General features: G+C 42.7%; 3 protein-coding genes and 1 pseudogene across 24 annotated transcripts; 1 reads left to right on the forward strand and 3 right to left on the reverse strand.

Moving 5' to 3' along the window:
- Positions 1 to 1,646: 1,646 nt before the first annotated feature.
- On the forward strand, positions 1,647 to 91,186 carry MOK (MOK protein kinase). 7 transcript variants are annotated; one of them, XM_053603136.1, is made up of 12 exons: positions 1,647 to 1,875; positions 44,282 to 44,396; positions 58,708 to 58,797; positions 60,678 to 60,748; positions 81,027 to 81,105; positions 81,239 to 81,287; positions 82,351 to 82,529; positions 84,401 to 84,502; positions 85,952 to 86,125; positions 86,829 to 86,943; positions 89,435 to 89,635; positions 89,724 to 89,936. In XM_053603136.1, exons 1-12 carry the CDS (start codon positions 1,869 to 1,871, stop codon positions 89,802 to 89,804), a joined length of 1,263 nt encoding a protein of 420 aa, XP_053459111.1. In that variant the 5' UTR covers positions 1,647 to 1,868; the 3' UTR covers positions 89,805 to 89,936. The 7 variants fall into 7 exon arrangements, with proteins under 7 accessions (XP_053459111.1, XP_053459110.1, XP_053459115.1 ...); XM_053603135.1 differs by lacking the exon at positions 86,829 to 86,943 and having other exon boundaries at positions 85,989 to 86,125; positions 89,724 to 91,186; XM_053603140.1 differs by lacking the exons at positions 58,708 to 58,797; positions 60,678 to 60,748; positions 86,829 to 86,943 and adding an exon at positions 16,669 to 16,741 and having other exon boundaries at positions 1,686 to 1,875; positions 85,989 to 86,125; positions 89,724 to 91,186.
- On the reverse strand, positions 9,519 to 10,670 carry LOC128594387 (non-histone chromosomal protein HMG-17-like). The gene has a single exon (XM_053603142.1). The coding sequence runs from the start codon at positions 10,581 to 10,583 to the stop codon at positions 10,311 to 10,313; it is 273 nt and encodes a 90-aa protein (XP_053459117.1). The 5' UTR covers positions 10,584 to 10,670; the 3' UTR covers positions 9,519 to 10,310.
- Positions 91,187 to 96,603: 5,417 nt separating the features above from the next.
- On the reverse strand, positions 96,604 to 182,264 carry WDR20 (WD repeat domain 20). 16 transcript variants are annotated; one of them, XM_053603120.1, is made up of 6 exons: positions 181,926 to 182,201; positions 127,776 to 127,827; positions 126,192 to 126,374; positions 123,132 to 123,224; positions 110,550 to 111,809; positions 96,604 to 97,440 (listed from the first exon to the last, which is right to left on the reverse strand). In XM_053603120.1, exons 1-6 carry the CDS (start codon positions 181,970 to 181,972, stop codon positions 97,387 to 97,389), a joined length of 1,689 nt encoding a protein of 562 aa, XP_053459095.1. In that variant the 5' UTR covers positions 181,973 to 182,201; the 3' UTR covers positions 96,604 to 97,386. The 16 variants fall into 16 exon arrangements, 14 of the variants coding, with proteins under 14 accessions (XP_053459095.1, XP_053459093.1, XP_053459097.1 ...); XM_053603118.1 differs by lacking the exon at positions 127,776 to 127,827 and having other exon boundaries at positions 181,926 to 182,264; XM_053603122.1 differs by lacking the exon at positions 123,132 to 123,224.
- A 96-nt stretch (positions 182,265 to 182,360) lies between these two features.
- On the reverse strand, positions 182,361 to 218,557 carry LOC128594761 (band 4.1-like protein 2; annotated as a pseudogene).
- Positions 218,558 to 218,805: the final 248 nt, after the last annotated feature.

The following is a 218,805-nucleotide window of genomic DNA, read 5'->3' on the forward strand; positions in this document are numbered from 1 at the left end:
GGCGGCGCCTGTGGCTCAGTCGGTAAGGCGCCGGCCCCATATGCCGAGGGTGGCGGGTTCAAACCCAGCCCCGGCCAAACTGCAACAAAAAATAAAAATAGCCGGGCGTTGTGGCGGGCGCCTGTAGTCCCAGCTACTCGGGAGGCTGAGGCAAGAGAATCGCTTAAGCCCAGGAGTTGGAGGTTGCTGTGAGCTGTGTGAGGCCACGGCACTCTACCAAGGGCCATAAAGTGAGACTCTGTCTCTACAAAAAAAAAAAAAAAAAACAACAACAAAAAAAGATATTCTGAAGCTATTTGGCTTTGCTTTAAAAAAAAAAATAGAAAGGATATGCCATACTATGTAATATTATGCAGCAGTTAAGAAGCATAGAATAGCAGCTCTCCCTGGGTACACTGGAGAAGATACTGAGGTTCTCTTGTGCACAGGAGTACAAATCCAATCCGGGCAACCTAATAAGACCTTATCTCTTTTTTGTTAAGCATAGGGAGGTTCTATATGTGCTAATACTAAAACATGAGTACGATATAGTAAATGACAAAACACAAATTACTAAGAACATAATTTTCAATTATGGGAAAACCTAAAATTCTGAAAAGATGCCACCAAACTGCTGCCAGTCTTTTTCTGGGAAAGTGAAATGGAAAGAAGTTTGAAAGAATTATTTCAAATTTTACACTATATTTTCCTTTTCCTTTTTTTTTTTTTTAAACAAGAGTCTCACTCTGTCACCCTGGGTAGAGTGCCTTAGCGTCAGAGCTCACAGCGACCTCCAAATCTTGGGCTCAAACGATTTTCTTTCCTCAGCCTCCCGAGTACCTGGGACTACAGGTGCCCACCACAATGCCCAGCTATCTTTTGCTCTTTTCTTTTTTAAAAAACAATAAGCACATTTTACTTCTTTAATTTTAAAAACAGAAAAAGATACTCTGGTTTTGCCTCAGATTGTATAAATCCACGAGAACGTAAGTTTCAAGAAGTCAGGGACCTTGTCTGCACTTGTCTCCTTTATATCCCCAATGCCTGCAACAGTGCCTGGTGCAAAATAAATGCTTATTGGATTAAAAAGAAAAAGTTACAGATTTTCTGGGCAATCGCTAGTAAGCCCTTAACTGTAGGATGAGATTGCAAAGAAGAGCCACCAGGTGACAATTCAGTGTTAAAACTCACATGCCCATGTAAAGCTCGAGACTACCGTCCGTATTTTAGGTTCTAAATTTCAAGTTCTCAGGACAGCTGGGAAAAGCTATCCTATTCGCGAAGGTTGGGATTTGTGGTACAGTATTTAAATTTAAAACAGTGACAGCGCCTGTAATCCTAGCACTCTGGGAGGCCGAGGCGGTTGGATCTACCTGACCTGGGGAGTTGGAGACCAGCCTGAGCAAGAGCAAGACCCTCTAAAAACAGCTGGGGGTTGTGGCTGGCGCCTGTAGTCCCAGCTACTTCGGAGGCTGAGGCAAGACAATCGCTTGAGCCCAAGAGTTTGAGGTTGCCTTGAGATGTGACGCCATGGCGTTCTACCGAAGGTGGTAAAGTGAGACTCTTATCTCAAAAAATAAAAAATAAAAAATAAAACAGAGGTTGCTTAGCAACCCAGAACAAGAGCCAGTCTGCAGCGCGCAGGCAAATGTGGGCGGGGCTAATTGTGCGCATGCGCTGAAGACCGCCCCGGGACGTTCAGAGCCTGACAGTTGCTAGGGTGACAGAGACACAACATGGCGGCCGGATCCTAACGCTTTCCATCGAGGGACCACCGCGGAGGTCCTAGTGCTGGACACCGCCTCAGGGAAGGCAGGGGGCCGCCCTTCCTGCCTCTTTCTTTTCCGTCCAGTGTCCGCAAGAGATTGTTGCAGGCTTCCGCATCCAACATGAAGAGTGAGTGGGCCAGGGAGGGGCGGGGACGAGAAGAGGGAGTGGCGGGGGCTGGAGGGTTTGGGGGATCCTGAGGCGGCTGTGGGGCCTGAGGGACCGCGGGCTTGGTTTCCCTTCTGTGGCTGCTCGGCTGGCGGTGGAGAAGCGCCGTGTGGGGTCCCCAATCCTCTTCGGCTGTAAGAATCCAGCGCCCCCAGTGGGGAGCTCGAGGAGTTTGGGGCTGGTCAGCGAACTTTGGGGTCTCAGAGTGCTGACCCGACTCCCCTAGTGCCCCTCAGCCCTGTTTCGGTACGAGGTTGTTATGTTGTATTTCTGGGAGTTGAGTATGATTTTTTTTTTTCTTAAATGGTGGATTGAACCTGACATTCTTTTCTTGAACATTTGGCAATGGTGTAATGACCTCTTATAGCGTGGCTCCCTGCCTTTTAATGTTATCAGTTTCGTGTGCGTTTAAGAGCAAAGCTGGATTTTATTTTTTTGTTGGGTCAGCAATAGTGTTTTTATAGGAATTATTTTTACAGAAACCTTGAAGCAACGTTTTAATGTAATGATTTGTGAATTATTAACAATCATACTGCGAACAACTAGGTTTTTTTTTTTTTAACATTACTGTACAGACATAATTGTCAGTTATGGATGTGACCCTGAGGTGCAGAAAAATTCTGACCTTCTTTGCTGTGAAAAGATTATATTAGGAGTACTTATAATGTTAAATTTGCATAGTATCCTAATTGGTAATTTGGATATGTCATAAGTTGTATAACAACTATAATAATTCATCTCATTCACCCTTTACAAGACTTTTTATTTTCTCTTGTTGGGTATTGTTTACATGTTTATCTTTTTCATTAATGCATTACAGAGCTGTAGTGAGGATACACAGTCTACAAAAGGCTTACACTTGCAGTGTAGACTTACATATATTGTATATATTTTGTACTATATTCATTTTTTCCTCCCATCTGGTTTATTTTGAAAAATTTCAAATGTACAGGAAAGTTATAAGAATTATACATTGACTATTTATAAACTCTTCCTTCACCTAAATGCACCATTTTGGTTTTTTTATGTGTGCTCACTTTTTCTCCTGTATTTTCTCTCTAATTTATATGGTATTTATTTTCATGCAGCCTTTGAGAGTTAGCTGTTGACATTATGACATTTCATCACTAGTAATTCAGCAAATACCTGCTGGGAACAAGGACATTCTCCTCTATTACACTACAAATAACATTAAGGAAATTTAAAGTTCATAATACTTATCTAATATGTAGTTTGTATTTTAGTCTTTTTTTTTTTTTTTTTTTTTTTTTTTGTGGTTTTTGGCCGGGGCTGGGTTTGAACCCGCCACCTCCGGCATATGGGACCAGCGCCCTACTCCTTGAGCCACAGGCGCCGCCCTGTATTTTAGTCTTTCCATTTATCCTGATAACATCTATAATAGGTGTTTTATTTTTTCCAGGATCTCATCAAGAAACATAAATTTCATTGTTTGGTCATCTCTCTTTGGTTTTTCTTTAATCTGGTACAGTGTCCTTGCCATTGGTTCTTTTTTTTTTGTAGAGACAGAGTCTCACTTTATGGCCCTCAGTAGAGTGCCGTGACATCACACAGCTCACAGCAACCTCCAACTCCTGGGCTTAAGGGATTCTCTTGCCTCAGCCTTCCAAGTAGCTGGGATTACAGGCGCCCGCCACAACGCCCAGCTATTTTTTGGTTGCAGTTCAGCCGGGGCAGGTTTGAACCTGCCACCCTCGGTATATGGGGCCGGTGCCTTACCAACTGAGCCACAATGCCCGGCTATTTCTTTGTTGCAGTTTGGCCTGGGGCCCGGTTGGAACCCACCACCCTTGGTATAGGGGCCGGTGCCCTACTCACTGAGCCACAGGTGCCGCCTAACAATGACATTTTAAAAGAATCCAGTCCAGGTGTTTTGCAGAATGTCTCTCAGTTTGAATTTGTCTGATTGTTTCCTTATGATTAGCTTTAGCTTAAATATTTTTGTCAGGAATATGTTAGAGGTGATGTTATATCTCTGTCAGTGTGTCCCTTCCAGAGTGCCTAATGTCAGCTCATTCCAGTTTTGGTGATGTTAGATTTGATTGTTTAATCATTCTGGGGCGGCGCCTGTGGCTCAAGGAGTAGGGTGCCGGTCCCATATGCCGGAGGTGGAGGAGGTGGCGGGTTCAAACCCAGCCCCAGCCAAAAAAAAAAAAAAAAACCACAAAAAAAAAAAATCATTCTGTTTATCTGCCTTTTCTTTTTATATCCTTTGAACCCTTATACCTAGAGACAATTTTTTTTTAATGTGGTCTCAATCTGTTGCCCAGGCTGGAGTGCAGTGACACAGTTATAGGTCAGTGCTACCTCATTTCTGGGCTTAAGCTCTTGAGAACTCCTCCTGCCTCAGCCTGTAGAGTAGCTGGCACTATAGGCACATGCCATCATATCCAGCTAATTTTTTTCATTTTCTCGAGATGGCTTTCGCTGTGTGAGGCAACCATTCTTACCAGTGTCCTATGTGTGTATCACACACACACACACTTACAGTATATATTTTGTCTGTATGTATATGTATATATAATATGTATCTCTTTCTCCATGTTTAAAGGACTGTTATATATACATATATAGAAGTATGTATATGTGTATAATTTGCATTTATGATTTATATCTTTTAAACTTTTAAAAAATATATTAGGTATAATTTGGTATGTTTTTAGATCAGTGGTTCTGAACCTTCCTAATGCCCCCCCCACCCCCCATGGTTGGGAGTCACCACAACATGAGGAACTGTATTACAGGGTCGCGGCATTAGGAAGGTTGAGAACCACTGTTTTAGATGGTCATTTTGGTAGTTTTCAATTACTTTGTTTAGTAGTGACATCTTTTTTTGTGTGTGGGTTTTGGCCGGGGCTGGGTTTGAACCTGCCACCTTCGGCATATGGGACCGGCGCCCTACCACTTTGAGCCACAGGCGCCGCCCAGTGACATCTTTTTTTTTTTTTTGTAGAGACAGAGTTTCACTTTATTGCCCTCGGTAGAGTGCTGTGGCGTCACACAGTTTTACTTTATTGCCCTCGGTAGAGTGCCGTGGTGTCACACAGCTCACAGCAACCTCCAACTCCTGGGCTTAGGCAATTCTCCTGCCTCAGCCTCCCGAGTAGCTGGGCCTACAGGTGCCCGCCACAACGCCCGACTATTTTTTTGTTGCAGTTCGGCTGGGGCTGGGTTTGAACCCGCCACCCTCGGTATATGGGGCCGGCGCCCTGCTCACTGAGCCACAGGCGCTGCCCAGTAGTGACATCTTTATTCTCTCTTTCTTCTTTCTACCTTAAGTGCCAGCCTAAGAATTAGTGTAATTTTTTGTCACCCTGTTTTAAATCCTGATCATTAATTAAATGATTTACAAATAGTTAACATGGAAAGAATATTCTTTTCTTTTTTGTTGCCTTCGGTAGAGTGTGGTGGCATCATAGCTCACAGCAACATCAAACTCTTGGGCTCAAGCCATTCTCTTGCCTCAGCCTCCTGAGTAGCTGGGACTACAGGCTCCCGCCACAACGCCCGGCTGTTTTTTTGTTGCAGTCTCTGTCTTTTGTAGGGACAGGGTCTCACTCTTGCTCAGGCTGGTCTTGAACTCCTGAGCTGTAAGTATTCCTCCTGCCTGGGCCTCCCAGAGGACTAGGATTACAGGTGTTGATGTACGGCCATCATTCTTACAGTATTCCTGTTCCCTCCTTTTTTTTTGAGACAGAGTCTCAAACTGTCGCCCTCGGTAGATTGCTGTGGTGTCACAGCTCACAGCAACCTCAAACTCCTGGGCTCAAGTGATTCTCCTGCCTCAGCCTCCCAAGGAGCTGGGACTACAGTCACCCACAACAGTGCCTGGCTGTTTTTTTGTTGCTGTTTTCATTGTTGTTTAGCAGGCCCAGGCTGGGTTCAAACCCACTAGCCTCAGTGTATGTGGCTGGCGCTCTATGCACTGAGCTACAGGCGCCACCCCTGTTCCCCTTTTTATTTTGCATCATTTGCAATAGCAGGGAGCAAGGAGTTACATAGTGTAGTTGTTAAAAGCATGGGCCTGGGAGTCTGCCAGACATGATGGCAGCTTCAGGCAGGTTACTGACCTTTTTTTTTTTTTGTAGAGACAGAGTCTCACTTTATGGCCCTCGGTAGAGTGCCCTGGCATCACACAGCTCACAGCAACCTCCAACTCCTGGGCTTAAGCGATTCTCTTGCCTCAGCCTCCCAAGTAGCTGGGACTACAGGCGCCCGCCACAACTCCCGGTTATCCTGATCTGTTTTATTAATTTAGCTTGAATAGGAACTTTCCCCAGGTGTTTTTTTTTTTTGCAGTTTTTGGCCGGGGCTGGGTTTGAACCTACCACCTCTGGCATATGGGGCCAGTGCCCTACTCCTTTGAGCCACAGGCGCTGCCCTCCAGGTATTTTTTCACAGGGATTGTTTTTTTCTCTCCCTTCCTGTTATCCTTGTTTTATTTTTATTTTTCTTATTTTTTCAAGACAGAGTCTCACTTTGTCGCCCTCCGTGGCATCGCATCACAGCTCACAGCAACCTCCAACTCTTGGGCTTAAGCTATTCTCTTGCCTTAGGCTTCCAAGTAGTTGGGACTACAGGCGCCCGCCACAACGTCCAGCTATTTTTATTTTTTGGTTGTAGTTGTCATTGTTGTTTGGCAGGCCCGGGCTGAATTCAAAACTGCCAGCTCTGGTGTATGTGGCTGGCGCCAATAGTGCTAAGTCTGTTATCCTTATTTTATACCCCAGAGTCTGCGGTATAAAGTAGGAAGAAAGTCTGGGCCCCAGACTAAAAGAACTTTGGGGTAAATAAGGCTTTATCTACCCTTATCTACCACGGCCATCTCCTGGACAGCGAGTTCCATTTATTGCTGGTTGTGATGGTCTGAAGCTAGCCTGGAACGCTGGCACACTTTCTGAATTTGTGTACTTAAACCACTTTAAAGTTCACAGTTGACCTGTTTTTTATATTTTTTTATGTTTTTAAATTAAGTCTGCTTATCTGTGATAAAAACAAATTGGAATTTATTTTTTAAAATTTCTCTTTTTTTTTGCTGTTTTTGGCTGGGGCTGGGTTTGAACCCGCCACCTCTGGCAGGTGGGGCCGGTGCCCTACTCCTTTGAGATCTTTTTTTTTTTTTTTTTTAATGTAGAGACAGAGTTTCACTTTATTGCCTTCAGTAGAGTGCTGTGGCATCACACGGCTCACAGCAACCTCCAACTCCTGGGCTTAGGCGATTCTCCTGCCTCAGCCTCCGAGTAGCTGGGACTACAGGTGCCGACCACAACGCCTGGCAATTTTTTTGTTGCAGTTTGGCCGGGGCTGGGTTTGAACCCGCCACCCTCGGCATATGGGGCCGGCGCCCTGCTCACTGAGCCACAGGCACCGCCTCCTTTGAGATCTTTTTTTTTTTTTTGTAGAGACAGAGTTTCACTTTATCGCCCTTGGTAGAGTGCCGTGGCGTCACACAGCTCACAGAAACCTCCAACTCCTGGGCTTAAGTGATTCTCTTGCCTCAGCCTCCCGAGTAGCTGGGACTACAAGTGCTCGCCACAACGCCCAGCTATATATATTTTGGTTGCAGTTCAGCTGGGGCCAGGTTTGAACCCGCCACCCTCGGTATATGGGGCCGGCGCCTTACCGACTGAGCCACAGGCACCGTCCCTCCTTTGAGATCTTTTTAATCTTAATTCCTCAATCTTAATTCCTCAATCTCTAGCTTTTCAGTAACTGACCATTATTCCCCTCCTGTGATATTTATGTCTGTCTCCCTTGAAGTCTGATATTGTAATTTTAAACTAATTCATTTTACCAGAACAAATATCTTTTAAGGTAAGAAAGAAAAAAAAAAACAAAAAACACAGCAGTTTAAGTTTATGCTTTTTTTGGCCAAAGGTTCACCAATACCTCTAAAAAGTTTCTTTTTCTTTCTTTCTTTTTTTTTTTTTTTAATGACAGCGTCTCACTCTGTTACCCAGGCATGATCATAGCTCCCTGTAGCTTCAAACCCTTATACTCAAGCTAGGTGATCCTTCTGCCTCAGCCTCCTAAGTAGCTGGTACTAAATGCACATGACACCATGCCAGGGTACTTAAAAACTTTTTTTTTTTTTTAGAGACAGAGTCTTTCTAGGTTACCCAGGTTGGTCTTAAACTCCTGGGGACAGCGATTCTCCCTCCTTATCCTCCCAAAGTGCTAGGATTATAGGCATGAGCCACCGTGCCCACCTAATTCTTTTTTTTTTTTTTTTTTTTTTTTTTGTGGATTTTGGCCGGGGCTGGGTTTGAACCCGCCACCTCCGGCATATGGGACTAGCACCCTACTCCTTGAGCCACAGGCACCGCCCCCCCCACCTGATTTCTTAACATTTTTGAAATGCTCACCTTTACACATAGTTAAGAGTAATACATATTTATGTGAACAATGAAAAGTATAGAAAAAATATAATAAAATTAAAATCACCTTCAATTTTACCCAGATATACTTTGAAAATTTTTACCTATTTATATATGGGCGGCGCCTGTGGCTCAGTCGGTAAGGCGCCGGCCCCATATACCGAGGGTGGTGGGTTCAAACCCGGCCCCGGCTGAACTGCAACCAAAAAAAAAAAATTAGCCGGGCATTGTGGTGGGCCCCTGTAGTCCCCAGCTACTTGGGAGGCTGAGGCAAGAGAATCGCTTAAGCCCAGGAGTTGGAGGTTGCTGTGAGCTGTGTGATGCCACAGTACTCTACCAAGGACTATAAAGTGAGACTCTGTCTCTACAAAAAAAAAAAATTTTTTTACCTATTTATATCTAGTCTTTTTCTGTGCTGCTATGCAAGTATGTATATAATCATTACCATCCTTTTTTTTTTTGGCAGTTTTTGGCTGGGGCTGGGTTTGAACCCGCCACTTCTGGCATATGGAGCCAGTGCCCTACTCCTTTGAGCCACAGGCGCTGCCCTACCCTTTTTTTTAATAAAAATTTATTTTTAGAGACAGAGTCTCTGTCACTCAGGCTGGAGTGTAGTGGCACAATCATAGCTCACTGTACCCTTGAGCTCCTGGGCTCAAGCTAAGTGATCCTCCCACCTCAGCCCCCAAGTAGCTGGGTATACAGGTGTGTGCCATGACTCCTGGCTTTTTAAGATTTTTTGTAGATGTAAGAGTCTTATTATATTGCCCAAGGTGGTCTTGAACTCCTGGCCTCAGTGATCCTTCTGCTTAGGACTCCCAAGTGCTGGGATTACAGGTATAAGCCATGGCCTCTGGCACCATCCTTTTTGTTTCACTTAACATTAAATTTCGGCTGAGTATTTTCTCATAACATTAAATATTATTTGAAAGCATCATATTAATAGCTATATAATATTTCAGCCTGTGGCTATTCTGTAACTTATTAGGTTATTTCCTTGGTATTGGGTATTTAAGTTTCTAGCATTCTTACTGTTGTGATACTGTGATGACCATCTTTATCTATAAATTTTTTTTTTCCAAGCCAAACTGTATCCAGCTTTATTCTTTTTTTTTTTTTTTTTTGGCCGGGGCTGGGCTTGAACCCGCCACCTCCGGCATATGGGACCGGCGCCCTACACGTTGAGCCACAGGTGCCGCCCGTGTATCCAGCTTTATTAAAGATACTTTTCATAAACAATCATGGTATTTCAGGCAGGACATGGGCAGACGATCGTTAACAGTATACAACAACTTTCAAACTCCCTTCTTCAATGTTCTACCAAAAATCAGAAAGCCAATATAAAACCCAATGAAGTCTTCATTTGATGCTCTGAACAAGGAAGTTTAGAGTGAGGGTTGACATTTCACATTTAGCATGTTGTTTAACAACTTTTCACAAGCCGACCCTAACTTTCAGGAAATGAAATGAAAATGGTAGAATTTATCTGAAGATCCAACAATCTACAAATGGAACCGCTGCTCTTTTGAGGGATGCATCTCAGTGGTATTATTGAAAAAGTCCAGATTCCTTGATATACTGGTAACCAATTATTGGGGGTCAGGTCACAAGAGGTGACTGGGTTTAAGGGAGTTAAGACTATGCTGAAGACTGAGGGAGAATAGGACATAAAAACAAATTAGTTTTTCCATACCACAAGGCATTTGTGCCAAGGTAGCTGTGTGTCAACATCAGGGAATCCCTCCTCTTGGGAGCCAAGAGGAAGTCTCTCAAAACTAGAGGGAAAAACATTTTCCCTCGTATCAATCTAGCTTTGGAGACATTCTATTAGTGACATATGCCCCTTCCCCAAAAAACAATGAAGTGTTCTGTATGCTAACAACACAGATTAAAAAAAAAAAAAGTAAAACAAAATTCTGCATTTTTATAAAACTTGATAAAAAATAGTATTTCAAACTGTACAGTCACCAGAAGTACACAGTTATCAAAAATGTACACCCTTCACTTGGCATCTCCAGCACCTTCAGCTTTCTGGGCCTGGTCTGTGTTGGCATCTCCGTTTTCTGCAGGGTTATTCCCCTCCTTGCCAGCGTCAGCTTTTCCCTTTTTCCCTTTGGGTACCTTCTCTCCCTTCTTTGCAGGGGCCTTTTTAGGCTTGGGCTCTGGCTTTGGAGGAGCAGGTTTAGCAGACAACCTTGCGGATCTTCTCTGTGGTTCGCCCTTTGCCTTGGCTTTATCTCCTTTAGCATCCCCTTCAGCCTTTCTCTTGGGCATGGTGGCAACGGCGGCGGGACGTAGGTGCTGTACGCAGGGATGCAGCGACGCGCGAGCTTTGGTCGGTCCGGGGGTCGTTCTCGCCTCCTCTTCTTCACACTGCCTATAAATTTTTGTTTATGTCTCTTTGGTATCCATAGAATACAAATCTGGAAGTGTAATTGCTGAACCAAAGCATACAGCTTTTTTTTTTTTTTTTTGTAGAGACAGAGTCTCACTTTATGGCCCTCGATAGAGTGCTGTGGCATCACACAGCTCACAGCAACCTCCAACTCCTGGGCTTAAGCGATTCTCTTGCCTCAGCCTCCCGAGTAGCTGGGACTACAGGCGCCTGCCACAATGCCCAGGTATTTTTTGGTTGCAGTTCAGCCGGGGTCGGGTTTGAACCCGCCACCCTCGGTATATGGGGCCTGCGCCTTACCCTGAGCCACAGGCGCTGTCCTTTTTTTTTTTTGTAGAGACAGAGTCTCACTGTACTGACCTCGGGTAGAGTGCCATGATGTCGCATGGCTCACAGCAACCTCTAACTCTTGGGCTTACGCGATTCTCTTGCCTCAGCCTCCCAAGCAGCTGGGACCACAGGTGCCCTCCACAACACTCGGCTATTTTTTTGTTGTTGCAGTTTGGCTGGGGCTGGATTTGAACCCCCAACCCTCGGCATATGAAGCCGGCACCCTACTCACTGAACCACAGGCGCCGCCCCCTTTCTTTTTTGTTTTTTTTTTTGTTGAGACAGGGCTTCAAGCTGTCGCCCTGGGTAGAGTGCTGTGGCATCACAGCTCACAGCAACCTCCAACTCCTGGGCTCACGCGGTTCTCCTGCCTCTGCCTCCCAAGTAGCTGGGACTACAGGCGCCCACCACAACGCCTGGCTACTTTTTGGTTGCAGCCATCGTTGTTTGGCGGGCCCGGGCTGGATTTGAACCCGCCAGCTCAGGTGTATGTGGCTGGCGCCTTAGCTGCTTGAGCCACTGGTGCCGAGCCCTTTTTTTCTAATATCTTTTCCTACTAACATAAGTAGTGCATGCTTATTATAGAATACTCATACAGTACAGAAATCATGAAGCAGAAAGTAAGAATCTGCAACTCTCCACCCCAGGAAGCACATGATTGTTGTAGAGAACAGTGGGTGTTTTCTGTGGTCTTTTATTTATTTATTTTTGAGACAGAGTCTTACTATGTTGTCCTCAGTAGAGTGCTGTGGCATTACAGCTCACAGCAACCTTAAACTCTTGGGCTTAAGCGATTCTCTTGCCTCAGCCTCCCTAGTAGCTGGGACTACGTACGCCCACCACAACGCCCAGCTAGTTTTCTGTGGTCTTGCTACATGCTGCCACATTGGTTTCCCCATCAGTTGCACCATGTCACATGACTCCTGCCTCAGTATAGTCTTATTCCTTATTCATATATTGAATACACTTTTTTTTTTTTTGGAGACAGAATCTCACTATATCACCCTCGGTAGAGTGCCATGGCATTACATGCTCACAGCAACCTCAAACTCTTAGGCTTAAGAGATTCTCTTGCCTCAGCCTCCCAAGTAGGTGGAACTACAGGTGCCCAGCATAACGTTATGCCTTGGCTATTTTTTTTTTTTTTTTTGTAGAGACAGAGGCTCACTATACTGCCCTTGGGTAGAGTGCCGTGGCGTCACACGGCTCACAGCAACCTCTAACTCCTGGGCTTACGCGATTCTCTTGCCTCAGCCTCCCAAGCAGCTGGGACTACAGGCGCCCGCCACAACGCCCGGCTATTTTTTGTTGCAGTTTGGCCGGGGCTGGGTTTGAACCCGCCACCCTCGGCATATGGGGCCAGCGCCCTACTCACTGAGCCACAGGCGCCGCCCATGCCTGGCTATTTTTTAATTGTAGTTGTTATTGTTGTTTGGCAGGCCCAGGCTAGATTCGAACCTGTCAACTCTGGTGGATGTAGCTGGCGCCCTAGCCTCTGAGCTACAGGCACTGAGCCTATATTGAATACACATGTTTGTTGGGAACTTTTGCCAGTTTGATAGATGGAAAGGTCTTCTTCCTTTTTCTTTTTTTTGGTGGTTTTTGGCTGGGGCTGGGTTTGAACCCACCACCTCTGGCATATGGGACCGGTGCCCTACTCCTTGAGCCACAGGCGCCACCCTTCTTTTTTCTTTTTTTTTTTCTTTTTGAGACATTGTCTTACTATGTCGCCCTTGGTAGAGTGTCGTGGCCACATGGTGTCATAGTTCACAGCAACCCCAAACTCTTGGGTTTAAGTGATTCTCTTGCCTCAGCTTCCCAAGTAGCTGGGACTACAGGAACCTGCTACAATGCCCAGCTACTTTTTTGTTGCAGTTGTCATTGCTGCTTAGCTGGCCCAGGCTGGGTTCGAACCCACCAGCCTCAGTGCATGTGGCCGGCGCTGTAACCACTGTGCTACGGGTGCAGCCTGGAAAGGTATTTTTTTTTTTTTTGTAGAGACAGAGTCTCACTTTATCGCCCTCGGTAGAGTGCCATGGCATCACACAGTTCACAGCAACCTCCAACTCCTGGGCTTAAGCGATTCTCTTGCCTCAGCCTCCTGAGTAGCTGGGACTACAGGCGCCCACCACAACGCCTGGCTATTTTTTTTTTTTTGGTTGCAGTTCAGCTGGGGCTGGGTTTGAACCCGCCACCCTCGGTATATGGGGCCGGCGCCTTACTGACTGAGCCACAGGTGCCGCCCAAATATTTATTAATTTTTTTTTTTTTTTGAGACAGAGTCTCAAGCTATCGCCCTGGGTAGAGTGCTGTGCTGTCACAGCTCACAGCAACTCAAACTCTTGGGTTTAAGCGATTCTCTTGCCTCAGCCTCCCAAGTAGCTGGGACTACAGGCACCTGCCACAACATCCAGATATTTTTTGGCTGTAGTTGTCATTGTTGTTTGGCAGGCCTGGGCTGGATTCGAACCCACCAGCTCTGTTGTATGTGGCTGGCACCCTAGCCACTGAACTATAGGTGCTGAGCCGGAAAGGTCTTTATTGAAAAAATAAAATAAAATAAAAGCAGACTAAGTATGGTAATGCATACATGTAGTCCCAGCTACCCAGGAAGCTGAGGCAGGAAGGTTCAACTCCTCCCTTGAACCCAGGAGTTGGTGGCTGTAGCAGTGAGTTATGATCATGCTATTTCACTCAGCCTGGGTGACAGAGCAAGATCTTATTTTTTAAAACAAAACAAAACAAAAATAACAGCTCTTTTAACTTTGCATTACTTTGAGACTAGTAGTTTTTCTTTTTTCTTTTTTTTTTTTGTAGAGACAGAGTCTCGCTGTACCGCCCTTGGGTAGAGTGCCGTGGCATCACACGGCTCACAGCAACCTCTAACTCTTGGGCTCACGCCATTCTCTTGCCTCAGCCTCCCGAGCAGCTGGGACTACAGGCGTGCGCCACAACGCCCAGCTATTTTTCTGTTGCAGTTTGGCCGGGGCTGGGTCCGAACCCGCCACCCTCGGCATATGGGGCCGGCGCCCTTCTCACTGAGCCACAGGCGCCGCCCGAGACTAGTACTTTTTCATATTGGACATTTTAATCTCTTCTGCAAATCATACCTTTTGTCTGTTTTTTTTTTTTTTTTTTTTTTTGCAGTTTTTGGCCGTGGCTGGGTTTGAACCTGCCACCTCTGGCATATGGGGCCGGCACCCTACTCCTTTGAGCTACAAGCACCACCCTTGTTTTTTCATTGTGAGATTCTAGTGTTTTATTTATTTGTAAGAGGCCTTATAACTAAGTATATAGCTGTTGTTAAATTTGTTATAAGATTTTCTGAGATTGTAGTTTGCTTTTACATTTTATTTGTGAATTTTTTGACAAAAACATTTTAAAACATGGTAGGGTCACCTCTGGATCTTTCTTCTCTGTGACTTCCTACATTGAAATTCTGCTTTAAAAGGTTATCCCCATCTGATGAATTGGTAAATTATATGCTTGCATCTTCTTTTAGTTTGACTTTTATATTCATCCTTTTACCATTGTTTGCCAATCTAAGTGTATTGTGGAGTTAGGATCTAACTGAAAGTAAAATCTTACTTTTGTGTGTGTGTTGGGTGGGACTGGATCTTGCTCTGTGGCCTGGTCTAGAGTGCAATGGTATCATCATAGCTCACTGTAACCTTAAACTCCTGGTCTCAAGCAATTCTCCTGCCTTAGCCTCCCAAGTATCTGGAACGACAGGCGCAGTCCACCATGCCTGGCTAATTTTTGTATTTTTTTGTAGAGAGTGGTCTTGCTCTTGCGCAGACTGGTCTTGAACTCCTGACCTTAAGCAGTCCTCCCACTTGGGCTTTAATGGCTTTCTCAGGGTATAATTGGCACATAATAAAATTCGCCTATTTTAAGAGTATAGTTTGACAAGTTGGCGTATGTTGACAGTATTGTTTCCATTTCCACCATCAAGATGTACAACTCTTTCATTGCCAAAAAAGTTTTCTTATGCATTTTTGCAGTCAGTCCCCTCCTCCCCTACTCCTGGCTCCAGGGATTATTGATATATACTTTCTGTTAAAATGTTGCCTTTTCAGGTAGTGGCTCAAAACTGTAATCCTAGCACTCTGGGAGTCCAAGGCTAGAGGATCCCTTGAGCTCAGGAATTCCAGAGCACCCTGAGCCAGAGCAAGACATTGCTTGCCCCCACCCCTACCTCTGCAAAGAATAGAAAAGTAAGTTGTATGTTATTGTGGATGCTTGTAATCTCAGTTACTTGGAAGGCTGATATAGGAAGATAGCTTGAACCTAGGAGTTTGAGGTTGCTATGAGTTAGGCTGATTCCATGGAGATCTAGCCTGGGCAACAGAGTGAGACTGTCTCAAAAAAAAGAAAAAGTTGCCTTTTCTAGAATTTCTACATGAAAATGAAATGCAGTATGTGTATATATATGTGTGTGTATATATATGTATATACATACACACATATGTAGAATTTTGTATACACATACATCTGTGCATAGGTGTAGTATGTATACACATACTACAAAATTCTACATATGTGCACACATATATACATATATACACATATATACATACAAAATGCAGTATGTGTATATGTATGTATATACATACATACACATATGTAGAATTTTGAATCTGGCTTCTTGCATTTAGCATGATGTTTTTGGGATTCATGCATGTAGTGGTATATGTAAGTAGTTTGGTCCTGTTTACTTCTTGGTAGTATCCTATTATATGAACATACTACAGTTTGTTTAACCATTCACAAGTTTGTGAACATTTAGGTTGTCTTCAGTTTTGGCTCTGGTGAATAATGCTTCTAGGAGCATTCATGTACAACTTTTGTATGGACATAAGTTTTTATTTCTCTCAGGTAGATTCATAAGAGTGGCATTACTAGAATGTAGGCCAATGCATATTTAACTTTGTAAGAAAGTGGTACATTTTTCTCAAGTGGCTATACCATTTCTTATTTCCATTATCAGTGTATGAGAAATCAATTTATTCCACATCTTCACCAATACTTGATGTTGCCAACGTTTTAAATTTTAGCCACTCTAGTAAGCGTGCTGTAACTTGTGTTTTAAGAGCCAGTCATTCCTGGGGGCGGCGCCTGTGGCTCAGTCGGTAAGGCGCCGGCCCCATATACCGAGGGTGGCGGGTTCAAACCCAGCCCCGGCCAAACTGCAACCAAAAAATAGCCGGGCATTGTGGCGGGTGCCTGTAGTCCCAGCTACTCTGGAGGCTGAAGCAAGAGAATTGCTTAAGCCCAGGAGTTGGAGGTTGCTGTGAGCTGTGTGAGGCCACGACACTCTACCAAGGGCCATAAAGTGAGACTCTGTCTCTACAAAAAAAAAAAAAGAGCCAGTCATTCCTACTTCTTTTGCTAAAATACTATCTACCATTTGTAAAAGGCATGAGGTTACAGCACAGTCTAGTAGGCATTGTCAAGGAATATAGAGTGACAGTATAGCCTGATGAACTGACGGTATAGGAAGATAGAAAGTCACCAAATAAAGAGAAACCAAGGAAGACAGAAGTGGTTATTACTGAGGGTTATTCATGTCACAACTTGCACTTTCACTGTTCTTTGTACCAAAGAATGTGACCCTTCTATCATTTGGAACAGGGTTCTCAAATTCTGCATTTCTCATGGGCCTTGTCAGCTGAGCCAGTTACTTTGGAAAGGACCTGTTACCAAGGTCAGTGCTCTTATAAGTATTCAATACATTGGTACGACTTCATTTATGTCCCTTTGGTGATGGTCTGCTCATGGGAGACCGTGGTGGCAATGTGGTCAGGAAATATATTCTGGAGACTGACTTCCTGTGTTTAAAGCCCTTTCTTTTTTTGTAGAGACAGGGTCTCACTTTATGGCCCTCGGTAGAGTGCCGTGGCCTCACACAGCTCACAGCAACCTCCAACTCCTGGGCTTAAGCGATTCTCTTGCTTCAGCCTCCCGAGTAGCTGGAACTACAGGCGCCCACCACAACGCCCGGCTATTTTTTGGTTGCAGTTTTGGCTGGGGCCAGGTTTGAACCCGTCACTCTCGGTGTGTGGGGCTGGCGCCTTACTGACTGAGCCACAGGCGCCGCCCTAAAGCCCTTTTCTAACACTTACTGATGTGACCTTAGTAGGCTACTTAACCTCTCTGTCTCTTAACTCCCCATTTTTAAGAGAGGGATAATAGGGTATCTTTTGCATGGGATTATTGAGATGGTTAAGTGAAAAATGGTGTCTGACACCCAGCCCCAGCACCAAGATCTTGGTATCTTATTCCATTTTTTAATAAAAGAAACCAGGACTCCTTGGAGAAATGAGTAATCCTAGAACTGAGGCAGGAAATATACAAGATCTTATAGTGCCAAAACTTAAGGAAGTGTTCAAAAACAAACAAATGCCCCATGATGGGGATATGTCAAAGGGACACAGGAGCCTTCTGAAAGAGCTCTTAATGGCCAAAGGTGGAAGAATTTCAGCAAAGTAAGTAAATTGGTATCAGATAATTCCAATGTATAAAATATCCACAGGTCTGTAGTAATATGAATAATTGAATAAGTTAATAGATGGAGAGAACAGAAAAAAAATCTCCTTTACAGAAGAATTCTAAATCATTCATTAGAAACTCTGCCGTCAAAGAGGGGAGCAGTACTCCCCACTCCTTAAATGTGTGCCATGCGTAGTGATTTCCTTCTAGACCATGGATGCAAGGGAAGAAAGAATAACTTTACAATAGAGAAACTTCACAAACACTACTCCATTCAGCCTGGTGATCAAGGTTAACATCTACAGTGATAAGTTGTGAGGATAATGCATACTAATTGACATGTGAAGAAGTAGTACCTGACCTATAGTAAACTCACAACAATGTTAGCTGTGATCGCTTAGCTTGGTTTTGTTTGTTTTTTGTGTTTTCTGGGACCTGATTGTGATTAAGGCTAGGTTCACCTTATCCATAATTTCTTTTTTTTTTTTTTTGTAGAGACAGAGTCTCACTGTACCACCCTCGGGTAGAGTGCCGTGGCGTCACACAGCTCACAGCAACCTCTAACTCTTGGGCTTATGCGATTCTCTTGCCTCAGCCTCCCGAGCAGCTGGGACTACAGGTGCATGCCACAACGCCCGGCTATTTTTTTTTTTGTTGCAGTTTGGCCGGGGCTGGGTTTGAACCCGCCACCCTCGGCATATGGAGCCGGCACCCTACTCACTGAGCCACAGGCGCCGCCCCTATCCATAATTTCTTGGCATATGATTAGGAAAAACACTCTAAAGGACAGTTTGGAGGGTTATGAAATTTTCAGAAGGTAATTTAGGAAGCATCCTTTCAGCTACTTTATCCTCCTTATCTTGTTTTTTTTGTTGCAGTTTTTGGCCGGGGACAGGTTCAAACCCACCACCTCCAGTATATGGGGCTGGCACCCTTCTCCTTGAGCCACAGGTGCCACCCACCTTCTTATCTTTTTAATCTCAGTGTTGCATTTATATAAATGGTCCGATTTGGGAAAAGAAGGAACCTAAGGGGTAAGCAGTCACTCTTAATATGATTGGAAATACCCAACTTTCTTTCCTTTTTTCTTTCTTTCCTTACTTTCCTTTCTTTGTTTCTTTCCTGAGTCTTACTCTGTCACCTGGGCTAGAGGGCAGTGGTGCCATTGTCGTAGGAAAATGACAAATTAAAACTGACAGACACTTAAACCAATAATATAGAGGAAGGACCTTTTATTGCATTGGTGAACTCAGGTGCCTCAAGGCATAAAATGCTGAGTTCTGGGGAACAGTTTTTTTCCAAACTCTTTTATACTTTTTTCCCCCCTTCAGTTCACTATCAGCTACATAGTTATGGCTATGGATGTTAGAAACCAGGGTATTGTTATTAGTTACAGAGCCTTTTTTTTTTTTGAGACAGAGTCTCATTATGTTGCTCTCAATAGAGTTCTGTGCCGTCACAGCTCACAGCAACCTCAAACTCTTGGGCTTAAGCTATTCTCTTGCCTCAGCCTCCCAAGTAGCTGGGACTACAGGTGCCCACCACAATGACCGGCTATTTTTTGTTGTTGTTGCAGTTGTTTAGCTGACCTGGGCTGGGTTTGAACCCGCCACCTTTGGTGTATGTGGCTGGCTCCATAACCACTGTGTTACGGGCGTCGAGCCACAGAGTCTTTTTTTCAAGGTTATTTTAGCTCAGTTTAAAGTTCGTTCTTATCTTTGGAGAAAGAGTTCTCCTGCAGCTGCCTGCTGCTTTCTCAGGATTATTAAGAAGTTTAAGATTTTTTCTCCTTCCTCATTCTCCTCTTTGAGACCCCATCAATTAGGAATGGGGTCTCATTCATTATTGTTATCCATGGCTACTTGATAATATTGTTAAGCCATGAACACTTTGCATTCTCTTTTATTACAATTGCAGAGACTTATGCCTTTGAGAAATTGAACAAAGATAGGTAATAAGCATGGTAAAAGCAAATATTCTCCAATTATAAAAAGCAAACTTATAATGATAGTTTTAAATCTTAGTTTAGAAAACTATTTACTGAATAAAGAATCTAGGTTAAATTCATTGTTAAATTCATTCTAGATTTGTATAGGTACATGAACTATTTAGTTTTTTTTTGTTATATCTTCAATTACTTTTCTTTCATTATTAATCTGTAAGCAACAGTTAGTTAAATTGAATTTTTCACACACTTCTCTTTAAGCTGCTAGAAGATAGTCTAAGGCCAATTGGTTTTGATAAATAGCATTTCTCATTTGGGTTTCTTTATGGGCTAGTAGTGTTAAGGCTTTGCTGGTTTCATTTGTTATTATTTTTAATACTGCTTGTAATCAGATAATTTGATTTAACACATATATTGGGGCTCTGTATCTTCATGATCCATTCTTAGCCCAGGTGACTGGACTATAATATTGAATTATTCACTGGGGAGGCCATTTATTGTCACTTTAATTTCTTTTTTTTTTTTTTTTGAAACAGAGTCTTATTATATTGCCCTTTGTAGAGTGCCATGGCGTCATAGCTCACAACACCCTCAAGCTCTTGGGTTCAGCGATTCTCTTGCCTCAGCCTCTCAATAGCTGGGACTATAGGCGCCCACCACAATGCCTGGCTGGTTTTTTTTTTTTTTTTCATTGTAGTTGTCATTGTTTAGCAGGCCCTGGCTTGGTTCCAACCCACCAGCCCCGGTGCATGTGGGCTGCACCCTAACCACTGAGCCACGAGCACTAAGCCTGTCACTTTAATTTCTTTTTTTTTTTTTTTTTTTTATTTGGCCGGGGCTGGGTTTGAACCCACCACCTCCAGCATATGGGACTGGCGCCCTACTCCTTGAGCCACAGGGGCCGCCCTAATTTCTTATTACCACATCACACTTTTGTCTTTTCAGTCTAGCAGCATAAACTGGAAAACTTAACAGTTTTCTTTTTTTTTTTTTTTTTTTTTGTAGAGACAGAGTCTTACTTTATGGCCCTCAGTAGAGTGCCGTGGCCTCACACAGCTCACAGCAACCTCCAACTCCTGGGCTTAAGCGATTCTCTTGCCTCAGCCTCCCGAGTAGCTGGGACTACAGGTGCCCGCCACAGCGCCCGGCTATTTTTTGGTTGCAGTTTGGCCGGGGCCGGGTTTGAACCCGCCACCCTTGAGTATATGGGGCCGGCGCCTTACTGACTGAGCCACAGGCGCCACCCAACTTAACAGTTTTCTAGTCTCTAGGTGCAGTAGGAAGAAGGAAGGTTGGATCATACTTATTACACAACTCCCATATCATCTATCAGGAAGTTTAATGTAGGGCTAGTGTCTACAGATCTAGTAGATACCTGGTATTGCTGTCCAGTTAATGCTGATCCCTGGATAGTCTCAAGTAGCTCTGAGTTTTGGGAATTTACTCAGAGGGTTTAGTTCAGTTATATCCTTGCCCCACCAAAAATAGTACTTTTGGTGCTTTTATTATACATTTTTAGGCCTAGACACGACAGCTTCTTTACCAGGATGGTGAAGTTGTTTATTTCTTTGGCTAGACATGACAGCTTCTTTACCAGGATGGTGAAGTTGTTTCTTTCTCTGGCTAAACGGTATTGACTTATGATGGACATTTTTAGTGTCTAAAAGCTTACTCTCACTGCATGCTTATAGTGAGTGACATTAGGAGTAGGATCTGAGGGAATGACTTCTCTGGCTTTCCAGGGCCATCTACTGCTCATCTTTGTCCCACTACAGACAAAGTAAGATGTTATGTTTAAAGATTGTGCAATGTTTTCTGCCAGGTGGAGGAGTAAGTTTTTAGTTTTAGGAGGAAGGTCTGGAACAGATTGTTGTAATTCATCATAGAAAGACTGGTACATAGGCTTTGAGTTTCTTTTAGTTATTTTACTTTTATGATAGAGTCTCTTCTAGGTACATTTATTCTTTTTTTTTTTTTTTGAGACAGAGCCTCAAGCTATTACCTTGAGTAGAGTGCTATGGCATCATAGCTCACAGCAACCTCTAACTCCTGGGCCCAAGCAATTCTCTTGCCTCAGCTTCCCAAGTAGCTGGGACTACAGGCGCCTGCCACAACGTCCAGCTATTTTTTGGTTGCAGCCATCATTGTTGTTTGGCGGGCCCCAGGCTGGATTCAAACCCACCAGCTCAGGTGTATGTGGCTGGTGCCTTAGCTGCTTGAGACACAGGCGCCGAGCCGGTACATTTATTCTTAAAATAAGGCTTTACCTTTTGCCTGTTTAGGGTCAGAATAGTTGGTTATGGGGCGGTGCCTGTGGCTCAGTTGGTAAGGCGCCGGCCCCATATACCGAGGGTGGCGGGTTCAAACCTGGCCCCGGCCAAACTGCAACCAAAAAAAAAAAATAGCCGGGCGTTGTGGCGGGCGCCTGTAGTCCCAGCTACTCGGGAGGCTGAGGCAAGAGAATCACTTAAGCCCAGGAGTTGGAGGTTGCTGTGAGCTGTGTGAGACTACGGCACTCTACCCGAGGGCCATAAAGTGAGACTCTGTCTCTACAAAAAAAAAAAAAAAAAAAGAATAGTTGGTTATATTTAGTATCAGTAGACTACAATTTCCTCCGTTACAACTCAGAGAAGGAGGCTTACCCTTTAAAGAGTAACAATTGACTTGGCGCCTGTAGCACAGTGGTTATGGCGCTGGCCACATACACCCAGGCTGGGAGGTTCGAACCTGGCCCTGGCCAGCTAAGCAACAATGACAGCTGCAACAGAAAAATAGCTCGGCACTGTAGCAGGCACCTGTAGTCCCAGCTACTTGGGAGGCTGAGGCAAGAGAACCACTTAAGCCCAAGAGCTTGAGGTTGCTGTGAGCTGTGACACCACAGCGATCTACCGAGGGCGACATAGTAAGACTTGGTCTCAAAAATAAAATAAATAAATAAAAAGAGTAACAATTTCCAGGGGTACAAGATGGAGTTTTTCTTTTTCTTTTTCCTTTTTTTTTTTTTTTTTGTGGTTTTTGGCCGGGGCTGGGTTTGAACCCACTACCTCCGGCATATGGGGCTGGTGCCCTACTCCTTTGAGCTATAGAAGCTGCCTAGTTTTTCTTTTTATTAAATGTACTGGATTACTGTCCTTGCGGTTAATTCATGTGGCCCAAATTATACAAGACCAATACATCCATGTTGCATAAGTGCCTAATCTGTGGCATATATACTTACCTTTTTTAGTATATTGTCTTTCTCAAGATGGATTCGTACATGCTCTTTCAAATGTTATGTTATTAAAACCTTGGCATGTATCAAATGCGTGGGTATTCCTTCTGTTTTAACTTGGGTTATTGTCTTTCTAGGGATATCAGTATTCTACATAGCAGATTCATTCTGCTCTGGGGGTTCAGAGGATTGTAGCAAATGAGAGGCCCACAGGGGGGCACACATACCTGTACTGGGTGTTATTATATATGCAAAATTTTTCAGGTTTTCCTGTACATTCATAATAAGAGTAAACTAATAACATAGTTTTGATAGTTTAGTTTGGGTTACCTCTTGGATGCATTTTTCACAACCTTCACCATGTCTTACACTTAAGATTAAAGAAGAAAGGTGAAAAAGTTCAAAGCAAAGAATCATTCCTATGCTGCTGCTGCTTATCCTCAAACTTCTGCTATAAATAGACCAGTCAGCTCCGGATATGTGACTGGGGCAGGGCTGTAGTCTGTTTTCTCAGGGTAAGGCGGAGGTGATACTCTGGGTGTTGTTGGACTGTTGAAACTAACCTCATCACTGGTTAGTTTCAAACGCAAGTGATGTATCTAAGCAGGAATGCCATCCACCTTCACATCTGTTGCTGTGGACAGGATCACTAACTAGGGGCCTTTCTACCATGTTTTCTGTAGGCTTAGGTCCTAATTTTTTTTTTTTTTGCGACAAAGTCTCACTTTGTTGCCCTTGGTAGACTGCTGTGATGTCACAGCTCACAGCAACCTCAAACTCTGGGGCGTAAGCGATTCTTTTGCCTCAGCCTCCCAAGTACCTGGGACTACAGGTGCCCGCCACAACACCCGGCTATTTTTTTGTTGCAGTTGATTAGCTGCGCCAGGCTAGGTTCAAACCCGCCACCCTCAGTGTATGTGGCTGGCTCTGTAACCACTGTGCATGCGTGCCGTGCCACCAGGTTCTAATTTTTAATCTACATCCGGTTACGTGGACTGGAGGAGATAAACTAACAGGACATCTATCATTCACTTATTCTGAAATCCTTAAGTGATTTCTCTTGTCTCAACCTCCCTACACAGGTGCCCGCCACAACGCCTGGCTATTTTTTTTTTTGGTTGTAGTTGTCATGGTTGTTTGGCAGGCCTGGGCTGGGTTCGAACCCGCCAGCTCCAGTGTATGTGGCTGGCACCCTAGCCACTGAGCTACAGACACCAAGCCCAGGTTCTAATTTTTATTTATTAAAAAAAAAAATTTTTTTTTGAGACAGTTTCACTATGTTGCCCTCATAGAGTGCAGTGGTGTCACAGCTCACAGCAACCTCAAGCTCTAGGGCTTAAGCAATTCTCTTGCCTCAGCCTCCCAAGTAGTTGGGACTACAGGCACCCGCCACAACACCGGGCTATTTTTCTGTTGCAGTTGTTTAGCTGGCCCGGGTTGGGTTTGAACCCGCCACCCTCAGTGTATGTGGCTGGCTCTGTAACCACTGTGCTACGGGCACCAAGCCACCAGGTTCTAATTTTTTTTGTTGTTGTTATGGATTCATTGAGGGTACAATAAGTCAGGTTACACTGATTGCATTTGTTAGGTAAAGTCCCTCTTGCAACACACCAAGGCCCTGCCCCCCTCCCTCTTTCCCTCTCTCTGCTTTTCCTTCCCCCCCATAACCTTAATTGTCATTAATTGTCCTCATATCAAAATTGAGTACATAGGATTCATGCTTCTCCATTCTTGTGATGCTTTACTAAGAATAATGTCTTCCACTTCCATCCAGGTTAATATGAAGGATGTAAAGTCTCCATTTTTTTTAATAGCTGAATAGTATTCCATGGTATACATATACCACAGCTTGTTAATCCATTCCTGGGTTGGTTGGCATTTAGGCTGTTTCCACATTTTGGCAATTGTAAATTGAGCTGCAATAAACAGTCTAGTACAAGTGTCCTTATGATAAGAGGATTTTTTTCCTTCTGGGTAGATGCCCAGTAATGGGATTGCCGGATCAAATGGGAGGTCTAGCTTGAGTGCTTTGAGGTTTCTCCATACTTGCTTCCAGAAAGGTTGTACTACCCTGTTTTCCCGAAAATAAGATATCCTCCGAAAATAAGACCTACTTACAGGAAAGATAAGACGTCCCCTGAAAATAAGACCTAGCGCATCTTTGGGAGCACACCTTAAAATAAGACACTGTCTTATTTTTAGGGAAACAAGGTAGTTTGCAGTCCCATCAGCAGTGTAAAAGTGTTCTCTTCTCTCCACATCCACGCCAGCATCTGCAGTTTTGAGATTTTGTGATGTGGGCCATTCTCACTGGGGTTAGATGGTATCTCAGGGTGGTTTTGATTTGCATTTCTCTAATAGATAGGGATGATGAACATTTTTTCATATGTTAGCCATTCGTCTGTCTTCTTTAGAGAAGGTTCTATTCATGTTTCTTGCCCATTGATATATGGGATTGTTGGCTTTTTTCATGTGGATTAATTTGAGTTCTTGTCCCGACCCGCGGGACAGCAACGGGGGGCCCCAGGAACCACCTAAAGGAGAAAAACAAACAAGGGGTGCGAGAAAGGGAGACAAGACAGTTTTCTGATCAAGTCTCCAACTTTATTGAAAAAACTTGTGCCTTATAAGCATTACGGGGAAGGTGGGTGGGTCTTGTTGGGAGGTTCAGAGGAGTTGTTAACTGGGGATTGGCTAGAGTAAGTAAGATGGGGCATAAGGTGATTGGTTGGCTAGTTGCCAGGTAAAGTTACCGGGAAAAGGTAAAACTGTTTTTTACTTAAAAAGGAAGTAAGGCCAAGCTGTACCTTATATGGCTTCCGACATCTCCTCCCTTTTTGTTTTAAGGAGGTGGGCATTAACCGAGAGAGGGAGTAGTGACCTGGCTCCTCTCGTGGATTTCCCAGATCCACATTTGTTATTTGCAGTATCTTTTGGAGAGGAGAGGTAAGCGAAATTTTTGATACCAACCTCTATGCAAGCCAGGTTTGCTCTCAGAGAAAAATCAGAGGGGGTCTGATCCTTCATTTGACTTCTCCTTGGGATCGGGAGGTCGAAGGATTGTGGGACCTTCTCTTGCAATGCCTTGCTGTGCACTCAACTCGGTGCCCATACCCTTTTTTCCTTTTATTAGGAATGGGTAAGTGTACCTCTGATCTATACACTGCCCTCATTATGAGGGGAAGCCATAAGAGTCGGTTTCTTGGTCAGACAGAGCCAGGCGATGGTAGTGAATTTGAATTGGTTTTGCTAGGGCAGAGTCTATTTGTTGTTTAATGAAAGTGGTGACCTTTTTGAATAGCCAGGGGCCAAAGGAAAGGACTAATAGAAAACCTAATAGGGGGCCTAGGAGTGGGAGGAGATAAGGAAGAAGTCCATTGAGTCCTGACCAAAGGGGGTTATCACGAAGTTCCTTTCTTCTTTCTTCGAGCTGGTCTTGCAGGTTTTTTATCTTGTCTCGAACAATGCCTGACTTGTTGGCGTAGAAGCAGCATTTTTCCTGTAAAGCCAAACAGATACCTCCCTGCTCTGCCGTGAGGAGATCTAAGCCTCTACGGTTTTGTAGGACTACTTCTGCTAGGGAGTCTATTTGATCTTGAAGATCGTGAATTGTTTCAGAAAGAGCTGAGACATCCTCTATTAGTTGATGAGACAGTTTGTGGTAGGAATGTATAGATATTCCTGTTCCGGTAACTCCTGTGGCTACTGCTGTAGTGATGCCTAGTCCTGCTATTAGTGGGATAAGTTGAATAGCTCTTTTAGAGCGTGGATGTCCAGCTATATAATCAAGACTGGGGAGAGGAACAGGTTGATCTCCTAGTATAATAGAGATATCAGGGAGTAGTTGGGCGGTTACGCAATAGCCTGTCCAGTTACCTGGTAGGGCCGTGTAGGCCAAATTTCCTCCGCATACAAAAACATGTCCTGGAGGGGGGCACCGGTGTGAGGTGATGTTAGAAATGGAGGAGCAGTTTGTGAAGGTGATGCTTCCTAAGTCTACATCATAATCATTGTTCTGGGGAGGTTTGTATATACAAGGGGTTTGTGTAAATTCTATAGGTTGGACTCTAAAAGGTAGACTGTCGCTACAGTTTAGATGTGAGTTGTTTAGATGTGAAGTGGAGGTGTTTGTTAGTAGGGCTAGGGGCATAGGTGTGCCAAGAGTTAGACATAGCCAGCAGTTTTCCGCGAGGGTTGGGTTGGAATTATTTAAAGCTTTGAAAGTGGCTTCTAAAATATCAGAGGTTTGGAGATCTATGTTTCGAGATTTAGGTAAAGCTAAGGGGTGGTATTGTAGGGGAGTATATTTTTCTTTAATTATTTTTTCAATTTGTTTTTGGACCGCATCTTCTCTTACCCTATCTGATGGCCCACCGCCATCAGATGTGTGAATTGGTGGTTTTAGTGGCCAGCAAACATTTTTGCCAATAGTGCCTAAGCAGGAGGCTTGGGCATATTTGGAGTGTCCCAGGTTATGAGTAGAATCAAGCTCACCTCCAAAGGAGCCAGAATAAGTTCTTTGTAAAATGGCTGTTAGATATGTGTTGCCGTTTGTGTGGGTGCACTGTTGGACACTATTGTAGCACATAGAGTGCATTTGATTGGTTATTTCGCACTCCGTGGGACAAGGTCCTGGTTCGTTTTGAATTGGGAGTATTATTTTGGGTGCATTAACACATTGCCAGTTTTGCTTATGTCCTCCTCCTATCTGTGATGTGAAAGTTAAATAGGCGGTTTTGCCGCTGCAATCAACTTGGCTAGTATGGGAGGTGGGTATTATTGTAGTTGTTCCTCCCTTGCAGTCACAAGGTGCCCCATATAATTTTTGGAGTAGTTGTTCTGTGGTAATTGGGGGCCCCATGCCACCTAGGGTAGTGTTTAATAAAGTAAAGAATATTATGGTAGGGTAGAAAACCATGGTTTTGATTGATTTTGTTCTAGCAGGTAGGAGTTTATTGAGAAGTAGTGTCTTCAGGAAGGTTGTGTTCCAGGGCCGTATCTGTAGGGGAAGATAAAGTTTTCTCTAGGGGAAGATAAAGTTTTCTCAGGGATTTTCCCTGGAACTGATAGTGTTACGGAGGGGTTGATGGGTTTGATTAACCGTTCTGGTAGCCAACGAGGTCCGTCTTCTTTGGTATCATATATACAGGCATGTCCTCGACCCCAAATGAGAACGGGATCGGGGCCATTCCATTTTAAAGTAAAGGGATCTTTCCACATGACTTTAGCATATTGGGTGTTTGTTTCTTGGTGCCAGAGTCTGTCAGCTGCAGACTTTCCATGGTAATCTAATTGTAAGAAGTTTAGGACAAATAGAGCATGGTTAAGGAGGTTACGAGGGGAGCCTTTGGTGGGATAAAAGGAGGTAGTTTTAAGTTTGTTAATTGTGGTTTTTAAGGTTTGATGTGCTCTTTCAACGATCCCTTGGCCTTGCGGGTTATAAGGGATCCCCGTAATGTGTTTGATTTTTAATTGATGGCAGAATGATTGAAAGGCTTTGGAAATGTATCCAGGGCCGTTGTCAGTTTTGATTTTTTGAGGTTTATTCATGGTAGTAAGACATTGGAGAATATGGGCTATGACATTTTTTGTGGCTTCACCGCTTTGAAGAGTGGCGAAGATGAATCCACTGAAAGTGTCAATAGTGACATGGACATACTTAAGGGTGCCAAATTCAGGGAGATGGGTAACATCCATTTGCCAAATTTCATTGGGGAGTATACCCCTGGGATTGACTCCTAAGTGAGGAACTGGTAATGAGGTTACACATCCGGGACAGGACTTGACAATTTGTCGAGCTTGTTCTCTGGAAATTTTGAATAGGAGTCGGAGGGTGTGAGCATTAAGATGGTGAGTAGCATGAGTTTGTTGGGCTTTGGTAATAGGGTCTGTAAAGATGGGGTATATAGGTCGGGTATTTTTGTCAGTGATGGCATTGCCCTGGGAAAGGGGTCCTGGTAGTTCTGTATGTGCTCTTAAGTGTCCGATGTAAAAGGGAGTTTGCCTGGTTCTTATTAACTTTTGTAGTTGATAGAATAGAGGTACTGCATTAGTGGTAGGTTTGATATAGGGAATAGTTTCTAACAAAGGGATGGAAAAGGCTAGATAAGAACTATCAGTGTAGAGAACTATGAAACTCTAAGAAAAGAAATAGCTGAAAATGTTAATAAATGGAAAAACATACCATGCTCATGGCTAGGAAGAATCAACATTATCAAAATGTCCATACTACCCAAAGCAATATATAATTTCAACGCACTCCCTATTAAAGCTCCACTGTCATATTTTAAAGATCTTGAAAAAACATTACTTCGTTTTATATGGAATCATAAAAAACCTCGAATAGCCAAGACATTACTCAGAAATAAAAACAAAACAGGAGGAATCACACTACCAGACCTCAGACTTTACTACAAATCGATAGTGATCAAAACAGCATGGTATTGGCACAAAAACAGAGAAGTAGATATCTGGAACAGAATAGAGAACCAAGAGATGAATCCAGCTACTTACCGCTATTTGATTTTTGACAAGCCAATTAAAAACATTCAGTGGGGAAAAGATTCCCTATTTAACAAATGGTGCTGGGTGAACTGGCTGGCAACCTGCAGAAGACTGAAATTGGACCCACACCTTTCACCATTAACTAAGATAGACTCTCATTGGATTAAAGATTTAAACTTAAGACATGAAACTATAAAAATACTAGAGGAGAATGCAGGGAAAACCCTTGAAGAAATTGGTCTGGGTGAGTATTTCATGAGGAGAACCCCCCGGGCAATTGAAGCAGCTTCAAAAATACACTACTGGGACTTGATCAAACTAAAAAGCTTCTGCACAACTAAGAACACAGTAAGCAGAGCAAGCAGACAGCCCTCAGAATGGGAGAAGATATTTGCAGGGTATAACTCTGACAAAGGTTTAATAACCAGAATCCACAGAGAACTCAAACGCATCAGCAAGAAAAAAACAAGGGATCCCATCGCAGGCTGGGCAAGGGATTTGAAGAGAAACTTCTCTGAAGAAGACAGGCGCAAGGCCTTCAGACATATGAAAAAATGCTCATCATCTTTAATCATCAGAGAAATGCAAATCAAAACTACTTTGAGATATCATCTAACTCCAATGAGACTAGCCTATATCACAAAATCTCAAGACCAGAGATGCTGGCGTGGATGCGGAGAAAAGGGAACACTTCTGCACTGCTGGTGGGAATGCAAATTAATACATTCCTTTTGGAAAGATATATGGAGAACACTCAGAGATCTAAAAATAGATCTGCCATTCAATCCTGTAATTCCTCTGCTGGGCATATACCCAGAAGACCAAAAATCACAACATAACAAAGATATTTGTACCAGAATGTTTATTGCAGCCCAATTCATAATAGCTAAGTCATGGAAAAAGCCCAAGTGTCCATCGATCCACGAATGGATTAATAAATTGTGGTATATGTATACCATGGAATACTATGCAGCCTTAAAGAAAGATGGAGACTTTACCTCTTTCATGTTTACATGGATGGAGCTGGAACATATTCTTCTTAGTAAAGTATCCCAAGAATGGAAGAAAAAATACCCAATGTACACAGCCCTACTATGAAACTAATTTGGGACTCTCACATGAAAGCTATAACCCAGCTACAACTTAACAATAGGGGGAAGTGGGAAAGGGGGGGGGTGGGTAGAGGGAGGGGAATCAGTGGGATCACACCTGTGGTGCATATTATAGGGGTATTTGCGAAACTTGGTAAATGTAGAATGTAAATGTTTTGGCACAGTAACTGAGATAACGCCGGAAAGGCTATGTTAACCACTGTGATAAAAATGTGTCAAATGGTTTATGAAGTGAGTGTATGATGCCCCATAATCATATCATTGTATACAGTTATGATTTAATAAAAAAATTAAAAAAAAAAAAAAAAGAACTATCAGTGTAAAGATTAAAGGGAGAATTGGGTAATTTTGTAAAGACTTGAAGGATTGCAAAAAGTTCTACAAGTTGGGCAGATTTGAAAGGGGATTTAATGGAATGTTCTTTATCATTGATAGTAAAGGCAGCCGTGCCATTGGAGGAGCCATCTGTAAATACTAAGAATGCTTGTTTAAGTGGTGTTTTTGAGGTGATTTTGGGGATAACGAAGGGATGTAATCGTGCAAATTGGAGTAATTTGTGGGGAGGGAAATGGTTATCTATTGTTCCTTGGAATGAAGTGAGGGAAATGGTCCAATCGTCATCATGTTGAATAAGCCAATTTAATTGTTCCTTAGTATATGGAAGAATAAGTTGATTGGGATCTCTTCCAAAGTATTGTAAGCTTTTTTCTCTCCCTTGTCCTATGATTTTTGTGACTAATGAAGGGTAGGGGGTAAGTACCCGGGAGGGAGAGGAGGGTAGGTGAATCCAAAGAAGGGGATTGTCTTGCCATAAAACTGGTGTGTGAGGTGTAGGGCATATGATAAGAGAGAAAGGTTTATTGTAGGAAAGGAATGTAATTTGTTGTTGTTGAATGGCATTCTCAACCGAGGGAAGGGCTTTCTTTGCTTCAGGGGAGAGGGAGCGCGGGGAGAGAGGATTAGAATCACCCTGTAGGGTGTTAAAAAGGGGCTTAAGTTCCTCGGTTGTAAGTTTTAGGTAGGGTCTTAACCAGTTAATATCGCAGAGGAATTTTTGGAAGTCATTAAGGGTTTGAAGGTGTGAAGTTTTTAGTTGGATTTTTTGAGTTGTAATTTTATTTGAGTTTAATTCGAATCCAAGATAATAATAGGGGTCTTTGAGTTGTATTTTATTGGGAGCTATTTGGAGTCCTAAGGTGTTGAGTTGATTTGTTAGTTCTTGGCTGCATTTGAGTACTTTTGAGGCCGAAGGTCCTGCTAGAAGAATATCATCCATATAGTGAATGATATACATAGAGGGCCATAGTGGCTGGAGGGGGTCTATGGCTTGGGCGACAAATTTTTGACATAGGGTGGGACTGTTTGCCATTCCCTGTGGGAGTACTTTCCATTGATAGCGGGGCATAGGTCCTTTGAAGTTGATAACGGGGAGGCTGAAGGCAAAACGCTCCCTGTCCTGAGGGTGTAAAGGAATGGTGAAGAAACAATCTTTAAGATCAATAATAATTTTGAAATAATTGGCTGGAATAGCAACTGGGGAAGGCAGGCCTGGTTGAAGGGCTCCCATGGTATACATGGTTTTATTAATTTCTCTGAGATCTTGGAGAAGTCTCCAGGATCCTGTTTTCTTTTTTATTGTAAATATGGGGGTGTTCCAGGGGGAAGTAGTAGGTTCTAAGTGGCCAGCTGCTAGTTGTTCCTGTACTAACTGAGTAGCTGCTGTAAGTTTTTCATTACTTAGAGGCCATTGATCTACCTACACCGGTGCGTCGGATTTCCATTTTATCTTATCAGCGTGGGGTACAGGAAAGTCAATGGCCATTATGGAAAATGTTCACTCCCTAAACCCGAGCGGTTACTGTTTTGTACTAGGGAAAGGGGCTGTTTTATTCCTTGGCTGTTTTTACCTAATCCTTGCCCTGGTAAAAAGCCCTGCTTAAGCATTTGATGAGTGATGATTTCATTGGGACTGCACATAATGATTTTCATCTGGGATAAGATGTCTCGCCCCCAAAGATTGATGGGCAGTCCTGAAACAATGTAAGGTTGTACTTGTCCGGTATTACCTTCTTCGTCTTTCCATGTTAATATTTTGGAACTTTGTTTAGGGTTGGTTGATTGACCAATACCTTTAAGGTGAGTTATGGAGGCTTCACAGGGCCAACTAGAGGGCCAGTTTTGGGCAGCGATGACTGTAGCATCAGCCCCTGTATCTACTAGGCCTGTAAAGGCTTTGCCATCAAGATGTAAAGTTAACAATGGTCTTTCAGGGGTTATTTCTTGTGCCCAATAAGCATCAGCTGATCTGAGAGCAGCATTTAGTCTGGGGAAGGAGGAACTATTTTTATTGGAGGAATTTATGGGGAGCAATATAAGTTGGGCTATTTTTTTGCCTTTGGGGATGGACACAGGTCCTGATGGTGCTGAGGCTAAGAGTGTTATTTGTCCTGTATAATTATTATCAATAATTCCAGGAGTGATGTGGAGACCAGCCAATGTAATACTTCCTCTGCCTAAGACAAGGCCGAAGGTCTCAGGAGGTAGGGGCCCATATGACTCTGTGGGTATGAGTTGTATTCCTTGGTCAGGAATTAATATTGTATCGGTGGCGGCACAGAGGTCCAATCCTGCGCTACCTGGGATGGGGTGGAGGAGAGATTTGACATCTGAGTGGGGAGAATTTGTTGTTGGTTTTCCTGGGCTTGAGGGATGAACCTGGTGGCCCCTTGGTTCAGTCCCTGAGTTGGGGCCAGGGGCTGGCCCCTCAGGGAGTTTCCTTGGTTGGGGTTTTCCCGCGAAGGGGTAAGGAGTTTACCTTCAATATCAGTTTTGGAGTAGCATTCATTAGCCCAGTGAAGGCCGCGCTTGCAACGTGGGCAACGAGTTTTGGGAGGTGCTCGGGGCTGGGAACATTTAGGCGGGGAATTGGTGGTAGCTGCTGATTGTTTTTCATTAGGGCAGTTGCGGGCGAAGTGCCCTGGCTGTTTACAATTATAACAGGTTTTGTGTTGGTTATTTGAGGTGAGGTTTTTTAAGGCTGCCCCAATGGCTAGACCAAGCGTGTGAGAAGTGCCAATGCCTGAGCATAATTTTATGTAGTCGGACAGACTGCCACAACGATGGGGTCTAAGGATTTCCTGGCATGTTAAATTTGCATTTTCATAAGCAAGATGTTTAATGAAGGTGCCCTCAACTTCTGCTTCCCCTAATAATCTTTCGGCAGCGTCAGTGAGGCGGCTGACAAAGTCACTATAGGGTTCATCAGAGCCTTGGCGAACTTTAGTCAAGGAGGTGGTGGCTGAGCCTTTAGGAGGGAGTCGTCGCCAAGCTTTGAGGCCTGCATTCTGAATTTGAGCTAGTAATCCAGGGGGAAATGTTGCTTGGATTTCATTAGTTTCATAGGGACTCCGGCCGAGTAGTTTATCTCGGGTCCAAGAGCGTGTGGTTTTATTTTCACTATTGCGCTGGGCGGTTTCTCGACAATTTTCTACAAAGTCAGTCCGCCAAAGGACATAGTCACCTCCTGATAATGTAGCTTGTGCCAGGGAGAGCCAATCGTTGGGTGTTAGCCATCGGTCACTAAGACTCTCAAGGATGGTAAGTGTATAAGGAGCAGTGGGGCCATAATTGGTAACTGCCGCTTTTAGGTCTTTTAAATGTTTAAGGTTTAGGCGGCGGTATTTTTGTCCTTTAACGAGATTTTTTTGGTCAGTGTCTAAATCCTCCGTATCTGAATTATCAGGATCAGGTTTTGTGGAGTCGGGGGAGGTTTCATTTTCATTAGAAGGGTCTTCCTCAATCTCATTGTCTTCAGATTCTGCTACGGCAGGGTTAGAATTTTGGCTACGGGTGACTGGGAATGTAAGAACAGGGGGGTTGCCTTTGGCCCTTTTTGTTCTCCCTATTTTTTGTGTTGGTGAGGGAGATAGATTATTGGCAGTGAGGTTGGGGTTTAATTTAAAAAGTTCAGTTTCAAGGGCCTGAATTTCTTTAATAAGGTGAAGGTGCTCATGCTTGGTTTGTAATATTTCTTTGAGGGAGGAGACTTCTTGAGTGAGTGTTGTTTTTGCTAGTCGGATGGGGTCAAGTGGGAGATTATTGGGTATAGAGGGAGGTTTTGGAATAACTGAGGTGTTGAGGTTGTAAGAGTGTGGGTTATGGGGGGGGGGGTTTATTGATGACAGGGGCTGTAAGGCCCCAGGGGTTATCATGGTAATGGACAGCCTGATTTTCTAGGGATTTTTCTTCCTCAGGGTTTAAATGATGTATTTGATTATTAGAAATGAGCGATGGGTAGAGTTTGGGAGATGAAGGTTTTTGAGGGAAAGGGTTGGTAACATTTGGAATTTTAAGAGCATTGTTGGGGCTGTTCAGGGTTTTAGGGGAAACTGGGGGGTTGTCAGGAATTTCTACCGTGACAGAGGGGCAGGTGGAAGGAGGGCGAGAAGCCTCTTTAAGGACTTCTTCTCCTACTTTGATGACATCTCGAATGTCAGGATCTAGTGAATGAACTTTTAACATGTCATGAATTAAATTCCAGTAGGAAAAGGCTGTAACTGGGACTTTGTCAGGACCAAAGGTGTGGTAAAAGTCCTGCAAGGCATCTCCTACTCGTTCCCAGCGTTTTTGGCTGATTGTTCCCCCTAAAGGGAACCAGGGGCAAGTGTTATGAATAAAATTAAAAAATTCTTTAAGGTCCTTTCTTTTAACCCTTACTCCTCGCACTCTGAGTGATCCTTTGAGTCCGTCAAGGAACATTTCATGTGTACTAAGCGAATTCCCCATTATGTTGGCTGGATGGCTCTCTCAGGATCTCGGTTCACGCAAGTCTCCAGTCGACTCGGAACTTAAGTTTCTCTGTGACCACTCTCCCTGTGCCTTATGATCTCTGCTCGCGTGTCATAGGTCGGCAGGTATAATCCGCCTGCTCGGACCCTCTCAGGCAGGACAGCTGCCTACCGCCCTCAGGCTTAGCCTTTGGGAGGCAGCGTCCCTGGGAGTGCCCTTGAGGTGGACGACCGTGTAAGATGTAGCAAGCTCAGAGTTTGTTAGAGAGTGTTAGGCAGAAAAACTAGTCCAAGTGTTTTGGAGTTCTCACTGCCGAAACGGGTACCTCTCGTCCTTCCCCGCTTTGGCCCTGTGAGCTTGGTAAGTGAATTAGATCCGGGAGAGCCAATAATAACAGCCAAGACAAAGGGGTGAAATGTTTGAAATCTTGTAAGTTATCGTTTGCCTACCTTCTCTTCTGATCCGTCTCACGGCGGGTGAACCGAGGCGATCTGAATGGGGAGTGCATGCGGGTCCTCGCTGCAGCTCCAAAGGGTGCCCGGCCGGGGCTTCCGTAGGCGAGCGTTCTCCTCCAGGGGGTCCCTATCACCCCTCGTTGGGCGCCAGGATGTCCCGACCCGCGGGACAGCAACGGGGGGCCCCAGGAACCACCTAAAGGAGAAAAACAAACAAGGGGTGCGAGAAAGGGAGACAAGACAGTTTTCTGATCAAGTCTCCAACTTTATTGAAAAAACTTGTGCCTTATAAGCATTACGGGGAAGGTGGGTGGGTCTTGTTGGGAGGTTCAGAGGAGTTGTTAACTGGGGATTGGCTAGAGTAAGTAAGATGGGGCATAAGGTGATTGGTTGGCTAGTTGCCAGGTAAAGTTACCGGGAAAAGGTAAAACTGTTTTTTACTTAAAAAGGAAGTAAGGCCAAGCTGTACCTTATATGGCTTCCGACAAGTTCTCTATAGATCCTAGTTATCAAGCTTTTGTCTGATTCAAAATACACAAATATCCTTTCCCATTGTGTAGGTTGTCTCTTTGCTTTGGTTTTTGTTGTCTCCTTAGCTGTACAGAAGCTTTTCAGTTTAAGTCCCATTTGTTTATTTTTTTTGTTGTTGCAATTGCCATGGCAGTCTTCTTCATGACATCTTTGCCCAGGCCAATATCTTCCAGTGTTTTTCCTATGCTTTCTTTGAGGATTTTTATTGTTTCATGCCTTAAATTTAAGTCCTTTATCCATCTTGAATCAATTTTTGTGAGTGGGGAAAGGTGTGGGTCCAGTTTCAGTCTTTTACATGTAGATATCCAGTTCTCCCAACACCATTTATTGAATAGGGAGTCTTTCCTCCAAGGTATGTTCTTGTTTGGTTTATCAAAGATTAGATGGTTGTAAGATGTTAGTTTCATTTCCTCGTTTTCTATTCAATTCCAAGTGTCTATGTCTCTATTTTTGTGCCAGTACCATGCTGTCTATGGCTTTGTAGTACAGACTAAAATCTGGTATGCTGATGCCCCCAGCTTTATTTTTATTACTAAGAACTGCCTTAGCTATACAGTTTTTTTCCGGTTCCATACAAAACGCAGAATCATTTTTTCCAAATCTTGAAAGTACGATGTTGGTATTTTGATAGGAATGGCATTGAATAGGTAGATTGCTTTGGGAAGTACAGACATTTTAACAATGTTGATTCTTCCCATCCATGAGCATGGTATGTTCTTCCATTTGTTAATATCCTCTGCTATTTCCTTTCTGAGGATTTCATAAGTTTCTTTTTTTTTTTTTAGAGACAGAGTCTCACTTTATGGCCCTCGGTAGAGTGCCGTGGCATCACACAGCTCACAGCAACCTCCAACTCCTGGGCTTAAGCGATTCTCTTGCCTTAGCCTCCCGAGTAGCTGGGACTACAGGCACCCACCACAACGCCCGGCTATTTTTTAGTTGCAGTTCAGCCGGGGCCGGGTTTGAACCCTCCACCCTCAGTATGTGGGGCCGGCGCCTTACCGACTGAGCCACAGGTGCCGCCTTTCATAAGTTTCTTTATAGAGGTCCTTCACCTCCTTCGTTAGGTATATTCCTAGGTATTTCATTTTCTTTGAAACTATGGTGAAGGGAGTTGTGTCCTTAATTAGCTTCTCATCTTCACTGTTACTGGCATTATATACAAAGGCTACTGACTTGTGGACATTGATTTTATATCCTGAAACATTACTGTATTTTTTGATGACTTCTAGGAGTCTTGTGGTTGAGTCTTTGGGATTCTCTAAGTATAGGATCATGTCATCAGCAAAGAGGGAGAGTTTGACCTCCTCTGCTCCCATTTGGATTCCCTTTATTTCCTTGTCTTGCCTAATTGTATTGGCTAGAACTTCCAGCATTATGTTGAATAGTAAAGGTGACAGAGGACAACCTTGTCTGGTTCCAGTTCTAAGAGGAAAAGCTTTCAGTTTTACTCCATTCAGTAAAATATTAGCTGTGGGTTTGTCATAGATAGTAGCTTCAATCAATTTTAGAAATGTGCCACCTATGCCTATACTCTTCAGTGTTCTAATTAGAAAAGGATGTTGGATTTTATCAAATGCTTTTTCTGCATCTATTGAGAGGATCATATGATCTTTATTTTTGCCTCTGTTAATATGGTGGATAATGTTTATGGACTTGCGTATGTTAAACCAGCCTTGCATCCCTGGGATGAAACCTACTTGATCAAAAAAGATATAAGAGATTTAAATGAGACCCTAGAACAACTGTGCTTGATAGATGCATATAGAGCACTCCATCCCGAAGATAAAGAATATACATTCTTCTCATCACCCCATGGAACATTCTCCAAAATTGATCATATCCTGGGACACAAAACAATTATCAACAGAATAAAAAGAATTGAAATTTTACCTTGTATCTTCTCAGACCATAAGGCACTAACGGTGGAACTCAACTCTAACAAAAACGTTCGACCCCACACAAAGGCATGGAAATTAAACAATCTTAATTAAACAACAGATGGGTGCAGAAAGAAATAAAACAGGAAATCATTAACTTCTTTGAGCATAACAACAATGAAGACACAAGCTACCAAAACCTGTGGGATACTGCAAAAGCAGTTTTGATTACAGCTTATCAGGTTCTAATTTTTAATCTACATCCGGTTACCTGGAGAATAGGGATGGACTGGGGGAGATAAACTAGCAGGACGTCTATCATTTCACTTATTCTAAAATCCTCTTTATTAGTTTTCCCAGTGACATTAGTTGGTTAGTAAGTTCTTTTTCTCCTGGTTCTCTTGGGGTCCCTGGTAAATTTCTTAAAATAAGAAGGGGACTTGTGATATAGTATTTTATAGGGTGAGTATTTTGTTCTTTTAATACTAGTACATCTGACTTTGAATAATGCTAATGGTAAAGCCTGGATCCACTGAAGTTTCAACTTTCCCTGAAACTTTGTGGACTGTAGGCGGCATGTAGTTTCCAGTTAATTTCCAACGTGGTACAACTTTGTTGAATAAAGTCATTTTTTTTTTTTTTTTAGAGACCGAGTCTCACTGTACCGCCCTCGGGTAGAGTGCCATGGTGTCACACGGCTCACAGCAACCTCTAACTCTTGGGCTTACGCGATTCTCCTGCCTCAGCCTCCCGAGCAGCTGGGACTACAGGCGCCCGCCACAACACCCGGCTATTTTTTTTTGTTGTTGTTGCAGTTTGGCCGGGGCTGGGCTTGAACCCGCCACCCTCGGCATATGGGGCTGGCGCCCTACTCACTGAGCCACAGGCGCTGCCCTAAAGTCATTTGTTAAGACTGCGTCTAGTTGCTATAAGAGCCAGACAGAGCAACGCCAATTCAGAAAGAAAAGTGGCTGCTATTTCAGAAAGTAAAGAGGACTCTTTTTTTTTCCTTAGTTCCAAATGAGTACTTGACCTTGGATCGTCTGCTGAGTGTTGGTACCTTATCTTAAGGTCATTTGTAACATAGCAACCACAGTTTTTAGCAGGCAAAAAGATAGAAAAACAGTTTGACAAATTTTGTATTAACTTCAAAATGGTAAATTGACCCTTTGAGTTCTGAGTTTTGATGCATTTTTTTTTTTTTTTTGCATTACTTTAAACGTGTACAAGAACAGAAATCTAAGGGGCTTTAAACATAAGTCATATAAATTGAGAACAGACAACTGTTGTTTTAACTAGAGATTTTCTTTTCATTATAATCAATCACATACAAAATTATTTTTACAGATTTTTCACAAACTTTCACAATTTACATGCATAATCTTTTAACATTTTAAAATTCTGTATTTTGTCTTAAATCTTCTTTCTTAAAACCATCAGTTACTTTAAGACAAAAAATTTTCATACAAGGTTCTTTCCAATACAAAATTATTCTTTTATTCTTCTTTACCAAAAGTACATCTTCATATCTATGTCTTTCTACACATCTCTCTCTTCCCTACTTTCTTTTAATTTTTAACTCTAAACTTAGAAAAAAGAAAAAGTTGTATACAAAGTCTTAGTTAAGTTTCTTTAAAAGCCTGCCAGGTTTAAGGAGTTAGATGTTCAATTTAGTCTTAAGATTCTGTCTAAACAGTGGGGTAGGGCAATTAAACTTGACCTCTCAATGGCTGAGAAATTGTAGAATACATAGGGAGTTGTATTTTACCTTCTACTTTAGAGATGGAGCCACAAAAGCAGGTCCATTGTCAGAGTCTGTATAAAGAGGCAGGCCATACTTAGGGATGTGTGATTTCTGTGGCTTTTTCACTTCAAGTAGGAAAAGTTTCAACCCATTATGAGTTAAGTACATACAAATACCAGCAGATACTTAATCCTCTGTTTGGAGGCATTTTCAGCTTGAATGTTTTCAAAGGGTGTAGTTCTTACACTTTGAATACCTGGTGGCCTTGTTTGGCATTAAATTGGCTACAGGTGACTTATTGTTTTTGCCAGGCTTGCTAGATGTTTTCTTAGTAGTTGTTCCAGAGTGGAATGTCCCAGGTGGGTGGACTTGCGCACAGTCTGTACTACAGTAGTTCCTAATAATTCTGGGATAACTATTCTTTTATCTGGTAAATGCCTTTAGCCATCATCTATGGCAAATGTTTGCTCTTGTGCTAACCACTTCAGTTCTTTTCTTATTGTATGCTAGTGTTACATTTGGGACTCAAAAGACTAGGGCTGCAAATAGTCATTGGCTTGCCGCTACCTGGCATACTTCAGTATCAACTTTAGTATTCCTTAAAATAACAAGTCCTTGCCCTTTTTGGTGCCCTTTGCAATGCATTACTGCCACCTTGCTAGGTTTCCATACAGCCTCCAATAAGTTTAATATCTCTTGGTGATATTTAATTCGTTTTCCAGCTGAGTGTAATAGTCCTTTTTCTCTATACAGTGCATCACGCACATGCAGGGTTAAAAAGGCATACTTTGAATCCGTATAAGGGGTCCTCAGACTTTTTAAACAGGGGGCCAGTTCACTGTTCCTCAGACTGTTGAAGGGCCAGACTATAGTTTAAAAAAAAAACTATGAACAAATTCCTATGCACACTGCACATATCTTATTTTGAAATAAAAAACCCAAACGGGAACAAATACAATCACATGGCCTCGTGTGGCCTGCGGGCCGTAGTTTGAGGACCCCTGGTTGACTGTCTTATCCTTACTTAATTCCAGAGCCCTGGTGAGTGCTATAATTTCTGTCTTTTGGGCAGATGTCCCAGGCAGGAGTCCTTGAACTTCCGTTATTTCACTGTCCATAACTACTCAATATCCTGTCTTTTGATGACCAAAAGCAGATATCTATAAAACTGCTACTATTCACAAATAAAGTCTAGTCAGGTTTTGTCTTAAAGTTAATTAGCTTCTTGTACAAGTAGAGCTATTGCTGCTAGAGAGGCCAGCCTCTAGCCATTCCATTTAATTCTTTAGACAAGTATCCAACAAAGTGAGTCCATGACCCCAGGATCTGTGTTGAAACTCCCACTGCCATATTTTCTCTCTCTGATACATACAAAATGAAAGGTTTAGATAAGTCCGGGAGGCCAAGTGCTGGAGCTGTCATTAGCTTTTTTTGAATGTCTCAGAATGCTTTTTCCTCTGTGTGTGCATGGGTGTCTCCCATACTAGGGGCTCGTTATCACTCCCCCTTGTGGCTTCATACAGCAGTTTAGCAAGCACAGAAAAATTTGGAATGCATAGGCAACAGAAGCCGGCTGCCCCTAAAAATTCTCACAACTGGGAAATTTATATCAGCGTGGCCCCCGTAGCACAGTGGTTAGAGCGCTGGCCACATATACCGGGGCTGGCAGGTTCCAAGCTGGCCCGGGCCAGCTAAAACAACAATGACAACTGCAACAAAAAATAGCCAGACGTTGTGGTGGGTGCCTGTAGTCCCAGCTACTTGGGAGGCTGAGGCAAGAGAATCGCTTAAGCCCAAGAGTTTGAGGTTGCTATGAGCTGTGACGCCATGGCACTCTACTAAGGGTGACATAGTGAGACTCTGTCTCAAAAAAAAATTTTTTTTTGGATTACTAGAAGGGTACCTCCAATTGGGTTACATTGTTTACATTTGTTAGGTAGTGTCTGAGATGTAGTTGAGTCCTTCACCCAGGAGATGTGCCATGTACTCTGACATTTGTACCCATTAGGTGGGGGGTTACCGAGCTCCCTGATGTTTTTCTTTTCTTTTCTTTTTTTTTTTTTTGAGACAAAAATCTCACTTTGCCACTCTAAGTAGAGTGCTGTGGCAGCATAGCTCACAGCAACCTCATGTTCTTGGGCTTAAGCGATCCTCTTGGCTCAGCCTCCTGAATAGCTGGGACTACAGGCACCCACCACAATGCCTGGCTATTTTTTTAGAGATGGGATCTTGCTCCTGCTAAGGCTGGTCTTGAATTCCTGAGCTCAAGTAGTCCACCCACCTTGGCTTCCCAGAGTGCTAGGATTATAGGTATGAACCACTGCTCCCAGTCTTACTGATGTTTTTCATTCTTAGACATAACCATTACCACTTCTAATAAACTAGTACCTTTTCATTGATGTTTTGCTCGAATCAGAATTCAGACAAGATACTCAAAATGTGCACATGGAAAGGATACTGAAGAGGATGCCTTCCTTCAGCGCTTTATATTTTTTAAAGCATGTGAGCTGGGCTCGGGAGTGCATACCTGTAGTCTTAGCCACTCCAGAGACTAAAGTGGGATGATCACTGGAGCCCATGAGTTCAAGGTCAGCCTAGGCAACATAGTGAAACCCCCATCCCTTAAAAAAAGAAAAAAAAAGCCTGGTTTGTGTTGATGCAGGTTTGGGGCCTGAAAGTGAAGAGGTTTTTTAGTCCAGGCTTGTTTCTGCAGAAATATAGGTGAGGTTTAAAGATTCTGATCTGTTTGTTTCTAGTCAGTTCCACACTTATGGTTTTCTTTTAGACATAGCTCATAGACATAGCTACCTTATTTCATTGTGGTCTTACTCTTATGCTTCTGTTCTCAATTTATAGGTACTTCCTTGAAGTTCTGTGAAACAAATGTCAGGAGGGAGTAGGGGTAGTAATTTCCTGTGATCTTTGCTGCAAGCCTGAGCCATTTGTTCAACTCAAAAGTCTTGTAGACTGGCCTGGTGCCTGTAGCTCAGCAGCTAGGGCATTGGCCACCTACATCGGGGCTGGTGATTCGAACCTGGTCTGGGCCTGCCAAACAACAATGACAACTACAACCAAAAAATAACTGGGCATTGTGGCAGGTGCCTGTAGTCCCAGCTACTTGGGAGGCTGAGGCAGGAGAGTCACTTAATTCCAAGAGTTTGAGGTTGCTGTAAGCTGTGACGCCATGGTACTCTCCTGAGGGCGACATAGTAAGACTGTCTCAACAACAAAAAAGAAGTCTTATGGACTGTTCTCTGCCAGGGTTTTTGTAGTCTTAATCTCCTGTTATTTGGGCTGTAGCAACTTCCAACTCATTGAGAATTTTGCTCTCTGGATTTAGGTTTTACCATTTCTATTCGAAAAGTAGCAATTCTTGCCTGTGCTTATTTCTTTTCTTTTCTTTTTTTTTTTTTGAGACAGAGTCTCAATATGTCACCCTTGGTAGAGTGCCGTGACGTCACAGCTCACAGTAACCTCTGACTCTTGGGCTTAAGCGATTCTCTTGCCTTAGACTCCCAAGTAGCTGGGACAATTGCCTGTGCTTATTTCTATCTTGTATCTTGCTAAGGCAGTCAACAGGTTCCATCACTTTGACTCTTTCTACCACTTTCCCTAGGACAGCAGGCTCAGGAGATACTTTGTCTATGAGAAGTTGTAGTCATTAAGGTCTTTGCAGCATTCTAGCCAGCTCACTGCCACCTAATGGCTAAGCCAAAGCCATATATTTTAGGTTCTTGTTCACACTTCAAGGTATTCATTTGGAGTCACTCAGATTTTGGTTAGGAAAACAGAAACTACACTATTTCAAGCAGGAGGGCATTTAAAATAGTAAATTAGAGGCTTACAAATCCATTGTCAGAGCTGAAGGTGATGGTGGAAGCAGCAAAGCCAGGGAAAACAGCTGTTAGCTTTCAGAAAATGAAAAAGTGTGAGAGGCTGGACTCAGTGGCTCATGTCTATAATCCTACCACTCTGGGAGGCCCAGGCAGGTGGATTGCTTGAGCTCAGGAGTTTGAAACCAGCCTGAGTACAAGCAATGCCCTGACAGGAAGGAAGGGAGGGAGGGAAAGGGGAAGGGAAGGGGAGAGAAAGAAGGAAGGAAGAGAAGGAGGGAAGGAAGGAAGGGGAAAGAAAGGAGGGAGGAGGGAAGGAAGGAAGAAGGAAGGAAGGAAAGAAGAATTACACATAAGTTGGGCCTCTGCAGGATCAGGAAATGTGAATTTCAAGAGAAGGTTCAGAGGCTGGTGGTGTATGTGACATCTAGGCAATGCAAAGCCCATGCTTCTGCCCACTCTTGGTAGAATAATTCTGGTCTCTACTACTTTTCTGCTTTGTAAATCTTCTGGAGTAGCTGAGTCTCCATTACTGTCCAGAATTCAGGTTATGTGGTTGCCATTATACCAAGGAGAGCACAGACCACGAGGAAATGGTGCTTGTTGCCATCATAAATCTTACAAAAAATAGGAGAAACGATTTTCAAAATTGCTATTAAATTATCTTACAAATAAAAAGTTTGCTGTCTAAAAGTGAATACAAAATACATACATAAATAAAATTTTGTTTTTATAATTATTTTTATTTTCAGACTATAAAACAATTGGCAAAATAGGAGAGGGAACATTTTCTGAAGTTATGAAGATGCAGAGCCTGAGAGATGGAAAGTACTATGCTTGTAAACAAATGAAACAGCACTTTGAAAGGTAGGCAATCAGAGACATACTTAAGACTTAATACAGATGTAAGTTTAAATCAATAAAGCAACTTAATATTAGTGGGAAAATTTTATTCATTTAATAATATGTAAAATAAATCAAATTTCATTAGGCAGTAAGGATTATGCACTAATGTTTATCATACTAGACTTTACTCATGTCCATGTTTACTTTAAAAATCAATAATGGATGGTCACAAAAGATTTAAGTTATAAGTGTAAAAGTATGTATCACTTTAAAAAGTCTTTATGTTCCTAAAAAGAGTGTATTGTGTATATGTATTAGATTTTTATAGAAGAAATTTTGGGTTGAATGTGTTAGAGGTCCTTGCAATTTAATTTATTGTGAATTAATTAATATATTAATATGCTGAAAAATAATTTCAGGAAAGGATAGAGAAATACATTCCCTGGAAGTGATCAGGAATCCTTTTTGTGAAGAGAGGAACTATAGGGTGGCGCCTGTGGCTCAAGGAGTAGGGCGCCGGTCCCATATGCCAGAGGTGGCGGGTTCAAACCTAGCCCTGGCCAAAATCCAAAAAAAAAAAAAAAAAAAGAGAGAGGAACTATAATTCTGGGTTTTTTTCCTACTTTATTTTTTTGAGATAGAATCTCACTTTCTTGCCCCTGGCTAGAGTGTTGTGATGTTGTAGCTCACAGCAACCTCAAACTCTTGGGCTCAAGCCATCCTCTTGCCTCAGCGTCCCTAGTAGCTAGGACTATAGGCACCCACCACATCACAACTCATGGCTAATTTTTCTATTTTTAGTAGAGATGAGGCTGGTCTCTAGCTCCTGCGCTTAAGCAATCCACCTGCCTTAGCCTACCAGAGTGCTAAATTATAGGTGTGAGCCACCGTTCCCGGCTGGAACTGTAATTCTTTTTTTTTTTTCAAGACAGAGTCTCAAGCTGTCACCCTGGGTAAAGTGCCATGGCGTCACAGCTCACAGCAACCTCCAACTCCTGGGCTTAAGCCATTCTCTTGCCTAAGCCTCCCAACTAGCTGGAACTACAGGCGTCTGCCACAACACCCGGCCAAGTGTCCATTGTAGTTGTCGTTGTTCGTCACGCCCAGGCTGGATTCAAACCCTCCAGCTCTGGTGTATGTGGCTGGCACCCTAGGCACTGAGCTACAGGTGCCTAGCCTGGAACTATAATTCTTGATTACTTTCTTGGAGGACTGCTGTAACTTTTTCCTCAGAGCAGCCTATTAAAGTTTTGGAGTTTGTCAGCGTATCTTACGCAACTGAATCAAAAACAGGAAACTATCAGAATGATAATGAAGTAAATGCTGTCTTCATTATAACTGGTAAACTTCAAAATAAAGAAGATTGAAGCCAGCTTTTTCTTTTCTTTTTTTTTAATACCAAAGAAATCTAATAAGTCTCTATAGCCAAGTAATTCTTTAAGAAACAGTAATTTCCCAGTATTGATGCAGAGCCTTCTGAAATGTTTGGGGTATAAACCTTGATTTCAAACTCTTAGTATAAAATATTATTTCTCAGGCTTGGCACCCATAACTCAGTGGTTAGGGCGCTGGCCACATGCCCTGGGGCTGGTAGGCTCGAACCCGGCCTGGGCCTGCTCAACAACAACAACAACAGAAATAGCCAGGTGTTGTGGTGGGCGCCTGTAGTCCCAGCTATGGGAGGCTGAGGCAAAAGAATTGCTTGAGCCCAAGAATTTGAGGTTGCTATGAGCTATGATGCCACAGCATTCTACCAAGGGCAACACAGTGCGATTCTGTCTCAAAAAAAAAATTGTTTTCAAATCAAAAAAGGAGTATTGATAGGCCGGGTGCGGTACCTGTAAACCAGTACTCTGGAAGGCCGAGACAGGCAGATTGCTTGAGCTGAGGAGTTCAAGATCAGCCTGAGCAAGAGTGAAACTCTGTCTCTGCTAAAAATAGAAAAATTAGCCAGTGTTGTGGTGGGCGCTTGCAGTCCCAGCTACTTGGGAAGCTGAGGCCTGAGGATCACTTTAGCTCTAGAGTTTAATGTTGCTATGAGCTATGATAATGCCATAGCACTCAACCCCAGGGTGACAGAATGAGACTCTGTCTCAAAAAAGTAAAAAAAGGAATATTGATAGTTAATTAATATTGGTATTGAGAAGAGCATTTTCTTTCTTTTTTTTTTTTTTTTTTTTTGTGGTTTTTTTTTTTTTGGCCGGGGCTGGGTTTGAACGTGCTACCTCCGGCATATGGGACCGGCGCCCTACTCCTTGAGCCACAGGCGCCGCCTGAGAAGAGCATTTTCATCTTTATGACATCCACACAGGATAGTTATTCCTGTTTTTCAATGAAAAGTGCTTAGAGATGTGAAGTAATTTGACAATTAGTGCTCTAGATCGCTAGGTAGGCAGAGCCCAATTTCAATCCAGAGTCTAATAAAGCAAAATCCTCCTTCTTCATTGCCCAAAGCATGTGGCAGTTTCCACTACCAAGACTACAAAGTGCCTGAGCCTTCTGTACTTCTTCATCTAGCCCTCATTTCTCTACATATTCCACATTCTCGGGTCTCTTCATCTTCCTCACTTCATTCCATCTTTATCTTTAAACTACTCATGAGAGAGAATTTGATGCACCTCATACACTGATGATTCTGTATCTGAAGAGAGGGCTTCCTTAAATAGCAACCTTTGAGAAATCCACTATAAATCCAAAGTTGTCAATATGGGACTTTGATGCAATGTATTTGCACCTTATATGATGATCAGAATCCTTATCAGGTGATCACTGTCAGATTCAGGGGTAGATATAAGTACATACATCAATAGGACATGTCAGCTATTATTTTGGTGAAGAGCTAAATATAAAAAGTAGACTGGACAAATAGCTTACAAATAGCCAGCCTTCAGGCATTTTGGAAATTGTTACTTTGTCAGAATAACACACTGTCACATTCACTCTGTTGAATCAGCTGTCAAGGAGAGGTTACATCATAGATGTGCCACTTGGTCACAGATGTAGCTTCAGGAAGGCAGAGATATCTGTAACACATTTTAGAAAGTTTTCTGTCAAAGAAAATTAGAATCTTCTAAGGAGCAGTTCTTTGGAAGGTAAAGGACACTCAGTTTGTTTACAGAAATTCGTTCTCTTATCTCCTTGGTTCCTTAGACTAAGGTATTGCCTAAGGGATGGGAATTCCTGATGGTGAAGCACATCCTGGACCTGCCATCTACCAGAATTTCAACACACCAAAATGCCTTGTCTGCTTAAGCCCTCCTTGCCATGAGGTGCTTAGGACTAAAGGAGGGAGTAAACAGAAAGCTAGCATGATGGTAGCCTTTGTTACTTGATGTGTAATCATTTGTTGTATTCTAAAAACAATGTTCTTTGCCTTTAACTACTTAGAACATGTGTTTTTCTTAAAAAAGAAAAAAAAACCAGAATGGCTTGGTGCCTGTGGCTCAAGTGACTAAAGCGCTAGCCATATACACTTGGGCTGGTGGGTTCGAATCCAGTGCTGGCCCATCAAACAACAATGACGGCTGCAACCATAAATTAGCCAGGTGTTGTGGCGGGCACCTGTAGTCCCAGTTACTTGGGAGGCGGAGGCAGGATAATTGCTTGAGCCCAAGAGTTGGAGGTTGCTGTGAGCTGTGATGCCACAGCACTCTACCCAGGTAGAGACAGCTTGAGGCTCTGTTTCAAAAAAAAAAACAAAACCATAATAAATAAAAGTCTTTAATAAAATAGCATTGACTAGGTATTACTTAATTTTTTTTTAAGGTTTGTATATGTGGGAAGGTTAGCAACAGTTTTATCTCTGTTATATAAATCACTCTTCCAAGTATTGTCTTTACTCAAAAGGAAATACACTTGCACCAAAACTTGGTGTTTTGTGGTTGTTTGATGTATAGAATCAAGTGATAGTGTCTAGTTTTTAATCTTAGCAGGTATCTATTATGTGCTCTAGGAAAGCATGACCTGTTAACCTATGTAGTCCAAACTCAAGGAGAACTGGACTTTGAGTTTTATCTTGTGAGTTCTCATTTACTTCTGATATATATATTAAAAACCATAGGAGATTATAATCTAACACTGTTATTATTTTTTGCTCAAATTGTTCTAACTTTGGCTATGGGGATTCTTTCAAGTTGGTTTTCGTGTTCTTTTGATAAACCCTGTCCTCTTTCTTTTCTTTAAAAAAAACTTTTTGGTGCTATAAGGTTTTTTTTTTTTTTTTTGAGACAGAGCCTCAAGCTGTAGAGTACTATGATATCACAGCTCACAGCAACCTCCAACTACTGGGCTCAAGCAATTCTCCTGTCTCCGCCTCCCTAGTAGCTGGGACTCCAGGCACCTGCCACAACGCCCAGCTATTTTTTGGTTGCAGCCATCATTGTTGTTTGGTGGGCCTGGGCTGGATTCCAACCCACCAGCTCAGGTGTATGTGCCTGGTACCTTAGCTGCTTGAGCCACAGGCGCTGAGCCATGCTATAAGATTTTCTAGGCTCATGTCGTATTTTCCCTACCCCAGTCCTAGATTTTGCCATTTCTCTAAGGAGCTCTGATTCCTTTTATTGGAGGAAGGTATTTAGGAAACAAAATCTTGGCACTGGGTTTCTCATTGCTATTAATACTAGGCAACTTGAGCTGTATACCAACTCATATATACACATATATCTCTCCATCTAACTCACTTTATCTTTCTATTTAATAACCACAAAGACATACTGATATAAATAAATGACTAAGTGAGTATATAAATCGGGATGAAGGAACAATTCTTCCTTACAGAGGAATTTCAAATAATAAATGTAGAAGGAATGAGGAAAATAGACAGTCATCATTAGAGTACCATGGTAATAATTTCTGCAGGTGAGATCCACTGATAGTTGCTAAAATTAGTGAGTGAAACCTAAAAGATAAAGTTTCTGCATAGCCTATAAAATACTGATTTTTGGAGGCAGGCATGGTAGCTCGTACCTGTAATCCTAGTGAGACAGGATGATCACTTGAGGCCAGGAATTTAAGACTAACCTGGGCAACATAGACCCTGTATCTTAAAAAAAAAGAAAGCAAGTAGAAAGAAAAATTTATTAGATGTGGTATGCCTCTAGTCCCAGCTACTTGGGAGGCTGAGGCAGGAAGATTGCCTGAGCCTAGGAGTTCAAGGCTGAAGTAAGCTATCGTCATGCCACTGTACTCTGGCTTGGGTGACAGCAAGAGACCCTGTCTCTAAAAAACACACAAAATTTAAAAATATGTGAATTATTCCCCAATATTAATTTTATTATTAATATTGATAATAAATGCTACTAATTATAATACTAATATTAATAATATACTAATAATAAATGCTAATATTATTTATTAATTACTATGGAGATTTTAACATATGTTCACAAATTGATACAGGCAGTCCCCAAGTTACAAACACCTGACTTATATATTAACTCGCACTTATATAATAGGTATATGTACCTGTTTCAACTTACATACAAATTCAGCTTAAGAACACTCCTAGAGAACCTATTTCGTTCATAGCCTGGGGACTGCCTATATTCCTTTCTCTAGTAGGTAGGGTTTAATTTCTTTCCTCTTGTGTATGGACTGGACTTAATGACTTGCTTCCAAAGAGGAGAAAATAGAGGCAGCGCCTGTGCCTCAAAGGAGTAGGGTGCCGGCCCCATATACCGGAGGTGGCAGGTTCAAACCCAGCCCCAGTCAAAAACTGCAAAAAAAAAAAAAAAAGGTAGAAAATAGGGAAAAATAGTAACTTTACAGTGAGAAACCTGGCAGATACCACCTTAACCAAATGATCAAAGTTATCAGACAAGCCTAAACTGAGGAAGAGTCTACAAAATACCTTCCCAATATTCCTCAAAATTATTAATGTAGTGAAAAACTTCAGAAAGACTGAGGCACTGTCACAGATAGGAAGTGTCTAAGGGAATATAACAACTTAATTGTTATGTGGTATTCTGGATGCTGGAAGAGAAAAAAACATCCGTAGAAAAACTGGGGAAACGTGAATAAAGTCCTTAGTTTAGTTAATAGTATTGTAACAATATTAATTTCTTACCTTTTTTTTTTTTTTTAGAGACAGAGTCTCACTTTGTCACCCTTGGTAGAGTGCTATGACATCACAGCTCACGGCAACCTCCAACTCCTGGGTTTAGGCGATTCTCTTACCTCAACCTCCCCAGTAGCTGGGACTACAGGCACCTGCCACAATGCCCGGCTATTTTTTTTTGTTGCAGTTTGGCCGGGATGGGTTTGAACCCACCACCCTCGGCATATGGGGCCAGCGCCCTGCTCACTGAGCCACAGGCACCTTTTAACATTGAATTTTTTTTTTTTTTTTTTTGTAGAGACAGAGTCTCACTGTACTGCCCTCGGGTAGAGTGCCGTGGCGTCACACGGCTCACAGCAACCTCTAACTCTTGGGCTTACGCGATTCTCTTGCCTCAGCCTCCTGAGCAGCTGGGACTACAGGCACGCGCCACAACGCCCGGCTATTTTTCTGTTGCAGTTTGGCCGGGGCTGGGTCCGAACCCACCACCCTCGGCATATGGGGCCAGCGCCCCACTCACTGAGCCACAGGCGCCGCCCAACATTGATTTTTTTTAACATTGATTTTGTTTTTTTTTTGAGACCAGAGCCTCAGGCTGTCGCCCTGGGTAAAGTGCTGTGACATCACAGCTCACAGCAATCTCCAACTCCTGGGTTCAAGCGATTCTCTTGCCTCTGCCTCCCAAGTAGCTGGGATTACAGTCACCCTCCACAATGCCTGGCTATTTTTTGGTTGCAGCCGTCATTGTTTGGTGGGCCCAGGCTGGATTCGAACCCGCCAGCTCAGGTGTATGTGGCTGGTGCCTTAGCTGCTTGAGCCTCAGATGCCGAGTCAACATTGATTTTTATATGTATATAAATCAGAGCGGTGCCTATGGCTCAGTGAGTAGGGCACCGGCCCCACATGCTGAGGGTGGCGGGTTCAAACCCAGCCCCGGCCAAACTGCAACAAAAAAATAGCCGGGCGTTGTGGCGGGCGCCTGTGGTCCCAGCTGCTTGGGAGGCTGAGGCAGGAGAATCGCGTAAGCCCAAGAGTTAGAGGTTGCTGTGAGCCGTGTGACACCACAGCACTCTACCAGAGGGCGGTACAGTGAGACTCTGTCTCTACAAAAAAAGAAAAAAAAAAGAAAAGTTATATATATATAAATCAATATATATATATTTTTAGAGACAGGGTCTTGCTGTGTTGCCCAGGCTGGTGTACAGAGGTACAAGCACAGCTCACTGTGGCCTTGAATTCCTGGGCTTAAGCAGTCCTCCTTCCATAGCCTTCCATATGTACTGGGATTACACATGTGAGCCACTGTGCCTGGCCTAAAACTTTTTAATTTTAATTTTTATTATTATTTTTTAAAATCACCTATTTTTGTTTATTTATGTTTTATTTTATTATTATTATTTTTTTTGGCTTGGGCTGGGTATGTACCTGCCACCTCCGGTATATGGGGCCAGTGCCCTATTCCTTTGAGCCACAGGTGCCTCCTAATTTTTATTATTTTATTTTATTTTTGAGATAGAGTCTCACTCTGTCATCCTGGGGTTGAGTACTGTGTCATCATAGCTCACAGCAACCTTAAACTCTCGGGCTCAAGAGATCCTTAAGCCTCAGCTTCCAGAGTAGCTAGGACTACAGGTACCTGCCATAATGCCCAGTTAATTTCTCTATTTTTAGTAGAGACAGACTTCTTGCTCTTGCTTAGGCTGGTCTTGAACTCCTGAGCTCAAGCAATCCACCTGTCTTGGCCTCCCAGAGTGCTAGGATTACAGGCATGAGCTACCGTGCCTAGCCATTATTTTTTGTTTTTAGAAATGAGATCTTAGGCTGGGCACAGTAGCTCACACCTGTAATCCTAGTATTCTGGGAGGCCGAGGCAGATGGATTGCTTGAGCTCAGGAGTTTGAGACCAGCTTGAGTAAAAAGAAGACCGTGTCTCTACTAAAAATAGAAAAATTAGCTGGGCATTATGGCGAGTATACTTGTAGTCCCAGCTACTTGGAAGGCTAAGGTCAGAGGATTGCTTGAACCCAGGAGTTTGAGGCGGTTGTTGGGTATGACACTATAGAACTCTAACCAGGGCAACAGAGTGAGACTGTATCTCAAATAAAAAATAAATAAATAAAACAAAGTGAAAAGAAAAAGAAACGAGATCTTGCTATGTTGCCCAGGCCAACACAGTTGCTGTTTATAGGTGAGGTTATAGCACACACTACAGTCCCCAAACTCCTGGGCTCAAGTAGTCTTCCTCCCTTAGTCTCCCAAGTGTGAACCACTGTACCCAGTTTAATTTCATAAAAGTTATCAAAAATGTTAACACTAGGGGAAGTTGGATGAAAAAGACTCTGTACTATTTTCGTAACTCTTCTATAAGTGTAAAATAAGCCCAAAATAAGATTTAAAAACATGAAGCTGGGTGTGGTGGCTCACGCATGTAATCCCACCACTTGGGAGGCTGAGGCGAGTGGAGGTTCGAGACCTCGTCTCTAAAAATGGTGGGCATCTGTGGTCCCAGCTACTCGGGAGGCTGAGGCAAAAGAATGGCGTAAGCCCAGGAGTTTGAGGTTGCTGTGAGCTATGACAGCACAGCACTCTACCAAGGGTGACAAAGTGAGACTGTCTCAAAAAAAAAAAAAAATTAAAAAACAGGCAATAAAAACAACAGCCATAGGAAATCTGGAATGACTCATATCTCTTAAGCTTCTATTGGTAAAGGTATTACTATTGTTTCTGATTTATAGGAAGAAATTAGTTTCAGTTTCTTTTAGAAAGACTCTTGCTTTTGGTGTCATTTCCAGGGATGAGATTGGAGATATGGTAAGTCCTCAAATTCACCAATAGAGTTTTAAAGCTGTGCTTTAAGTGAAACGACATAAAACAAAACCAATTTTTTTATCTCACTGTCATTATAACAAAACAGTGTTGAAGGAAAGAACATTATTCAAGGTCTTGCTGTACGTTTCACTTAACAGTTGCAGTTTCCAAGAAGCTATTGATGATGTTAAGAGAGGACTTAGTGTAATTTATCGGATGTTCCAGTGTCACTGATATTTGATCCTCAAATTTAATGCTCTTTATTTTTGTTTTTTGATCATGAAAATGATATTTCTAGCTTTTAGAGTTCTGAGTATCTGTCATCATTAATCAACAGTTTAATCTTACTCACTTGAAGAATAATTTCAATGTTAATTTTATGTATCTTTAAAAATTCCTTTCTGGATGGCGCCTGTGGCTAAGTGGGCAGGGCGCTGGCCCCATATATTGAGGGTGATGGGTTTGAACCTGGCCCCCTCCAAACTGCAACAAAAAAATAGCTGGGTGTTCTGGTAGGCGCCTGTAAACAGCTACTTGGGAGGCTGTGGCAGGGGAATTGCTTAAGCCCAAGAGTTGGAGGTTGCTATGAGCTGGTGATGCCACGGCACTCTACTGAGGGTGATAAAGTGAGACTCTGTCTCTAAAAAAAAAAAATTAAAAAAAATCCTTTTCTACTAACTTCTCATTGTCTAACGAATACTGAAAGTCATTCACTTTGCACAGCTGTGTGGGAGGTTGGGGACTGTGAAACGTTAACAGAGGAAAAAATCACACTGAGTCACTTGGGCAGAATGAGGTTGGTATTTGGAGCCATTGACCCCTACTCCCTCCAAATTTTACTTCCACTTCTTTCCTTCTGCTTTCATTGAAAATAGAAATTAATAGCTTTTGTCATAATCTTTGCTAATAGGAACTTCAGGTAGGATAAAACAAAAAAGCTCAATGCATTACTACTAAATTAGGAAGGGTACTTTCAACTTCTGGGGATTGTTTTCCTTTCGAGTTACTTAAAGCCTTAATATTGTTATTATTATTTTTTGAGACAGAGAGTCTCTGGAGACTGAGGCAAGTCGAATCACTTAAGCCCAAGAGTTTGAGTTTGCTGTGAGCTATGATGCCATAGCACTCTACCAGGGGTGACATAGTGAGACTCTGTCTCAAAAAAAAAAATAAAATAAAACTCCTAGTGTTGGCATTTATAGGATGTTTCTTTGTGTACTGAAGCAATAATATTAGGACTCATCTGCTAAACCTAGTCAGTATAGAGTTACTAGCTCTTGACTCTAAAGGTTGAACTAGCTGCTCTTTTTTTTTTTTTTTAGTTTTTGACCTGGGCTGGGTTTGAACCTGCCACCTCTGGCATATGGGGCCTGTGCCCTACCCCTTTGAGCCACAGGTGCTGCAAACTAGCAGCTCTTCAACTGTTAATGGTGACCTTGGACAATTCCTTAATTTCCCTATGTATCATTTTCCTTTTCTTTATTTATACATTGGGGATAACCACAGTATTCTACCTCTTAAGGTTGTTATGAGGGTCCAGTTAAATAACTCAGGTAAAGCACTTACCTGAGTGATACGGTTAAGTCTTCAAATTCACCAATAGAGTTTTAAAGCTGTGCTTTAAGTGAAATGACATAAAACAAACCACTTAATGCAATGCTGGTGCACGGTAATAAAACAACTTTCCATATAAGTCAATTTTTCCTTAACAGATAGTTCAAGTTACTAGGGCTTGAAGACTATTTTGAAGATTGAAGTGAGATAATGGTAATAATAATGAAGATTGTAGGCTTGGCACCTGTAGCTTAATCAGCTAAGGTGCCAGCCACATACACCTGAGCTGGTGGGTTCAAATCCAGCCCCAGTCCTGCCAAACAACAATGACGGCTGCAACCAACAAATAGCCCAGTGTTGTGGTGGGCACCTGTAGTCCCAGCTACTTGGGAGGCAGAGGCAGGAGAATCGCTTGAGCCCAGGAATTGGACGGTGCTGTGAGCTGTGATGCCAGGGCACTCTACCCAGGGTGACAGCTTGAGGCTCTGTCTCAAATAATAATAATAATAATAATGAAGATTTTAGCAGTTGTTCACTACCTATCAGGTGTCACGTGCATGTGTCATTTAATCCTCACTGCAGTCCTAGGAGAAAGATGCTGTTGTTGCTGTCTCTAAGCATAGGAAACTGAGATTTAGAGAGATTTAAGTTCCCAACTCTGACCATAGATACCTAACTGACAAGTAGTACAGCCAAGTCTAGAACCCAGGTCTATATGGGTCCAGAGCCTCCCCAGCGTTCTACCTGGCTATAGACTATAATGCCACTGTCAGAACTAGATGTGAAAAACTAGAGTTTTTCTCAAGTCACACCACTAAATAGTGCTCAAATTACTTTTACAAAGATAAAAAGTCTGCTGTGTAAGATTATAAATAAAAACAAAGGCAAGAAATCCAAGCCTCTCTAAAAGCTCACTCTTTTCACTTAGAAAGAATATAATATGGAATGAACCTCCCTCCCCCAGTACCTAGCAGCCAGAATTAACAACCCTTCAATTTTTTTTTTTTTTTGTAGAGACAGAGTCTCACTGTACCGCCCTCGGGTAGAGTGCCGTGGCGTCACACGGCTCACAGCAACCTCTAACTCTTGGGCTTACGCGATTCTCTTGCCTCAGCCTCCCGAGCAGCTGGGACTACAGGCACCCGCCACAACGCCCGGCTATTTTTTTGTTGCAGTTTGGCCGGGGCTGGGCTTGAACCCACCACCCTCGGCATACGGGGCTGGCGCCCTACTCACTGAGCCACAGGCACTGCCCAATTTTTTTTTTTTTTTGAGACAGAGTCTTACTGTGTTGCCCTCTGTAGAGTGCTTGGCATTACAGCTCACAGCAACCTCAAACTCTTGGGCTTAAGTGATTCTCTTGCCTCAACTTCCCAAGTAGCTGGGACTATAGGCACCCGCCACAATGCCTGACTACTTTTTTGTTGTTGTTGTCATTGTTGTTTAGCAGGCCTCAGCCTCGTTCAAGCCCACAAGCTCTGGTGCATGTAGCTGGCACCCAACCACTGAACTATGGGTGCTGAACCAACCCTTCAATTTTTATTTAGTTTATACCTCCACCCAGTCCCCTTCCCCTACTTGGTCATTATTATATGTCTCAGTATTTGTATTGCTATAACAAATTACTATAGTCTGGTGGCTGAAACAACAGACATTTATTTCTTACAGTTCCGGAAGCTGGAAAGTCTAAGATCAAGATACCAGCAGATCTGGTGTCTGGAAAGGGCCTACTTCATGATTTGCTGCTGGCCATCTCTTGCTGTATCCTCACATGGCAGAAGAAGAGAGAAAGGAAGAGAGCTCTTTTAAAGTCTCTCTTTATAAAAGCATTAATCCCATCATGAGGTTCTATTCTAATGAACTTCCAAAGGCCCCACCTCCTAACGCCATCCCACTGGAGCTTAGAGTTTCAATATATGAATTTTGGGCTCAGCGCCTGTGGCTCAAGAGGCTAAGGCACCAGCCACATACACCAGAGCTGGTGGGTTCAAATCCAGCCCAGGCCTGCCAAACAACAATGACGGCTGCAACCAAAAAGTAGCTGGGCATTGTGGCCGGTGCCTGTAGTCCCAGCTGCTTGGGTGGCTGAGGCAAGAGAATCACTTAAGCCCAGGAGCTGGAGGTTGCTGTGAGCTGTGAGCTGTGGGCTGAGGCAAGAGAATCACTTAAGCCCAGGAGTTGGAGGTTGCTGTGAGCTATGATGCCACAGCCGTCTACCCAGGGTGACAGCTTGAGGCTCTGTCTCAAAAAAAAAAAAAAAAAAAAAATATATATATATATATATATGAATATTTTGGAGTATACAAACATGCAACTGATAACATCATATAATTCTTTTTTGTTAAAGATAAAATTTGCCTATGCTCAAGTACAAAAAGCTTAACTGTACAATTTTGGCAAATAGATATTCCCATGTAATCAAGATAAAGAACATTTCTGTTTCTATGAAAGTTCTTTCATGTTCCTTTTCAGCCATTTTCCTACTCCATTACAGACAGCCACTATTCTGGTTTTTTTCCTTTATCCTCTTCTAGAAATTCATATTATATTAAATGAAATCTCATAGTATATGTTCTTGTTTCTAGAACCTTTAGCTTAGAATCAGGTCTTAGAGATTCATCCTAATTGTTGTATCAGTAGTCAATACATTAATGCTTACTAGTATTCATTCCAATCTATAATTACAACACAATTTGTTATCCATTCTCTTGTTGATGAACTTTTGGATTGTTGCCAGTTTGCTGTGAAATCCACTTCTTGTAGATACATGTTTTCATTTTTCTTAAGCATTTACCTAGAAATAGCATCACTGGGTCAAAGGGTAGGTATATGTGACTGCCAAACATTTTTCCAAAGTGATATAGCTTTTTATATTGCTAAGAAAAGAATACAGGTTCCAGTTGCTCCATATCCTCAACAGCATTTGGTGTTCTTAGTCTTTTGAATTTATGCCATTCTGGTGAGTGTGTGGTGTTAATCTAATTGCAGTTTTAGTTTCCTCTTCCATGATGACTATAATGATAGGAACATTTATGCACGGGGTTATTGGCCATTTATGTGTCTTCCTTTGTTAATATTTTCCACCCATTTAAGAAATTAGGAGGCCAGCTTCGGTCACTTATGCCTGTAGTCTTAGCACTCTGGGAGGCCGAAATGGATAGGTTGCCTGAACTCACAGGTTTGAGAACAGCCTGAGCAAGAGCAAGACCCTGTCTCTAAAAATAGCCAGGCATTGTGATAGGCGCCTGTTGTCCCAGCTACTTGGGAGGCTGAGGCAAGCCCAAGAGTTTGACGTTGCCGTGAGTTATAACACCATGGCACTACCAAGGGTGACAAAGAGAGACTCTTGTCTCTCAAAAAAAAAAAAAAAAAAGAACCTTGATTTTTTTTTTTTGAAGGTTATGCTGAAATGAGGTATGCTTTTATTTTTAGTTTTAGAAAGCTTTAGTTTCTAGGCTCGGCACCTAAAGCTCAGTGGCTAGGGTGCCAGCCACATACACCAGAGCTGGCAGGTTTGAATCCAGCTTGGGCCTGCCAAACAATGACAACTACTACCAAAAAATGGCATAGCACCGTGGCAGGCACCTGTAGTCCCAGCTACTTGGGAGGCTGAGGCAAGAGAATCACTTAAGCCTAAGAGTTTGAGGTTGCTATGAGTGGTGATGCCATAGCGCTCTACCGAGGATGACTTAGTAAGACTCTGTCTCAAAAAAAGAAAAAAAAGCTTTAGTTTCTGATGTGAAAAATAAAACCTGATTAAGATGCTTGAAATATTTGTGAGTTTTTATTTTTTATTTTATTTTATTTTTTTGTGAGTTTTTGAATGGTGATCGTGGATGATAAGTAATGACATAATCCTAATTTTAGAGTTGACCTAAATTGTAAATTAGTTCTTTATTTTTACTTACACAATAGTATTGAGCAAGTGAACAATCTACGAGAGATACAAGCACTGAGGCGCCTGCACCCACACCCAAACATTCTTACGCTGCATGAAGTGGTTTTGTAAGTATATCTGGAGCTTGAAAAGTTATCTAAATTGGTAAAAATGCTAAATTTCTTTTTAAGAAAGAAAACCATCAGAGACATTTTAAATATTTGCTTTGTAGCTCAGAGAATAACAATTTCACTTCTTCTTACATCACATTTATTTGGACAGATGTGTATCTGATTCCTCATTTGGAGATGCCTTTGTTTAGGTAACTCTATATTGTAAACACAATATAGTTTGTGTTTGTAATTTTACCTGAAATACACAATATAGTTTGTGTTTACAATATAGAGTATGCAGATAGTTTGTCTTTTGTAGCTAACTCAGTTAGGCTTCTGAAACCTTGAATGTAAGCTATGAGTTACTGGGAATGCACTGTTGTATTATTTCAGAGATTGTGTGTTCTTACTTTGTCCCAGCCAGTTACCATTTCTACAGTCTCCTGTAGCCTTTCTTAGTATAATTGATATCATTTCTGAGTATTTTAAAATTTCTCTTCTAATTATAGAATAGTTTCCATCAGGTTTATCTTCCAGTCAAGAAGGCAGAGCACAGCTTGTCCCTAGCTACCTGCCCAGGCCTGAGAAGGCTTCTCTCTGGCAGCTCTTTGCTATGCTTCTAGACCTCACTGAGTTGGGGAGTCAGGCTACAGGTTTCTAGGACCTGCTTTTCTGTGAATGACAGGGTCACTGCCCCTCTGAGAAGGAATACTTCACAGCATAGAAGTCTAATGGAAGCTCTAGGGCAGCAGTTCTCAAACTGTGGGTCGTGACCCCTTTGGGGGTCAAATGACCCTTTCACAGGGGTCGCCTAAATACATCCTGCATATCAGATATTTATGTTACGATGCATAACAGTAGCAAAATTACAGTTATGAAGTAGCAACTAAAATAAATTTATGGTTGGGGGTCACCACAACATGAGGAACTGTATTAAAGGGTCATGGCATTAGGAAGGTTGAGAACCACTGCTCTAGGGGGAGCCTGGCCTATAAGGTCAGTGAAGGAACTCCAGTCTCTGCCAGTTAAAGTCCAGTAGATTTTAATCAGAGGATGGAACAGTTTTAAACTCAAAATGAAATGTCTTGTCATAGCTATATGGCTTTTTGACCTACAGTGTTCTTAGAAGTCAGTTTGGGCCAGATCCAGCAGCTACAGTTTGCATGTAATAGTCACAACACTGCACATGTCTGGTGCTTTACACTTTACACTTATGAAGCCCTTCTGTCCAGAATGTCATGGGGGCCTCCTAGCAGCCAAGAGGTAGTGGGAGCCCTTCCAGCCAGACTGGAGGTGCCCAGAGCAGGGTGACACAGGCTCTCTGCTCAGGGCTTCGGAAACTCTTTAAGGGCCTGCTTGAACTCAGGAAAAGCTGGTGTCTCAGCCAGAAGCCTCTGTTCCCACTAAGCATCAGGCTTGGACATGACACAGGTGTGGTGTGATGCATCTTTCTTTTTCCCATGATCAGTTTTTAGGTTTTGTTCTCCCATTGTAATTTATCCCAATAACATGAAAGTAATTTAGATAAATTAAAGCTAAATTTGCAGTCACAGAGCATAAATTAACTTTTTTCTTTTGTTTTGCTCAGCAAACTCCCCCAAACTCTTTTCTTCTTTCTGCTGAAAGTTAATTTTACATTTTTAAGATTTATATTTTTCTTTAAAAAAGGACATTTAGAACTTTGTTAAAAGTAGGGTTTTACTAGAATTTTAAATTAATTTTACCTGAAATACTGGTTTAAAAGCAAAATCTCCAGTTTCAGTACTTATACTACAATCTTTGATGTGAAAGTACCTATGTTTATCAGAAATGTTTATAAATGAATTAAATATTTAATTATATTTTCTGATTAAGACAAGACAAAAATCATCTTAAAAACATGCTTTCTTCTTCAGTGACAGAAAATCTGGTTCTCTTGCACTAATATGTGAACTTATGGATATGAATATCTATGAGCTAATACGAGGTATGTAGAATAATTTGAAAGCTAATCTAAGATCCTCCTTGAGACTTGTAGTTCATATATACTTTGCTGTAGTTCTCAAAATCATTAGTCAGGACTACTTCAAAATCATAGGCATTTTTCTGGCAATCTTGTCTACTGAGAATATGGCTACAACAAGAAGTAAAGTCAGAAGGCCCACTGAGTAACCATGTGGTTTGGATGAGGATGGTGCTGAAAGCAGTGGAGGCAGCTATGTGGCAGAGCACTCCGCAGGCCCAAGCTTCCTTCACTATGGGTAATGTGCATTCAAACCCATCTGATTCTGCAGGCCACTCTTCTCCTTGGACTCTTCTGTTGCTTGATACTCTGTTCTGTGCCTCAAATAAGGCAGAACTTCCTTCCAAATAATCACTCATATGAGAGGAAATCGCCTTCTATTTGGATCCTTACAAAGTCTCCCATAATCCAGAGTGTTCCTTTATCTCCTTCCTTTTGAACAATAAAGCACTGTTTAGGAAAGCACATTCGCGATAACCTTGGTCAGAATGAGTTTTGGATGCTTACAGAGGTCCCCTCAGGGACCAGGAGAAAAGGAGGTAGGGGGCTAGCCCACATTGAGTAAATGTTCCTGTGGGTTTACCCTCCCAGTTGTGTTAAATTTCAAGACAGAGGAACCTTGTAAATATCACTAAGAAAGCTGCATAGCATATATTCCATTTTACAAATCATATTGCTCTTGGAGGACAAATAAAAAAAGACTTCAACTGCCTTAGTGTCGTCGGAGTGATTACTTGTAACTTGGAATCAAGTTTTAGTGATAGCCTCATAGATGATTTAAAAACTCCTGTATTCTCAGAAAAAATTTAAGCCAAACTGAGGATGATGAGCTATGGAAAACGTTTAGATCAATGAGCTATTTTTGTGAGGAAAACACTGATGTTGAAAATACATATGAAGAATTCAAATAAAATTATTTTTATTAGGGCAGCACCTGTGGCTCAAAGGAGTAGGGCACTGGCTCCATATACTGGAGGTGGTGGGTTCAAACCCAGCCCTGGCCAAAAACTGCAAAAAATAAATAAATAAATAAATAAAAAATATTATTATTACTTTTATTATTGAGGGTAAAAATTATTTTTATTAAGTGAGAGAGTAGGGAATAAAGCGTTATATCAAAATTAATATATTTTATTATGTGATTTAAAGTATGTAATAGTGAAATACTAATAAAATAAATAGTATAAGTCAGCCAGTTTTTCTATATCTATAAAAGTTGATGTATATAAATTGGTAAATAAACTTTTGGATCTTTTTGGGAAAGTAAGAGATTGCCTTATATAGGCAGTCCCCGAGTCACAAACATCTGACTTATGTACAACTTACACTTATGAAAGAAGGCTGTTACAGGTAATAAGTAAATGTACCTGTTCCAACTTACATGCTCACTCAACTTAAGAACAAACCTACAGAACCTACCTTGTTCATAACCTGGGGACTGCCTGTATCTGAGAAGATATGGTATTTCTTATAAGTTATAGGCTTTGGGCTAGGCATGGAGGCTCGTACCTGTTATTCTAGCATTCTGAGAGGCTGACGTGGAAGGATCACTTGAGCTCAAGACCAGTCTGAGCAAGAGCAGAACTCCATCTTTACCTAAGAAAATGGAAAAAAATTAGCTGGGCAGGGTGGAGCACACTGGTAGTCCCAGTCCTGGCTGAGGCAGGAGGATTGCTTGAGCCCAGGAATTTGAGGTTGCAGTGAGTTGTGATGGATACCACTGCACCTTATCTAGAGTGAGAGACTGTCTCAAAAAAAAAAAAAAAAAAAAGGCTTTATGCATTTTATTCATAGGTAAGCCATTCAATTAGTAATCTGTTTAATCTTAGGTTTTTTTTTTTTTTTTTGGAGACATAGTTTCACTGTGTTGCCCTCAGTAGAGGGCTGTAACATCACAGCTCACAACAGCCTTCAATACTTGAGCTTAAGCAATTCTTTTGCCTCAGCTTCCCAAGTAGCTGGGACTACAGGCACCTGCCACAGCACCTGCCAGCTATTTTGTTGTTGTTGTTGTTGTCGTCGTTGTTTAGCAGGCCCAGGCTGGTCAAATCCACTAGCCCTAGCGCATGTGGCCAGCGCCCTAACCCCTTAGTTACAGGCACCAAGCCTTAAGCTTGGTTTTTAAGTACAATTCTAACAAAGTTGTTTGGTTTCTTGATCTAAAACCATTAAAAATAGGGTTGTTAGAAGAAGCTTTTAAAACTTAGCACACCATGAATATCAAAAAGTAATAGGTGATAGTCCGCTAATGGAGGAGGAGACTGAAGACAAAAAACATGTACATTAGAATAAAAAAAAATGAGGGCATTCTGGGCAAACAGCTGTTAGCTTCCAGATTTCCCACAAAAGGTTAGAGCAAGTACAGGCATGTTAAGGATTGTGGAAACCACAGCATCTTAGTCAATACTGATTACTAAAGTGGGAGAGTAAATTAAATATTTTTAAGATTCTTGTTTAAAATGGTTACAGACTGGGATAGTGGCTTATGCCTGTAATCCCAGCACTTTGAGAGGCTAAAACAGGAGCATCACTTGAGACCAGGAGCTCAAGACCAGCCTGAGCAACATAGCAAGACCCTGTCTCTATGAAAAACTTAAAAATTACCCAGGCATGGGTAGCACCTGTGGCTCAAAGGAGTAAGGCGCCGGCACCATATACCGGAGATGGTGGGTTCGAACCCAGCCCCAGCCAAAAAAAAACTGCAAAAAAAAAAAAAATTACCCAGGCATGATGTGCACTCTTGTAGTTCCAGTTACTTGGGAGGCTGAGGTGGGAGGATCACTTGAGCCCTGATGTTCAAGGCTGCAGTGAACTCTAAATGCTATTTCACTCCAGCCAGGGTTACAGAGTGAGATCTCATCTCAAAAAGAAAATAATAATAAAATAAAATGGTTACGATAGAAAATAATATTACGTTCAAGGAGTAAATCTCATTTATCTAGAAATTTTACTTACTGTTGTTTCCTTTTTTTATGTTTTAAAACTATTAAATCATACCTATGTACATTAGTGCAATCAAGGGGTACAATATGCTGGTTTCATATAAAATCTGAAATAATCTCATCAAACTGTTCAACGTAGCCTTCATGGCATTTTCTTAGTTACCGTATGTAGACATTTGTATTCTGCATTTAGTAAGTTTCACCTGTACCCATTCTAAGATGCACCGTAGGTGTGGCCCCAGCCATTACCTTCCCTCCACCCTAACCTCCCCCCTCCTCTCCCCTCCCTTGGCCCTTTCCCCATATTCTTGTGCTATATTTGGGTTATAGCCTTCATGTGAAAGCTATAAATTAGCTTCATAGTAGGGCTGAGTACATTGGATACTTTTTCTTCCATCCTAAGATACTTTGCTAAGAAGAATATGTTCCAGCTCTATCCATGTAAACATGAAAGAGGTAAAGTCTCCATTTTTCTTTAAGGCTGCGTAATATTCCATGGTATACATGTACCACAATTTGCTAGTCCATTCATGGGTCGATGGGCACTTGGGCTTCTTCCATGACTTAGCAGTTATGAATTGGGCTGCAATACACATTCTGGTACAGATGTCTTTGTTACGTTGTGATTTTTGGTCTTCTGGGTATATACCTAGTAGAAGAATTATAGGATTGAATGGCAGGTCTATTTTTAGATCTCTAAGTATTCTCCAAACATCCTTCCAAAAGGAACGTATTAGTGTGCATTCCCACAAGCAGTGTAGAAGTGTTCCCTTTTCTCCACATCCACACCAACATCTCTGGTTTTGGGATTTTGTTATGTGGGCTACTCTTACTGGGGTTAGGTGATATCTCAAAGTAACTTTGATTTGCACTTCTCTGATGATTAAGGATGATGAGCTTTTTTTCATGTGTTTGTAGATCGTACATCTGTCTTCTTAAGAGAAGTTTCTCTTCAAGTCCTTTGCCCACCCTGAGATGGGATCACTTGTTCTTTTCTTGCTAATATGTTTGAGTTCTCTGTGGATTCTGGTTATTAAACCTTTATCAGAGGTATAACCTGGAAAAATTTTCTCCCATTCTGAGGGCTGTCTGCTTGCTTTACTTACTATGGCTGTGCAGAAGCTTTTTAGTTTGATCAGGTCCCAGTAATGTGTTTTTGATACTGCTTCAGTTGCCTGGGGAGTCCTCCTCATAAAGTATTCACCCAGACCAATTTCTTTAAGAGTTTTCCCGCACTTTCTTCAAGTATTTTTATAGTTTCATGTCTTAAGTTTAAATCTTTTATCCAGTGAGAGTCTATCTTAGTTAATGGTGAAAGGTGTGGGTCCAGTTTCAGTCTTTTACAAATCGCCAACCGGTTCACCCAGCACCATTTGTTAAACAGGGAATCTTTTCCCCACTGAATGTTTTTAATTGGCTTGTCAAAGATCAAATAACAGTAAGTGGCTGGATTCATCTCTTGGTTCTCTATTCTGTCCCAGACATCTATTCCTCTGTTTTTGTGCCAGTACCATGCTGTTTTGATCACTATCGATTTATAGTACAGTCTCAGATCTGGTAGCGTGATTCCTCCTGCTTTGTTGTTATTTCTGAGTAATGTTTTGGCTATTTGAGGTTTTTTTCTGATTCCATATAAAATGAAGTATTATTTTTTTCAAGGTCTTTAAAATATGACAATGGAGCTTTAATAGGAATTACATTAAAATTATATATTGCTTTGGGTAGTATAGACATTTTAACAATGTTGATTCTTCCCGGCCACGAGTGTGGTATGTTTTTCCATTTGTTAACATCTTCAGCTATTTCTTTTCTTAGAGTTTCATAGTTCTCTTTATAGAGATCTTTCAGTCCTTTGTTAGGTATACTCCCAAATATTTCATCTTCTTTGGCATTACTGTGAAAGGAATAGAGTCCTTGACTGTTTTTTTGGCTTGGTTATTGTTAGTATATATAAAGGCTACAGATTTATGGGTGTTGATTTTGTATCCTGAGACATTGCTGTATTCCTTGATCACTTCTAAAAGTTTTGTAGTAGAATCCCTAGTGTTTTCCAGATACACGATCATATCATCTGCAAAGAGTGAAAGTTTGATCTCTTCTGACCCTATGTGGATACCCTTGATCACCTTTTCTTCCCTAATTGCAATGGCTAAAACTTCCATTACAATGTTAAAGAGCAATGGAGACAATGGGCAACCTTGCCTGGTTCCTGATCTAAGTGGAAATGATTTCAGTTTAACTCCATTCAATACAATATTGGCTGTGGGTTTGCTGTAGATGGCCTCTATTAGTTTAAGAAATGTCCCTTCTATACTGATTTTCTTGAGTGTTCTGATCATGAAGGGATGCCGGATATTATCAAAAGCTTTTTCTGCATGAATTGAGAGAATCATATGGTCTTTATTTTTTAGTTTGTTTAATGTGCTGAATTGCATTTATAGATTTACGTATGTTGAACCAGCCTTGAGACCCTGGGATAAATCCCACTTGGTCATGGTGTATAATTTTTTTGATGTTTTGTTGGATTCTGTTAGGATCTTACTGAATATTTTTGCATCAATATTCATTAGTGATATTGGTCTATAATTTTCTTTTCTTGTTGGGTCTTTTCCTGGTTTAGGGATCAAGGTGATGTTAGCTTCGTAGAATGTGTTGGGTAGTATTCCTTCTTTTTCTATATTTTGGAAGAGGGTTAGTAATGTAGGTACTAGTTCTTCTTTAAAGGTTTGGTAGAATTCTGATGTAAAGCCATCTGGTCCTGGGCTTTTCTTTTTAGGGAGATTTTGTATAGTTGATGCTATTTCAGAACTTGATATAGGCCTGTTTAACATTTCCACTTCATTCTGGCTAAGTCTTGGTAGGTGGCGTACTTCTAAGTATTGGTCGATTTCTTTCAGATTTTCATATTTCTGAGAGTAGAGTTTTTGTAATATTCGTTAAGGATTCTTTGAATTTCTGAGGGGTCTGTTGTTATTTTGTCTTTGTAATTTCTGATTGATGAGATTAGAGATTTTACTCTTTTTTTCCTGGTTAGGTTGGCCAAAGGTTTATCTATTTTATTGATTTTTTAATTTTTTTTATTTTTGAGACAGAGCCTCAAGCTGTCACCCTGGGTAGAGTCCTGTGGCATCACAGCTCACAGCAACTTCCATCTCCTGGGCTCAAGCGATTCTCCTGCCTCTGCCTCCGAAGTAGCTGGGACTACAGGCACTCACCACAATGCCCAGCCATTTTTTAGTTACAGTTGTCATTGTTGTTTGGCGGGCCTGGGCTGAATTTGAACCTGCCAGCTCAGGTGTATGTGGCTGGCGCCTTAGCCACTTGAGCACAGGCGCCGAGCCTTTATTGATCTTTTCAAAAAAACAACTTTTGGATTTATTGATCTGTTGTATAATTCTTTTGTTTTCAATTTCATTTAATTCTGCTCTGATTTTAGTTATTTCTTTTATTCTGCTGGGTTTGGAGTTGGAATGTTCTTCCTTCTCCAGTTGCTTGAGATGTCCCATTAAGTTATTAATTTCCTCTCTTTCCGTTTTATTGAGGAAGGCTTGCAGTGCTATAAATTTCCATCTTAGGACTGCCTTTGCAGTATCCCAGAGGTTCTGATAATTTGTGTCTTCGTTGTTTTGTTCCAAAAATTTGGTGATTTCCTTCTTAATCTCATCTATAACCCATCTATCCTTAGCATAAGGTTATTTAGCTTCCATGTTTTTGTATGGGTATGCAGATTCCTGTTGTTATTGAATTCAACTTTTATTCAATGATGGTCTGAGAAGATGCAAGGAATAATTTCCTATTTTTTAAAATTTGCTGAGGTTGGATTTGTGGCCTAGAATGTGGTCGATTTTGGAGTATGTTCCGTGGGCTGATGAGAAGAATGTGTATTCAGTTTTGTTGAGATGAAATGTTCTGTAGATGTGTGGTTTTTTTTTTTTTTTTTTTTTTTTTTTTTGTAGAGACAGAGTCTCACTGTACCGCCCTCGGGTAGAGTGCCGTGGCGTCACACGGCTCACAGCAACCTCTTAACTCTTGGGCTTACGCGATTCTCTTGCCTCAGCCTCCCGAGCAGCTGGGACTACAGGCGCCCGCCACAACGCCCGGCTATTTTTTGGTTGCAGTTTGGCCGGGGTTGGGTTTGAACCCGCCACCCTCGGCATATGGGGCTGGCGCCCTACTCACTGAGCCACAGGCGCCACCCTGTAGATGTCTGTTAAGTCCAGATGTTGAATGGTTAAGGTTAAATCTAAAATTTCTTTGCTTAGCTTCTTTTTGGAGTATCTATCCAGCACTGCTAGAGGGGTATTAAAATCTCCAACTACTATGGAACTGGAGGAAATCAAGTTGCTCATGTCTGTTAGAGTTTCTCATATAAATTGAGGTGCATTCTGGTAAATATTACTAATTTAATCTGCATAAATATTAATAATTAAAACCTCATCATAACAAATATGAAGTGTCCATCCTTATTTAGGTTGGTTTAAAGCCTATTGCATCTGTGAATAGGATTGCAACACCTGCTTTTTTCGACTTTCCATTTGCCTGGAGTATAGATGACCATCCCTTCACCTTGAGTCTATATTTGTCTTTTAATGTAAGATGAGATTCTTGTATGCAGCAGATATCGGGCTTGAGTTTTTGTATCCAGTCAGCCAACCTGTGCCTCTTTAGAGGACAATTAAAACCATTCACATTAATTGAGAATATTGATAAGCCTTTTGAGGGGCCAGTGGACATTTTTAATCCTTTTGTGACTGTAGAAGTTGGAATTTGATAAAAAATTTTTGGGTGCGTTTACTTTTGTGGTGAAGGATTACTCTGGTCTTTATGGAGGATAGGTCTGAGAATATCCTGGAGAGCTGGTTTAGTTATGGCAAATTTTTTTTTTTTTTTGTAGAGACAGAGTCTCTCTGTACTGCCCTCAGGTAGAGTGCCATGACGTCACATGGCTCACAGCAACCTCTAACTCTTGGGCTTACACGATTCTCTTGCCTCAGCCTCCCAAGCAGCTGGAACTACAGGTGCCCGCCACAATGCCCGGCTATTTTTTTGTTGCAGTTTGGCGGGTGCTGGGTTTGAACCCGCCACCCTCGGCATATGGGGCCGGTGCCCTACTCACTGAACCACAGGCACCGCCCAGTTATGGCAAATTTTTCAACATGTGAATGTTGTTAAAGTATTTAATTTCACCGTCATAAATGAAACTCAGTTTAGCTGGATACAGGATCCTGGGTGGAAAGTTATTTTGTTTTAGGAGATTAAAAGTCAATGACCATACTCTTCTAGCTTGAAAGGTTTCAGCAGAGAGATCTGCACTTATTCTAATATTCTTCCCCTTGTAGGTGATGGTTTTCTTTCGTCTGGCTGCTTTCAGAATTTTCTCCTTCATATTAACTTTAGTGACATTGATTATGATGTGTCTGGGGGATGTCTTATTTGGGTTGAGTCGTGCTGGAGTTCTGAAACTGTCTGCTATCTGAATTTCAGAATCTCTTGGCATGTCTGGAAAGTTCTCTTTCATAATCTCATGGAGAAGAGACTCTGTGCCTTGTGAAGCCATGTCATCACTTTCGGGGATCCCTATAAGACGGATATTGGTTTTCTTTGAATTATCCCAGAGCTCTTTGAGAGAGTGATCTGTTTTTGCCCTCGATTTCTCTTCCTCCTTGAGAGTTTGGGAGTGTTCGAGAGCTTTGTCTTCAGTGTCAGAAATCCTTTCTTCTGCTTGCTCCATTCTGTTATTGAGGGATTCGACTGTGTCTCAGATCTTTGAGGGCTGCAACTTTTTGTCTCAACGTGTCAAAATCTTTGGTCATTTGGCCTTTGAATTCGTTGAATTCTTGAGATATCTTTTGGGTTACTGCTTGGAATTCTAGTTCGATCTTATTTGCTATCCAGATTCTGAATTCGATTTCTGACATCTCAGCTATTTGTTTGTGCATGAGATCTTGTGCTGTGTCTGCCCCATTGATTCTTGGGGGAGTTGATCTACTCTGATTATTCATATTGCCAGAGTTTATCTTTTGATTTCGCCTCATGATTGTTTTTTCACCGTTGCCTCTAGCTGTCCTCAGAGTTGGGGAGGTGCCTCTCCAAGATTAGACTCCAGCAGGATCGCTCTATTGTTGCTGGATCTTTGTAGGGAGTGACCCTGTGTAGCTCCTCTGGGGCTGCCCCAGCCAGGGAGTTCTAATTGTGGTAGCAGCTCCAGAGTGTGACACACTCAGATCCAGCAACAGGGCGGGTGGGGGATGCACACAGTTCTGGGAGTGCCTGGCGCCCATTGATTTTGGCTCAGAGAGCCCAAGGCTCCAGCAGTCTGTGGCCAGGAGAAGGGCTCTGCACAGAGGCAGGAGGGCTCCAGAGGGCATGCGGCTACCAGAGTCCCTGGCCAGCCGAGCAGGCCGGTGTGGAGGCAGGGAGGGTACAGGAGGAAGGACGCAGGGTTGCGCGACTCCCAGAATTCCTGGTCAGGGTGTGTGGAGGCCCAGCGGGGGCAGCTCTTACCAGGGTCTGGGCGGGAGCAGATAGCTGATCGCAGCACAGCTCTTACAGAGGCCTGTGCGCTGATTGCTGATTGTGCGCAGCTTTTATGGAGGTCCGGGCGCCCATCCTTTTTTTTTTTTTGTAGAGACAGAGTCTCACCCTATGGCCCTGGGTAGAGTGCCGTGGCCTCACACAGCTCACAGCAACATCCAACTCCTGGGCTTAGGTGATTCTCTTGCCTCAGCCTCCCGAGTAGCTGGGACTACAGGCACCCGCCACAATGCCCGGCTATTTTTTGGTTGCAGTTTGGCCGGGGCCGGGTTTGAACCCGCCACCCTCGGTATATGGGGCCGGCACCCTACTGACTGAGCCACAGGTGCCGCCCCCTTTTTTTTTTGTGTGACAAACTCTCACCCTGTTCTCTAGGCTAGAGTGTCATAGCAACAAAACTCATAGCAACCTCAAACTTCTGGGCTTAAGTTATCTTTCCACCTGAGCCTTCTGAATAGTTGGTTGGGACTACAGGGCCCTGCCACAAAGCCTGGCTAGCGTTTCTATTTTTAGTAGAGATGGGGTCTCACTCTTGCTCAGGCTATCTTGAATTCCTGAGCTCAGATAATCCACCATCCTTGGCCTTGGCCTCCCAGACTGCTGGGATTACAGTTGTGAACTACCGTGCTTGGCCTGGAAATTTTGCTTATTTACTTCCTATTCCAAATAGCCTAGATAAATAAGGTATACCTCTGTAGATTTTTCACTTTGATCTTTTGTGTGTGTGTGTGTGTGTGTATGTGTGTGTGTATGTATCAGAGTATCAAGATAGGGTATCAAATGCAGCTGAGCACCATGAAATTTTGTGAGATTATTTATAATAATCCTTTTTACCAATGAGCTAACATTTTGCTTTTTAAAGAATTTACAAGGCTGGGCATGGTGGCTCACACCTATAATCCTAGTGCTCTGGGAGGCCAAGGCAGGTGGATTGCCTGAGTTCACGAGTTCAAAACCGGCCTAAGCAAGAGTGAAACCTTGCCTCTAAAAGTAGCCAGGCATTGTGGCAGGCACCTGTAGTCCCAGCTACTCAGGAGGCTGAGGCAAGGAGATCACTTGAGCCCAAGAGTTTGAGGTTGCTGTGAGCTGTGACCCCACGGTACTCTACCCAGGACAACAGAGTGACACTCTGTCTCAAAAAAATAAAGAAAGAATCTACATAATGATAGCCAAGCATGATGGCGCATGCCTGTACTCCCAACTAGGAAGGCTGAGGTGGGAGAATTGCCTGAGCCAAGGATTTCCAGGCTACAGTGACCTGTGACCACACTAGTGTACTCCAGCCTGGAGATGAAGTGAGATCTTGTCTCTTAAAACAAACATACATTAATTGCTTCCTTTGTTTAGTAATGATTCTCTTGACATAAGAGATACAGCTTATATTAGAATTCTTTTGTTGTTGTTGTTGACACAGAATCTTGCCCTAGTATGGTGGCGTGGTCATAGCTCACTGCAACCTCAAATGTCTGGGCTCAAGCAATCCTCCTGCCTCAGCTTTCTGAGTATCTGGAACTACAGGCATATACCACCATGCGTGGCTGACTTTTCTATTTTTTGTAGAGATGGGGGTCTTACTCTTTGTCAGGCTGGTCTTGAACCCTTTGGCTCCAGCAATCCTCCTGTTGTCTCAACCTTCCAAAGTGCTAGGATTACAGGTATGAGCCATCATGCCTGGCTCTTATATTAGAATTCTTAATGTTGCTTCCTAGAGCCTGATACTTTATTTTATTTATGTATATATATATATGTATATAAATAATATATTATATATTATATATAATTTATTATAATATGTAATCATGTTATAATTATAAAATTATATAATTATATATTAAATTATAAAATTATTATAAAATTATATAATTATATATTAAATTATATAATTATATAATTATATGTTATAATTATATAATATTTATTATAATATGTAATTATATTATAATTATAAAATTATAAAAATGTATGTTATATAATAGATATAATTATATCATATATTATATAAATATATAATTTATTGTATTATATAATTATATATTATATTAATTAATATATACATATATTGTACATATGTATATATGTATACATAATATACATATATATTATGTATAATATAATATAATTATATATTATAACATATTATACAATTATATAATTATATATACTTTTTTTTTTTTTTTTTTGAGACAGAGCCTCAAGCTGTTGCCCTGGGTAGAGTAACGTGGCATCACGGCTCACAGCAACCTCCAACTCCTGGGCTTATGTGATTCTCTTGCCTCAGCCTCCCAAGTAGCTGGGACTACAGGCGCCCTCCACAATGCCCAGAGTTTTTTTTTTTGGTTGTAGTTGTCATTGTTTGGCAGGCCCAGGTTGGATTCAAACCTGCCAGCTCTGGTGTATGTGGCTGGCACCTTAGCTGCTTGAATTATAGGTGCCCAGACTATTTACATATTTTTTGAGACAGGGTCTCACTATGTCCTTGGTAGAGCGCCATGGCATCACAGCTAATAGCAACCTCAAACTCTTAGGGGTCAAGCAATTCTGTTGCCTCAGCCTCCCAAGCAGCTTGGTCTACGGGCATCTTAGAGATGAGGTCTTGCTCTTGCTCAGGCTGGTCTCAAACCTGTGAGCTCAGGGCAATCTACCTGCCTGGACCTCCCGAGTGCCAGGATTTATTTCTTTATGAGACAGAGTTTAATTTGTCTCCCTTGGTTGAGTGCTGTGACATCATAGCTCACTGCAACCTCAAACTCTTGGGCTTAAGCAATTCTTGCCTCAGCCTCTCAAGGAGCTGGGACTACAGGTGCCCACCACAACACCTGGCCATTTTTTGGTTGTAGTTGTCATTGTTGTTTGGCAGGCCCAGGCTGGGTTCAAACCCGCCAGCTCCGTTGCATGTGGCTGGTGCCCTAGCCGCTGAGCTACAGGTGCGGAGCCAAGCCTCGTATTTTATAACTCAAGGGAAGGGTAGAATTTCTGGCAAGTTGCTATATGTTTAGATATTTGAGAAACCTTTGTTTAGAATAAATAGCTTTAATTTTTAGTAGTAGAGGAATTGTATAATTGGGGAAACTGAACCCATTTCTTTTGATTATAGAAAACAGACTAGTATAGTTCAACATTCATTCATTCATTACATGAAAATTAAGTGTCTTTCATAGGTCAGGTAATGTGTTTAATGTACTGAATCTAAGATGCTGTTAGCAATATGGAGCATCTCACATCCATGATATTATAATTTGGGGAAAACAGCTTAGAGGGATTGTCAGATATTGAATATTTAAATATACATCCCATTTTTAGAGTTAGCAAAATATTGGGGGGGGTCTTTCTTAGAATTGATGAAATACAGTGATAATAATAGTTTCTGCAGAGCCAAGGACACCATCAACAGGGAAAATATCCTACAGAATGGGAGAAAATATTTGCATGCTATGTATCTGACGAAAGGTTAATAACCAGAATCTATTAAAAAAAAACTCAAGCAAATCAGCAAGAAAAAAATCAGACAACCCTATTAAAAAGTATGTAGGAAGGCTGGGCATGGTGGGTCACACCTGTAATCCTAGCATTCTGGGAGGCCGAGGTGGGTGGATTGCTGAGCTCATGAGTTCAAGGTCAGCCTGAGCAAGAGTAGAGACCCTCTCTATAAAAACTAGCTGGGCCTCTAGCCAGGGTGATAAAGTGAGACTCTGTCTCAAAAAAAAAGATAAAATAAAGTTTGCATGGCATGGATGTGTGGAGAGAAGGGAACACTTTTCCACTGCTGGTGGGACTGCAAACTAACACAACCTTTTTGGAAGGAAAAAGGAGAACCCTCAAAGAACTCAAGCTAGACCTCCCATTTGATCCTGTAATCCCATTACTGGGCGTCTACCCAGAAGGAAAAAAAAATCCTTTTACAAAGCATAAGGACACTTGCACTAGACTGTTTATTGCAGCTTAGTTTACAATCACCAAAACGTGAAAACAGCCTCAGTACCCACCAACCCAAGAATGGATTAACAAACTGTGGTATGTGTATACCATGGAATACTATTCAGCCATTAAAAAGGTGGCAACTTTACATCTTTTGTATAAACCTGGATGGAAGTGGAACACATTATTCTTAGTGAAGCATCACAAGAATGGAGAAGCAAGCAAGAATCCTATGTATTTAATTCTCATATGAGGACAGTTGATGACCTAGTACGTGGTGGGGGGTAGGGGAAGGGCAGAGCAGAGGGGGAAGGAGGGAGGGAGTGGGGGGAAGGAGAGAACAGAGAGAGAGAAGGAGGAAGGGGCAGGGGAAAGGAAGAGGAGAGAGAGGGAAGGAGGGTCATGGTATGTGACACACCTTTTCGGGGCGGGACACAATTATAGGGACTTTATTTAACAAATGCAATCAATGCAACCTGGTTCTTTGTACCCTCAATGTATCCCCAACAATAAAAAAAAAAGTTTGCAGAAGAAGCTTTTCAAAAGAAGATAGACTAATGGCCAAACACATGAAAAAATGCTCAACTTCACTAATCATCAGAAAAATGCAAATCAAAACCATAAGGAGATACTACCTAACATCAATGAGAATGGCTTTTATGAAAAAGCCCCTGAACAATAGATACTGGTGTGGATGGGAGAGAAAGGAACACTTACACACTGTTCCTTTGTTGGTGGGACTGTAAACTAGTACAGCTTCCATGGAAAATAGTATTGAGATTCTTTTTTTTTTTTTTTTTTTTTTTTTTTGTAGAGACAGAGTCTCACTTTATGGCCCTCGGTAGAGTGCCGTGGCCTCACACAGCTCACAGCAACCTCCAACTCCTGGGCTTAAGCGATTCTCTTGCCTCAGCCTCCCGAGTAGCTGGGACCACAGGCGCCCGCCACAACGCCCGGCTATTTTTTGGTTGCAGTTTGGCTGGGGCTGGGTTTGAACCCGCCACCCTCGGTATATGGGGCCAGCGCCCTACCGACTGAGCCACAGGCGCCGCCCAGTATTGAGATTCTTTAAAGAACGATCCAGCAATCCCACTACTGGGCATTTACACAAAGGAAAAAAAAGTCATATTGGTCAAAAAGACACTTGCACTAGAATGTTTATTGCACCACAGTTCACAATCACATAGATGTGGAATCAACCCAAGTGTCAATTCAGGAGTGGATTAATAAAATGTGGTATATGAAAAAAAAAATGTGGTATATGTATAACATGGAGCACTACTCAGCTATTAAAAATGAATTAAAACCTTTTGCAACAATCTGGGTGGAACTGGAGACCATTTTCCTAAGTGAAGTATTATAAGAATGGAAAAACCAACACCACACATATGGTGTCTATTAAATTGAAACTAACTGATCAGTATTCATGTCCACAGATTGAAGTAAAACTCAACAAAAATCAAGGAGATGTGAGGGCTGGGTGCAGTGGCTTACACCTGTAATCCTAGCACTCTGGGAGGGCAAGGCAGGTGGATAGCCTGAGCTCAGGAGTTGGAGACTAGCCTGAACAAGAGTGAGACCCCGTCTCTAAACAAAAAATAGCCAGGCATTGTCGCAGGTGCCTGTAATCCCAGCTACTCAGGAGGCTGAAGCAAGAAAATCGCTTGAGCCCAAGAGTTTGAGGTTGCTGTGAGCTATGCCTCCACAGCGCTCAACCCCAGGGCAACTGAGTGAGAATCTGTCTCAAAAAAAAAAAAAAATCAGAGAGATGGAGGGGGAGACAGGCATGGATGAAATTATACCTAACAGGTGCAGTGTGCACCATATGAGTGATGGGCACACTTATTAAATGACTAACGCAGTGCAGAAGCAATTCATGAAACCAAAATATTTGTATTCCCATAATATTATTAAATAATAAATAATTATATATATATATATTTTTGCGACAGTCTCACTCTGTTGCCCTTAGTAGAGTGCTGTGGTGTGATAGCTCACAGCAACCTCAAACTCTTTGGCTCAAGCAATTCTCTGCCTCAGCCTCCCAAGTAGCTGGGACTATAGGCACCGGCCATAACACCCGGCTATTTTTAGAGATGAGGTCTTGCTCTTGCTCGGGCTGGTGTCGTAACTCACAGCATGCACTCTGCCCGACACATACCTGTTTCTTGTTTGTCCAACTCTCTCCACTGGAATGGAAGCTTTCTGATAGGCCATGTTGGGTCCATGGTGTCCTCTTAGAGTCCACCACTGTGCGTTGCAGGTGTCAGTCATCTACCTGGATGATATTGATAGATACTGAGCACCATAGTTAGACTGTTCTCATTGTAAGGATCACATGCCATTCAGATAGTTCACAGACAAAGGAGGGAGTTTGTTGTAAAATCACAGATATCTTACAGAAAGTCCAGTCAGGCTTCCCAGGAAGTAGAAGCAGGAAAGCTCTGATTGTCAAGCCCACACTATTTATTGTTTAGGGCTACACCATCTCCTGTCATGGTTCCTCTGCTTGTCTCCTTCCGCTTTCCTGACAGATTTGGCCACCCAGACCTTGAGACCTTCTGCTGGCCGCAGTCTTGTGTTCAGATTGTTGAGAGAGGAAATGAAATCCCAGCTGCCTTTCACAGGACCTGTGGCTCCTGGTCCAGTAGGCTGGCCTGTTACCTTAGGGTTACACCTTTAAGAGGCTGTGGGCATCCAGAAATAGATATATGATATTGGGGAATGAGCCAAGCAGGAAAAAAACAAAACAGACTTGCTTTGATTGTAAAAGTAGCATTATAGTTCATTTCCTTTTGTGCTTGAATAGCTTATGCGTTCTGCCTTATTACCATGCAATGTAACTATCTTACATAACATTATTATATCAGATTAATTCAATTGTATTTTTCTATCGCATCAAATCTGAGTCACTGACTGTAACATGCACCACTTTTTGTATCCCAATGTAAAAGAAGAAAACATTACTGATTCAGCTGTGATGTGAAGTTTTCTTATCACTTAGCAATTTTACTTTTATTCTTATCAAAGGAGCTCTTTTACATCAATTTAGACAGTTCCCTCCATATCACTTTTTTGTGTATGTATGTAAAGGAAAATAGAAGTGAAATAAATTTATTACAGCATTCCTTTTTTCTTTTCTTTACTTTTTCTTTTTTTCTCTGAGATGGAGTCTCACTCTGTTACCCCGGGTAGAATGCTATGGCATCACCATAGCTCGCAGCAACTTCAGATTCCTGGGTCGCTCAGCCTCCTGAGTACCTGGGACTGCAGACAGGCATCACTATATCCAGCTAAGTTTTCTATTTTTAGTATAGATGGGTTCTCTCTCTTGCTCAAACTGGTCTTGAACTTGCCTAAACTCAAGCAATCCACCCATCTTAACTTCCCAGAATGCTAGGATTATAGGTGTGAGCCACTGAGCCCAGCCTTGTTACAGTATTCCTAATATATCTCTAACATGTGATTAATATCTTGTTTTCCTTAACTGTCAGTCCCTGTGCCATGCAGAGGGTGGGTGAAGTAGCATTTTTGTCAGTGAAATTTTCTTCTAAGCCAGTGATACCTCCTGTTAGCCTCACTCCTGGCTCTTCTAAAAAACACAGATCCGGTTTGGCTAGGTTGATGCAACACAGATCTCCCATATTGTAATGTAACATGTTAGATCAGAGCATGCACACTGCCCTGTGTATTTAATGTCCTGGTTAGGCTATTTGAGCCTTATTACTTTTTTATAAGATGGAAAAAATAATAGTGTCTAACTCTTGGGGTTATTGTGAAGATTAAATAAAATAATATTTGTACAGTATTTAGAGGTCATGTAAGTCTTCAATAAACAGCGACTGCTATTATCATTACTATTATAATTTATAGTATGTATATATATATAGCATGTATTTTATAAATATAGTACATGTAGTATAGTGCATATATATATTACTGCATTTGATCCTGATTCTGTGAGTGCAACCCCATTTTAAATGTAAGAAAATTGAATTTCAAACAAAAGAGTAACTTTTTCTCTATGATGACCTAGCAGTAAAGTGCAGAACTAGGAGGACCCGGTCCTTGAGTTTGCTGTGGTTGATGAGAGAGTGGTGCTGGCAATGGGGCAGGCTCACTCTGAGTCTGATACCCAACCTGTTACACTCTGCCCAGGTAACTCCTCTCTGACTCCTCTCGACAGTGTGCCATAATGCAAGCCTGTTCTTTGAATAACTCAGACAGCAAGGGTGTACACATGCTCTGAAGCACGGTTTGTGGGCCTAGGGATATATAATGGGCCATTTGGCTATGCTGTGCTGGATAGCAGTATGCACCTGTAGCCTTACCAGGGAAGCCAGAAGCACAGGGGGTCTCATGGGAAGGGGTAAGTTTGATGGCAAGCACATTTCTACAGTTTGTGCTGACTCACAGGGAACAACTTTTTTTTATCACTGTTCATTTACACTTTTTTTTTTACATTACTAGGATTATATATGACATTCTTTAGAGTCTTCTTAATGAGAGTATTTGGTAAAACTTGTAAAAATTACTTTGCTCAGGATAGCTAAAGCAGACAAGGGAAATATGTTGTGGTCTTATTTGTTGGCATTCACTAACGGGTCATATGAGAAACTTTTCAGTGTTTTAACAAATTCTGTATTTCAAACTGTTTGAAAACAAGAATCTGGTGAGAACTAGATACAATCTTCAGGCCTAGAAATTTAGGATCTTGTTTTGTTGTTGTTGTTGTTGTTTTTCTTTTTTTTTTTCTTTTTTTTTGAGACAGAGTCTCAAGCTGTCCCCCTGGATAGAGTACTGTGGCATCACAGCTCACAGCAACTCTTGGGCTTAAGCAATCCTCTTGCCTCAGTCTCCCAAGTAGCTGTGACTACAGGCGCCCGCCACAATGCCTGGCTATTTTTTGGTTATAATTGTCATTGTTGTTTGGCAGTCCTGGGCTGGATTGGAACCCCCCAGCTCCAGTGTATGTGGCTGGCACCTTAGCCGCTTGAGCCACAGGTGCCGAGGCTAGGATCTTGTTTTGAAGAAATGTGTGGAAAGGGGCCAGGTGCGGTGGCTTACACCTATAATCCCAGCACTCTAGGAGGCCGAGGCAGGTGGATTGCCTGAGCTCACAAGTTTGAGAACAGTCTGAGCCAGATCAAGACCCCATCTCTAAAAATAGCTGAGCATTGTGGCAGGCACCTGTAACCCCAGCTACTTGAGAGGCTGAGGCAAGAGAATCTTTTGAGCCTAGAGTTTGAGGTTTGAGATTGCTGTGAGCTGTGATGCCATAGCACCAAGGGCGGCAAAGTAAGACTCTGTCTCCAAAAAAAAAAAAAAAAAAATGAGCAGAGTGGGTAGTAAGCCCTTCCTTTTCAAGGATGTGCACTTGCATTGTTCAGACCACTGTTCCCACACTGCTTGTGATACCTCACTCCTCCTGACCCAGGAGGGAAACAGCACCCCTTTATCTCCAGGGCCGGCAATAAGGGATTGGGGAAGGAGAACCAAAGAGTCAAGAAGGGAAGGCACCTGAAGGTGTCTCTTTCTGGGGACTGTAGACAGCCAAGAGGTACAGATTCCTGGCTCCCTATGCCTATGTTTATGGTTCATTAGGTCTCAGTTTGGACTTTGGAATCTGCTTTTTATTTAGTTGGGTTTTGTTCTTTTTTTGAGACAGGCTCACTCTTTCACCTAGCCAAGAGTGCAATGGTGGCATCATCATAGCTTACTGCAATCTTGAAGTGATGGGCTCAAGTGATTTTCCTGCCTTAGCCTCCCAAATAATAAGGACTACAGGTGTGTGCCACCATGTCTGGCTATTTTTTTATTTTCTGTAGAGACAAGTCTCACTCTTTCTCAGGCTGGTCTCAAACTCTTGGCCTTAATAAGCAGTCCTCCTGCCTCAGTCTCCCCAAGAGCTAGGATTACAAGTATGAGCCACTGTGCTCAGCCACATATTTATATATGTATATAATCAGTTAAGACTGCCATCTCTTTCCATTTCAGTTATCCCTAAGTCATATTTTCTTCTCCTGTTATAACCATGCAGTACGTGTGGGCTTATCTAAAATCTTGTTAACACTGACTAGAGTACATTTATGTGGTTTGAAATCTCTAACACGTATGTAGTATAGTTGCATTATTGCTGGCCATCTCTGGGATCCTTCTAGAAATACTGTCAACAGGGTCAATTCAAAGAATATTGAAGAGAATTCACTTCAGAGAAAACTCACAATACCTGGAAATCTTATAGTTCAAACATAAAAGAAACTCAATAGAGATTTCCCCAAATTTGACAATCCCCCAGATTACATGGTATTACTAGTGAATAGTAGAGAATGTAAAAGAAACCTCTGTAAATTGTCAAAAAGAAAAATAAAAAGCATAAAAACTGTATGTGCTGTGTAATCTTAAATGAAACCATGTCAATATAGAATATTAAATTTGGTTCAGAGTCTGTAGCTCAAGCGGCTAAGGCGCCAGCCATATATACCAGAGCTGGCAGGTTCAAATCCAGCCCGGGCCTATCAAACAATAACAACTACAACCAAAAAATGGCCAGGTATTGTGGCGGGTGCCTGTAGTCCCAGCTACTTGGGAGGCTGAGGCAAGAGAATTACATAAGCCCAGGAGTTGGGGGTTGCTGTGAGCTGTGATGTCACAGCACTCTACCCAGGGCGACAGCTTGAGGCTCTGTCTCAAAAAAAAAAAAAAAAAAGAATATTTATTATATAGATGTACATATATATAGATGGTACATATAAAACATCATTCAATAAAACTGTATTATATTTTTTATTTCAGGAAAAGGGGATATGTACCATTGGTAACCATATTTGCCTGTTTCCTTGATTGCACAGGGAGAAGACACCCATTATCAGAAAAAAAAATTATGTACTATATGTACCAGTTATGCAAATCCCTTGATCATATGCACAGGTATGCTGCTGGGGCTTTGACAGCTCTGAAATTAATAAAATGTATTAACATTTGTTTAAAATACAATTCAAATTCAAGAATTTGAATCAATAAAGTACAAGTAATTCTATTCTTCCTTTTTTACTGAATGTAGAAATGGAATATTTCACAGAGATGTAAAACCAGAAAATATACTAATAAAGGTAAGAACTTCTATATGAAGATTTGCTATCAGAATAAAGGTAGACTATAAAAACTTTTTCACTGTATATGCATTCATTTTCGGATAGCTGGTTAGCATGTTTGTTAGTATTTTTTACTTCTCAATTTGTAAAAGATGGCTTGTTTAATAAATTTCCTCAACATAACTGACTGTACACCTGGAAGAAAATAATAGAAGGTACCCTTCTCACACTGTAGACAAAAATGAACTTCTTTCTAATTGTCATTCTACATTTTCTTTTGAGACAGGGTCTCACTCTGTCACCCAGGCTGGAGTACAGTGGCCTCATCATAGTCATTGCAACCTCAAACTTCTGGGTTCAAGCGAGCCTCAGCCTCTCCAGTAGGTAGGGCTACAGGTAGGCAGGCATCACCACGCCCAGCAAATTTTTTCTGTTTTTGGTAGAGACAGGAGTGTTATTCTTTTTAAAGCTGGTCTTAACTCCTGACCTCAAGGGATCCTGCTAGCTCTTAAAGTGCTGAGATTATAGTTGTGAGCCACCTCTATAGGTTCCAATTGTGATTCTTAACACTCTAAAGGTAAACTGGTAGAGGCAGGATTTGCCCTCCGGTCTATCTCACTGTAAAGCCATCAAAGCTACCTATATTTAAAGCAATTTGTAGGTGTTCCGGATGTCTAACTAGCCAGAGTCCTCAGAAGCCAAATGAGTAAAAGAACCCCAGTGAGGGAGCTGGGAGCTCAGCTGCCATAGAGCCGGGTGGCATACTAGGACATTTGGTAGTAAGTCCATTCATTTTAGAAGCACCCCATGACTTAACCATTTTCAGAACTCAGGGACATTTGGAAATGCATGTGAAACACAGCTAGAATATTTGAAAACACGTTCCACTGACTATAAACACCACTTCCTCATATGTTAGAGGCACTTTCACAAATTATTGCTCTTAAAACCAGTAATTTGTATTTTACAAATGAGTTTAGATGCTGTCATTGTTCCATTAATCCATACATGGTTGAAATGGTGTGTATTACAACAACTGCACAATGAGATGTTACCGTCCTTGCTTTTCTCCCCCTTGCAGCAGGATGTCCTGAAATTAGGGGACTTTGGGTCCTGCCGGAGTGTCTATTCCAAGCAGCCATATACTGAATACATCTCTACACGCTGGTACAGGGCCCCAGAGTGTCTCCTCACTGATGGGTTCTACACATACAAGATGGACCTATGGAGCGCTGGCTGTGTGTTCTATGAGATTGCCAGGTAGCTCGGGGACATGGAAACGGTAGACCAGTGGCCATGCCAGCTCCTTCCTTTGTGATACATTTACAGTCACTCTGAATTTTGTTTGTTTGTTTTTTAATTTAACAGAAAATTTACTAGGCTTTCATTTTACTTTTTGTCAAATGCTTTTCCTTGCTCACTCTTCACAGAGAACAAGCACCATCAGTTACTTCTTTCCGTTCTACACCCCTAGCCCTGAGTTTGGGGACCCCTTCATCTGGTTTGATAATGAAGTGATTATAAAAGGAGTGTTCCAGAACACAGAATTGTACTTATAGTTCCTGCTGGGGTCTGCCATGGGGAGGGGTGAGCAGGTGGCCTTTGGGTCCTACTTGGAGAGGTAGACATATCAGGTAGAGTGCTCTGGCCCCAGGTGCATGGATGCGGCCCCTCTGGCACAGTTGGAGTTGCGCTGTATCTAGAAAACCCTGATCCCAACTATCCCTCACCTGTGCTCCAAAACCCATGCTCCCCTCAGCCTTTGGGAAGGAGCAGTGGCCCAGGGAAGAGGGATGAGGGTAGGTCCCACTCAGAGGTGTGTAGCGGGGGAGTTAAAGAAGTCCATAGAGGGGTAAGGCAGTATCTTCTTGCTTGTGGTGGATCTTCAAGGCAATTGGCACTGAATTCAATATCTGGTGGCACATATCTGAAGGGTAGAACCCAGCAGAGGGTTCTACCCTTCAAATGTTGTCTAAACCTACCTGCTTAACTGACTGTTGCAAAAATACATACTATGGAACATTCTCTTAGATTCTAGAATCTAGATCATTTGTATTAGTAGTTTGTTCCTTTGGAAAACTGAGTGGCAATTTTACCAAAGCCAAAAGTGCCAATGGACAATCCTTTTTCATGTGTTAAAATCAACTGAATTAATTTGGAGGGGTGTTAAAGGACTCAAAAGTTAAGAATGTGACACCTAATGGCATCTAATCAGAATGTTAGGCAGCCTATGGTAAATCACTTCTCAGACTGTTTCGTGCTCACCCACATTTTCTTTTTTGTTCCGTTAGTCAAGATATTGATTGCTATTTTCCTGAGTAGAATCTAGTTCCACTACCGGAGCTAGATTTTTATTTATTTATTTATTTATTTATTTATTTATAGACAGAGTCTCAAGCTGTCACCCTGGGTAGAGTGCCGTGGCATCACAGCTCACAGCAACCTCCAACTCTTGGGCTTAAGCAATTCTCTTGCCTCAGCCTCCCAAGTAGCTGGGATTATAGGCACCTGCCACAACACCCAGCTATTTTTTGGTTGTAGTTGTCATTGTTGTTTAGCAGGCCCGGCTGGATTCAAACCCGCCAGCTCCAGTGTTTGTGGCTGGCGCCTTAGCTGCTTGAGCTATAGGTGCTGAGCCTCGGAGCCAGATTTTTAAACTCTTCTTTGTGGTATGTAATATAAACCAAATTTACTTCTAAAGGTCTAAAATATTTTATCCTCAAATCCAGTATCTATGAAAGCTCTGAAAACCAAAAAGTTTCTTGGAAGTCATTTGTCAACAAACTTGACCTGACCATCCCTGGATTTGTCAACAAAACTCACCTGGGCTGACAAGAGGCTTGTTATGGAGGTTATTCGTTACAGTTAGTATAAATATTTCATGGCAGGCACTGGAGTGTACAGGTGTAGGAATGTGGATCTGTCTCTTGCCTCTTAGAAAACACATTTAGGACCTATTAGCAAGGTAGAAACAGGAAGACCTAACCAAGCACAAGGGAGAATGGAAGCCTCCTGGCCATGAGTATTGCTATTTGGGTGAGGGTCATTTTCTGGTGAATGAGCCCACCTGGTAAAGTGGAGAGGCCCACAGCCATGTCCTGACCACAGTGCCCGTTGGCATGCCCTTCCAGCCTGCGACCCCTCTTCCCTGGCGCCAATGAACTGGACCAAATCTCAAAAATCCATGATGTCATCGGCACACCTGCTCAGAAGACCCTCACCAAGTTCAAACAGTAAGTATGGTGTGCTGAGAGTGGACAGGGACTTGCTCCCACTTCCAAGACCTACAGCAGAGCAAGCCTGTCTTTGATACTTCCTTTCCTCCCCTCCCCACTTGGGCTCCTGCTGCCACTGAATGGGCTGTGGGCTTGTTTTAGAGGTTCACGAAGGTGCATTCTTCCTTAAGAATCACAGAAAGATTTCTCACAGCCTTCTCAAGAGTCTGGGGGTCAGGTTTGGCCCCTGAATAGTTATAAAGGACTTAGAAACGAAAATGTTTCCCAAGCACAGACTGCATGGGAAACATTCTATAACTGTTATGTACATTGCTGATGAGACTGGCAGCTAGGTGAGGCTCTCACAGATTCAGAAGGGTTTGGCTTTGATCGAAGATACAGCTGAGGCTGGGGAGCTGGGGACTTCCAAAGGAGGGCCTGTGGGCTAGGTGCTGAGCAACTCTCAGCTCCTAGGAAGGGGCAAAGACAAATATTTTTGATTACTTTTTTTTTTTTTTGTAGAGACAGAGTCTTACTTTATGGCCCTCGGTAGAGTGCCGTGGCCTCACCCAGCTCACAGCAACCTCCAACTCCTGGGCCTAAGCGATTCTCTTGCCTCAGCCTCCCGAGTAGCTGGGACTACAGGCGCCCGCCACAACACCCGGCTATTTTTTGGTTGCAATTTGGCCGGGGCTGGGTTTGAACCCGCCACCCTTGGCATATGGGGCCGGCGTCCTACTGACTGAGCCACAGGTGCTAAAAAGACTTTTTAAAAATCCCGCATGAGAATGTAATTTTAATCCTTTATAGGAAAAGTAATTTTATTCCATTTATAGCATAACAGATTTCACATCCCTCCCTTTTAATGGACTTTTTTTTTTTTTTTTTTGTAGAGACAGAGTCTCACTTTATGGCCCTCGGTAGAGTGCCATGGCCTCACACAGCTCACAGCAACCTCCAACTCCTGGGCTTAAGCGATTCTCTTGCCTCAGCCTCCCAAGTAGCTGGGACTACAGGCGCCCGCCACAACGCCCGGCTATTTTTTGGTTGCAGTTTGGCCGGGGCCGGGTTTGAACCCGCCACCCTCTGTATATGGGGGCCGGCGCCTTACCGACTGAGCCACAGGCACCGCCCAATGGACTTTATTTTTTAGAGTAATCTTAGGTATGCAGCAAATTTAGTGGCAAGCATAGAGATATTCCGTAGACCCGCTGTGCCCAAACATGCACAGCCTCCCCCATGTCAACATAGCTCCCAGAGTGGTACATTTGTTTTGGTCAATGAACACTGACAAGTCACTACCACTAGATTTCATAGTATGAGGGCTCACTCTTAGAGTTGTACATCCTGTGGGTTGGACATATGAGCTGTAGATCATAAACTGTCATTTTCAGTGCAGGGCCTTAGACCAGCTAAGTGCTCTACGTAATGGCATGATCATTTATTATCATTGGGCTTTTAATACAGGTCGAGAGCTATGAGTTTTGATTTTCCTTTTAAAAAGGGATCAGGAATACCTCTACCGACAACCAATTTGTCCCCGCAATGCCTCTCCCTCCTGCATGCAATGGTGGCCTATGATCCTGATGAGAGAATCACTGCCCATCAGGCCCTGCAGCATCCCTACTTCAAAGAACAGAGGTAGGCCCTCTGGTGTATTTTCTTGTGACACATGGGAAGACCTGGCTAACAAGGCCTGTGGGGCACCTGGTGGGGCAAGAGACTGGCCTCTAGAGGGTCCCCTGGGTCCTGGAACCAGCTCTCTATCCTGAACAGTGGTCAGTGCCCCTAGGATCCCCCACTGTGCTGTTTTCTGGTGTTCCCTTCCCTAAATGAGGCTGTTAGCAGCTCCATGGCAAGGGTAAGGGGGGCTGTATCCCTGCTTTGGGGTTGATGCTGTGACTCCAGTTAGTAAGATTCTAGAAAAGCCTGGCACACATCCTGTGTCAATGGTATAAACTCTTACATTTATAGCATGAACTCGTAAGATTTTAGAGCATATTGGATATTACCTGGCACAAGAAGTACCTGCTAAATGGGAACCTAAGAGGCATTTTCCCTGAGGTTGTATAATTCCATACTTCTGTGGAGGTGACAGTTTGATCCAAAACCACAAGTCCTGTGGTGGGTGGTGTAGGCCTGTGGGAGGGCAGTGCCCACTGGTCACAGACTCTTCCCAGCCCAGAGACTGTCAGGCTGAGACAGAAAAGAAGAAAAGGTCCCTCATAGCTCATGTGGGAAAGAAGAACTGGTAACAATAGACAAATTTGAGACAAAGAAAGAAAACAAGCAATTGTGCTCCAAGAGTTCTCAGTGAGGCATTTCATTCTCTCCTTCCCTGTAGGGTAATTGAGAAGCAAGCTCTGGCCAGCCACAGAAAAGCTTGCTTTCCAGAGCACCCTGTGGCACTGGAACCACTCAGTAACAACTGGCAAATGTCAAAGGAAGGCAGAAAGCAGGTACTGAGTGAAATCAGCAAGCTGGGACTAGGCTGGCTGAGCAGGGACTGGAGTCCCTTGGGTGGCCTGTCTCTCTCTCTCTGAGGAGGACATCACCTGTGTACTACATCGTCACATCTGTTCTGAAAGTGCACCTTGTCAGCCAACGCCTAAACATTATGCCAGTTAATGTCTCCACATGTTAGAACATTAGAGAACATTAGCACAATGGTACTACCCTGTTTCCCTTATTTTCATAAGACATCCTCCGAAAATAAGACCTACTTACAGGAAAGATAAGACGTCCCCTGAAAATAAGACCTAGCGCATCTTTGGGAGCACACCTTAAAATAAGACGCTGTCTTATTTTCGGGGAAACAGGGTAATTGTTCAAACCTTTTCTGCCCCGCTAAGGATGGGTGACTAACATCCTCTGTAAGCAGGTTCAGAGAGGGGACCCTTTGGCAGTCTTTGTCCTGATAACCATGTGCAGGTGTCAGGTTCTATGCCAAAGCACATTGCTGACATCACTTCATTGTGCCCTCAGACTGACCCTGATAGGAGACACAGAGGAACCACAGGACTGGCCCAAATCACCCACCTCACCAGTAACAGATCCCAAGCTCTGGGGCAGGCCACCCTCTCTTTACCTGGCCACAAAGCCCTCATGAGCACAGCGGGCCCCAGATGAGTACTTCATCTTGTCAGCAGAGGTGGTTTTACATGCTTTTTTTGGTTTAGAAATGATAGCTTCATTTTGTAGTTATCTTTTTTTCTTTTGAGACAGTCTCACTCTATTACCCAGATTAGAGTGCCATGGCATCAGCCTAGCTCACAGCAGCATCTCAAACTCCTGGGCTTAAAAGATCCTTCTGCCTCAGCCTCCCGAGTAGCTAGGACTACAGTGCTTATCACAACACCTATCTACATTTTGTAATATCTTCACCTTTCTGCCCAACCTCCTGTATTCGTCCTAATATATCACCCATGTGGCAAGTGTCAGGTTCAGGAGACACAGAGGCATGTGGCACTCATTTGCTCAGTTCCACCAATTTTATAGTTCGGAGCTAGCACTCAAACTCTGTGACAATGTGCCCTCCATTATTCATTTTTTCAGTCATCCATCCAGCACTCTTTCCTCCAACATCTATTGAGTGCTCACCACACGCTGGGAGCCAAGGTCATAGATCCATCAGCAACCAGGCTGCTTTCCAGAAATCTAGACTTTTTTTTTTTTTTTTTTTTTTGCAGTTTCTGGCCAGGCCTGGGTTTGAACCTGCCACCTCCGGCATATGAGGCTACGCCCTACTCCTTTGAGCCACAGGCGCCACCCAAAATCTAGACTCTTATGGCCAGCCTTCTACTCAACAGCTCCACTTGAATATCTAAGAGGCAAACTTGCTTAAACCCTATCTCCTGATCTTTCCTCCCAAAGGTGCATTTTCCCTTGTGGCTTTCACAGCCTTCCCTTTGAAGGTGCTGGCAAATCCCTTTCGCCCCCAGCCGTCACTTGTCCTGGTGTGGTCCCTCAGAGAGCCCTGTGTTTGCCTTCTCACTTCCTGTATCCTCCACTTGCCTGGGGCACACACATGACCTTCCAACCCTGTCCCTGCGCTGCTGCCCTTCCCTCTTGGATGAAAAGTCCCCTTCAGATGTTTGTCTGAAGTCCCCACCCAGTCATATGAGAGGTTAGAAAACTTGTGTATAAGGGCCAGACAGGAAATATTTTAGGCTTTGTGGGCTATGAGGTGTCAGTTGAAACTACCCATCTCGGGCGGCGCCTGTGGCTCAAGGGGTAGGGCGCCGGTCCCATATGCCGGAGGTGGCGGGTTCAAACCCAGCCCCGGCCAAAAACCAAAAATAAATAAATAAATAAATAAATAAAAGGAAAAAAAAAAAGAAAAAGAAACTACCCATCTCTCTTCATTGTAATGTGAAAGCAGCAGTAGGCAATATGTGAACTAATGGTGGGGCTGTGTTCCAATAAAACTTTGGGACACTAAAATTTGGATTTCACATAATTTTCACATACCATAAGCTTTTTTTTTTTTTTTTTAACTACAAAAACATGTAAAAACCATTTTTAGCTCACAAGCCATACTGGCGCAGATAGTGGTCAGATTTGGGCACAAAGCCTTGTAGTTAGGGCACTCAGCCCTGTAGCTCAGCCAGTCAAGCTGGTCTCCCCCTCCCCAGGTACTGCTGGGTGGCTGCACTGAGGGTGGGACAAGCACGTGGACAGTGATAGGAACAAGTAAGATCAGTGAGGACAGATCCCTATAAGGGAGGCTGAAGTGCAAGGTTTCGTCTCTCTCCATGGGACTCCAGCAAGCAGCCACCTCACTCTTGGGTGTCTGAGATGTGTTGGATGTTTTCTAGTCACTGTGAGTTCACACTCATGCTCAAGAAATTTTATTAGGCAAAAGTAGTACAAAAGAGCCTCCTTTATTTTTCCTATTTTTCTTAAAATAGAAGCAATTTTATGTCCAACTGACCTTTGTTCTGTTTCAAGAAACAGTCCCTAAAGCAAGAGGAGGACCATCCCAAGAGACAAGAACCGGCCTACATAATGGAACTGCCCAAACTAAAGCTTTCAGGAGTGTCCAAACTGTCATCTTACTCCAGCCCCACACTGCAGTCAGTGTTTGGATCTGGAATAAATGGAAAAGTCCCGGTGTTGAGGCCCTTGAAGTGTGTTGGTACAAACAAGAAGGTAGCGCACATAACTGGCTTCTCTGAGGGCACTGCTCCTGGGCCCCATCCTAGGCCTCCACTGAACATCTGTCATTTCTCTTTAACAGACAGATCCACAGAAGGACATGAAACCTGCCCTGAAACAGTATCGCTTGCCCACCATAGAGAGGAAAGGTGGAGGGTACTGAGCAGCTTGCACCGCCGCAGCTCCGTGGAGGGGAAAGCCAGGTGTGACCAGGGCCAGCCTGGGCAACCAGGGCTCAGGGAGAGTGCTGCTCTTCGGACTGGCCCACACTACTTGGGCCGGAGCTGCTCCGAGGCCCGCACGTGTTTGCAGCCCCAAGAGCAGCTATACCTTGTGTTCCAGTCCAATACATTTGTAAAACCACCTCATTCCAGGGTTTTCATTTCCGTAACATAAGAATTCTGGGCAGGGACTATTTTGTAACTTTTTATATGAATTAAAATGAATACACTAGGATACATGTGTGTTAGGCTGTAGTTGAAGGTGGTCTCTGTGTATTCTGCCTTCCCTATACATAACCAATAGTATGAGGTGTGTGCGTCACATCTTACAGATAATGCTATCGGAGACTCCTGATTTTTATTAAAGAATAAGCTATCATTATAATATTTCATTTAACATTCTTTGAGTTAAACATGTGTCCTTATTATCCATTCCTTTATCTTAGCTTTTGTGGGCATATTAGAGCAATTGCTTTGGTTGGGAATACTTTGGCATGGCTTAATTTTATTTCATTTGAAAAACCACCAAGGGAAATGCACAGGCCTATTCTTAGAGTCCTCATGCCACCCAGTGACCTTAGCTGAACAAGGTGGTGCTGCAGCATGGTGGTAGACCTGAGGTGTCTATTCTGAGCACCAGGCTTTGAGGTACCACATCATTTTACTCCTGGGTGTCTAAGACACTGCCTCCTGCCTGCCAACGGTGCTGTACTAAGTTGGGCACCTGATGTCCTACAAAAAGAAACCCTTTCCCCTTGGGGGTGGGATGGGAACACTGCAGAGAAACGGGCACTAGCCAGGATGCAGGGCAGACAAGAAAAATCCCATTAAACCCCTTTTTGTCCTAGACTGTGACCTAATAATTGAATGTTACTTTTTTCTCATCTTTTTATACTTACATTAAAAAAAAAAGCTAAATTTCCCAGGTTAATGTTGAATCTCCTTATTACCTGTTGAGACAAACAAATCTGTGACATCCTTCTTTCCAGGTGCTCTCCAGGGGTCCCACCTCCAGGCTACCTGCAGGTGGTGAAGCATAGCCAGGAGCAATAAGACAGCTGAGCTGTAGGAGGTGGACACAGGGCTACATGGAGGGGTATGCTGAGGGGGAGGAAAAAGGGGCAGCTAACTCAGGGGTGCTGGTCCCTGGTCTGGGCCCCATGGGGGCAAAGGAGACAAAGGACAGATTCAAGACCAGAAATGAGGCTTACAGTGACATGCTGGAGTGAGTGCTCCTTGGGAGGGGTTGGAACAAGTTTCCTTTTAAATCCATTTGGGGGCTTGGCACCTGTAGCTCAAGCGACTAGTGCGTCAGCCACATACACCGGAGCTGGCAGGCTCAAATCCAGCCCTGGCCCACCAAACAACGATGACAACTACAACAACAACAACAACAACAAAAAATGGAGCGGTGCCTGTGGCTCAAAGGAGTAGGGTGCCAGCCCCATATGACAGAGGTGGCAGGTTCAAACCCAGCCCTGGCCAAAAACTACAAAAAAAAAAAAAAAATGGCGGGGCATTGTGGTGGGCACCTGTAGTCCCAGCTACTTGGGAGGCTGAGGCAAAAGAATCACTTAAGCCCAAGAGTTGGAAGTTGCTGTGAGCTGTGATGCTACAGCACTCTACCCAGGTGACAGCTTGAGACTCTTGTCTCAAAAAAAAAAAAAAAATCTGTTTGGGACTCTGTGTGGTACTGAGGGCTGCCCATTGTGGGGAGGTGTCTAAGCAGTGAGGGTGGGCACTGTTCTGCCTCTGCCGAGGACCTGGGGGTTGGGAGTCCCAGAATGAGCTGACATGGGTTCACAGACTGAGAGACCAGAGACAGGGGCAGAGTCCCAGCCAGCTGAGCAGCAGGAAGGGCCAGTGAGATAGAAGACCAGCGGAAGTGGGAGTGGTGGGGCATGGGCCAGAAGAGGGACCCACAGGCAGATGGGTCTGAGCCTGGGAGTGGAGAGGCCATCAGAGAATCACGTCCTGTGAGAGATGGTAGCTGCTGTCATCGTGACTGGCTTTAAGTTCGGGCATGTGCAAGGGCTGATGTGTACTTAGGAAACTCTTACCCCCTTTAAGTATGTAAAATATGAAGGGACCAGGAGACTGAGGAAGGAAGATTGCTTGAGCTCAGGAGTTCAAGACCAGCCTGAGCAAGAGTAAGACCCCCATCTCTACTAAAATAGAAAAAATTAGCTGTCCTGGTAGGAAAGTTGAGACAGGAAGATCGCTTGAGCCAAGGAGTTTGAGGTTCCAGTGAGCCATTACACTCTAGCCTGGGTAACAGCAAGACCATCTAAAATTGTATGTATACAAATATACATGAAGCACAAATTTTAAAGGTCCTCCTGCCTGCTTTCCCTACAGCAAGGACAGTGGAGCTGGGGACTCTGTGGAGGCAGGCCAGGCTCACAAGAGACGCTCCATCCACCAAATGAGGCCTACCCGATTCCATATTGGCCTCAGGGGTAAATGCTCAGAACCAGTATTGAGCCACACCTGGTCTCAAGGCTGCTGTGGCTCTCTTGACACACTCAAACACCAACTTCACAAGGGAAAATCCAGATTTGCCCTGCAGATTTGGAGAATGAAAATCCTATTGGCCACTCCCAGATGTCCCCACATTATACTTGGAGATTGCTCCTTCCTGCTTTTGCCAGGAGCAGGGTTCCAAGGCAGTTTCAAGCACTTGTGGTTCTCTGTGTCTGCGGAGGGCAGAGTGGCCAAGTCAGCTCACCCCATGGAAGGCTGCCTCTCCTCTCTGTCGCTAGAGCCTGGCTGGGGTCTCTGTCCACTCCAAAATTGGAAAAGTGGCAAGGGATGGCCAGCCAGGTCATTTAAGTTCTTCTGGATGATACTATTAAATGGCTTCTGAAGCACTTGAATTATCACCACAGAACTCTAAGCAGAAGCAAGTCTGTAGTCTAACCTCTCCTTCACCAGCCCTGTTAAAATACATTCATCCTGGCCAGGCATGGTGGCTCACACCTGTAATCCTGGGAGGCTGAGGTAGGTGGATTGCTCGAGCTCAGGAGACCAGCCTGAGCAACAGCAAGACCCTGTCTCTACAAAAATAGAAAAAAAAAAATAGCCAAGTGGCATGGCAAGCAACTATAGTCCCAGCTACTTGGATTGCTCAAGCCCAAGAGTTTGAAGCTGATACCACTGCACTCTAACCAGGGCGACAGAGTTAGACTCTGTCTGAAAAACTATATATATATATATGTATATATATATATACACACACACACGTATACACACACACACATTCATTCCATAACTGCTCGCTGGGCACCTGCTAAGTGCCCACAAGTGCCCAGCCATGCTCCCTATCCATGATGTGTTAACCTGCCTTCTTTTACCCACCGCACCCTCCTGGTCTTGGGGAAAGAAGAGATCAAATCAGGCAGAAGTGCATGTGGAGCCTGACTCTATCCCATTGGGGTTGGGCCTATTAATGGTGGTTTGGGGAAGGTAGTAAGCAGACATCTCTGTCCAAAGACTCAAACACTGATGATGTCTTCATGTTACAGACCTCTCCTTGGAGTAGGCAAGGTGGTGGCAATGAAATCTGATCTCCTGCCATCTCCTCCTCTTCTGTTCCCTGGCCACACTATGACACAGCAGTGGTGGCTAGAGCTGAGCTCCTCCTGGCTTCCTCTAGACCCAGTCCACATGCTTGGAGCATGCACTCAACAACTCCAAAGGTCTAAGAAAGCTCATGGCTAGAAGTGAGAAAAGCAAACACAAATTGTACAAGGGAAACTAAGCCGACTCCCGTTATCTCCTTTCATGGTTCCTCAGTGAGGATTGGGACTGGCCTTGAGGCTGTCCAGGGCCTGTTAAATGCTGTGTGCTGTTAGTGACAGTGTGGAAATAGTTACAAGCAGTTAGATTTTGGGAGCCATCTTGGACCACTTGGCCAGGGACCAAAATAGGGATTAGTGCCATTTAACAGTCCCACACCAATGGGGGTGGTGGTGGTGGTGTGTGTGTGTCAGGGATTGATCCCACAATGTCCATGTAGGACAATGGAACATGTAAAAACCAACCATTGGTGGGGTCAGTCCCTGACCACCCTTGCCCCCATTAGCATGTGACTGTTTACAGATTTGTTCCTGGCTGGGCACGGAGGCTCACACCTGTAATTCTAGCACTCGGGAGGCCGATGCAGGTGGATTGCCTGAGCTCATAGGTTCAAGACTGGCCTGAGCTAAAGTGAAACCCCGTCTCTTTTTTTTTTTTTTTTTGTAGAGGCAGAGTTTCACTTTATGGCCCTTGGTAGACTGCCATGGCATCACACAGCTCACAGCAACCTCCAGCTCCTGGGCTTAAGTGATTCTCTTGCCTCAGCCTCCCGAGTAGCTGGGACTACAGATGCCTGCCACAACACCCGGCTATTTTTTTGTTGCAGTTTGGCTGGGGCTGGGTTTGAATCCGCCACCCTCGGCATATGGGGCCCGCGCCCTACTCACTGAGCCACAGGCGCCACCTGAGACCCCGTCTCTATTAAAAAAGAAAAACTGAAGCAAGAGGATCGATTGAGCCCAGGAGTTGGAGGTTGCTGTGAGCTGTGATGCCATGGCACTCTACCCAAGGCAACAGCTTGAGACTCTATCTCAAAAAAAAAAAAAAAAAAAATTTGTTTCTGGCATAGATTTGTTCCTGCATCTGTAGTACACTAGGATGCATCTGACAGCTTAAGTATAGCAGTGGCCAAGCTGCATTTCAGAACTCAACAAAGGGTGACAGAGACTGGGCTAAGGCAAAGGTAGGAACATAGCTGGGTCACACCATGCTTTAATACACATAATTACTGTCCTGGTGTCAAATTTTCTGCTGTTACTTCCTATAATAAACAAGAATAAGGAGACTGGCTCGGTGCCCATAGCTCAGTGAGTAGGGCACCAGCCACATACACTGAAGCTGGCAGGTTTGAGCCCAGCCCCGGCCTGCTAAATGACAATTGCAACCAAAAAATAGCCAGATGTTGTGGCGGGTGCCTGTAGTTCTAGCTACTTGGGAGGCTGAGGCAAGAGAATCGGTTAAGCCCAAGAGTTGGAGTTTGCTGTGAGCTGTGACGCTGTGGCACTCTACCAAGGGTGACATAGTGAGATTCTGTCTCAAAAAAAAAAAAAAAATTCTGGATTTTAAAAGGCAGTTCCTTCCACATTCCAAATACACCTGTACTTTGCTTAGGTATCCTGCACTCTCCTGGCCCTGGTTTTCTATGTAACTGACAGCACTTACGAACCAGTGCTTTGACTAAGATGACAGAAATATACTAAATTACCCAAAATATGCTAATATCTTATTTTAATACAAAGATAATTCTGCATGTGCCTGCATTTATAAATTCTGATTCTTTCACATAAAACATAGCAAGTCTTAGTGTTTTGTATTATTTACCTTTGCAGAAGGCTCACACCACGGTGCATGGCACTTTGGGCAGCTAGGGTTTCCGAGAGAGGCAGCCTAATTAACTGTGACTAACCTCTCTTCTGAAAATGAACTAAACTAAGACCTGGACTGATGTAAATTTTTTTGTTGCTACATTCACATAAATGGTAAAATGCTGCATATCCCTCGAATGCCCAAAATAACTTAGACATTAAGAAATAACTTAATGTGATCATTTAGAGAAATGTGTTTCAGACACTTCATATTTTAGAGTATCACCAAATAAAGCCTTCAAAAGATCTAGGCACAACGTGATGGTAGCTGCATATGCTATCACAATTCTAGCAACCCATGGAGTCTGTAAATGGGTGTGGGATGACTTAAGCATATAAGTTCAGAGTTGCTCATGAACTGTTTTTTTTTTTTTCTTTTTGAGACAGAGTCTCACTATGTTGCCCTCAGTAGAGTGCCGTGGTATCACAGCTCACAGCAACCTCAAACTCTTGGGCTTAAGCGATTCTCTTGCTTCAACCTCCCAAGTAGCTGGACCACAGGCGACTGTCACAATGCCCAGCTATTTTTTGTCACAATGCCCTGCCACCCTTGCTGTATGTGGCTGGTGCTATAACCACTGTGCTACGTGCAATGAGCCTGTTTTTTTTTTTTTTTGAGATAGAGTCTCCCTCTGTGGCCCTGGGTACAGTGCCATGGTGTCAGCCTAGTCACAGCAACCTCAAATTCTTGGGCTCAAGCAATCAATCCTCTTGCCTCAATCTCCTGATTAGCTGGCACTACAAGGCACCTGCCCGAACACCCAGCTAATTTTTTATATTTTTAGTAAACATGGGTCTCATTCTTGTTCAGGCTGATCTTGAACTCCTGAGCTCAAGCAATCTACCCACCTTTTAGGCATGAGCCACCATGCCCACCCTCATGAACTGGTTTCAACCAAATAAAAATCCCAGGTAATGCTTCATTTTATTTCATGTCACAATGTAGTTAACAAAGCACTTTCTTACCTTAGAAATCGTTATGTGGTCATACACTTTCAGTGACAAAAGATGGACTCTAAGCTGTAAGAAAAAAGCGATTCACTGCAACTGTAGTCTCTGTGCACACATACAGTAGCTCGCAATGGTCACAGATAGGCAAGTCTTAAAATAGGAGCCAAAGAACCAAGAACTCCCCATACCAGCCATGTTCTTGTAACAGTCCTGTCCATCTTCAGTTTGACAGAGAGAGCTTCAAGGAGCATAGTGTAAAAGAAGACAAAATAAATCCATACCAAGTAGTTCAACAAAAATTACAATAAAAACTGAGCCAGTTTAACAGAAGATAAACAAATGGTTATATTCAAGATAGTTTTAATATTAATGATTTTTTGTGAATTAGAAATACCACTCTTAAATGATGAAAATTACTAGTGAGGTACTATTTCCTCCAATTGCAGAATTATTTATATATATATATATATAATACAGAGTTGACTGGATTGATAACAACTGTATTAAAATATATGTTAACAGATAAAAGGTATCTTTACTCCACAACTTGGAGGGCCATGAATCCATTACATCCATATTCAAAGTAATTTTCTATCAGTAATAAACTATTTTAAGTGCAAACAATTAAAAAAAAAAAAACTCTGATTGCAGCATCTGTCTTCCTGAATTACATATCTAAATCAGAAAGTAACTTTATGAGTGCATTCTAGGTTGTCTTCTGACCACCTAAGGTATAAAAAAAAAAAAAAAAAAAATCAGTGCAAAAACAAAAGTGAAGTACTATTTATAATAGTTGAATTTAAGGGGATTTTTTTTTTGTCCAAGAAACATTTTATTTTACACTATGTATATATGTGTATATAATATATATGAGATTTAATTACATTGAATTTTAAGAGTAAAAAGCAAGAAAACTCCATTTCTTATTTTTTACTGCAGCCCCAAAAGACTGATTTAAAAATGGAAACAACTTCTTTGGGTGAGCAGTGGAGAGCACAGTGCCACTGGGAGTGAGCCGGCACGCATCCACGAGGTCCGCCGCCTGCTGTGGCTCAAGCGCAGATTAGCTCCTCACGGTCACTCCTTCAAGTCCAAGTCCAGGGAGAACGTGCAAGCAGCAGTGGGGTTGCTACACTACAGTCCCACCTGGAGAACTGGCCTGGTTTGGGGATGACAATAAGCCCTGCAAACAAAGCAGTTTACATTAATCCAGCACAACACCGAGCAGCCAGGAAGTCACAGAGCTCGCCCTCTGCCAGTGTCTCACGTGATCAGAATTAGTTTCTGCTGGTTTAGAAGCCAGAGTCTTAACAAATCCTCCATTTCATCTATTTAATTCCTACCCAGATAACTACATCACATTCCTGATAAAATGGAACTCTGCCTGGGTATAATATTTGGGCATCGACATGGACCAGGAGTAGGGTGGGCAGGGTTAGCCTTGACCTCCACAGAGAAAGTAGTCTCTCAGGGCCAGAGGAGACTGGGTTCTTAGGAATTTCATTAGCCCAAAGGTACGAGGTGCCTCCTGGGGGGCCAATCAGCACTTTCAACCAGGGCTGCAGCTCAGGGCCACGGAGAAGGTCCCCATAGCTCCACTAGGAGCTCTCCTGGAGCAGTCCAAGGCACTGCAATTCTGGACTGCACCCACTCCCCAGGACAATTTAGCAGCACTTTGTAAAGGGCATTCTTTTGCTGAGGATTCTTGCTTTCTCAGTGGGTGGGGTGAAGGTAGCACCCTTTTGGCTTTGGGTGACCTCCACTGTGTAAGGCCCCACAGGTGGAAAAAGGAGGACCTAGGCCAAGGGGGCAGAGTCCCACAACAAAGCTGAGTCCTACCATTAGGTTGCAGCGGGACATTCGGAAGGGATGTGCTAATTCACATGTCGATATAGATTGCTCTGCACCAAACACGGCCTGAGCTTAGATAAACCTAAGAGTGAAACTCTTACACGGCAGAGTGTTCACATTTCTTTACACTTAATATTGGGATGCTCTTGGTTACATCAAAGTTTGTCATTCACTTATTAAGAATAATTTTAAGATTACAAGAGTACAATACCAAAGCTACAAATTTTCAGCTCTAAGAACACAAATTACCCTTAAGCTGTCCTGAAACAAATGCTTCGGTCGTTTAGCATTGTTTATAGATGATAAGCCTTTTAACTCCAAATGTCAACCTAAAGGAACACTGCTGCCTTTTCACACAGGGGACTTGCCTGGACACAAATGAGGGGTGACAGTCTGAAGCTGACCTTTAGCTTCATCCACACCTTACCGAAGGGAAGCTGGGAGATAAGCTGTCCAACTCCAGGTCATTTTACCTAGTTTCTTACTTTAAAACTGAAATCTGTTAATCTAGATGAGATCGGGAAGCAAATGGAATGTAGCAACTGCCCTACTCAGAATCTATAGGAGCTCTTTTCCTCTTAGATGCCTAAAAAGGAGCCCGCACCACACCCCATGCTTCCTGCTCAAACCTATTAAGGCAATGGAGGAAATCTAGACAGCAAGTGCCAGGAGATGACTGCTCTGGCCCATGCAGCCCTGGGGTGAGGGCAACCTGGGGAGTGGAGACAGCGCTTTCACGACCTTGGTGAAACCTGGGCAGTCAAATCTCTAACATAAGAACACTCTGCCTCCACAATCATACGTGCCTTAAGAAGGGAGAAGATACTTAAAATGAAAGACACTTGTTCCCATGAACTATGTGACCTAGGAACAGCATCAAATCCAGAGAGTGAAGAGGTTCCTCCTTACCTCAACAAGAGAAAAGTACTCTAGCCCTCCTTGCACAAGTAGTAGAGTCAGCCTGGGGGCAGATGGAGAGGCCATCCCTGCACCCAGGGCCACTTCTTGAGGCCTCTTTCTTAACCCATGGAGTCTTCATTCCCTTTTTGCAGCTCTTCAGATGGAGGTGACCACAGCCATACAGATACCAAGGATAGAAGCCTCACCAGTTACAGAGGAGGGTCTCTACCAGCTTCAGCCAACAGAAGAATAACACACACCATGTGTAACATTTGAAATTTACCAGTAGCACATTTAACAATTTAAAAACAGGTAAAATCTTAACTTTTTTTTTTTTTTAGAGTGTCGTGGTGTCACAGCACAGCAACCTCAAACTCTTGTGCTTAAGTGATTCTCTTGCATCAGTCTCCCAAGTAGCTGGGACTACAGGTGCCTGCCACAACGCTCAGCTATTTTTTGGTTGTAGTTGTCATTGTTGTTTGACAGGCCTGGGCTGGATTTGAACCTGCCAGCTCTGGTGTATGTGGCCAGCACTCTAGCCACTTGAACTACAGGTGCTGAGCCTAATCTTAACATTTTATTCAACCTAACATATTCCATATTATCAATATGTACTCAATATCTTAATGACATTTTTTCACATGAAGCCTTTGTAGTGTGCTGTGTAGTTGAGACGTATAGCACATTTCCATTTGGTTTTGGTACTATGTGGTCACAGGTGGCTTGTGACTGCCATGACAAGAGCAAAGGTCTAGCTATACCCCTCCCCACCAGATCCTCCCTTGCCTTAGCAGTCTGGTGGCTGGGGACAACACAGCTCCTTTCCCTGAAGTCCCGAGGTGGGGGAATGTGATGCTGAGACACAGGTTGCATGGTCATCTGGCTTCCTGGGGCCTCATGTTGGTGGGGACACAGGCTTCTACTGACTATTTTCCCACCCCAAAAAGCCATCCAATCACTGGGCTTCAGGAAGACACTGACTATCCTATTGGCACAAAATAAGCACAAGATCATTCTTCAGTCTCTGCTGGCTAAACCCTTAATCCTTGTTGTGATGGAAGCTAGGGCCAACCAGAACTCCTCCCACCCCCACTCCCTCAGCTGGCCAACCGTTTGTCCACTAGGTCCCAAAGAGATCTTAAAAGTCATCTAATCAACCACCCTTAGACCTATCCTCCTTTAATATTCTATAGTCTACACTTATACAACAGGGAATCAGAGGTTTCAGTTAGTGAGGATCAGCCCTTTTGATGAAAACACTGGTTAACAATTACTTTAGAATGAATCACTGTGCAGCAAATATGCCCTGTGATCAAAACACAAGGGCACCAACCCTCAGGCACTGGGCTGGACAGCAGCCTGGCCATGGTGGAAAAACCTGAGAGGATGGTAGGGTGCTCAGCCAGTAGCACACGGGAGCTTCCACCAGGGCAGAGGAGCAGCAGATCATCCAGAAGTTTACAGGTGAAACAAAGACCACATGGCCTTGGCCTCCAGTCCTTTGGCAATGAACCTAGCATGTCCTGAAGAATGGGTCTCCTGGACAAGAGCTTGCCGGGCCTGTTGTGGCCTTGGGCTTCTGCAGGTCTGGTATATTCCTGGGAGGATATGAGGCCAGCACAGGCCAGAAGCTGCTGCAAACCAGACCAGAGAGGGATAGGCAGGGAAGAGCCTAGGCCTGATGGCTGGGTGGGGCTAGCAGCCACCCAGCACCCAATAAACCATGTGGCCTTGTAGGGGGGTCACTGATCTTGACACCTGTTCACTTACTAGAGATGGACTCACTTTGCCATGATGAACAGTGAAAGTATTGACGGAAAAACTGCCTTTCAAAAGAATATTAAATTTTATTTTATTTTTTGAGACAGAGTCTCACTTTATCACCCTTGGTAGAGTGCAGTGGCATCATAGCTACAGCAACCTCAAACTCTTGGGCTTCAGCAATTCTCTTGCCTCAGCTTCCCAAATAGCTGGAACCACAGGCACCCGCCACAACGCCCGACTATTTTTGGTTGCAGTTGTCATTGTTATTTAGCAGGCTCAGGCTGGGTTCAAACCCACCAGCCTAGGTGTATGTGACTGGCGCCCTACCGCGCCACCCAAGAATATTAAAATTTTAAAAGTTATATAATTTCTCTAAGCCTGTGATTTGGTCTCAAGATTATCAGGTGGTGAAAGAGGAAGACAAGAAACACTTACACTGACCCCCTTTTCCCCCCGCAAAGCCCCGGACAGCTCTCAATGGAAGCCCAGGCTGCACAGGTTAACTGCAGAGCAGTTTGAGACACATTCTCAAGGGTGCAGAACTCACCCCCCAAACTGGCATTCATATCAAATTCACAGCAATCCTGCTGCCCTAACAGCCTGCTCTTTGGGGAGAGAGTGCTATTTTATTGCATCCTTCTGATTACTTTTCATGGGAGAAATGAACAAAGAACAGCTCCGGTCAATGGAGAACACCTGATGGGATGAACCTGCTCCCACGCCCAGTCAGCAACTTGTGGTAACTGTGATCTGTGCACCAGAAAGAGGACACTCGGCAATTAAGAGCTTTACAAATATCAATCAGGCAAAGATTTCCCCAGCAGAGAATCTGCACAATCTCCTATTCGCCCCCAGGGAAGGAAGCCTATTAAAGGAATGGTGACAGTTCTTGAATCTAATGGTTAATAAGCTGTTCTATTCTCTGCGGAGTTGCTATTTCATTCCTGCTAGAGATTTTATTTCAAAATTTAGTGATAAAAAATACTCCAGCTAGGGTGGTGTCTGTGGCTCAGTGAGTAGGGCGCGGGACCCACATACCGAGGGTGACAGGTTCAAACTGTAACAAAAAAATAGCGGGGCGCTGTGGCGGGCACCTGTAGTCCCAGCTACTTGGGAAGCTGAGGCAAGAGAATCGCCTAAGCCCAGGAGCTAGAGGTTGCTGTGAGCAGTGTGATGCCACAGCACTCTACCAAGGGTGATAAATGTGAGACTCTGTCTCTACAAAAACAAAAACAAAAAACAAACAAAAAATACCCTCCACCTTTAAGATTGAGCTTGATCATAATACAATTAAGCCTTATTTCACCAGAATATACGAAAAAATATTTGCTTTAAAATCAATTTACAACAAAAGAACGTGTCCTGCCCTAATAGATGCTACTGAGATGGGAGATTTTGATGGTAAGACAAGGTGGTGGGCATACAAGCCATGCAGAAAAAGGATGTCCTGAAGTCCTGCCAGCTGTGCTGGCCTCCTGACTCTGGGTTCTGGGAGGACTTCCCCATCTAACTCCAGCAACCTTTGCCCTGTAAATGTCAGAGAGGACAGAACCTCAAGGGACAGAGGACAGACCTCAACCTCCCTTGTGGGATGAGGTGTGAAGGTTTGGTCTGAATGTCAATTCCCCACATCCTCCTGGACGGTTCAAAGCCCTCTCTGGTCATATGACCCTCAAATTCACCCCCCACAACCCAAATAAAAGGTAACATGCAAAGCAGCGCGGGGACTTGTTTTACTGCAGGCAGACAGACTAAAGCATCTCTCTTGAGTTGTGTGGAAAGTATTATGAGAGTCTAGTTCTGTGCTGGCTGGCTGGCCTGGGGTACTGTGGAGTCACCTCCACCAACCCCTGAGAGGGAGCATGCTAGTCTCAGATTCCCTGCACATACCCTTGGGGTTCTCCGATTCTAGGCTCTGTGCCAGGTGTTCTCATGTGGGGGCTATTAGCTAAATATTATTTGTAAAGTGACACCTTTTTAGAGATGAGACAGAAACAATGAGTAATATCACTAGGCTAACCTCTGAGAACATTTCTAGCTCTGAACACATTCTCCTTAACTGGCCACTCACAAGACTCCCATTCCTCCACCACATAAACCACAACATGAAGGAACTAAAGGCGCCAGAGAGAAGCAGCCACTGTTTCATTCTAAGGCACATGAGGCCAAAGTCTCCAGATTAAAGGAGCCAGGCTTAGGAAGTAGGTGGCACACAGGCTCAAAGAAGACGGACCTCTGGACCCAGCCCTGCCCTAGACTGGCTGTTTATCACAGCTCCCGCTGGGCAGGTGGCTGTATACCTTTGTCAGCCTTTACCTGTCCACTAACGGGGCACAATGAAGGTGGCACATTTCACCACAGAGCCCACTCCATCTCGTCACTAATGAGAAAAGCCACCCAGGGAAAATCTGATTCATGCCATTTACAGACACCTGGGGAAAAGACTAATGAAATAAAGGACATAACCACTGATGGGCTCCGAGTGCATGGAAATAAGAGCACCTGCTATTATTTAGAGGCCTTCTTGCTCTACTTGGCTCTGAAATCCTCTGTGCTATGTGGGCAGGAGGAAGGGACCCTGTGTATGTCTTCCTATAGCCCTTCTAGCTTGAGTTGCTTCAAGGAGGATTTTGTTCATGTCAGCTCCCACCTGAAACAGGAGGCTTGTTTTGGAAGACATGGACATTAGAAGTGGTGGGGAGAACTAAGTGCCTCCATTTATCTCAACCAAACTGCCACACTCCTGGAGGAGTAGCTATATTTGTTGCAAGGTGCAAACTAGTTGTTTTTGTTTTTTAAAGAGATAGGGCTGCTTTCACATCCAAGCTAGAGTGCAGTGGTATGATCATAGATCATTGTAGGCTCAAACACCTGGGCTCAAGCGATCCCATCTTGGCCTCCTGAGTAGTTGGGACTACAGGTGTGTGCTACCAGACCCAGTTTTTAAATTTTTTGGTAGAAATGGAGGTCTCACTATGTTGCCCTAGGGTGGTCTCAAACTCCTGGGCTCAAGTGATCCTCCAGCCTCAACCTCCCAAAGTGCTGGGCTTATAGCGTGAGCCACTGTGTCTAGCCAGCTATTTTTGTGAGATCTAAATGTTATGTTGTTCTTTAAAAAACAAACAAAAAACAACCTTGTTGTCAACCCAGTAATCTTTAAAATCTACTCGGTGCTAAGGAATGAAATCCTGGTACTGCTCTTGTGATGGCAGGTCTGAGGAAGTCAGTTTGAGAACTGCAGATATGACAAACTCTTCTGCTTTGGGCATCTTGGAGTCAAGACAAAAAAGCACTGGAGGCTGTGCTGACCCAACACTCCAGAGGATAACATAGAGTAGGGAAACTTGCTCTCTTCTGGAGTCCATCCCCTGGAGAACACTGGGAGGCAGAGCACAGGGCTCAGCAGGCTGCCCACCTGGAGGGGAGACAGCCAGGCAGGCCTAGATGTCTCATGAAACAGCAGGAAAGTGACAGTTAAGGAGTGCCCTGATAAAGGCCTTGGGCCAGCTCAGCCTTACCTCCCACCACCTCTGGCAGGGACCTACAGGTGATTGCAATTCTTGCCTTGAAGCATTCGAGGATGCAGGTGCCAGGATGCTGTTCAGATCAGCTACATTTGTTGAGAGTGAAGGATATTTCACAGCAGAAAGACATAGATAATGGATTCTTCCCATCCCAAATGGGATGTCTTCCCAATGCCCTAAATAAGCACCTTTCTGCATTGGAGCCCAAAGGCCTGGTGTCTAAGGTAGGGACAACTCTTCAATAGCCAGCACAAAGCCTCCAATAAAGTCTATTCAAGATCAAGAGTAGGAAAACAACACAATCTACCCAGGAAAAGAGCTCCTATAGAAAGAACCCTGCCAGCTGTTTTCTCCACTCTCCCAACTGTTGGCTGAGTGGTCAGTGATTGTCAAGATGCCCAAGATTCTGGATAGTGATCTATATGAGCCAAAGCCAGCTCCCAGCCCAGGATGACTTCCGAATGTCAGGAGAAGCCTTATACAGCTTGGCTTAAAAGTTGATCAAGTCCTCTCTGCCAGACTGGATTCAGCATAGAAGAGATCACATAAAAACAGTATCTCTGATACTCAGAACAGACATTTCATTGAGCTGCTAATTATGAGAAACTCAGAATCAATAATAAGAGGTAGCAATTTCTGTGGCTGTTCTACAAACATTAACAAGCATTTAAGTGCTTTTCTTTTTTGGTTCACTGAGATTTTTTTTTAAAGCTTAGATGTGACAACAACTATTGTAAACTTATCTACATTTACAATTCATTCACATGTTTATTTAATGTCAATATACAGAGGACAACCCCAAAGTACTTCAGATTATCAAGTATGTTGTAAGTCTGGTTAGCTATGACAGTGACAAGGGAACAGCTAAAAAACAAAGCAGTGAAACAGAAACATGATTTTCTTAAAATTATAAAGTAACAATACTGATATTAAAGCTTCAGTAATTATTGCAACATTTAATTTACCAATGTTCATGTTAGGAAGTCTCTTCATCAAATTTATTTAAGTTGTCAAGAAATTAGATAAAAATGTAAAAAAGGAAATACATGTGCATTTTACTTTTGATTTTTCACTGAAGGTAAATATCCATACAATTTTATACAGTGTCACCTAATGAAACAATCTTTAATAAATTCAGGTATACAGAAATCATAAAAATGTAGGAAATAGTTTCTTTACATTTTTAAACTGAGAGACAGCAATTTAACCATGACACGAAGTTCATGTAACAGATGCAGCAATGAATAAAAAACCAACATTGACGGGACAGCTTCCCTCTATTGGAGGAGCACGTTCTTACAATTTTTAACTTGGAATCTTGAGTTTCAAAGGTAACAGTTAATATAAGTGCTTTTCAATGGTGAGCCACAGACTTTACTTTAGCCAGATGAGTATTTCCTCTCTTTGGGAACATCAGGCCAGTGTGCTGAGCATCTTATCAACCTAAACCAACATGTGACAGTCCCAATCAGCCCAAGGCAAATGGCACACTCTGGAAGGAAAGGCCCTTGTCTCGCTCCCAGGTCAGTAGACATATCAACTTTCACCTTTGTAAACCAGACCAGGCCAGAGGCAATGTCTCCAAGTCACCTGTTAGGCCTATACACACGCAGAAGTTCTTACAGCTGAGGAGTGAGACTACCACAATGGACACACCCACCACAATGGTGCCACTGGACATTCAGAGGCCAACTGCTCCCTTCAGTCATCAGTGTTGGAGGCAGTACAAGGGTCACTGACTGACTGCCTCAGTCAAACCCAGAGACCATAATACAAGATGCTGCACCCCATCAATCTTTCACCGGAAAATGCACAGTTGAATTTTGCTTAGAGTTCTTTGTCGGTCACCAGATAAGCAAGATGCAACATCTGGGTTTTCCAAAGGATTCCTTCTCCAGCCCTCCCCGACTCTTTGGCTTTTCCTCCTCATACTTTGAGCTTGCTCAATAAAAAAATAAAACATCCTCCTCCCAAAAAAGAGGTGACAAGGACCTTGTTCTCAGGCGCAGACATGTGATAAGGCGGTTTTACCGTTAGCAAAAATCTAATACTTTAATATGTTTTTAATATTTAAGATGCATGAGAGGAAGTAGGGGACCTGGGGAGAAGAGGCTGCCTGGCTATCTGCCAACTGGGACTGGGTATTAAGCTGTATGGTAGAGAAGAATATGGAACCCCATGAAAACTGGTCAGATTTTTAGGGAGCACAATACTTTGTTTCTCATAATTTCTGAATATTTTGAGACAAGAACCATTGTTATAAATTCTTTCTGTTTTTCTACCCCTCCATTGTTCCATCTTAAGGTATTTCTCCTTAGTCCCAAGCTCAGGGTTTACAGAACACTTCTAAACCACTAGGAGGTTCAATCACAAAAGACAGATTAAGATTCTTTACCACTATTAAATTCAGACCCCAATGTTATTGGCTATTTTTAAAGTACCTGCCTACTCCCTCTTACATAGTTGCTTTTAGAAGAAGGCATAGTTTCCGAAAGGCTCCCTTTTCCAGACTTCTTGGCAGGTTTTTTTTTTTTTTTTTTGGTTTTTGGCCGGGGCTGGGTTTGAACCCACCACCTCCGGCATATGGGACCGGCGCCCTACCCCTTGAGCCACAGGCGCCACCCATTCTTGGCAGGTTTTAATTCCTCTGTCCCCAAACAAGAAAGCCACAGACAAGCTTCTGCCATTAATGTGCAGAAACCTCTTCAAGGTCACAGCACAGACCTGGCTTCTGGAATCACTGGAAGGTTTAAAAGAAGCAAGCCAGAGCAGAGCATGTAGACAGGCTCCCCACTGCCATGCTCTGATGGCTTCTGATGCTGCACAAGGGCTAAGTTTGCCCACTTGCCGGGAAGGACAAGACCCCCATGCCTGGTCTGTGCATTTTGTCTCTGTGCTCAGTGCACATGTGAACAGCAGTGTTAACGCAGTGGGTGACAGCCTCTGCTTGCCAACTGCTGTGTTTTATTCCAGAGGTCAGGTCAGAAAAGATACTCTTGATCATGGTATCATTTAAGCTGAAAAACCTTGAAAAATTTCAGTAAGGAAGCTCAAAGTTTGGTGAGAAAACTACAAAAATGCTCCCCAGATTTCTCTTAGTGTCTATCATGGAAGCAGTGTGGCACTGTACTTTACACATCTGAGATCAGGAATCCTCATGGCTGCCCCTTTCTCAGCCCCTCCCCAGGTCTGCAGGAGCCATTACTCAGAAGCATGTCCAAGGGGGGAGCCCTGCCCACACCTCTCCAGTGCCCAATTCTCCTCAAGTTGTCTGGAACCTTTAGTTCTGGTCTTGGGGAACACCTCGCATTCTGTCCTCCTGCCTGCAGAAGTGCTCTGCCGGCTGTCAAAGAAAGGGGTCAGGAATCAGAGGGGCAGAGTGGACACAGCAGCAGCATCCTACCGTGCCCAGCCTGGGCTGAGCCAGGGGCTAGGCCAGCCAGCTAAGTGCAGCCCCTTCCCAGGGTTGACCCCTGACTCTCAGTTGGCACTGAACACAGCAAGGGGTGCCTTAGGGACAAGGGCCCCAGACATTAAGGACACTACATTCCTCAGCAAAAATTAGAAGAAAAAGATTGTGACCAAGCCCCAAATTAAAAACTGTGGCATTATCATGGTTTTTAAAACCGGAGTTGGGGATGGACATAGACATACAGAGGCTTCTATTAGCACATTTCAGAGTTGTTTTTAAAGGAAACAATAATCTCTTTCTCTTGCCTCTTCCAACCCCACTCCCATCAACAGGTGTCAGTGCACCTCTGTGATTCCTCCTTCATTCTAGCTAGTGTAGCTGCTAATGTTAAATGGGGTGGGTGGGGGAGAAGAAATCAGAAAATGCCCAGTAGTTGCATTGGTTACAGGAGTACACACACTCACAGTTCCCTGCCAGTGGGCTCAGAATTGAATCATCACCATCAATGCTCCTTACCATCAATTTTCTTTTCTTTTCTTTTTTTTTTTTTTGAGACAGAGCCTCCAGCTGTTGCCCTGGGTAGAGTGCCGTGGCATCACAGCTCACAGCAACCTCCAACTCCTGGGCTCAAGTGAGTCTCCTGCCTCTGCCTTCCAAGTAGCTGGGACTACAGGAGCCCACCACAATGCCCAGCTATTTGTTGGTTGCAGCCGTCACTGCTGTTTGGCGGGCCCGGGTTGGATTTGAACCCGCCAGCTCAGGTGTATGTGGCTGGTGCCTTAGCCACTTGAGCCACAGGCGCTGAGCCATTACCATCAATTTTCACCATCAATGCTACTTACCTGTGATCAGCTATTCTCCATTTAAGCCAAATACTAAGTCCTGAATTTTGAAACTGCATACTCAATGCCTCAGAAGCATTTGAAACTGAATTTCTAAAACTATGTAGGTGCATAAGTTCATTACTAATCTTTCCAACTGGCAGCACAATTTGGCTTCCAAAGTTGAAACGGTCCACAAGGACGGCAGTCTTTGTTACCTTAATTAACCTTTTAGGAACAAAGAATCATATTTTAAAGGTAACTAGGACATTAACATTCCCTTAGAGCACTGCTCAGGGACATGAAATGCATAAGCTGAGGTGAGATGCCCCTAGGAGGCTGCCATGATCCCATTTAACAGAAACCACTGCATTAAGGAGTATGATGGGCACACACTAGACGGATCTGGCCCGTTAGGAAGTGGGAAGCAAGCCTGGGGACCCAGCCTGGCTTCCTGGAGGTTGGGGGCTGGAGGTGGCATTGAGAGCAGAGGAAGCTACTCTGTTCCATCTACCAGTCTTTCCACTAGAAAGAAGTCAGTTATCAGGTCTTCGATTTGCTGAGTCGCATTCACTACTCACACCAGTATAAATTATCATTATTTCTGTATTTAATTACAAAGGTGTGCAAAACAGAAAAACAGACCTAAATGCCCCAAATAAGTTAACAAGATAATTACCATCTTGACATAAAATATATATAGCTCAAAGATCCATCTCATCCATTGTGAAAACTGGAATTTGAAAAGAACTCCCTACAGCTATAAGGATCATAAGAATTAGAACCAAAATACTGCCGTTTCCTGTGGAAGCAGCATAGCCTCCTGGCCGCAGAGGAGTCCACACAGCACCACTCCTGAGCGGCCACAGGCCCCGAGGGTCCCCAGAGAAGGTGCTGGGGTGGGAGCCACTGAGGATAAAGCCTGAGCACGAGGCCAGCAGCAGCGTCCCAAGAGAAACCCCAGAATCACAACTGCCATCTGAGAACAAGAAAAGGGGAAATCTGTACTTGTGCTCCCCTCCAGGAGTGAAACTAAACCCAAGCAGAGTGCCACAGAAGGCACTCTGAAGCCTGGGTGACTAACAGTCTAAAGAAAATGAAGTCTGCCCACAGCCTAAAGTCACATGCCTTTCTGACTCCAAACCCCCTCCCCGCAGCCCCCAAATCTCCTTTTCCCGTGTTGGGAGAACACATAAGCAAAGCACATCTGACATAAAGTATCTTGGCTTATGTGGCAAGAGGCACTTCTGACAACTGCTGTTGGCGTCCTCAGCCGGCAGTTCACATGAACTGTCCAGGCTCTGAGTAAGGTGGATATTTTAGTGCACAGAATCTCAATCAAAGTGCTACAAACTGCTTCTTTGAAAAAAGATGTTTATTAAACAACTTTAATTGTCATAAAATGACTAAAATGGGTTTTAAAAATTAAGGCTCTTCTCTTTCTGCAGATTGCCCGAACAATGTAAAAATAATATCAATCAACCCTGCTAAATGCTTTGTTCCTAAAGTTAAATTTCATAGATTCCTAAACATTTTATGATTAAGGTAAAAAATTGGACTATAAATGACAATTAATGGCCATCTGTACTGAACACATACTCTGATCAGGTGTACAATATTCTAATTGAGTAGTTAAGCAAAAATATTCCAGTTAAAGCATAAATTTTAATTTTAGCATTTTAAAGTCATTGTTTCCCCACGCTGTCATGATTTTCCTAAAATTGAAGTAGTCTAATACAGGAACACTAACCTTGGGACGCTATATACTCCCAGGAGGATGACTGACTTGGCTGGCAATTAGTTTGATTATATTTTTTTAATGCTCTAAGGTAAATTATCAAATGATTCAGAATTACATGGCATGCAGTATCCAAAATTATGGCTCTGATGCATTTAGATTTACATTAAGAGTAAGAAGTGTCATTCACATTCATTGTACACCCCACCCCTCCCACAAGAAAAAAAAATCACTACCTATTCAAGTTCTAGATCTGGTGCAGCATTAAGGATTAAAACTTACCACTTTACCAGGCCTTCCCCATGTGCAAATAAATCCCTCCTGACAAGCAGTGACTATACAGTCTTCAAGAAAAATTAATACAGTCAGTCTTTCATGTGCTATCTTTTTACAGATCAGCGGCTCTAACAAGGGAACGTCTTCCATTCGAGGACACAGGGGTGTTCCCAAAGTTTTAGCTGGGTCCGTTTTGGTTTTAGTAACTAGATTCAGTTTGTCACTGCTCTTGCTAGAAATGTGTCCCATGCTATGGTTTCGCTTGTGATCTTTCTCATGGTGCCTCTCCTTCCGGTCATGTAGTGAAAGTGTTGCAAATTTGCTGACCCCAGAAGCAATGGCCCCATCCATGATACTGCTTTTACTGCCAGCATTTGAGACTGCTGAATGTGGAAGGCTGTTGGACCGTGGTAGAGGAGGGGGCACAGAATTCCCAGGCGTAGTGACACTGTTCCCATTGCTTCCAGCAGGAGGACTTGTGGCATTCATGACATTTGTGTGTGTCCTTGCTCTGGAGAGGGGTTGATGAGGGAAAAGGATGTCTTCTGTAAGGTCCCATAAACAGAGCTGGGTATCCTGGCCCACTGAACCAAACCGATATGTAACACTTACAGGGCGGCTGTCTGTAGAGTTCCGTTTGGACAACCTGGACTGTGTACTGTTTGCTCGATCTCTGCCAAAATGAAGAAGGTCTTGGAAGTCCTCATCACTGCCACTAAACTCCATAGGGTCACTTTCTTCTACACTAGTGGTATAGGGATCAAATGCCACAACACTGACCCAGGACTTGTGCCCATGGCCTCTGGCTATGACTCGGCAATCTACAAAGGACCAGACTGTCACCAAGTCATCCTCGCCACCTGTCACGATGTACTTGCCATCCGGGCTCCAGCACACACAGAGCAAGCCCCCAAAGTAGCTTTTCATTGTACCATGCAGCTCCACCGAGTCAAAGTTGAACACCCGCAGAAACCCATCCTGGCTCACACATGCTAGGAACTTGCCATCTGGGGAGAAAGCAAACTCGTTGAGGGCCCCCTCGCCCACCGTCCATTTAAGGAGAGGGTTCCTCGTGGATTTGCTCTTGCAAGTGTGCACAGCAAAGCTCTCTCCCTGCTTCAGAAGCTGGTAGTGGGGGGCTGTGGTGCCACAAGTGTGCTCCACATTATACAAGTACATGTTCCCACTCGAATGGGCTACTAGGAAAAGGCTTTCCGAACCGGGAACCCATTTGACACAGGTTACTCGTGACTTGTCTATTAGTCTCTGTGAAGACAAAGGAGAACAAGTTATCACAATGGAGAAGTTTTAAAGTCTACTTTTCCAGCAAGAAAACTTGTCTGTGTCTTGGTGAGGAGGAAAGGGTCCATCCAGGTACTCCATACATTATCCTGGGGTCAGCCAAGCCAGCGAAGAGCATTTTGGCCCCTTGTAGAATTATTTTCTAAAATTGCACTTGGGTGTTAGCCCACTGGCTTTCACTGAGGGAGTCAAAGTCATTCAACAATTATTTGTTGAGGGCCTACTATGTGCCAGACACTGTACCAGGCGCTTGTATACACTGGTGGGAGAAACAGCCTGTAGATACTCTCTTATGGCATGAGCATCTGAATCTGTAATTCACTGCAGCTATGTGTGGCATCCTCTCTATGAGGACCCACAGTCAAATCTCTTAGCCCTTACAGCCAGGAAAGCTATTCCTCACCCTCACAGGTTTGTCTGCATTTATTGTTACTGTAAGTCACATGCTGACTACATCTGCCCCTCTGCTTTGGCTGCTTCAAGGTGGGGGCGTCCTATCTGCAGCCTACTGCTTGCAGCACACAGGACTCCAGAGGCACATTTCCTGGGCTCTACCTCAGCCCTGAGTTCACTGAGGCTTCCTTGCTTGTATACGCTGTCCTGTGTGTATCTCTATAAGCATTTCCTCAAAATCCTCTTTAAAATGAGGTGATGTTTAAAGAAAATGATAATTAATGCAGGAGTATGCACTTAATCACTATCATTCTACTTCATGCTAATTCTGGTTCCTTGACCCAGTTATTTCTTTAACAGGCATATATCAGCAGTCTTGCCTTAAAACCAAAACAAAAGGCAAAAAGTACCCTCCCTTCCCTGCAAGGCACAAAAAGTCCCTTCCTTGCTTGCAAACTCTGCCATGAGGATCACCAGCACAACAGCTTCTGCAACAGTGATCCCTCTCTGCGCTGATCTCAAAATCACATCACCAGAAAGCATCTAGAAGTTCCCGAGACACCCAAGTTCTGCCCGGAAACTCTTACTGCCAACCGTCTCTCCTGTACCATCACCCCAGGAATGGTGTCCCTATGGGAGCCATCAAGCCATGAACACTACCAAACACTTTATCTAACAGGTGGGGATTCCCTGACTCCAGTCTCAAAGGAGTACCGGGACACGCTGATGAAGATCCTGCAGGAAACACACTGCCTTCTGTCTAGTTGGCTTTGTGCTACATGTATCTGTGCTACATTTCTATAGGAAACCATAGGAATGAAATAACAAGATTTTTTTTTTTTTTTTGAGACAGAGCCTCAAGCTGTTGACCTGGGTAGAATGCCATGGCTTCACAGCTCACAGCAACCTCCAACTCTGGGGCTTAAGAGATTCTCCTGCCTCTGCCTCTCAAGTAGCTGGGACTCCAGGCGCCCGCCACAACGCCTGGCTATTTTTTGGTTGCAGCCATCATTGTTCTTTGGCGGGCCTGGGCTGGATTCGAACCCGCCAGCTCAGGTGTATGTGGCTGACGCCTTAGCCACCTGAGCCACAGGCGCCGAGCCGAAATAACAAGATTTTTTTTTTTTTTTTTTTGTAGAGACAGTCTCACGGTACCACCCTCGGTAGAGTGCCGTGGCGTCACACAGCTCACAGCAACCTCTAACTCTTGGGCTTACGAGATTCTCTTGCCTCAGCCTCCTGAGCAGCTGGGACTACAGGGGCCTGCCACAATGCCCAGCTAATTTTTTTTTTTTGTTGCAGTTTGGCCAGGGCTGGGTTTGAACCCGCCACCCTCGGCATATGGGGCCGGCGCCCTACTCACTGAGCCACAGGCGCCGCCCAATAACAAGATTTTTTAAAGGGCTGTTAAAGAACTGATTAATGAATCATGCAAGGTCATTACATGACAATTAGACCTTAGAAGGTAGGTCACTAACAAATGACCCAAGGTGGAGAAGAATAGAGGGCTAGAACTTTGCACAGTATGCAAGCCCAGGGCTCAGGGACCATGGGTTAGGCTAAAGTTACTTAGCAGCAGGTATCACTGTTTAGTTGCCATAGAATGGCATGGCTGACCATCTTAAATTAATAGCCATGTGGCAAGCCAACCTTGGGGACACAGCCAACATTTCCTCCCCTGCTTCTTTTCCTTCCTGCCTGGTGACCTACCTATAAAAAACACCTGACCTGTGTTAATACCGACAACCTAAAAACCTAGCACTATTCTGGCAGTATTTCCATTAGATCTTTACAATTTCTTTGGCAAGAAAAAAGAGGTTAGAGATAATTTTTTTTTTTTTTTTGTAGAGACAGAGTCTTACTTTATGGCCCTCGGTAGAGTGTCGTGGCGTCACACAGCTCACAGCAACCTCCAACTCCTGGGCTTAAGCGATTCTCTTGCCTCAGCCTCCCGAGTAGCTGGGACTACAGGCGCCCGCCACAACGCCCGGCTATTTTTTGGTTGCAGTTTGGCCGGGGCCGGGTTTGAACCCGCCACCCTCGGTATATGAGGCCGGCGCCCTACTCACTGAGCCACAGGCGCCGCCCGGTTAGAGATAATTTACATGGCCAGGCCAGGGTTTTTACTGGAATGGGAGGGAGAGTGGTACAGGGATTGTGCTGATGGTGTATTATCACAGCTGTGCAGGCTTGCTGCACCCACTGGGCCCAGTCTGCACCAGCACTCCTGTTCCCACAAATGTGACTGTGCCTGATGCCCCAGGTCTAAGGGTATCCAGGGCTCACACCTATAGGTGGCTTTGTCAGGTGGGTGTACACAAGCTAACTCAGGGTTGGGAAGCCAAAATGCCCAGTTTTTCCAGGATAACTTCACTGTTACTCTGTTATCATGTTTCAAGAAATTTAAGGACATAAGAACATCTATCATTATGGTTAGGAGTACATTTTATTTGGGACCTTAAAATAAACACAACTAAAACATTCCATTATTACTTTAAAACTGTTAAAAATAGTATTGCTTTTTAGTGGTGAGGTATTAAGATAAATAGTTGCCATTATTAAAATAAATGTTACTGAGATGACAAAATATATTTAAAAACTGTATTCCTATATTAAGAAGTTGCATTGAGACTATTTTAAGTAGATATGTGGATGTAATTTATGGAAAAAACCCATGCCCATCTAATTTAACTACCCTCTGGGGCACCCAAACAGACATTACTGTTACATTCCGGCACTGGAGGTCTGGACATACCAGTTTAAGCAACCACATATCAAAAAAGAAAAAAGGACCTTGGATCCAGCTTTAATGCTGTGAGGATTTCTCACTTGCTCACCCCCGTCAGTTAGCCCTACCAAGATCATGCACTTGAAGGTAGGGAAAATGTGTGCTTCATCTAGAGTACCCTGGGTCTCAGCGACACCGAGGGCACATGGCTGGCAGGCTCGATGTCTGCAACCACACTGACAACATCGGTGCCGCTTCTACTTCCAATATGAGCCTGTAGTGCAGGTGCCAGGCACTGCTTTAGTCCCACACTCTCCAGTCCTCAAAATAACACTGCAAGGTTTATACAGTAGAAACCTCGCTTGTGCTTTTCTCCACCATTCCATATCCTCTGTCCTGAGTCACTATGAGCTTGTTCACCACTCCAGAGTGTTTTCATGCACGTATAAGCCAAATACAGATACAAATTCATATACTTTTCTTCTTTCCTACCAAAGGAAGCATATTACACACCATCTCATCTCTGCTTTCTCATTCAATAATATATCCTGTACATCTGTCTGCATGAGCACAAAGAGCTTTTCTTTTCTAAAGCTGCAGACTATTCAATTACGTAGATATATTATAGTTTATTGTAAAAGTTCTCCTTACGGGACATTTAGTAAATGATTAATAACCTTGCATACAGGGCAGTTTTCACATGAATGAGTAGTATACCTGCAGGATAAATTCCCAGTGGAGTAACTTGGGTCAAAAGGTATACATATTTATAATTTTTACAGATATAGCCAAATTGCCTCCCATGAAGAAGGTAAAGAAAAATTCCTACCAGCAATGTAACAGTGCCTGCTTCTGTAGAGGAAGACAGGAATTTATTGTTACATTACCCATGAGGAAATGGCTCAGAGAGGTCAAGAAACTTTCTTGAAGTCCCACTCATTCATTAAGTCATTCATGCAGTACTGAGTGCACACTACATGCCAGGCATCAATCCAGCACTAATTGAAATAGACACCCTTTACACGGAGTTTATGTTCAAGTGGGATGAGTAGGTAAGGAAAATTTATATGACCTGATGACAGTAAGTGCTGTGGAGAAGAAAGTAAACAGGGAGAAAAAACAAAGTGCTGGAGGAGAGGGACTGCAGTGATCTCAACCTTAACTAGGACAGCTGGGACAAACTTTTTTCTGATGGTGGGGACAGTTATGCAAAGACTGGAAGAATGGCAAGAATCAGGCTAAGGGGATGTTTGAAGAAGTACATCCCAAACAACTACTGCAAAAGCCCTAAGGCAGGCGTGAAGGAAGCTCATCTGAAACATCACAGGGAGCCAGTGCCAGCAGAACAGACAACGCAAGATCCAAGACGAAGACAGGCCCATAGGACCCCAGAGTGAACATGTGCTGCCTCTACCCATAGACAATCGTCCATGAGTGCTGTAGACCGGCCTGCCAGGGCCAACAAGGAAGGGTTCTCAGGAAAAAGGTGCCAACCTACCTCAGGGCCCAGGCTCAGGTGGGAAGCTTAACTCTAGGGCAAACTGGTAGACAGTCATTTATTTTAAATTGCTCTGGGTTGTCATTTGGATTGGGTTTAACAAAAGAGAAAAAGAACAGAAAGCATTTTACTCCTGTCTTTCACATTAACATCAAGAAACAAATAGCTAAAATATTTAATTCAATAAATACAAGAATAAAAATTATGCAGCCAGTTTCTGTACCATAAAGGTATTTTTATCCCAGAAAATGTCTAGAATAAAAAAGAATCTTAGTCAGTGGTAAATGTTAGTAATGGGATTTCTCTGTTGGCTTCAAAACAGATCTAGATGAGCATATGAGAAAAATACCCAAGGTTCCTCTGAAAAGCTCTTGGATAGAAAGGTGGGTCAGAGAGAGGCTGAGGTACAAGCAAGCAATGCTCAGAGGAACAATCCAGCAATGCTCAAGGCAAGACAGTCCAGAGGGATCTAAGCAAGTGCATGGCACCAGTGTTGGCTGGAACACCAGAGCAGGGATAGGGAATTGGGTCTGGAATTTTGAGCTGGGACTCAAGGCTGTGAAGTTCCTGGCCTAAGGGCTTAGGCTGTGGCTCTGAAGCCTACGCTGCCCAATTCCATAGCACTGGTTTGAAATGAGATGGGCTGTGAGTATAAAACACACACAGGGTTCTGAAGATACGGCATGAAAGAATGAATCTCAACTGACCCATTCATAATTTTTATATTGGTTATACATTGAAATAATATTTTGGATATATGGATATAATAAAATATAGTCTTCAAATTAATTTCACCTGTTTTTTATGAACATACTTTTTTACATGTGATTTTTTCATACTTTTAAAATGTGGCTTGTAGAAACCTTAAAATCACATGTGTGGTTTGCTGCAGACAGTGGAGGCACCAAAGGTTTTTGAAAAGGGGAGTAATAGAATAATGTGAAATCCTCTAGCAGCAGGTATAGAATGGAAAATGGGGTGGGGGTGGGAATGAACCAGTCAGAAGCTATGACAGGAAGTCATACAACCAGTGTCAGTGTGGCAGGATGCAGCTGGGTAGAGGAGGTATAATGAAAGAAGGTATCTATAGTCCTGGCACAGTGGCTCACACTTGTGATCTTAGCCCTCTAGAGGCTGAGGTGGATGGATTGCTTGAGCTGACAATTTTGAGACAGCCTAAGAAAGAGTGAGACCCCATTTCTAAATATAGCGGAGTGTTATGGCGGGTACTGCAGTCCCAGCTACTCCGGAGGCTGAGGCAGGAGAGTAATTTCAGCCTAAGAGTTTAAGGTTGCTGTGGCTATGATGACAGGACATTTTACATAGGGTGACAAAGTGAGACCCTGTCTCAAAAAAGAAAGAAAAGAAAGGAAAGGAGAAAAAGGAAAAAGGAAGGGAAGGAAGGAAAGAAAGAAAAAGAAAAGAAAGAAGTATGCATAAAGACCCTTAAGTTTTGCCAAGCAAGCAGTTAGAAAGGTTAAGTTTATAGCCAATAAATATGACCAGGAATGTCACAGAAATTAGCTGTGAATAGTTAAGACCCAGATTTGTGACATCCTAAAAAGATCTCCAAGGAAAAAGCAGCAGCAAGGAGGAGGATGAAAGTGTAAGGATTCTGGGGAAAAAACTACTTACAGGTAATAGGACAAAATCAGAAAAGCAGAAAGAAAACCTGAGCAAACAACCCACAAGTGCCAGGAGGAAAAGCAGACGAGGAAGGAGCTACCCAAGTAAAGGTCCACTACTGGCCAGAGCTCTGCTGGCTGCATCCTGCTCCCAGGCCCTTTGAGGCCAGTTCCATCTGAGCCCTAGAGGGATGGAGCCCTATGAGGGGCATGGGACTTTCCTAATACAGAACACAGAGAAGCAAGCCTAGGGGCACAGAGATGCCAAGGACCAGGGACAGATTATGGTGGTGACAGAGGGCAGGTGCCTGGTGGAAGAAGGGATTAGAGTAGGGGGACTTGCTCCCCAGGATGGAGAGAGGACACTGGGGGAACAAAGATAGGCAGAAGTGAGGAAGACTCTGGTGGAAAGCAGTTGAGCAGAGTGTCAGTCCCACTCACAGGGCCTGTGTCCTGGCAGACCTGAAAGAACAGAGCAAGGGAGGTGCTCAGTGAGGAGGGGAGGACAAGGAAGCAGCAAAGTCACTGTTCAGTTAGCTGGCCTGGCCACAGGGCTTCCCACTAGTGTCATCTTTTTTTTTTTTTTTTGGTTGCAATTCAGCCGGGGCCGGGTTTGAACATGCCACCCTCGGTATATGGGGCCAGCGCCTCACCGACTGAGCCACAGGCGCCTCCCCTCCACAGCTCATCTTAATAACCATTTTTATAAAAACAAAAAGCACATATAAAAACTCTTAAATAGCAAAACAGCATATCAATATATTTCCAAGCATATCAAGACACCTACTCGTGGCCAGCACTCAGGTGGAGAGACATGGGTGCCAACATATCTCTACCAGTTATACAGCCAAGACCCAATAATGTATTTCCAATGTTCAATGCCAGATAAACTGTCCCAATTTCAGGTATTAATTAAAAAAAAAAAAACCACACTAAACAAAAGTACTACCATACCTAATGCTATTATCAGACAAGATTTTTTAAATATACTGTAAAGGAAACAAGAATAAATAACCACATGAAAGCGTCACTGCTAAATCAACTAATTTGAACTGAAGCTTTCTAAAGTACTTTATTTTCTTTTTCTCATTCTATCAACATGAGTAGCATGAAAAAAATACTCTGGGGGGAGTAAAAATGCATTTTATAATGTAGACATTTATTTATAATAAAAATACTAAAACAATTCAAAACCACAGCAGCTGCTGGAAATGGCATAATGTAACCACAAGCAAAAATGGCAACTCAAGACTTCGATTATATAAAGGCATTTGAAGAGGGCTAATGCTTCCCTCAGTAAGTATTAGAAAAGGGTATTTCAAAGCCATGTTAAGAAAGGATCAGATGATGTTTTTATCAATGTTAAAGCTTTATGGAATAGATCATTATGTGTTCATTTCCTTCCTTCAACTAAAAAAGCATCAAAACAAAACTGACAAAATGCGCAGACCACTCCCTATCAGAAATAGACAGAACACTGCAGAGGCCCCACTGCTGGGGGCCCTGCATATAGGAGGCACTCATAGCTGGTGGGATATGCTGCCCAACCTGGACTGGCAATACTGTCTCCCTCACCACGACCCCAGGAGTCAGGGCCATCTCCCTTTCAGTGTGCCCTCCAGTTAATGTAACCTAAATGCCGCAAGGAGGTGCAGGGCCTACCCAGTGTGTTCCGCTTTGAAAAGTCAAGAACAGAGGGTCTCGTTACATGTCATTAAAACAAGTCAAGATGAAGAGTTCTTTTTACAGATAATACTTTAACCAACAACAGTCAAAACATACTTGAAAAATCTCTCAAGTTACTATTCTGGGGATACAATCCCCAAATCAGAAGTTTTACAAAAATGAGGTTGTTACTCATCATTAAATTGGAATTGTCCCTTTATCTTTTCTTTCCCAAATATACAAAAAGTAAATGCCTCACCCTTTTGGGGTTGCTGTACACCAGGCTGAATGCTGACCAGAAGTGATGCTCCTTTCCAAGGAGATCTTATTATGAAGGTAGGCTCTATGATCTGGGAGCCTGTCAGCTGAACTGTGTGCCAAAATACTCTCCAAAAAGGCCCGTTAGACATTTTCAAGGGCATATGTACAGAATGCTACAAACAGAAACATAAAATCTACTCTAAGAGATTAGAGAAAGCAGAGACATAGGGAGCTGGAGATATGATTTCCCAAGAGAGGCTACAAAGAACCAGGCATTTCTCTTCCAGGTGTGGCAGCAAGGACTCCAGTATGACTGGGACAGTCCCAGGGAGAGGGCAGGATTTGCCTCTGCTTGGTGAACTGACTTGATCAGTGGCTAGACTTGTTGGAGGTGAAGTTCGTCAACATCTAATGGAAAGCAGGAACCCTTAGTCTGGCCTCATTAAAGAAAACATGGGCAGCACCTGTAGCTCAGTGGGTAGGGCGCCAGCCACATACACCAAGGCTGGTGGGTGTGAACCCAGCCCGAGCCAGCTGAAAAGTAATGACAACTACAACAACAACAAAAAGAAATAGCTGGGTGTTGTGGTGGGCATCTATAGTCCCAGCCACTTGGGAGGCTGAGGCAAGAGAATGGCTTAAGCCCAAGAGTTTGAGATCGCTCTGAGCTGTGACGCCACAGCATTCTACTGAGGGCGACATAGTAAGACTGTCTCAAAAAAATAAAATAAATATATATCTCCATCCTCTATCTGACAACCTCTAGCTGTTAGAAAAAAAAAAGAAAAATTACAGCCAGGTGTGATAACTGTTGCCTGTAGTCCCAGCTACTCAGGAAGCTGAAAGGCATGACAGGGAATCACTTAAGCCTCAGGAGTTCAAGGCTACATTGAGCTCTGACTGTGCTCACACTCCAGCCTGGGTGACATAGTGTGACCTTGTCTTTTAAAAAAAAAAAAAAAAAGGGCGGCGCCTGTGGCTCAGTGAGTAGGGCACCAGCCCCATATGCCGAGGGTGGCGGGTTCAAACCCAGCCCCGGCCAAACTGCAACAACAACAACAACAAAAAAAATAGCCGGGCGTTGTGGCGGGCGCCTGTAGTCCCAGCTGCTCGGGAGGCTGAGGCAAGAGAATTGCGTAAGCCCAAGAGTTAGAGGTTGCTGTGAGCTGTGTGAGGCCACGGCACTCTACCCGAGGGCGGTACAGTGAGACTCTGTCTCTACAAAAAAAAAAAAAGGACAGAGTCAGAATAATTAATCCTGGGTGTGTGTGAGCATGTGCATGTGGTAATAGGTGGGTTAGAGAAGTATTTTGGTAAGAAGAGACTACATACACGTGACCAGTGGTCTCTGACGCTCTGCCTCACATGTGCTGATTCTCTGAGTTGCTTTGCCTGTACCTTCTTGTCTTGGATCATTAATTATTTATCCTTCAAAACTGTTGGTATTTCACCTCCTAAGAAAGCTTTATCACTCCTTCCCAGTAAAGGACTTGGAGTTTCCCCTCTACTTCACATGTTCCTGAGCTCTCCCAGGGCTTTCTCTTTAGGCCCTTCACAAATGCTGCCCAAAATGACTCTTCTTATCCTCCCTACACATCTCTGAGGTGGGTACTGTTCTTACTCATCTTCCAACCCAGAACAGACCTACACGCTGCAAGCAGACATCCCAGGGTGTCTGAAACCCAGGACCAGGGCAGGTGTACATCTATAAATATTGTGGTGTGGTAATTAACTGATTGCTTAAGTCTTTGGAAGCAATAGAATGACATGGCCAGAATCTTGGGGTATAATCGAGGCTTAATCCTAGACACTCTTTTTTTTTTTTTTTTGTAGAGACAGAATCTCACTGTACTGCCCTCGGGTAGAGTGCCATGGCGTCACACGGCTCACAGCAACCTCTACTCTTTGGGCTTACGTGATTCTCTTGCCTCAGCCTCCGCAGCAGCTGGGACTACAGGCGCCCGCCACAACGCCCGCTATTTTTTTTTTTGTTGCAGTTTGGCTGGGGCTGGGTTTGAACCCACCACCCTCGGCGTATGGGGCCGGCGCCCTACTCACTGAGCCACAGGTGCCGCCCCCTAGACACTCTTCTTTGTTCTTACTGTGCTCTCTTTATAGACCCTCTCCCCTCAGGGATGTGATTACTCTTTATATACTGAAAACTCCCAAATTTTTATCCCTTGTTCTGAGTTCCAGATCCATACATCCAACTACCTACAAGTCTCTCACACTTAGTAAGTACAGAATGGAATCTCTGATCTTTCCCTCCACTACTAAATACCTGCTCCTTTCCCAGTCTCCTGTAATGCAGTAAGTGACAGCCAGAAACCTTAGATTTTTTTAATTATCTCTCTCCAATTCAATTTCCAAGAAGCAGCCAGGGTAGTTTTCAAAAACACCAAACTGACTGCTTTGTGCTCTTGTCCCCTTCTACGGGATCCCGTAACTCAGGCTAAGAAGCAAACCTAGATCAGTTCCCAAGAGGCCTGGTCCCCTAGTCTCAAACCCTTACTTCACCCCCATCCCCAGCCCCTAGTAAACTGTCCTCTCTACAGTTTGGTCCCCTTGGTCCCCAGGTTTTTCCTACCTTGGGCCCTCACTCACTGTCCCTGTAGGAATGCTCCAGCTCCCGTTCCTTACCTGGTTGGCCTCTTTCTCATGTGAGGCTCAGCTTAAAACATACACTTCCTTCAAGAGATGGTTCTTTGCCTCCCAATTTAAAACAGACCTCTGTGCTTTTCTCTCTCTCTCTCTCAGGCCTGCTCTCTCCTCTTACATCACATTGTGTCACCATTTTTGGTCACTAGTGTGGGTGGTGCTATTCTTTATACCTCTCTTCCCTCCTGAGAAGGGTCATGGGAAGGATTTATTTATTTATTAGAGACAGGGTCTTGCTCCTGCTCTTGCTCAGGCTGGTCTCAAACTCCTGAGCTCAAGCAATCCACCCTCCCCAGCCTCCAAAGTGCTAAGATTATAGGCATGAGCCACCATGCCTGGCTGGGAAGGCAAGTTTTATCTGCTGCTGTAGACCTGGTGCTGGGCATGTGGTAGGTAGGCCAGGTCTGCTGAATGAATGGAAGAATGGCCACACTCTAGTTCAAGCCCTCAGCTCTCACCTGGATAGTTACTAGAGCCTCCTCACTGGTCTTGCTAACTTCATTCTCTCTTTCTTCATTCCAATCCACCTTCCACAAGTGCTGACAAGAGTTCTAAAAAAACACATTTGATCCTGTCACTCCCTTGATTGAAAGTCCAAAGGTTCCCCCACAGCCTCCAGTGTCTAGTCCAAATTTTGTCTTTCCAGCTTTGACTCCTGCCATTCTGAGCCCCACATCCTGTGACTTGGCCACAATATTACTTGATGTTCCTCTATAAGCCAAGCTGTTTTCTCAGCTTGAAAGGCCTTCCATACCCTCCTCTAACTCCTATGCACCCTTTAAGACCCAGATCAAATGTCACTTTCTGAAAGCATTTCTCAGAACTTTCCCCACTGAACTTTTAAAAAAAATTGATGACATTTGATACATATTACAGAATACAGTTAGCAGTTTGGTACTTTGTTCATATCACTATGATAACACACGTCTCAGTACTGTCTCTGCCTATCCTTACTAAACTGTGAGCTCCTACGGAAGGCAAGGGCCAATGTGGCAACCATACATGGTAGGACATACAGTCTATAACCAGTAAGAGTTCCGGAATTAATTTCTGGTTCCAACTCTATCAATTTGCTACTTCAATTGGACAATTCACCTGCCTTCTTTTGAATATTTCCTCAAGTAAGTATAAAATGTAGACAACTGCTGACTCTCTCATGCAGAGGCTATAAACACTTGAAATCTCTAAGTCTTACAACAATGCAAAGCACAGCATGATGACTGCTGCAGTCACCATTCCTGGTACTCTCTGAGAAGCAAACCTGTGGTGACCCTTGCTCTTAAGACATTCTGACCAAAATATGATGAAAAGGTATTCACATCGCCAAAGACTTTCCTTACTGTGAAGAATAATCAATTTCAGCCTCTAGCTGTAAATGCCAAGCTAGCATTAAACCATACGCAGTCCTAGCATTCTGAATAGGCATTTTTCAAACAAAATGTAAAGAGTATAAGACATCTCATACTTAAATCATGAAGAGAGAGAAGCTGCTTTCTAGCCTGCAAATCCCAGTCACTCAGGGTAGGGATGGGTCTGGCTGATGCAGCCTGAGTGCTCTCAGGGCCCTGAGACTTCAAGGATCTGTGATCTCCAACTCCCCACCCTCCCCCAACCATGACACACAAACCTTTCTTGTTCTCTAAGTGGCATTCTGTGCCATCCTCAGAGAGAGCTGCCTCCAGATCTTGTTTACCAACAGTCCTCTACATGATTCCAATCCCTTCCCCCTTAGTCACATTCTCCTCTACTTAAACACAAACAAAAATTCACAATGACTCAAATTTATAATTTCTGTTAACAGTGCAGCAGAGAAGGCAGATTTTGCCCCCCCCACAAAAAATCATCCAGACACTTACTTAGAAATCACTCCTTAGGGCGGCGCCTATGGCTCAGTCAGTAAGGCGCCGGCCCCATATACCGAGGGTGGCGGGTTCAAACCCGGCCCCGGCCAAACTGCAACCAAAAAATAGCCGGGCGTTGTGGCGGGTGCCTGTAGTCCCAGCTACTCAGGAGGCTGAGGCAAGAGAATCGCTTAAGCCCAGGAGTTGGAGGTTGCTGTGAGCTGTGTGACGCCACGGCACTCTACCGAGGGCCATAAAGTGAGACTCTGTCTCTACAAAAAAAAAAAAAAAAAAAAGAAATCACTCCTTAGATGATATTAATAAAATATCTAAGCAAATCAAATATTTTCCACTTAGGATTTCTTTTCTTTTCCTTTTTTTTGGTAGTTTTTGGCTGGGGCCAAGTTTGAACTCGCTACCTCCGGTGTATGGGGCTGGTGCCCTACTCCTTTGAGCCACAGGCACGGCCCCACTTAGAATTTAATGGAAAATGTGATTAAATACTTTTCCTCTATATTTTGTTAATACAGATGGCGAATTTTGTTTCCAGTCCACTGAGATGAAACTAAAGAGGAGATGACATGATTCAAAAGATTTCACCGAATCCACAGGCAATGTCAAACAGGAGCACCTTGGATGGGTGTGGTACACACCCACACACACACACACACACATACACACAGATAGATAGCATATACCATAATGACTGCAAAAGAATCAGAATTTTAACTACAGTTGTCAAGCTGAATTTTCTTCCCCAAACAAAATTATTTTTTAAAAACCATAATCTATAATGTGTTTCTGTTCCAACTGAATGATGTCAAAACCATGCAACAGTGCAAGCAAAATCACATATCCTTTCTGAGAGAGGGGTCCCACATAATCTGACCCTTGTATATCAGGGCTGAGTCACAAAAAGAAACTGAAACCAAGCCAAGGGTTCTACCCCAACAAGCCTACTTTATTTTTTCCATTTAATAAAAAATACTGAAACACAGGAGAACGAACCTTAAATATACAATGGCAATACTTTGGGGCCATAGAGTCACTCTAATAGCTTTAAAAAATAGAATCTATTTGACAACTTCTATCTGCCACATTTAACAGTTCTGACATGTTCCTGAATACACAGCTTAGATATCTCAGGCTCCTTCCAGAATGAAACTGAAGATAAAAGAAACCCCAGTTTTTACTACAACACTGGCAAAAGCTATGCCATGTGATCCAATTTAAATGTCAGGATTTCTAACTATGTCAAAGATGATTTTTACAACAACTATTTTCAAGAGCAAGAGAACTACTCCCTAGTCAATACTTGCCAAACATACATACAAAAGGTTTAGCTACAATTTAAGCAGCCTAAGGAAATTTCATCAAGTTCTTTGATCTGCGTGAAATTTTCTGGTGATGTGAACAAAGTTTGGAATTCTACATTTTCTTATTTAGTTTTAAAGCACCTACTATAACCTGAGTATGCTCTATAAAAATTTACAAAACAGTTTCCCCAAGGAAGAACAGGTAAAGGTCAGGTCAACACATTAGTCCATCACATTAAAACTTGGATAATACTAGGAAGGAGGCCTCAGCAAATGAAAAATGGGCTTAGCCCACTACCTTTGGTAAGAACGTATAAATTCTTAAAGGGATTCTTAATGGCTAAGACAGGGTGCTACTTACTTCCTCATTAAAAAGTTTGCTAGTTTCCTTTTTAATTGGGTCTATAAGCTGGACTTGGCCTGCGGAAAAGCCCACTAGGAGAGAGACACTTTCTGCTGTGGCTGTTAGGTGGTTGAAGTCATGACAAGTAGGTTGTGTTCCTTTGTATATCCTTTTATCTATTGGTTTACTCAAGTCAGCAGCCTGGAGGAGAAAGAGAAAAATACATACAGTAAACAGCACATTGAGATGAGAAATCTAGTTATACTATTTTGTACTCCATTATGATGTTTAATCTTAAAAATGAAGTTATTTAAAATATTTTTTCAATTGTGACTTAATATTCATCTAACATTTTATAAAAGCACTTTCATATACCTTAGCCAATTAGCTATTGTTAGACAATTATGTTTATTATATTATAATGTCATATTATGTTTATAACTGTTACTTTCACAACTTATTCGCCAACAAATATATGTAACAAAGATTTCTGGACTTCAGGGAGAAAAATCCTTGATATACTAAATTCAGTATTTTCAAACGCATTTTTTAACAGAGTTACTCTAACCACACAAAAGCTCAGCTTTCAAATATATCTATGGCAGCTTAATGCCCACTAGCCAGTTACCTGTAGTGCAATGGTTCTCAAAGTGTGGTCCCCAGACCAGAAGCAGCAGCAACAGCATCACCTGGGAACTCAGAAATGCAAATTCTCAAGCTCCACCCCAGACCCAATGGATCAGAAACTACAGGGATAGGCCCAGCAAGCTTAAATTTCAAAAGCCTAGGTGATTCTGATGCCCATTCAAGTTTGAGAAGCACTGCTGGAGCCAACTAAATGCAGGTGGCTCCCTTTCAGGGTCACAATCCCTTCTCTGTGTTACCTTTCAGGGAACTTTCAGTTACTGAGCTAATACTCAATAGGCTTTACATGCATCATCTTTAATCCTTACTATAATCCTTCAAAGTAGACAATATTTTGCCCATTTTACAGATGAGAAAACAAGTTTAGGGACATTAAATAATTTGGTCAAAATCACCAAACCTACCTAGTAAGTGGCAAGACTGGATTGGAACCCATGTCTGTTTGACCATAAGGGGACCAGGAGAAAAAGTCAAAAGCAAATGATTTCTAACTTGGGTTAAAAATGATTTTTCAACATCCCCCTCCCTTTTTGTTTTCAAGAAGGATTCTTTTCTTCGTGAGAAATGTCTGTATAATCCCAATATACTGGGCTTTTATTGTTGAAATAAAGGTAACTCACCCCCTCTATTCTTGTTTGGAAATCACAGGTGGAGATAACTAACATGTCCTTAAAAACACCCAAATTGCTCTGCATGCCATTCTGGGGTTCATAGCCCTACTTCTCAACTAACCATCTTTCCATTAGGTTCTGAGGATTTTTTTCTTCCAAAGAGGACTGTCACATTGTACTGGATATTCTAACGTTTGATTTTCAAATAACAAATACAAAAAGTAAGAAGACCTCAAAATTATAGACATCTTTGAGCAAACTCAAAACCTGAGTGGTACGAGTGGTTCTGGGAGCCCTAGGGCAAAGGAATGAGGGTGCATGCCATGCGGACACTCTCCAGCCTCACCTCAGTTAAAATGGAGATGAGAATCTCTGTTCTACCAACCTCATGGGATTGTCTGGAGGATGAAATAAGAGAATATACACATGAAAGAGCCTTGAAAGTGTAATATAAAGTATGATTCAAAACAAAAGGGAATTCTGACTCTAGAGTAAGGAGAAAAGAGGCTGGGGAAGGGAGTAATTGCTGTGCTACAAGGCAGGTTGAAGGCAGCTCAGCAGAGGACACAGAGTGAGCAGTGGAGGCCCAAAGGAGGATACTGTGGATAGGCTGTCTGAGGGAAACAGCTCTTGAGCTATACCCTAAAGTCAGGGAGACAGAATTCTAGACTAAGGAAACAACATAAGCAAATCACGTCAGAACAAATAAAATACCAGCAAAAGTAAAAATAGCTAAAAATACGAGATATAAATGGCAGCTAGAAAACAAAAATCCAATTTGGAATATGAACAATTAACTTACACATGACCAGTATATCAGCATATACAACTCAAGAAACTTTTTTTTAAGTTTGCTCAGGCATTTTCTTCTAAAACAATATAGCTAAAATTATACACTGAAATATATAAATCATCTCAAAGGCTAGCCAAGCATTAACAGAGAAAACATTCTAATATGAGTTAAATGAACAAAAAGTGCAATTTTTCTCAGAAACAACAGAGGAAGTAAAAGTATTGCTACCAGTTGGGAGTTACAGATTTCATAATAACTACATTAGCTTTGGTTCCTGGAATGTTTATTTTATATCCCTGCCCTCCAATATGGAACTTTACTGAAGAAATGTCAAGTATTTTAAATGCCAAGTGAAAGATTTTTACTTTTAAATCAGGTAAATATTCCAAAAGCATCTGCTGATTATACTCATTTGCTGAACAAACTTTCTTGTTAGATCTCTTCCTATCAAAGTATACCAGTCCATGAATAGTTTATTAGTCTGCAGTCAAATGTGCTGTCTGTGTACAGAAATTGGGAATAAGAGTTTAGAAACTTTTATGGCCAGTGACAAGAGTAATTTGATATATGCTGAATCTAGAGATTAAAAAAATTGTATTCTGCATGTCTTTTTCAGTTTCTTAGCCTACTAATTACTTTTTTATTTTACAAAAGTATCAATCCACACAGACTGAATTTTTTCAAAGTAGGTCCTTCAACACTAGTATGAGCAGCATTGTCCTAGGAGACACAAAAGAAGACCAAGCCCAAGGAATACTCTGAATCTCTTTTACCTAAGGTCACACTTCCCAAGTGCCACTGACTATGCTGACAAACAGCAGATGGCCAGCCAGGCAACACCACACCTACACCATGCAAAAATTATTATGGAGTCTGAACCGATTGCTAGGTATGTACCCATAAGAAAACTGTATTTCTGGCTCAGCACCTGTATCCCAGTGGTTAGGGCACCGGCCACATGCACCGGGGCTGGCCGGTTTGAACCTGGCCCAGGCCTGATAAACAACGACGACAACAACAACAACAGAATTGCTTAAGCCCAAGAGTTAGAAGTTGCCTTGAGCTGTGATACTACAGCACTCTACCGAGGGCAATATAGTGAGACTCTATCTCAAAAAAAAAAAAATTACATTTCTGAAAAATAGGTGGACCTATCAGTACCTGACTTTTTTTTTTTTTTTTTGAGACAGAGTAATTATTTTGTCACCCTTGGTAGAGTGCCGTGGCGTCATAGCTCACAACCTCAAACTCTTCAGCTTAAGCAATTCTCTTGCCTCAGGTGCCCACCACAATGCCCATTTTTAGAGATGGGCTCTTGTTCAGGCTGGTCTCAAACCTGTGAGCTGAGGCAATCCACCTGCCTCAGCCTCCCAGAGTGCTAAGATTACAGGCGTGAGCCACTGTGCCTAGCCTAGAACTATTTGAAGTCCAATCTCAAAGAGGAAAGTCAGGCCTATTCACCTTCATTTCAAACTGCACAGTCACCTTCCGTTCAATCCGGTCCTCTTTCCTCTATAGCCAATCATCAAGTTCTCTTTTTCCATTGAAGTGTGACCATCCTCTGTTCCTCCTTTTTGAGGGGGGTAGATGGGGACTATGAGCATGTATTGTGAACTGACACTCCCCCCCACCCCTCAGAGACAGGATCATGCTCTGTTGCACAGGTTGGAGTGCGGTCGTGGGACCATAGCTCACTGTAACCTCTAACTCCTGGCCCAAATCAATCCACTACAGACATGCCACCATGCCTGCATGATTTTTAAATATTTTTTCTAGTAACAAGGTCTCACTACATTCACCAGGCTGATGTCTGAACTCCTGGTTCAAGCAATCTTCATGCCTTGCGCTCCCAAGTGCTGGGATTATAGGTGTGAGACACTGCAACTGTACCTTTTTAGTAGCAACAGTTAATACCTGAGCCATCTACTTCTCTTCCCCATGAGGTCATCAGCCCCTGGGAGATGGCTTCCCAGATAGAGGTAGTCCGGTAAAAAGAAAAAAGGGTCCAGACTTTGAAAGCCAGAGAGTCTAGGTTCAAACCCTGCCCACCCTCTGGGAAGCCACTTGGCCTTGGGCAAGGTGTAAACTTCCTCACACTGAGCCACAAGAACAAAGCGCACCCCCCTCCCCTGAGGGCAGTGGTGAGGGCTGCAGACATTAGATAGAAAGCACACAGCATACAGAAGTACTAACAGTAGCTACCACTATTAATTCATTCTAGTCACATCCTACCTCTGATCAAAATGCTTCTGTGGCTTCCTATCACATCAAAGTACCCAGCATCCCTACCCTCTGGAGTTCACCCTCCCCACAGCAATATCACCTTTTGTCCACTCAACATGTTCTATGCACCAGGTAGGCTCTGGGAACTGTAACCTCACCATCCCCTCCAATCTTACAAGTCACCCTTCAAAGCTAGTACTAATGTCATCACTTTTCAATGATGAGAAAACTGGACAAGGAGTTCAGGGATCATGGGGCTGAACCCTTAGCCTTTCCATTTTTCCTTTCCATTCTTCACTTGCCCTCTACACCTGAGGGCAAGTCTGTCCTGAGGGCAGCCTGAGGGCAGCCTGTCCCTCTTTCCTGGCTTCATTAAGCAGGCCTTTTGGTTGGGCTGTTCTCCTTTGCCCCCCTTCCTAGGAGTCCTGCTCTCCTAGACCAGCAAGCATTTATTTCCCCAGCTCCCATTCTTTGAGCTCACTCCTTTGTCTCAACTTTAAGGAGATTTTTTTTTTTTTTTGGTAGAGACAGAGTCTCATCGCCCTAGAGTGCCGTGGGGTCACACAGCTCACAGCAACCTCCAACTCCTGGGCTTAGGTGATTCTCTTGCCTCAGCCTCTTGAGTAGCTGAGACTACAGGCACCTGCCACAACACCCGGTTATTTTTTGTTGCAGTTTGGCCGGGGCCGGGTTTGAACCTGCCACCCTCGGTATATGGGGCCGGTGCCCTACTCACTGAGCCACAGGCGCCGCCCAGGAGTAGATTTCTTTTTAACTGAACAGTTACCATTGTATTATTCTATAAAATTAGCTTTTGTTTTTCAGTTTTCTGGTGGATTCTGCACACTCTGGGATTTTCTTTTTAATGCTTTGCATCCTAATTCTTACCAATTATCTTAGTTCTTAGAAATGAATTTATAGCAGAACCAATTTATTTAAAATTCTTACCATTTTCAGGAATTAGATCATATTTGTTCTTTAGCCTCAGTGGAGTATCTAGTATATCACAAATGCTCAATATTTAGTTGAATGAATTAAACTAATTTTATCATGACTATTTTGCATAAGGCGTTACTGATTACAAATAATTTGCCGGTATTTCATCATGCTTATCAGATTCTCAACTTAATAGAAAAATTTTAAATGATGATTTTAAAATTCCTACTACAGAAACAGAGCTGGTTATGAAAGCTCCAATCAGTAAGTAAATATTTTCAAATATCATGCTTCTCTTTTTCTTGGATATTTGATCCTTAAAATTTCTGGAATTCTTTTCCCCAGGAATACTATCATAACACAAAGTCAGCTTAGTTGGTTTAGCACCAAGAGGCTTTAAGTACTTGAGAAATTTATCTTTTCAAGCCACCAAGGTCTGCAAAAGAAACCTTCCAAGTCCAGTTCACATCTTCACCCCAGCCCACATGCCCACCTTTCTCTCTGGAATGTGGAAGAGGGGCTGGGGGGTGGGTGCTGGCCCATCAAAGAGGAAAAGCTTGTAGCTCCACTCCCACAGACCCAGTGGGCCTCCACAAGGGCTTCAGGAAGCCTGTGGTGTTATGAGCAACAACCATGCTATGTCACATGGGCCTGTGCCAAGTTTTCTTCATGGAACTGGCTACTTGATACTCCTGAGTGCCCAAAAACATTCGATGTGGTATGAAAAATTCCTCAAATCTCTTGTGAAAAATGCATGTAAATTATAACTTTAGACATGATTTTGAATGTACTGAGCAGGTGTATATAATATTTCCCTAAATTTTACATCCTCCCTCCCCATCCTCATTTAAGAATCAACTCAGAGGGCGGCGCCTGTGGCTCAGCGGGTAGGGCGCCGGTCCCATATGCCGGAGGTGGCGGGTTCAAACCCAGCCCCGGCCAAATAAAAAAAAAAAAAAAAAAAAAAAAGAATCAACTCAGAGAACCATTTTTGTAGAGTCTTGCCAGAAAGAGTAAAATATCCTTTTGCTGGCTAGCTGCCACATGTCTAATGCAGACAAGAAGCTCACACCCAGCCTACACCTGAAGACTACTCTCTTCCCTCCTAAGTCCACTCCTCTCATACTTAAGCCCTTCCTTCTCAGCTTTAAACTTGCTGCTCAATCTGGTCCCCTGCATGGTACCCCTACCCAAAGAACAGCTTCACAGTCCTCATTCAGCCTGTCCTTCCACAGTCTGAGCATCTTCAGGAAGACTTGAGTCACATTCCCATGCCTAACCTCTGCACTCTGCAAATCCTACAGCTGAGTCCTCACAGGCTGCCCAGTGTGGCCCTAGCACCATGGCCCTCACATACATCACCTCTAAAGGCCCACAGCTGCTGTCTATGCTCAGATACCAGGCCTTTCCTTACATTCATTCCTTCTTTCACCTAGAGGCCCTTCCCTACCACCAGTAACCATGCAGATTCTGTTTGCCCCAGCATAGATGTCTACTTCCTCCTGACCTCACTCATCTATGTGTGACAGTCTTTCACTGCCCTTCCGTGACTGCCTATCACTATGTGTCACACTTACTAGCTGTAGTATATTAACCATATTCCATTTATTGTAAAAGTTCAGCTCCTTTTAAAAAGAATAAAAAAATCAGGAGGCTGCTGAGTCACTGAAAGCCTGAATGGATTCATCAAAAATAGCTGGAGCAGTGCAAATGACATCAAAGGACACCATATGCCATTTTGAATATCAGTCCCTGGGTTACAGATGAGATATGTTCTGTAGGCTTGTTCTTTTTTTTTTTTTTTTTTTTTTTTTGTGGAGACAGTCTCATTTCACTGCCTTCGGTAAAGTGCCATGATGTCACAGGACTCACAGCAACCTCCAGCTCTTGGGCTTCCGCGATTCTCCTGCCTCAGCCTCCCAAACAGCTGGGACTACAGGCGCCCGCCAGAATGCCCGGCTATTTTTTGGTTGCAGTTCAGCAGGGGCTGGGTTTGAACCCGTCACCCTCGGTATATGGGGCCGGTGCCCTACTCACTGAGCCACAGGTGCCACCTGTAGGCTTGTTCTTAAGTTAAACGTTTACTTAAGTTGGAACAGGTATATTTGCCCGTTACCTATAATAGCCTCCATTCATAAATGGAAGTCATATGTCAGACAGATATTTGTACCTCGGGGACTACCTGTATTATCACTCCTCTTGACCACATCTCAAGACAGGCAAAACAGGGACCAAAAGTAACCAAGGGATTTCTTTCCAGGGTCACAAAGGATCACCCACTTGAAAAGAAGTGCAACTGGAGCCTATCTTAAGCTGAGATCCAAAATAAACTACATTACAAAGATTGATCCAGTTTTACCTTGGGTGAACTTCTACCTAATCAGCTCCGGGGCTTCTTGTGCCTTCTTTCCCCAGCCCATTTGGGGCTGAACGACACCTACTGTTCATCCTTTTGGAAATGCAGAGTCACCAAAGCCTTCGAAGCTATAGATGTGAATGAAGAGACCCCAGCCACTCAAGAGATGAAAGATATATTCATTTTTTGAACAAATCTCAATGTACTTAAACCAAACTTTTCTCCCACATAATGGGAAATAATTGGGTCTAATGACAAAAATACCACACAATGATTTTCTTTTTTGGCCGGGGCTGGGTTTGAACCCGCCACCTCCAGCATATGGGACCGGCGCCCTACTCCTGAGCCACAGGCATCGCCCCACACAATGATTTTCAAACATCGTTACTGCCCATACTTCACACGCAAGTGAACAGTGTTACACTCAAGAAAGAAGCTATATGGCACTGCACAGATGTCTGTACTACAGTCCAACCCATTTGTCCTTGAAAGGGAAACAAAACCAGGTTCATCTTATTAAACACCCACACAATCCATCTTTCTCACAGTTTCTTCAGTCTAACAGTTACATCCAAAATATTTGCACAACTGGCATTAACAGCATGTAAAGAGCTCAACACTTGTCTTTAAAAAAATACTCTGTGGGGCGGTGCCTTTGGCTCAGTGAGTAGGGCGCCGGCCCCATATACCGAGGGTGGCGGGTTCAAACCCAGCCCCAGCCAAACTGCAACAAAAAAATAGCCGGGCGTTGTGGCGGGCGCCTGTAATCCCAGCTACTCTAGAGTCTGAGGCAAGAGAATCACGTAAGCCCAAGAGCAGGCGATTGCTGTGAGCTGTGAGGTCACAGCACTCTACCGAGGGCGACAAAATGAGACTCTGTCTCTAAAAACAAAAAAATAAATTAAAGATACTGTGTGTGGGGTGGGGCCTTGGTGTGTGTCACACTTTATGGGGACAAGACATGATTGCAAGAGGGACTTTACCTAACAATTGCAATCAGTGTAACCTGGCTTATTGTACCCTCAATGAATCCCCAACAATAAAAAATAAATAAATAAATAAATAAAAATACTGTGTGTGTATGTATACATATATGTGTGTGTATATATCAGAAATATAAGAAATCAGGTAGGCTTTGCATCACTTATCCTCAAAGGAAAAATATTAATAAACTGCACAGTGTCAGTGTTTCAAAAAGGACAGGAACTTATCTGTGTTATTCACCACTCTATCCCCAACACCTAATTGAGCACCTGGCACAAAAGGCAAAGCTGAATACCTGTCACATAAAGCAAACAATTCTGAAAATGGGGGGAAAGAAAAGTGATAGCAAGAGACCTATAGCCAGACATGTACTAATGTGACAAGACATAATCCTTTTGCTGACCAAAATCTTTACAAATAAATGTCTTCTTAGATGCCGATCTATAAAAGTAAACAGCTTCTTCAGCAAATACTGGTACATCACTTTACAGTTCACAGAACACTTCATGCATCAGTTCTCTAAACCAGGCGTCCTCAAACTTTTTAAACAGGGGGCCAATTCACTGTCCCTCAGACCACTGGAGGGCTGGACTATAGTTTTAAAAAAAACTATGAACAAATTCCTATGCACACTGCACATATCTTATTTTGAAGTAAAAAAACAAAACAGGAACAAATACAATCACACCGCCGCATGTGGCCCACAGGCCACAGTTTGAGGACCCCTGAACTCTCACTACAACCTTGTGCAGTTAAGTATTACTGCCACTCCCATTTTATAGGCAAGAAAACGGAATTAGCTGTGTAGAAGAACCAAGTGTAATCAGGTGCCTAGAGTTCAGCCATCTAAATTCAGTCCCTTTGGTCCTTCTATTGCACCATGTTACCAGGGTGGAAAGTTGACAAGATGGAAGTTGACATCTGAGGTAGCATCTAGTTCTAAAGTTCTATCACTGTATGACTCTACATTCCTATGTTTACTGAAGTGGGTCTTCTGTAGTTTGGCCCAGATTCCAGATAGACCTTCCCAATGCATTTACCTCACAAGGCTGTTTTATTAAAATGGAATAATGTACATATGTAGTAAAGTCATAGCACAATCCCTGGCACTTAACAGGCACTCAAGAAATGTTAGTTCCAGAAACAATACTGGAACCGTAGCTGGGCATGATGGCTCACACCTGTAATCACTGCACTCTGAGAAGCTGAGGCAGGTGGATAGCTTGAGCTCAGGAGCTGGAGACCAGCCTGAACAAAAGTGACACCCCGTCTCTATTAAAAATAGAAAAACTAGCCAGGTGTTACGGCGGGCACCCATAGTCCCAGCTACTTGGGAGCTTGAGGTAAGGAGATAGCTTGAGCCCAAGAGTGAGGCTCTATCTCAAAAAAACAACAAAACAAACAAAAAGACAGTAACTTCCTTTTTACTTAGTTTCTATTTTTTTTTTTTTTTGAGACAGAGCCTCAAGCTGTCGACCTGGGTAGAGTGCCGTAACATCACAGCTCACAGCAACCTCCAACTCCTGGGCTTAAGTGATTCTCCTGCCTCCACCCCCCAAGTTGCTGGGATTACAGGCACCCACCACAACGCCCAGCTATTTTTTTGGTTGCAGCCGTCATTGTTGTTTGGCGGGCCGGGGCTGGATTCGAACCTACCAGCTCAGGCGTATGTGGCTGGCGCCTTAGGCGCTTGAGCCACAGGCGCCGAGCCTTTACTTAGTTTCCATTCCTCCTTCACCCTCATATTTAACTGGTACACAGCCCACACTTGCCTGGTATAGCAGACCCATCCCTTTTACTAAACACAAACCATTTGGTGTGTTGCTTGCTAGCATGCTTCTGATGGGCTCTGACCCTGGAACGCATGTTCCAGAGCATCTCTCACAATCACAGCAGCCGCAAGACCATGAAAGGTGAGGCAGGGAATAAGGTACAGGGGAGGAAGGCAGGACGACAAGCCAGACATCAGCCAGTCAGAATGCCAAAAAGTACTTAGACATAAGACGTGTGGAGTATCACCTTTATGTCACAAAACAGTAAGAGGTACACAGTCACAAAATGTGTAAATATGTTTTATGAAAATTTCACAGCAAAATTGCTACGAACAGCTTGCTGTTCACCAAACACAGACTTCTCCTAGGGTCCATCAAAGGCTCCTCCTTTGGAGATCGACTTAGGGGTGGAGTTGGGCTGGAGAAAGGGCTGACATATGTGCCAGCATTTTCTTCACTGGCCCAGCACTGTCAGTCAAGTATCAGCTGAAATAACAAGCTTCTGTTGTTAAACATATGTCATTTTTTCCCCAAAGCTAGGGTTGAAGAAATGGCAGCAACTTGTAGGGCCTACAAACTGTTAGCTATGTAAAGTCTACTCCTTAGAAACTGTTAGCCATGTAAAATCTCTTCTGTCACAGTTTTTTTTTTTTTTTGCATAACAAGTTTATTTTTTAAAGGCATATAGATAATAAAGTAAATATTTAGTCAGATCTTAACTTCTATTCTAGAATTTGTTCCATTAAGTTCCATTCTCTAAACATGTTTAGGTCAATAATTGTCATGTTCATTACAGTCCATTACTTTTCTTCTGTTAAAATTAACTGTGGTTTTCTTCTCTGTTGGCTCACTTTTTCAAGGATTTCTATTAAACCTTGATCTGATACCTTCCCACTTAGTTGTCTATATCTTGCCATCTGTATAAGGTAATTCTCTACTGCTTTCATTTTTTCAGGCTTTACAAGAGCTAAGTTACTTAACCTGGCCCAGGCTGACTGATCCAGAACATGGGCCAACATACTGTTTCTCATTTCTGCTTCCCTGTATTTTGCCTCCTGTTGTGCCAGGATCCGAATAATTAATATCTGGATGCACTTGGATCAATGGGATAGCTCACTTATATCAATGTTTCAATGAGCTTCCCGTGCTTCACCTGCAGCTCGGCCAGCCTCTGCTGCCTCAGCGCCTCCAGCTCCTCGTCCACCATGGTGCGTCCATCCGTGGCAGAGCAGCCACAGCCACCCCGCTGAACTTAATCAGCAGCTAAAACATCTTTGCTATCTCCTCATTTTCTTATGTTGCACTCCATGTTTAGGTGAAGTCTCTTATCACACAACGAATCACTACCAATGGTCATGGTACTTCTCTTAGGCTAATGAAATACTGATTTGTTCATTAAAGAAAAACAGTGAATAAACATTAAAATAAATTCAATTTGCACATATTCAAACACCAAATCTCATCACATTAAAATGCTGACATATTCAAATGACCTATTTTTATGAAACCCTTCTTAAATATGCATAGAAATATGAATTCCAAAGGGAATACCAGTATCTCAAATTGAAGAAAAGGCAAAATCCAAAATGCAAAATCCATTTCTGTAAAAGATACTCATTTCAAATTCTTAGAAAATAAGTTTTTTTTTAAGTTCCTTCTGAAAAGGGCAGAGGGAGAGAAAATACTATGCCTTTTTCAAAGTGTTGAAACAACAGTGGTAAACTAAAGACTATTACAAGTCAGGGAGCAGTTCTTCTGTGCTGCTTAATAACTATACCACTGTTTTTCTAACCTTTAGCTGGTCCATGGGCTTATTATATTTGGCAGAGCAGATACATGATTTTTAAATTTTCCAGTTCAAGCTGCTGAGTAACATAAACAGTGAGCTGCAGAAGAGCTCCCATTCTGAATGAAAAATGCCCTAAATCCCCAATCATGCAGAGGCCCAACTTACAAAGTCTTGCGATTTTTCTCATCCTATAGAGAAACTAAGGCCCAAGGAGAGGTGGTGATCTGTCCAAGTTTCACAGTTAGCCATTTGTCACATATGTCTTATCTCCTCAATTAATCTAATTTTTTTTTTTTTTTCAAAGACAGAGCCTCAAGCTGTGGCCCTGGGTAGAGTGCCGTAGCATCACAGCTCGTAGCAACCTCCAACTCCTGGGCTTAAGCAATTCTCTTGCCTCAGCCTCCCAAGTACCTGGGACTATAGGCGCCCACAACAGCGCCCAGCTATTTTTTGGTTGTAGTTGTCATTGTCGTTTGGCAGGCCCGGGCTGGATTTGAACCCGCCAGCTCTGGTGCATGTGGCTGGCGCCTTAGCCTCTTGAGCTACAGACGCTGAGCCTAATCTAATTCTTTTTAGAGCATACCTTCCTTTTTTTTTTTTTTTAGAGACAGAGTCTCATTAGGTTGCCCTTGGTAGAGTGCCATTGCATCACAGCTTACAGCAACCTCCAGCTCTTGGGCTTAGGCAATTCTCTTGCCTCAGCTTCCCGAGTAGCTGGGACTATAGGTACTGGCTACAATGCCTGGCTATTTTTTTGTAGCAGTTTGGCCAGGGCCAGGCTCTAACCTGCCACCCTCTGTATATGGGGCCAGCGCCCTACTCACTGAGCCGCAGGCGCTGCCCCCTAGAGCATACCTTTCTTATAGACCACTTCAATTAACAGCTACTCAGACATTTCTGATTTTTTCCTACCAGATTAAAAAAGCCTTTGGGGGCCAGGTGGGGTGGCTCACGCCTATAATCCTAGCATTCAGGGAGGACAAGGCAGGTAGATTGCGTGAGCTCAACAAGTTTGAAACTAGCCTAAGCAAGAGCGAGACCCTGTCTCTAAAAATAGCCAGTGTCAAGGTAAGTGCCTGTTGTCCCAGCTACATGAGAGGATCACTTGAGTCCAAGAGTTTGAGGTTGCAGTGAACTATGACGCCACTACTCAGGGTGACAAAGTGAGACTCTGTCTCAAAAAAAATAAAATAAAAAAGCTTGTACAGGCATTTTTTTTTCTTTTTTTGAGACAGAGTCTCAAGTTGTCGCCCTCACAGCAACCTCCAACTCCCGGGCTTAAGCGATTCTCTCATCTTAGCCTCCCAAGTAGCTGGGACTACAGGTGCCTGCCACAATGCCTGGCTGTTTTATTTTGTTGCAATTGTCATTGTTGTTTTAGCTGGCCTGGGCAGCTAAACCCAGCACCCTCAGTGTACACGGCCGGTGCCCTGCCAACTGAGCTACAGGAGCCGCCAAGGCATTTTGGTTTTTTTGGAGACAGTCTCGCTCTGTCTAAAGTGCAGTGACATCATCGTAGCTCACTGCAACTTCAAGCTCCTGGGCTTAAGCGATCCTCCTGCCTAACTCATAGGATACATGCAATGAGAATAAACATGAACATTAACAAATCTCAAAAAATAATCTTGAGCAAAGGAAGCCAGATGTAAAAGTATATACTAAATAATTTCCATTTGTATAAAGTAGAAAACTAAATTAAATCCAATTCAAAAATAAGGAAAAATAATTTATAATACTAGAAGTGAGGTCAGTGGTTATCCCTGAAAGATGAGGAGAACAGGCCACAGGGGAGGCTTCTGGGTGGCCAAGAATGTGCTCCTTACTCTATGGTTGATTCTGCTGGGAAAATTAATTGAGCTTTACATTTATACACATTCCAGTTTGCATGCTATCCTAAAATTAAAGATAAAAATTATGAGCAAACACATGTACAAAGATAGTTCACTCAGCTCTGTTTATAACAAAACATTAAACATTAAAACAAAACACATCCCATGTACTTCTCCAAAAAGGCAGTGGGAAGTGTCATGAGCAGGCCTTGGCAGTGTGATTTGCTATAGAAGTTTGGTCTCAGTCACGTTTCTGAAAGCCATGGAAAGTGACTTTTATTTATGTTACTACGTGGGTCACAAGGCCAAGTTCAGCACTTGTTCCTGGAGTTTGAATTCTGACTTGAACGGAAACTGAAATATGCCAACAGCAGCAATTACAAAAATGATGTCATGATCAAAAAAGAGGCTTATGTACATAAAAGTGTGAAGAAGGAACTGAAGAGAATAATTAATGACAATGAAATTACCAAAGAGGATGATGCTTTGTGGCCTCCTCCCGATCAAGTGGGCTGGCAGGAGCTTGAAATCATAATTGGAAATGAACACATTTCTTTCACAACATCAAAAATTGGTTCCCTTATTAATTAATGTCAATCAATTAAAAGATCCAGAAGGTTTATGATTTTATTTCGTGTCCAGGACCCGAAATGTTTGGTCTTCAGTTCTGACTGGATTACATTTCAAGATTAAACCAATTTAGGCTGAATATTAGTGTGGACACGACAGGGGTGGGAGTAGCTATTAATTACCATTATTGAGAAATTTTTATGTATGCCAAGGCAATATTTTTATAAGCTGTAAATGACTGTCTTTAGTAAACATGTGATAAAATCCGAAAAAAAGGCAATGGGTAAATACATTATGCAGCCATTTAAAATTAAGATATTTATTAGCAAGGAAGGATATTATATGGTATATTTAAAAAAAAAATTTTTTTATTTTTAATTTCAGCTTGCTTGTTCATTCTTCTTCCTTTGAAGTACTTGTTTTTGGTTCATTTTCTTCTTTTTTTTTTTTTTTTTGTAGAGACAGAGTTTCACTGTACCACCCACGGTAGAGTGCCGTGGCGTGACACAGCTCACAGCAACCTCCAAATCCTGGGCTTAAGCGATTCTCTTGCCTCAGCCTCCCAAGCAGCTGGGACTACAGGCGCCTGCCACAACGCCCGGCTATTTTTGGTTGCAGTTTGGCCGGGGCTGGGCTTGAACCCACCACCCTCGGCATATGGGGCCGGCGCCCTACTCACTGAGCCACAGGCGCTGCCCATTCGTCTCTCTTTTTTTTTAATGTTCTTCCTTTGGCGATTCTCTTTCCTGTTGCCTCCTCAGTAGCTGGGATTACAGACTCCCACCTGTAACATCAAAAACGTCCGGCTGTTTTTGATGTTAGTAGAGACGGGGTCTTACTCTGGCTCACTGCTGCTCACACTGGTCTCGAACCTCTGGGCTCAGGCAATCCACCTGCATCAGCCTCCCACAGTGCTGGGACTACAGGCATGAGCCACCACGCCCGGCCTATATGGTATATTATTAAGGAAAAAATACAAAAATAAAAAATGATTCTAATGACAAAAAAATGGCAAAGAAATCTTAAGTATACATATTGTAACCATATTGTTAATGATAATATTGTATCGTTAATACATCTTGATAAATAAAGCAAAATAGTTAGCTGGGTGCAGTGGCTCACGCCTATAATCCTAGCACTCTGGGAGGCCAAGGCAAGAGGATTCCTTGAACTCAGCAGTTTGAGACCAGCTTGACGAAGAACGGGACCCCATCTCTACTAAAAATAGAAAAAATGTTAGCCGGTCATTGTGATGGGTACTCATAGCCCTAGCTATTTGGGAGGCTGAGGCAAGAAGATCCCTTGAAACCAGGAGTTTGAGGTTACTGTGAGTAACGCCATGGTACTCTAGCCTAAGCAACAGAGTGAGCTTCTATCTCAAAAAAAAAAAAAAAAAAAAAAGTTAATTCTACGAATATCAAGAGAAACTGAGACTTTCATCCATACCTTAAAAGAGGTATGAATGTAAAACCATTAATCTTAAATTCTGTAGGAAAGACCAATATAAACTTATGATGTACTTTTTTTCCTTAAAAATACCCTGTACCCGTCAAGGCATAAAACAATGGCCAATAACAACAGGAACTTATAATATCCAAACCGTGATGCAAATACTACGTAGTATTTGCCACAAAGAGTAATCGAAGATCCATGGTTGCCAGGTATGGAGCAGGAATCTAATATATTTTTTCGTGCCTCTGAGCAAAAAAGCTATCAGACTACTGAAATTGGGTCAAAAAGACTTAGGACGCAAAGTAAAGGGACTATCACTGACCACAGATGAGACAACTTAAATATCAAAACAATACAATTTTCATGGAAGAAAAATAACTCAAGAGTTGAGTTATACTAATATCAATAAACAGAAGAGAAAAAAGAAAAGTTCTCCATTATAGTAGACTAATACCCCAAAATGTAAAAAAAAAGAATAGAATTTGAAAAATCACCATTTTACAACCATCACTTTTCAGCCAAAAATTATCAATGGATACTAAAACTAGTGGGTAAAGGTTTGACAGAAACAGGATATTTATGTAGTCTCAAAGTATCTCCCTACAAATTATATGTCAATTACAAAGAAAATGGAACTTTATTAACAGATCAATTTAGCAGACACAATCTTAATCACTGCTAACACTGCCCAAACTGACGAGGACAAATCAGCGTCATGCACCTCCTGATATGCTCCCCTAAAAAAAGATAACAAGATTAATTCTATGGTATTCCACCAAAATCGCAGACCCTGCATTTTTCATTATTTTCACGATTGTCATTTTCAAATTGATTTGAAAAAATGATTTTCATATTTTTCGTGCAACAATATCAAACAAATCTAAATTATGAGGTATTATTCTACAAAAAACCTGATCTGAACTCAAAAATATCAAGATCATGAAAAAAAAACAAGGCAAAGGCAGATTCCATTATTCCTTTTTTCTACATTCATTGGGCATAAGTTTACTACAATGGAGAACTTTCTTTTGGATTTGTTGATGTTAGTATAAACTCAAATTCTTTATTCTATGAAAATTCTATAGTATTATTTTGATGCTTAAATTGTCTCACCTGTGGCCAGTGACAGACTGAAGGAGACTGAAGAGACTGCAACTAATTGTAGGTATGAACCTGGACTGGATCCCAAACGAGGAAGGAAATGACTATTAAAAGACAGCATTAGGACAACTAGTAAAATTTTAATGTGAATTATAAGAGCAATGTATTAGTGTTCTCTGACTGTGATAAATGGAGTGGTTATGTAAGTGAAAGTCCTTATTCTTAGGAAACAGAAGTTGAAATTTATGTGGGAAAATGGGCATGATTTCTATAAATTACTCCGAAAGGATATATATTTATATACACAATACAAGAGAACAAATGATAAAATGAATGGGCAAATTTTAAGAATTGATTGATATAGGTAATGGGCACGTGGGAATTTTTTACACCATTCTTATAACTTGTAAGTGTAAAATTATAGAAAAACAATGTTTTAAAAAGAGAAGCATAAGCATTCACATTAAATGTAACGGGTGGTCCTTGTTTGGAAACAGATTTGAATAACCAAGTATAAAATGACCTTTATTTTTGATAGTGGTTATATGAATCTGGACGTGGAATTAAACAGCACAAAACCACACACAAACACAGGAATGCATGTGAAAATGGTGAAATCTGCACCGGGTGCAGTGGCTCATGCCTGTAATCCTAGCACTTTAGGAGGCTGAGGCAGGTGGATTGCCTGAGCTCACTGGTTTGAGACCAGCCTGAGCAAGAGCAAGATCTTTTCTCTAAAAATAGCTGCAGGTTGTGGCGGGCACCTGTAGTCCCAGCTACTTGGGAAGCTGAGGCAAGAGAATCACTTGAGCCCAAGAGTTTGAGGTTGCTGTGAGCTGTGATGCCACAGCACTCTACCAAAGGCAACAAAGTGAGACTCTGTCTCAAAAAAAAAGATGAAATCTGAACAGCTCTGTAGATGGCACCAATGTCAATTTAATATTGCACTATAATTGAAACTGCTGGGAGGTCATACCAACCCCTGGTGTTTAAAACAAAAAAAGACTATTTACAAATCTGTCAAGAGATAGCCTATGTTCAATTATAAATTTTTTACATGTACAAATGTGGCTTTATTACTAAAAATTGTCCATGTATCATAGAAAAAAAATACAGAAGACTAGCTGAGCACAGTGGTGCATATCTGCAGTCCCAGCTACTCAAGAGGATGAGGTGGGAGGATCATTTAAGTCCAGGAGTTTGAGGCCAAACTGGACAATACAGGGAGATCCTGACTCTTTGAAACCACCCATGCACATATACACATGCTCGCACACATACAAAAAGATATAATATTTGGGATTTGGTTTAAAATAATCCAGTGGAGTAATGTGATACATGAAATGAATTGTTGAAGTTGGAAGACAGGTATATGAAATTTCATTATATCATTCTCTACCTTTCCATAAGCTAAGAAATTTACATAATTAAAAAAGTATGATTAAAAAAGTAGGGTGGCGCCTGTGGCTCAGTCGGTAAGGCGCCGGCCCCATATACCTGAGGGTGGCGGGTTCAAACCCGGCCCGGCCAAACTGCAACCAAAAAATAGCCGGGCGTTGTGGTGGGTGCCTGTAGTCCCAGCTACTCTGGAGGCTGAGGCAAGAGAATCGCTTAAGCCCAGGAGTTGGAGGTTGCTGTGAGCTGTGTGAGGCCACGGCACTCTACTGAGGGCCATAAAGTGAGACTCTGTCTCTATAAAAAAAAAAAAAAAAAAAAGTAGCCAGGTATGGTGGGTCACACTTTGGGAGGCTGAAGCGTGTGGATTGCTTAAGCTCAGGAGTTTGAGACTAGCCTGAGCAAGAACAAGACCCCAACTCTACTAAAAATAGAAAAACTAGCCAGGTGTTTGTGGCAGGAGCCTACACTCCCACCTACTTAGAAGGCTGAGGCAAGAGGATCTCTTGAGCTCAAGAATTTGAGGTTGCTATGAGTTATAATGATGACATGGCACTCCACCCAGGGTAAGAAAGTGATACTCTGTCTCAAAAACAAACAAAAAAGTTATGATTCTGTTTGGGCCATGTATTTATTTATAAGTATATATATGCAAAGAAAATAGTTTGAAAAGATAGTCACCAAAACATTACAAGTAGTTCTTATTAAAAAGGGGGTAACAGATAATTTCTGTCTATCTGAATTCCTAACCTTTTGTCAATAATCATATTACTTGTATAATTTTTTTAAGTAGGAAAAAAATCACATTGTCAAAAAAAAAACAAAAACCCATGCCATGGCCTAGAACAGGGTCACAGAAAAAATATATGTGTTGATAAACAGTAAAATTCACCATAAAAGGAAGCTTATTGTTTCATTAAGAAAATGAGTAAAGATGATATTATGTATCACCAACAGGTAATGATATATTTTGAAACAGGCCAAATCATAATTAGGACATCACTCAGTGAGAAAGGACAGGCCAAATCTTAGAAGAAGCCAACTATTCAAGCAATAGATGAGAAGGCCAAGGCTAGTTCTTTTGTTTTACTCTTCAAAAAACACTATAGTGTTAGAAAAGTCCATTGGGTGTGTCTAATTTGCGAAAGTTAGGCACTTTAGATAACCTTTCCCAGAGTCTTCTTTGGGAAATACAATCTGTTCCAAGTTTAACTCCTTTTTTTTTTCTTTCTCTAATGTAGATCTAAAAGATGGGGGGGGCGCCCGTAGCTCAGTGGTTAGGGCACCAGCCACATGCTAAAGGGCTGGTGGGTTCAAATGTGACCCAGGCCTAGTAAAACAAACAAACAAACAAAACTATCCAGGCATTGTGGTGGGCACCTATAGTCCCAGCTACTTGGGAGGCTGAGGCAAGACGAAAACTTCAGCCCAAGAGTTTGAGCTTGCTGTGAGCTTAGACGCAACAGCACTCTACTGAGGGTGACCAAGTGAGACTCTGTCTCAATTAAAAAAATAAGAAAAAAAAATATGAATTTTACATCTTTCTCATAAGAACTGACCTGAGAATTGAGAAATTATCATCAATTTTTTGCTATTCTAGACTGTCTAGGAAAAATGAATCCTAATTTATCCTTAATCCAGAAGAAATAGCTAAAAGAGTTACACAGTAGAATTTGTAAGTATTCAGTTTAAAATCTTGAGGCCAGAAATAAAGATTTTAGGCTGAACAGGTGTATTAGTGGTCTCAATAAAGGACAACACTGTATTTAAAATGTAGCTTAATAGTTCAACCCACTTAGAACTGAATAAGAAGCTCCACACTGAGTCTGAAATCAACCATAATCCAAAAGTTAACACCTGTCAACAACTGCACATTTGTTAATGCTATGCTCTATGCTAAGTACTTACCATTCATTACCTCATATAATGTAAAATAATACATCGTTAAAATCTTGTAACTACTAGATTAAAAAGTTAAATATAAAGCTACTCACAAAGAAATGGATAAAGCAGCAGCTTATTTCCCAGCATGAATAATTCGTAATATATACACAAAGGTCTTATGTGAATGTGGGTAATATAAGTCTGACATTGTAAAATCCAAGGACCAACAGAAGTGGAATGGTACCTTTTTTTTTTTTTTGAGACAGTCTCACTTTGTCACCCTTGGTAGAGGGCCGTGGTGTCACAGCTCGCGGCAACCTCAAACTCCTAGGCTCAAGCGATTCTCTTGCCTCAGCCTCCCAAGTACTGGGACTGCAGGTGCCCACCACAACATCCAGCTATTTTTAGAGATGAGGTCTTGCTCTTGCTCAGGCTCGTCTCCAACTTGTGAGCTCAGGCAATTCACCTGCCTCGACCTCCCAGAGTGCTAGGATTACAGGTATGAGTCACCGCCCCTAGCCCTCTGAAAGAACTGGCAGTTTTACAGCGTTGAGTCTTTTTTTGTTTGTTTTTAAAGAGACAGCATCTCACTTTGTCAGCCTTGGTAGAGTGCTGTAGTGTCACAGCTCACAGCAACCTCCAGCTCATGGGTTTAAGTCATTCTCTTGCCTCAGCCTCACGAGTAGCTGGGCCCACAGGCACCCACCACGATGCTCGGCTATTTTTTGTTGCAGTTTGGCTGGGGCCCGGGTTTGAACCTGCCACCCTCAGTATATGGGGCCGGGGCCCTACCCACTAAGCACAGGTGCCACCCAGTGTTGAGCCTTTTTATTCAAGGATGAACTTTTCTTTTCTTTTGAGACAGAGTCTCACTTTGCCATGATAGATAGAGTGCCATAGCGTCCTAGCTCACAGCAACCTCAAATTCTTGGGCTCAAGTGATTCTCTTGCCTCAGCCTCCCAAGTAGCTGAGACTATAGGCGCCCTCCACAATACCCATCTATTTTTTGGTCTCGCTCTGGCTCAGGCTGGTCTCAAATTTGTGAGCTCAAATCCACCAGCCTGAGCCTCCCAGAGTGCTAGGATTACAGACATAATTTTTCTTCTTAATTACATTTGCTCTCAAGATGCTCCAACTTTTAAAACCAAAAAGTAAACTGCCTAAGATCATACAATCAATTCACAACAAAATTAAACTTAGATCTCTAGTGTGATTCACTGAAAGTGCACCATACCCAAAACTCTAGGAAAAACACTCGAGTAACCTTACTTAAAGCCCTCATTTCTCAGCCTCTTTCTTCCCCCTGTAGTTTTCTTGCTTCTACATCAGACAGTAACAACTGGTTCCCAGAAAGTGAAGCTGTATTATTTATAACACAGAATAAATACCTACAGAAGACTTTTCAAAACTCATTAAATTTAGGATAAAACAAATGACACTTATTTGGTTATAGCAGTTCACAGGTATGTTCCAATTGCTGCCTGCCTTCTTCAGGAGATAGCAACCAAGTAAGGAGACATGAGTTGCTTGCCTTTTGATAACTCAAAGATCTCAACCTGGCTGTGTCCTGATCAACCAAGGCCAATGCCCACACCCACAGCTCTTTCCAATGATCCTGACCACCTTCCAGAAAATTATCCCTCTGTCACCCAGCCAAATGTACACCAATAAAATTGTGGTTAGCAAGGATGTATGTAAAATTTTATATGCAAATACAAGATGGATGACAGAAATATTAAACTAGTATGCATAGTTACAGAAAGCTAAAAAATGCAGTCTACCCCCTCAGCTTGTTTGTACATGTGGTTCTGACAAAGACTAAAGTTCCAAATACTAGCAGGTCCCAAGCAGCAGCTGCAAATCAAAGGGCAGTCTTTACAGGGTTATGGAACAATCTTCTGATCTCATTCTTTTGTAGAGTACTACAATTAGGTTTGTCTTTAAATAAAAAGAGGCACACAATAACATAGCATCCTCAAGTTTTTTTGTTGCCCACTCCAAGTCCTTGTGCTTGAGTACCCTTGTACTGTTCTCACAAAATTCTTGGACTCCAAGTGATATGTGTGAATGACAGGGAGTGAGAAACCCTGGCACACTCCAAAACATAAAGGAGGAACAGCATGGCAAAAGCACAAAGAACAGGCAGGGCTTGTCTGGTATAAAATGAGGCTGAGGAAGACCCAGGAACTGTTCCACTCCAAAGGTCACCTGCCTTCACCACTGGATACACCCGCACTGCCTGAGTCCCTAACAAACCACCTAATTATTACATTTAGTACTTTAAAAGGACCTGAGTTACTTCTCTGTGTGAACTCCCACATCGGTCCTATCCTCCACATAGGTGCTAACCTGGAAAAACAAAAATAAATAGTACACCATCTCAGAAGCATAAAGTGACATGTTACAGCTCTGGCTGAAAATCCACAATACACCTTGAGGAGTGCGTAAGAGCATAGTCTACAAAGCCAGGATGTCTGATTTCATTCAGGTTCTGTCCTGGGTGCTCGAACAAGTTATTTGCCTTTCCATTCCATCATTTCCACAAAATGGGAAAATAGAGATAATAAAATAGTCCCTGGGTGGCGCCTGTGGCTCAGTGGGTAAGGCGCCGGCCCCATATACCGAGGGTGGCGGGTTCAAACCCAGCCGCGGCCAAACTGCAACCAAAAAATAGCCGGGCGTTGTGGCGGGCGCCTGTAGTCCCAGCTACTCGGGAGGCTGAGGCAAGAGAATTGCTTAAGCCCAGGAGTTGGAGGTTGCTGTGAGCTGTGTGAGGCCACGGCACTCTACCAAGGGCCATAAAGTGAGACTCTGTCTCTACAAAAAAAAAAAAAAAAAATAGTCCCTATTGGTCAAGCACGGTGGCTCACACCTATAATCCTAAGACTCTGGGAAGCTGAGGCAGATAGATCACTTGTGTTCAGGAGCTCAAGACCAGCCTACGCAAGAGCAACAGCAAGACCCCGTCTCTATTAAATACACAAAAACTAGCCAGGCGTTGTGGTGGGCGCTTGTAGTCCCAGCTACTTGGGAGGCTGAAGCAAGGGGATCACCTGAGCTCAACAATTTGAGGTTGCTGTGAGCTGACACCACAGTGAGACTCGGTCTCAAAAAAATAAAAAATAAAAAATAGTTCCTACTAAAGGCAGTATTTGAAGATTAAGGAAATTAAAATAAGTAAAGTGATTAGAATTGGGCATGGCATAAAGTGAAGTGCTATGTAAGTCTTAACTATTATCATTCATAAATAACATGAAGTTACATTTGTTAAATGCAATCAAACCAAGAACTACAGTGAGTTCCCACAGAAATAAACATTTCATTCTTTATGAGGAATTTAAAATATTTTTATTCAGTTGCATATCTAAAAATGTGTGTATGTACAAATAAATATCGTGGGGGGAAAGTCAAACTTAGGACAGGAACATTACTTCTTCCAATGAATTAAGATTTGACTAATCTCGATGTAGCTCTTTCAAAAGTTATAATTTCAGAGATCAGAGCTGTGTAGCATACCAATTTACACCTCAATAAAAGTACAAGTTAATTTCTACATACTGAGTAATACATACATGAGGTTGCTATGTAAGTGAAAATGCAAAGACTATGATTTCAAAGGCCTTTTCTTTTTACCTCCTAATTCTCTGACACACTGTAAGTAAATGAATATTAAGAAAAGGAAAATGGGCTCGGCGCCTGCTGCTCAGTGGCTAGGGCACCAGCCACATATACCGGAGCTGGCGGATTTGAACCCAGTCCAGCCCTGCCAAACAACAATGACAACTACAACCAAAAAAATAACCGGGTGTTGTGGCAGGCGCCTGTAGTCCCAGCTACTTGGGAGGCTGAGGCAAGAGAATTGCTTAATTCCAGGAGTTTGAGGTTGCTATGAGCTGTGACACCATAGCACTCTACTGACACAATAAGACTCTGTCTCAAAAAAAAAAAAAAAGAAAGAAAAGAAAAGAAAAATGGTCAGTGTTTCTATTTTTTTTTTTTTTTAAGCTGGAAAGTTGCTATTTAGTGGATGGGTTAAGTAAATGATGTGAGAAATCTAGTAATGTGAGTATTACAACCATTTATTACATGACCATATGACAGCCATGCAACCACACATATTCTTTGGGAGCAAGGGATTACATAAAAAGCAGGGTGGGATACTAGAAAGACAGGCTTTGGAATATGACAGACCTTGCACTTAGCCGCTATGTAGCCTTGGCAAGTCAAGGCTCCTCAGAGACCCCCATTTCTCATCAGAGACCCCCATTTCTCATCTTTATATAAAGTGAGAACACCAGTCCCTCTTCTGAAAATGACTTGTGAGGTCATAAGAGACCACCAATGCATGTTTAGTACCTAGACCAAGTTGGTATTCAATAAATGGAAGTTATGATGAGATATAAATTAATCAATGGCTATTAATATAATCTACAGATTAAATAGCCGATAACTTTTTACTTGGTGTTCACTGTGAGGCAAACACGCTGAATTAGACCCTATAAGGCAGTGGTTCTGAAACTAACCCATCAGAATCACCTGGCCTGCTAATTAGAAAAGATTGCTGGGCCCTACCCTCAGTTTCTGATTCAGCTGGTCAAGAGCAAGGACCCAAAATCTTCACTTCTAAAAGTTCTGAGATGCTGTTCATGCCCCCATGATGGGGCATCACACATGAGAACCACTGCTATAAGGGAAAAGAGAAGGAAGGACAAAAAACTTTCCTAAAAGGAACTCACTGAAAATTTGCAAAACAAATAGACAAAAGAATTTAGCCTCATATATACAGATCTCAAACCCCATCACCCTACAAAAGGTACAAATTTGTCCTGTAAAAAATGAGGATGACAGGGTCCAGGGTCCCTTCAGGGCTGGGACCAATAATGATGTTTTTCAAAGGTCCTGCCATATGGCCAGGTGCGGTGGCTCACACCTGTAATCCTAGCACTCTGGGAGGAGGAGAAAGGTGGATCACTTGAGCTCACAAGTTCAAGACCAGCCTCAGCAACAGCGAGACCCAGTCTCTAAAAAATAGCCAGGCATTGTGACGGGCACCTGTAGTAGCAGCTACTTGGGAGGCTGAGGCAAGAGGATCTCTTAAGCCCAAGAGTTTGAGGTTGTTGTGAGCTGTGTGATGCCACAGCACTCAATCCAGGGAGACAAAGTGAGACTCGGACTCAAAAAATAAATAAATAAAATAAAGCTCCTGCCATTTGATGGTTTTTATAAAAGACTTTTTACTATAAGAAGTAAAAGATTTAGGCAATAATACAGATAAATAGAAAGATGTAGGAAGGCACTTAAGAAAAGAGCAAGACAAATAGACAAAAACAAGTCTGTAAAGAATTGTATGTCGGCAGCCACCTCTTCACCCCTACCACTACTCAATTACATTAAGCCAAGAAAGATGATTTTTAAAAACTTTGCCTATATTAGGTTATACCATGTACATATTTTGCAGTGTTTCGCAGTGAGAAAATGGCCTTAGTATTCTCTATGCATGTTCTAAATAAACATGAGTTTAAACAAATTAAAGCTATATACGAAAACTCAGAACCTGAATTCTGTCAGCTTAAAACTTGTGCAGAGAATTATGATTTTTTAAATGTGAAGGTATTTAGATCTGTGTTGAAAGTCATATATTTTTATCTGTGCAATGCTGAGTGCAGGCCACCAGCTCTTGGAGAAGTTTCCTATATATGCATTTTATGTGGTTGAATAAACACCTCTCCACTCCAAAAAAAAAAAAAGAAGACAACAATGGTGTCAGCTCAGCCATTTCAGTATGTGTGTGGGAAAATTTTATTATGAGAAATGATGGAGAAATTTTAAAGAGGCCATTGATAGCTAACTTAACAGGCTCAGCTTGGATTTGATGTTATTGATGAAGTGAATCATTACAAATCTTGGGGAAGTTAGTCACATAATAGTGGCAACAGCCAATAGAGATGGAACAATAGGTAAGATAAGGCTAAGTTGCATAGCAAAGGCAGTGAAGGACCATCACCAATTCTGATGCAAGTTATACAGAAACACCCTCTTAACCACTACAGCCAAAAACTTTGGAACTTCTATTCTGCAAGATGACAGCCCATGAAGGTAGTCTACTCAATATGAGAAATACAGTCACATGAGAATCAAGCCCCATTTTAACCCCAATATTTATTAACTTGGTGTTACTGGACATTGATCAAGAAAACTAAGAGATCTGGAACATGATCCACTCAAATGAAAGAGGAAAATCTCATTTCTTTAGCTTTACACAGTATACTATGTACGCTATGTATATACTATGTTCCTCAAATGCAATACATCATGTTAATTAGCTATCTTTACACTTAATACTACTCATCTTATCGATATGTATTTGGCAATGAAAAATTCTACAAAATCTGTTTTAAAACAATGTTCCATCTTTAAGTCAACATTGGCAAGATAAAGACAACCACATCATATACCGGAAAGTGCCCACTTGTCTATATTACTCAGAGTTCAGGAGAAACAGTTGAAAAGTTAGTTTCCATACAAGACATAAGAGATCAGGAAATACTAGGATTGTTCCCTCCAAAATGGATACCTCTTTTCACATCTTACACCAGGATAAATCTCAGCAGTATCAAAGAGATATGAAATGTAAAAATGAAATCTCAGAAGTATAAGATAAAACCATAGGGATTCTAAAAAATAAAGTTGGTAGGGTTAATTATGACACAAAACCTGTGTCACATAAATGAAAAGACTAATAATAGTAAGTCTGTCTATAAACAAAAAATTCCTATTTGGGAAAAACCACTATGAACAAAATCAGAAACGGCAATGGAACAAAATGTCTGCAACTCAGATCACAGATGAAGGGCTCATTTCTAAAAGAGAGCTCTACTAAGTCAATTAAAAAAAAAAAAAAAAAAGAGGGCGGCGCCTGTGGCTCAAGGAGTAGGGCGCCGGTCCCATATGCCAGAGGTGGCGGGTTCAAACCCAGCCCTGGCCAAAAACAAAACAAAACAAACAAACAAACAAAAAAAGAAAATCCTAGTAGAAAAATAGGTACAGAACATGGGCAACACATAGTAAACACAATGGTGAAATGATGTGAAATACAATGGGAACAGATGCTTAACTACTCACAGTATAAGAAACAAAAGAAAGAAACTTCTAGGGTTATACCATTTTTCTTTTTCTTTTTTTTTTTTTTTTGAGATAAGTGTCATTTTGTAACCCTCGGTAGAGTGTCATTGCATCTTAGCTCATAGCAACCTCAAACTCTTTGGCTCCAGAGATCCTCTTGCCTCAGCCTCCCAAGTAGCTGGGACTACAGGTGCCTGCCACAACACCTGGCTATTTTTAGAGACAGAGTCTCACTCTTGCTCAGGCTGGTCTCAAACCTGTGAGTTCAAATCCTGTGAGTACTCGGCCTCCCAAAGTACTAGGATTATAGGTGTGAGCCACCTAGCCCAGCCTGTTATACCATTTTTAATGTTAAATTGACAAAGATCAAATAATAGCACACTGTGTCAGAAGCAAAAATTGATAGTGGGTGGAAGGCAATTTGACTACGTCTATCAAAAATTACAAGAGTGCACATCCTTTGACCCAGCAATTCTATTCACAGGAATTTATTCCTCAGATATGCTAGGAACATGGCAAAATGATGTATGTACGTAGTTATTTATTGAAACATAGTTTGTAATGCTAAAGACAATAAACAAAAATGATGTCCATCAAAAGGGGAATTATGATAAATTCATAAAATGGGATACTATGCTGCCATTAAATAAAGATGGTCTTTATGCAAATATATCTTTAATGACGAAGAACAATCTCTGAAGTATATTTTACAAAACAAAACAAAAACAAGGTACAAAACAGTACAGATACTAAAATGAGCATTTTTTGTAAAGGAAGAAGTAATTTATCTGTGATTTTCTAAGTTGAACCACGGTTGTCTTTGGAAATAACACACAAGAACTTAGCATATTACTTGGAGGAGGGGAAAAAGAAGGGGCTGGGAGACAGTATAAGACTTTTCATTGCAACCCCTTTGAATTTTGAAACGTGAATGTATTACCTAATTTATAATAAATAAAATAAGCCTATAAGAGGTCATAATACCCATGTCCTAAATATAGACTTTCTCACTAAGTTATCTATGAATTCTTTTCACTATCCATTCTACCAATATTTACTGAATTCTACTATATCCTCCAGGCACTGTTTTAGGTAACTGGGGTCTCGGCAATGAAGACAGATAAATTCCTTCTCCTATAGAGTTTAGGAGGGACATAGCCAGTAAACAATCAAATGAATACCACAGAGCAATAAAGACTAGGAAGGAAAATCAGTCACAAAAAAAGGTGATAGCAGTGCCTTTCAGGATATGGTAACAAAAAGACTGACAGCCCTAAGGCTATAGGTCAAAGAGTCTAGTCAGGGGACTAGAGCACATGCAATGGCTTTGAAGGTGCCAAGAGAATTGGATGCAGCCCTCTCCATAAAATAGAATGGTGGAGGAAAAAGGGGGTATGGCAGCAATTCACATTGGTGATTTGGGGAGGAAGAGGAAAAAGGGGAGGGGGAAGTGAGGGGAGAGATCTTTTGCATTAATCTGGATGGAGTCTAACACATTCTTCTCAGTAAAGCAGCACAAGAATGGAGAAGCATGAATACATTGTACTCAATTCTGATATGAGGGCAATTGATTGATATGGTGGGGGTGGGGGAATGGAGAGTGAAGAGAAGGAGGGAGGCAATAGAGGGTCATAGTGTGTGACACACCTCTTACAGGTGGGACATAATTATAAGAGGGACTTTACCTAACAATGCAATCAGAGTAATCTGGTTCTCTGTACCCTAAAATGAATCCCCAACAATAAAAAAAAAAGAAAGAAAGAAATTTAAGCAGTGGAGAAATACAATCTGACCTATATCATTTAAAAGAGCACTCTGAAGGCTGACTTAGTGGCTCATGCCTATAATCCCAGAACTTTGGGAGGTCAAGGCATGAGGATTTCTTGAGCCCAGGAGTTCAAGACCAGCATGGGCAATAGCAAGATCCCATCTCTACAAAAAAAAAAAAAAACGTTAAAAAATCAGCCGGACATGGTGGCTCATGCCAGCAATCCCAACTACTCAGAAGGCTAAGGCAGGATGATCGCTCAAAACCAGGAGTTTGAGGTTGCTGTGAGCTGCTGTGATGATGCCACAACACTCTACCCAGAGTGATAAGAGTGAGATCTCATCTCAAAAAAAAAAAAAAAAAAAGAGTACATCTAAGAAAAAAAGAAATGAAGATAACAAAGAAACAATAGCTGATTCTTTATAAAAAGTTTTAATTTACAAACTCCTGTAAGCCTCTCCAAGAAAAAATTAAAAGGTGCATCTGGGGGCTTAACTCAAGCTGGTGAGTATGAGAAGCAGCAGAAACATAGTCCCAACCAGGAGATGGCCATCTCCATGACTGGAGACAGATGCTCCAGAAAGCAAAAGACAAGAGGAGTGGGAAAAGAAGCTGGCAAAAGTCACTATTAAGGAGGAAGATCTAAGGCAGATGGTGGCAGATATGGAGCATATGCAGCAAAAGTTTTAATTATTCTAACAAACTAATGTGTGCTTTCACAAGGAAACTCACTGTATTAATTTACTGTAATAAATACTTTTTCCTTGAGTGGGAACGGGGAAGGTGAGAGAAAAGGCATAAACAAACAATCATAAAAACAAAAGGGACAAATAACTTCAGATAGAGACTTACAATGTAAATGAGAAAAACAAGGGAACAGGACTGAATCATTAAGAAAAATCCAATACAGGGCGATGCCTGTGGCTCAGTGAGTAGGGCACCAGCCCCATATACTGAGGGTAGCAGGTTCAAACCCGGCCCCGGCCAAACTGCAACAAAGAAATAGCCAGGTATTGTGGTGGGTGCCTATAGTCCCAGCTACTCAGGAGGCTGAGGCAAGAGAATCGCCTAAGCCCAAGAGCTGGACTATAGGCACCCACTACAACGCCCAGCTATTTTTGGAGACAGGAGTCTCACCTTATCTCAGGCTAGTCTGGAACTCCTGAGCTCAGGCAATCCATCCACCTGGGCCTCTCAGAGTACCAGGATTACAGGCAGGAGCCACCACATCTGGCCCACAAGGAGCATTTTAATAAACAGAAGATGACCAATTGTGTCAAATGCTGCTGAGACATCAAGGAAGTTGTAGGCCAAATGGTGTCTAATAGATCTGGTGACATGAAGTTAAGTAACCAGTATCCTGTGAGGGGCAAGATTATATTGGAGTAGAAGGATAACTGTTCCTATCTCCATTAGTGATTTTGGAACTGAAACCATTTCAGCTAAACACAAGACTCAATAGTATCACTGTGAGAGGGAGTACCAGAGGTGGACTAGAAGAGAGTAGACATGGAAGCCAAGAAACCAAGCCTGATGGGTCATGTAGTGGCGATGAAACCGCCCTATACAATGGCAGGATGGGGTGGAAAAGAAGGCTGAGTCAGATCTTACAGTTTTCAAAGACCAGAAGCAGCCAGGAAGTCCCTTTGGTGGCCATGAAAAAGAAAAAGGTGGTATGAGCCTAAGGGTGGGGTTTCCAAAGGAATGCCTGAAGTGATAAGTGGACAAAAGCCTAGTCTAGTACTGTACTTCAGCTGTGCCCTATGCTCTGAGCTCTGTGGAAAACTAAAAAGTTCTGCTGCATCAAGGAAAACCCTGAGCACAACAACCATTTTTTTTTTTTGAGACAAGAGCCTTGAGCTGTTGTCCTGTGTAGAGTGCAGTGACATCACCGCTCACAGCAACCTCCAATTCCTGGGCTTAAGCAATTCTCTTGCCTCAGCCTCCCAAGTAGCTGGGACTACAGGTGCCTGCCACAACACCCGGCTATTTTTTGGTTGTAGTTGCCATTGTTGTTTGGCAGGCTGGGGCTGGATTCGAACCCAGCAGTTCTGGTGTATGTGGCTGGCGCCTTAGCCGCCTGAGCTACAGGCCCCAAGCCAACCATCATTTTTTAATGAGCTGGTAATACTGCCCTCAGTCTTGCTAACTACATGTTCATCTATTCCAGAACTCATAGGGAAAAAAAAAGACCAATGTAAAATGTTGTGTAATTCCATAATTCTTTGGAAAGAAGTTAGGAAGGGATAGCAGCTTTCTTCTTTGAAAACTGCTTTCTTCTGGGAGGAAGAATGTAAGCATTTTTTCCAGGACACAGCAAGGAAGACACGGCTTCTAAACAAAGCTAGCTTCAGGCTCCAGAAGAATTCTAACAGCATAAGATCTGAGGCTGTGGCTTTCTTAGTCCATTAGCTGCTGCCCTAATAATACCAAGACTAATTTACACACAACGGAAGTTTATCTGGCTCATGGTTCTGGAAGCCAAGAAGCCCAAGAGCATGGTGCCAAGGTCTGGTAAGGTTCTTCCCACAGCAGAAGTGCTTAACACAAAGAGAGGAAATTGGCTAACTTGCTTTTGTAACAAACCCAGTCTTATGATAACTAACCCATTCCCTCAATAATGACATTAATCCATTCATAAGGGCAGAGCCCTCATGACCTAATCTCCTCTTAAAGGCTCCACATCAAATAAGTCTCAACATGAGTTTCAGAGACAAACTGTAGCACTGACTAATATCTAAAAGCCTCTTAATGCAAAAGGGGCTGGCAAGCCTATCTCTGTGAGCTTCAGTAACTAACAGAGCTCATTTTAGCTTGTGAAAAGGATTTTGAAAGATTATCTGATTTATTCAAGTAAGTCTCTGGTAGACTATAATTTCAACAACTTATTCATTTAAAAATAGACACTAGGCCAGGCATGGTGGTTCATGCCTGTAATCCTAGCACTCTGGGAGGCTGAGGCAGGTAGACTGCCTGAGCTCAGGAGTTCCAGACCAGCTTGAGCAAGAGCCAGGCCTCGTCGCTAAAAAAATAGCAGACATTGTGGTGGGCGCCTGTAGTCCCAGCTACTTGGGAGGCTGAGACAAGAGAATCACTTGAGCCCAAGAGTTTGAGATTGCTGTGAGCTGTGACACCAAGGCACTCTACCGAGGGTGACAAACTGAGACTATGTCTCAAAAATAAATAATTAAATACAAGGTGCCTACTATATACAGACACTGTGATATGTTTTCTGCCCTCAAGATTCAGTCTTGTGGAGGTAACAGAAATTTAACAAAAAAATTCCGACATCGTGTGAAAAGGCAGGAGGACATTCATAGTAGTCAAACAGCAAAAGCAAAAGAAGACAGGCTTCTAAACCAGGCAAGGGTATAATGCAGCTAATACTTTTCTCAATGTGCTAATTCCAGTGTGTTCTATTTCCTCCTGGTGCTGGCTCACCTCCTTACCACAAGATCTGCTCAAGGGAAGAACTGTGTTTATGATGTCTGAGTCCCTAACCCAGCATAAGGCCTTACGTGTCGTTGCTTCCTTGGTTGCCTACCCATTACCTATCTATAGATCATTCTCCTATCTAGTATCTCACAACCCAGAGTAATCAAGATATTAGATAATCTAATACATAGCTTCTTGGACTTTTGGCTAAAATCAAGTGTAAATAATCTAATTCCCTTGCTAAAGTTAAGGGTTAGCCAAGACTGTGTCAATCAGCCCATACAAACAAAGTCTGACAGTTAAATTTGCAAACTTGTCATAGAAAAAGTGCTATATACCTCATTACTGAATATCACTACCGTCACTTTCAAAGTACTCCCCTTGGAAAGCTATGCACTGACACCAGAACTTAGTCACCCTTCAAAGTAATTTTGGAACTCTTTTCTGGAATGGCCATCAGAGCAGTCGTATTACCCCTGATGTCCCGAACATTAAAATGTCTTCCTTTCAGTATTTCCTTTATCTTCAGGTAAACAAAAAAGTAACTGGGGGGCAGATCAGGTAAGTAGGGAAGGTAAGTTATGTTTACTGGCTAAGCATTCCCTCACAGACAGTGCCTGGCCACAGGAATGGGCTGGTAAGACAATTTAGGGCAAAGAGTCAAAGAAAGAGGTTTGCTAGAGGCTTCTATAAAATAATATTCCTTATTCTGAGAAACTGAATAGAAGAGTTGTTCATTCTCATCCTAGATACCACTTCCCATTCTGGTCCATGTGGTATAGAAATGGGAAGCCTAACCCACCTCCGTCACTGTTCAGCATAAGCCATGCTGAAACGTGGCAGAAAACAGAACCAGGGGAATCTTCGCAAAACAGAGCTGGCATCCCAATCAACCATGCTGGAAGCCCACCTGACCTCTGGAATTTTCAGTGATAGAAGCCAATGTACTCCTTTAAAGTGTAAACTATTAGGCCAGGAGTGGTTGGTTGCTCATGCCTATAATCCCAGCACTCTGGAAGGCCAAGGCGGATGGATTTCCCAAGTTTAGGAGTTAGAGATCAGCCTCAACTCGAGTAAGACCCAGTCTCTGAAAATAGCTGGGCATTGTGGTGGGTGCCTGTAGTCCCAGCTACTTGGGAGGCTGAGGCAAGAGGATAGCTTGTGCCCAAGAGTTTGAGGCTGCTGTCAGCTATGATGCCAAAAGACTCTGAGAGCAACAAAGTGAGACTCTCTTAAAAAAAAAAATTTAAACTATTAATAGTTTGAATGGGTTTCTTGTTACTTGCAAACTAAAATATTCCTAACATCATAATATATTCTGGTTATGCTAAATCTTAAAAGTCACTAATCATAGTCCACTGATCCCTTTATTTTTTAATATTAAAAATATTTTTTTAGGCCAGGCAGGGTGGCTCACTCCTATAATCCTAGTAATCTGAGAGACCAAGGTGGGTAGACTGAGCTAAGGTTTGAGACCAACCTGAGCAAGAGTGAAACCCCCTCTCTACTTAAAATAAAATAAAAAAAAATTAGTCAAGCATTATGGCAGGTGCCCGTAGTCCCAGCTACTCAGGAAGCTGAGATATGAAGATCATTCAAACCCAGAAGTTTGAGGCTGCTGTGAGTTAGGCTGATGCCATGGCACCCTAACCTGGGCAACAGAGTGAGACTCTGCCTCAAAAACAAAAACAACCCACAAAAATTTTATAATGGAAACAAGGGTCTTGCTATTTCGCCTGGGCAGGGCTCAAACTCGCGAGTTAACTAAGAAGGTGCATGCCACAACACCTGCCTCACCAACTTCTTTTATAACACATTTTAATGTTCACCTCTTACTTCCCAAAAAAGTCTTTTTTAGGCTTGGCACCTGTGGTTCAAGCAGCTAAGGCGCCAGCCACATACACCTGAGCTGGTGGGTTCGAATCCAGCCCGGGCCCATCAAACAACAATGACGGCTGCAACCAAAAAATAGCTGGGCGTTGTAGCAGGCACCTGTAGTCCTAGCTACTTGAGAGGCGGAAGCAGGAGAATCTCTTGAGCCCAGGAGTTGGAGGTCGCTGTGAGCTGTGATGCCACAGCACTCTACCCAGGGCGACAGCTTGAGGCTCTGTCTTTTTTAAACTTAATTTCCAAATATTAAAATATAAATGTTGCCAGGTGAGGCAGCATACACAAGGAATCCCAGCACTTTGGAAGGCTGAGGCAGGAGGACAGCTTGAACCCAGGAGTTCAATATCAGCCGGGGCAACATTGTGAGACCCGATCTCTACAAAAATACGTGTGAAAAAGTTAAGATGAACTTGGGGGTTCATAGCTGAGAGGTTGAGGCAGGGGGATCACTATGAGGTAAGGAGTTTGGGACCAGTCTGAGCAAGGTTAAGACCCTGTTCTCTGTAAAAAACTTAAAAATTAGTCAGATGTTATGGCACATGCCTATAATTTTAGCTACTTGGGAAACTGAGGCAGGAAGATCACTTGAGCTCAGGAGTTGCAGTTGTAGTGAGATATGATCATGCAACTATACTAAAGCCAGGGTGACAAAGTGAGACTCTGTCTCAAAAAGAAAAATAAAATTAGCCAGGCACTGTCATGTGGGTCTCCCATTCTAGCTACTTGGGAGGCTTAGGTGGGAGGAACACTTGAGCCCAGGAGTTTAAAGCTGCAGTGATCTATGATCCTGCCACTCTACTCCAGCCTGAGACAGTACAAGACCCTGTCTCAATCAATGAAGCAATGAATCAATGAATCAATCAAGGTACAGCCACAGCGTGGAGTATATATAATTGTAAAAAAAGAGTGAAGAAGTTCTCATACTAATCTGGAAAGCTCTCCACTATATATCATTAAGCAAAAAAAAAAAAAAAAAAAAGATACAAAATACCATACATAGTTTGCTTCCTCAATTGCTTCAAATCTCTGCTCAAATGTCATCTTATTCTTTTAACAACAGAAGGATAAGACAAAAATCAAATGATGACAGGTAGAGGAAAGGAAACTTCAGAAGTAGAAGGTAAGGCCTGTCGTAGTTGCTCACATCTGTAATCCCAGCACTCTGGGAGGCTAAGGCGGATGGATTACCTGAGCTCAAGAGTTCGAGACCAGCCTGAGCTAAAGTGAGACACCATCTCTAAGAAAGAGCCAGGCATTGTGGTAGGCACTTGTAGTCCCAGCTACTTGGGAGGCTGAGACAAGAGGATCGCTTAAACCCAAGAGTTTGAGGTTGCTGTGAGCTAAGACGACAACATGGCACTCTACCAGGGGGAATCAAATGAGACTCTGTCTCAGAAAAAAAAATAGTAGTAGAAGCTAGATCTCTCTGAATATAACCTTGTTCTATAGTTCTGATTTTGAAACTATGTAGATTATTTGCATAATTAAAATACAAAATTAAATCTATTTATTTATTTTGTTTAGAGACAGCATTTCATTCTGGTGGGAGGGGAGTGGTGAGATCATACCTCACTGTAACCTTGAACACCTGGACTCAAGTGATGCTCTTGCCTCAGCCTCCTAAAGTGCTGGGCTTACAGGCATGAGCCACCATGCCTAGCCTAAAATTAAATTTAAAAACTAATCCCTTGAGCGGCACCCGTAGCTCAATGAGTAGGGGGCCAGCCACATGCACAGAGGCTGGCAGGTTCAAACCTGGCCCGGGCCTGCTAAACAATAATGACAACGGCAACAAAAAAATAGCTGGGTGTTGTGGCAGGTGCCTGTAGTCCCAGCTACTTGGGAGGCTGAGGCAGAAGAATTGCTTAAGCCCAAGAGTTGGAGGTTGCTGTGAGCTGTGACACCAAAGCACTCTACCCAGGGTGACAAAGTGAGACTGTCTCAAAAAAAAAAAAAAAACTAATCCCTTATGTTATAAAACTGGATTATGGTGATAGTTATACATCTTGGTAAATTTACTAAAAGTTACTGAATTATATGCTTAGAACAGATGGCAAGAAGGAACAATAATTTGACAGGATTAAGTTTAAGTTTTTGACCTTTATTTCTGATGCCACAGCTCACGGCAACCTTCCAGGGCAACAGCTTGAGGCTCTGTCTCAACAACAAAAAAAAAAAGTTCAAGGTTGCTGTGTTATTATGACATCACAGCACTCTTTCCAGGGAAGATGGACTGAGACTCTCTAGGCTCATACGCTGGGGACTTCACCCATCAGCTCTAGTAGTTAGTTACACAGGCAAGCAGTACTCATTTCAGAGCAAATGTTTCAAAAAAAAAAAAAAAAAGACCATTAAGGGAGGGAGGGAAGTGAGGGGGGTGGGGGGAAGACCATAGAGGGAGGGTGGAAGGGAAGGAGAGGATTAAGTTTTTCTCTAATTTGAAAGAATTAGAGAAAGCTAGTAGAGACCCAAGCTTTTTCAACTTTAGTGTGCACACATGTTACCTGAGGAACCTCTTCAACTGTAGATTTTAGTTCAGTAAGTCAGGAGCAAGGCCCATAGGCCCATATTCTGCCCATATTCAAGTTCTCAGGTGACAATGATACTGGTCTATGGATCACACTTTGAGAGTCAAGGCAACTTAAGACAACCAGAGGAGTCTTGCTCTACGAAGTAGCTGAGGCCAAGCACAGTAGCTCATGCCTGTAATCACAAGGTAGGAGGATCACTTCAGGTCAGGAGTTCAAGACCAGCCTAGACAACATGGTAAGAAACTCTGTTTCCCCTTGGTCCTCTCTACAAAAAATAAAAAACTTAGCTAGGTGTGGTGGCACACACCTGTAGTCCCAGCTTCTTTGGAGGTTAAAGCAGGAGGATTCCTAGAGCCTGAGTTCAATGCAGTAGTGAACTGATTTTGCCACTGCACTCCAACCAGGTTGACAGAGTGAGACACTGTCTCCAAAAAAGCAAGCAGCAACTGAGAAATAGGGCAATCACTACTGCAGGCAAAAAACCTAGAGAGAGGGAGTAGGGGTCAGAAAGGACCCTCTGACTTGCTTTAAGATGGAGGGAACAACAACATGTTTATGGTCAGAGAAAAAGTGATGGTGTAGGAGAAAGGGAGAATACCAATTAGGCAAAATGAGATGGGACTTAGCAGGTGCATAGGGAAGTGGACCTTAGGGGCAGAAAGTTAGTTTCTCTTTAGTAACTGAAGGGAAGGCAGAGTCCACAGGTATCACTGCTGCTGGAAGCTGAGGTGATATGAGAGTAGGAATCTGCAGAAGTTCTCCTTTTACTGCTTTAAAGTTCTAAGCAAAATAAGAAGTAAGGTCATAAAATAAGAATAAAGATAGGGAAGGAAATTATTGAAAATTTGAGGGCAAAGTTACCAATGGTCATCTAGGAGGGTACAGAGTCAATGTGGTTGCCAGCCCCTTCAGAGTCACGGTTGTGAATCTAAAGGAAGGCCAACCAGGATGGCTGCTATTCTGCAACCACACTCAGTGGTAAAAGGTTAGATGTGCATTAGGTAGAGGATTCTACTTGGCTGAGGTTAGGACTGTGCCAGGGAGGCTATAATGATTAGCCATGACATTAAGAAGTGATGCTAGAGAGTGACAGTAAGGCAGGAGCTAAATCAGTGAGAAATGAGAGAACTGATGAGGTCCTATGAGAGATATCACTGATACAATCTGACTTGAGTCCTAAAGGAGGATGGATGATATACCAATGCAGTACATTACCTCAAAAGTAGTACCAAAACAAAGAAATAACATTTTTAAAAGATCTTTTAAAAAATCATACTAAAAGAACAGGCACCATGGCTCATGCCTATACACCTAACACTCTGGGAGGCTGAGGGGGGGATATGAGGGAGAAAACTGCTTGAGGAGTTTGAGACTAGCCTGATGACGAGTGAGACTCTCCCTCTACAAAAAATAGAAAAGTTAGCTGGGCATGGTGGCACATGGTTGTAGTTCCAGCTAGTCCGTAGGCTGAGGTAGAAGAATTACTTGAGCCCAGGAATATAAGGTTGCAGTGAGCGATGAAGCACTCAGGGCAAAAGACACTGTCAAAATTAAAAAAGAGAAATCACACTAAGAATTCTAAAAGAGGCTAGGATACCTAGCCAACATTAAAATGACCACCACCACAGACGATAATCTTCCTCTTTCAAACTCTGCATAAGTTTCAATCCTCACAGCACAGCTCACAGCTTCAAGAGGTGGCATCAAAACTGCCACATCCTTAGGCCTGGGGCTTCTAGTACCCTTGGTTTAGAATCCCCTCCCCTTTCAGCCTATCCATCATCCAAATTTAATTCAAGTGTCACCTTGTTAAAGCCTCTCTAAATTCTCACTGCAATAGAGACAAACAAATATTATACTGCAATCACCTATTATCTGGACCAAATGGAACACAAAGTCCATCTTTCAGACGGATTTGTATAATAGTTCTTGTTTTTTGAGACAGCGTCTCATTTTGTTGCCCTCAGTAGAGTGTCATGGCGTCTTAACTCACAGCAACCTCAAACTCCGACATAAGCGATCCTCTTCCCTCAGTTTTTCTATTTTTAAAATAGAGACTGTGTCTCACTCTTTAAACCACTTAAGCTGGTCTCAAACTCCTGAGCTCAGGCAATCCACCTGCCTCAGCCTCCAGAGTGCTAGGATTTACAGGCATGAGCCACCATGCCTGACTGCATAATAGCTTGGGGGGAAAGGGTTCAGACACAGTCTCACTTTATTGCCTCATAGAATGCTGTGGCATCACAGTTCACAACAACCGCAAACTCTTGGGCTCAAGTGATACACTTGTCTCAGCCTCTTTGAGCAGCTAGGACTACAAGCACCTGTCACAACGCCCAGCTATTCTTAGAGACCAGGTCTCGCTCTGGCTCAGGCTGGCATCAAACTCATGAGTTCAGGATCCACCTGCCTTGGCCTCCCAGAGTGCTAGGATTACAGGCGTGAGCCACTGCTCCCGGCCTTTGTATATAGTTCTTGCTGGGTTCCTCCCTCTTGTTAGGGCAGCAAGGGCAAAAGAATGATTAGTAAGAAAAAGAAAAGAAGCACAAAGTACCAAAAGCATCACTGAGAGCTCTTCATGGAGCTGAAAGTTACCCTTAACAGGAGAAACCAGTTACCCACCTTGTATTCAATCACACATACAATACTAAAGGAAACAAGCCAAGACTTATTTAAATTAGATATTTAAATTTATTGTTTAGGGTGTTTAGATTTGTTGTGCCACAGACTACCCACGATAGTTTCTAAATATATGATTATAAAAGAAATCCATATTGGGCGGCACCTGTGGCTCAGTGGGTAGGGCACTGGCCCCATATGCCAAGGGTGGAGGGTTTGAACCCGGTTCTGTCCAAACTGAAACAAAAAATAGCTGGGTGTTGTCCCAGCTACCCGGGAGGTGAGGCAAGAGAATCGCCTAAGCCCAGGAGTTGCAAATACAGAGTTTTAAAAATTTCTTTCTGACAAGCCTATAGGTTGTGGAGGTTAGCAACCTATAGGTTGTTTTCTGGAGGCTAACTGGACAGCCGGTTGCATTTAGCAGTTTGCTGAATACTTGGTTAAATTATCATCATTTTGTGCTAAGGTTTATTGCAGACACATTTGGTCCTAGATGAATTTAGTGCCAAGCCTGTCTTTGTGTGCTTACATCCAACTGTGATGAGCCTATATATGTCAAGTTGGTGGAGACCCTTGGTGCTGAACACCAAATCAACCTAATTAAGGATGATGACAAGAAACGATGGGGACGACTGGAGTGGTGGCTCATACCTGTAATTCCAGCACTCTGGGAGGTTGAGGCAGAGACCAGTCTCTAAAAGAAAAAAAAAAAGCTGGGCATTGTGGAGGGTGCCTGTAGGCCCAGCTACTCAGGAGACTGAGGCAAGATAATCACTGTGCGTTGCTGTGAGCTATGACACCACAGCACCCTGCCAAGGGCAACAAAGTGAGACTCTGTCTCAAAGAAAAAAAAAAAAAAAAAAAAAACGGGGATAGGTAGGCCTTTGTAAAACTGACAGACGAGGGGAAACCCTGTAAAGTGGTTGGTCGCAGTTGTGTAGTAGTTAAGAACTATGGCAAAGAATCTCAAGCCAAGGATGTCATTGAAGAGTACTTCAAATGTAAGAAATGAATAAATAAAAAATAAATAAATAAATAAAAAAGAAATGAATAAATAAAACTTTGGCTCATGGTCCTTAAAAAAAAAATTTTTTTTATTATATACTAGATAACAAGATCTAGTGGCAGATCCACTACTACTATAATTTCAAAGTAGTGGTGAGTGTAAACCACTTATTAACATATCTGCAAACATAATGTGATAAGAAAACATTCTGGTTCTGTTATTACTATTAATTTGTTGCTATATTAAAAATTAAGGGATATGTTAAATTTCAGTTAAAAGTTAAGAGAAAATTGGCTCAGCGTCCGTAGCTCATTGAGTAGGGCACCAGCCACATACACCAAAGCTGGCGGGTTCGAGCCCAGCCCTAGTCTCAACAACAATGACAACTGCAACCAAAAAAATAGCTGGTCATTGTGGCAGGCACTTGTAGTCCCAACTACTTGGGAGGCTGAGGCAAGAGAATAGTTTACTTCCAAGAGTTTGAGGTTGCTATGAGCTATGACCCCACAGCACTCTACCCAGGGCAACAGCTCAAGAGTCTGTCTCAAAAAAAAAAAAAAAAAAAAAAAAAGTTAAAGAGAAAATAAAGATGTACAATATTTTTTCCCATCCAGGTTGACATGCCCCCTAAGTTTTATTCAGGTCAAGGAGCCCTAATAAGTGAATGTTATCTGAAAGAGCAGACAGTGTCTGCAAATTTCCTACAAAGGGCTGGATACAGCTGAGCTCCTGTGTCTGCTTTCCCTTCTCCCCAGAGTCTCTCCTACCTTTTAAAAGTACCACACTGCACTGCCAATGATCTCCCTGAAATCTCTTCCTAGTCTCTACATCTGCTCTACTTTCCCCCATTCTTACCCAGCTCCTCCCCTTCTCCTTTCAAGGCTCCAGAGGAAAGAAAACAGCAGTCAATTAACAAATCACAAGTAAGAGATAGCAGACTGAGTCAATCCTAGCCCTTCAGTATCTTCTACAACTAAGAGAATTATTTTACATTTGACAGTACCTTGCCATTACTGAAGGGTTTTTACATAATTATCTTGTCTCGTCCAAAAAAACAGTGAAGTAGGTAGGACAAATATCCTCATCATTATTTACAAAAAGAAATCCAACTGCTCTGAGAGACAAGCAACTTACAAAACATGCAATGTTGGAGCAAGTTCAATCTCTAAAAGGGCTCCAATCTAAGCTGTTTTATTTTAAATTCTTAGAACTACTGAAGCTGGGCAGGCGGTGGCTCATGCCTGTAATTCCAGCCCTCTAGGAGGCAGAGGCAGGAGGATCACAGCTCAGGAGTTCAAGACCAGCCTGAGACCAGTGAGACCCTGTCTCTAAAAATACCTGGACATAGTGGCAGGCACCTGTAGTCCCAGCTACTTAGGAGGCTGAAGCAAGAGAATCGCTTAAGCCCAAGAGTTTGAAGTTGCTGTGAGCTATGAGGCCATAGCACTCTACCGAGGTGGACAAAGTGAGACTCTGTCTCGATAAGAAAAAAAAAAAAAAAAGAAAAACTGAAGCAAGAAGATCATCTGAGCCCCAGAGCTTGAGGTTGCTGTGACCTGTGATGCCACAGCACTCTACTCAGGGTGCCAGAGTGATACTGTCTCAATAAACAAACAAAAAAAAGAACTACTGGGATGGCAGGTTCAGGTTAAAGCAGTAGTAAATACTGGACAAAGTAAAAAATCTTGGTACTGAGTAGTAATCTTATCAGTTATTATCCATGTCCTTAAAATTATTTCTTCAGCTATAAAGTAGAAATAATAGCAACACATGACAGCCAGACCTTACCCCCAAAGCTCAACTAAGCTGCTCTATGTAAATGCTTTAAAAATTGTTACATTATGGCTTGGCGCCTGTAGCTCAAGTGGGTAAGGCGCCAGCCACATACACCAGAGCTGGTGGGTTCAAATCCAGTCCAGGCCTGCCAAACAACGACAACTACAACCAAAAAATAGCTGGGCATTGTGGTGGGCACCTGTAGTCCCAGCTACTTGGGAGGCCAAGGCAAGAGAATCGCTTAAGCCTAGGAGTTGGAGGTTGCTGTGAGCCGTGATGCCACGGCACTCTACCCAGGGCAATAGCTTGAGGCTCTGTCTCCAAAAAAAAAAAAAAAAAAAATATATATATATATATATGAGTTAGGATGGGCAGTGGCTCATGACTATAATTTAGCACTCTGGGAGCCTAAGGAAGGTATGTATATCTCTTGGGTTCAGAAGTTCAAGACCAGCCTGAGCAAGAGCAAGACCCTATCTCTAATAAAAACAGAAAAACTAGCTGGGCGTGGTGGTGCACCCCTGTAGTCCCAGCTACTTGGGAGGTTGAGATAAGAAGACTGCTCAAGCCCAAGAGATTGAAGTGGCTGTGAGCTATGACACCACAGCACTCTATGCAGGGCAACAGAAAGAGACTGTCTAAATAAATAAATAGATAGTAAAGTTATCGTTCTCATAAAAAAGAAGATACAAACAAAGAGGCAACAGATCATACATTCATTTAATAAATAAATATTTCAGAGCCTGCAATGTGCCAAGCATTGTTGAACTGGGGATACAAGTTCTGAACTAGGGATACATGATGAATAAGACAGAAAAGGCCTTGCAAGTTCTCATGAAGCTTATATTCATTAAGGAGAGTGGAAAAGACTGGCAATAAATGCATAAGTAAACATAAAAAATACTAGTGCTATAGTCTGAATGTTCCTATCTCACCAAAATTCACGTTAAAACCTAATCACCAGGGTGATAATATTAGGAGGTGTAGCCTTTGGGGATGATTAGATCATGACCAGAGAGCCCTCAGGAATAGGATTAGTGACCTTATAAAAGAGGCCACAGAGAATTGCCCTGCCCTTATATCACCTGAGACATAGCAAGAAGGCACCATTCATTAAACAGGAAGAGTCCACAGCTGACTGAATCCGCTGGCACCTTCAATACCTTCATCTTAGACTTCCCAGCCTCTAGAACTGTGAGCAATTTCTTGTTTATAAGCTACCCAGTCTATGGTATTTCATTACAGCAGCTCAAACACACTAAGACAACCAGTAGTATTATGTGAAAGATTTCTTTCTTTCTTTCTTTTTTTTTTTGAGACACAGTCTATCTTTGTCACCCTCAGTAGAGTGCCATGGCATTATAACACACAGCAATCTCAAACTCTTGAGCTCAAGTGATTCTCTTGCTTCAGCCTCCTGATTAGCTGTGACTATAGGCATCCACCACAATGCCTAGCTACTTTTTTTAGAGATGGGAGGTATCGCTTTGGCTCAGGCTGGTCTGGTACTCCCGAGCTCAGGCAATCTACCCACCTCAGCCTCCCAGATTGCTAGGATTACAGGCATGAGCCACTGTGCCTGGCAGTGTGAAAGATTTTTTAATGGGCTATGTTAGTAAAGGTAACCCATAGCTACTCTGAATTGATAGTCAAAAGGAGCCTCTCTGAGGAATGACATGTAAACTGTGATCCAAACAGGAAAAAGGAGCTACCAATGTACAAAGTAAAGGAGGGGACTACCCTAGCAGAGGAAACAGCTAATAGAAAGAGGTTCTATGGAGGGTATGGGACAGACAGAAATTATGGACTAACAGGGACCAGAAGTCCCACTGAGACTCTTAGTCCTTTGCAGTTGAGCTTGTTAAGCACCGTGGCTATAGGGTCAAACAGAACTAGATTCAAACCCCAAGACAACCTCTTAAAACTTACTAGTTTTATAACCTATGCCAATTATTTAATCTCTATAATCCTCAGTTTTCTCACCTGTAAAATCAAGATATTAATAACGTTTAGTTTATAAGGTTATTTGAAATGACTAAATTAGATCATTCATGATCGCTTAGCATAATACATAATATGCATTATTAATAATAAACATTAGCTATTATTACATGACCTCTTAAACCCTGTTGTCTCCTCTTTAGTATTTTCAAGGAAGTTCAGCTCATGTCACATCTTTTCTATAAAGTATCTCATAACTTCTTTCTATTCTACAATTTCCAACTCTCTGGAATAACATCAGTATCACTTATCAGGGAGGCCCTGCTGCCTTGCAAATAGTTCACTGTTGAAAAAGGCCTATGTAAGGGGCCTAGTCAGAGGCCATGGCTTCAACACCAGGTTTTACCATATTCCTTCAGTAACAATGGGCATATCACAATCTCTCCAACTGTCAAAAAATTTTTTCCTCCAAAGGACTGTTTTAAAGAGAAAATGAAAAGGTTGTAAGCTGTCAAGGGCTATGTATTTATCCTCTTAACCAAATGTACACAGCACCTAGAAGGCAATGTTCAGTTGTGAATGCTTTTTAGAAACTGCCCTATCATTGCTGGTTACTTGTCCATCCCACAACTAGACTACAGGCACTTAGCCCAAGGACTATGTCTTATTTGTCTTTGGGTCCACAGGTCCAACAAATGTTAGTTGAATGCACAAGTCTTTTTATTATCCCATTGGACTGTGAACTCCTTGATGGCAGAGATTCTTTCTCAGCAACAATGTAGAGTAGACACTCCAACAAATCTTTTTAGAATGAACATGTTAATACCATGTCTACTAGATTAGATAATAATCTAATAATCTGAGCTCTCAAGGTCTGGTCCATATCTCATAATTCTTTGATTTCTCATAGTCTGCCACATGGCTTTTTACACAAAAACCATTCAAGTTATTTATATGAAACATGAGGGCAACGCAAAGTCTCTAAAGCAGAGATCAAACTGAGTATAGAGAATGAGCAACTGTGTAAGTTTTACTGTTGGGGGTGGCGACAGAAGAGTAAGCTGTTATGTGAGTCAACTAAAGGAAAAACAGATTCAGGTTGGAGGAATAATCTTCAAGTGGTTAAATGAAAATGTTAAAATATTTCCTCTTACTGAATGACTCTCACTTTTAATATAAAAATCTTACAAATTCCTTCCTCATGAATGACTATTGCTTCTTTCTTATAAAACTTATAGATTCAGGCACATTTTCCTACTGCTACAAAACAAGATAAAAGTGTAACAGACTGATTAGGCATGTTTTCAGTATAATATACCTACTTTTAAAAATCTATATTACATAGCAGCATGGTGGCAGGCGCCTGTAGTCCCAGCTACTCAGGAGGCTGAGGCAAGGGGATCGCTTGAGCCCAGGAATTTGAGGTTGCTGCGAGCTAGGATGCCACTGTACTCTACCCAGGCCACAGAGTGAGACTCTGTCTCAAAACAAAACAAAACAAAATCTATATTATAAAATAGAATTGACAATGCAAAATATTACCCAATTTATGAATTACCAATTGGTGAAGAAGCTGGGAAGTTGAGAAAAATGCTGAAAGATAAGAGCAATCACCAACTAAAGCTCAATCAGAAATGACGACACAGCATTTCTGAAACTAGAAGGCAACAAGTTTAAAAATTTACAAAAAATATAATCAGCATACAACATTTGGGGGCAAATCATTTATTTGAAATCTATCTCAGTATTATTCTCTTACTAAGCAAAGAAATACTTTTCCACTTCACCTTTACTTTTTAATTCCACTTGATACTTAGACGTATGTATTGCTCTGCCACATGCGCAGCACACACCTTCTACTTTGTATTACGATAATCAGTACAAAAATACAAACTCTTTAAAGACAGAAAGTGTCTTAATTCACCTTCACATATCCACAATAGACAGCAGTGCCTTGTACAGAATAGGTCAACAATAAATGTTTGATGAATGAGACTTTTTAAAAAAAAAAAAGTAAGATATAACTTTTACTCTATCATAAAAAGTAGATGTCTCAAATTCAGAGGACAAAGTAACTTAGTCCCTGAAAATGATAACTGGGAATGTCTACCAATTAAAGTTATTTCTAGTTCTAATGCCTTCTCCTGAATAACCAAACAAGATCACATTTCATATTTCTGCACAAACTAACCTGAATGAAAAACAAAATTATCCTTTAAGCGGTTCTCAACCTGTGGGTCATGACCCCTTTGTAACAATGAAAATACATCCTGCATATCAGATATTTACATTACGATTCATAACAGTAGCAAAATTACAGTTACGAAATAGCAACAAAAATAATTTTATGGTTAGGGGTCACCACAACATGAGGAACTGTATTAAAGGGTTGCAGCATGGGCGGCGCCTGTGGCTCAAGGAGTAGAGTGCCGGTCCCATATGCCGGAGGTGGCGGGTTCAAACCCAGCCCCGGCCAAAAACCACAAAAAATAAAAAAATAAAATAAATAAAATAAAAGGTTGCAGCATTAGGAAGGTTGAGAACCACTGCTTTAAGACATCAAATTCCAGACTACAAAAATCTTCCTATTTTATTTATTTATTTATTTATTTGTAGAGACAGAGTTTCACTTTATGGCCCTAGGTAGAATGCCATGGCATCACACAGCTCACAGCAACCTCTAACTCCTGGGCTTAAGCGATTCTCTTGCCCCAGCCTCCCAAGTAGCTGGGACTACAGGCGCCCGCCACAACACCCCGCTATTTTTTTGTTGCAGTTCGGACGGGGCTGGGTTTGAACCCGCTACCCTCGGTATATGGGGCCAGCATCCTACCGACTGAGCCACAGGTGCCGCCATAAAATCTTCCTATTTTTTTAAAAGAAGGTTCTTAGGTCAGGCACAGGTGCTCACACCTGTAATCCTACCACTTTGGGAGGCCCAGCCAGGCAGATTGCCTGAGCTCATGAGTCCCAGACCAGCTAAGCTACAGTGAGACCCCCATCTCTAAAAATAGCTGGGCATTGTGACAGGGATCTATAGTCTCAGATGCTAGGGAGGCTGAGGCTTGAGCCCAAGAGTTTGAGGTTGCTGTGAGCTATGATGCCACAGCATTTACTAAGGGCAACAAAGTGAGACACTGTCTCAAAAAAAAAAAAAAAATTAAGCCAGGGGCCGTGGCTCACATCTGTAATCCCAGCTTACAGGAGGCTAAGGCAGGAGGACTGCTTGAGCTCACGGGTTCAAGACTTGCCTGAGCAAGAATGAGACTCCGACTCGTGAAAAAAACTGAAAAACCCTGCCAGGTACTGGGGCAAACTTCGGGAGGCTGAGGCAACAGGATGCCCACACCCCGAGTTTGAGTTTGCAGTGAGCTATGATGCCACTGCACTCTGCTCAGGCCGTAGGACAGAACTCTTAAAAAAAAAAAAGGAAATAAAAAATAAATAAAAATAAATAAAACAAGGTTCTTTAGCCGAATAGCCAAACCAGTCAGTGACACTAACTATATTTCGATCTTCGCTCAAGTTTTCTACCAAAGCACAATACCATTTAAGTTACTAGAGTAACTCGACAATAATAAATATTTTGCAGGCTACAAATTTCTTGAGGGCAGAGACTAGTCTACACCCAGCATCTAGAACAGTACCTCGTATCTGGTAGGCACATTCCATAAATATTTGCTGAAAGAATGACATTCATGACTATCTCATGAATTTCACTAACATATTTCGGGTGCTTCTTGCCATTGCTCATATCCACTCATGGAGTCTTTCAAAATCTCATCACCACTCCCCTCTCAAAGTCAAGAGAACCAAGGTGTAGTATGAAAATATCTCCTGCTTTAAATGATAAATTAAGATACTTTCCCCTCAGCATGTAATATTCAAAAGTCAAATAACTCAATCTTACCAACTTTTCAGAAGTTAGTAAGTACCCCTTAATGGAAAAGAAACGCCAGTTTCCATTCATTCAGCAATCCTGCACGTGCCTCACTAAAGTAAGCAAAAGATTTCTCAAAGTTAACTCTCTAACATATCATTTCTCTCCTAGCCTAGAAAACCAGTGTTGAAGCATTAAGATTAAAAAAAAGAAAAAAAAAAGATTTCTCAAAGTAAATCCACTTTTAAAAGTTTTAGACTTCTAAGCCTCTTTTTAAATTAAAAATGGAGAGAGGGGAGGTACAAAAATTACACATGGGGAGAAGGATGTGAACATGACCTTCTCTGAAGCAATCCAATATCAAAGCCGGTTTGTAGAAAAAAAACTTTAAAAGGCATGATGTTGGTCACCCTTCCACACAAAGCATGAATTCCTCCAACATCACCAACAAGTGGTCCTGCAGATTTAACAAAAAGAATATTTCCCATATGACCATTTCCATAAGAGAATGCTCATTTTCTCCCAAGTCAACCCATTACCTTTTTCTATAATTCAGACTCTAAAAATATTCTAGCTTTTTTTACAAATGATTCTTCTTTTGGCCCCATCTTCATCCCAGCATCATGAATATAAAACTTCTCCTGCATAAAGACCTAGAAATAGGCATGGTGGCACACCCCTATAGTCCCAGCTACCAGTGAGGTAAAGGCAGGAAGATCACTTGAGCCCAGAAATTCTAGACCAACCTAAGGAATATAGCAAAACCCTGGTTATCTATTTTTAAAAAGAAAGAGAGAGAAGACAAGACACAATGTTTTCTTTTTTTAAACATACTCTCCGCTATACTCAAGAGGAATTAATATTTTCAACTTGCTTTCCACCCCTCCCAATTCAAATTCAAGAAGTAAGCAATGAATCCAAGACTGAAGACATCTACCCAATAAAAGATGAATTTATTTTCATAAAAAAAAAAAAAAAAAATTGAAGGCTCGGTGCCTGTAGCTTAGTGAGTAGAGCGCCTGTCATATACACTGAAGCTGGCAGGTTCGAGCCCACCCCGAGCCGATTAAAACAATGACAATTGCAACTAAAAAATAGCTAGGTGTTGTGGCAGGCACCTGTAGTCCCAGTTACTCGGGAGGCTGAGGCAAGATAACTGCTTAAGCCCAAGAGTTTGAGGTTGCTGTGAGCTGTCAGCATTGTACCCAGGGCGACAGCTTGAGACTCCGCCTCAAAAAAAAAAAAAAAACGAAAAAGAAACAAGAATTATACAATCTTTAGAGTTGAAAAGTCCTTTCAACCATCTAAATATATTTCCTACTTATCACAGGATTGCTTTACTAACTTCTCTGGGCAGTAGTACATTTGTGGCCTAGATTCTTAAGATGGGGGAGGTGCAGAGTAAGGTTCTTTGGCTTGAATTTTAATTTTGAGTACGCTTTTTAAAAGTTGTTTGTTACTACATGGGTCTCAAAGGTAACATGGCTTGAAAGAAGTAGATCAAAAGTAATCTGTGCCATTAGCTTACTTTACATTACTTCATTGTCTCTTGCTACACAACCTCCCAATTTTAAAAAAGCTAAATTTGTTACCTACTAACTATTTTTAAATGTCCTTAAAAAAGATGTGAGCACCCAAATTACTTTTGGGCCCAAAACTGAATAGGTCTTTCAGCTTCTAAAAATCTTTTTTAAGGTATGGCAGAGATGGACATGGCTTTATTCAGTCATTCACTCAACAAATACACAGTAAAAGCCCAACTATGCTGGACATCGCACTGGGAAGATATAAAGAGCAAGAAAGACACTGTTCCTAGTCTAAGGGAACTTTGTTTATAGAAGACAGATTATTACAGAGAATTACAAATTGAGGAAAGTGCTAGGAAGGCAAAGTACAGGATGCTATGAGAACATGTAATAGGGGAAAATTGACCTAGCCTGGGAATTCAAAGGATTTGCTGAGGAAGTGATGGTTAAGCTGAGATATGGAGGTCATTCACATTCATGTAAAAACAGACCTCAATGAGAGGATTGGCCCAATACCTTTGGCATCTTTATCCTAAAACAACCTCTTTTTTAAAAAAAGAAAGACAAACTGTGTCATAAAGATGTTTAAAAACTAGTAAAGGTTCTTTATGGGAAGGGACAAGGTCTTACTCATCTTTGAATACCCCACATAAGCTTGCCTAGTACTATCACAGCCTCTCGATCTTTGTTGAAATGATTAGGGTCAGTATTAAATCAATGTTCATATTGGTTTTTTGTTTTTGTTTTTGTTTTTGCAGTTTTTGGCCGGGGCTGGGTTTGAACCCACCACCTCCGGCATATGGGGGCGGCGACCAACTCCGTTGAGCCACAGGCGCTGCCTCAATGTTCATATTGTTTTTATGTAAGCAAAACAAATTCATAATCCATCATCTTCTCACACAAACCCCATTTAGGACTTCCTTGATTATGAAAAGATGTTTTCTTTTTTTTTTTTTTTTTTTAGAGACAGAGTCACTTTATGGCCCTCGGTAGAGTGCTGTGGCTTCACCCAGCTCACAGCAACCTCCAACTCCTGGGCTTAAGCGATTCTCTTGCCTCAGCCTCCCGAGCAGCCGGGACTACAGGTGCCCGCCACAACGCCCGGCTATTTTTTGGTTGCAGTTTGGCCGGGGCCGGGTTTGAACCTGCCACCCTCGGCATATGGGGCCGGCGCCCTACCAACTGAGCCACAGGCGCCGCCCTGAAAAGATGTTTTCATCTACCTCACACATTACTATGAACACTCAATAAAATAATATATGGCAAAATGCTGGGATAAATTCTGAAGTGCTTGAAGTATACTGTATCCCTGTGACCAAAAAGCTTAATCAGTCTCTTGTGACTAAGACTTCTTTAGAGATAGTTGGGCTTCATTTTCCCTACCATGAGAAAATACTCTAACACAGGTTTACATCCCTTTTCCAGGCTTGTTTTTCTCTGAGGAGGGTTAGACTACGTAAATTCAAAGGTCCATTTTAGCTGTAGACACTTACTTATAAACATTTTTTTTTTTTTTTTTTGCAGTTTTTGGCCAGCGCCAGGTTTGAACGCACCACCTCCGGTATATGGGGCCAGCGCCCTACTCCTTTGAGCCACAGGTGCCGCTCATTACTTACAAACATTTTAAAAGGGTCAAAATTATAATCTTGGTAAAGAAAATAAAATTACAGTCTTGGCATAAAAGTTAGACTACTTCTTCATCTACTCCATTTCCCCAAGACCCCAAGCTTCTTCTCAGGAATGGCAGCACATAATTCATGATTTAAGTTCTTTTTTTTTTTTTTTTTTTTGTAGAGACAGAGTCTCACTGTACTGCCCTTGGGTAGAGTGCCGTGGTGTCACATGGCTCACAGCAACCTCTAACTCTTGGGCTTACGCGATTCTCTTGCCTCAGCCTCCCAAGCAGCTGGGACTACAGGCGCCCGCCACAACGCCCGGCTATTTTTTGTTGCAGTTTGGCCAGGGCCGGGTTTGAACCCGCCACCCTCGGCATATGGGGCCAGCACCCTACTCACTGAGCCACAGGCGCCGCCCATGATTTAAGTTCTTAAAAAACCTATCTCCACTCATTTTACAGGCAGACTTAAATTGAATTTACTCATCCAAATTAGACCTTCTGATCACTTTAGCCCAAGAGTTTGAGACTGCTGTGACGCCATAGCACTCTACCAAGGGCAACATTGTAAGACTCTGTCTCAAAAAAAAAAAAAAAAGTAGCCAGGCATGGTGCAACATACCTGTAGTCCCAGCTACTCAGGTCACTGAGGTGGGAGGATCACTTGAGTCCAAGAGTTCAAGGTTGCAGCGAGCTATGATCCTGCCACTGCAATCCAGCCTGGGTGAGAGAGTGAGAGATGACAGAGCAAGACCCTGTCTCTAAAAAAAAAAACAAACAAAAAAACTACGTGTGTGTGTGTGTACACACACACCTCATAGGGAAAAAAAAAAAAAACAGTAAAATCAGCCAACTGTCTAAAATACAGATTTATAGGCTCGGCGCCCATAGCCCAGTGGTTAGGGTGCCAGCCACATACTCCAGGGCTGACAGGTTCAAACCTGGCCCAGGCTTGCTAAACAACAAAGACAACTACAACAAAAAAATAGCCGGGTGTTGTGGCAGGCAAGCTACTTGGGATGGTGAGGCAAGAGAATCGCTTAAGCCCAAGAGTTTGAGGTTGCTGTGAACTGTGGCGCCACAGCACTCTACCAAGGGCAACATAGTGAGACTCTGACTCATAAAATAAATAAATAAAATAAAATATAGATTTATAACTACTAACTACTTTATAACTACTGTCTCATAAAATAAATAAATAAAATAAAATATAGATTTATAACTACTAAGAAAATTTTTTTTAATTTTCTGATTAAAGTAAATCTATTTGCTCTATTTTAAGTCAGAAAATAGAGTCACGGGCGGCGCCTGTAGCTCAGTCGGTAAGGCACCGGCCCCATATACTGAGGGTGGCGGGTTCAAACCCGGCCCCGGCCAAACTACAACCAAAAAAAAAAAAAAAATTATATATATATATAAATATATATATATATGAAAAGAAAATAGAGTCACAAAAAGTCACATTCCAAAATAACAATAAATAAGTACAAACATTCATGGAAAAGAAAAAATTTTAAGTTACTGGCTAAAGTTGAAATGTCTGCAACATAATGCAAATGAAAATAAGACACTACCACATAAAAAATGAAGTTTTAACTCAAAAAAGTTAAAAGTGCTCAAATTACGCAAATAAGGGCAATTTACATATTTCAGATTTGTCTTCTTTGAAATAATTTTTTGGTATAGTTTTGAAAAGCTTGCCTAGTTTTATACTTTGATGAATACTGTCTTAATAGAAGAGATCATAATTGGGCCGGGCGTGGTGGCTCACACCTGTAATCCCAATACTCTGGGAGGCCGAGGCGGGTGAATAGTCTGAGCTCACAAGTTCAAGACCAGCTTGAGCTAGAGCGAGACCCTTCCTCTAAAAATAGCTAGGCATTGTGGTGGGCACCTGTAATCCCAGCTAGTGGGGAGGCTGAGGCAAGAGAATTGCTTGAGCCCAAGAGTCTGAGGTTGCTGTAAGCTATGATGCCATGGCACTCTACCAGAGCAACAAAGTGAAACTCTGCCTCAAAAAAACAAAAAGAAGAGAAGGTGGCGCCTGTGGCTCAAAGGAGTAGGGCACCAGTTCCATATGCCAGAAGTGGTGGGTTCAAACCCAGCCCGGCAAAAACCGCAAAAAAAGAAAAAAAAGAAAACAAAAAAAGAAGAGGTCACAATTGTTAACTATATTTCCAGATAAAAGACCCGTTTTTATGATGCAATCCAGGAGTACCAGATCCAGATAAGGTATGCCATTAGAATGCTCCAGAAATAACCATCCAAAAAAAAAAAAAAATCCCTGTTTGGACCACGGGCAGTGACTAATGCATGTCATCCTAGCACTGTGGGAGGCGGAGGAGGGTGAACTGCTTGAGCTCAGGAGTTCGAGGCCAGCCTGAGCAAGAACGAGACCCTGTTTATTTCAATGGCCGGCACCTATAGTCCCAGCTACTTGGGAGGATGAGGCAAGACAATCGCTTGAGCCCAAGAGTTTGAGGTTGCTGTGAGCTGTAACACCATCGCACTTTACCCACTGCAACAAAATGAGACTGTCTCAAAAAAAAAGAAAGCTCTTTTTTAAAAAAAAGTAATGCCTGCACTAGTGATAGTGAATTTAGTTTTTAAGCACATTGTATTTCTATATAAATATAAATTTTTAAAACTTAAAAATTCTAAACTTATTTTCAGAGGAAAAAACTGATCCTTTCAGTCCTAGTGTCGATGTCAAGATGGCAGTTTCCTGTTTGACAGTTACCCTCAATGCTTACTTTAACTGTATTTACCATCTACTAAGTGTTTCGGAGTTTAAAGTTTATTACAACATATACACTGCACAATATTCCCTTTTTAAAGAGGTGCAAATAGAAGTTAATAATTTATCCAAGGTCTTCCAACAAGTCAGTGATGAAGTTGAGATTACAAGTAAAACTTCAGCAGCTAGACTAACTACTTCACTCTTTCCCAAATCCAAAAAGAGAGGGAAAAAAGTCAAATATACTTTCAATAACTTCTAACAGGATACCCTAAACCCAGTAGCATATGTATTACCATAAGCATTAATTTAAAAGATTTACCCTAAAAAAAATTTACTTTGAGTGAAACAACTTGCTACATTTGGATAACAGTGTCGCTTCCCTAGTTCCTGTAACCAAGCAAAAATACTGTACTGGATCTGGATATATCAAATCCTAGGGAAAATTCACTCTTAAATATGTACAATTTATTTTCACACTAACTAACGTACAAATAAATCTTTTATCACTTTATCCATTCGAAGGTGCTGTGGAGTACATTAATTTCCTCTCTTTTCCAAGGACTCATGTCAAACACCACAATCTTAAAAATAAGCAGTTCTCTGTGAGAACATAGTTCCGCAGCAAATGAAAAAAAGCGCTAATAAACTACTGCTTTTAAAGAGGTATTTTAAAAGGATGATTACATGTTTTACAGAATTACTGTTAAGTCGTCCGCCAAGAAAGATGGTTCCTTTAAAGTAGCTTTCAAGGCGTATCTCTCCCTATTTGGGACACAGTCTGACTTGCTGGACAAGATTAATCTGGGCACGCTCACACAGAACCCTTCTGAACCAGCTTAGTTCATTGAAAACATCATTTCAACCTCCCAACTGTAGTACTAAGCTGTTCTCACACTACAAGGGACAAGATGACCCTCTTTAACAATCTTTCAGGAGAAGGTTCCCTCGCCACAGACAGTGACAGCCGTCCTCCCATGGATGTTTTTGAAACAGAAAGCGTTATAACACCAGAAGAGGCTCCTAGAAGCGTCAGTGCGGCAGCAGGTGGAGTAGCCCTGCGTGCTGAGCAGGTTCTGTCTGACCTAGTCTCGGTCCTCCGCTTCCCAGGCCAGGTTCCGCCTTACAGATCTTTTAAATCCGCCTTGCGTTCCAGTTCTCTAACCCAGGGCGAGACTCCCAACCCTCCAGGGAGGCGAGACGATCTAAGTAGACAAGACGTCCACCCCACCTCTTCCGGGGACTCGCAGGCCCGCTCCTTGGCCATGTCAGAACCTGACGGACCCCACATAAGGCAGGCAGCTGGCTGCTTCTGGGGCCTCCCCAAACGGAACCCCGCACGCAATGATCCCTTCCCACAGCACCCACCGCTTAGAAACGCCACCACTACCACCCTCCTCACTCTTGAATCTCCTGTCCTCAGGAGTACCCCAGTGGAGTTACCGGCCCACTCAAAAGTAAGAGCGACGGTCACCCCTACAGGTCACCCTGGCTCCGCTGTCACCGCCCTGCTCCCGGCCTCTGCCCACGCCGCTGGCAGGCCCCGGTGACGCCCGGGTCGGTACCTTGCGGACCCCCTTGTAGATATAGAAGTAGAGCTCCCGGCCCACATTGAAGCAGAGGCGGTCGCCGTTGCCAGACTGGTCGTTGAGGTTTACGAAGGAGACGCGGACGGGGTTGGATCCCTGCGAGTTGAAGGGCACCCGGTTGGGCCGGCTGTACTCCGAGTGCGGCAGCAGCTTGTACAGACCTTCCCGGGTTGTGAATTGGGTCTTAATCTCGTTCATCTCCTTCCCTCCTCCCTCCGTCGCCATCTTGGAAAGCAGCGTTCATCCTGCCCTAAGTGCCCGGATCACGCCCACCGCGCAGGCGCCGTTCCTGGTGCTCTCTCTCTCCCCCCAGCCTCTTCAATATAGCCCCTCCCACTTGCGAGCCAGCCCCTTGAAGGCGGGCCGAGGGGAAGGGGCGGGCTTGTTTACGGCCCGACTGCGCAGGCGTGCTCACCTGGCGCGCTCTTCGCGGCAGGGCGTCCGCAGGCTCCTCCTCTGGGCGCGGCCTCCGGGTGGCTCAACTGCTACCTCTGTGTTGCCGGCTAAGCACGTGGGCGAAGTAACTGTTCTGCCACCCAGAAGACCAGGGGAGAGTTAGTAAGGGAGAGTGGCGTTGGGACTGCCATCGGGAGTACTGAAGTGAACTCAACTGTTTCCGGCCCTGTTCTGAGGGGCCCCAGGACCCTAAAGAGCGGTGGGCGAGCGTAGCCTCGACTGCCATCGGCTTTGGGATCGGCGATCAGCCCGTGGGGCACCCTGAGCGGAGAGTGGATGCCGTTGGGGCGAGAGCCATTCGGTCTCGCCTGCGTGCTCTGTTCGGGACCGGTTCTGTGTCGCTCGGAGGGCTGAAGTGGACCCGCGGGACTGTCTGGATACCTGTGCTCCTCCTTGAGTCAGTGTCTGAAAAGGCACCGGAAAGTTCAAGTTTTACGCTTCATCCTCTTTTTTTTTCTTTTTTTTAGGCGGGGTGGGGGTACAAGGTATGTATTTGCAAGTCAAACATCTTACACCAATCTATAGTGACCTTGGCTAATTTTAAAGAAAGTAGATTGTGTTGGGACTTCTCTGCTTCATATCTAAAGTTTGTCTTCATCGGGTGTTCAGAGAAAAGGAGTAGGGGCGGGGAACAGCTTTGAGAAATAGAGACTCAATCTACGCAGCATTTACTTCTCTCACAGTAGTTTATCAAGAGTTCTTAATAAAATTAGAGGTATTTTTTTTCGGGATATAAAAGCATAAGTTTATTTTTATGTTAGATAAAGGGAAGAGAGTGGGGAAGGATGAGATGTGAAAGAGTGAGAGGAGAGAGCAGGGAATGAGAAGGGAGACGGGGTGGGGGGAAGGAGAAAAGGATGCTGTGGCATCCCAAAGAAAGAAAGGAAGAGGGCGGCGCCTGTGGCTCAGTCGGTGAGGCGCCGGCCCCATATACCGAGGGTGGCGGGTTCGAGCCCGGCCCCGGCCAAACTGCAACCAAAAAATGGCCGGGCGTTGTGGCGGGCGCCTGTGGTCCCAGCTACTCGGGAGGCTGAGGCAAGAGAATCGCTTAAGCCCAGGAGTTGGAGGTTGCTGTGAGCTGTGTGAGGCCATGGCACTCTACTGAGGGCCATAAAGTGAGACTCTGTCTCTACAAAAAAAAAAAAAAAAAAAAAAAGAAAAGAAAGAAAGGAAGAATGCCAGCCGAGGTAATTGATTAAATTGAAAAAAAAAAAAAAAAGACTCAAATGGAATCTGTGAATTGTTTACTAGGAAATCCATAGGCACAGTTGTATGCATGTGACCTATGTAAGGACGGACATGCGTGTTTAAGTAAGATTATTCACTCACTATGTATACCTGGGTTTCCTGGCATGTTGCACTAGATAAGAAAGTTTCTAAAATGACAGAAACATTCTAGTAGAATTCTAGAAGAAAAGCCAATATTTGTGACACCAAGAAGGAAATACTATTCCTGAAAGTTAGGAGGGTCACAAAAGAAGTGGAAGGAGGTAAATTCTAAAGTAGGAGGAGTCTAAATCATAAATATCTTCTGTATTGCAAAGCAAGTATATGCCAGTAGAAACTGCCGGTGATGTAATAATGCATTTGACACTAACAACTGTAACCTTTGTACATATTGGCCCCCCCAAAAAAATCACTTAAGTTCTACTTAATAGATCCCTAAGATATTAAAACATTTCTGTTATAATTTTTGGTTGGTATTTTTTGGAGGGGAGGGTGGAGAGTGAGGTAGGATCTTGGTCTGTTGCCCATGCTAGAGTGCAGTGGTATTATCATAGCTCCCTGCAACCTCAAACTCCAGATCTCAAGTGATACTCTCACCTCTGCATCCCAAAAGTTAAAGTGTTATCACTTAAAACATACCACTTTTTTTTTTTTTTTTGTAGAGACAGAGTCTCACGGTACCGCCCTCCGGTAGAGTGCCATGGCGTCACACGGCTCACAGCAACCTCTAACTCTTGGGCTTACGCGATTCTCCTGCCTCAGCCTCCCGAGCAGCTGGGACTACAGGCGCCCGCCACAACACCCGGCTATTTTTCTGTTGCAGTTTGGCCAGGGCTGGGTCCGAAACCGCCACCCTCGGCATATGGGGCCGGCGCCCCACTCACTGAGCCACAGGCGCCGCCCAACATACCACTTTTTTTTTAATGCTACTTAATACATACAGAATGTTCACTTTAGGCCAAATTTATTGTTTTTCGGATTCAGAGATTAATCCATTAAGATACTTAAAAGGCCAGATGTAGCTCAGGCCTGTAATCCTAGCACTCTGGGAGGCCTAGACAAGAGGATCCCTTGAGCTCAGGAGTCTGAGACCCACCTGAGCAAGAGTGAGACCCTATCTCTACTAAAAGTAGAAAAAACTAGCCAGGCAGGGCGGTGCCTGTGGCTCAATGAGTAGGGCGCTGGCCCCACATACCAAGCGTGGTGGGTTCGAACCCAGCTCTGGCCAAACTCAAACAACAACAAAAATAGCCGGGTGCTGTGGCAGGCGTCTGTAGTCCCAGCTACTAGGGAGGCTGAGATAAGAGAATCGCCTAAGCCCAAGAGGTTACTGTGAGCTGTACTGTGAGATGTACCAGGGCAGTCTACGAAGGGCGGCAGAGTGAGACTCTGTCTCTTAAAAAAAACAAACCAAAAAAAAACTAGCCAGGCATTGTGGCAGGCACCAGTAGTCCTACCTACTCTGGAGGCTGAGGTAGGAGGATCTCTTGAACCCAGAAGTGTGAAGTTGCTGTGAGACAGGCTGACACAACATAGCACTCTAGCCTGGACAACAGAGTGAGACTCCATCTCAAAAAAATAAATAAATAAAGATTATTTTTTTTAAACTCAAAACTAGAAAAGACAACCCACAAACTGTGAGAAAATACTTGCAAATCATTATCTCTGGAAAACATTTATTTTATTTATTTATTTTGAGACAGAGTCTCACTTACTAACCCTCGGTAGAATGCTGTGGTGTCACAGCTCACAGCAACCTCCAAATCCTTTGGCTTAGGCGATTCTCTTGCCTTAGCCTCCCCAGTAGCTGGGATTACAGGCACCCACCACAACGCCCAGCTATTTTTTTTTTTTTTTGTAGAGACAGAGTCTGACTTTATGACCCTCTGTAGAGTGCCATGACCTCACGCAGCTCACAGCAACCTCCAACTCCTGGGCTTAAGCGATTCTCTTGCCTCAGCCTCCAGAGTAGCTGGGACTACAGGCGCCCGCCACAACGCCCGGCTATTTTTTGGTTGCAGTTTGGCCGGGGCCAGGTTTGAACCCGCCACCCTCAGTATATGGGGCCGGGGCCCTACCAACTGAGCCACAGGCACCGCCCCCGGCTATTTTTTTGTTGTTGCAGTTTGGCCGGGGCTGGGTTTGAACCCACCACCCTCGGTATATGGGGCCAGCACCTTACCCACTGAACCACAGGTGCAGAGTCTCATTTTGTCGCACTCAGTAGAGTGCTTTGGCGTCACAGCTCACAGCAACCTCCAGCTCTTGAGCTTAGGCGATTCTCTTGCCTCAGCCTCCCGAGTAGCTGGGACTATAGCCGCCCGCCACAATACCCAGCTATTTCTTTGTTGCAGTTTGGCGGGGGCCGGTTTCGAACCTGCCACCCTCGGTATATGGGGCCGGTGCCCTGTTCACTGAGCCACAGTTGCTAAAAAGGCATTTATATCCAGAATTAAACAACTCTAACAACTCAAAAGACAAATAACCTAATTTTAAAATGGGCAGAGAATGTGAACAGACTTTAATGGCCAATAAGCATATGAAAAGAGGCACAATTAGCTGTCTGGGAAATGCAAACAAAACCACAATGAGATACCACTTCATATACATTAAGATGGCTATAATCAAAAAGATAATAACAAGTATTGGTGAAGATATGGAAAAATTCAAATCCTCATACATAGTGCTGGTAGGAATGAAAAACCATAGAGCCATTATAGAAAATAATCTGGCAATTCCTTAAAAGTTTAAACAATTACCATATGACCCAATATTTCCACATCTAACATCTAAGCATATACCCAAGAGAAATCAAAACATGTTGGCCTGGCACAGTGACTCTAATACCTGTAATTCTAGCATTCTGGGAGGCCGGGGGGTAGGGGGTGGGGGGGGTGGATTGACTGAGCTCACAGGTTTGAGACCAGCCTGAGCCAGAGTGAGAACCCATTTCTAAAAAATTGCCGGGCACTGTGGTAGGCTCCTGTAGTCCTAGCTACTTGGGAGACTGAGGCAAGAGAATCGCTTAACCACACTACACTGAGGACAACTTAGTGAGACTCTGTCTCAAAAAGAAAAAAAAGTCAGGGTAGCGCCTGTGGCTAAAGGAGTAGGGCTCCAGCCCCATATATTGGAGGTGGGGGGTTCAAACCCGGCCCCAGCCAAAAACTGCAACAACGAAAAAAAAAAATCAAAGCATGTCCATACAAAACTTGTATACAGTAGGCCCACACAACAGGTCCAGTGCAGTGGCTCACACCTATAATCCCACTACTTTGGGAAGCCAGGAGTGTGAGATCACATTTCAACAAAAAAATAAAAAATTAGTGAGACATGGTGGTACATGCCTTTAGTCCTCGCTACTCAGGAGGCTGAGGTAGGAGGATTGCTTTTGCCCAGGACTTCAAGGCTGCAGTGAGCTATGATTGTGCCACTGCACTTCACCCTGAGAGACAGAACAAGATGCTGTCTCAAAAATCACACCTTTACCGGGGGTCACCCGTAGCTCAGTGGGTAGGTCGCTGGCCACATACACCAGAGCTAGTGGATTTGAACCGCTAGAGCCTGCTAAAACAATAGCAACTGCAACAACAACAGAAAAATAGCCAGGCATTGTAGCAGGTGCCTTTAGTCCCAGCTACTTGGGAGGCTAAGGCAAGATAATTGCTTAAGCAAAAGAGTCTGAGGTTGCTGTGAGCTGTGATGCCACAGCACCCTATGGAGGATGACCAAGTGAGATTCTCTTAAAAAAAAAATCTTTACCTTTTTTTTTTTTTTTTGAGACAGAGTCTCACTTTATTGCCGTCAATAGAGTGCTGTTGCATCACAGCTCACAGCAACCTCCAACTCTTAGGCTTAGACGATTCTCTTGCCTCAGCCTCCCCAGTAGCTGGGACTACAGGTGCCCATCACAATGCCCAGCTATTATTTGTTGCAGTTGTCACTGCTATTTTAGCTGGCCAGGGCCAGGTTCCAACCCACCACCCTCGGTATATGAAACCAGCACCCTACCCACTGAGCCACAGGAGCTGCCCAAAAGCCTTTACCTATTAACTGCTCTTTCCAATCCTAGCCTTGAAAGACTCAACAGCTATTACCTGCCCATCCCCTCAAATAAATATAACTCCTTGTGGGCTGTTTTAATTGTCTTAGACCAGTGTTTTTCAACCTTTATCTCACAGCACACTTGAACCTATAGTTAAACTTCTGTGGTACACTTAAATTGTGTTGATCAAAAAAAGTGAAAAAAATATATACTTACTGTCTTAAACTTCTTTCAAAAATAACTTAATGAGGGACGACACCTGTGGCTCAGTGAGTAGGGTGCCGGCCCCATATACCGAGGGTGGTGGATTCAAACCCAGCCCCGGCCAAATTGCAACAAAAAAATAGCCAGGGGCGGCACCTGTGGCTCAGTCGGTAAGGTGCCGGCCCCATATACCGAGGGTGGCGGGTTCAAACCCGGCCCGGCCACACTGCAACAAAAAAATAGCCGGGTGTTGTGGCGGGCGCCTGTAGTCCCAGCTACTTGGGAGGCTGAGGCAAGAGAATAGCCTAAACCCAGGAGTTGGAGGTTGCTGTGAGCTGTGATGCCATGGCACTCTACCGAGGGTGATAAAGTGAAACTCTGTCTCTAAAAAAAATAATAATAATTAAAAAAAAATAACTTAATGATCTTTAAAAATTTTTGCAGCAGGCTTGGCACCTGTAGCTCAGTGTTTAGGGTGTCAGCTACATGCACCAAAGCTGACGGATTTGAACCCTCCCAGGCCTGCTGAACAACAATGACAAAAACAACAACAAAAAATATAGCCAGGCATTGTGTTGGGCGCTTGTAATCCCAGCTACTTGAGAGGCTGAGGCAAGAGAATTGCTAAGCCCAAGAGTTTGAAGTTGCTGCGAGTTGTGATGCCACAGCACTCTACATAGGGCAACATAGTGAGACTCTGTCTCAAAAAAATAATTTTTTTTGCAGCACACCTAAAATCCTCTCATGGCATACCAGTTGAAAAATCACTTAGATTATAGGACTACAACTGAAATATAGGTTCTAAGCCGTAATAATAAAGGAAAAACTATAGGAAGAGAAGAATCAGGCCAGGTGCCAGGTGCAAGTGGCTCATGCCTATAATCCCAGCACTTGGGAGGCTGAGGTGGGTGGATTGCCTGAGCTCACAGGTTCGAGACTAGCCTGAGCCAGAGCAAGACCCCATCTCTAAAAATGGCCAGGTGTTGTGACAGGCGCCTATAGTCCTGGCTATTCAGGAGGCTGAGGGAAGAGAATCATTTAAGCCCAGGAGTTTGAGGTTGTTGTGATGTATAATGCTACAGCACTCTACCAGGGGTGACAAAGGGAAACTTTGTCTCAAAAAAAAAAAAAGGAGGAAGAAGAATCAGTTGTCACAGGGCTGTGACATTTTTTCACAGACACAGAACAAACTGAATTATTACTTAAATATCTTAGGACTGAGCCCAAATTAGGACGTCACTTTTTGTGGATAGAACTTGTATTAGCTTTGTTTTCATTGTTAAGCTCCTCCAGTAAAACAACAGCTTATCCAAGCAGCCCAGTAAGCATTGTAGATTTTATCCTTGTAGAGATTAGAACAGGAACGTTCAAGCTTAATACCCTCAATAACAATTTCTAACTTTTTCTGAGAGCCTTAAACAGGAAAGAGAGGAGTTTTGTTTTGTTTTGTTTTTTTGCGACAGAGTCTCACTATGTTGCCCTGGTAGAGTAGCATGGTGTCACAGCTCACAGCAACCTCAAACTCTTGGGCTTAAGCGATTCTCTTGCCTCAGCCTCCTAAGTAGCTGGGACTATAGGCACCCACCACAACACCTGGCTATTTTTTCTTGCAGTTGTCATTGTTTAGCTGGCTCGGGCTGGGTTCAAACCCACCAGGCTCTGTTGCATGTGGCTGGCACAATAACCACTGTGCTACAGTCGCCAAGCCAAGAGAGGAGATTTTAAATTCTAGTCTGACATAATGATTTTCCTGTTCTACTCCAGGGTCAGAAAATGTCCCATACTTTTTATTGCATTTGTTCGCTGCTCTGCTTTTGGAGCCTGCCTGATGTGTTTCCTCATGTAGGGCAGACTCTAGCCAACTGATAGCGCAGGCCATGTGTTGTGATGTGAAAAGGTGATTTTGTGTTATATTCTCACAGTTGTGCTTTTAGGGAAATGGCAGGGAGAAGGTGTGTAAGTGATGATGATATGGCGATTTTCTTTTTTTGAGATAGAGTCTTACTTTGTCACCCTCGGCAGAGTGCGGTGGCGTCATAGCTCACAGCAACCTCCAGCTCTAGGCAATTCTCTTGCCTCAGCCTCCTGAGTAGCTGGGACTACAAGCGCCCACCACAACGCCCGGCTATTTTTTGTTGCAGTTTGGCTGGGGCGGGGTTCAAACCTGCCACCCTTGGTATATGGGGCCGGCACCCTACCCACTGAGCCACAGGCGCCACCCAGATATGGTGATTTTTGAGGATAGTGAGGTTGAAGGAGAGTTTAGTGATGAAAGTGAGTATGAAGAAACTCTTCCTATATGCAGTAACATTAGTTCCAGTGAATCTGAAGCTAGTGGTGAAGAAGAAATTGATGAAAATATCTAACCTGTAATAAGTAGCTGAAAGGTTTATTGTGATGTGATGGTAATCTTACAAAGTTCCTGTGTTCTGTCACACAACAGGAACTCACCCTTCCTCAAAGTGCTCAGCCAAAAACTGAAAATTTTTCCAGCTCTTTTTCTCAGATGATCTTGTTGGTGAAATTGTGACCTAGACAAATATGTATGCCATGGAAAAAATACAGAAGGTGACTCCACTAACAGAACACTCAATGTGGCACTCATAGGAAGATGTTTCGTCAGAAGAAATGAAGGCATTCTTTGCTGTAATACTGAACATGGCTCTGAATTTGAAGGCACAATTAGTTGACTATTTTACCAAAGACTGGCTAAACTGAACCCATTCTTCAAGAATGTTCTCTTGGGCTGGGCACGGTGGCTCACACCTGTAATCCCAGTACTCTGGGAGGCTGAGGTGGGTGAATTGCCTGAGCTCACAGGTTCGAGACCAGCCTGAGCTAGAGTGAAACTTCATTTCTAAAAATAGCCGGCATAGTGGTGGGCACCTGTACTCCCAGCTACTTGGGAGGCTGAGGCAAGAGAATTGCCTGAGCCCAAGAGTTTGAGATTGCTGTAAGCTGTAACGCCATGGCACTCTACCAAGAGCAACAAAGTGAGATTTTCTCTCACAAAGAAAAAAAAAGGATGTTTTCTCTCATCTTCAGTTTTCAAGTTTTGGATGCTGCTTTTAGTTCCCCCTGTCAGAGCTCAAGGGAGTATGCATACCCGAGGGAGCAAAGTGAAGAAGTTAGTGAGTATATTGCCAATAAATGCAAAGAACTTTATGTACTGAGAAGAAATGTGGCTATACATGAGAACATAGTAGGTTTCAGAGGACAGATTCAAGTGCTACACTCCAAAGGAGCTTTCTATGTGGGGCCTACGAATGTTTTGCCTCTGTGATTTTCAAAATGGTTACGTATTTTCTCACATTCCCTATTATGGCAACACAACAACATAAAGTCTTATTCATCCTGATTTGCCATTTATGTCTTAAATAGTGATTCATTTTACTGGTAAACTGGTAGAGTTTAAATTTCTTTTCTTTTTTTTTTTTTTTTTTTCGTGGTTTTTGGCCAGGGCTGGGTTTGAACCCGCCACCTCCGGCACATGGGACCGGCACCCTACTCCTTGAGCCACAGGCGCCACCCGTGATTCATTTTACGTACGAGTGGTTCGGGTTATCACATCTACACTGACAGGTTCTATACAACCTCTCAGCTTGCTCAGGAATTGCATAAAATGAAAATACATACAACAAGAATAGTATGGCTTCTTGGAAGGATTTTCCAAGTAACCTGAAAAGGAAGAAGCCTCAGGAATATGAATTATGTGCCTATTAATGTGATATGAAAATTATGTGCCTCTCATTCCGAGACAAAAGGTTAGTGACAATGGACAGTACATTCTTTGGTCCTCAAATACAGTTGATCACTGGTTATAGGAAGAAACAGCTTGTTCAATTTGAAAACTGACAGTTATTTTAGAACACACAGTTTATGGAAGAGTTGATAGAGCTGATCTTACTATGGATGTTACAGATTTACAAGGAGTTCCTACAAATGGAAAAAATTATTCTTCTAGATGATAGAAGTTGCAGTTCTGAATGGCTACGTACTTTACTCATTAGATAAGAGAGTGGAGAAAAAGTGCAGACATTCTTTTTTTTGAGACAAAAATCTCACTTTGTTGCCCCCTATAGAGTGCGATGGCATCATAGCTCACAGCAACCTCAAACTCTTGGACTCAAGAGATTCTCTTGCCTCAGCCCCCCAAGTAACTGAGACTACAGGCACTAGCCACAACGTCTGGCTATTTTTAGAGACAGGGTCTTGCTCTGGCTCAGGCTGGTCTCAAACTCCTAAGCTCAAGCAATCCACCCGCCTGGGCCTCCCAGAATGCTAGAATTACAAGTATGAGCCACTGCACCCACCCAAACCCACCTTTCTTACAGGAGAAACCTTATCACTCAGCTTGTGAGCAATGTGAGGAATAGAAATTCAGGAGAGCCAGCTGCTCCAGAGGCTGAGGCGAGAGAATCGCGGAAGCCCAAGAGCTAGAGGTTGCTGTGAGCCGTGTGACGCCACGGCACTCTACCCGAGGGTGGTACAGTGAGACTCTGTCTCTACAAAAAAAAAAAAAAAAAAGAAATTCAGGAGAGGCCATGCGAGGTAGCTCACACTAGAAAGGCTGCTTTTTCAGAGAGGCTTTCCCTGACAACCCAAATCTGAATTATGTCGCCTGTTGCTTCCATTTGTAAAGTCAAATCCAAGAAAAAAATAGTAATAGATAAATGAATCAGGTCACTTTATTTTATCATAGCATTGTTATTTCCTTTATAGCACTTATCACAGTTTCTAATAAATACAATTTATATATATATATACACACACACACACTGTTTCCCCGAAAATAAGACAGTGTCTTATTTTAAGGTGTGCTCCCAAAGATGCGCTAGGTCTTATTTTCAGGGGACATCTTATCTTTCCTGTAAGTAGGTCTTATTTTCGGAGGATGTCTTATTTTTGGGGAACGGGGTAGTTATTTCTTTACTTAAATAACATCCACCTCCCTCAGTAAACTATAAGCTTTTTGGAAACAGAGATTCTGTCTTTTTTGTTCAGTATTCTGTATATAGATTGGGGGCTGACATTCAATAAGTACTCAATACATCCTTGCCAAATCAATGATTCATCTCCTTTGAGAAACATTCTCTTTTAGCTCCTCATGTTAATCCTTTGTTATGACATTTATTACATTGCTCTCTCATCTTACTAAATTGTTACCTACACATGATTGCAGTTCATATACTTGAAAAATGTTCAATTATGCTTTTTGTTCTCATATCCTACCCCTATGGTTAAACTCTGCATTTCAGATAGCTCTGCTTCTAGCTTCTTGTGGGAATTTCAGCCTCTTATTTATTTTAGGTATTTGGCTTTCAGGTAAATATCTGTTCTGCCCATTGTTCACTCAATTCCTTAGCCCTAGCTCATTCCACTTCCCTCATCCTAAAAAAAAAACAACAAGGGGCGGCGCCTGTGGCTCAGTCGGTAGGGCGCCAGCCCCATATACCAAGGGTGGCGGGTTCGAACCCAGCCCCGGCCAAACTGCAACCAAAAAATAGCCGGGCGTTGTGGCAGGCGCCTGTAGTCCCAGCTACTTGGGAGGCTGAGGCAAGAGAATCGCTTAAGCCCAGGAGTTGGAGGTTGCTGTGAGCTGTGTGATGCCAGGGCACTCTACCGAGGGCCATAAAGTGAGACTCTGTCTCTACAAAAAAAAAAAACAAAAAACAAACAAACAAAAAAAGAAAACACTGTGTTGTCCTTGAAGAATAATTTCTTAGGGTCACATTTCAGCTTAGTTGAATAGAATATTAAAGTTGCAGAAGACTTTTTAATGGCACAAGAATTATAAATGAGTACTCATTTGGCTGAAGATCTGAATAAGAAAAGTTTATAAATTTGGGCATTGAATGATTTATTTTTCTTTTTTTTTTTTTTTGTAGAGACAAGAGTCTCACTGTACCGCCCTCGGGTAGAGTGCCGTGGCGTCACACGGCTCACAGCAACCTCTAACTCTTGGGCTTACGCGATTCTCTTGCCTCAGCCTCCCAAGCAGCTGGGACTACAGGCGCCCGCCACAACGCCCGGCTATTTTTTGGTTGCAGTTTGGCCGGGGCTGGGTTTGAACGCTCCACCCTCGGCATATGGGGCCGGCGCCCTACTCACTGAGCCACAGGCGCCGCCCTGAATGATTTATTTTTCTTACCATGACTTTCTTATCTAGAACAATTCTTTGTAGGTGTTTGGTGCTCAATAACTAGCGGATTGAATGTATACCCCGCCCCCCCCCCCCGAAGCACTGGACTTAAGGTCAAAAGACATGACATGAAATTCATGATCCCATTGTTTAACATTGTGTTAGAAGTGCTAGACAGTGCAGTAAACGAAAGTTTAAAATGAAATTATCCTTATTCATATATGATAATAAATTGGAAAACCTAAAAGGATTGACTAAGAAACTATTAAGAAACAATAAGAAGGGCGGCGCCTGTGGCTCAGTCGGTGGGGTGCCGGCCCCATATACCGAGGGTGGTGGGTTCAAACCCGGCCCCAGCCAAACTGCAACCAAAAAATAGCCGGGCATTGTGGTGGGCGCCTGTAGTCCCAGCTACTCGGGAGGCTGAGGCAAGAGAATCGCTTAAGCCCAGGAGTTGGAGGTTGCTGTGAGCTGTGTGAGGCCATGGCACTCTACCGAGGGCCATAAAGTGAGACTGTCTCTACAAAAAAAAAAAAAAAGAAACAATAAGAAAATGTAATAGCCGGCTCGGCGCCCATAGCTCAGTGGTTAGGGCACTGGCCACATACACCAGGGCTGGTGAGTTCGAACTCAGCCCAGGCCTGCTGAACAACAATAACAACTACAACAACAGTTAAAAAAAAAACCCAGCCGGGCATTGTGGCAGGCGCCTGTAGCCCCAGCTACTCAAGAGGCTGAAGCAAAAGAATTGCTTAAACCCAAGAGTTTGAGGTAGCTGTGAGCTGTGAGGCCACAACACTCGATAAGGGTGACATAGTGAGACTCTGTCTCACAAAAAAGAAAAAGAAAATGTACTAGCATAGCCAGTCATAAAGTTGGTATTCAGACATCAGCAATTTTCTCATGTCAAAATAGTAACTAAATACAATAGAAGAAAATGTCACATTCACAATAAGAAAGTAAGATAAAAGAAAAAACTCACAATTGCTAGTACACACCACACCATTATGTCACCTGTTGCTTCCATTTGTAAAGTCAAATCCAAGAAAAAAATAGTAATAGATAAATGAATTAGGTCACTTTATTTTATAGCATTGTTATTTCCTTTATAGCACTTATCACAGTTTCTAATATATACAATTTATATATATATATATACACACATAGTTATATCTTTACTTAAAGTAAAGTAAGGAAGTAAACTGTCTTGCAGTCAACCTGAATAGAGCTCTGTGAAATGAGCTACACAGTGTCTCTGAATATATAAAGTTTTTAGAAACTACTTCAAAGAGTACTGTAAAACTCTGAAGAAACAAAACAAAATAATTCAATGAAAACACTTCATCCTTTTACTCAGAAGTGATAGAATATTTTTATATCTTGCATGACACAAAACCCCATATAAAATGACAGACAAACTTGGAAAAACTATTCGTAATACATATGGCAAGAGGATAAAATCCTTGGGCGGTGCCTGTGGCTCACTCAGTAAGGCGCCGGCCCCATATACCGAGGGTGGCGGGTTCAAACCCGGCCCCGGCCAAACTGCAACAAAAAAATAGCTGGGCGTTGTGGCGGGCACCTGTAGTCCCAGCTACTCGGGAGGCTGAGGCAAGAGAATCGCTTAAGCCCAGGAGTTGGAGGTTGCTATGAGCTGTGTGACACCACAGCACCCTACTGAGGGCCATAAAGTGAGACTCTGTCTCTACAAAAAAATAAATAAATAAATAAAATTATTATTATTATTTTTTTTTTTTTATTGTTGGGGATTCATTGAGGGTACAATAAGCCAGTTACACTGATTGCAATTGTTAGGTAAAGTCCCTCTTGCAATCATGTCTTGCCCCCATAAAGTGTGACACACACTAAGGCCCCACCCCCCTCCCTCCATCCCTCTTTCTGCTTCCCCCCCCCATAACCTTAATTGTCATTAATTGTCCTCATATCAAGATTGAGTACATAGGATTCATGCTTCTCCATTCTTGTGATGCTTTACTAAGAATAATGTCTTCCACTTCCATCCAGGTTAATATGAAGGATGTAAATTCTCCATTTTTTTTAATAGCTGAATAGTATTCCATGGTATACATATACCACAGCTTGTTAATCCATTCCTGGGTTGGTGGGCATTTAGGCTGTTTCCACATTTTGGCGATTGTAAATTGAGCCGCAATAAACAGTCTAGTACAAGTGTCCTTATGATAAAAGGATTTTTTTCCTTCTGGGTAGATACCCAGTAATGGGATTGCAGGATCGAATGGGAGGTCTAGGTTGAGTGCTTTGAGGTTTCTCCATACTTTCTTCCAGAAAGGTTGTACTAGTTTGCAGTCCCACCAGCAGTGTAAAAGTGTTCCCTTCTCTCCACATCCACGCCAGCATCTGCAGTTTTGAGATTTTGTGATGTGGGCCATTCTCACTGGGGTTAGATGATATCTCAGGGATGTTTTGATTTGCATTTCTCTAATATATAGAGATGATGAACATTTTTTCATGTGTTTGTTAGCCATTCGTCTGTCGTCTTTAGAGAAAGTTCTATTCATGTCTCTTGCCCATTGATATAAGGGATTGTTGTCTTTTGTCATGTGGATTAATTTGAGTTCTCTATAGATCCTCGTTATCAAGCTTTTGTCTGATTGAAAATATGCAAATATCTTTTCCCATTGTGTGGGTTGTCTCTTTGCTTTGGTTATTGTCTCCTTAGCTGTACAGAAGCTTTTCAGTTTAATGAAGTCCCATTTGTTTATTTTTGTTGTTGTTGCAATTGCCATGGCAGTCTTCTTCATGAAGTCTTCCCCCAGGCCAATATCTTCCAATGTTTTTCCTATGCTTTCTTTGAGGATTTTTATTGTTTCATGCCTTAAATTTAAGTCCTTTATCCATCTTGAATCAATTTTTGTGAGTGGGGAAAGGTGTGGGTCCAGTTTCAGTCTTTTACATGTAGACATCCAATTCTCCCAACACCATTTATTGAATAGGGAGTCTTTCCCCCAAGGTAAGTTCTTGTTTGGTTTATCGAAGATTAGGTGGTTGTAAGATGTTAGTTTCATTTCTTGGTGTTCAATTCGATTCCAAGTGTCTATGTCTCTGTTTTTGTGCCAGTACCATGCTGTCTTGAGCACTATGGCTTTGTAGTACAGACTAAAATCTGGTATGCTGATGCCCCCAGCTTTATTTTTGTTACTAAGAACTGCCTTAGCTATACGGGGTTTTTTCCAGTTCCATACAAAACGCAGAATCATTTTTTCCAAATCTTGAAAGTACGATGTAGGTACTTTGATAGGAATGGCATTGAACAGGTAGATTGCTTTGGGAAGTATAGACATTTTAACAATGTTGATTCTTCCCATCCATGAGCATGGTATGTTCTTCCATTTGTTAATATCCTCTGCTATTTCCTTTCTGAGGAGTTCATAGTTTTCTTTATAGAGGTCCTTGACCTCCTTCGTTAGGTATATTCCTAGGTATTTCATTTTCTTTGAAACTATGGTGAAGGGAGTTGTGTCCTTAATTAGCTTCTCATCTTGACTGTTATTGGTGTACACAAAGGCTACTGACTTGTGGACATTGATTTTATATCCTGAAACATTACTGTATTTTTTGATGACTTCTAGGAGTCTTGTGGTTGAGTCTTTGGGATTCTCTAAGTATAAGATCATGTCGTCAGCAAAGAGGGAGAGTTTGAACTCCTCTGCTCCCATTTGGATTCCCTTTATTTCCTTGTCTTGCCAAATTGTATTGGCTAGAACTTCCAGCACTATGTTGAATAGTAAAGGTGACAGAGGACAACCTTGTCTGGTTCCAGTTCTAAGAGGAAAAGCTTTCAGTTTTATTCCATTCAGTAAAATATTGGCTGTGGGTTTGTCATAGATAGCTTCAATCAGTTTTAGAAATGTGCCACCTATGCCCATACTCTTCAGTGTTCTAATTAGAAAAGGATGCTGGATTTTATCAAATGCTTTTTCTGCATCTATTGAGAGGATCATGTGATCTTTATTTTTACCTCTGTTAATATGGTGGATAACGTTTATGGACTTGCGTATGTTAAACCAGCCTTGCATCCCTGGGATGAAGCCTACTTAATCATGATGAATGACTTTTTTGATGATAAGCTGTAATCTATTGGCTAGGATTTTGTTGAGAATTTTTCCATCTATATTCATGAGTGAGATTGGTCTGAAATTCCCCTTTTTGTTTGGGTCTTTTCCTGGTTTTGGTATCAGGGTGATGTTTGCTTCATAGAATGTGTTGGGGAAGATTCCTTCTTCCTCAGTTTTTTGGAATAATTTCTGCAGTACAGGAATAAGCTCTTCCTTGAAGGTTTGATAGAATTCTGGAGCGAAGCCATCTGGACCAGGGCATTTTTTAGTTGGAAGCTTTTTTATTGTTTCTTTGATCTCAGTGCTTGAAATTGGTCTGTTCAGGAGGTCTATTTCTTCCTGGCTAAGTCTAGGGAGAGGATGTGATTCCAAATATTGATCCATTTCCTTCACATTGTCAAATTTCTGGGCATAGAGTTTCTGGTAGTATTCAGAGATGATCTCTTGTATCTCTGTGGGATCAGTTGTTATTTCCCCTTTATCGTTTCTGATTGAGGTTACTAGAGATTTTACTTTTCTATTTCTAGTTAGTCTGGCCAATGGTTTATCTATTTTATTTATTTTTTCAAAAAACCAACTCCTTGTTTCATTAATTTTCTGAATGATTCTTTTGTTTTCAATTTCATTGATCTCTGATTTGATTTTGGATATTTCTTTTCTTCTACTGAGTTTAGGCTTAGATTGTTCTTCTTTTTCCAATTCCATAAGATCTCTTGTGAGATTGTTGATGCGCTCTCTTTCTGTTTTTCGAATGTAGGCATCTAAAGCGATGAATTTTCCTCTCAAAACTGCTTTTGCAGTATCCCACAGGTTTTGGTAGCTTGTGTCTTCATTGTTGTTATGCTCAAGGAAGTTAATGATTTCCTGTTTTATTTCTTCCTGCACCCATCTGTTATTCAACAGAAGATTGTTTAATTTCCATGCCTTTGGGTGGGGTCGAGCATTTTTGTTAGAGTTGAGTTCCACCTTTAGTGCCTTATGGTCTGAAAAGATACAAGGTAAAATTTCAATTCTTTTGATTCTGTTGATATTTGTTTTGTGTCCCAGGATATGATCAATTTTGGAGAATGTTCCATGGGGTGATGAGAAGAATGTATATTCTTTATCTTTGGGGTGGAGTGTTCTATATGCGTCTATCAAGCATAGTTGTTCTAGGGTCTCATTTAAATCTCTTATATCTTTGTTTAATTTCTGTTTAGAGGATCTGTCCAGCTCTGTAAGAGGTGTGTTAAAGTCCCCTGTTATGATGGTATTATCAGATATCATATTGCTCAGACTGAGTAAGGTCTGCTTCAAGAATCTGGGAGCATTTAAATTGGGTGCATAAATATTTAGAATTGAAATGTCTTCTTGTTGTAGTTTTCCCTTGACCAATATAAAGTGACCATCTTTGTCTTTTTTGACTTTAGTTGCTTTAAATCCACATGTATCTGAAAATAAGATTGCAACTCCTCTTTTCTTCTGAATTCCATTTGCCTGAAAAATTGTCTTCCAACCCTTGACTCGGAGCTTTAATTTGTCTTTTGAAGCCAGGTGTGTTTCTTGCAGACAGCAAATGGATGGCTTGTGTTTTTTAATCCAGTCAGCCAATCTATGTCTCTTCAGTGGGGAATTCAAGCCATTAACATTTATGGAGATAATTGATAAGTGTGGTAATATTCTATTTGTCTTATTTTGTGAGAGTCCATTGCTTAGTTTTATCTTTTGCATCAGTGTGGAGGTTAGGTTCTGTCCTTTGATTTCTGAGTTCTTACTTTGCTGCTGATACATTGTGGTGGTCAGTGTGCAGAACAGGTTGAAGTATTTCCTGTAGAGCTGGTCTTGTTGTGGCGAATTTTCTCAATGTTTGTATATCCGTAAATGATTTGATTTCTCCATCAATTTTGAAGCTTAGCTTAGCAGGGTACAGAATTCTGGGCTGAAAATTGTTCTGTTTAAGTAGATGAAAGGTAGATGACCATTGTCTTCTTGCTTGGAAAGTTTCATTAGAGAAGTCTGCGGTCACTCTGATGGATTTGCCCCTGTAGGTCAACTGGCGCTTACTCCTGGCAGCTTGCAGAATCTTTTCTTTTGTCTTGACTTTGGACAGGTTCATCACAATGTGTCTTGGAGAAGCTCGGTTAGAGTTGAGGCGACCTGGGGTCCGATATCCCTCTGAAAGCAGTGTGTCAGAATCTTTGGTGATGTTTGGGAAATTTTCTTTTATAATATTCTCTAGTATGGCTTCCATTCCTCTGGGGCATTCTTCTTCCCCTTCTGGGATTCCTATAACTCGTATGTTGGAACGCTTCATAAAGTCCCATAATTCTGACAGTGAATGTTCTGCTTTCTCTCTCTTCTTTTCTGCCTCTTTTACTATCTGAGTTATCTCAAAAACTTTGTCTTCTACCTCTGAAATTCTTTCTTCTGCATGGTCTAACCTGTTGCTGATACTTTCCATTGCATCTTTAAGTTCCCTGATTGACTGTTTCATTTCCTTCAGCTCTGCTATATCCTTTTTATATTCTTCATATCGTTCATCTCTGATTTGATTCTGTTTTTGGATTTCCTTTTGGTTATTTTCCACTTTATTAGCAGTTTCCTTCATTGTTTCCATCATTTCTTTCATTGTTTTCAACATGTGTATTCTAAATTTCCTTTCTGTCATTCCTAACATTTCCATATAGGTGGAATCCTCTGCAGTAGCTACCTCATGGTCCCTTGGCGGGGTTGTTCTGGACTGGTTCTTCATGTTGCCTGGAGTTTTCTGCTGATTCTTCCTCATGAGTGATTTCTTTTATCTGTTTCCTTGCCCTAATTTTCCTTTCACTTCCTCTTGCTATTTAAGTTCTTGTGCCTGTGGACTAAGGGTTACAGGACCAGAAGGGTGAGAAGGTTGAAGAGCAAAAAAGGGATGAAAGAAAAGAGGACCGAGTGATAAGAAAAAAAAGAAAGATAGAGAAAGGAGAGGGGGTGGGGATAAGGAATATTGACAAAAAGAAGAGAGGCACAGAAAGAGGGAGACAGGGCAATATAGGTGTACAGTAGGGTACTTTGACACAACCTTAAAAAAACCCCCACCTTCTGGGGGTGCCCAGTTGGGTGGTTCCCTTGAGGTCAGCAGCTCTTTGCTAACCTGATCAGACACAGTACCCCACCTCCACCAAGTAGAGAGGAAAGACAACAATGCTATAAATCAAACCAAAACAAGCAAACAGAAAACTTTACGGGGATAAAATTGGGTGAAAAACCAAATGATAGCGGTAGAAACACTAGCAAAAATGAAGTTGTAGTTATTAAAAAAGGCAGCAATGGGAAATTATAATTAAACTAGAAAAATTGAGAAAGAAAAAGGGATCTGTATGGAAAAGATTGAAATTAAAAAACAAAAGAACATCAACAACGTCAAAATAAACAAACAAAAAAAAACAACCAAACAAGATAAAAAGAAAAAATACACAACCAAAAACAAAGCAGTTTGTATATGTTATTGAATATTGTCTGGGCAACACGTGGTCTTCTGGGGTATGAGATGTTAGTCACAGTTCTGATACGACTGGAGGCTGCTGATTTCTCAAACCCCAGCAGGTAGACACCCTAAATCTCTCTTCAGCCCACTTAAAAGGCACTTTGAACTTGTAAACTTGCTGAGCGGAAGCTTTCCCAGCTTTCTCGCTGGAATCACTGCTGAAGTGGCTATCCACTTACCCAGTGTGCCAAAACCGGTCTCACTCTGCCCCTGAGGGTTAGGGCTGCAAGGCGGCTCAGACCCCACCCTTAGGCTACTTGGTTGCTGGGTTACCGGCTCCCACCCGTTTCTAGCTCTGGGACCCTGAGGGCGGAGCTTGCTGGGGCAGATCACTGACAATGGTTCTGTGTGACCCACCGCCAAACACTATTAGCTCCGTCTGGCTCAGTGGCTCAGACTGGGGCCCTAGACAACGGCCAAAGTTCTCCGCACTCCCGCTCAGGCCTTCCCCAAGGCAGTTCAACTCAGCGCCAAGTCCAAGGACATCAAAACAGTTCACAGGTAAGGCCTTTCTGGTTTGCAGTCTCGCTGCTACTGAACTTACAGTTGTGGGCGGGTTTAGACGGATTGAACACACGCGACCACTTGCCGGTTTTCCACTGTTTTAAATAAAATTAAAAAAAAAAAAAGAGGATAAAATCCTTGACAATAAAAACTCTGCAGTCAGGGTGGTGCCTGTGGCTCAGTCAGTAAGGCGCCGGCCCCATATGCTGAAGGTGGCGGGTTCAAACCCAGCTCCGGCCAAACTACAACCAAAAAATAGCCGGGCGTTATGGCGGGCGCCTGTAGTCCCAGCTGCTCAGGAGGCTGAGGCAAGAGAATCGCTTAAGCCCAGGAGTTGAAGGTTGCTGTGAGCTGTGTGAGGCCATGGCACTCTACCGAGGGCCATAAAGTGAGACTCTGTCTCTACAAAAAAAAAAAAAAAAAAAAACTCTGCAGTCAGAGCCAGGCTCAGTGTCTCCTGCCTGTAATCCTAGTACTCTGGGAGGCTGAGGCAAGAGGATCCCTTGAGCTCAGTAGTTTGAGGCCAGCCTGAGCTACAGTGAGACCCCACCTCTACAAAAATAGAAAAATTAGCTGAATGTCATGGCGGGCACCTATAGTCCCAGCTCCTTGGGAGGCTGAGGCAGGAAGATGGCTTGAGCCCAGGAATTTGAGGTTCCTATGGGATAGGCTGACACAAGGGTACTCTAGCCTGGGCATCATCATGAGACTGTGTCTCAAAAAACAAAACAAAACAAAAGACTCTGCAATCAGAAAGGAGCAATAACCCAGTAAGAAACAAAAAAGTAGGCAAAGGATATTAGAAAATCACAAAAGTTGCATTAATTAGGTTTTCTGTTTGTGACTTCCGAGCTTCGTGTCCTGCCTGGGAAGAATTTCCCCACTGAAAGATGTGTAGCATTTCTAATAAGGAAAGAAATGCAGATTAAAACAATTATTTTTTTACTATCACATTGGAAAATTGCTATCAATATAAAATTGATTCCAATATTACAGATTTCAGTGGTAGAAGTATTAAGAAACATTAACTTCTGTTCCCCATTAATGAGAATGTAAATTGCTATTATTATTTGGAGGGCAATTTGCCAGTTGCTCTCAAAGTATTTATTATAGTTGTGTGAGTTGACTCAAGGACTGAAATCTGGGACTTTACTCTCACAATGTACAAAGATTATATGTACAGGGATTTTCACTAAAGCATTGTTCTTTTTTTTTTTTGAGACAGAGTCTCACTTTGTCACCCTCAGTAGAGGGTAGAGTGCTGTGGCATCATAGCTCATAGCAACCTCAAACTCTTGCCACAATGCCAGGCTGTTCTCAAACCTGTGAGCTCAGGCAAGCCACCCTCCTCGGCCTTTCTTTCTTTTTTTTTTTTTTTGAAACAGAGTCTTAATTTTGTCACCCTTGGAAGAGTGACATGTCATCATAGCCAGCCATGCCTGGCCAAAGCATTGTTCTTTTTTTTTTTTTGCAGTTTTTGGCTGGGACTGGGCTTGAACCCCCCACCTCCAGCATATGGGGCTGGCACCCTACCCCTTTGAGCTACAGGCACCACCCCAAAGCATTGTTCTTAATAGTGAGAAATTCCAAATAACCTAAATGCCCATCAGTAAGGAATTAGTTAAATAAATTGTGGAAATGACATACATAGCACCTGTTAAAAATATATACATAAATCTATATGTACTCTATTGTCCATAACATAAGTGAAAAATAGGCTCAGCACCTGTAGCACAGTGGTTATAAGTTGCAGATTAGTATGTATAACATGCCATTTATAAAAGATTAAAATGTAGGCACCACCCATAGCCCAGTCGGCAGGTTGCTGGCCACATACACCAAGGGTGGCGGGTTTGAGCCCAGCCCTGGTCTGCTAAACAATATTGACAACTGCAAACAAAAAATAGCCAGGCATTGTGGCGGGCACCTGTAGTCCCAGCTACTGGGAGGCTGAGGCAAGAGAATCGCTTTAAGCCTAAGAGTTTGAGGTTGCTGTGAGCTGTGACACCACAGCACTCTACCCAAGGCGACAGCCTGAGGCTTTGTCTCAAAAAAAAAAGAGATTAAAATGTATATGTACTTTTTGCCAGGCAAAGTGGTTCACACCTGTAATCTTAACACTCTGGGAGGCCGAGGCAGGTGGATTGCTTGAGCACGGGTTCGACAACAGCCTGAGCAATAGTGAGACCCCCATCTCTACTAAAAATAGAAAAACTGAGGCAAGATGATCACTTGAGCCCAAGTTGGAGGTTGCTGTGAGCTATAACACCACGACACTCTACCCAGGGCAGACAGCTTGAGACTCAGTCTCAAAAAAAAAGTAATATGTGGGAGGTGCCTGTGGCTCAGTGAGTAGGGCGCTAGCCCCATATACCAAGGGTGGCAGGTACAAACTGCAACAAAATAGCTGGGCATTGTGGCAGGTACCTGTAATCCCAGCTACTCGTGGGAGGCTGAAGCTAGAGAATCACCTAAGCCCAGGAGTTGGAGGTTGCTGTGAGCTATGTGACACCACGGCACTCTACTTAGAGCGACAAAGTGAGACTCTGTCTCTACAAAAAAAAGTAGTATGTATATTACACATACAAATTGGATTTTATTTAGCCTTGAGTTTGAGAACTGATCCCCTCACTTACTTTTTCCTTCTTTCTTTTTTTTTTTGAGACAGGGTCTTACTCTGTCTTAGAGTGCTGTGACATCATAGCTCACAGCAACCTCCAACTCTTGGGCTCAAGTAATCTTCTTGCCTTAGCCTCCCAAGTAGCTGAGACTACAGGTGCCATCCATAACGCCCCACTAGTTTTTCTGTTTTTACTGGAGATGGGGTCTTGTTTTTGCTCAGGCTGATCTCAAACTCCTGAGCTTAGGGGATCTACCTGCTTCAGCCTCCCAGAGTGCTAGGATTATAGGTGTGAGCCATTGCACCAGGCCAATGACTTCATTTTATTTTTTTTGGCCGGGGTTGGGTTTGAACCCGCCACCTCTGGCATATGGGACCGGCACCCTTCTCCTTGAGCCATAGGTGCTACCCTACGACTTCATTTTAGAGAGTAACCTCTCTGAATCCATTTTCTTAGGCCTAAAATTAGAGTATTATATGCCTGTTATATATGTGAACCATTCGCAAAACAAAATATATAAAATTTGCCCTTTGGGGGGTGGCGCATGTGGCTCAATGGGTAGGATATCGGCCCCACATACCGAAGGTGGCGGGTTTGAACCTGGCCCCAACCAGTTAAAACAGCAGTGACAACTGCAACAAAAAAAGTTGGGTATTGTGGTGGGCACCTGTAGTCCCAGCTACTTGGGAGGCTGAGGCAAGAAAATCGCTTAACCCCAAGAGTTGGCGATTGCTGTGAGCTGTGACACTATGGCACTCCATTGAGGGTAACAAAGTGAGACTCTGTCTCAACAAAAATAATAAAATAAAATAAAAAATAAATAAAATTTGCCCTTTGTAAATAGTAATGGACTATTTAAAGATATGGTAATCAAATAGAAGTCATTAAACATAGATGACATCCATAATCATCTATATTCTAATAAAGCTAATAGACCTTTGTTATTTTTGAACTTGATTTAATAATGTAAAGCTTAATTTTTTTTCTTTTTTTTTGAGACAGAGTCTCAAGCTGTCGCCCTGTAGAAGTGCTGTGACGTCAGAGCTCACAACAACCTCAAACTCTTGGGCTTAAGGGATTCTCTTGCCTCAGCTTCCCAAGTAGCTGGGACTACAGGTGCCCTCCACAATGCCTGGCTATTTTTTTTTGTTGCAGTTGTTATTGTTGTTTTAGTTGGCCCAGGCCAGATTCAAATCCGCCAGCCTCCATGTATGTGGCCGGCACCCTACCCACTGAACTATGGACACCCAGTTCAATATTTTTTGATGTGCATAAGTGATTCTTAAGTTTTGTTTTTGGGGGGAGGGGTTGTTTGTTTGTTTGTTTTTTGAGACAGAGTCTCACTTTGTTGCCCAGGCTATGCAGTCAGCCTAGTTCACGCTAACCTCAAACTCCCAGGCTCAGTAATTCTCCTGCCTCATCCTCCCAAATAGCTGGGACTACAGGTGCCCACAATATCACAAAGCCCGGCTAGTTTTTCTGTTTTAAGTAGAGACAAGGTCTTGCTATTCCTCAGGCTGATTTTGAACTCCACTTTTGAGCTCAGATGATCCACCCACCTCAGCCTCCCAGAATGCCAGGATTACAGGCTTGAGCCACCGTGCCAGGCCTAAGGTAAAAACTTTTAAATGCTACAGAAGAATACAGAACGAAAGCCACACCATAGTCTTGGCATCATAAAGGTATGAGTTCTTCTGAAATTACTCTCTAAATTTAATCAGATTCTATTAAAATCCAAACTAAGTTTGAAACCTAGGTAATTTCAATGTTCAAGTAGAGAAAGTGAAAAAACAAGTCAGGAAAATTATAAAAAGAAGACTATGGGGACATAGAGGAATCAGCTTTATCAAATACTAGAAGATATGATAAACCTGTTATATAGTATGGCACAGGAACATGAATCCAGAAATAAACACACATAAGAATTTTGTATGTGATTTTTTAAATTTTCTTTCAAATCTGTAGGCAAAAGATGAATAGTCAGTAAATAGAGTTAGAATAACTGGGTGTAGCCTTCTGGAAAAGTAGATGAAAGATGAAAATATAAAAAACAAAAAGTGGCTCTGCACCTATAGCACAGTGGATATGCGTCAGCCACATACACTGAGGCTGGCAGGTTCGAACCCAGCCTCCGCCAGTTAAACAACAATGACAACTGCAACAAAAAATAGCCAGGAGTTGTGGTGGGTGCCTGTAGTTCCAGCTACTTGGGAGGCTGAGGCAAGAGAATGGTTTAAGTCCAAGAGTTTGAGGTTGCTGTGAGCTGTGACACCATTGTACTCTACCCAGGGTGACAGCTTGAGACTCTGTCTCAAAAAAAGAAAAAGAAAAGAAAAGAAGAAGATAAAAGAGTAGAGGACATAGGCGGCGCCTGTGGCTCAGTGAGTAGGGCGCCCGCCCCATATGCTGAGGGTGGTGGGTTCAGGCCCAACTCCGGCCAAACTGCAACAAAAATATAGCCGGGCCTTGTGGCGGGCACCTGTAGTCTCAGCTGCTCGGGAGGCTGAGGCAAGAGAATTGTCTAAGCCCAGGAGTTGGAGATTGCTGTGAGCTATGTCGCCACCATGGCACTCTACCGACGGCAATAAAGTGAGACTCTGTCTCAAAAAAAAAAAAGAAGCAGCAAAAACAAAAGTCATATGATCCTCTCAATAGATGCAAAAAAGGCATTTGATAGGGGCGGCGCCTGTGGCTCAGTGAGTAGGGCGCCGGCCCCATATGCCGAGGGTGGCGGATTCAAACCCAGCCCCGGCCAAACTGCAACAAAAAAATAGCCGGGAATAGCCGGGCGTTGTGGCGGGCGCCTGTAGTCCCAGCTGCTCGGGAGGCTGAGGCAGGAGAATCGTGTAAGCCCAGGAGTTAGAGGTTGCTGTGAGCTGTGTGACACCACGGCACTCTACCCGAGGGCAGTACAATGACACTCTGTCTCTAAAAAAAAAAGTGAGACTCTGTCCCTACAAAAAAAAAAAAAGATGGAGACTTTACATCTTTTGAATTAACCTGGATGGAGGTGGAACATATTCTTCTTTGTAAAGCATTGCAAGAATTGAGAAGCAAGAATTCAATGTACTCTAATATGAAGGCAGTATATGACCTAATACATGGTGGAGGGTAGGGGAATGAGGGATCAGGAAGAGAGGAGGAGGGAGTGGGTTGGGGGCGTCATGGTGTATGGCACACCTCTTGGGGGAGGGATACAATTATAAGAGAAACTCTACCTAACAAATGCAATCAGTGTAACCTAATTCTTTGTACCCTCCATGAATCCCAAACAATAAAAAATAATATAAAATAAAATAAAAATTAATTATTTTACCCAGTTACAATGAAAAAAATAAATAAAATAAATGGACTAAAAAGTCAAAAGGGTCCAATGTAAAAAAATCTCCAGTGATAGCCGGGCATTGTGGCGGGCACCTGTAGTCCCACCTACTTGGGAGGCTGAGGCAAGAGAATCGCTTAAGCCCGAGAGTTTGAGGTTGCTGTGAGCTGTGACGCCACTGTACTCTACTCAGGGTGACAGCTTGAGATTTTGTCTTAAAATAAATAAATAAATAAATAAAAATAAAAAATCCCCAGTGAAATTCTCAAACATTAGAAAATTATAAACTGTAAGAGATACTTTTAATCTGTATTAATGTTTTTGCATATAGTGTATTTACTGCCATTGGAAAACTGTAAATATTTACTGTAATAATTCAATGGAAAGACTCTGGAAGAAGGAAAGTCATTATCTAAATTAGTCACAGTGTTTCCTTTCAGCTCAATACCACCTTTTCAAGTGAAGAGCACCTTACCAGCATGAGCTGGCTTTGTTCACTGTCATTTGATTAAAATGAGCCATAAAAACCAGGTAGTTGTACATAAACAGGAAACAAAAACAAAACTTCTTGGGTGGTGCCTGTGGCTCAAGGAGTAGGGCGCCAGCCCCATATACCAGAGGTGGTGGGTTCAAACCCAGTCCCGGCCAAAAACTGTAATCAAATTAAAAAAAAAAAAAAAAACTTCTTAAATAAAAAGAAAAGAGGGCTGGGCACAGTGGCTCACACCTGTAATCCTAGAACTCTGAGAGGCTGAAGCAGGTGCATTGCTTGAGCTCAGGAGTTTGAGATCAGCCTGAGCAAAAGTGAGACTCCGTCTCTACTAACAACAGGAAAAAACTGAGGCAAGAGTATCACTTGAACCCAAGAGTTGGAGGTTGCTGAGAGCTATAATGCCATAGCACTCTAATCAGGGCGACAACTTGAGACTCAAAAAAATAAAAAGAAATAAGAATATTTAAAAGTGGTTATAGGACAAAGTAATATGTTAAAATGGGTGGGGGCAATAGGGAGTTGAGAGCTGTTAAGGTAAAGTTTGGTGTTAGCATTTTAATACTTCAGGCTTCTGGTCATTATTACCAGTCATAGCATAAATTTGTTGGAGTAGTGGTATGGCATTAAGACTTGAAGTGGTATGGCATTAAGACTTAAAATGGGAGTAGTGGTATGGCATTAAGACCTGTGGTTCAGTGGGTAGGGCGCCAGCCCCATATACCGAGGGTGACGGGTTCAAACCTGGCCCCGGCCAGCTAAAACAGCAGTGGCAACTGCAACAAAAATAGCTGGGTGCTGGGCGTCGCCTGTGGCTCAGTGAGTAGAGCACCGGCCCCATATGCCAAGGGTGGTGGGTTCAAACACAGCCCCAGCCAAACTGCAACAAAAAAATAGCTGGGTGTTGTGGTGGGCGCCTGTAGTCCCAGCTGCTCGGGAGGCTGAGGCAAGAGAATCGCGTAAGCTCAGGAGTTGGAGGTTGCTGTGAGCCATGTGACGCCACGGCACTCTACCGAGGGCGGTACAGTGAGACTCTGTCTCTACAAAAAAAAAAAAAATAGCTGGGTGCTGTGGCAGGCGCCTATAGTCCTAGGTACTCAGGAGGCTGAGGCAGGAGAATTGCTCTAGCCCAAGAGCTGGAGGTTTTCTAAAAAAAAAAAAAAATTAAAATTAGAAATTTCGGGCAGTGCCTGTGGCTTAGTGGGTAGGGCACCAGCCCCATATCCCACAGGTGGTGGGTTCGAACCTGGCCCTGGTCAAACTGCAACAAAAAAATAGCTGGGCATTGTGGCAGGTGCCTGTAGTCCCAGCTACACCGGAGGCGGAGACAAGAGATTCTCTTGAGCCCAGGAGTTTGAAGTTGCTGTGAGCTGTGACGCTACAGCACTCTACTGAGGGTGACATAGTGAGACTCTGTCTCAAAAAAAAGACTTGAAATGGTGAAAATTCTTTAGGGTCACAAAGTTGAATGTTGTTTTAAAAATGATTTTCTGACCAGGCAAGGTGGGTCATGCTTGTAATCTTAGCATTCTGAGAGGCCAACGTGGGAGGATCCATTGAGATCAGGACTTCCAGACAAGCCTGAACAAGAGTGAGAACCCATCTCTACTAAAAATAGAAAAAATAGCTACTCAGGAGGCTGAGGGAGGAAGATCTCTTGAGCCCAGGAGTTTGAGCTTGTTGTGAGCTAGGTTAATGCCACTGCACTCTAGATAGGACAGCAGAGTGAGAGACCTTGCCAAAAAAAAAGACATTCCTTGCAAACCTGGGGCTTTAGTTGGGCTTCTCACTTTCCTCCTGCTATTTCTATCTTGTACTACTGCAAAGATGACAACTTAAGAGCCATTTACTGAAATCTCTCCAGAGGAAACAGTAACATCCTTCATAATACTTGGTCCACAACACCAATTGGAGCTCCATCAAGAATCCTGGAGTCCCATTTAATAAAAGTGCACTCAATGTGTATTGCTGGCCTATCTGTGATGGTGTATGCCTGGGGGATCTGTGCTGGGGTGTGACTGCTGTACTGGAATTTGGACCCTAAGGTTAGGAACTTAGCCTTTGGTGGCTGTTCAAGCAGAAGAAAGTGTAATGCTCCACAAATACTTTCTATAGCCTTTTCACTGCTCAGTAGTTTGGCAGTTTGAATCCAATGGTGACCTCAAATTATTCCATCTCAGCAGGCTTAACTCTAACGTAGAAGTTAACTGTGCTTATAGGAAATTTTCAAAATTTAACTCAGTAGTAAAACTACAGAGTGTCATCCTGTCTTTGTAAATGAAGAAGGCCATAGCACACACACCCAGCTTCACGTCCACACCTTCTGCATCCTTGGCGTGATATAGGTCAACACCATACGTGGGAAGTCTCTTTGCATTTTCTATGAACTGAGAATCGGCTTGTGCTGGAGATAACCCCCATAGCCTATAGCTCTGCTACCATCTCTTCCAGCTCTTTAGTCTGTGTGGGGGCAAATTGGTATTCACTGAGATCAAGGCTTCCATGCACTTCTGGGTCATAGTCTCCAAGTTCAGCCTGCAGTGTTTAAGATCCCTGGAGGGCATGAGTCACAGTGGAGCAGGCAGGTGCCCAGAGGCATTGTCCTCCCAGAGCTGAAGGCACAAGTATTTGGTGATCTCTTCAGTCAGTTGAAAAGTAACAGGAGGATAAAACTTCACTTTAAAAGTGAACAGCCAGGGAAGATTTCAGGGTTGTGTTTTGGGTTTTTTTTGTTATTGTTTGTTTGTTTTTGGCGGATCTATCCAGTTTTTCTGTTCACACACTTTGTCAAATAACACTTGTCTCTTAGCATGTTTCTCCAGGTTACTTCTATATTCAATGCCATCTAAGAGGATCACTTTGCACTGGCCAGTGTAGTCTACTTGGTGGCTTTTTGAGAGACCTTCTCTACTTTTAGCTCATTAGTCTGCACTTCCTTGGTTTCTCTTTTTGCTGCTGCTCTTTCTGATTTGCTTCCTGTATTTCCTTTACTTTCTTCTCATCTCTCTCCTCACATACTAATTCAGCTATGCTCATGGGAGGTTTTTCTTCTTTAACTTCACCCTAAATCTTTAGCGGCTTCCTCTGAGCCTCTTGTTCAGCATCACTGTTGGCCTGTCCCTCTTCTTCCAAGAAAGCTTTCTGTTTATCTAAGACCTGTTCTTCCATAACAGCATGGGTAGGGTCTTCAATTTTCTCCATCTTTAGCCACTAATGAGGTACACGACTTGTGTTTCTTAAGCCATGGGAGTATGAATCAAGAAATACCCCCCCGAGGGTGGCACCTGTGGCTCAAGGAGTAGGGTGCCAGTCCTATATGCCGGAGGTGGCAGGTTCAAACCTAGGCCCGGCCAAAAACCAAAAAAAAAAAAAAAGAAATACCCCCCCACCCCGGGGTAGTGCCTGTGGTTCAAGGAGTAGGGCGCTGGCCCCATATACTGGAGATGGTACGTTCGCAAAAAAAAAAAAAAAAAAAAGAAAGAAATATTCCCCCCTCCCTTTTTTTTTTTTGTAGAGACAGTCTTACTTTGTTGCCCTTGGTAGAGTGCTGCGGTGTCACACAGTTCACAGCAACCTCCAGTTCTTGGGCTTAGGCAATTCTCTTGCCTCAGCCTCCCGAGTAGCTGGGACTACAGGTGCCCGCCACAACGCCCGGCTATTTTTTTGTTGCAGTTTGGCCGGGGCCGGGTTTGAACCTGCCACACTCGGTATATAGGGCCAGTGCCCTACTCACTGAGCCACAGGCGCCGCCCACGAAATACCCTTTATTATAGATGGTTCCTTATGTCTCTCATGGTGGTGTACACTACTTTGGCTTTCACTACAGCAGAAACCTGGGGACCTTTCTCCTTTGGATCAGACAACTGATTCTGCTGGTTTTCCACTACTTCTGTAGGTTGTTCCTTGGTTGCCCTGCTCCTCATTGGTCAGAGTCCTTTACTGAAGTAGACACAGAGCCTACTTCAGTAGTCATAGTTATAGCTTATGCATTACCTTTGCCCATGAGATCTTGATTTTATTTCTGAAAAATTTTTTTTTGAGACAGAGTCTCCCTATGTAGTCCTCTGTAGAGTGCTGTATCATCACAGCTCACAGAAACCTCAAACTCTTGGGCTTAAGTGATTCTCTTGCCTCAGCCCCCAAGTAGCTGGGACTACAGGTACCCGCCACAACGCCTGGCTATTTATTTTTTTGTCGTTGTTTGGCAGGTCCAGGCTGGATTCAAAACGGCCAGCTCCAGTGTATGTGGCTGGCGCCCTAGCTGGTAAGCTAATGGTGCTGAGTCTTATTTCTGAACTTTTGTGTTTTGTTAAAATCTATTGTGTAGGGGTGGTGCTTGTGTCTCAGTCGGTAAGGCGCCGGCCCCATATACTGAGGGTGGCGTGTTCAAAACCGGCTCTGGCTGAACTGCAACCAAAAAATAGCTGGGCGTTGTGGTGGGCGCCTGTAGTCCCAGCTACTCGGGAGGCTGAGGCAAGAGAATCGCTTAAGCCCAGGAGTTGGAGGTTGCTGTGAGCTGTGTGATGCCACGGCACTCTACCTGGGGCCATAAAGTGAGACTCTGTCTCTACAAAAACAAAACAAAACAAAACAAAACAAAAAATCTATTGTGTAAAAAATAGGTTTTTGAGGCTGGGCTCATTGGCTCATGCCTGTAATCCTAGCACTCTGGGAGGCCAACGTGGGTGGATTGCTTGCGCTCAGGAGTTGGAGACCAGCTTGAGCAATAATAGTGAAAACCCATCTCTGCTAATAGAAAAACTAGCCAGGTTTTGTGGCAAGTGCCTATAGTCCCAGCTACTCAGGAGGCTGAGGCAAGAGGATGGCTTAAGCCCAAGAGACTGAGGTTGCTGTGAGCTATAATGACACCACAGCACTTTCCCAGAGCAACAGAGACATCTCAAAAAAAAAAATTGGGGATTCTTGCTCATAGCTGCTGAGTATACAGCATAGCTTGCTCACAGCTGCTGAGGATACAGATCTGTGTAAAACACAGCGCCAGCATGGCTGGGAAGGGTAGGTCCTGAGATCTAGTCTTCTGGGAGGTCCTCTAGTCCAGTGAATATATCCTAGGAGTGCAGGGATTTGGCCTCTGCCCACAGGCCTGGAGCCTCCAGGACTGAGATGCCATTGGAGGAGAGAGAAGCACATGGACACCAGAAAGTTCTCACTGTACAGCAAATTCCAGAGCAGGCCTTTGTGAAGTCACTCTCTGCAGTTCTCCTTTTCCTGGAATTCCAGTCAGGCTTTCTAGTTGTGCTCTGGGTAACAGCAAAACCCAGCACTGAGAGAAGGTAAGCTGGTTTTGAGTACTGTGAGGAGGGCAAGCAGTGGGAACCCACCTTGCTGCAGTTCACCTCCACATGCTAAGTCACTGTACATCTGACAGTGGAACTCCACCTTACATCTGGTTGGTGGGTAGCCCCACCTTGATGCCCTGACATGATGTTCCTGATGCCCTAGGCCCTAGGCCGCTCCCATGTGCCAGCTGACTCCTTCCTTGCCTTCCACTTGCAGTGCCAGCCATGATGAACCCAGGCGGCAGATTAACAAAGCACAAGACACAGACCATGGGAGTCCATGGGGTGGGGGGTGAGCCCCCAGGTCCATACACTATGCTGCAAGCATGAAAATTTGACAAGCCAATTTTTTTGAATGGGCAAAAGACTTGAACAGATATGTCACAAAAAATATCATTCAAATAGCCAATAAGCATATGAAAAGGAGCTCAATGTCATTACTTATCTGGGATATATAAATCAAAACCACAATGATATCCTCATACTTTCATCAGAATGACTAAAATTAAAGGACTGAAAAACCCCGTGTTGGTGAGGAAATGGAGAAAATAAAAGTATTTATTGGAGGTGGCGCCTGTAGCTCGAGGTTATGGTGCCAGCCACATACACCCAAGCAGGTGGGTTTGAACCCAGCCTGGGCCAGCTAAACAATGATAACTGTAACCAAAAAATAGGTGGGCATTGTGGCGGGCGCCTGTAGTCCCAGCGACTTGGGTGGCTGAGGCAAGAGAATCACTTAAGCCCAAGAGCTGTAACGCCATGGCACTCTATCTAGGGCAACATAGTGAGACTCTGTTTCAAAAAAGAAAAAAGCGTTCGCTGGTACAACCACTTTGGAAAACTATTTAGCAATATCTTCTGAAATTAAGCCCATACATGAGCTAGAACATTCATATACCCTGCAACCAAGCAATTATATTCCTGGTTATATACTCAGTTGAAATGAGTACTGTATTTATCAGGAAAAAGTGTACAAGAATGTTCATAATAGCTTTGTTTACAATAGCTCAAAACTGAAAACATTCCATACGTCTATGGGAACATCAGCAAAACAATAGTTAAACAAATGGGGCATATGTATACATTTCTGTGAAATACTACATAGTAATAAATAATTACAAGATAGCTTGTAATTATTTACTTTAATACAAGTAATAAATAATACAAGCTATCTCTTATCTGGAATTCATGAGACCGAAAGTGTTTCAGATTTTGGATTTTAAAATATTTGCATATATAGGCTGAGCATGGTGGCTCATGCCTGTAATCCTCGAAGTCTGAGAGGTTGAGGCAGGTGGATTGCTTGAGCTCAGGAGGTGAAGAACAGCCTGAGCAATAGCAAGACCCTGTCTCTAAAAACAGAAAAGCTGAGTCAAGAGGACCGCTTGAGCCCTAGAACTTGAGGTTGCTGTGAGCTATGATGCTGTGACAGAGTGAGACTCTATCTCAAAAAAAAAAAAAAAAAAAAGGTAAAAATTTTCCTATTTGTTAATGATAGGATCAAATACTTAGAAAACACCAAGAGAATCAACTAAAGAACTGCTATTAATAAAAGAATTCATGGCTGGTTGAGGTGGCTCATGCTGTAATCCCAGGATTTGGGAGGCTGAGGCAGGTGGATTGCCTGAGCTCACAGGTTTGAGACCAGCCTGAGCCAGAGCAAGACCCCCGTCTCTAAAAATAGCCAGGCGTTGTAGTGGGCACCTGTAATCCCAGCTACTTGGGAGGGTGAGGCAAGAGGTTCATTTGAAGCCCAAGAGTTTGAGGTTGCTGTGAGCTAAGATGCAATGGCACTCTACCCAGGGTGAACAAATGAGATTCTGTCTCAAAAAAAGAAAAAAAAAAAAAAAAAGAAAAGAAAAAGAAAAAGAGGCTCGGCACCTGTGGCTCAAGCGGCTAAGGCACCAGCCACATATACCTGAGCTGAAGGTTCCAATCCAGCCCAGCCCGCCAAACAACAGTAATGGCTGCAACCAAGAAAAAAAAATAGCTGGGTGTTGTGGCAGGCGCCTGTAGTCCCAGCTACTTGGGAGGCAGAGGCAGGAGAATCGCTTGAGCCCAGGAGTTGGAGGTTGCTGTGAGCTGTGATGCCATAGCACTCTACCCAGGGTGACAGCTTGAGGCTCTGTCTCAAAAAAAAAAAAAAGAATTCATGGCTCAGGACCCATAGCTCAGTGAGTAGAGCACCAGCCACATACACCAAGGCTGGCAGGTTCAAGCCTGGCCCGGGGCCAGCTAAACAACAATGGCAACTGCAACAAAAAAATAGCCGGGTGTTGCGGTGGACACCTGTAGTCCCAGCTACTCGGGAGGCTGAGGCAAGAGAATCGCTTAAGCCCAAGAGTTTGAGGTTGCTGTGGGCTGTGATGCCATAGCACTCTACGGAGGGCGACACAGTGAAACTTTGTCTCAAAAAAAAAAAAAAAAAAAAAAAAAAAAAATATATATATATATATATATATATAAAGAATTCAAAGCTGGGCACATTGGTGTGCATGTGTAGTCCCAGCTATTTAGGCTGAGGCAGGGGTGAGGGTGGCAATCACTTGAGCACAGGAGTCCAAGCCCAACCTGTGTCACATGGTAAAATTCTGTCTCTAAAAAAAAGAGAGACAACTGGTTGGCCTTAAGATTCCAAAAAAAGGGCCGGCGCCTGTGGCTCAGTCGGAAAGGTGCCGGCCCCATATACTAAGGGTGGCGGGTTCAAACCAGGCCCGGGCCAAATTGCAACCAAAAAATAGCCGGGCGTTGTGGCGGGCGCCTGTAGTCCCAGAGACTCGGGAGGCTGAGGCAGGAGAATCGCTTAAGCCCAGGAGTTGGAGGTTGCTGTGAGCTGTGTGAGGCCACGGCACTGTACCGAGGGCCATAAAGTGAGACTCTGTCTCTCAAAAAAAAAAAAACTAAAAAAATTAAAAAATAATAAAAAAAGATTCCAAAAAAAGGGCGGCACCTGTGGCTCAGCAGGTAGGGCGCCGGCCCCATATAGCAAGGGTGGTGGGTTCAAACCCAGCCCCGGCCCCACTGCAACAACAACAAAAAAAGATTCCAAAAAAATAAAAAAGAGAGCATTTAGTATAGTGATAAGTATAAATTTATAGAAATCTGAAGACTTTGGGCGGCGCCTGTGGCTCAGTGAGCAGGGCGCCGGCCCCATATACCGAGGGTGGCGGGTTCAAACCCGACCCCGGCCAAACTGCAACAAAAAAATAGCCGGGCGTTGTGGCAGGTGCCTGTAGTCCCAGCTGCTTGGGAGGCTGAGGCAGGAGAATCACAGAAGCCCAAGAGCTGGAGGTTGCTGTGAGCTGTGTGACGCCACGGCACTCTACCGAGGGCCATAAAGTGAGACTCTGTCTCTACAAAAAAAAAGAAATCTGAAGACTTTATACACATAAACACACAAACGGTATTACAGTGAACATCCTCGTACTTTATTGACCCATGTGGTAATTTCCCTTGGTTAAAAAAAAAAACAAAAAACACTTGATACCATGGTATATTATTTCCTCTGCATTAGAAAACAGCTTTTCTAAATACTAAGGGAAATTTCCATAGCCATTATTCAGTAAGAACTTGTGTTTAACTCTTTGCCTAAGGACCATTCTGGGGTTGTTTTTTTTAAATTTGTTTCTGTATGTGTATCTGTGACATTCATATGTAAATGATTTTCTTTGTTTTTAAACATTCACCAAAACAAAAATCACAGATAAGCCAGGTGTCTGCAATACCATCATTCTGAGCAATGTAATAATAGAAAATTTTCCTGAAGCCACAATGTTTCAAATTAAATAGTTGATTCTTTTTTTTTTTTGTAGAGACAGAGTTTCACTTTATGGCCCTCGGTAGAGTGCCGTGGCCTCACACAGCTCACAGCAACCTCCAACTCCTGGGCTTAAGCGATTCTCTTGCCTCAGCCTCCCGAGTCGCTGGGACTTCAGGTGGCCGCCACAACACCCGGCTATTTTTTTTGTTGCAGTTCCGCCAGGGCCGGGTTTGAACCTGCCACCCTCGGTATATGGGGCCGCCGCCCTACCGACTGAGCCACAGGTGCCGCCCAAATAGTTGATTCTTAATTCGACAATTTAAATGGATAATTTAAAAGCAGCCATGTCAGAATCTGTATGTATAGTCATATAAATGCAAAATTGTGTTTACAAAATTTCTAAAAGGAAAAGCTTTATCATAACCAATAACCTACTCACTCACGTGAGGAAACTAGGCAAATCCTGATGTGTTCTAATGAGGTAAACAAATAAGACTTAGTTAAATGGTCATTAAAGATTCTTGTAGTAATCCATTCCTAGGCTTGGCTTACAGAAACCTAATCAGATGGTTAAGCCATGTTGGCCGTTTCATACCTTTTTACATAAATGTGTGAACAAACTTTGTAATCTAAAACTATTGACCTGCATGTTTTTTCCTTACTGCAACTCGTTCCTTACATGTAGACTCAAACTTTTCAGTATTTGGGTTACTGGTTGAGCAGAAGCCATAAAAAAAGTCATAATAATCAGAATGTTATCTAATTGTATATTGTTTACTTTTATTGTAAATAATAGTGAACAGTGGTCAATAAATAGTTTTATATTAAAAAAATAAAAAATAGAAAATAAATTAGTTCAACAGGGAGCTCAGGCTGGCAAACTGGTTTCCACTACTAACTTACCTCTTTTCATCTTTGCCATGATTATTCATGATTGTACAATCAAGATTTCTTTTCTTTTTTTTTTTTTTTGCAGTTTTTGGCCAGGGCTGGGTTTGAACCCACCACCTCCAGCATATGGGGCCAGCACCCTACTCCTTTGAGCCACAGGCACCGCCCTCTTTTTTTTTTTTTAGACAGAGCCTCAAGCTCTGGGTAGAGTGCACTGGTGTTACAGCTCACAGCAACCTCCAACTCCTGGGTTTAAGTGATTCTCTTGCCTCGGCCTCCCAAGTAGCTG

This window comes from Nycticebus coucang, chromosome 9 (assembly GCF_027406575.1).
Source record: "Nycticebus coucang isolate mNycCou1 chromosome 9, mNycCou1.pri, whole genome shotgun sequence".
Lineage (NCBI taxonomy): Eukaryota > Metazoa > Chordata > Mammalia > Primates > Lorisidae > Nycticebus > Nycticebus coucang.

Bases quoted from the DNA above. Each gene is read 5' to 3' on its own strand.
- LOC128594387 (XM_053603142.1), bottom strand. From the start codon at position 10,583: ATGCCCAAGAGAAAGGCTGAAGGGGATGCTAAAGGAGATAAAGCCAAG.
- MOK (XM_053603135.1), top strand. The intron at 44,397-58,707 runs GTAGGCAATCAG...CTTACACAATAG, and splicing joins ATGAAACAGCACTTTGAAAG to TATTGAGCAAGTGAACAATC. The intron at 89,636-89,723 runs GTAGCGCACATA...TCTCTTTAACAG, and splicing joins GTGTTGGTACAAACAAGAAG to ACAGATCCACAGAAGGACAT.
- WDR20 (XM_053603118.1), bottom strand. From the start codon at position 182,174: ATGGCGACGGAGGGAGGAGGGAAGGAGATGAACGAGATTAAGACCCAA. The intron at 111,810-123,131 runs GTGAGAGCTGAG...TTGTCTTCACAG, and splicing joins AGGCTCTAGTAACTATCCAG to AGACTAATAGACAAGTCACG. The intron at 97,441-110,549 runs GTAAGTTTTAAT...CTTTGTTTGCAG, and splicing joins GGGGAAGGCCTGGTAAAGTG to GGCTTATTGTCATCCCCAAA.